The 253,626-nt window shown below is 42.5% G+C and overlaps 1 protein-coding gene across 1 annotated transcript; it reads left to right on the top strand.

Annotated features, from left to right (window-relative positions):
- Positions 1 to 106,609: 106,609 nt before the first annotated feature.
- FER1L6 (fer-1 like family member 6) lies at positions 106,610 to 230,993 on the top strand. Its single transcript, XM_069466013.1, has 40 exons — positions 106,610 to 106,685; positions 111,933 to 112,053; positions 113,533 to 113,587; positions 113,684 to 113,815; positions 117,024 to 117,086; positions 120,357 to 120,435; positions 121,631 to 121,787; positions 122,370 to 122,556; positions 123,673 to 123,865; positions 126,325 to 126,677; positions 132,094 to 132,202; positions 135,066 to 135,246; positions 138,511 to 138,631; positions 140,779 to 140,879; positions 145,656 to 145,746; positions 148,794 to 148,913; positions 150,466 to 150,618; positions 156,756 to 156,933; positions 161,287 to 161,411; positions 166,956 to 167,090; positions 170,533 to 170,682; positions 180,659 to 180,769; positions 181,044 to 181,205; positions 182,349 to 182,527; positions 184,764 to 184,992; positions 186,497 to 186,619; positions 187,841 to 187,880; positions 189,105 to 189,220; positions 190,282 to 190,413; positions 191,311 to 191,436; positions 196,218 to 196,345; positions 202,258 to 202,428; positions 204,936 to 205,096; positions 207,016 to 207,158; positions 209,558 to 209,646; positions 210,087 to 210,185; positions 213,500 to 213,741; positions 215,043 to 215,206; positions 229,034 to 229,134; positions 230,810 to 230,993. The coding sequence occupies exons 1-40, from the start codon at positions 106,610 to 106,612 to the stop codon at positions 230,991 to 230,993; spliced, it is 5,580 nt and encodes a 1,859-aa protein (XP_069322114.1).
- Positions 230,994 to 253,626: the final 22,633 nt, after the last annotated feature.

The following is a 253,626-nucleotide window of genomic DNA, read 5'->3' as shown; positions in this document are numbered from 1 at the left end:
TAATTTTAAATACAATAATGCTTTCAGTGCTGTGGCTTTCCCATACTTAAAAAAAAAAAAAAAAAAAACTATATTATTTTGTAGTAATTTCATTTACAGAAAAGTAGCAAAGATAGTCTAGAGATGTTTCCTGTACCCTTCACTGAGCTTCCCCTAATTTTAACACCTTATGTAAACTATTGACGCATCTGTTAAAACTCAGAAATTTTTATAACATTGATACAATACTATTTTCTAATATACAGACTTGATTTAGCTTTCACTGGTTTTCCCGCTAATGTTCTTCTGTTTCAGGATCCAGTCCAGGATCACATTGCGTTTATTTAGTCAACAGTGCCTCCGAGTCTCCTCCAGTATGTGACAGTTTCCCAGCCTTTCTTGACCTTAACACTGTAGGAGTACTACTAGTCACTTATTTTGTAGGATGTCTTTTGACATGGATCTATGTGATGTTTTCTCATGATTTGAGGCTATGCTTACGAGAAAGGATATGACAGAGGCGATGTGCCCTTCTCAGAGTATCGTATCGTGGGGTACGTGATGTCAGTATGTGTCACTGGTGATGTTCTTTCATTGGCCAAGATGATGTCTGCTCGGTTTTCCCACTGTAAGATACTATTTTCTCCTTTTTTATATTCTATTCTTTAGCAGGGAGTCATTAAGTCAAGCCCTGACTACTGGTCAGTTAGGGGAGGGAAATTTAGTTTCATTTCCTGGAGGGGGAGGAATCTATTACATTATTTAGAATTCTTTTTTAAAGAAAATTCTTTCTACTCTTTATTTGATGATTTATATTAATATGGGTTCATGGCTACTTATTTTATCCTTTGGATTAAAAGCCAATGCTGTTACTTATTTTGTTGTGCAAATTGTTTTAGCTTTGACCGTTGGGAACTCTTTGAGGTTGGCTTCTAAATCTTTTTGACTTGTCTTTCTTTTTTTTTTTTTGGACCATATTCTTACTTTCTGACACTACAAGTATTATCTGGACTCCAGTGCTAGAGTCAACCATTTCTCCAAGGAGCCTTGGTTCTTTTTATTGAAGAATGGTATTTAGAAACCAAGATCTGGGTGTTGGGTGTGCTCACTGCTAATGGAGTGTCATTGCTTCTGGACCTTCTCAGTTAACTGAGCTAGGGGATGTAAATGTGTGTACTAGCCAGTGCATAGGTACACATCTCTCTATTTCTAGATCTACCTGTCTGTGTGTATATTAACTTAAACAGAATATACTAACAATACAGTACATCCTCATTTAATGTTGTCAGTACGTTCTTGGAAACTCTGACTTTTAGTGAAATGATATATAGTATGAAACCAGTTACTTTCCTCATCAACATTAGGATGAAATGACATTGAAGGAAACAATGTTATTTGAAGACCTGGTGTATGAGGACCTGTGGACATTGGTAAGTCAGGACTCACTGTAATCCAGTACCACAGGGTTCATTCTAGCCTTAACTTCTTGCTTATTTTTAACTTCATTCTCTGACAATGGAAAACTTGGCTCCTTTTAGCCACAACTTATTTGTTTAACCCTAGTGTACTTATAAAGAAGTTTCAGAATAGTTAATTTCTACCTGTGTGAGAAACATATTGACCAACTAGAGTATAGTGTTTAAGTACTTTTCTTCTTAAACCTTACAGTATCCAGTCAAAACTCTATTTTTCAAAGTAACGTAGTTGATTCCTTTTATTCCTTCATTGAGGTTATGTCACACATTTATAAAACAGATTCCTTTGTCACACTCTGCATTCCATCTCGGATTCTCTGACATCCTAGTTGATTTTATTTATTCATATAATACAACTCACTCTATGTGGGCTTTGACGTATACTTAGAGTCATATGTCTATCACCCCACTATGATACAGAATAATTTCATAACCCTAAAAATTCCCCTTTGTACTCAACTGCTCCCACTCCCAAACCCCTGGCAACCACTTATCTGTTTTCTATTCCTTTAATACTGCCTTTTCCAGAATGTCATAGACATGATGGGATTATACCATTTGTAGCCTTTTGGGTCTGGCCTCTCTTGCCTAGTAAAATGTATTTTAAATTCATCCATGTTATGTGAATCAATAATTCTTTCTATTGCTGAATACTCCATTGTATGGATGTGTCAAGGTTTGTTAATCATTTAATGTTAATGTACAGGTTTTTAATGTAAACATAATTTATTTTGCTTTGATGAATACCTAGGAGTGGAATTAGCCATTTAGTAAGTGTATATTTAACTTTATAAGAAACTGCCAAACTGTCTTCCAAAGTGACTCATTTTGCATTCCCACCAGCAATAAATGAAAGTTCCTGTTGCAGTGGTATCTCATTGTAACCATTGTGTGGTTAAAATGTTCATTTTCATAATGAAAAATGATGTTGATAATCTTTTCTTATACTTATTTGCCATCCATATATCTTCTTTGGTGAGTTGTCTATTCAGATTATTAGCCTATATTTAAAAAATTGGGTTGTTTTATTTTTGAGGTTTAAGATTTCAGTATATATTCTGAATATAAGTCCTTTATTAAATAAGTGTTTTGCAAATATTTTCTCCCAGTCTGGATTGTCTTTTCATTCTTTTAATAGTGTCTTTTTAAAAAACAAATGTTTTTAGTTTTGATAAAGTCCATTTTATTCTTTTTTTTTTTTTTTTTTAATAGCTTGGGCTTTTGATGTTGTTATCTAAAAACTCATCACCAAACCCAAGGTTATGCAGATTTTTCTCTGTGTTTTCTACTAAAAGTCTTAACAGTTTTATGTTTTACATTTAGATTTTTGGTCCATTTTGAACTAATTTTTGTTTATGGTGTGAGGTATGTGTGAAGATTTATTTTTGCTCATCTAGTTGATACAGCACCATTTCTTGAACAGACTCTCATTTCTTCATTGAATCAAAGATTAGTTGACAAATTTATTGAGACTAAGTAGATTATGGTTGCCTGGGGTGGGAATGAGGAGAAAGCACCTTTTTGGAGTTATTGAAATGTTCTAAAATTGGATTGTGGTGATAGTTTTACAATTCTGAATGTACAAAAAATCACTGCCTTGTACACTTACATGAATTTTATTGTAGATAAATTAGACTTAAAGCTATTTTTAAAAATCAGTTGACACTTTTTATGGGTCTGTTTCTGCAGTCTGTGTTCTGTTCCATTGATCAATATGTCTGTCTTTTCCTCAGTACCACACTGAAATTGAGTAGTGTGAGTCCTTTAGTTTTGATCTTTTTCAGAACTGATTTTTGGCTCTTTTATTTCCTTTGCCTCTTCTTATAAATTTTACAATCAACTTGTTAATGACTACACAAAAACTTGCAGGGTTTTAAATCAAATTGTATAGAATCTATAGAACAAATGGGGGGAGAATTAACATCTTAACAAAGATCTCCCTCCATTTATTTTTCTGATTTCTGTTGTCACTGTTTTATAAGTTTTAGTGTGCATATCCTCATATATTTTGTTAGATTTCTACTTAAATACTTCATTTTTTTGTGCTATGGGAATTTTTTTTTTAATTTCAAATTGAAATAGTTCATTGCTGGTATATAGGAATATGATTACCTTTTGTATATTTCAGTCTTGCTAAACTCATTAGTGAGCTTTTTTGCAGATTCTTAGAGATTTTCTACAGATATAATCATGTCACTTGTGAATAAAGACATTTCTCCTTCCCAATCTGTATGCCTTTTACTTTCTTTTCTTGCCCCCTTTCCCTGGCTCTGATTACAAGAGTGAATAGGAGTTGTGGGAGCAGACTTCCACCATTAAGTATGATGTTAACTGTAGATCTTTTAATAGGTAACCTTTAGGTTATGAAAGTCTTCTTCTATTTCAAGTTTGCTAACTTTTTATCAGGAATGGATGTGGATTTTGTCAAATGCCTTCACTGTATCCAATGAGATGATCATTTTTTAATTTAGATTATTAATATGATGACTTACATTGATTAATTTTCAAATGTTGAAAATTCTATGAATAATAAATGTCCATAAATTCAATAGTTTAGATGACAGGAACCCAGTTCCCCAAAAGACACAAACTACCAAGACTTAAGAAGAAATAGCTAACCTGAATAAATCTATTAAAGAAATTGAGGCCGGGCGCGGTGGCTCACGCCTGTAATCCTAGCACTCTGGGAGGCCGAGGTGGGCGGATCGTTTGAGCTCAGGAGTTCGAGACCAGCCTGAGCAAGAGCGAGACCCCACCTCTACTAAAAATAGAAAGAAATTATATGGACAGCTAAAAATATATATAGAAAAAATTAGCCGGGCATGGTAGCGCATGCCTGTAGTCCCAGCTACTCGGGAGGCTGAGACAGGAGGATCGCTTGAGCTCAGGAGTTTGAGGTTGCTGTGAGCTAGGCTGACGCCACGGCACTCACTCTAGCCTGGGCAACAGAGTGAGACTCTGTCTCAAAAAAAAAAAAAAAAAAAAAAAAAAAAAAAAAAGAAATTGAATTTGTAGTTCAAAACGTTCCAAAAAAAGAAAAAACCAGATGGTTTCACCAGCCAATTCTAACAATATTTAAGAAAGAAATAATACCTATACTTCATAATCTCTTCCAGAAAACAGAGAGGAAACACTTCCTAACTCATTTTATAAAGCCAGAATTGCATTAATGCGAAACCAGACAAAGACATTATAATATCTCTCAGAAAAACTGACATAAAAATCCTCAATATTACCAAATCAAATCCAGCAATTTATAAAAGACAAAAAAGCATTATTGGGGCTATACAGTAATATCAAACAGGGTTCCAAATGGAAGCAGATGGCACATTCATATTAGGAAAATTCAAAGGAGAGTTAATTTACAAAGGAATTAACTTCAGATGGGAGTGAGTTACAGAACAAAGATACAAAAAGGAAGCTCAACAACATCAAAAGACATGAGATTAATCAATAAAAAAGTAACCCAAAATAGCATTAGGAATTAAAAAGACATAACTATAGATCCAGAAGTTTAATTTAGAGATAGTGAGAAAATATGCCAATATATTTAAAAGCAAAGACAAAATTGGCAAACTTACAGAAAGTATAACTTACTAAACTCTAATTCAGGAGGAAACAATGCCTGAATAGTTCTATAACTTGAAGTTAAATCAGTAATTTAAAATCTCACAAAGAAAACACCAGTTCTAGATTTTTAGGCATATTTCATCAAACTTTTAAAGAATAGATAATTTATGCAAATTCTCCCAGAAAATAGAAAAAGAGGGAATACTCTCAACATTTCTATGAAGCTATTTTAATCTTGAGGCCAAAATCAGAGCAAGATAGCACAAGAAAGGCCAATAATGGGCCATCACACTCGAGAATATAGTTGCAAAAATCCTAAACAAAATATTAGCAAACTGCACCCTATGACAGACATAAGATGATATAACAAGTTGAGTTTGTCCCAGGAATGCAAGGCTGATTTAACAAATCTATTAATGCAATTGATCTCACTAACAAAGAGGAAGAAAATATCATCTATATAAATGCAGAAAATGCATTTGATAAACTGCAATATTCAGTTAAAGAAGAGAAAAAGAACAAAAACACAAAGTAGGAGTAGGAAGGAACTTCTTAAAACTATCCTAATAAGGAGTTATCTGCCAAAAACATACAGTAAACATTCTTAATGGTGAAATATTAGGAACATTTGCTTTCAATTCAGCAACTAGATAAGGATACCTACAATTCCTACTTTTACTAAATCTTAAGTATGTGCAAAGTTCTAGCCAGCGAAATAAGAAAAAAGATTTGGAGGGAGTGAAAGAAATGGTTATTATCTATGGGTAATATAACTTTATATAGAAAACAAATTAGGCTATTAATAGATTATGAAAAATAATAAAAGGAACATAGCTGTAAGATCAATAGATAAAAATCAGTTACATCTCTATTCACCAAGAACAAAGCATTCAATATGTTAAAACATACTATGTGGCAAAAACAAGTTCTTAGCAATGAGTTTATAAGAATTTATGCAACACTTCTAAGTTCTGTGGAGAACTTTATTTATCTGTTAGGGTCCATTTAGAAAAACAGAAGCCACCCTAGTTATTTTAACAGATTATTAAATAGAGGGTATTGGTTAAACAGTGGTTGGAGGGCTGAAAAAGGAAAACAGATAACACAGAGTGAATAACTGCAGGAAGTCAGTAAATGAAGGAAATAATTTAGGATTACTGGAACTTAGAAGTGTGAAGGAGGAACCCTCTTAGAGTTGGGAAGCTAACCTCTACGGAGATGGCACCACTGAACTGATGCTAATACCTCAGAAGCTCAGAGGAGGTGTCCTGTGGAACTGGAACTCAGATTCCCTGTGGAGAGGGCCCTGCCTGGCCTAGGGAGAGAAGCCTGGCTGAAGGACTAACTGCTTCCCATGCAGCAGCAGCAGCCCAGTTTTTTCAGGTAACCAGAGTTACTCGGCCTTTCAGTGACCTTCTTTACCTGTTCTTTCAATGACATGAGGAGCCCAAGATAGCAAGGTGGCAGCCTCCACTACTAATGCAGTGTTCTCTGGGGTAAGCATTTCTGCCCTAGGAGCCTAAAATCTCCAAATGGAAAGCAAAGTGCTGCAAGTGGTGTACTAGGTGTAATGCCAAAGGGAACCACTCCCATTTCTATCCCTGGGCCCGTGCATCCTGGCTATGAAGAATACAGAGAGATGGCACCATATGTTGGTCACTGATTCAAAGCATATACTCTCAGATACCTATAAGATAGAACTCCAATTGTTCACGTGTAAGACTTTCTTGATGGGAGCTCTTGTACACTGCTGGTGGGGTATAAATTGGTTCAAGCTCTTTAGAAAATAACTTAGCATGATCTTGTAAAGTTAGACATTTGCATATCCTGAAACCCAGCAATTCAAATCCTAAGAAAGTGTTTGTATTGTTTGTAATAGCAAAGAATTAGAAACAACCCAAAAGTCAATAGAAGAATGAAGCTGGGAGTGGTGGTGCATGCCTATGGTGGCAGCTATTTGGTAGGTTGAGGTGGGAGGATCACTTGAGCCTAGGAGTTCAAGGCCAGCCCGGGCAACATAGCAAGACCCCATTTCTATAAGTAAGTAAATAAAAATGAACAAATGAATGTGTTACATTTACATACTGATAATTCAGATATTCTTCAGAAGTGAAATAGTTAAGCTATAACTCACTAGTGTTCCTTTTAAATTATAACATCCATCTTGTAGATGGATACAATATTTTCTAGTTTGTAGTGTTCTCAACTGTCAGATCTGCAGGTTTTTTCTATGGGTCCATTACATGCCAGTAATAGTGGTACAGTGGGGGCGCTTGTAGTGTTCCTGGCTTAAGGAGTGGCTCCAGAGAAGGAGCCTTCAATTTCATGCCCAAGCATAATTGCAACTATCACGTTCTGGGAGCTGGGGAGGGAGGTGGAGTCTCCACAGTCCGTACTCAAGCTTGCCTGTCACCATTCTCTTTCCAGTTCCGTGCCTCCCTCCTCTTCAGCCTCTCTGGTTCAGTTTTCCCTTAGTATCCTAGCTGTGGGATTTGGGGCATTTGATGCTCTTTATAACGTACTCTATTCTGCTAAATTCCTCTTCCTCTGCTCTGCAAAGCCATCTTCCAGTTCCAGATATCTGCTTTCCACCTTCACGTACTGTGGTTTGGGTTACAAACCTCTTAGTTTTATCAGTGGTTGTTTCTGTTTCACATTCTCCTTGCGGTTTTAGTGGGTGGTTGCCAAGAGAAGAGTGCAAAGTTTCTGTAACATTTTCAAATCAGAAATCCTCTCAGCTTCATTTTATTTCTTTTTACTATGAAACATATACAAAAGTAGGGAGAACAGTATAATGAAGCTTCATGTACGCACCACGCAGCTTCCACAGCGATCAATGCTTAGCCCTTTGTTTTGTATTCACAGAACAGACTGCTTATATATGATGCACTCACACACACAGCCTGCTTCCCCCACCACTGGATTATTTGAAGGCAAACCTTGGATACCACATAATTTATTGTGTAAATAATTTAGAATCATTCTTAACTGAATTTCTGGAAGCAGCAGCATGGTATCTCCACTACACCATTATTACTGACATGGAATGTTGGATTTAGCAGCTGGTGAAATTAGGCAAAAGAACAAAATAATTAGTCACATTTAGGAGGATGGGGAAAATTATAATTATTAACCGAAACATTAGAAACAAAAAGACTTCAGTAGGTGACTTTCTTATCTATAATTGACAACCAGGTATATTGCTGATATGATACAAGAAAAGAGCTTTGTTAATAGCAAAAATTATATACAAATATGAAAGAAAAGATCTTAATAGCAAGAACAAAAACCTCAAGAAATTGCATATATAATTATCCTGCCACACATAAATATGAAGTAAATAATGTGAAATACCTGGTCTCAGTCTGTTCAATTCGCTATAACAAAATGCCATAGACTAGGTGGCTTATAAACAACAAACATTTATTTCTTACAGTTCTGGAGGCTGGGAAGTCCAAGATCAAGGCACTGGCAGATTCGGTGTCTGGTGAGGGCCCGTTTCCTGGTTGATAGATGGCCGTCTTCTCCATGTGTCCTCACACGGTGGAACGGTTGAACAAGCTCCCTCAGGGCTCTTTTATAAGGGCACTAATCTCATTCATTAGGGCTCTGCCCTCATGACCTAATCACTCCTCAAAGGCCCCATCTTTTAATACCACCATGTTGGGGATTAGGATTACAACATATGAATTTTGGGGGGACACAAACATTCAGATCATAGTACCTGGCAGGAAGCTTAATGAGAAGTTTGCAAGATATACTTAAGGAAAACTTAAAAGCAGTCCTGAAGGGCAGAAAAGAAAACTTGAATATAAGGAAAATTATAACCATTCTTGGATAGGCAGCCTCAGTATTGTCAAGTTGTCATTTCTCTCTAAATATATTATGAATTAAGTGTGGTTTTCTTCAGAATACCAGCAGGCTTTTCTTTTCCCCCCTTTAAACTTTGGAACTTGACAAAAAGAGTCTACAGCTCAGCCTGAAAGAAGAAATAGTGGGAGACTGTAAGAGAAAAAAAATCTAGAAAAACCTATACCCAGCAGGTGTATTCAAACATATTATAAGCTCAGAGTAAACAGTATGGTACTAATTTGGTTGCAGACAGATTATTCAGGAGAATGGGACAGAAAACACAAAAATAGAACTAAGTATATAAGAAACCTAACGTGCAACAAAGGTGCATTTCAGATTAGTATGCATGAGCGTCAGTGGATCGTTCAGTAACTGATTTGGGGATGAGTGGCTAGACATTTGGAAAAAATATAGCTGGAATCCTGCCTAAATTCTTACACCAAAAACATTAGAAGGATCAAGATTTAATTAAATATTTTTAAAATGGTACCATAAAAGTGGAAACAGGTAATTGTTTCATACCCTTGGCATAGAGAAGACTTTTTAAAGGGTGACGCAAACCCAGAAGATATCAAAGAAAACTGGTGATTATTAGTAAATAAAAAATAAAACATTCTGCCTGCCAGACGTCTATAAACTACATCTGAAGAAAATCTACAAACGGAGCTAAAATATGCCCTAGATATGACAAGGAGGAGTTTTCTTACTGTCACGGGTTGGCTTCTCCAGGAAGCAGACGCTGAGATGGAGCTGGGAGTGCACGAGGTTAATGGGGGAATAACACCTGGGAAGGAAAAGTGGAAGCAGCAGGATGGGCAGGGAAAGCTGCCAGAGCAGGGAGGGGTCCCACCCTGGGCAGACTGGCTAGGCCTGGCCACTCAGGGCTACCTGAAGGAAAGCATAGTCTCGCTCTTCCTCTGCTCTCAGAGGAAGCCACTGGACTGGCGGGTGTGCTGGAGGGAGCATGGTAACTCAGAGGGCTGGCATGCCTGTGGGTGCCTCCTGGTCTGTCTCTGCCTTCCGCTTGGCTACAGAGGCCATCTCGTTCCTAGTCCCTCTTTCAGAGAGTCTTTCCTCTTGCTCAGTCACTGGCTGGGAACTACCCTGAGAAGATGGTGGCCCAGGCTGGAGAGCTGAGACCGACCCTGAAGGAGCTAACAGCTGGAGGCTGCCGGATCACCACGGGGACTGCCACACTTACTATACAATAACCTCTTGTAAGAAGAAAAGACAAACTAGACTGTAGAAAAATCGGTGGAATATGTGAATAAGTAGTTCATAGAAAAAATGTCATTGCCTACAAAACATAAATTCATAATTAAAGAAACATAAAACTACTGTGAGGTAGTATATTCCACCTAATAGATTGATGAAAATGAAAAAGATTATAATATCTAGGGCCAGTGAAGGTCTATGAAAGCATGAATTTATACACACTGATTGGAGGGTAAATTATTACAGCTTTTTTGGAGGAAATTTTGGCAATATATATTAGAATTAAAAATGCACTACATTCTTTGATACAATATGACCCTTGGGAATATGACTTTTAGGCATATGTGTACATAATATATAGGATGATGTTCACTGCAGTTTTGTTTGTAATAGAAAAAAAATTAACCAAAAGTTAAAAAAAAAAAGGCCACTCTTTTTTTTTTTTTTTTTCAAATATTGGCTGAATAGGCTGGGCATGGTGGCTCACACCTGTACTTAGCATTCTGGGAGGCCGAGGCAGGAGGATCTCTTGAGCTCAGGAGTTTGAGGTTGCTGTGAGCTAGGCTGATGCCACAGCACTCTATCCTGGGTGAAAGAGTGAGACTGTTGGTCCCCCCCAAAAATGACCAAATAAGGATACACTATACCCATTTTAAAGAATTAAATACTGGCAAGAAAAGATGTCTACAATATATTGTTAAGAAAGAAGTTCTGAAGTTCTATGTCTGAAGAAAGAAGCTGCCACTCAAAGTTCTGAGAGTAAAACAAAAGGGGCTATACCTGTCTGTAAGTATAACCTAGGTAGTGAAACTTTCCACAGACACTAAGAGTCGTGGTCTCTGGGGAGGGTGTTTGATTCAGCTGGGTGGGCAAAGGATGTGGCTTTAGTATTTATCATATCTCCTTCTATTCTATTTGGTTACTTTTTAAATAATTAACTCTCTATATATATCATTATGAAAATTCATTTGAAACACACCTGTGATGCTCGCTAGGGCTAGTTCCCAACTATTTGCAGTTCTTGGCCTTCCTAAGCTGTGGTAGGGTTGCACGGTTCAGTCTGGTGTAGTTGGCTGGGGCCAGGTGACTCATCTGGTCAATGGTGAGTAGCAATAATTGTGTCAGTTCTTGGCCCAAATCATCAAGTGTGTGATTGTTCTCCTAGTGTATGCGAAAACGACAGAGCTTTGTAAAACTCAAAGCTTCCTTTAAAATGTTTTGCTGTGGCTGGGCACAGTGACTCATGCCTGTAATCCCAGCACTTGGGAGGCCGAGGCAAGAGGATCGCTTGAGGCCAGGAGTTCGAGACTAGCCTGGACAATATAGTGGGACCCTGTCTCTGCAAAAAATTTAAAAATTAGCCAGGCATGGTAGCACGGTCGGTAGTACTAGCTACTCAGGAGGCTGAGGCAGGAGGATCACATGAGCCCAGGAGTTTGAGGCTGCAGTGAACTATGATAATGCCACTGTACTCTGGCCCTGGCAACAGAGCAAGACCCTGTCTCAAAAAGGAAAAAAAAGTTTTGTTGTTTTTGTATGTTTTGCCTATAAGAACAAACAATGAATAGTTTTCAATTTTCAAGCAGGCATCTACTTAATTCTTGGCAGAATTGTCAAATAGAAATTTATCTTTATATAATTCCTGCTTTCTGTCCTGGGAGCAACCTCATTTTAAATCCGAAATACCAAAAGGTCACAGTTACCCAATTACACTTTTCTTTTAACTTTCTCTCTCAATGTTTTTAGAGCCTAGTTTTTTAAAAAGTCATTTTCCAACTCCCTGGCCTGTTGGTGTTGAGACCCTGGCAAAGCGCTTATGCTTCTGTTTAAAGCTTGGTTGGAGTTGAGTCTGAGCAGCTCTGGTAGCCCTCGTCGCTTTCGTTTCTGCTGCGGGATTTTCTCTTCCAGTGGGTGGCAGTATTTCCCTTTTTAATCCTCACTTTCATTACTGCTCAACTTGCATGAGAATAGCACAGATTTTCTTATCAAAAGAGTAAGCAGAATTCGTTGACATTTCCCACTGTTTCTCCTCAGTCTTGTTACCTGTTGGTTGAGTTCACTTGGAAACTACTTGGAGAACATCGGGACTTGATACTACAGGTTGATATGAATACACTTCCTGGGGAAAGTGTCTCATCCTGGGAATGTCTGTAGTAGGATAACACACGAACACTCTCAGGAAGCTCCTTGAACGTATTTGGTTGGCAGTGACTGAGGTGGGCCATTTTGTTGGATACCCAGCATCCATGGCCTCTTCTTCCTACCTGATTTGTTCTAGGAATTACTCCTCTCCCCGGCCACGTGCCAGAGCATCTGACCCAGCCCCGACATCACAAAATGAGCACAGAAGGGTGGGTTTGGGGCTAGAAACTATAATCTAATAGTCCATGTGGTGGTGGTAGAGATATATTACTGAGCCTTAAGGGTTAACACTTATTCAATCATTCCTTTATTCACTTAATAAAAATGTCTCAAATGTGTTAGATTTCTATTGCCATATAATAATTTACCACAGACTTAGTGGCTTAAAACAACACCTGTTTATTTAATATTTATTCGCAGTTCTGTGGGTCTGAAGTCTGGGTGGCTGGGTTCTCTGCTCAGGGACCCACAGCAAGGTGTCAGGAGGGCTCCAGTGTCCTCTGGAGCTTGGGGGCCTCTCCCTATAGCTCACATGGGATGGCAGAATCCAGTTCCTTGTGGTTGTAGGACTAGAGGTCCTTGTTTCCTTGTTGTGTATCTTCTGGGGGCTGCTCTCAACTTCCAGAGGCCACCTGCATTCCGTGACACACGTGCCCCCTCTATCTCCAAAGCAGTGGATAATCTCCCCATGTGGAATCCTTCTCTGACTTCTCTCTGTCTGACCTCTAGGCTCACCCACATAATGTCCCTGTCTCAAGGTCAACTGATTTGGGACCTCACTTACAGCTGCAAAATCCCTGCACAGCAGCACCCAAGTGTTTGACTGAATAACTGAGAGAGGATGCATGGACGCCAGGGGCTGGGAATCTTGGGGGCTTCTGTGGGCCGCATGTTTGTGTCCCCCCAAATTCATATCTTGAAAGCCGTTATCCACTGTGGTGGTATTAGGAGGCAAGACCTTTGGGATGTAATTTAGGTCATGAGGGTGGAGCCCTCATAAAAGGGACTAGAGAGCTTCCTTGCCCCCTTCTGCCATGCGAGGTTACAGTGAGAAGATGGCTGTCTGTGAACCAGGAACAGGCCCTCGCCAGACATCGAATCTGCTGGAGTTTTCATCTAGGGCTTCCCAGCCTCCAGAACTGTGAGAAATAAATTTCTGTTGTTTGCAAGCCACCTAATCTATGGTATTTTGTTACAGCAGCCAAATGGGCTAAGACAGAGGGTGTGTTATAATTCTGCCACCACAAGAGGGCTGAGCTCTCTGCTCTTACGGAGTTTACATTATTCAGGGGGAAGTTGGGTTGGGGACATACAATAAACTAAGAAATGAATAAAGGAGGCACTTTCAGAGAGTGATACGTGCTCATGGAGAAAATAAACAGGAAGTATGGAATGACTGGTGGTGAAGGCCTCTCTGAAGAGGACATTGAGCCAAGAACTGAAGAGTCAAACCAACAACACAAAGACCTGGAGAAAAAGATTTTCAAGTGGATGGAACAGTAAGTTCAAGGGCAGAAAGGAGCTCTGCGTTTTTGAGAAATAGATAGGAAGACGGAGGTGTGTGTATGTGATCACCTGTTCTCTGCAGGTGGGCAGTGCCAGCCTCCTGTGGCCACCCAGCTGAGCCTCTCTCTTCTACCACTTCAGCACCTCTTCTGTGTACACTTGAGGGTCATTTCTGAAGATGAGGTCAGTTTAGTTTCATGGAGGAAGAAGCAGAGGGTCCCTGAAGGTCTTCCAGACTCAGCAAGATCCTCCAACTCAACTTGACCAGAGAACCTTGTGAGAACGTGCTTGCCCAGAAATCAGTGCATGGGGTGAACCACGCTTGTTTTAAAGTACTTTGTTTTCCTCCAGAAGAGAGCCTTAGAAGAATTTAAGGATTTTATTAAGTCATGAGCAGTGTATGAAAATAATGGAGAAGAGAGACCTTAACGTTCATTTGTCACTGGGGGCTCAGCAAGCCTGTAGACTGTCCCAACCATGCGTACAATAGCCTGGGCTTAGCATCAAGGGTTGAGAGCTGCCCCTTCGTTTTGTATTTAAATTGTATATTTGTGTAGGGTGAAGTGGTAATGACGTCTTTGTGTGATGTCTTGTTTTGTAGGTACAACTTAAAGGAGTGCTTTTTTGGAGGGAGGGGGTGGGACGCTATGTCAAAAGGAGACACAGATGCCAAGGATTTGGTGCAAATTGCTTTATTTGCGAGGTGACTCCAAGAAGCAGAGTCGGTTTGGGGGAGGGAAGAGGAGAAGGGCCGTTGAAGGGGAGAGGGTTATGCTGTGAGCGATCGGGGCTCAATCCCAAAGGGCACCCTCTGGGGGGCTGTGTGGCCCCCACCTGGGCACTGTCCCCCCAGGGCTGAGAAAGCAGGGGGCTTGCTTCTGTAGCCCGTCCCTCCTTGGTTGAGGGTTGCTCCTGTGGTGTCCCCTCCCTGGCACTTCTGGCTCCTCCAACCAGCGGGCTGAGCGTGCGCCCCAGGCCGGAGACAGTTAGGCAGAGTCACAGGTGCAGCGGGCACGAAGGCATCAGCCTACGTGGAACCTGAAGCCGCAGTGCTCTGGGGCGGGCCGAGGGAATACCGCAGGGATGGGGCACGGGGCGTATTGCTGGGACTCTGTGCTGTGATTTTCCCGTGGCTGTTGGCCCTTGCACAGAGCGCACTTGATTGGGAGCCTCATGAGGGGGTATCTAGGCGATGACTGCAAGTTGGCTCTCGGCCCCTAAAGAGGGATCAGCTGATCCCACACGCCCACCCCAGTGCTGGGGAACTGGCAACTTTCAGCTGCAAGTGATAGAAATCCAGCTCCTCCTGCCCCGCTTCATTCTCTGTGTCTGTGTTCTCTCCTCCCAAAGGCAAAATCTGTTTTTCCCTTAAGCTTGCGCAGAAAAATCATGAGGAGGAAAGTACTTGGCTCGGTTTGGGCCTCTGCACAGATCGCCATGGCCGGGGGAATGGGGCCATCTGATGGGCTATCCTGGGTCACGCGGCCTTATGATTGACAGCCTCACCAGGACCAGGGAATCACCAAAGGGTGGGCAAAAAATGTACGCCCACTGCGATGTCGATTTGTACAGTGCTTTAAGACACACACAGAACCTTCCTATGGGACCTGTAAGACCATATGATATCTGATGGGGAAACTGAGGCTCAGGACTGCTGGGCAGAGGCCATACGGACTTCATTGCTGGAAGAGGTTTACAAGAGTGAGATCAACCATGTCAGGAGATTGTGGGGAGTTGTGGAGCGAAACAGGGAGGGCTTTTCTGCAGACGTGAGGTCCTGGCTCACCCTGTGACTATTGTGCAAAAGTAGCTCTTCTAGTCCAGCTGGAGGTGGCGGGAGTGCCTGTGCTGTGGGTCCTGACTCCTTGAGTCCTTCTTTATTTAAGTTGGTCTTATGGCTTCTGCAGAACTGGATGGTGGTCCCTAAAAATGGCCCCAGTCACCTATTCACTGGAGAAGCACATGATACACAATTCCTTTGCCAAATGCTGACAGTCGAGGAAAGGGCAGTCATGTCAGCTATTGTGTGGTTGAGGGAGCAGCAAATGCCTGGGATTAGGTGCTGGCATTGAAACAATAACTGCACACAGACAGGCATGGGGCCTAGACGGTTGGCTGGCACCGGAGGAGGGAGGCCTGTGCCAGCCACCACTTAGAAAAGGCCAGGTTGTCAGCAGCAGTTGATGAGGACAGTCTCATCAATAAATGACAGCAACCTACTCTAAAGGACAGCCATGTTCAGTGGGACAGCCATGAAGGCTGCATATGGCAGGTGGCCAGGGGGAGAGAACTATGGGTGACACAAAGGGCATGTTGGGTGTCCTGGGACCATTGACTTGAGACCATCCCTCAAAACTTACAGGTATGGGGCGTCAGGCCCAGAGAGTGTGCAGCCAAGCTGAGCAGAGTGGAGAGGAGAGGGCAGAGGAGAGAGAGAGAAAGAGAGAGAGAGAGAGAGATATCTCATATCCTGACATAATTTTTGTTTCTGGTTGCTGTCCCTGAGGTTGCTGGACCTGCCCTTCTGGTTCCATGCGATACTCCAGCATCCTGCCAATGAAGCCCCATCTTGGCTTTCGAACTGAGTCTCTGTCTCTTATACCTGAGGGGGTCCTGGTGAATACCCTAGAGGTGTGGAAGGGAAATGGAAGAGAGAGAACAGAGACTCTCCCAGGCTACCAGTGTCCTATCCCTAGCACCACCCTAATTCAGCACGCGTTCTTTTGAACCCAGATGTGTTGTCATCAGCATCCTTGCCACAGTGCTCCAGACATTGGAACTGGCAATAACGGAAACATACTTGTCATCCTTCAAATAGGGACTGTACTTAGATTGTCGAGTTTAATTCTTGCAACAATCCTATGAAGGTGGCACCCTCATCCCACAAAGGAGAGAAGTGATGTCAAAGTGGGCCAGTGACATGGCTGGTACATGCTCAAAGTGATCTGTATGATCACCAAAGCCAGGCTGTTCCCGCCAGGCCTCAGGAAGTCCTGTGGAGTGTCATGGAGCCAGGGCTTCAAGGTGGGACTTCAGAGCCATCATCAAAGTGGGATTCTATTTCCCTCTCAGTGCAAGTGGTTATTCCAAGGGAAGTAGCTGTAAAATTGCATCTGTCACAAAGTCCCAGTCTGAAGAGGGCTGAGAAAGACAATTTGGGACTGGTCCACAAGAAGTTGTACAGTGGGTATACGTATCATAGGAACCTTAGTCACTAAAGCAAACTGTCTGCAAATATCTTTGTCTGGAGAAGAGAGTTATTGAAGAATTCTCAATTCCTTACAGAAACACAGAGAGATATATGTGAGCTGGGTCTATCCCTGGCGTTGTTTCTCTCTCCTACATCTTTAACTACATTTGGTTATTTTTGTTGTTAAAATTAAGGCGTTCTTTTTCTTTCTTCCCAAAATAGAACTATCTTCTAAAGATTTAAATAGACGATTGCATTTTTCCAAGCAAAATGCAATCATGCCAAATAAATGTATTCTGAGCAACCATTGTTTCTTTTTTAAATTCTAGAGAAAATCCAAACTAATAAATAACTTCAAAACAAAAATGACCTAAACTGACTTTATATGCTTTGGTGGATTTTGGGGTCATTTTATAAAGACTTATGCAGCATATCCCCGACGGGTTGATTTTAGAAATTAGGATGCATTAGAACCAGAGTCTGAGTGATAGTCAGGTATTTGGGGCAATATATTAATGATCCTTACATCAGTCAAATAAATCTGCAAGTCATTTAGTTAGGTGAATTTGCATGTGGTCTGGAATGGAGGACCTGAATAATAGAATCTTCCTTGTTTTCTATTTCTTTTGTCTCCAAAGTGTTAATTGACAAAGAGAAGGAGAGAGTGAGAGAGCAAGAGCAGAGAGTAAAGTCCTGGGCGGTGAAGTCAGGCTGCTTGGGTTCAAATTGTGGCTTTTCCCAGCGACGGCCAGTGACCCATTTCTCCTCTCCTGGGGTATGGGGACTGTATTTCCCACCACCTTGAAGTTCGATCCAGCAACATGATTTGCTTTGGCCAATGAGATGTGAGCAGATGGGATGATATCATTTTGAGGCAGAAGTCTCTAAGCCACTGCACAATTTGCTCACTTCCTTCTCTCTGTCACTCCCACAGATGAGGTTGCAATGGCAGAGGATCTATCAGCCTGGGTCCCCAGGGGAGGACGTGGTGGAGCAGAGCCCTCTACCAACTTGTGAGGGAGGGGAGGTAGCATGAGTGAGCAACCTTTTCTGTTTTAATCACTGATGCTTTGAAAATGTTTGTTACCAATGCATATCCTAGCTTACCCTGACCAACTCACCATGTGACTTTGGGCCAAATACTTAATCTCTCATTTGTCAGTTTCTTTTGGCAAATGGAGGCCCTGATGCCTCTGAATGATTTTCAGAACTAAATGGGCCAGTAGATGGAAAGATCATGTCTGGCATACAGCAAGTGCTCAATAAATACTAGCTATTACTATTGATATTTTATATGTGGACAGGTAGAGGCCTCCTTTCATATAGTCGTGTAGGTGTTTGTGTTTACTCATTAACATCTGTCCTCCGCCTGAGTCATTGTTGTAGCTGGAAAGGATGGGGGGTGGGGGGAGACCTCCGCGCCTCTCACTTTCTTTCTTAAAGTAGCTATTTGGTGAGGGTGGGTGTGCCAAGGTGTGGCACAGGATACAGGGTGGTACAGTCAGTGCCCAGCTAATGATACCTGGCCACATCACCCAGGCACTGTCCCACCCCCAACTTTCACTACCGAGGCCTTCTGCATCTGTTGCCATGGAAACCTATTGGGGTTGATGCTGTTTATCCATTTGGATTTTTTTTTTTTTTTGAGACAGAGTCTCGTTCTGTTGCCCGGGCCAGAGTGAGTGCTGTGGCATCAGCCTTGCTCACAGCAACCTCAAACTCCTGGGCTTAAGCGATCCTCCTGTCTCAGCCTCCCGAGTAGCTGGGACTACAGGCATGCACCACCATGTCCGGCTAATTTTTTCTATGTGTATTTTTAGTTGGCCAGATAATTTCTTTCTATTTTTTAGTAGAGACAGGGTCTCGCTCTTGCTCAGGCTGGTCTTGAACTCCTGACCTCGAGCGATCCACCCGCCTCGGCCTCCCAGAGTGCCAGGATTACAGGCATGAGCCACCGCGCCCGGCCCAATTTGGATTTTTAATTTCTAAGGAACAGAAACAAAGTCTGGCTAAATTGAGCAGCAAGAGGACTTAGAAAAAACCCCAAAACCCCAAAACATTGCAAAGCTCACTGAGCCCCCAGGAAGGGCAGAGTCAGGCTCGAAGGCCACATGGTCAAGGACAGTATCCTAAATCATGCTGTAGACCTGGCCTGGAGGAAGCCTCACTGCTCGGCACCGACACTTCAGACTGACCCACGAATGCCATCAGTGCTCCGGTGGAACCACTGAGTGGCTGCTGCCCCTATCACCACCCTCACCAAATGGAGTTTGTGTGGTCCCTGCTTTTTCCTGTCACCAGTTTCTATATAGAGGGGGCTCTGCCTCAGGTGGTGGTGAATTCCCTCCCTTCCTCTCAATCTCCTTAACTCAATATACAAGGCTCCTACCTTGCTAGGGACCAGATCTCACCCTTGGAATTCCACCACCTGCAAATTCCTTCAAATGTGTCCTCAGACATTCTAAACACACTGCGATCACCTGTGTGCATAGTGATCTCTTGCATGTCTGTGCCTTTGCACATACTGTTTGCATCCTTATCCTCCCTTCAGTTTCTGCATCTGTTGTCACACAGGTTACTCTTCCAGGCAGTCTTCCAGATTGCCCATGTCTGAGGCAGAAGCTCTACCTTTCTGCTCTCATAACACTTACCATGCTGCACTGCACTTGCCGGTTTCCCTGTCTTTTCTATCAGACAGTGAGTTCCTTAAAGACAGGCCACATGTCTTGTTCATCTGTGTCCCAAATTCTAGTGCAGTGCCTGGTGCATCTGAAGCCTCAAGAAATTGATGGGGAATAAACGAACAATGCTGAGGAATTCAAGAGGGTGCATGCAGGCTGCCTCTTCACTTCATACTCTTGGGAAAAGCCATCCTGTCCACTCAACTGTGCTTCTGGCAGGAGCACAGGGGGATAGTTTGGGGGTGAGAGGCCTCATTCGTCACCCTGATGTCCTTTTCAATGGTCTGGGCCACTCTCACACCCCTTGGGTTTTCTTTCATCACTGGATTTGGTATGCTATGATTCTTGTCATAATTGGAGGTATTCCTAGAAACCATCGTTCCAGCCCAAGTTGCCTCTTGGCGTAACGTGGTCCTTAGTTTCCTGGGGCTGCTATACCAAAGTAGCACAAACTGTGTGTCTTCACCAACAGAAATTGATTCTCTCACAGCTTGGGAGACTAGAGGTCCAAGATCAAGGTGGTGGCACATTCAGTTTCTTATGCGAGTTTGCTTCCTGGCTTATGGGTGACTACCTGCTTGCTGTGTCCTCTCGTGACCTTTCTTCTTGCAGGGAGAGGGGGAAGCAAGAGAAAGAGAGAGAGAAAGAGAGAGGGAGATATCTCTGATGTCTCCTCTTCCTCCTGTAAAGACACTAATCCTATCAGATTAGGGTCCTACCTTATCACCCCATTTAACCTTACTTACCTCCCTAAGTGCCCTATCTCCATATGGGGTCTCATTGGGATTTAGAACTTCAACATATGAATTTTGGGGCACACAGAATCTATAACTCTCTTTAACAAATACTTCTGCAAAATGGGCAAAAAAGACCCAGATCCATTGTGTGAAAGTCAAATACTAAACAAAAGTTGTTTTCATTAACTGGGTGCTTTGACCATCACACAATTTTTTCCCCAAGAAAACTAAAAGCAACAATCAACATTTAGTTCATTTCTTTTTCATTCCAAGAGTTAGTGAATAGTTGCCTTTATAACCAATATTTTGTTAGATAAGATAAAATCAACCTGCTTTTAGTATTAATGTAAAATTTACATAACGTAGAATTAACCATTTTCAGTAGCATTTAGTACCTTCACAATGTTGTGCAAACATCACTTCTATCTAGTTTTAAAACATTGTTATCACCCACAAAGGGGACCCCGCATACATTAAGGAGTCACTTTCTATTTTCCCCTCCCCAGCCTCCAGCCCCCACTAATCTGCTCTCTCTGCGGATTTGCCTATTCTGGGCATTTCACGTAAATGGAATCCTACAATACGTGGCCTTTCATGTTTGGCTTCTTTCACTTAACATAATGTTTTCGAGGTTGACCCACCTTGCAGCATGTTTCAGCGCTTCACTCCCTTCTATGGTGGGATTATACCCTGTTACATGGATATACCACATTTGTCTATCAATTCATCTCGTGACGGACGCTTGGGTTGTTCCCATCACTTGGCTACTGTGACTAGTGCCATCATTTCTAAACTTTCACTTTCCAAGACAAAATTCCACTTTAAACTTTGCTACACTGTTTAGTGGACATTTTGTTTCCTACTTGAGTGGATTTACTTTAGGGGATCTTCGGTCAGTACGGTTTATCCCTGACTAAGTGTCCTCATCATTTTCTCGACATAGAATTCCACCTCCCCCCCGACCCCTGTCTCCAGTCGGGGATTTGTTCTGCTAGGTCAGGCTGCTCACCTCCCCCAAAGAAAATCTAATTTGCTAAAAGCCAGTGTCCCTTGAGTATCCTGAATTGCCCAGGTTTTATAAAGAAAATAGAAAACATAGAACAACCTTATTCTCAGTAAATGCTTGTTGTTTATTGCTTTGGGTAGACATGCAACAATATTTCATGAGAAAAGCAGATTCCTTTTCTTTTAAAGAAAGAGTTGTTTTATGTTTTCTATTTTCAGATACCAAGGAATATTAGCTTTCAGCTTTCATTAACTGGGTGCTTATGCCTCAATCTCCGGTAATTAGAAATCGCAGTAAAATGTATTAACCCATGTTGTGTTCAAGTAAATAGAGGAAAGTGAGCATTATACAAATTTAAAAAACAAACCCAAATATCTTTCTGGGTTGTGAAAATAATTGTAGGTAACTTGGAAGATACAGAGAAGCATAAAGAAGATAAGAGAAATCACCCAAAAACCCACGACACAGAGATGATCACTGCATATTAATGAAGATATCAATCTGCCGTCGGCAGTAGGTTCTGGGACGGCCTCTGAGCCCTCGTCCATGCTACAGATTCCAGCCACAGACAGTCCTCTGGGGACAGCAGTCTTCCCTTTCGAAGAAAGCATCTCAGCGACTCTGTTATTCAGCTGGGTGCGTAGAACGTTAGGAGAGGAGACTAACAACGACAAGACGGAGAGATGCTTTGAGGTCTGAGACAAAGACAGCTTACACTTTGGAGCCTCTAAAAAATGTCCTCATCTTTATTTCTAAAACTGCTCTCAAAGCCAGAGCAATAGAAAGGAGCCAAGCTGAGCCTCCAGTACGCCAGGGCATCAAATAACCCTGGATAATTGTGTTCTTGTCAAATTCGATTCAATTTCTTAGGAGTTCTTACTTAAACGGTAGTTTTTCTCTTGATAATATAGCATCCATCACCTGATTGCTTATATAAAAAGGCTTAAAAAAAACAAAAAATGAGTTTTTGATATGTAAATCAGAATGTTCTGAAACCTAAAATTATAGCAATTCTCTAGCTTGAATTAATAACTTCAATCAATCAACCAAACAATCAGGTTGCCAATCAATCATTTAGGTTCTCTTGAGCAGGATGCATTTTTTTGTTGTTTAAAAGAGGGGTTAGTGACTATGGGTAAGGAATAATTAGGTCTCTACTGTTCAGCATCTTCTCCTGTTCCTTTACCTTGTCCCCATGTGCCACTATCAATCTGAAGGTCAAGAAAACTGGCACATTTATCCCAGGTCCAACCTGGCAACAGGCTGTCCTTGTTCCATTAAACATTTATTAAGCACCTATGTGAAACGGTGTCCAACATTATTGGCCAGTAAGAAAACACAGTTAAGCCTACAATGAAATAGCACCACACCCCTATTAGAATGGCTAGAATAAAATATCATGACAACATCAAATGCTGGCAAGGATGCAGAGAAATGATCACTCCTCCATTGCTGGTGGGAATTTAAAAGGGTACAGACACCTTGCAAGAGAGTATGGCAGTCTCTCCCAAAACTAAAGACACCACAGCAATTGCACTCTTGAGCATTTATACCAGAGAAACAAACACTTCCACACAAAACCCTGTATGTGATTGTTCATAGCAGCTTTATTCACGATAGTCCCAAACCGGAAACAACTCAAATGTCCTTCAGTGGGTTGATGGTTAAACAAACTGTGGTACACCCATACCGTAGAATACTGTACAGTTCCATTTATGTAACATTTTTGAAATGACAAAATTTTAGAAGTGGAGAACAGATTTGTGGTTTTCAGGAGTTAAGGAGGGAAAGAAGGAGAGAGGGAGGTGGAGGCTATTAGAGAGCAGCATGAGACGGTGGAGACTTGAGTTAGAGCAGTGGCCGTGGGGACGAAAGGGACAGTGTGATTGGAGAGGAACCAGTGGTGCTCAGGATGAGAGGAAGGTGCGTGTGGCCATCTGTCCTGATGCTAATGTAGCGTCCACTGTCCTCACTCACCACGTCCTGGTCTCCTCGGTGTCACCCACCTCTGCGTTACTGGGCGGTTCTGTCTCTGGCCTCGGGAGTGAATGGCGACTGCACAACTCTTTCAGAAAGCTCGTAGACCTTAACTTTGAGTCTTGAAGCTCAATTAATATTCAAAATAGTCTGAAGTAGCTGAGAGGAACAGTCTCCTTACACTGCCGTGGAGGACAGAGCAAGAGGCAGTAGTATCTGCACTGAGGACAGTGTGGCTTCCCACCACTCCCAAGGTGTCCGTGTTACAGGCCCAACCACCCACAGAGAGCCAGATCTTCTCTATCCTAGTTCCCACGTTCCCAGGGAAGGAGGTCACTGTTAGCTGACTTCTGAACCCAGACCAGCTGTGGCTGGTCATGTTATAAAAACTGGCTACTCCTGCAATAAACCCATGAGCGGAAGATGAGGGAAATATCCCTACAACGGGTGGACCAGGTGGATAGGACAGTTGTTGGTCAGGACACCTTTCTTAATCATTCCAAGTCTGACTTAAGCAACTTCTAGGTGAACTCAGAGCATTCTGTGTTTACACCATCGGAGCACTTACCACAAAGAATTGCAAATGCCCATTTGCTTGTCTATGGTGTTAGCCAGAGAGTAAGCACCATGAAGACAGACACTGTTTATTTCATCAATACTTACCTGGTGCCCAGTATGCAGTAGGCACTTAATAAATGTTTGTGGAGTGAGTGAATGAGCCCCCCTCACTGGGACTCTTCTCATATATGGTTCTTGCTCCAGAGAACCTAGATATATCCCTACACTAAGTGCCTTTACACTCTTCCCTTTGAAAGAGCACTTTTTTTTTTTTTTTTTTACAAGCTCCTGAGTTCACTTTTTATGGGATTACATTAAAAAGCTCCTCAACTCCTCTTGGGCGGAGGCTCAGTAAATACTCTCCAAATCCACTCCTTAGATTTCCCAGCCCTCATGCGTCTGGGTGGGACCATGTGGCTTACGAAATATGAACAGAAGAGATGGGTAGTACCTCGGGCCAAGGCAACTGAGGTCAGGAAAGCCTTTTCTGTGCTCTGTCTGCCTTCCCTGACTACCAGCCAGGCCCAGCAAGAACTCCAAGACCCTAAGAGCTGCTAGATGGAAGGAGCCTGAGCCACTGAATGACCGTGTGGAACAGAGTCTTCTCATCACCTGCATGGAGCTGTGATTGTGCCACTGACATTTGGGGATTGCTGTCACAGCTGTTAGCTCACTCTAGTCAACGTGATCACTGTATTTCCCTTCCCTAAGAGCCACCTGCATGAGTCACTCTCACCCATGTTTATTTATTTATTATTTACTGCTGGAAGAATATGCATATTTATGTTCAATGGACTTCCACTTTATTTGGGGGACACCAGAGAACTGTAGATATGTTAGGACTTACATGCTTTCTTATAGTAAAATATGGGCCTTTTGTTCATCTTTTCTGCAGGGTTCTGGTTGCTTTATGTCTCATCCTCATCCTGGTACTTTTGCTGGGCTGCTTCAGCTCAAATCATTTGTGCTGTCAGGGCAAGGAGTAGTAGCTCAATGAGTTCTTGCTAACGCTGCACCGATGAACAGTGGGCCAGAGCTGGAAACTTGGAGAACTTCCAAGGTGGCCTACGGCCAATATGCATTTTACTTTCTCCACTCTTAAATGCTGTGTCTTTACTCAAAGCCTATGATATTCTCTACAGTTATGGTCAAATATCAAATTTCCTTTCCTTCCTTCCTTCCTTCCTTCCCTCCCTGCCTCCTTTTTCCTTCTCTCTTTCCTTCTACAAACATTTACTGAGCACCTGCTGAACTCTTACGTTCTGCAGCAGTAAGAATCAAGGCTTTTAATCATCACTGAGTCCCAGTACCCAGCTTGGTACTTGGCACATGGTGGATACTTAATATATGTAGATTGAATAGAGTTGGATATGGCCCCAGAGCCATGTTAGGTGCTGAGGAGGCAGAAATGAAAAAAAGTACGCAATTTCTGCCCTTACGCAACTCACAATCAAACTCTATTCTTTAGAAAGCAGTCGTAATAACAACAACTGTAGCCAGTATTTATGGGATGCTCGCCATGTGCCTGGCACTGTTTAAAGCCTGGCTGATTTTTGAGAGCAGGAAGTGGGGAGTGCAGCACCAGGGACTTTGTCATGGCTCACGTGGCCTCTGCAGAGGTTCAGAGAACTCGCACAGCTGCCCCGTCAGGCGGCTCAGTGTGGGGGGGGAAGTGTCGTGTTCAAAGCACTTCAGAGGATCCCAAGCCAGTCCCCACCTCACTGGAGCTGAAGAACATAAGACCTAGCCCTTAAAAGCTTTTCTGGATTCCACGACTAATCCAATGCAAACCGGACGGCTCCTGACTTGAGTATGAGTCCAGAGCTATCGTGTCTGCCTCCCAGGACTTATGGAACTCACAAGCATCAAAGGACAAGCCTGAGATTATACGTCATTTTTGAAGGACTTCTTAGAGCAAGGGACATTTTGACATGGCCAGAAAAACAAAACATTAAACTTTCTGTTTTTTTTTTTAAATGACTAATGCATAATGGAGTCTCTCATTTCACATTCCCGACCTTAGAAGGACACTATGTTTTTGTTGGAACATGTTCCAAATTCCTTGAGAAAAATGGGGCCCCAGCAGTGAGTGATGTTTCAGGGTTATGTACCCTGGGACAACTGTCCTTTGACAACTGTTTAGCTGCAGAGTGCTGGAGTCATCTCCATCCTCAAACCCTATCTTGTGTCTTCACTCCTTTAGCAGAGACTGCTGTTTGTCCATCAATAGGCACTCTTCCCTGACTCTATAATTATTTGTTAGCTGCTTACATGGCTGCAAAGAATAAAGATTACATTTTTTCCAGCCTCCCCTATAGCCACGTGTGGCCAGGTGACTAAATTCTGGCCAATGGAAACAAACAGAGTTTCTGTGTGTACCTTGTGGGTGAGTCCTCTAAAGGACGTATATGCTCCACTCTTCTCTATCTCCCGTTTCTGTTAGCTGGAACAGAATGTCAGGGTGAGCAAGCCTGGGCCATGCGGCCGGGGGATAATGGAGCAAGAAAGTGGTAGGAACCAGGATCTCTGATATCTGCCTGCCAGCCCTGGATTGCTCTTTCTTAGATAGTTATATAAGGCAGAAAAAGAAAAAAAAATACTTTTTATCCAGTTTAAGCCATCATTAGTTTGTGTTTCTGTTACAGCAGCTGAACACGTTCTAACCGATATTCTGGTGTTGGGTAGAGAGGGGCTTGTAGATGATGCAGAAAGTGGGGTGGGGTGAGGTTCAAGCATATCTGTTGCAAACTTTACTTGGGAACAGAAAGCCATTTTTCCCATTTTCTGTAGCAGTGTTGCCATGGTTGCTTCTCTTTGAAACAGTCATCAGTGCTGCTACAGGGTCCAACTGCAGGCAAAGTCACGAAGGTCATAGGAGAGAAAAGCCGTCTTACACAAATGTTCTTTGCATGAGTGATCTCTGTGTCAGCCTCCTGTGGGCCTGGATGACAAACCCAAGAGATCAGGTACCGCCAAGTCAATCAACTCAGTTGAAATTTCTCCCTCTGTTTTCCAAATGAATCTTCTTTTACTTCTCGCTTCAAGGAAATAATATAATAATACCAGCAGAAGCATCAATAACCAGAGCATTAAAAAAAGTAACAAAAATAGCTACAATCTGTTGAGATGCACAATGTGTGGAAGTTCTTTATTTCACTGAATCTTCATAACAGTTCTTTGAAGTGAAGTTATTTCCATTTTAGAGTAGATTCAGAGAGGTTAAGTGACTTGGCTAAAGTCTTCAAAGTTTAATCTCTTATCACAATGTTATGCTCTTTGCTGGCTGTTATATCATTATAACTACTAATATGACAATTACCATAATATTTAATAATTAATAGAATGTGGAAGGCAGTAGAGATCTTGGAGATCAAGTGGCTTAAAGTTCTCATAGTAAAGGAGCAAATGATGAGAACCAGAGAGGAGAGGTGACTTGCTCAAGATCACACAGCACAAAGTCTGGACTTGAACCCAGGACTCCTGGCTTTTCAGCCTGTGTTCTTTTCTCCCAACCTACACTCAGGACAGATTCTGTTTGGATATAAAATAAATTTTTGCTAGTAAGGAATTCTACTGTCTATTTATGGAGGAGGTTTTTAAGTTAAGGCACACTCAATAGAATTACTTGAGATGAGATAAAATACCTCTGCCTAGACTCCATCCCAGAATAATTAAATTAGAATCTCCAGTTTTAGGCCCCAGGCATCTGTGCGTTTAAAAACTTCTCCAGCTGATTCAAATGAACAGCTAGGGTTGAAAACCACTGAGTTAAGTTTTTGGCTAGGACTATTCAAAAAATTTATTCTTCTTTCCTTGGGTTTCCTTTGTCCAAAACAAACGGGAAAATGGAAAATTCATGTAGTGATACATTCTAGTATTGTGCAGTATTTCCGCACCTTTTGTGACTTGCAAACTGCTTTCCCAGTACATATAATATCAAGAACTACCTTATGAATTTTAAAATCATTACACTTCTCTGCATGTAATATGTGGAGGATGGAGAGATCTTCTTCCCAATAAATGAAAAGCCAAGTTCATTGTGATGACTATTGTATTTTCTCTTTTTTAACATTGGTTCTTGAAGTTCCAGAGACAGTTAAATTTACCAACTAAAAATTCTGATGAGAAGATTGTGAGTTACAGCCTTCGTGCAGATCATTTTGAGGGTAATATGCAAAATTATGATCATTTTATTCCTCATTAACTTCTTGTATTCCAACATTAGTGTTCCTCATTCTTTCTGTTTGTAATCATCAATCCGCTGAGGCATAAGTGAAGCAATATATGACTAAAAATAAAAACAATTTAAAACTGTATTATGAGCAAAACCATATGGTGGCCAGCAGCATTCGGTTGAGTAATCTGTTGAGTCACGAGCATCATAAGCACATTCGTCTGATCTCTACTGACTGCGCTGCTTGCTCACTTGATTCTCTTACGGAAGTCTCCAAGATGTTTGCATTAAAGGAAAAGGTTTTTTGATAATTATTTTACTAATTAAAACTAGAAACAATAAAGGTGGTATGATTACCTTCAACAACCTCTTGGAGGAACTTTGTAAATCTTTGGGAATCCACAAACAAGCAGTTGGGAAATCAGGCACAGTGAGCAGAAAAAAAGCGTGGACATTGGATTTAAACAGACCTGCCACCAAATTCTGGCTCCAGGACTTTCCGGATATGTTAACTAAGCTACCTAATGTCTCTGAGCTTTAGTTTTCTCACCTCAAAAATGGGTTGACAATTGTTGTAAGGCTGAGAGTTAAGGTAAGTGGTTACCTTAGGGCCAGGTACTGGATTTGATTCTGTGCACGAGATAGGACCAGGAGCAGACTTCAAGGTCAAGAGCAGAACAGAGTTTCTTAGATCTTCCTATTTTATGCCCTGGTTTACTTATATTTATGAAATTTTAGGGATGGAAAAAATAAACTCTCTTATTTTATATTCATTCATTTGGTAAATATAGGTGTTGTACTTACTCTGTTGTAAGAATTGTGTCAGGCACTGTGGGATACAGTGGTGAGAAAGATACATCTCTTCCCTTAATGGGTGGTAGTCTAGTGGGGGAAACATACATTATTCAATGATTGCACAAATAAAGGTCCAGTTGAAATTGCGTAAAGAGCTATGAACAAGAGATACAGTGTTGTGTGAATGTATGACGTGGGTCAGCTGACTTGAAGACAGGCTATCGAGGCCCAGAAAATGGAAGCAATTAGCTGAAGTCATGCAGTAACTTCATGCCAGTCATCCAAGTATTAACTGAATTTATATTTGCTACAAGATAATCTAAACAAAACAAAACAAATGAAGAACCTAAGCCCAACAAATAGAAAAATGAAATAAAAAGAGGCAGTTTCGCCTGTAATCCTAGCACTCTGGGAAGCCGAGGCGGGTGGATTATTTGAGCTCAGGAGTTCGAGACCAGCCTGAGCAAGAGCGAGTCCCTGTCTCTACAAAAATAGAAAGAAATTATCTGGACAGCTAAAAATATATATAGAAAAAATTAGCCAGGCATGGTGGCACAGGCCTGTAGTCCCAGCTACTCGGGAGGCTGAGGCAGAAGGATCGCTTGAGCCCAGGAGTTTGAGGTTGCTGTGAGCTAGACTGAAGCTACGGCACTCTAGCCCGGGCAACAGAGTGAGACTGTCTCAAAAAAAAAAAAAAAAAAAAAAAAAAAAAAAGAGACAGTTTACCTGGGAATAAATCTAATTAAAGATGTGGGTTAAAACTGCACAATAACTATTACTGGGTAAAATTTAAAAAGACTTAATTAAATGGAGGGACATACCATGTTTGTGGATTGGAAGACTTAATTTTGTGAGCTAAGTATTATTAAATTGTTTTATAGGAGAAATTCTAATCAGAGTCCCAGCAGTTTGTTGTTATTTTCAGACGGTGGTGGTGGGAACTTCCAGGCTGACTCTAAAAATTTATATGCCAATTATGTCAGTGCTCCAGGTGAGATAAGACAGAAGCCAGCCCCTCAGACAGTGCGCTGAAATGTCTGGACATTGGATACATGCTCCATTGTCCACCACCACCTGCCCCGCAACCCTCAGCTCAGGGGGAAGGTGTGGGCCGAGGGGACCTGCCTCAGTGCTCAGCTGCATCAGCACAGGGCAGGCACTGATACGGATGAAGTAAAATTGCTTTTCTGACTTATTTCAATGCAGCTGTTCTCAGTTTTGTGCTCATCTGGGGTACTCCAACTTCTTAACTGGGTTCTGAAAGTCTCTAAAGGCATTTTTTTCCCCATAGATAATTGTTAAGTTAGTGTTTCTGTGAGGGAACAAAGGCTGAGACTTCCTATTCTGCCATCTTGCTGATGTTCTTGCCAACCTTTTCTCAAAAAGGGAAAATATTAAATCAGCAATTGGAAAAGGGAATCACCTTTAATTACAGGAAAAAATGAAGCAAATCATTTGTAGCTAAAAGTACCTGTTTCTTGAGGTTCTGTGTTATTTATCTTTTCTTTGGGTTTTCAACATAGCTGAAAAAACACGGGGAGCTAAACCAAAAACCTACCTGATGATAAATTAGGTTGAGACAAGGGTCATGAAATTCAACTCAAGCATGGTCTGTTTTTCATCATTTTTTCTTTTATGTTACCTGACCATTTACATCAAGAGATAAGGATTCTCTTGACATCAAATTATTTTCTTCAAAGCTCATCTCTTATCCCCTTGCAATGTAAACTTCTATGCTTAATGGATGTCAACATTTGTGGAAGATAATTTGGATATTACAAGCCACGAAACACAGCTGGTGTAAGAAATAATGATATCTAATACATCCTACCCATTATCGATCACTTCAGCTGTATCTGAACAAAAAGCTATTTTTTTAAAATACATTTTTTTCTGTTTAGAGTTAAGTGCTTTGTTTTATATGCTTAATACAACTTGTGGAGATATTTTTCATTAAATCTTTTTAATTGAAAATAATAATTATACATATTCATGGGCGGCATAGTGATGTTTTGATGCATATAATGTGTAGTGATCACATCAGGTAATTAGCATATTCATTAATTCAAACATTTATCATTTCTTTGTGTTGGGAACATTCACTATCCTCCTAGATATTTGAAGCTAGGTATTATAGTCATAGTCATTCTATAGGGAAGCCTTTTTAATAGTTTGTTTTTTGCTGAAGAGGTTTTTAATAAGTTTAAATTATATAAGTGTTTCAAATAATTGCCAAATTTAAACATTTCCAAATGATATTTATCTGTAGTACCCAAAAAATTCTTGCTGATTTTTTGTCTGAATTCCATCACAGCAGCTGTGAGAAAGAAAATAAAGAACCTGATGTTTGTAGTTCAACCTAGAAGGAGCGGAAAAGAATGATATAAAGAAACTAATAAAAAGAAAAGTCAGGCAGTCAGTGTTTTACTGGGACCTATTTTTCTTATGAAGAAAACAAAGCAGCAATACCAGTACTGACTCTGGTTGTCATGGTGGGTAATCTTGACAATGTTTTCAAATCTAAAACTTATAGGAACATAAGAAATGCTTCACCAGACATGTGATCCAAGCTCTCCATGTTCTTTGAAGCAATAAAATTCAGTGTTTCAATTTTGGTTCAGGAATCAGACAAGTCTTGTTTCTGGTACCAATTCCATCACTGATGTTTGTGATGCCTTGGGTATGTTACATTACCTCAATGAGTCTAGGTATGCATGTGTGTATCCATGTTTGTGTGTGTGTGTATGTGTGTTATGTGTGTGTAAAATGGAGATAATACATACCTTATTTAGTTATTTTAAGGATTAAATTAGACAATATGTTCTAAGTTCCTAGTTTGTGTAGGGCATATAGTAAATGCTCAATAAATATTAGCTAGTATTATTGTTTGGTATTTGAAAATAATATTAAACTTGGAGACAAATGGTAATGCATGACCCTTGTGCCAGAACATTTCAAGGTTAGAAGTTATTTCTTTGAGCCTAAACTGATATTTAAACGTGTCAGGACATGTTTGCTGAGTTGGAAGAGCAGGTATAGGTGGATTGATGTGCATGTAGGGGTAGGGGTTTTGTTTTTTGTTTTTTTGCAAAAAGAGGAAGGAGTAGGTTTTTGAGTTGATAATGATGGACATAGATGGGGAGTGGACACTAGGAGCTTGGGTGCTTTGGTAGAATAATGCCCATGGCCTGGGTATTCTGAGGATGGGAGCAAGGGAAGGGATGATGTGAGATTTGAGTTCATTGAGGTTCATTTGAAGTTTGAGTTCATTGCTGAGGGGTGCTAGAGAGGAGAAGGATATTATCATGGACATTAAGAGGTGAATGTAGTTGACAGACTGGTTCAGTAACACATGCAAGATGCCTCTTAGACATAACTTTTGTTTGAGAAAATTATTGTACATTTGACTACCTTGTAAATATTATAAAACACATAATATTTTTATTTCTTTTCTTCTGCTTACTTTGGGCTTAATTTGCTTTTCTATCTCTAGTTTCCTAAGGTGAAAGTTAGATTATCAATTTTAGATCTTTCTTCTTTTCTAATACAGATTCAATGTTATAAATTATCTTATTTTGCTGTAGCCAAACTGTGATAACTTGTGTTTTCATTTTCATTTAGTTCAAAAATAATTTTAAACATTTATCTTGAGACTTATTCTTTGTTCCATGGGTTATTTAGAAGTGTGCTAATTTCCAAATATCTGGCAGTTTCCAGCTATCTTTCTGTTATAGATTTCAAGCTTAATTCCATTGTGGTCTGAGAACATACTTAGCATAATTTCTATTTTATTTCTTAAATTTGTAGGTGTGTTTTGTGGCCCAGAATGTGAACTAACTTGGTAAATGTTCTGTGTTAGCTTGAGAAAAATATTTACTTGCTGTTATTGGTAGAATATTCTATAAATATCAATTAGATCAAGTTGATTGATAGTGCTGCTCAGGTCATTTATATTTTTACTGATTTTCTGCCTGCTTGAGCTATCAAGATCAACAGAGAGTGCTGAAGTTTCTATCACTGGATTATGTAGAAGATTTGTCTATTTCTTTTTCCAATTCTATTAGTTTTTGTCTCGTGTATTTCAATGCTCCTTTGTTAGGTGCATACATGTTGAGCATTGTTACGTCTTCTTGAACGATTGACCCTTTTATCATTATGTAATGTCATTTGTTTCCTATTAATTTTCATTGTTCTGAAGTTTTCTTTGTCTGAAATTAATATAGTTACTTCAACTTTCTTTTTATTAGTGTTAGTGTGGTATAATATTTCTCCATCTTTTTACTTCTAACCTGAGTCTATATTTAGTGAGTTTCTTATAGACAATATATAGTTAAGTATTATTTTTTTATTCACTCTGATGATCTCTTTCAATTGGTACATTTAGATCATTCACATTTAAAGTAATTATTATTATAGTTGTATTAATATGTTTCAAACTGTTTTCTGTTCATTGTATTTGTCTTTTTGTTTCTGTCCCCCCCCCCCATTATATTTGGCTTTCTCTGGAGCATTTTATATGATTCTATTCTACCTCCTATCTTGGCATATCAATTATGCTTCTTTAAAAAAATTTTTCAGTGGTAACACTGGAGTTTACAATCAATATACATTCTTAACTAATCTAAGTGTACTTCCAAATAAATTATACCACTTCACATGTATAACAGAGTATTTTCAATTCCTCCCTCTCATTCTTTATTACATTGCTGTCATTTATTTCGCTTAGGCTATAATCATTTAATACATTGTTTCTATAATTTCTTTAAACAAGCAGTTATCTTTTTGATCAATTAAGAATGTAAAAAATAAAATATTTTATGCTACACATACTATGTCAAAAAATGTAGACTTGCATTTTGCTCTCCAAAATGACTTGTTTCAAGTGAAATATCTAAATTTATTCCAAAGCAATCCGATCCTTTTTGGTGAAATAATGACATTTTTCTTTGGATCCAGATCAGAATTAAGAAAGCATAGAGATAATGTTATTGAAACCACAAGGGGGTTTTGACCTAGGTCTAGTCAAAACCCATGCTCATCATACAAAGATCCAATTTTGAGAAATGAGGCTTACCAAGGAAGAGAGGAATTTTTTAATATGAAAGATGTCTTGTTGGGAGAATGGAAGAAGCTGTCTCAAATCCACCTCTCTGATTAATGGAGAGCATGAGCTTTTAAAGGACAGGCCACATGCCTTGGGGCAGGTCCTGGTGTAATTAATAGGGGGCTACATGCATGGGGGCAGTTTGTGGGGGATGGTGAGTCTTGGCATCAGGAAGTCTGCCCAGGGGTCTTCAGAATCTCAACTCCTTTATCTTGCAGAAAATCCACCATTTCTGGGAAACAACTCAAAAAGTCAAGTAGTTAGTTAAGGGAGAAGATTATAAAAAAATCTGTAGGGGTCTTTGAAATTTGTTCATGGAGCCAGTTAAAACTATATTCTGTAAAAGACGCCAGTTGTGCATCAGTCTTTCTGTTCCACACCACTACACTTTTGCTTTGTGTTTTTCTAAAAGTCCTGCCATCCTATTCCCTAAATTAAGTAAAATATTCAGGGCCACTCCTTTCAGAAGATGAAATTTTACTTTCCACACATTTCTTTCCTCTTTAGTGTCCTTAGTAGCTCTAGAGTAGGTTTGCCAGATTTAACAATGAAAAATACAAGATGTCCAATTACATTTGAATTTAAGATAAATAACAATTTTTTGTATAAGTATGTTCCAGTTATCTTAAATTGTTCTGAACCTCAAATTTAACTGGATTTCCTATATTTTACCAAGCAACCCTATCTAGAAGAGACTCATGTTAGCCTAACAAAAGGCTTCTTCCTTGCTGGGAGTAAAATGACCTGACTTTCATTGGCAATCTACTCTGTATATGGATTTATTTCAGAAGTAAAGCCTTACTAGTCTAAATGAATCGCAGTAGTTCCATTCCCGTTGACCATGATGGGTTTGGGCACATGTATGTTACTCAATTCTTGACAATGGGATTTGAGAACAAATCTATTGGCATAGGGCTTCTGGGAAAGGGGTCTTTGCTGATTAAAAAAGACATATGAGAAGAGCTGGCATTTTTCATTCCTCTGGAGATTGTCCTGATTGTGACTCCTGGAACTGCGTCAACCACCCTGGGACCATGAGGGCAGTAAACTGTGGGACAAAGCGGACATTCTCAGGATGGCATGACAGAGATTAGAGTAACCTGCATCTCCAGTGATGTCATAGATTCACTCAGTTAATTAACCCTGAAGATACCTGACTTTGGAGCTTATTACTTTGCGAGATAATGAGATTTCCTTATCAGTTAAGCCATTTTGATTTGAGTTTTCAAATATAGGTAACTAAAAGCATCCTAAATGATAAAGTATTTATTAGATCAGAAAACTGAAGCTCAGATATATGAGATAAGTTATCTAATGTCCCTAAACAAGGAATTATTGAGGTTGAATTTAAACTCAAACTCATTTGACGTGCTCTCTCCATTGTACTAATTTGACCATTTCCATATGGTATGGCTTTGGACAAATTATATAAATTCTCTGAACATTGACTTTCTCATCTGCAAAGAGGGGATGTAATTGTTCCTTCACCATGATATATTAGAGATTTAGAGAAAGTGTGTGAATAGAGAGCTCAGCATGAAGATGCTTAATAAGTTTTCTTCTTTCATGCCTCTTTGTACTTTTATTCTTAGGAATCTTCATTCAACCTTTATTTACAATGGTCCTCTCATTTAAAAGAAGGCTGAAATATTTCAGGGAATTAATGTCATAAAAGATAAGTTTCCTGTTTCCTGGAGTTACTTAGCCCCTCAATTGCCTCACTAGTCATCTGACTTAGTGTAGCCCATCAATTTAGTGAGTTCTTGAGACCGCCAGGATCCCCCACAGTTCTGTTTACATGCTGGAGCTTTTTCTTTCATCTTGCCACAGCTCTTTAGTTTAGCCCGAGTCACCCATCTCTAGTGCTCATGCTGTGGATGACAATCACGGTGGGGAACGGCCCCCACCAGCAACAGATGTGACAGTTCTCAGAGCCATGCATTCTAATAATGCAGGCAGGAACATCAGTTTTGAGGATATTGGCTGAGTGACCTTGGACAGCTTTCTTAATCATTCTGAGCTTCATTTTCCTTACTAGGAAAATGGGGATAATAAGATATATCTTACAGATTGATACAAGGATTAAATATGGTGAATCTGGTGCGTCTGGTGCATAGAAGGTAAACAGAACAGCATCACCTTTAGTAAGTCCTGCCAAAGATGCACAGCTGGACATCCTGTTAATATTAATATCACCTCTGCTGTTGCAGTGTCATTTACCAAAATATTCCCTTTCATCAAAAAAAAAAAGATTCATGAAGAAAGATTTCAGCCTTTGAGTCACTCTTCATTTCCCTTCAGAGGTGGAGAAGTAATCAAATTTCCAGACCTGGTGTGTACTACAGGGGACATGAATTGGTCACAGCTCAGTCAGATCCTCCATGGTTGCTGCCACCTTGCCAGCATCTCTGTGTGAATACCAACAACTAAATTCGAAATTTTAATTTAAAAATTAAACTCTCATAAGGCCCATGTTTGGGGTTTGAGTAACTTGAAACCTGGGCAGATAATTACATTTCCTCCAATATAGCCCTCTAAATTAGCTTGTACCTGTTGAGATCATTCAATCCATCTCAAAGATTAAGAAAAATGATGAAATAAATCAAATTCTTCTTAGAATCAAGATAAAATGTGTTTCTAATGTGAAGTTACAGAGAGAATAGTCTAAAAGGGTCCCGGCTAGTTAGTCTATAGTCTCCCTTCTTAAATCATTGCTCCGTCTGGGCTATCTTTATGAAACTGCTTTCCTTTTCTGTGACCTCTTCATGAGACTGGAAGACTCAAATATAATGTGTGTGTGTTTTTGTGTGTGTCTGTGTGTGTCTGTGTGTGTTTGTGTGTTTCTCTGTGTGTGTGTGTTGACATTTCCCTTTAGAAATAGATATTTCTAAAGCTCTAGGAAACTCTCTTGTGCTCCTTCCTAATTAATGTCGTTCTCCAGAGGCAACACTATTCTGACATTTACCACTTTATTTTTGTGTATCTTTAAACATCATATACATAGAATTATACATTTTTCATTCTTTTGTATCTGGCTTCTTTTGCTCATCAGTGTACCTGTGAGACCGACCCATGTTGTTGCTTGTGGTCATAGTTTGTTTTTATAATATTTCTGTATAGTATTCCACTGTGTGAATATATCACAATTTAGCTATCCTTTCTATTGCTGACAGATATTTAGGTTGTTTCCAATTTTTGCATACTATGACTATAGCTACTATGAACATTCCTATATTATCAGTTTGCCCTAGAAGTCATCTCTGTTTGGTAAGGTTTCCGAAGAAGTATGAGCTAAAAACTGTGCCAGGCATGGTGGGGGATAGGGGAGATTGTGAGAGTCACAGCTGATCTCTCAGCTTTGTTTATTCTTCTGCTGTTTCATTTACCACTGTCTGCCTTGTATCCTAGCTTTTATTGAGGTGAAATTCACAAAACGTAAAATGAAGCATTTTGAAGTGTATAGTAGGGTGGCATTCAGTACATTCACAATGCAGTACTACCATTGCTTCTATCTAGTTCCAAACATTTTTAGCTCCAAAGGAGACCCTGTCACTTCTAAATTCCCCTCTTCCATCAGCCCCTGGCAACCATGAATCAGCTTTCTGTCCCTATGGATTTACCTATGCTGGATATTTTATATAATGGAATCTAAGGTAGCCCATGAAACAGATGGAAAGGCTGGAATTTAGCTCAGAAACAGTTTGGGATCTGGGACGGTTCCAGACATCACGGAAGAAAACATTGTAATGTGTGCATTTCAATTATTTTTATGTTTGAGGAGTCTGATTGAAATGGGTCGTGAGTGGCCAAAAAACCACAAAGAGGTATTCTACTTAAAACTGTGAGCTCCTGGAGGGTAGGAAGCCCATTTTATCTTTCATTGTGTCCTCTGATCTGGACTTTGAGTAGCCTGGGTGAGTACCTATTCTAATTTTAATAGGTAAAGGTTGGTGCCATGAAGATTGGGTGGGCGGGGAGCAGAGAGTTGGTTGCACTCAGGCCGGACTCCCTGTTGATGTTACTGAGTTCTCATGCAGGGGTAAAGTGGGTGGCAAAAAGAGAATGAGCGATGGAGTCGTACATGTGAGTTTATGTCCTGACTCTGGCATAGACCAAAAATATGATCTTGGGCCAGCTGTTTCCCTACTGGACCCCACAAAGCTGTAAGGAGGGCTGACCCAGAGAACAGATGTGAATAAGCTTTTTAAAGTGAAAACCCTGTACAGATGTGAGGACCCACACCTCATATTAGCATATAAAACACAGTCTTTGAATCTGCAGGGCTTTGAGCAAACATACCATCCTGCAAGAGAAGAGAGAACTTGGGTACAATTCCAGGCTCTTCCACATAGCAGTGGCTGTGTGCTTAAGTAAGTTATTTAATCACACTGAGCTTCAATTTCCTCATATGCAAAAGGAGGACAATAGCATTATCTGCTTTACAGAGCTATTGTGAAAATTAAATGTCTTGTTCTATTAAATAAAATGCTTAGCAAAGTACTTGGTGTGTCATAATATTAGCTGTTATTTATTATTGTTGCCATTATTAGCAGTATTCCTGTGGAATGCTTTCCATAAGCGATTTCAGAAACACTGCCTCTTTGTGTCTCTGACTGTCCCGACACATCTGTGCGTGAGTCACCTGCTTTCATCTGCTGGGATGCACAGTAGGAAGTTAGCACAACACATTGTCAACTGTGTGCAGTGTAAATGGAGTCTATCCACAGTGTTTCATCCAAAATTACACCTCATTCCTGTTGGTTTGTTTTTACTCTGGGAAAGCAGAACCATTGTTAGAAACAATGACCTACCACTGTGGCGCGGTACTCCACTGGGCCAGCTGGCAGATGAAGATGGGGCAGACCAGCCTCTGTGAAGCCTTGGCAAGAATGGAGAAGATGGGGGTTCCATTCATCTCCTGGGTGTCCTCATAGACACAGCATTGCATCTGGGTTATTGAAAGTCTGAGCTCCATGGGGAAGTGGGTACAAGTAGAAAATGTGTTTATTTTTTCCAACCACTTCCTTGTCTTGCTTTGGTAGTTTTTTTCTTTCCTCTCCCCTGATAGAAAGATCCTGTGGCTCTGTGTAGTTTTAGTTATAAGAACATGTTCCATTTTGGTGATTATGATTTATGTTTAGATATTTAAAAGTCCAGTCCAGTCCAGTATAAACCATAATTTTAATATCGTATACAGTTCAAAACTTTTCCTTTCCTCCCATTTCAGTACTAATCTGTTAGGAATGACCTACTCTTTCCCTCTTCCTATCACCCTTCCTGTTTCTGGCTCTTTCAGGGTGTCAGATGATATGGCCTCATCCTGGCAGCTGGTCTCTGGGGTGAGGTACCAGCAGCAGTGGCCCAACGGCTGTCCTCTATGTGGTCTCTCAGAACACAGATTCTCGGAGCCCTTCCCCTGCCCTCCCTCCTCCTCCTGAAGTCCTAGCCTGCCCCTATCTTCAGAATTCTCGGACAAAAAGCAGAAACCAGTTTCCACGTTTACATCTGTTCCCAGACTCTTGGGGACTCAGAAGCTCTCCTATAACCACATTTTACTCCAGAGAGGTCCTGTGAATTTAGTGAGCATCTAACCTGTAAGTGAGATATCAGCATCCCTTTTTGCAAACATCACTAAATTTCTTTGAAGAGTCTTTGGAGTCCTCCTCCCTTGCCCAGGGACTGGGAGTCATTCCTTCCCACCTCCATGGTAAATAGGAGAGACAAGGCTACCACACTCTGCTCAGGGAGCTCCCTACTCAGATGGGTTCTCCTGCTTTAACCAGCTTCCTTTAAATTACTTGTGTTTTATTTATATAGGCTGATAAGGATGGTAAGGTGAGCATCTCAAGACCAGCTTGGCACCTGGTAGACAGTTCTGGAGGTGGTGCCTGGCATTCTGGCATTCTCAGTGCTCTTTTAAGAATACAGACCTATGTATTATCTATTGTCTTCAGTTTTGGGGCTTTAGCTAAAATTTTGAGACACAGTAATGTAAATATACTAATAGGTTGTGAGGATTTTGGAAGCTGTATTATTTAGGGCAGTGCTTCCTGCTGTAACAGATACACCCTGAAATCTCAGTGGTTTAATGCACCAGATGCTTATTTCTTGCAGATTTACACAGTTCAGTCATCAGTGGAGTGAGATTGGGTCCCTGATTTGTGGAGATTGTGCCATCCTCAACACCTGGTGGCAGATGAGGAAAGAGAAAACAGCAGATCAAGTGAGGTTTTAACAGTGCAGGCGTGGAGGTGGCACATCACTTCTCTTCATATACTTTGGCCACAACCCACTGATGTGACCACAACTAACTGCAAGGGAGACTGGAAAATGTGATCCAATAATAAATCCAGGAAGGAGAGATGGGCTTGAAAAACAGCTGATCCGTCTCTGCTGCAGAAGCTGTCAATGATAAAGCTTGAGTTAGGATGGTAGATGCCAGCTCTGGAAGGGATGGTAGAGATCATTTAGCCCAGTGGTTTTCCATCAGGGCAGTATCACCCCCATAAGGACCACACATTTGGAGGTGTTTTCAAATTTGTTTTTTAAAAAAATTTTAATGGACAAATAATAATTGTGCATACCTATTGGGTACAATGTGATGGTATGTATGTATGTATTTATTTATTTTCAAGGTGGTGTTTTGGTTTATGTATACATTATAGAAAGATTCAATCAAGCCAATTAACAAATCCATCACCTCACCAAATTATCATTTTTTGTTGAAAATGTTAAAAATGTATTTTAGCAATTATGAAATATATAATACATTATTATTAACTGTGGTCACCATGCAGTGCAATAGATCACCAAAACTGAAACTTTGTACCCTTTGATCAACATCTTCCTTTTCCTCACCTCTTCCTCTCCCCCACCTCTTCCTCTCCCTACCCAGTCTCTGGTAACCACCTTTCTACTCTCTGTTTTTATGAGCAAAATAGAATAGAGAACTCAAAATATACCCACATAAATATAAATAAAGAGTCAATTGCTGTTTTACCAAGGTGCAAAGGCAATTGGATGGAGAAAGAATCGTCTTTTCAATAAACGGTGCTGGAAAAATTGAACATTCATATGCAAAAAAGTGAACCTAGACAGAGAACTTACACCTTTCACAAAAAAAATTAGGTTAAAATGGATCATAGACCTAAAGATAGGATGTAAAACTATAAAACATCTAGAAAAATATAGGAGAAAATCCATGTGACTTTGGGTTTGGTGATGAGTTTTTAGATTAAACAACAAAAGCATGACCCATGTCAGAAAAAAATAATAATTTAAACTTTATTTATCATAATTTAAACTTCTTCCCTGGGAAAGACACTGTTAAGAGAATGAAAAGACAAACCACAAATTGAGAAAAATGTTTGCAAAATACATATCTGATAAAAGCCTTATGTCCAAATTATGCAAATAACTTTAAAAACTTAATAATAGGAAAACAAACAACCCAATTTTTAACAGTGGGCAAAAGATCTGCACAGGCATTATACCAAAGAAGATATATGGATGGCAAATAAGTATATGAAAAGATGCTCAAAGTGATGTGTCAATAATGAATTTCAAAGTAAAACAAAAATGAGATTGCAGTACACATCTGTTAGAATGGTTAAAATCTAAAAAACTGACAAAACCAATTTCTGGTATAGATGTGAAGCAGCAGAAACGTTCTTACATTGCTGATGAGAGTGCAATTGGTACAGCCACTTTTGAAGACAATTTGGCAATTTCTCTCAAAGCTAAAAATAATCTTAAAATATAATCCAGCAATCATGCTTCTACATAGTTACCCAACTGATTTGAAAACTGATGTCCACCCAAAAACCAGGATGTGAATATTTATAGCAGCTTTATTCATTATTACCAAAACTGGTAAGCAACCTATATGTCTTTCAATGGGTGAATAGATAAACGAGCTGTGGTACATCCTTATAGTGAAATATTATTCAGTAATAAAAAAGGATAAGCTATTCAGCCACACAAAGAAATGGGTAAATCTTACATGCATATTGCTAAGTGAAAGAAGACAGTCTGAAAAGACTCCATACAGTATGATTCCATTTATGTGACATTCTGAAAAGGGCATAATTATAGAGATGGTAAACAAATCAGGGTTGCCATGGGTATGGGTGGGGGCAAGCTTAAATAGGTGAAACATAGGAGATGTTTTCAGAGTGGTGAAACTATTCTGTATGTTTCAATAATATGAAAACATGATACTACACATTTGTCAAGCAAGACCCATAGAACTTCACAGCAGAAAGAGTGGACCTTGATATATACAAATTAAAAAAAATCATTTCAGAAGTTGAAGGATCCCAGGATGGAATGCAGAACATGACAAAATAATCTACCTGTATTACAAATTTGTATGAGACAATCTCACTGAAAGGGGTGGGGAGAATATGGGCAACTAAAGGCAAAAGGAACTGTACATAAACAGTGTAGTTTAGTTGATAACATTGTTTCCCATAGGGGTATGTTTTAATTCTAAAACCACTATAATGCATGTATACAGGAATTGAATGACTAAATAAACGGATGGCAGATGATAGGAACCATTTTCTCCCTGTTGGAGTGGGGGGGGGGTCATAGATAAGCAAAGGGAAAAGTCTATAGTAATCCATGTAGTATTGGATTAGAGTTGGCAACATGAGTATGAACTCATGTTTAGCTTAGTATACAGATGGTTACATGCAGAAATATATATAAATATGTATATATCCATGGGTTAATATACATAAATATATTTTCTTGACCTGTCAGCTGAAAGGGCCCAGAAACAATAACAACCCAGTAGTAATAAGCACACATAGCACTCAGATCTTGGTTTCTAATACCATTCTCTAATAAAAAAGGAACCAGAGTCCTTTGGGAAAAATGGCTGATTTTAGTACTGGTGCAGAAAATATGCTAGAGGAGCCTGAAGTATTTGTAGTGCAAAAAAGTTGAAGTGATAAACACCAAGCCTCTGCCCACATACACACACAATGTTGGAGAATATGTCAACAGGACAAAAGATTGAATTGAACAAGGTCCTCATGACCAAAGTTGAAATAAATAAAGTAGTATACTGTTATAACTGAAAGTATAAAATAAATATCCATGGGTCCACTATGATATAAATAAATAAATAGGGAGAATAGATAAATATTCCATGCAGAAAAATTCCAAATCATTTCTGTAGATATTTTGTCCTCAGGAAGATGGAGCATAACTCCCCACTCCTTAAGTGTGGACTGTGAATAGTGACTTCCTTTTAATGAGTATAGTAGGGAAAAGGGAGGAAAAAGAGTAAGTATAGTGGAGAAATCCTATGAACCCTATCTCGGGCAGGTGATCACTGTTAATATCAACAGTAATAAGTCATGTTGATAGTATACACTCTTGATATAATGTGATGAGAATGGGACTTTACCTCTGTGATCTAACCTCCAAAACCTGTAACTCTCGTTTAATCGTGAGACAAATCCCAATTGAGGGACCTTCTACAAAATACCCAACCAGTACTTCTCAAAACTATCAAGGTCATCAAAAACAAGGAAGTCTGAGAAACAGTCAAAGACCAGAGGAGCCAAAGGAAACATGACAGTTATTAATAAATGTAGTGAGGTATCCTAGATGGGATCCTGGCACAGAAAAAGGACATTAGGAAAAAGCTAAGGAAATTTGAATGAAGTATGGCCTTTTATAACGATGTATGAATATTGGTTCATTAATTGTGACAAATGTAACATACTAATCTAAGAGAACAATACTGGATTCTGGGTATTGGGAATATAGAAACTCTTTGTACTATCTTTGCAATTTTTCTGTAAGTCTAAAACTATTCTAAAATTTAAAAATTTATATTAAAAATGCATATCTGATAGAGCATTCCCCTGCTTAGTATCCTTCAACGGTTCCCCATGTCTGCTAGGTATGGTGAACTCCTTGACGTGGTGGACAATGTCCTCCATGATCTGACCTGTGCATGCCTCCTAAGTCCTGTCTCTCAGTCCTCTCCATGTAACTCCTGTGCAGCAGCCATATCAGCTTACACATGGTTTCCCACACATGTTGGGCTTATTCACACTTTTATGCTGTTGGACATGATATTCCCTCTGAGTAGAATTCATTTTCCCCAATGTATTTCAGAGAGCCATGAAATTCTGTTAAAAAGAGTTCTTATTGCTTGGCTTCCATGCTATTTTCAGTAGGAACAAAGACAGGACTTCAGAGCTTTGTGTGATCCTGGAAAGCATGACATCTGTTTTCCTCCCTTCCTCAACACTTTCAATCTTAGAACCACGATCTGTTCGGAGTACCATCAAGGTTGATTCCTGTCTGTGTCAGTCACCTCAGGTGGACCAAGACACTCAGATTCTTCCTCCTCACCTAGACACTCATCTCCTTGTGGCTCTACACATCCTCTAGTTTGATACCACCTCTCATTCCTCCCCGACTCATGAAATCCATCCACAGTGCTCTTTGGAACTTATCCTGCGTCTTTGTTCCCTTTGCTGATTGCTGCCTTTACCTCCCTGCTCTAATGAAAACATGTTTCACTGTAGAGGTCACTGTTTCTCCTGTAGCCCTGTCAGTGATAGCCTTTTATTCCCCCTGAACATCTCTCATATTATCAGGCTTCCAAGTGGGAAAGTTTTACTTTCTTCTCACTGATGATTCTAAACCATTCTCTCCCTCTCCTTCTGAAACCTTCAAGCTTTGAAGTGTATGTCATCGGATTAAAGAGTCTGCTAGCCCTCCTTGTTGCAATCATTTCCAGACCACCTCCGCCTAACTCCAGGACACTCCTCTTCATTCTTTAAAGATTGAGGTTCTGGCTCACCATGACTCTCTCCAACTTTCCTTTCATAATGCCCCGTGATTTCAACATCCACATGGATGATCTTGCAACATCTTGGCCTCTCAGTCCCTTGCCCTCCTCTCCTCCAATCATCTTGTCCTCTGCTCTACCCTAGCTTCCCGTTCCCACAGCCATACCTTGATCTTGTCATTACCAACAATTGCATCCCCTCTGTGTCTCATTGCATTCTGACCACAATATCTGATCTTTCCATTTCTGTCCTCTGATGTCGGGAATCCAAAAATTATTCAATCCACTGGGACTTGTAATACATTGGTTTGGTCATCTTTTCACTGCCCCTCCTTCTCCTCATATTGTCACTCTCCTTTTTATCGTTTAAATTCCACAGACCATCTCATAATTGCTACCATAACTCTTCTGATCTTGTCTCCTTTGGTGTATTCACCTGGCCAAATGCCAACCATAGTTAATTACAACTTTCCATCTACCCTTTGTCTACTTCCACACAGCTAAATGAGGCTAGAGAAAAACATACAACGATGTTGATTGGTTTCACTTTATCAACATGACTACTAATCTCAAGTGAGCTCTTACTGGTATATATCCTAATCCATTCACTCTCCCAATCTCCACATCCTTCCTCCTCTCTAATCTTAGAATCTAGAGTCAGACTGCCTAGGATGACATCCGGGCTCACTGTGTTGCTGAGGCTGATTTTGAACTCTGGTCTCAAGTGATCCCCCTGCCTCAGCCTCCCAAAATGCTGGGATTACAGGCATGAGCCACTATCATCACTTACTATTTTCCACTTCTCTCTTGAATAATCTACTCTGCTGAAAGAGAAGGTCACCAGTGACTGCCACACTGCTAAATCCCAACAATTCTCATTTCACTCTTCAGCTGGTTTCTGGGACATCATGGGATCTGTTCTCCTGTCATCTCAGTGCTACTTTTTCTCAGTCTCCTTTTCAACCTAAAAATGTTGGAACATCTAGAACTTAAGCCTTGTTCCTCCTCCTCCTCCTCTGCCTCCTCTTTCTCCTTCTGTCCCTCTGTCTACTTCTAAATCAATATTTACCCTTTAAGCAGCCTTATCTGGTTTCATAATTTTAAATACCATCTCCCAATTTTATATCTGTAGCCTGGGTCTCTCCCCCGAATTCCATATGCGTGTATACAACTGCCTACACCCAATCTCCTTGTAGAGCACTAATAGGCATCTCAAAACATTAAGATCTTCATAACAGGCTCCAGCTTCCCACCTGTGCCACCCAAATCTGCTCTTCTAAATGTCTTCCCATATTAATAAATGACAACTCCATTTCTTAAGTTTCTTAGGCAAAAAGCCTGGGAGGAAGCCTCTTTCCTGTGTAGTGTATCCAAGTTATGAGCAAACTCTGAAGGCTCTGCCTTCAGTATCTATCCAGGAACTAACCATGTCCACAGTTTGTCCCCACCATTCTGGCCCAAGCCACTACTGACTCTGGTCTGTTAACTCATTGCTGTTTTCACACCTTCTCCTCCCTCTATAGTTTATTCTCCCCTCGGAATTCAGAAGGATCTTTGAAAAACTTCAGACAAATCATGCCAGACTGTTTCTCAAAGCTCTCCAGTGGCTCCCTACTTCATGCAGAGTAAAACTCAACAACTGTTCAATATTCTACAAGGTCCTCTGCAGTCTGGCCCTGTCCACTCTCTGACCCTACATCATGCCACCCGGCCCTCTCTCTGTCTCAGACACACCCCTCCTTGCTCTTCCTTGAACATAACCAAGCAAGCTCCCACCTCATGGACTTTGCGCTTGCTCATTCCTCTTTCTGGGATATTTCCATCCCTGTGTCCTAGACATCTGTGTGGTTTGCTTCTTCCCTTCTCTCAGCTCTATTTCAATGTTACTTTTTCAAATAGTCCTTCCCTAACCACCTTATAGAAAATACCAGTATCTTCTACACCTTCTCTTCCTCACTCTATTCTCTTTGCCCTGACTTTTCCGCATGGTGCTTATGAGACTGACATGATGACATATGTGTTTATGATATCTCTCCTCCAACTAGAATATAAGCTGCCTGAGGGCAGGATCTTGTTCACTGATATAGCCTTGGAATCCAGATTAGGCTCTGTCAACATTTGCATGGATGAAAGTTGTGCATTGAAGACTCAGATTACATGTCATATACATAAGGGAAGCCCTGCCTAAACCTGTGTCCCCTGGACCCCTAGGCTGCATTGACTACTCGCTCTCTGCTCCCCAGCACCCTGCACTCAGAGCTCTGTAGCTGTAGCTGTGCATCCCTCTGTCCAGTTCCCTCCCACGCCTTCACCCCTGCACTGGTCCGTAAGACTTTCCTACGCATGGACTGGTCTTCCTCTCTGGTGCCTAGCATCACACCTGACACATACAAATGCTTACTAATGGGACAAAATGATAAAATTTATGTGAAAGCACTTGGCAAATATTCACCCAAGAGTCATTCTTTTATTTATTTTTAAATTATAGTTGATTCGTTGGACTTGTCTGGAACTGCTAGCCTTCTTTTTGTTCACTGCGATGGTTTTATCCAGCCTTCATCTGTTAAGCATATTTTTCCATGTCCTATTTCCTCTGTGCTCCCAAAATAGCAATATAATTTTCCTTGGTTGATGTTATTTCTCTATATAAAATGGCAAAGGTCCTGGGCTCACAGGCTTGAGTTCTCTGGGCTCAGGTGGGGTTAGAAGGACTCTTGGGGGCTTTGGCAGCCAGCAGCTGGCGGTATTGGCATCAAATGAGAGAAGTGGGGGAAATGGCCAAACCGTCCCCAACAGCAGGCATGATGAGGGCCATTGTCCCTCTGCTGCTGTGATAGACAGTTTCTGGATCTGTTCTTTGAGTCATCCCCCTGGTAGCCTCATCTCATTTCAATTTGCATCTCTCAGGATTTTGATTAGCATTTTCATGAGATCACTCTAATGACAAAAAACTCTATAACATATTGTACAAAACAATCTCCTGGAATATGCATGTGAAATAACTTTGGTTTCTCTACCTGCCCTTGCAAAGAAAATGAAATCATTACCTGCAATGAGATAAAAAAAATTTTTTTTTTATTTTAGGATATTACGGGGATACAAATGTTTAGTTTATATACATTGCCTTTGCCCCACCTGAGTCAGAGCTTTAAGCATGTCCATCCCGCAGATGATGCTTTTCCTTTCTCTAAAAATGCTTTATCATTATGAAAAACAATGACCAGCCATAATAGAAGGTGACAAATTATTGTCTGCTTCTTTTCTTGATCAGATTTATCATTCTAAGTACAATAAATGAAAGGGGAGAGGAGAGAGAGCTCTAAAGAAATCATTTTGGCATTGTGAAGAATCTCATGCTACAATTGTTTTTTAATATGTTTACTATTATTGTTTTTAATGAAAATGGAGGGTCTCCTTTAAGAAGTCAGGTTTAAAATTGTTGAGTCACTGTGTATCACTCTCCCAGAGAGAGCAAGTCTTAGAAAGAATTAAAAACAGCTGGGAGAAAGGGAGGGTGGGTACAGAAATATTATATGTTGTAGTTCCGAAGGCTCCCAGAGTGGACGCAGGCAGATTGAGAGGCAGGAAGAAGCTTACTGTGTTGGAAGACTGCTGAGAATTAGGCCAGGGAACTTGGGGGGGACTTGTTTGAGAATTTTGCTCCTAAAAAAAAAAAAAAAGATGTGCTTTTTGACTGTTCATGGCCGAGTTCATGGAGTCAAATTTACAAGGAAAGCCTAGAGCAGTTTTGGATAGAAGTAAGTTAAATATTGGGCAATTGATTAGATCTAAATTTCATCATGATAGCCCAAGCCTCTGACCTACCCACCACCTGTCAGAGAGCCGCTGTCTTCCAATTTAGTGTTTCCTGTTTTCGTCTCTTGGACAGAGCTACAGAGAGAGGTTGGGGCTGGGAGAGATGTCTCCGGGGCTGGATGACCATGAATGCTCAGTTCCAGGTTCTGCCTGGCACCAGCTGGGTGATCTTGCATAAATTCCCTTATTCATAAGGTTTAGCTTGAGGATAAATGAGTTAATATTTGTGAAGCACTTGGAATAGTGCTTGGCACACAGCAAGAATTATGTGTATGTTAAATAAAATACTTTTTTTCCTTGTCCAAAAAATTTTCTTCCTATTCCTTTTATATAAACTTCTAAATTTAACTGTATTTATTTTTATTTCATTTATTATTTTATTTTATTTTATTTTAAAATATTAAAGGGATACAAATGTTTTTGTTACATAGCTTGAGTCAGGGCTATAAATGTGCCCATTACCCGAATAGCGTTCATTGTACCTGTTAGGTGGGTTTTGGCCCCTCCCCTCCTCCCTCCCCCCTGCTTGATTTCCAGTGACTTTTACTTCCCTCTGTGCACTTGTTTGCCCATCGGTTAGTTCCAATTTATTAGAGTACATGTGGTGTTGTTTTTCCATTCTTGAGATATTTCATTAGGATAATGGTCTGCAATGCTTAACATCACTAATCATCAGGGAAATGCAAATTAAAACCACAATGAGATATCACCTTGCTCCTGTTAGAACGGCCCGTTGTACTATCTGGATGGAGCTGGAGCCCATTCTTCGAAGTGAAGCATCACAAGAATGGAAAAACAAGCACCACATGTACTCACCATTAAATAGGTACTAATTGAGCAACACTTATGTGCACATGTGGAAGTAACACTCATTGGGTGTCAGGCAGGTGGGAGGGTGGAGGACGAGATGGGTATATTCATACCTAATGGGTGCGGTGTGCACCGTCTGGGGGATGGTCACGCTTATAGTTCTGACTAAAGCGATGCAAAAGCAATACATGTAACCAAAGTGTTTGTACCCCTGTAATATTCTGAAATAAAAAAAAATTAAGAAAAGGCAAAAAGAAAAGTCTAAAAACCATAGATGCTGGCATGGATGCAGAGAGAAAAGAACACTCATACACTGTTGGTGGGACTGCAAAGTAGTATAACTCCTACGGAAAACTGTATTTATTTTAAAAGGAAACTTTATGTCACTGCTGAAAATAGAAAGCCAGTACTATTTGTTCTACAAAGAAGGGAACTAAAAATAAAAACATTGAAAACAAGACAATGTTATTAAATTGCAGCTATATTCTGTGGCCTGTGTTAGGCTCTGAGCCTGAGGCTTCCTTATCTCTGTTAAAAAGTGAGATTAGCAAAATGCTTGTGCACTAAAGATACAGTAGCACCAAAATGAAACTTTCTCTTTGATGTAACCACAAGGATCAAGGGAGAAAGAAAGTATATAGTAATTTTCTTATGATAAGATTCAGTAGTATTTAATGTCACTTAAAATAATTTCAGACCACGAAAATCTTGTGGGCATGTGCCCCGTACTATGGGAAGCATTCACATGTACACACACACACGCACACACATGCACAGACACACTCACTCAGGTATACATTGGGAAAATGGAGGTTTAACCTCACACTTCTCCCCATACCTCTCAGCGTCATGTGCTGCCCTTCACTACTCCCAGCTCTGCCGGGGAGCACACGGTGTTGGTCATCACTTGGATCTTGGACACTAACCCTCGACTGGATGTGGCTTCCTCTCCATAAGCACCAGGGGAGAGGTGAAAGGCCTCAGTGAGGCAGGCTACATTCTCCTGCCGGTGTTGTACCTCTCTCTGTTCATCACTACATTGCCATGAAGATTCAGAACCCACTGAAGGGTTGGAGATAATTTAAGAGAATCACAACAGAGATTTAGATCACATGGCTTTAGAGCTATTTTAAAGTCATGATTTTTCCCAAGGTTCTGGGAGAAAGCACCTGCAAAACCAATTTTCTTTGTAAGAGATTCCTCTGTGGGCATCCCCTTCTCCTCACCAACTCCCAGCTCCTAACTTATTTCCACTGTCTCAGATGCTCTCCTTCATCAAACCAACTGATTGACCAGCCGACCAACCAACCAACCAACCAAGCCTTCTTCTAACTTTTGTTGTATTTAACCCCCCACTTTCATGACATTTAATTGGCTGTCCACAGGGACTAGCTTTATCCCAGGGCCTTGTTGATGTTCTCTGTCCATGCCAGCCATTTCTTCAAGTCTAGTTTGTTCATTTGAGGTTACTCTCTTGAGGGACTATTTAGCAAGACAATCAATGATGGAAGTTGATCTCCAAGTTCTGCAGAGAAGAGAACTCTGTTGCTCCAATTCCCACTAAGTGGTCCCACCACCGAATTCCCACTGAGTGTTGGGGCAGGGAAAGATAAATCAGGGAAGCCGACCCAGGGGGTTTTATGGCCAGACAGTCTAAAAGTGGTTTCCCTCACTCCAGCCCATATGCCCAACTTTGCTGCACAAAGCCTTAACTCAAACACAAAGATGGCTAGAAAACCACCTTCTTGGGTGTCCAGCGAGGTGAAATGGCGTGATGAACATACAGCGTTGTCTCTGTTTCCCTGCAATGGTTTGTTTAAAAGCAGGATAATCGCTCTGCTCCTGCCATTGAAATAGGGACCCTGCATTGTCTGCCTGGCATTTGATGATCAATAAATTGTGATGCATCCTCGGGGCTTTGCCTAACACACATAACAGGATCCCGTCAGGGGCTAGAGCCCCCCCAGGCTCTTAATTGATGCCATGGAAGCTGGACTTCATTGCATTTCTCTTTGGGAACAGGGTCTGATTCTATCTGGTTCATTCATTCATTCTTTTATTCATTCACATATATTTATTAAGCACCAACTGTATGCTAGGCATGGAGAACACAGCTGTGGAATAAGATAGAAAAGGGGTCTTCAAAGAGCAGATAAAGTGGGGGTACTAAATAATACAATAAGTACAAAAATAAGAAACATTCAGACAATGCTAAGTATTATAAAGGGAATAAAATAAGTGTGATAAAAATAACAAGGAAAAAAAAAATAACAAGGAAGCGAGAAGAGGGCTCTTTTAGACAGGGTGATTAAAGAAGTTCTTTCTAAAAGAATGTTTGTGAATAGGCAGAGCACAGAGGATTTTTAGGACCATGCAGCTTCTCTGTGTGATGCTGTAGTGATGGATGCTATCATGCATCTGTACAAACCTATAGAGTGGCATGAACCCTAATGGAAACTGTGGACTCTGGGTGAGAATGATGTGTCAGCATGGATTCATTGGTTGTGCTGCTGACAGTGGCCTTGCCAGGGTCTTGCCCAGCGCCTGCTCGGAGGAGATGCTCTGTGGATGTTGAACTGAATCCAGGTTTGGCAGCTGCCTCTGAGGAAGCAAGTGAGGGCAAACATGCATTGTCATGCAGGCACGTCACAGCCTGGGGCAATCCAGGCATTTATTAGTGGCCAGGGAATCAGCTGGGAGTAAGTTGTGATTTTTAAGTAGTCTGTGGCACTTCACACAGGGCCTTGTGTGCACAGTAAACACTCAGTGGATATTTATTGAGGAAGGTGAGGCAGACAGTTGGGGGCGTGTGGTGGCACAAAATGATGGGAGATTTAGATTCAGGTTGCTGTCTGCTCCGGTCCTTTTATGTACTGCCTTAGTCCATTCCTGTCACTATAACAAAATACTTCAGACTGTACAATTTATAAACAGCAGTTGTTTTTCACAGTTATGGAGGCTGGAAAGTCCAAGATCAAGGTGCTGGTAGATTCAGTGTCTGGCGAGGGTCCTGCCTCTGCTTCCAAGATGGCACTTTCTTGCTGCCTCATCCAGAGGGGACGAACACTGTGTCTTCACATGGTGGGAAGGACAAAAGGACGAAAAGGGACAGATAGCTCCCTTGCATCTTTTTTATAAGGTAATTAATCCCATTCATGAGGGCTCTGCCCTCATGACTTAATCACTTTTGAAAGGCCTCACCTCTTAATACTCTCAAGACTATCACATCGATTAAATTTCAGCATGTGAATTTTAGGGGGACACATTTGGACCTTAGCACACACTAAGTATAGTTTCACATTTATTGAGCTCCTATGACATGCATGGATGGAAAAGACTAGCGCCTGCCCTCGGGAACTCATGGAGAAGTGGGAAGCGAGAGCCGTGTGAATTATAAATTATACCACTGTGTGTGATGTGCCGTGATGCCACCTCTGCCTGGGCACCCCTGGTGCCATTCACAAGGAATAGGACGTGTGTGCTGCTCCCAGGGTTGAGTAATGGTGTGACCCTGACTGGGTGTGACGTATCATCCCTCTAAATGATCCTTCAGTCTTAAGATGGAGGTGTGATTATCCTCATTGGGCAGATTAGGAAACTGAGGCAGTAAAGCGGCTTGCTCCCAACCACGAAGTTGTTAAGGGTCAGCTCTGGGGTCTAAACAGGCCCTCTGTCCCAAGGCCAGAGCCCTTCCCTGGGGCCACACAGCTTGGCTGGGGCGGTGGCAGAGGAAGGATGGAGAGAAGGGAAGGGTAGAAGCAGACCTGCTCTCATCCACAGCACGGGTTGTTCTGGCTTTGCAGAAGGTTCCAGAATTCTTTCACAGGTATTTGCTTCAGCTTTTCTGGGCCAGAAGATCCTCAATGTTGCTACTGACGATGTGTGTATTAGGTTGGGTCCTGGCAGGAAATAGATGGCAGGCTCAAATAGGAGTTTAAAAAAGGGACTGTGTACAAAGACATGGGCAGAGTGCAGGAAAACCCCAAGCGTTAGTGCTAGCAATGGCTGGCCCTGCGGGGAGGCAGCTGGGGGAGCCCACGCCCTGGTAGACCTGACTGTCTCCCTCCTCTCTGTCTCCTAGCTGTGTCCCAACCGCTGCAGACACTTTCACCTACGACCTGGAGATCTGGCAGTGTTGTGGATCAAATTTTGTCCTCCAGACATCATGTCCACCCAAAACCTGAGAATGGTACCTTATTTGAAAATAGAGTCTTTGCAGATGTAATTAGCTAAGATAGGTCATACTGGATTAAGGTGGGGCCTAAATCCAACCAGAGTGTCCTTAGAAGACACAGAAGAGAACAGAGAGACCCAGAGAAGGAGGCCACTGAAGGTGGAGGCAGAGACTGGAGGGACGCAAGCCAAGGAGTGTCAGGGACTGGGGGGGCCACTGGAGGTGGACAAGGCAAGGGACGATCCTACGCTTGAGCCTTCGGAGGGAACAGAGCCCTGCGACACCTTGATTTTGGACTTCCAGTCTCCAGAACTGTGAATCGATTTCTGTTGGTTTAAGCCATGGAGTTTGCTGTAAGCCCCAGGAAACTAAGGCAGGCAGTGTGGGTTTTCTCTTTTTTGCTCTCCTCATGCTGAGGGCTGGCCCACCTGTCTCTTGCCTCAGTCTCCTCAGGCATTACTGGCCACGTGCCCTTGTCGAAGCTTCCACTACTGACTTCTGTCTCATTCTCTCACAATGAGCTGTTGCTTCAGAAACATATTTGAAAACCTCACCCTTATAAAGGGGTTAACGACAGGTACTATTGTTTCTCTGTTTTTCTTCTAATAATAGTAATAACCAACATTTGTATTGTTTGGATCTAGTGACAGACTAGATCATAATTACCCCACCTACATATTAACTCATTTAATTCTCACAACAACTCCATGAGGTAACTATTATTATTATTATTACCATTTCAGATGAGGAAACTGACGCATGGAGTGGTTAAGGAACTTGTTCAATGTCATGTAGTAAGAGGCAGGGCTGGGCTTTGGAGCCAGGTGGTCTGTGGTCTTAATCAGTGTGTGGCTCTGGCTCTGCTAACACTCAGCCATGGAGAAAGGCCTGGACTAGAGGCAGGGACCTGGGTTCTGGTGCCACATTCATCCCTGAGCCGGGGGAGCTTGGGCGAGTCATTCCCCAGGATGAGAGCTTAGCATTGCTCCAGGGCCACCCTCTGGCCACATGTCCAGCCCCTCTTCCCACACGCCTCCTCTCCCCCTTCTTTTCTGGGCCTCACACACACTAGCCCTAAACCTTGTGATGTTCTTTTTCACTTCTGGGGCTCTGTGCATTCTGTTCCTCTGCCTAGGACACTCTCACATACTTACGCTTCACTTCTCAGCCTAAATATCATTTCCTCCAGGAAGCCTTCCTTGGTCATTCTCTTGGAGACTGGGTTCAGAGTACATCCTTTGTACATCTAAAACTCTGTGCTTCTCCATCATGACAATACCAGCCCAGATTACAATAGCCTGATTCCGTGTATGTCTCCTCCACTAGATCTTAAAGACTTTGAGGGCAAGAATCATGTCTTACTCACAGGGTGCTACGGTTTGGATTTGGTTTGTCCCCACCAAAACTCATGTGGAAATTTGATCCCCAATGTGGTGGTGTTGAGAGGTGGGGCCCAATCATAGTGTTTGGGACATAGAGGTGGGTCCCTCATGAAAGGCTTGGTGCCATTCTCCCAGTAGTGAGTGAACTCTCACTATCGCAAGACTGGGTTAGTCTCCGCGAGAGCGGGTTGTTAGGAGGTGAGGAAGCCCTTCATGTTTGGCCCCTTCACATGTGTCTGCTTCCCCTTTGACCATCCAGTATCCTCTGACCCAGCCCAAAAGCCCTCACCAGAGGCTGAGCAGATGCTGGCACCATGCCCCCTAAACTTCCCAGCCTGTACAAAAGCGAGCTAAAACCCCTCTTTGTTTATAAATCACCTAGTCTCAGGTATTCTGTTACAGCAACACAAAATGGACTAAGACATAGGGTGACCATACATTGCTGCTTCCCCATTTCTGTCCACCAAGAGAGGCTGGGAACAGTGACACTCCAGTAAGAATGTGTGCATCTAGCATCCAGATCTTGGTTGCTAAATACAATTTTCCATTAAATGAAGCCAGGACTTCTTGGAGAAATGGCTAATCCTGGGGCTAGGGAAAGGTAAAAAAAAGTCCCTGAAAAGAAGGAGATACTCAAAAAGGGATTGGGACATGTTGAAAGGACACAGAAGCCAGATCGAAAGGGCTCCTGCTGGCCAAACTGGGGACAATTTGGGCATCACAATGCATAGTGATAACAATGACAGTAATGGAATATAACTCATTGAATAAAATAGAGAATCATGAGTCCATACTGATATAAATAAAGCAACAAAGTGTATGTCTAAATACACAGTTTGATGCTTTATTTATGTAGTCTCAAAAGTAGCTTCCCACAAAATACTTACTGATTACAAATGAGAAACAGTAACCTTATACTGCAGGGACTTGCCAGACTCCATCTTTATCACAGTAAACGCCTTCAGTAATGTGACAAATTGAAACTGCACGCCACCTGAGAGGGTGAAATGAGAGGACGACATCACTTCTGTGATATCTCTGCCAAAGACGCATGACCTGAATTGAATTATGAGGAAACACCAGACAAACCAAAACTGAGGAATATTCTACAACATAAGTGACCTGTAATCTTCAAAAATGTATTAACAGCGTGAAAGTTAAGGAAAGACTGAGGAACCATTGCTGACTGAAGGAGGCTCAAGAGACTTGGCAACAAAATGCAATTGATGGTTCTGGACCAGGTGTTTGGGTATGATGGGTACAGCTGGAGAAACTTGAATGGGGTCTAAAAATTAGGTCATGATAATTTCCTTTCTTTGTCTTTTCTATGCAACTTACACATATTCATTCATTTATGCTTCACAGCACCCCCATGGGGAAGGAGCTATTGATTTACAGATTAGGAAGCCTACGCACAGAGACATCAAGTAACTTGTGCAAGATCACACAGCTAGTAGGTAGCAGAGCTGGGATTGTCCAGGCTCTGGAGTTTGAGCTCTACCCCTGTGCTCTACTGTCTCTCAGCAAACAAACAAACAAATAAGCCAAATGTATTGTGAATCAGAGGGTAATGTGTGCTGATGGAGAAAATGAAATAGGGAGTCTCGTGGGCTGGATTTCAATTTAAATGAGGGGCTGGAAGGGGCAGAAGAAGGAGCCCTGAGAAATCGTTCATCCCGTTCATGAAATCAACCTTAGGAAAATCACGGGAGGTTATTGCTCTAGTCTTGCTCAGGGCTCAGCTCAATGTAATAAGATATGCAGAGTCCAATTTACGAAGAACATTATTAATGTTCTGTTCTGGGAAATAGAAGTGAGGAGATCGGGACAAACAGGAGGGATAGTAAGGATGGCTTCTTTGCCTTAGTGATCCCCGGTTCAGGGGCAGAACAGGATGACACCACACACAGCCCAGGCTGCCTGCGAGTACAGTTCACAGAGTCAGGTCCTTGGGGTCAAGTAACTAGAGGGCTCATTCTGGAGACAGCAGGTCTAGGAAGAGCAAGTGCCGTCCCAGGAGGGAGGAAACCAGGTAGGGCACGTGGCATTGTCCCAGGAGTGGGCAAACGAGTGAAGCCAACCAGGGGTGGGCAGGAGAGCTGTGAGTCCTGTGGGTAACAGAGGGGCACATGCTTAGCTCAAGGGCTTCCAGGTTCCAGTTTTAACAACACACTTGCCTTTCTGTGTTATGCATTCTATGCAGAATTTTCCTTTTGGAGGAATACAAGTTCTGTTAATTTGTACACCTGAGAAAGCCTGGCTTCTTCCTTGCTTATGCTCTGGGGCATAGCAGAGCACATGATGGTGTTTACATGCTGTGTTATTCACAAGAAATTTGAAACCATCCTCATGGGCTCTTGCTAGGAACCAGCCTTTCTGCTTTGAATCTGGAAAGATTTTTGGGAGACTGTGTCTTGGCAGTGATCTGTAATTTTTCTTTTTGCCTGAAAGGTCACGAGTCTCTCATTTTAAAATGAGAGAGACTCATTTTAAAATGAGACATCACCTGCTGTCTCCCTCCCCGCACTTTGTTTTTGATCATTGCCCTGATTTGGCTTTCTTTCTGAAAGCCACATAAACCATGTCCATGGTTGTCACTATGTAAAATAGTAACTGTCTCTAGGTAGAAAATAATGGCTTTAAACACCATCTATATGCTGATGACTCCTAAATTCACGTCTCCAATCTCAGCCTCTCTTGAACTGCAGGCTAATATACCAAAGTGGCTGCCCAACAGCTCTGCGAGGGTGGGGACTATATAGGTTTCTGAAACTTAACTTGCCCAATCCCTTCTTGGTTGCACCCCCATCCAGGCCCTGCACCTGATTCTGCTAAGGCGTTCTCTGTCTTGGAGGCTGGCATCTCCTTCCAGCCAATTACTCAGAAAAAAGTAATTGATCATCTTTGATTCATCTCATCTTCACACATCTCACATGCTCCATAACAAATTCTGAAGGTTCTTCCATCATGATACGTCCACAGCTCCTTTCCATCCCTCCCCTGCCACCACCACACCTGGGTACCTCTCATCCCTCACCTAGAATAGCACAGTCACCTCCACTCTGTCCCTTGATTGGGCCTTATGCCCACTCAGACACCAACCAGAATGTTCCTTGCAAAATATGAGTCACGTCATGTCACCCCCTGTTCTAAACCCTGTTCTCCTTTCTGTTCCAGACTGTTTGAGTTTTCCTTCTGTAAAATGGGGCCAATTTTGTCCCCCTTATGGGTTCATTAATGAAATGAGACAACGTAGGGAAAGTGCTGGTCCTGCCTGTAGCATATGCAGGTTCTGGGATCAGACAACGAATGGAGACCTCACTCCTACATGCCTAACGATATAAAGTCCTAAATCAAGCTGCAAAGTGTTTAGTAAAATGTTCTGTCTTCATTCCTTGACACATTTGCCTTCATCATTACAACAGAAAAATATATGGATAAAGCAATCATTTTTATAGAACTGAAAGTTGGCACAGTAGCAAGGAGAACTAAATGTACTGATGGTTTTGCATGTCCAGGTGTTCTATGGACAGGCCAGCCATATTTTGGATTATGCCTAAGGGGGCATAATCAATGTAAGAATATATAATTCATTTTGGTATTTATTTACTCAATAATGTTGAGTTCTCTTGACTTCATTTCAACACTGACTTTATTGATATACTCAGACTTTTCACATAATTTGTGTTCTATTGATAGTAAAGCAGAGGTTGGCAAAATTTTCCTTTAAAAGGGTCAGGAAAGAAATATTTTAGGCTTTATGGGACATTTGTCTCTGTTGTGACTACTCAACTCAGCTGCTGAAGCACAAAAGCAATCATAGACAAAACATAAAACAATCGACTGATCTGTTCCAATGTGCCTTTATTTGAAGAAACATGCAGGAGGCAGAGTTTGTTCTGCGGGTCATAGTTCGTGCATCCCTGTCCTAAAGGATTAAAAAAATAAAATACAATTGCATTAGAAATATACAAACTTGAAGGTACAGTATTTTAGTCAAAATATAATTTAAAATAAGTGTAAAAATAAAAAACCTATTTTCATATATATTTTAATTTTTTTCATAAAATATTCAAAACTAAAATTAAAAAGAATACAAATATAATTAATGACTATCCAAATTTTAAGTAAAAATTATTTAAATAAAGTTAAAAAATTCAGTTTAGTTTTTTGAAAATGTAATGATATCTTATTAAATATTTGTGTAAAAAGGAAACTGTTGCCAATTTTAACATTTCATGTCCATCTAATTGCCAACGTAAAGGATCAGCACAATGTGTCAGGCATATTAAGTGTACACTCACGTATGTACACATTTGAGGTCTTTACGGATTGTTTCATCTTGCAAAATGTTCCCTAGGAGCCCTGTGCCAGTATTAGGAACACTGCACTAATCCCTGAGCACCCTAGGAATGGCAAATCATAGCACGAAAAGAAGCAAGATGAGGGATGCCCAGCACTGTTGGGAAATGATAGTTATGCAAGAATCTCATGTTCTCTGAGAAGAGGGATTTGACAACTTAATTAACTTATCTTTTTTCCTACCTAAGCACTTCTGCCACTCAAATCCTCCCCATACTTCAAAGTAGAGGCCTCCTCTGAAGCTGGCGGTGATAACACAGAAGACTCTGAGGCATCGAAGTTGAAAGCCTTTGATTTCAAGAACATGGGGTAGTAGATGGGGGAAAGTTTTGCCCTGAGGCCTGAAAGGATGTGATCGGCCTAGGAGAGCATATTTGGGAGAGTAAAGTCTTGTTGTGCTGCTATTGGGTGTTGAAGCCCGAGTGATGGAGGCATTTGTGTATTCTTTAATAAACTCTGTGTGTGTGTGTGTATGTGTGTGTGTGTGTGTGTGTGTGTGTGTTTTGGATGTGTGGGGCTAAGCACAGGTGCCAGGGCAGGTCTTTTCTTGCTTGAGTCTACAAGGAAGGTTGGAAAGCACATAGCGTCAGCTTTATGTATGATAAATTCACAGCAGATAGTCTCGCTGCACACCCTTGAGACCCTACCTCTAAATCGCCTTCCGATGCGATGTGGGAACTAGAACCCTAGGCAAGCAACTGCTTGTCAGAGCCACATTCAGCAGAGAGATGTGGGCAGAGCACCCTAGGTCAAGAGGGAAATCAAAGTCTACCTCTAAAACGTAGAGTGAAGCAACTGCTTCCTAAAACTAGCTCAGTTATTTGGGAGGATAATAACTATTTCAACAAAAACAAGGTACTTGGAAGGTGGTGAGCTCCCAGCCACTAGAAGTGTTGAGCAGAGGGCGGATGCCAAGCTGGGGGTGGCCTGGAGAGGGAGACTTCCATTAACACATGGTGAGTATAGATGGCTTCTGAGAACTCCCCCTACTCTGAGGTTCCAAGGGCATAAGATAAAGTGTTTGAGGTAGCAAACAACAAACAAAGAAACAAGAAAAAAAAAAAAGACTTAGGTACAGTGATGTGCTGAAGCTAGCTCACACTGGCTTGCAAGAGTCAATTGTTGAGCATTCAGGAAATTTGTGGACAGGTGGTTAAACCATTGGTAGTTTGAGATCGGCTATGGTGCGAATATTTATACCAGGGAAATTGGCAAACATTTTCTTTTTCTCTGGAGAGCTGCTTAACCAGCACACCCCTGAATACATAGTTGGTCTAGCCACTGGGTTCCATTTTAGCTAGGCTCTATAACACTAACTTGGTCCCACTTCTTGTAGCAGAAGAATACAGATCCTGAAAGAAGACTACTAGAGTTGTTAAGTCCCCTGGCTTTGTGCACAGATAGACCTGATCCTAATCATGTGTGTGACCATGAACAAAGTATTTGGCTTCTATAAGCCTTGGTTCTATTATCTACAAAATGAGGGTAGTAGTACTTAATAGGATTGTTGTGGGAATTACATGTGATGATTCATGTTTCTTGACTTATGATAATCTCTTAATAAATGTAGCTATTATTATTATTTTTCTAATTTGTACATTGTTAAAAGTAGCAGAGCCTGAGGCTTAAACAACAAAAATGATTCCTATTTATATGAAGCAATAAGCAGTTTATTGAGAGGACATTGCATGGCTAACAAGATGGAAATGCTGAAGATCCAGGATCAGATAATAGGCAGGAATCATGAGAGGCAAGGGGGAAAGAATTCAGGCAGGACCCGCCAGAGGGACAGTCAGGGGAGGTTGTCCATTGCTGCCATCAGTGACACTGCCTCTCCCAACAGTTCTGGATAACTTCCCTTGCCACCTGACCTGTGGCCACCAATACTGGGAATTTCTGCTGCCCCCAGGCCTAACCATAGGGATGAATTCTCTGCCCCTGTTATCTTTGCACTACAAGCTTCGGATTCAGTGCAAGATATATTGAGTCGGCCAATCCTCAGTCAGGTGCCAGCACCTTAACTTCCAGGAGTGTGGGGTAAAAACAAGTATCTAGTGTTTTCAGGCTCCGTTCTAGAAAACGGGCTCTACTTTCCCACCAAAACCCACATATATTGTGGATAATTTCCAAACATAGGAAACATCTGAGTGAGTGATACATATCCAATATGGCTTATTCATTTAGATACCCTACATCCTTACCCCATGTTTAGTGTTCAACATCAACAAAAATATAAAAACATGCTCCCATTTAGTATGGTAAAGCTATTACTCACACATCTGAAAACCTTTAACTCCCTCTCCAAAGAGAGACCGACAAACCCTATTGAGTTAATGTTCAGTCCAAGTTTTAGAGCTCTGATTGATGTTCATTCTTCCTTTACTACCTAAAGCTCCGGACTGATAATCTGTAACGTGTTGACTAGATCAGGGGTTGCAAACTTTTCTGTAAAGGGCCATACGATGACTATTTTAGGCTTTGCAGTCTGCACAGTGTCTGTCTAGACTATCCAGCTCCGCCACTGTAGCACTGAAGCAGCCATAGATGATACGTAAACGATGGGTGTGGCTGTGCGCCAGTGAAACTTTATTTACAAAAGCCCTTAGAAGCCTGTACTAGGCCCGCAGTCTGTAGTTTTCCAACTCCTAGACTAGATTATAAAGTGTGCTACCATCTGCACACCCTATCATAGTAATCAGACAGCTTGAAGGGGAAAGAGGGATGTTATCATGTGCAAACACACACACACACACACACAATACAGAATACAGAAAGGAGGGAGATATGAGTGCAGGGAGGGGCTATGACTTCATTTCATCAACAGATCACATGGTCGTAGCTGCTAACATTGCTGACCTCTTTTAAGGTTCATGCATGCCATTTTTCCTTTTTATCAGTCATCAGTTCAACTGGTTGTGACTCCATATCTGATGAGGTGCCCTCAACTTGCATTGTGTCCGAGCCTTTGGGAATTCTGCTTGTATGGGGCTGGAGCGGCTGTCCAGTAGCTTTCTCCCAGGACATGATCGCATGAGAGACATCCAGGGAAGTCTCCTGGGTTTTAAGTTTATTCTTCGTACTCTGGGGATTAGCAACCCCAATTTCTTCTTGAGACTCAAAGCATAGGAAGGAAGTTTAGAAAATGGGCTGAGAAATAAGTCACAAATGCCTACTGCTGCCTAACCTGGATGTCAGAGGAACAGTAAACATAAAAAGACTGCAGCACCGCACACGCAGGGCATACACCACAAATGTGGTGGTGGATTTGCTCTGTTTATGTGTCGCATAAACAGGATCTAAATGATTTATTTGTTCTCCCTTAGGCTGTGAGCCTCCCAGGAGTTGAGAAGGAGCGTATTTGTTTTTGCCATCCCAGAACAAGCACAGTGCTAGATAAACTGTTAGAGGCTCAAAAAATGCAGGTAAAAACAAATTAAAGAGTTATGTTTTAAGAGAAGTCAAAATTAAAAAATATGGGGAAGTAACTCACAAAAATGTAACTTGCATGCAGTAAGAGGACAATAGGTTCTGTGGGCAAATACTGTGTGTTTGAAACATGTGCTATTTCTGGGCTGGGTGCAGTGGCTCACGCCTGTAATCCTAGCTCTCTGGAAGGCCGAGGTGGGCGGATTGTTTGAGCTCAGGAGTTCGAGACCAGCCTGAGCAAGAGTGAGACCCCATCTCTACTAAAAATAGAAAGAAATTATATGGACAGCTAAAAATATATATAGAAAAAATTAGCCGGGCATGGTGGTGCATGCCTGTAGTCCCAGCTACTCGGGAGGCTGAGACAGGAGGATCGCTTGAGCCCAGGAGTTTGAGGTTGCTGTGAGCTAGGCTGACGCCACGGCACTCACTCTAGCCTGGGCAACAGAGTGAGACTCTGTCTCAAAAAAAAAAAAAAAAAAAAAAAAAAAAGAAACATATGCTATTTGAAGAAACTGAAGTTTGTGGTTAGACTGTGAAACAGGGTGATTTACTCCTCACCTGGGGGTGGAGATCAGGTGTTTCTCTCTCTCTTCTCTTGTAAGGTCCTTACAAGATACTCTGCAGTGGGGAGTGGTATTGATTCAGGGCCAGAGCAAATTTATTGCTCTTGCTTCTCCTTGGAAGATGATTTCTTTAAGAGCTTAAAATTTTAAATCAATAAAACTTTGGAAAATAGTTTCTTTCCTCACTAGATGAAGCCTTTAGAGAGAAGTAGTTGCTGTCAGCACTAATAGAAGCTCAAGTCTAGATGTGAAATGAGAAAATATTATCACAAATAAGTTGGCTTCTGTTGGCAAGTTTAACTGCTGATTGAATTAAATTAAACTAGGTTTAAATCAACAGTTACTTTTTGGACATTTACTAAGTTTTAGACAATGTGGGGACACAAAGATGAATAAGAATTAGTTCTTGCTCTGAAATTGTTTATAATCTAGTAGGGGAGGTAGACTTGGTGAAATCTTTTAGATGCTATAGGTAGAGGCATCAACAAACAAGTTTAAAGGCAGACAGAGGAGGAAGAGTTTAATTCCAACTCAGGGAATCAACAGACACTTCATGGAAGAGTGATTATTTGAGAGATGACTATGATTTCAATAGAAGTATATTGGGAAATACATTTCTGGTGGTGAGAACATAAAGCAACAGTTGCAAATTGAAATGTTGGAGGGGTCAAACATTTCATAGTTATGAGCGAGGCTAGCTGAATATAATAAAATAGGGAATAGTGGGGACTGTAGCCAACTGGAGAGGGCATGCCCCATTTAAAAGGACTTGCCACTTCTCAGGCTCAGTCGACAGTTACCATCAACAACTAATTTTTTTTTTTTTCTAGGAGAAGTGGGAGATCTTCTTAAACACTGCCATTGGTTGCAATAATACAACCCTCACCATAACAGTGTGATCCAAAGCCATCTACGGGCTAAATTTAGTCTGCAGACAGTGATTTACATAAAGATGCACAAGGAGGAAGATGCTAGCCAGACTTGCGAGCTAGCATGGCTGGAGTGTATGTGGACATGAGTGGCTGGGAGTCGGGGTGATAAGACAAAGAAGTGGATAGAGTTGAATCTTCCAAGACAACAAATACACCCCAAAGGAGTTTGGACTTTATTCTGTGGGCAGTGAGGGCCTGTGGTTGTGGAGATGGCTTGTTGAAAACTGTTTTTCAAAGACTTCTCTAGTTTCTTACGAAGGAAGGAAGGAATGAGAATGTTGTTGAGTGAATGCAGAGATGAGTTAGAAGGATGCTACACAACCCAGGGTGGGAATCGATGAGGGTTTGAAACTAGACTGAGGGAGACTGGTGAGGCATATGACTACTGAAAAAATATTCATGATTGGCTAAAAATTTAAATGTTTAGGGACATGAAGGTTGCTTTCTATTTCTTCAGAGATTGATTTAGGAAACTGAACTCTAAGACCCAAATAGATCATTAACTATTATAGTTTTGTGGCTTAGGGCCAATCATTCCTCTTAAACTTTAGCTTTTCTTCTGTTAAATGACAATGACACTGCTCTTGTCAATTTTGGGATGTCGTTGCAATTGAAAGAAGCAGAGGACATGAAAGGGCAGTCACCACTATCAAGGACTGTACCTACAGAAGTGAGTTTGATTGGTGCTACTACAGTCAGCTCTGGGGTCCACATTAGTTAGGACTTTACAAACATATGGAGGCATAAAAAATTACCATAAAATTTTTTAGGTTTGTATGAAATAAGTAGCAGCATCTGGAAAGGAAAAATTTACTCTGTTGTCAGCAGTGACAATCATGGCACTGCTGTGACTTACAGCCTTTTCTAAGTAAAATGGACCTGCCCACTGTCCTAGCTGAGGGCTCCATCCTAGGCAGCCACGTTCGACAGCTCAAGCCACATTTGATCCAGCAGCAGCAGATTCATCTTCTGGTCAGTGGTCTATCATGTGCTCTCATGTCAAAAAGACTCTTCCAAACAGTAATGATGGTAACTGGCTGAGCTGTGGATATAACTTCTGTAGGAAATTTGAGTAAAGAGTAAGTCAATGGCATGAGGATAAAGGGACAGATGAACAGCATGGTAGAGCACTAGGGAGAAGATGGTAGACAGGAAAATGGCAATATGGTAGACTACTAAGGAGAAGATGGTAGATGGTGAGATAGCAGGTGGAAGATGGTGAGATGGTAGACCACAGGGAGAAGATCTAGACCTTTTGCATCCAGCATTTCTGGGATTGACTTAGGTCAAGAATCATCCTTTAGTTCCATCTTTCATGTGGCCTAATCTCATGTCTTTTTGTTCAACATAATTCTATTAAGTGGAAAGCCTTAAAATAAACTCTACCTCTCACTTGAATTAGTTCTTGTTTTTCAACCAAAAAATGTGAACTATAACACTGCCCCTATTTACCTGAAATAGGAGCAACCTTTTCTGAGGTGTTTGGCATAAAAAAACAGAGAGGTCTTCCAAAATTTGTTTAAGTGTCTCTAGTGGGGAAAAAAGAGGTTAAGTTAGATGGCATGCAACTGGATAGACCAGGAGTTAGGGTTAAACATTTAAGAAATGTATTTCAAATTCCACATGTATACAAGGGCAGCTGCTTTAAAAAAGAAATATATTTTAAGACTGGTCAAGGCAATGACAGTGAAGAAAAAGTTGAATTAATTCATGAAATTGATGGTAAGGTAGGATAATCGTGAGGCGGAAAATCATGAGCTTCAGAGTCAGAAGCCTTAACTTGCAGTCCAGGCCCTGTGATTTCATGGTTGGATGGGCATTGAGGTCTAGGATAAGCCACTTAGCCCTGCTGTAAAGGTGGTGGTTACGATGACAATGACAACAATGATGATGGTGATGATGGTCATGGGGTGGGAGTTCATGAGATAATGTATCTGAAATTCCTCATGTACTAAACTAATTTATGTTATTTGTCACTATTAAGGAAGTAAAGTTTTAGTGTTGGAAATGAAAAGATTTAAGGTAAAAAAAATTGAAAAGCAATAGCAATTACACACAGCGGCAAACTGACAAATTTTAGACAAATTACTTGTGAAGAGTTGACTTTCCTATTGGATTGTACATAACAGTTATCCAGTACAATGTTTTGGGGCCTTAACAGTTTAAAAGAAAGTTAATAATATTAATAATAATAATAGTGATAATGAAAATGGTGCCAATAATAGCAACAGCAACTACCACTTATTGGGCATATGCGATGGTTCAGGCACAGGGTGTACTTGACATTCACTATCTCAAATTCTCCAACAGCTGTGTTTGTCTCCCCTGTTTTACAGATGAGAAAACCAAGGTTCAGGGAGATTAAGAAGCTTGATCAAAGTTGAACAGTTAGGGATTTGGACCCAGCTCTTTCCGGCTCTGCATTCAGTGCTCATCTTCCTGTTGGCTTAGTTCAGCTAGGGTGCTGCAATGCAGAGCCTGCAAATGATCCTTACAGACTGCCTAACCTAGGCCCTTTTTTCAGGGGAAAGGAAACAGAGGCAGGGAAATGGACCATCCAAGGGCACGCAGCTGGTTACTAGTGAGATCAAGTCCTCACACACAGGGTTCCCGACTCTCTGAGCAGTAACCTGCCATCTACACTGGGCTGCATCTCTGGCATGTAGCTGTTTTGAATTTCCACACTCTTGTGCAAACAGGCTGTTGGTTTTGTTCCAGAGAATTACAGGGCATATTTGTTCTTCTTGAGGGAACAGCTGGCATGCGCTCTGTGGAGTCTGCTCCCGCCCTGGGTTTATGGTGGGCTTGCCTCTGGCTGCTATTAGCAGTGGGGGATCTGTCTGGTCTGGGGTGAGCAAATAAGGGAGTGCACTGAAAATCAACACCTGGATTCTTGTTTATTAGCAACTTCTAGCATGGACGTCATACGGTACTCACCAAGGTGAGAGCTGGGATGACACATTGATATGCCCACATCAGCCAGCCTTTATAGAATGCTCATCACATGCCAGGATCCTTTAATTCTCACAACTGAACTGCAAGTTAATGGATTAAACCCATTTAACAGATGAGGAAACTGAGACCCAGGGACATCAAGAAACTTGTCAATTACAGAAAAGCCTAATAAGTACTGGAGGCAGACTATAGCCTTGGTCCCCTTGCATGTTTGATGCCAAAGCTGACATTTGTCACCACCACCCACACCTGCATAGCATCTATAGAGTTTTGCACCTGTAGGGGCCTGAAGTGGTTGGAAAATGAAGGCGAAGTCTTTGCTCCCAGGAAGTATATAGTCTAACATGGGACACACATGTGCACAGCATGATTCATTATAATACTCGATATCTCAGAGAGAGCAACGATGACTTTTTTTTTTCCCCTGGCCAGGCGCTGTCCTAAGAGATTTATGAGAATCATCTCTAATTTCTCAACATGGCTATATAGTAAATTTTTTGAGAAAACGGAGACTGAGAGACCAAACTTTCTGTAGTTAGTAAGTTATTAGAGTCCTGATTCAAGCCCAGGTGGTTAACTCCAGGGTCATAGTCACTGCGGGCAAGGTTAAGAATAAAAGAAAATCAAATACTGTGGGAATCCAGAGGAAGAAGCCTTTAAAATTGAAAGCCTGACTGTCCTAAATCCTTAGCACTGACTCGAATAAAATTTCCAGCCAACCCCAGTGATCTAGAAGAACAGTGCAGTGTGCAATGTTGGAGGCGGTGTGGGGTGAGCAAAGTAGCAAGGGAAGTCCAACCCATCTCTTCCTCCAGGTGAGCTTTGTGGCCGCTGTAACTAAGGAGACCACCCTGGCTCTTTCCTCTGGGTCCTGCCTACTGTCACTGAAAGGCGCTCATAAACCTGGTTTATTATTAAGAGATAATATTTGTTTTATTGCTTGTTTCTGGGAGGATACCCACAGATACTAACAAAACCCACAGAGGCTGGGGAAGTTACTACATACAAGCTTCAGAAAAATCTCAAAAGTTATCGAATTTCACTGAACTACAACTGGGCTGGTTCATTTTTTCTCATAGCCCCTTCACAGGCATACTTACGTAATTATTTGTTCATCAATATATTTATTTATTTGAGATTTACAAAAGTCTGCTTTTATTTCCTACAATTCTAAAGAGAAAGAAAAGAGAAGCAGTTTAAACACAGCCAGCTGTCTCTCCCTTGTGGATTTCCAGCTCGGTTTCTTTTCTTGGGGCTTCGTGGCAGAGTGAAAGGACCCTGAGCATGAAGTCAACGCCACTGTTTATTCGCTGTGCGATTTGGGCCGGTCTCCTCCCTTGCTGGGCTCCATTTTTTTCTTTCTCTCTAAAACCAAGGGTTGGACTAAGCCATTGAGCTCTGCATTCCGGGAATGGTGACTGGAGGCTGTGGAGTTACTGGAGAGAACAGGGGAATCCACATGTCGGACGACTGTGAAGGTTGAACAAAATAATATCTCACATGCGTCTGTTACATATGTGTATGAAGATACTGTTGTAACTAGCAAAATGCAATTAAATGTGCTATGGAATTTTTCCTAACTTAGATCTTCATAATTTTCTTAATTAAAAAAATTAAAGTATAACTGAATTTTTGCTAATTTTGGTCATTATGATGTTCTTAATCAACATACACTAAACATTCTGTTAACATGAGACAGGTCTTCAAACATCTTTAATATTGAGAATGGGTCTCATAACTGCAAAGGTTGAGAATCAAAGGTTCTAATGATTTGTCGGGTCCTTTCTTGGCCAGTGTTTTGGGATTCTAAATTGCAGTCTAAAATAATAGTCATTAGTTACATGTGTCTATTTAAATTTAAATTAGTTAAAAAAATTGAGTCAGTTTCTCTAGCCACATTTCAAATGCTCAATATTGACACGGGTTGGTGGCTATTGTACTGGACAGTGTCACTGATAGAATATTTTCATTATTGCAGAAAGTTCTATTAGATAGCCCTATTCTAGGAGAACTGGTCTTATTAGATGTTTTCCTTGACATGAAATGGTCTTATCACATAATTCTTAGAAGAATATGAGTTTGAGTCTTGAGGCATTTAGTCTTTGGCTCTGTCATTGAAGGGGGAAAAAAATACACGCCAGTGGGCGGGAGTGGTTAAGAAGCCTGGCAGGTGGACTCACCCTTCATGAGAGAGTTTGCTTTTGCACCTTTGATTGAACTAGGTAACATGATGCTTGCAAACAGCCTTGCACACCAATGAGCGTTAATTCAGCCACACCCCCTCCAATATCCGCACCCACCAGATTACTCTGAAACTCAGAAGCCTGTGCCCAGGACCTGGATAAAGCCAGACACCAGGATTTTGCTGGTCCCCAGCCAAGAGGAGCCACTACGAAGAGGAAGAATGGAGAAGCCACCCAAAGCCAAGTAACATATTTCCTTCTCTAAACAGGAAGGCTTCTGGGTGTGGCCAGAGCCACGGGGCTGGGAGCTGGGGGGTCTCCCTTCAAAAATCTTCATGGGTTAACTAAGACTTAAGGCTTTGTAGGAAAAAGTCATGGGCTAGGAGGCACAATTGGGCCTGATCATGCACTTAAAAGACACTTTTCCCCTTCTGATGAGTAAATAATCTTCATTGTAGAAAATCTGAAAAATATAGAAGTTAAGAGCATTTTAATAATCACTCATATTATCATTAGAATTAATCATTAACATTTGAACATTAAAAATATTTCTTTTAATTCCTTGAACTGGACTATGATATAAAGGGTAGTAAATGCTTTTTTGCCTGAAACTGGGGCCTTGCCTTATTTAATTTCACTGGCTGTTTCTTCCTGCTGCCGCTCAGTCTCAGCTCTCAGTTTGTCAATGAGGGTTGATCTTTGCAGCTCTTTGGCAGGAATGATGTCCATCGGCCTCACTCACAGGCTTGTTTAGGAAGCTGTGCTGGGGCTAAAACTTTGCCCTCATGACCGTGATGGCCTTTGGGGGTCATTCATGTGGTTCAGGGCTGGCCTTGGCTTTTCATTTTGTTTGGGGCTGGGTAAAATGGATCACGGACACGTGTATCTTTTCATTTGCAAAGTGATTTAGTAGAATTACATAGGGACCTCATGAGCTCAGAGAGGGGACACGATTGCGGTTCTAGTATAGAATTGGGCTGCTCAGTCACTTTTTAAATTCAATCACTTATTAAATGTTTATTGACCGCTGTTGTGAGTACGATGCTTTACTAGGCACTGGGTCCACAAGAATGGAGCAGACCAGATTCTTCTCTGAGAAATTTTACAGATTGGTGGTGTTGATCAATAATGAAATAGACAATCACAATTTGGGTGTTGCAAATATGACAGAGGTAAGCTCAGGGTCCTGTTGGAGCCTAGGTAGGGAGAGACACTAAATCCATCTTGAAGGATCAAGGAAGTCTCTCCGAGGATGTGCATCTAAGCTGAGAAGTGAAGAATGAATAGGAAATAACATCTATGAATGTGGAAGTGAAAATGGGGGTGAGGGAGAATGTTCCAGGTGGAAGGTATAGGCAGCATGAGTAAAGGTGGAGAGGGAGAAGCAGGATGTATTTGGGAACCACAAGTTCAGTAAAGTATATCCTACATCCATTTTTGCATATTTTGCTGGCAAATGCCTGGACAATTATGTTTGTTTCAAGGTTGGCCTGTGTAGATCTCTGAGAGCACGTTTCCCTTCCTCCCTAAGTGGGGATGCTGTCTGTTCCTACAGAAGACCCAGGTCGAGGCTGCCTTCTTCAGGCAGCCTTCCTAGATTTCTTCTGGTGGAAGTAAACTCTCCCTCCTCTGAATTCCCAGAGTGCTCTCGTCTTGCTGAAACTTTCCACCTTACACAGAAGTTGCTTACGTGTGCCTTTCTCTCTGCCTTCCTGAACGATAGGCCAGTATAGATCAGGGACAGTCTTACTGTCTTCTAGAATCTTACGTGGTGCCTGAGACAAAGATGTACATGTGTGCTCAGGGAAAGCTGGTTCATGACGGGGACTGGTCTTCTGTGCTGCCATCTCATGTACTTTTTGAGATTTTATCATATTTATTCTCTTCCTCATTGCAAAGTATCCTTTTCCTTCCATGTGTCTGCTCTGCTCTCTTGCCACAGTCAGGCTCAGGATAATTTTCCGAACAGGATAATGGCAGTTGATCCCATTTATTTATGCAGATTGGATTCATCAGGATGCAGGTTTTAAGTGGCATTATAAATAGTTCCTGGAGTAAGGGCTCTGCTATGAGTGAAGAGAGAGCAGAACTTCTCACATGCGGAGCAACCCTTTAGTGTTGTGGAGGAATTTTAGCAGGGCTTGTATCCAACCATTGTGCACCTGTATGGCTGTACTAGTTGTTCAATAATGAAATACTTCCACACCAGTAGGTGCATAGCTCCTGCCTTGAGCCCATAGAGTCCCCTTCTGACACCCAGGACCCACTTGCATCCAGCAATGAATAGGTTAACGCCTGACATAGAAGGGGGTCTTCGGGATCCTGTGCTAGTGCATGGCTGAGGCATTTTGATAGGTCAAGTCCATACCCATGCCCTTGATATTCTGACTATCACCCTTGCTTATTAAGTATATGTCTCTTTGTGATATTGAGGTTTGAGGGGGCACGTTTAGGATAAAAGAGAGCTGATTAGGAGACCATACAGTGTAGTGATTCCAACCCACTGATTTGATCTTTTACTAACTGCATCAGCTTAGGCACACTGGTTCACCTCTGCTTCTCAGTTTTCTTGTCTGTAAAGAAGGCTACGAATTCATCCCTCTATCCATGCCTTCACCCATCCATCTACCCACCCGCCCATTTATCCATCCGACAAACAACTTTGCCAACCTGGAAATGCTGCCTAATGGTGACCAAACATTCAGGGGATTCAGTTTGGGGGACTAGCAATGAATCTAGTTTTCAAGGTCAAATGAGACGTTGAGAGTAAAAGCCTTTTGAAACTGGAAAGGCCTTGACTGACGTTGGGGTGGTCATCACATCAATAGTGTCTACTCAGAGAACAGGCTAGGGCACTGCTGTGCACTATGACATTCAGTAAGGCCCTTCAGCCTGTCATGTATTCATGACATGTGTCTAAATCCTGCGTAGTGCCGACAGGACTGTATGTCAGTTTTCATTTAACTATCTGTTGAGAATCTTCTTGTTCCAGATGTTATTTTTTTCCCCCAAAACATAAAGAGCTCTGTGGTCCTTACTGAATGTAATAATAATGCACAATCTTTATAAAAACACAAAACAATACAGGAGAAAGTAAAAAGACGAAAGTAAAATTAATCCCAAATCCCATCTCCCAGAGGTAAATACTTACTTTTGACGAAAAATCCCTTCAGGCATCTTTCTATGCATATATACTTTCTTTTTTTTTTTACATAAACTGTACCATTTTACTCATGCTGTTCTGTAGCCTACTTTTCCTCTGAACATTATCAACACAATGTTCAGAGAGTTCTATTACTGGGTGGATGATTGAAAAGAAGTTTTTAATATTTAAAGGGGCTGTGGTCTCTTTGGTTTCCTTCATCACAGCATTCTAGGATTCTGTGAGTGTTGAATCCTCTTCTTGTACTTTCTCCTTGAACTAATAAAGTTTGTGCTTAGGTCTTGTGCAGTGGGCACATTTTCAATTCAACAAATACATGCTTGCACTGCATGGTATTCCACTCTGTGCACAAAATTAGTTTACTTAGTCCCCAGTTGATAAATACTTGAAATATTTCCTATGTAATAATTCTATAGTAAACATCCTTGCATATTCAACTTTGCCTATGTGCAATCACACTCTCAGGATAAATTTCTAGAAATGAGAAGGCTGAGGTTAAAGGTTTTTAAATTTTAATCTGTCTTTGTGTCAGAGGCTATGAAGGGACAAGAAAAGTGTAGGTTGCAGGAGCTTGAGGTTTAGTGGGGGTCTTGGGACTTAAATATCATAGCACAATCATACAACAGGGCAGTAAGTGTTTAGTAGAGAGCTGAAGAGTGAACATTGTTAGGTGAGAGGGGTCACTGAATATTGGAAACAGTGTCAGAGAAAGTGGGCAAATTGATCTTGCTTTGGGGTTCTTAAAAATAGCTCGGACCTCATCCAAGTGGGTGTCTCGGGGTGATCCCTGTGTAAAATTACAGAGAAGGGCTAGAATAAGATTTTTTTTCAGTTCAACAAGCATTCCAACAGTGCCCCTTTAGTGCCAGGCATGGAATATGGAGGGGCTCTTGATCCAGTGGAGCCAAAAGGGAGTCAAAGGAAGATGCAATTCTGAGTGAGCGGCTCCAAGGGACCCTGCCTAAGGGGTGGGCAGCAAAGATGACTCTGGGTGGCAGAGAGGGCAGGTGGGCAGAGAGAACACTGCACACTGGAGTTGGGGGTTAAAGGATGAGCCAGAACTCCCCAGGCAGCTGGGGAGAGGACCCCAAAGTCCCAGCTGTGCAGAGGCTGGAGGCTGGGAGAGTATGGGGTGCTGTTGTCCAGTCTGGCTGGAGCATGAAGCAGAGAATGGGGGGTTGGTCCAGAGAGGCTGTTTCCCACACCTGGGGCCATGTGCCTCTTGTCATCCCCTGGACTTCTTGCTTTCCTTTACTGGTCTAGGCTGGGCTTCCTTGCAGGGAGAACTTGTTTTGCATCTACTCTTTATGTAAAGTAGAAATGTCTAGGAGGCATATGATAAAGGTCAATTGTGGAAGGACTCTGCTTCAAGGGCAGGAAGTAGCCCGTCCAGCTGCCCTGTGGATACCTGCCCGTAAGGGGGCCTGCCATGGCACACGCCAGCGGCTGGAGGAGCCGCCTCTGCTGGTGGTCCAGTGCCTGGGAAACAGTAAACCCCATGTCCTCGGGCAGGGCTGGCCACATTATTGGCAAGGTCCAGGGCACAATGAAAATGTAGGGTCCTTTAAGTTCAAAAAGCAGAAAACAGTGGCTCTTTTAAAAATAAAAGTTTTGTAATTTGCCTAAGGTAAATAGTAAATGGTAGGCAGTGAAAAAGGCCAGTGTCTTGGGACCCTTGTTTTATAGCATGGAAGGGAGTCAGACAGCTCAAAAGGAATCAATGAACAATCTCATTTTGAGACCAAAATATTATTCAAATCCAATTTGGGCAAGTCAGTCATAACAGTAAATCTAGTTGCAGGGTGAGGTAAGAGGCTTCAGGAAAGACATTTTCTTTCTACCATCCAGGTCTCTAATGAAACTGTTCTGAAACAGTAGAACCTGTACAAATCCTTTGGGAAAACCATGTGACCTTTGAGTGGCAAGGATTCATTGATTGATAGAAGTCACACTTCTTTATTTAAATATCTGAGAGGCAGCCCAGTTTTTATTTGTTAAATTGGAATTTTGGCTTATTGCACTTTGTAATAAATATACCCTATTTTGAAACGCTTCACATTGGCTTTTGTGGCAGCGCCATTTGTCTTAGTAGAAATTGCACTTTCATGTTTTTCTTATATGTTATTCTCCTGGTTAAGAGCTAGGTGGGCTGGCTGATATTATCTTACAGAATCTGAAACCCTGAGAAAGTAAATAGACACATTTATTTCTTCTTCTCAATGTTCTACGCTTGCCTTGGTTAGAGAGCTGAATTAGTTCAGTGTGACAGGTTTGTTCTTTATGAAGCTCTACTGAATCCCTTCTTAGATATCTACGTATCACAGTGTTTCTTGCCTGGGGATTTTTTTTTTCTCTGTCCCCACCCCCTTTCTGGAAATGGGTACAATATGCATACCATGAATAATGCATGGATTTACTTAAATAATTGCTACAAATGATTATAAGGGTTAGAAAGGAATATTAACTTCTTTAGCAACACAAATCTCAATTAAGGGTTTCATTGATTTGTAAATTATCTTTGAATGGAATTTGGAAAAAATTTTCTCATCATATCTTCTTTACAAAATCTTAATAAACGCTTACCTTTGCATACAAATGCAGCAGATGAATATTCCAATATGTTCAAATTTTGGGGGGCAAAATGATACTTAGCTTAACTACTAAATAATATCACTGTAGCCTGGTGGTGTCTTATTGAAGTTGTTTATTGTTGGTAGAATGGATCTTTATTTTTCTTTTTGGCTGCTCTAAATCTTTGAACAATTAGTAAATTCTTCCCAAAGTAAAAGCCATAAACTTGCTCTCAGCTTCCCTTGTGGCTAGAATGTGGCCTTGTAACCCAGGGTCCACCAATTGGGTGCTCACATTTGAGATTTTGAATTGAAAGCCAGTGGCACAAGTAAGCAGGTGTAGAGTAGAACCATTCTGGTGAAGGGAAGGGCAAAGAGGTCAGTTTTCTTAAGAGAAGGAAGTGGCAGAGGCTCTGGCAGCAAACTCCAGTTTCCAGGGTGGTAGAGAAGCCGTTCCTGTGTCCAGAGGTGGGGTCTCCCCAGGGGCTCTCTGTAGCGAGCTGGGCACTGCTTTAGGCTTTGCAGTTTTCAAGCCTAGTTCTCTGGGCTTCCTCAAAAATCTGAAAACTGTTTCATATCTTTTGACACATTCCTCTTCTATTTAATCTAACCAGAGAGTGTTTCTGTAGTTTGCAACTAGAAAATCCAATTGGTACAACTGGAATATGAGGATAATGACAAGGAAATAGGATTCTTTCATATATATCTCTTTCACTGCTGAAAGTTATCAGTAGAACAAGACTATTTTCCAGGTCATTCTTATAGGAGTCATCGTTTGCTTAAACTGATTCACTGTTGAGAATAGCCTTCTAGAGGGAGTGACGCACACCCAGGCAAGGTATGTCTAAGGGATATGGGGGGTGACTTAATACCAGTACAATAAGTATTATGACTTTGGTATTCACCAATGTGAATCTGAGTTTGAAATTCACAAATGACCTTAGGAACTGGGTCTCCTGGGGATCAAAAGATGAGCCATAAATAGGTACTGGCTAGAGGTACTCTGGAAGGTTCCAAGTTCTTGGCTTAAGAGATATTAAGAACTGGTTGGAACAAAGAATACAGTCTCACTCAAGGCACACAATGTAATTCTTCCATCCATTCACTCAATGTGTGTTTATTGAGTGTCCACTGTGCACCATGTACAAGCATGAGAGACAGCAGTGAACTAGGCAAGGCTTTTGTTTGGTACTCTGGGGTTTCAAGATGTTTTCACATACATATGGAAGAAGGATAACAGCTTTTGAAGCTGCTTGTAGACACTAGAAATTGGAGAGGTTAAGCGATTTGTCCACAGTGACATAGCCAGAAAGCAGCAGAACTGAGAAAAGGATTTGATTCTTCTGCTTCCAGAATCCAAAACACTTTCCAGGACACCAGCTCCCCTTACTGCCAGAGCTCATGTCAACCCTGAAAAAAAAGTTGTCAAAATGTTGCTATCTCTTCCCTTTTCCAGGGAGGAAGCCTGCATCAAGGGAGGATTAAATTGGTCAATATAGAGATGGATCTCCTCTTTCTAAGGCTGCTGATCCTTCTACTGCCCCACAATTCTGCTACCCACTCTGACTGTCCTTTATGTCTCAATCGGAAACATGGTATTGAGGACTTCCCTTGATGGGTGACACACAGGGAAGGGAAGACATCAGGGCACATCAGACATCTTTGGTGTGAGGGGCAGGTAGCACGGAAAAAGTCCAGTGTGAGATCTGGGGTGAGAGGAATTGCACAAAAGGGAACTCTACCTGCTTAACCATTTTTTTCCCTTAGGGCGGTGGCATCATAAAGGACATGCTCCCCACCCTCACTGATACCACAATCTAGTGGGCAAGATAAGTGTGTACACAACTGAGTCATTCCTACCCTCAGGCATGTGCCTCTTGGACATTTTCCTACTAGATGGCATTGGCTTCTTTTTTTAATTGAAATTTTTATTGAGATAACTGAAGATTATTGAGAAATGCAGACAATATAGTTATAAGAAATAATATAGAGCGATCCCATGTACCCTTTCTCCAATTTTCCCTGATGGTAACATCTTGTAAAACTATAGGACAGTATCACATGCAGGATATTGGCATTGATACAATCCACTGCTCTTATTCAGATTTCTCGAGTTTTACTTATACTCGTTTATGTGTGTGTGTATGCTTATGTGCATTTAGTTCTATACAGTTTTACCACATGTGTTACTTTGTGGATCCACCACCACAAACAAGATACAGAATAGTCCCATGACCATAGGGATCCCAGGTGTGGCCCCTTTATATTCTATAACCACACCTTCCTCCCTCCCTGATTTTATCTTTTGTGTCTCATGTGTCCTTGGTACGTATAAAGATACTTAATAAGTTTGTGTTATATTAATAAGTGAACTAATAATGCATAAGAGATTTTAAACACACACAGTGAATTTGGAGGCAGAGGATGGAGCCCTTTGTTTGAGCTGGGCCTTTTTTTAATGATAAAAATGTCAATTTGTTAGGAAGAAGACACAATTATAAATGTATATGCACCTAATATAAGAGCTTCAAAATACATGAAACAGAAATTGACAAAATTAAAAGGAGAAATAGACAAATTTCACAAGCATAGTTGGAGATTTTAACACCATCACTCACCTTGACTTAAGTGATATTTACTGAATAGTGCACAAAGAATGAAAAAGCACACATGATTTTCAAGTTCACATGGTAAACTTATAATATCAAAATAGGCCATATGTTGGGTAATAAAAAAGTCTTAATACACCCATTTATGAGAAAAACTCTCATTTATCTTAGAATGGAAAGTAAAATCCTCAACCTGATTAGTGAGATTTACAAAAACAAAAACAAAAAACCTATAGCTGAATTCATACTCAGCATTGAATGTCCCATAATTTTCTACTTAAAGTCAGTAGGAAGGCAAGGATGGCCACTCTCACCACTTCTATTCAATGTTGTATTGGAAGTCCTAGTCAGTGCAATAAAACCAGGAAAAGAAATAAAATACATAAAAATTAGAAATTAAAAAGCAAAACAGCTTGTATTTAAAGATGATATGGTAATGTTTGTGAGGGAATTTACTAACAAGCTCCTAGAACTAATAAGTGAATTTAGCAAGATCACAGAATATAAGATAAATATGTAGGAATCAACTGTATTTCTATATACTAGCAATGAGCAATTAGAAAACAAAATTTCAAACTTCCATTTACAATAACGTCAAAAAATAATATACTTAGAAATAAAGTTATCAAAAATATGTGAAACCGTGAACATTGAAAAGTATAAAACATTGTAAAGGTACTCAAGGAAGACCTACATGCATATATCATGTTCACGAATTAGAAGACAAGCTGGGCCTTAAAGGCAGAGACGGAGGAGAGGCAGAACTTGCTGGTGAGCACTGTAGACACTCCTGACTCGACTGGAGACCACAGTGACAAACCTCCTGTGCTCAGAGAGACACTGCCTAGGTTTGAATTTCCTTTCCACCACTTTCTGTCTGAATGGTCCCAGGCAAATGGCTTAGCTTCCTCAATTTTCTCAGCTTTAAAATAGGGGTGCCACGGGTACCCACTTCCAGGTTGCCATGGGATGAAATGGGGTGGTGCATGTACACCACTTGGCAGAGTGCCTGGCACATGGTAGGACTTATGTCAATAAGTAGACGTTGGTCTTAATAGTCCTGGTTTTGGGAGTTTGAGAAGGGCCTCCATGGAGGTCAGGTCTAAACTGGCCTTCGTGAGAGGCACAGATTGAAGGTCTTGCTGGACATGCGCATGGCCGACTCCCAGCCCCGCCTCTGTGCTTCTGCTGATTTCCACCCGTCCTTGCCTGGTGGTCTCCCCCATGAGGCTCTCGAGGCACCGCCTGCATTTCCACGTATCTTTTACGGTATCTATGGGGGAAATGATATGCTAACAGGCAGTTGTGAATCTGGGGGTTAACGAAGGTCCCAGGAAACTTCCTTCCTGAATGACCACGGTCTTGCATACCGAAAGCCTCACCCAAACTTCATGGTGCGTGCACGGGTTTTACTCCAGCTTGAGTTCCCCCCAGGACGCTGAGAGGAGACTGTTTATAAGAAGCCGCTCTCTTTGTCCCCCACCTCCTCCTTGTGGGATTGAGGAGGGGAGGAGACCTCTTTTGGTTCCACTGAAATTCCCTTACTATGCACACATCTGCTGTGGGAAAAGAAATCTTGGGTTACAAAGACAAAAGATAGTTAGTAAGTAGAGCAGGGTGTGGGTTAAGAAACCTTCACACGCCCTCTGCCAACAGTCCAACCGGCTGCAATGAGCCACCACAGGAATAGCTGGCCCAGTAAGTGAGCTGCAGAGACAATTTATTTTCCTTTTTTCAAGGACGAGATTGAACAGGGCCTGAGTTGTTTTTTTTTCTATCGCCAAATTTCTCTACAAGTGGCATTAACAATTCATTGTGTGCTATCAAATATTGTCGTCTCTGTCTCTCTTCATTGCATATTAAAATCTTAACATCAGGCACTTAACACATAAATACAGGCAGAGAACTGTTTCCCAATTACAGGACACATCCCTCTGGTGGTATAAGCAATAATTTTAGGGGGTACAGTGACATGGAACTAAATAATACTGAATTATAAAGAAAGCTATTCTTTTAAAAATTATCTTTCAATTCTGCTTTAGCCAAAGAAGATAGTTTATCTTCAACAGCTCTCTAAAACTTGCCAATTCTTTTTTGAATAAGGAGAGAATAGATCTTATACTCAGAACCATTTCAGGCAACAGCTATTAGAGCTATGGTTTAGTAGTAGTGGTCCCCTCTGCCCCATCATGTTTATTTTAAATTTATTTTCTTTTAAGGCATGTGTTACTAGTTTACTATTTAAAACAGAACATAAAGTTTTATTTTAATAGAAATTCATTTGAATAGTAAATGATGAGTTAATTGGATTTGGCAATTTCTTGAAGGTAGCATTCAAACAGCCAAAGCAGGAAAGCATTGGTGTAATGGAGAGAAGCTTTGGGTGAAAGAATTGACTTTTAGAATCAAATCTTTCAGCAAGTATAATACAATAGAACCCTCTTCTCCTGGCTTCATTCTTTTATCTGTAAAATCAGGGGGTTGGAGTATTAAACATATTCACTGAGCAGCTGCATTTGCAAAATGTTGTGCTCATGAGTGTGAGATTACAGAGATGAAAATGGTATGAATTCTGCCCTCAAAAAGTTTATAGGCTGAAACAAAACAAGGCCGACCAAAGCAGATACTGCTGTGCTAGTGGAGGAGACAGACAAGCAGGGTCAGCTGTCAAAAACAGCAGAAGGTGGCTGGTCCTGCTTCTGCCATTAATGATCTGATTTTATACAGGTCACTCAACCTCTCTGAGCCCCAGATTTTTCTTGATTAAATCAATGCCGCCCTCCAGCTGCTCTGTGAGAGGGTTCCTTTTCCAGAGGGAAGAGGAGCATCTTTTCAGCAAAGGTGTAGGTCTGGCTGTTCCTACTCTCGTGGCTTGAGCATCTCTGGACAGCTCTAAAGCCCATGATCAAAGAATGTCCCCAAAGTCATTAATGGATTCTGTAAACTCAATATTCCAAACAGAGCAGAAAGTGACAACATGTCCCTTGCCAAAAATCCTTCTCACCCTTCAAAGCCATGGTTGATATATGCTTGGAGAAGCCTGTTTCCCCATCCCCACCCCCATATTCTGATCACTCTCTCATTGTGTGTGTGAAGCCGGAACACAGGAGCTGCCAGAACACAGGCACCAGGCTTTCACTCTCCCTCTAGCCCATTACTCAGTGTCTGGTACGGAGCAGGCAGCTCCCAGTTCCTGTGTGTATGTGCACACGCACGTGTGTGTGTGTGTGTGTGTGTGTACATGCACGTGTGTGAGAGCCTCAGTGAAGAGTCATAAAATTTGGAAGATGGTTGAATAAAGAAAGATTGTTTTAAGTCAGTTTCTTGTTGAACAGCATTGTGCAGAACAAAAATGAACAGCTCAATGAATGAACACAAAGTGAAGTCATGTAAATACTACTCAGATCTAGAACTAAGGCAGTGTGGGCACCTCCAGCTCCCTTTTCTCTCAGTCCTATCCAAATTTAACCACTTTCCTCACTTTGTTTTTCAGCTTTTACTCATAAATTTTTATTTTGAAAAATTTCAAACCTACGTAAGCTTCAAGATAGTATAATGCACTTTTGTAGACACCTTACCTTGATATGGTAGTTAACATTTCACCATCTGTTTTCTATTTTCTCTATCATGTACCCTTGCATTTTTTCCTGAACCATTTTAGTCATAGACATCATGATACATAATCATCAAATAATTCATAATTCATCATTTCCTAAGACCAAGGACATTCTCTTAACCACAATATTCACTCCACTCCACTCAGGAAATTGATGTAATACTATTGATACGTTAATATTATCCAATATGGTATAAGTTCAGATTTCTCCAATTGTTCCAACAATGTCCTTTATATTTATTAAAATAGTCCAGGATCCAAACGAGGATCACGCACTGCCTTTAGTCATGATTAAAGGAGTTTAATATAGGGTGGTTCCCTGATCTTTTTGCTTTTGTTTTTGTCTTCATGAAATTGACATTTTTAGAGTCAAAGCTAGTTCTTTTACAGAATTTTTTTTCTCAATTTATAATTTATAATTGCTTATTTATTTATTTTTTTCCTTCCTGACCACTAGACAACCAGGGATTGATTATTTCTTTATGAGAAGATTCAGGTTGAATTTTTTTCCCCCAGAGAAGCGCACAGGTGATTCGTTCTCAGTGCATGGCTGGAGGAGGCACCTGGTATCAGTTGGCTCATTATTGTTGATAAGTGTGACAATTGGATTAAGTGGTGTCCACAGATTGCTCCCAGCAGTCTTTCATCCAATGGTTTTAGCCTCCACTGATGATTCTTAGCTAATTAATGATCATTATTGGGTTGTAAACTGGTGATTTAAATAATTGTTTCCATTATTGCCTCTATGTAAGAAAAGAGATTTCCCCTTTTCTTTTTTTTGTTTCCTTAGTACTCTCAGACTTATTTTTTATTTTTTTTTTATTTCAGCATCTTACGGGGGTACAAATGTTTAGGTTACATGTATTGCCTTTGCCCTACCCGAGTAAGAGCTTCAAGCGTATCCATCCCCCAGACGGTGCGCACCGCACCCATTAGCTGTGAATATGCCCATTCCCTCTTCCCCCCTCCCACCTGCCCGACATCCGATGAATGTTATTATTATATGTGCACATAAGTGTTGATCAATTAATGACAATTTGATGGTGAGTATATGTGGTGTTTGTTGTTCCATTCTTGTGATACTGCACTTAGTAGAATGGGCTCCAGCTCTATCCAGGATAATACAAAAGGTGCTAGATCACCATTGATTTTTGTGGCTGAGTAGAATTCCACGGTATACATATACCACATTGTATTAATCCACTCATGTATTGATGGGCACTTGGGTTGTTTCCACATCTTTGCAATTGTGAATTGTGCTGCTATAAACATTCGAGTACAGATGTCTTTTTTATAGAATGTCTTTTTTTTCCTTTGGGTAGATGCCCAGTAATCGGATTGCTGGATCAAATGGTAGATCTACTTGTATCTCTTTAAGGTATCTCCATATTGCTTTCCACAGAGGTTGTACTAGTTTGCAGTCCCACCAGCAGTGTATGAGTGTTCCTGTCTCTCCACATCCACACCAACATTTATTGTTTTGGGACTTTTTGATAAAGGCCATTCTCACTGGAGTTAAGTGATATCTCATTGTGGTTTTGATTTGCATTTCCCTGATGATTAGAGATGTTGAGCATTTTTTCATATGTTTCTTGGCCATTAGTCTATATTCTTTTGAAAAGTTTCTGTTGATGTCCTTTGGCCACTTTTTAATGGGGTTGTTTGATTTTTTCTTGCTCATTTTCCTGAGTTCTATATAGATTCTAGTTATCAGCCCTTTATCAGATGTGTAGCATGCGAATATTTTCTGCCATTCTGTAGGTTGTCTGTTTGCTCTTGTGATAGTTTCCTTGGCTGTGGAGAAGCTTTTTGATTTGATCAGTTCCCCTTTCTTTTCCAATCCCCTTTCCCTTTTTAGTATCAGTATAGGTTTATGGATTACGCATTTAATATATTATTCATTCTTATCATTATTTATTTTGATACCCAATTGCCCCATATTTTGCCAGAGGGAGCCCCTTCAGGTTGGCTATGTTATTTTGACATTTCCTCATCAGTTTTTGAGCACTTCCTTACTTTCTGGCATAATAAGATATTCCAATTTCATTATAAGAGAGGAATTAAACTAAAGTATCTAACCTCTGCTAATTAAAATGTTAAAAAAAATAAGAATGTAAGAATCAATGCCCAAGTTCAACACTGGCAAACACTTCCCTGAACTTTGGGAAAAACAGCAAGTTCTGGACCGGGCTTATTGTTCACTGAAGCTCCCAGAAATAAATCATAGACGAGTCTCTGTTATCTGTGAGAGGCTTCTCGGTGCAGACCCTGCTGGTGAGGGGGAGATGCATGGGCTCAGTCAGGTGCAGGCTCACAAACACCTATTCAACACCACCCGGGGCATGTAGCCATGGCAATGGAAGATAGAAAGCATATGATCATTAAAATCACAAGATAAATAATTTTATCCAGTGATTTCTTTTATTTTTTATTTTTTTCGAGATAGGATCTCAAACTGTAGCCCAGGCTAGAGTGCAGTGGTATCATCATAGCTCACTACAATCTCATACTCCTGGGCTCAAGTGATCCTCCTGCCTTAGCCTCCTGAGTAGCTGGGACTATAGGCATGCACCATCATGCCCAGCTTTTTTTTTTTGTAAAATGGTGGTGGGTCTTACTGTGTTGCCCAGGATGGTATTAAACTCCCGGCCTCAAGTGATCCTCCCACCTCAGCCTCCCAAAGTGCTGGGATTACAGGTGTGAGCCAGTGCGCCTGGCCTATCCCATGATTTTGACCCTGCTTCATGAGCAATATGATGAGAGCAACAAACCAGTTATAAAATTATCTGCTTGCCTTACACCAATTTAAATTTCTTCTGTCCTCATTGTCTGTAGAGATGGGGATGCACCATAAAGGGGACCTAACAAAAGGAAAACAGAGAAAATGATGAGTTAATAACCGTGCAAACTGGGTAATGCAAAAAAAAAAAAAAAAAGAAAAGAAAGAAATCAAACTTGAAAATGTTTCTCCAAAGCAGAGACTCCTAGTGTTGGGAACTTCTAGGTGGTTTGCATTTGACTTGGCAAGAGTCCATCAAACAGCTGTGCAATGTCAGCTGAGTGTGTGGAAAGAAGGAAATAAGTCTGTGTATTTATATTACAATGGGAAGAAAAATAACCTCTTGGTAGATGTGACCACTGGCCACATCCCCAGGGATCTGCTATTACACTAGGATGAATACCAATAGGGCTGTCCTAAGTGAACTGTCCACATGCTTTAAAATCGCTCTGAACCCTCCTCATTGTTGCAGAACCCCAGAGGACAGTCCGCACTGCTGCAGGGGCAAGTTCAACGAGAAGGCTAGATCCTGGGAGGATGTGAAGAACAGCTGATTCCTATCCCACAGTGTGGTGCCCTACTTTTTCACCATAGATTTTCAAGGCGCTTTAGTATTATTAGGATGTGAAGATATTGCTCTCAGAGTTTAGAAAGTGCATTGACATTTTCAGATAAAAGATGATTGCAGCCTGATTTTTTTTAGAGTAAACAGTGCTGAATTTTGTAAGGCAAAATAAGGATACTGTGATAGCTCATTCACTTAGGTGCAACTACCTGGCATCTTCTGGTTCTCCAGTTGTTAAGAGGGTGACTATTAATAAAACAAGCAGATACGTGGTATTTAAGCTTTAAAAAGCCAGATTCCAGGGGATATTCAGTAGTTGAGTCAGCAAATACACAAACCACTGTTTTCTTCCACCTCACACGTAGCAGACAAAGATAATATATCACAGCTTCAAAACCTTCTGAATTAGTTTTCCAGGGAGCTACTGAAAACTGATAAAAGCTTATATTTATTAGATACCCAGATCAAACCTAATCTACTCTCACACCCCTTCTTATACCTGCACATTGTTGGTTAAAAAGATGACCCTGATACAAGATTCTTAACTGTTAAAGAACACTTAATAATGTTTATTGTATCCTAATTCACTGAACCAGGGAAACAGATGAATCCAATTAATGAATTTTTTTAAAAAACACTATTCCATTCTTCAAGAAAGACCACATACTAAAATACTTGAATGTGAATTCTTTCATTCATCTAGCTAGATGTTATCATCACTTTTATGACAGGTCACCTTCCAGACTGCTGGTCGACTTTGAACCAATCACTGTGGCCAAAGGTGAGGTCACATGGTACCAGGATGGCCTGACTTCTGAAAAGAGGCCTAAAAGGGTCCAGTCCTGTGGGTGTAGGGTTGGGTTGAGGCCATTGAACATTCGCAGCATCCTCAACACTCAGGTTGGAAAGAACATAGGAGGCAGTTACAATATATTAGAATTAATTTTTTATATAACATGTAGTTTTATTAGTTGCTTTTCATTTTCTTGTCTAGAATATTAGCAACTTTAGGAAAGGAACTTCTTTCTGGTTCTTTTGTGTGTATTTGTGACCTAATATAGGTCAGTAACACAAGATTTATAAATATGCTTTTCAACAAATATTTAGCAATAATAAACTTGATTCACTTATTTTTCTATTTTAGAAAAATATATGTTTTTTTCTGATAGATATCACAGTAATTTATGGGCTGCATTGAAAAGTTGTAATCTACAGAGAAATATAAGAAAGGAAAAAACTCCAAGAGATTACGGATAACAGAATTAAACATAATACTGAGAGATGTTAAAAAATATCAACTGCAATTTCAGTGATCTTGTGCCAGTAACTTTATTGCTCCAGGCCTCTATTTGTTCATCTAAAAAGGAGTGGGGATAATATTAATAGTTCTATTTACTTCCAAGATTATGAAAGCTAAATGACACCTGATTTGTAAAGTACCCACTACAATGTTTGCCTATTATAATACATTGTACACCTTCAATGATCAACAGCAATATGTTTCCCCATTCCACAGTACCAAGAATACCTTCTCTTCATTACTGTGCTTCTCAAGAAGAGAGAAGAAAAACCTGTGAAGTTCAAGTGGTCTGAATCCCATGTAGGCTTATGTTAGATCTCTTGTTTCCTCTTTCAGATAATTCTCACCTGTGTTTACACAAGAAACACCTCCTCGGTACAGGGAAATGTATTTTCCCATTAAGCTCTACACATACTGAGGTTTTGCATCTCCAGGAAATTCACATAAAAGCAACACAAGGACTTGCCTACCTGGATTTATTCCCTTTTCATTTAAGTGTGGTCCTTTTGTACTTTTCAGGGCTCTCATTACAGGCTAGCATATTGTCGCACCTAAGGAGTCTCATGAAACTGGGTTTTACCCTGATATATTTCAAAAGTCTTTCAAAATTGGAAACTTTTTATTAGTGGAAGGTCTATGCATGAATTACAAGATCTGGATTAGTGTTGTGTTAGGATAGATTTTCCAAAAAGCAGGTTTCAAGATGACATTACTATGCCAGAGATGTATTTGGGAAACCATCTGAGAAGGATAAAGGGGAAGGAGCAAGAGAAGACAAGAGAATCTTCAGACTGTGATGCAGGTCTGACACCTGTGATGGAGGGGAAGAAGGAAGGAGAATTGGGTTGGAAGAATCTTCTAAGAAAGTTTCCTCCAGGTGGATGGGGAGTCTTGTGCCCCTCATCACCAACCAGAGGATTCTCATGTTTTATAGGAAGGGGCCTGAATTCATTCCCTTGCTGTGCTTAGTCATTAGCTGTGAGCAACCCATGGAATGTGTGGCCTTGATGTGACATAGTGGAAGTCAGTAGCTGGGGCTGTCAGTCAACTGAATTCCCTGCAGCTGGAGATCTGAGTGGCACCTTTTTATGACCACCACCAATTCCAGTTGTGCCCCTGGTCAGATGGAATAAGATATCCAAGGCTTCTGGAACCTAAACAGTTAACCTATCAAATGGGGGCCAGTCCTCTCTATCTTGAATAGCCAAAGATGAAAGCTTTTTGTTATCCATAAAGCATTCTAGAAAAATAGAGAGGTATCCTTATGGGGTGGCAGAAGCCTTCTCAAGCGTATCAGCTGCTAGAATGGCAGGGTCCTCCCTGATCCCAATTCATTGTCTCGTTCATCATTGCCCCAGACTTCCCACAGGTCTTGCACTGTGCTGGGCATCTGATAGGCACTCCCTACGTGTTTGTTGAATTACGATAACAACTGTTGTGAGTTCTCCAAGGAAACGCTCTGTGACTAAGGCTGTGCATGGGATAACAATCATAGATGCTGAAATGTGTTCCCTCTGGCAGGAGGCAGAGCATGTGGGAAGGTGGTGGGTGATTCCTATTGATCTGATCTGCCCTGGTATCTGGATCCCACTCAGCCCTTCATGGTAAGGGGATTATTCCTCCCAAAGCAGGGAGAGCTGGGGGAGGGTTTCACGACCTTTTTGCTTTGATGTATGTTCTTTTTCTTTCTTTCTTTCTTTTTTTTTTTTTTTTGTATTTCTAAGTGAATTGAATTGAATTGTAAAGACAATTCCCCAACTTAATTGTGGAGTATCACCTCCTATCCCTGAAGTTTATTTTCCAGGGCTGTTTATGTTATTGAATGCTTTGAGTTTACCAACTCATCCTTTCTCCCTTTTGGGAAAATATCAGTCAGGTCTAAAATGGTTAAGGGACAAGTGCAGGGAAAGAAGGAAAATAAAGGGGTGAAAGTGACTTGTAACTGGGTAATTTCTTAAAGAGTTGACTATAGCTTTTCTACTGAGCTCTAATCTCCTGGTGGGTGGCAGTTTTGTCTATCCTTTCTTTGTACATTTCTTTGTACTAGTTCAGGATTTTGTTCAATAAACATCTGTGGAATGACCCTAAGAATGAATTACATGTGTCCGCTCTGTGCTGGATGCTGGGGAGATAAAAGGGAACTAACTTGAGCCCTAAAGGAACTTTTTGTTTAATGATGGAGGTGAATTCAAATGAAAAGAAATCACATAAAAATAAAATTATGAACTATGGTGAATGATGAAAAGAAAAATCACTGTGAACCTAGAGAGCTTAGACAGAGCTGGGGACCTGCTGAGCCTGGAGGCATGGGGGTCAGGGTCAGGGAAGGCTTTCCTGAGAATGTGATGGTAAGTGGCCCATAGAGAATGGGATGATGTTAACCAGGCAAAGAGGTATGTGAGGGGCATATGGCATCCAGGTACAGAGAGGAGCATGTGCAGAGACCTGGAGGGAGGGTGCATGTTCTGGTCAAGTTGCTGAAGAAGGTAGTGTGGCCAGAGCAGAGCGAGCAACAGGGAAACATTAAGAGATGAAGCAGAGAAATTAGGCTACAGGCTTGACCATTTGATATTTCCCTATGATGTGCCATCAACAATCCTTATTATTGAAAGTCTACTGTGTAGCCAGATGATTTCTGCTGATAAGATGTGTACTTAAATCTGGATCACAACAGCAGCCTCATGGTAAGGGTATCATTCTGGAAAAAAAAAAAAAAAAAAAAAAGGAGAAATAAACTTACAGTCCAGGAGGAAGGATTTAAGCCTTAGATAGAGAATGCTTTGGTTCCCTTGGGGCTACTGAGCTCTGATAAGGGTTGCCACTAGATCTTCTTTTGTGCCGAACTTACAGAACAGAGCACATGGGGAGAGGCTTGGCTCCCTTGAAAGAGTATGGATTAGGGGTTCCAGTCCCCACAGTGCCTTGACTAACTGTGTGCCCTCAGACTGCCTCACCTTTTAAATCATTACATTCCCTATCTGTAACATGTGAGGTTGAAACTCAATTATTTCTGACCATCTTTGATTCTGATTGGAGTCAAATCTACCATGCTGAAAAATGGGAGAAGGGATGCACTAGGAAACCTACTCTCTGTGAATCCCTGAGCCCAGGCCCCTTTCTTTGGGTGCCTTTTTACATAATGAGGGCTCATCTGGGGACATTGATTGAAGCTGCTTAGTGAACTGCTATTTAACTTGTCGGTCCTCACCTGCAAAACCATCTCCCCAACCACTCCGCACACTGGGGGGATGCCTTTCTCTTTGGTGTTCTGCACCTTAGAGGCCCCTACACCATTTCTAGCCTGTAGGCAGTAACTTCCCATCCCTTACCAGGTCCTGTTTTAGTTCCAGCACTGGGCCTGAAATGCAAAGGTGCTCAGGAGAGAACCTAGCAGTTTTTATTTCCTATAGCAGCACAAAGAAGTGCTAGACAGCAAAAGAAGTGATCAAAAGAGTATAGACAGCCTACATAATGGGAGAAAATATTCACAAACTATGTATCTTACAAAGGACTAATATCCAAATTACACAAGGAACTCAAACAACTCAGCAAGAAAAAAACAAACAGCCCCATTAAAAAGTGAGCAAATGACATGAAAAGGCATTTTCAAAGGAAGATATACAAACAGCCAACAAATATATGAAAAAAATGCTAAGCACAGCACTAATCATAAGAGAAATACAAATGAAAACCATAATGAGAATCCATCTTACTCCAATTAGAATGGACATTATTAAAAAGTAAAAAAGCAATAGATGCTGGAGTGTATGTGGTGAAAAGGGAATGCTTATACACTGGAGTGTAAGTTAGTACAACCCCCATGAAAATCAATATGGAGCTTTTTCAAAGAACTAAAAGTAGATCTACTGTTTGATCCTGCAGTCCCACTACTGGGTATCTACTCAGAGGAAAATAAGTCATTACATCAAAAAGATACCTGCACTCATATGTTCATTGCAGCACATTTCACAATTGCAAAGGTATGAAATGAACCTAAATGCCTATCAGCCAATAAGTGGATAAAGAAAATGTGGCATATGTATACACCATGAAATATTACTTAGCCATAAGAAAGAAAGAAAGAAATTACGTCTTTTGCAGCAACATGGGTGGAACTGGAGGCCATTATCCTAAGTGAAGTAACTCAGGAATAGAAAAACAAAGGCCACATGTTCTTATAAAAAGAAGCTAAGCTATGGGTACCCAAGGACACACAGAGTGGTATAATAGACATTGGAGACTCAAAAGGGGGAAGGGCAGGAGGAAATGAGGGATGAAAAATCACCTATTGGGTACAATGTACACTATCCAGGTGATGGGTACCCTAAAAGCCCAGACTTCACCCCTACACACTATATACATGTAATGTAATTCAACTTACACCCCCTAAATCTATTGGAATTTTTTAAAAAAAAAAGTGCTAGAGGAACTGGCAAAGCATAGTGTACTAATTTCTTGGGGCTGCCATACCCACATGCCATAAAACATGGCTGCTTAACAGCAATTTATCCTCACACAGTTCTGGAGATCAGAAGTCTGAAATCAAGGTCTGGGCTCCCTCTGAAGACTCTAAGGGAGAATCTTTCCTTGGCTCTTCCAGCTTCTGATGGCTCTGCTGTTCCTTGGCCTGTGGCGGCTTCACTCTGATCTCTCCCTGCATCTTCCTGTGGTCTTCTTTTCTGTGTATCTGCTTCTCTTATAAGGACACTTGTCATTGGATTTAGGGCCCACTTGGGTAATCCAGGATGATCTCATCTCAAGATGTTCAACTTAATTTCATTTGCAAAGATTCATTTCACAAATAAGGGCACACTCACAGGTTCCAGAATGCGGAACCCACATTCAACTCACGACAGGTGGTGATTTCAGAGGCATTTGGCCCACCAACATGCCTTCTTTTTATTTTATTCATTTTTCCCAGGATTAACTTGACCTCTTTGGAATAGTCTGAGAACACAGGTCTCAATGAAATGCCATAGAGTGCAGGCAGCCAGCTGGAGGACTAGAGAGCACAGACTACTGGGTCAGGTGGCCTCAGTTCAAACCCCAGCACTAACCAATCTCTCCATGGCTCAGTTTTGCCATCTGTACATTGGGTGCAATAGCAGTACTACCACTGAGGGCTGTTGTGGCCCTAAAATAGGATGATAGTTGTAAAGACAGTTGAGGTAGCCTGAAGTAAAATGCTCAATAAATGTCGCCATTATTAGTATTATGAAGTAAACAATGAAAACATATTACAAATGAGTAGGGGATGGTGAAAGTGATTAAATATCCTAGTTTGTTGGCTAGTTGGTAGCTGCACCCAGGGCTTTGCCACTGCCTGGAGCGAGAGCTCTTTGAGCTCTTTTCATCTACCTGTGGTCACTTGACTTGGCATAAAACACATTGGTGGCCCCTCCTCTCAGGACGTGCTCAGAACTTCTGTGTTTGCTGATCAGAGTCTTGGGCTCTGGTGGCCAACCCGAGCAGAGGGCACTCAGTTTCAAACACAGATAGGGAGCTGCCGGGCAGATACACGCAGGAAGGGCATTTCCCGGGAAGTGGCCTGCCCTGCGCCACTGGGCCCCTGGGTTCCCAAGGGGAGCTTTCCTTCTCCCAAGACAAGTGGTGGATACTGCCCCTCCTGCCAGGCTGACCTCCTCGGGTCCAAGAAGCTGGTGAGTGTGAGCGCTTTGGGGCACAGTCAGGAGCCTTGCTAGTCATGCTGAAGCTGTTGCTGTTTCCCATCACTGAGTTCTGCCTATACCCTCTGGGACTGCTGGAAGTCCTTGGAGATACCACTTTTCTGCTTGTCCTTAGAGACCTGGGCCATCATGGGTGAGGATGTGCAAAACGGCTGGGCTTGGGTGTCACATTGCTGTATGGCTGTGGGCAAGTTCCCTAACTTCTCTGAGCCAAGGTGTTCTGCATTTGGTAAGTGAGGATTGCATGGTACCTTATTCTTATTAGGTGCTTGAAAAACGGTGGTCCTAACTGATATCTGTGAGGTAGCACAGAGCAGACACCCAACAAGTCAGGGGTTGATTGCAACTCTGAGACCTTAGACAAGTTACTTAACCTTTTAGATCTCAGTTTCCTCATCTGAAAAAGAGACGGAACACCTCCCTCAGGTGACTGTTGGGATTAAGTGGGGGAAAAAAAAAAAGTATGTGGAGCTTGTAGCCCAATGCCTGGCTCTTTCCACATGTTCAATGCATGGTAGCTATCATGACTGTCCCTGAGTACTTTGAATCAGGATTATAAAATGGGTGAATATATTTAATCAATTGTACATTGTACAATGTATAACTGTATATTGGCTCAATCACACTGTGGTATAAAAGGAGACACATTCAGCCAGCAACAAGGAGACCCAGCTATGTTCCAAGATTGGCAAATTTGTAGCTGGGTAACTGTGAGCAAGTTACCTAACCTCTCTTGAGCCTCAGTTTTCTTGTGTTGGAATAAGAATAATAGTAGCTAGTTTCTTTCATGTGCTGGGAGCTGTTCTAAGTGCTTTATGTATATAAACTCGCTTACTCCTCAGTATTCTATGAGGCAGGTGCTATTTGATACCCATTTTACAGTTGAGGAAATGAAGACATAGGGAGCTTATGCAGTTAGACGTGAGCCTGCGTCTTACCCAGTGTGCTGTGAGAATACCAGCAGCCTTCCTTCCCTCACAGGGCTTCTGCGAGGGTTCCAGTTCTGGCAAAGTGCTGGAGGAGGGAGAGCATCATTCGAATAGGACCTGTAGTCACTATTTATCTACTTGAGGTCTTGGCTCCATCCCCTCCTGGTATTATGTGTGTAGCACTTGTCTCTCTGTAAATTGGGATTTTAAGCAGGTCTAGGAAGTGATGCATTGTGTTTATGTATGAGTTCAATATGTGGCTTTCCTCATTTCTGGTTTTGTTCCCTTCACAGATTGGGGATTAATGAAGCCTTCCTCATTGTTTGTATAATTTGTGAGTTTATCATCATCTTCTAGCAGCAAATCTTTACTGGTATTCCTGAGTTCAAGGCCTGGCACTAGGCCTGACTTCAGACCTGTTTCCAAGTTGAGCCTGAGAGGGACAGGTCTGGGAAGGCTCTGTGTGTTTGGGACTCACTATGTTCTGACCCTGAGCTGAGGCTGAAATTCCAAGGACAGTTACTCCTGGAGAAAGTGACAGGACTGAGGGAGCTTCTTCTTCCTATAGGAGAGGCTCAAACTCCAGCTTCTGCAAAAGTAATTTAAAAGGAACCTGGGCTGAACCCTTGGGAACACCTGGCAGAGTGAGGGAGAGAAGGTTTGATGGGATTCTGTTGTTTCTGGGACCCTGTAAATCTCACACAAAAGGCTCACTCAAGACAAGTTGTTTTATGAAGCCTCTCCAAAATGCCTTCGGAGTGTGTTTGATTGCAGGGTTGATAGATGAGCCTTCAGGTTTATTTCCTACTATGCAGGACAATTAATGAAAACTGAAGCAATGAATTTCTGCTGGGAATTTGTTTTTCTCTGAGATCGTGGTTGAGGTACGGATGACTGGAAGCTGTTTGTGAGTAATTACATGGAGTTGCCTCTTTATATTTCAAGTTTTAACTGATTTAGAGAGCTTCATTCGACTGCACTAATTAAAGTTTTTACTCTTGGAACTAATCAGCTTGAGTGAAGTAGATTTTCTCTTCTCTGGGTTGCAGAAGCCTTTAAGGAACCCAAACCTGAAAAGGAGGTAAGATCCTTCATAGGCCTTGAATGGTATTTCAAATACGCCCACAAAGGCTCTTACCACCTTTCCATGTTTGAGTTCCTGAATTTCCTTTCATTTTTCTTTTTTAAGTATATAGAGAAAAATAATTAGGATATCATTTTGAACCCCTTGGAATATTTTATGCAAGGCACAGGAGTTAGGAAGTAAAGCTCTGTGGAAGGAAAAAGTCAGTTTTTAAATGAATAGGATTCAAGATATATCTGTTATCAGAGTCGGCCTGGCCTAGGTTTGGAGAGGAAGTGCTGTAGGGATCGATGCTGGCTGAGGTCTCAGCATTCCTGGCAGAGAGACACAGGATACACGGGCGTCCAGAAGTCTTAGCTCTTTCAATAAACAGATTTATGACCTGGAACTAGTTCCTTCTTTTCTCTGGGCCTTACTTTCACTACCTGTTGAATGAACAGGTTGGTCTTGATCAGTGGTTTCAAACTTAAAAACTTAAGATTATTCGTACATTACTCCTTAATATATAAAACAGATGAAGCTAGATACCCTCAGGTGGAAGGGGTAGGAAGAAGATAGTGGGCAGATTGGGGCACCTGGTCACCTACAGGGTTTTCCTCTCCTCCTCCCACCTCTCAACCCTTTGTGCAGAGCCCTGAGCTGGAGATCATCGATCATCCCTCCCAGTTCAGATATCTGGAATTCTTTTTCCAACGCCTCCTTATCTCCACCTCTTTTCTCTAGTCATTCTGCCCAATGAGAGGTGTGGAAATGTCTTTATTATTTCATCTCTTCTTGACCAAAATTGCATAGTCCTGTTCTGCTTCACTCTGAACTATTTTTGTCTTGGAGGAACTAACAAAATGACTTATTTCCCTTTGGAGGGAAATGTTTTGGGGGTATTTGTAGTCACCAGCTTATTGTGTTGTGAGGTGGTGAGCTCTTCATCACTGGAGGCTATGATGCAAGTGCTGGCTGTCAGCTGACAGAGTTTTACTTAGTTGATTAAACAAATCTCTTGAGTGCAAAGCATTGAAGTGTTTCCCACACCACGCTAATGGGCAGGAGAGACTTACACATAGCAGTATGTGAGGGGATGACTTGCTTCACTAACTCGGGGTGCAAATAAGTGGCATTGCCTTTTACCATTCAAAAGCATTGCTTAAGCAAGTTAGAAGAACCTTTAGCTTGTCTTTTGAGAAGGTATGCCTTCCTACTCTTAAATTTCCCTAGCAGTGCAAAGAGTAGTTTTTGCTTTTCAACAACAGACAAAGAAACAAGGTAAGCCCATTAGCAGTCACAGATTTGGCACCTGTCACTCCAAATTACATTCCTACAGAAGGTACTTTCTTCTTTGCTAAGGGACATTCCCAGGGCTTCTTTAGCCTGTAAGAGCCTGGTTTGTACTTGGATGCTCAGCTGTTGCGGTGCCAAGGCTGTCAAGTCAGGAGGGGTTTCCCACCTCGGCCACACCCTGGGCTGACACTGGCTTCCCGATGGCCGTCTAGTCTCGATATTGGGTGCTGGTCACCAGTCCAGAGTCCCTTCCTAATGGTGAATCCCCCTTTCCCCTCACTGCCCCCCTGGTGATCTTTGTTTTCTTTCCTGCCAGTGGACCCCAGTCAGGGACAGACACGATTCATCAGAAATATTTCTGATGACACCGGACCTCAAAAGAGTCTTCACGCTTTTCCTCCAGGGAACACCTGGGCCCCTGTGCAAATTCTCCTGTCCCTTCCCAAGCAGCCTCTGAGATGGAGGGACGCAAGGACATGTGGAGGCAGCATCTTAGTCAAGACACAAATAGCAGCCTCTTCCTAGAGACCTGCTCACCTTATAGTTGCAGAACAAGCAGGTCCTGGTCAAGCTGTGCCTCCCTGAAGAGTCAGAGAAGCAACTGGCAGCTTAGCAACATTTAACACAGCCAGGACCACAGGGGAGAGATCAAAGGTACAAATGTTGGTAGCGGTGGTGGGAAGGTGGGAGGCAAAGATCAGAGAGCCCAGGAAGAGAAAGGACAGAGGACCCCTGTTAAAACCCTTCAATGGCTCCTTACTGTTCTTAGGATAAGACCTGAGTCCCTTCCCTGTGGGTTGAGTTTCTGCACATCTGCTTCGTGCCCATCTCTCTGGACTCATTCCTCCCCTCCCCTTCCCTCCATTCCTCACCCAGGAATGATAAAAGGGGGACTTTTAAATGATTGCCTCTGCTTTTGCCTCCAGACCTCCACACTTGCTGTTTCTTCTTTCTAGAACTCTGATGGTGTGGAGAGGGATTCTTTTAAATGCCGTATCAGAGGTTGGCCCACAGAAGGGTGTCGTCCAGGGCTTGTGGAAAGAACAGAATGGCTGAAGGCCCATGTGGTCCTGCACAAGCAGGGTGCTTCAGGGTAGCAGAGATCTTCCAGAACAGGGCTGGGTGTCATTTGGAATGCCACCTCCCCCGAGCTTCCTACAGCCAGCCTTCTGCCGAAGGAGCTTCCTCTATTTTATCCTCTTACAACTTCAGGTAGCTGCTGAGACATTAGAGCTTTCTCTTGGTTGAATGTCAAGCATCCAACCAAAGTTACAATTGAACCTCTATGTGCTTGGAAAGAAAACAGTGACTAAAATTTTGGAGTAGTTAGGAAGGTAGTGCATTCCTCATCCCCAGATATTCAAGGAACATCATAGTTGATGTTAATGGGAACCTGCCCAGAGGAATTTTTAAGAATACTTCCAGCTCTGAGATGCTGCAGATTTTCAGAAAATTAGGCAGAATGCATGAACTTTTACAATGTACTTATCTTGCTGTCTTGTCCTGTTTTAGAACCTCAGAGAAACCAGACAGATATGGAAGGAACCACCCTTTAGGATAAAGCACCAGAGTGTCTATTGCAGCCAGAGGGGTTATTTTCTCAGATCTGACTTTGCATCTCCCAATAGGAGGTTTGTTGGGATATTTTAAATCTAGGAAAGACCATTAAGGAAGATCTTATATTATGAATGTGGAGAGAAGGGATTGAGGTGCTGGTTTGGAAATAGCTAATACAACGGAAGGCTTTAGTCTGACTTTTGTTCGTGGCCTGGATATTATTGGAGGTAGGCAAGAGATGTTAGTCTGAGGCATACAGGGCTGAGGACCAATCCAAGGAACTGAAACAGCTTGGCTAAGAGCCAGCTAAAGGAAAGGGACTTCTCTGATCCTTCCTCCCCTCCCCCCTCCTCCTGTTCCTCCTCCTCCTCCTCCAGGTATTCAGAGGGAGGTCCTTGAGGCACCTCTGTATATACTATATTCTGTTCTCCTTGTCTGGCTTGCCTAGTCTGAACCCTGCCTACATACACTCTTTACCATGACTTTGGGTAAGTAGCCTAACCTCTTCAAGTGGCTTTCTCCTCTTTAAACGGAGACTAATAATGCCTCCTCTCTAGGCTATTGTGGTCATTAAACCAGTTATCACATGTAAAGGAATGTGACACATATCGGAATTCAATACATCTCATCCTTTCCGCCCATCTCTTCCTTGCTTCCCAGTGTCTTACTCCTCTTTTAAGTCCCCACTAGAGTGTCACTTGCTCTAAATATCTTCCTTGGCTCTTATAGGCCCATGGAAGTCATTCTTTCCTTTATTCTCCAAAAGCACTTGGCACCTACCCGTGACAGCACTTCTTGTATTGTGCTTGTAACCTCGTGGGTGTCCACACTCCCAGCCACACTGTGAGCACCTCTGAGCTAAGGACCTTGTTGGGTTTACCTTTGTGTACATGGCCTAGTGCAGTGCTTGGAACACCGAGAAGCTCTGTGTACTTTTACTGAATGACCATAGGGGACTGGCGGTAGGGAAATGGCCAACCAATAAAAGGTATTTGGCTTGATGAAGAAAAAGGAGGAAGTATTAGGAAAGAGAGTGATTTTAAGAAATGGATGGAGACTGAGGTTGGGTGACAGCCAGAGCTGATGCTCCATTTAGCGGAGTACAAATGGTCTGCCAGGCCCCAGAGTGAATAATTTCCTTTTTCTCCCCAGCCCCAAGGAGAGTATTAGGGCAAGGCTTAGCCACTGACATTTTTGATTATTCTCTTCTTCCTGTGCTCTCAGTCTTGGAATGACTTTAATTCTATTCTGTCTTATATGATACATTTTTAAATAGGGTTAAAGAACTTCCACTGAATTCTTGTGGAGCTTTCTATCTGTAGACTCCATCTGTCCATCCACCTATCCTTAACCCAACGTTCACTGAGCCCTGCTATGTGCCAGGCATGGTGCTAGACACTGAGGGTGCAGACACAAACGAGGCGCAGTTGCTGCCTGCAAATCTCAGCATTTAATAAAGGAGACTGATGTTTTTCCAAGTAATGATCCATGTGATAGTGCTATAGTAGAGATGAGAACAAAGTGCAAGTGGAGTCCAGAGGAAGGAGTGACTTGTTCCTCCTTGCAAAACAGGAGAACACGTCACATCAAAGGAGGTAGTCAAGTTGGAACTAGAAGAAATATATTTGGGTGTTGGCAGGTGGAAGAAGGGAGAAGTCACCTTCAATGGAAGACCTCGAGTGAGAAAGAGAGTGTGCTCTCAGGCTGAGCTTCCCATCGGGCTGGAGTGCAGGGTTTGAGGGTCAAGAGCTGGATTGGTGGGCTAAGGCTACATTGTGGAAAGCCCTAAGGGACATTCACAGAAGGGTGATCCTATTTTCCAATTTAATGTGTAGGATATAGCACTTCAGTATTTACAAACAGTATGTTGCTTCTATTATCTCATCTGATCTTCTCAAAGCCAGGGTTTTCAATCCTATGTTGTTTAAAAATTTAATGTGGAAGCATGACATATACACAGAAAACAAACAAAGAAAACAAAACAAAACACACAAGTCCTAAGTGTATGACTCTGAAAATTTTCACAAAGTGATTGTAGTAAATAACAATCTCCAAATCAAGTTGGGGAAGTTTGACATCTTTCTGATGTTGTACTTTCCAATCCTTGAGCATGGAATATTCCTCCATTTAGCTCATTTTGGAATTTCCAGTATACAGGTCTTGCTCATATTTCTTAGATTTAGTCCTAAGTTTTTGAATTTTTTAATGCTATCATAATATCTTTTATTTACAATTTTAATTTATGATTCTTTATTTTTCTTTTTTTTTTTTTTTTTTTGAGACAGAGTCTCGCTCTGTTGCCCAGGCTAGAGTGAGTGCCGTGGCGTCAGCCTAGCTCACAGCAACCTCAAACTCCTGGGCTTAAGCAATCCTACTGCCTCAGCCTCCCGAGTAGCTGGGACTACAGGCATGCGCCACCATGCCCGGCTCATTTTTTCTATATATATTTTTAGTTGTCCATATAATTTCTTTCTATTTTTAGTAGAGACGGGGTCTCGCTCTTGCTCAGGCTGGTCTCGAACTCCTGACCTCGAGCTATCTACCCGCCTCGGCCTCCCAGAGTGCTAGGATTACAGGCGTGAGCCACCACGCCTGGCCTCTTTATTTTTCATTTAAAAGTTTTTATATATTGTCCTTGTTTCTAGACACCCTGCTAAATTCACTTAGTAATTCAATTAGTCAAACTTTATTGAACTGGTGAGGGTCTCTGGTGCAGTGTTGGACAAAACGGGTGATAATGAACATCCTTGTCTCATTTTGTTTTTTTAATCTCAGGGGAAGAGTTTTAATGTGTACTATTGATATGATATTAACTATAGGGATTTTGTAGATATTATTTATCAGACTAAGGAAACTCTCTGTTCCTTCTAGTTTGCAAAGTTGGCTGTAGAGTGGAAAATATATTGCAGGAGGGAGAGAGACTGGAAGCAGAAACACCAGTTAAGTCTGAGCTAGAGCTGGAGCCGTGTGACTGTGGAGCGGAGAACGCATGGAGAGATGTCCCCAGCGCTCTGTTTCCTCAGTGGTTGTTACTTAATCACTTCTCACCCCATAAAAGTTTTAAAAGAGGAAAGAACACTAAAAGTTGCCAGGATCCTCTTCTCTGGGGTCCCAAATAATGTTCCTGAAGATATTAATAGGTATTTTGTTATAAAGGTGTGGTGGTCAAATCCATTTGGAAAATTCTAAATACTATATCACCCTCTTGGAGAGTTGCAATGTACATTAGCCCGTCAAAACCTCTGAGAATCAGAGAAGCAAAGGTAATTATTTAATTTAATTTATCATAGCACCCATTCTTCTGTCTTTAGTGTCCACCACACCACAAAATGAGGTTCAGAAGGAATTTCATAGATCCTAACTTTACCCGTTATGAAGTTTAAAGATTCTCATTTGTAACAAAACCTGTTATGAGTCAGTGTGTTGGTGTTCCTGAGACTATAACCAAACTCTTCTCTTTCTCCCCTATGTTCAAAACTAATTGAGAAATAGACCACCCAGCATCAAACAAGGAGCAACATGTCTCCCCTAGTGCTGGTGAAGCTATATTGGAGGAAGCTGTTTGGACGGAGTCCAGATTGGTTTTCAGATACTTCACTCTGGATCAGATGGACTCACCCACCCCGCTGCAGGGAGGAGAAGCCCTTCCCTAGTGGTTTCCTTCCACTTGGGCAGTAGAGCAGAAAGTAGAATACAACTGTGTTGTGGGCGAGTAGACCCAAAGGAAGGAAGACCACAGGGAACAGGAGCTTCCGATCTTAACCACTCCCAAGAGTGAACAGGTGGATGCTGTACTCTTGTAAGTCCACCAAAAGATATATGGGAGGAGGGAAGCTTGGAAAGTAAAGAAAAGCACAAGACGTAAACACGGTGGGAGTTTGAAGACTCATTTATGCTGGGACAAAGGGAGAGACAGCTGCTTGTTCCAAGTGTTGAGAAGCTGCCTATAGTCTATTTTGGGCTTACTGGTTGATTTCCTGTTGCTTAGGAGAGCAGAGAGCAGGTCTCTAATTAGCCTGGATACAAAGAGGATGGAATAGGAAAGACGAACATTTTCGCAAGGGCCCAGCAAGGGAGGGTTTTTGGTGAGGGAGGCTCCAGCAGCCCTGACTGCACCGTGTCATTGACATGACCTGCCAATATTTGTTCCTCTGTTTTCCCTGCGCTCTAACCAGCCGGGTCATGTGTGATGTGGTGACACTGGGCTGTACAGGAGGAGCAGAAGAAGGTGGAGGTTGGTGACCCTGGGCTGACAAAGGATCCCACAATGCTTGGAGCATGGTACCCATAGTGGACACTGTTGATGTGCCGCAGGGTGGGGGAAAGCAGGCGAGGAGAAAGCCTCCATTTTCCTGGGGCAGTCCTGCTGCAACACCCTCCTGCCACCTTGCCCTTGAACATGTGCAGATTTCTCTGAAGGGCTCTGAGAAGCTGGCTTAACCTGGGCTGGCTTTGCACAGAGTGGCTCTGAGTTATTCCTGAGTCACCCTGGGTTCAGAGAAGCCACAGGAGGAGGAATTAATTAGCATCCTTGGAGGTGTGTTTCCTGGACTCAGCTGACTCCTGCAGGTGAAATATTAAGGTTCTCAATCACTGGAGTTGTGACATTTGAATCTCATCATGATGGCCAAGGCAGCTGGAATGTATCAAATGAAGGCCTGATACAGAAACATCCATCTACCGTCACAGTGAGGTGGGAGATTCCAAATCACAGCAGTTAAGAAAGAACTGCTTCCCATGAGACTGAGAGCCAGTGGCCAATCTGTTCAGGCCGTTAGCCTTGCCTGGGACATTTTTGATTCAACAGAGTACTGATCTTTCTCTTTTGAGCCAGACAATTCTCTTCCTCCAAGGCTGGGCTGGTCCTTTGCATAAGTAATGCCATCCATTGTAGGGATGGGAATTGAGTGGAAGGGAAGTAGGGATTGGATTATAAAATGCAGCCTACCCAAATATTAAATATATCCACCACATGTTCTGAATTTAATAAATTTCCTTGTTTCTTTTGGTTACCAAATTATTTTCTAAACTTTCTTTTTAAAATATAAACCTTCTCTGGCCAGGTGTGGTGGCTCACGCTTGTAATCTTAGCACTCTGGGAGGCTGAGGCAGGAGCATCGCTTGAGGCCAGGAGTTTGAGACTATCTTGGGCAAGAGCGAGACCCCATCTCTACTAAAAATAGGGAAATTAGCCAGGTGTTGTGGTATGTGCCTCTAGTCCCCTACTCAGGAGGCTGGGGCAGGAGGATTGCTTGAGCCCAGGAGTTTGAGGTTGCAGTGAGCTATGATGATGCCACTGCACTCTAGCCCAGGCAATAGAACTAGACTCTGTCTCAAAAAAAAAAAAAAAAAAGAAAAAAAGAAAAAGAAAAAGAAAAAAATCTTCTCTTTAAGAAGACAGTTTATTGGCACCAATTACTTAAGAACAAGGTTTTGCCACCCTGCTGCACATTAGAATCACCTGGGGAGCTTAAAAACATGACTGTGCCTTGGTTGTTTGGTTCCGTCACTGACCAAGGAAATCAGACTGTCTAGGATGGGCTCTGGCCACAGCGAGGGGGACAGTGTTAGAAAGCTCCCCCCATATGGATTTGATGTGTAGGCAAAGTTGAGCATCATTGCCTTAAAGAAACAGATTGAATAGGTGAGTTTTGATAAGAAGATCATTGAGAAAGAGAAAAGTTTCAGAGGCTTGACAAGGCAGGGTGTCACGAGTTTATATCTTAACAATCTTCTATGAAAACCCACATTACAACTGTTTCTACAGTTAGTGGTTTGCCTTTAATGAATATATCCCAGTCTTATCAGTGAGTACATATTCCTGAGAAGGTATTTCCCAGCAGGCAACTGGGAATTTGCCCAAGGCTTTTTGGATAACCTTAGCATGGTGGTAAAATCTTGTGGGTTTTTTTTTTCTTTAAGATAGACCTGATTATATACAAATTCATTCTTTTGATGAAAAAAATTTTATTAAATATATAAATACATAGTTTTTTTACATTTGTAAGAGTTTTCATATAAATCAATTTACAACTCAGCTAAAGGTTTTTGTATTTGTTTATTAATTTTTTTATGCTGGGTGTTATGGCTTTGGGTTTGAACAGTGAGGGGCACAGTGAATTTGCATCCTGTATCCTCGTACGTGAAGAAGAGAGCAGCGTTGGCCAGTATTGGCCACACCACTGAAACAATTAACTCAGTGTTTGGCCGTGTGGCCTGAGCTGCTTCTGTTCTGCCATGAAGGTAGAGAAGTGATTTCGGAAGGGGAATCTGGTGGCACAAGTGGGACATTACATGGCAACTCTGGCTACAGCAATTTCCTAATCCTGCTCTGCTGAGCCATGGACAGGATTTCAAATTAGCTATTTGTAGAGCTTTTAACAGTTCGGCACGAGGGCTCAACGATGTTGTCTGCATAACATCCCAGTGAGGAAAGCAGAGTTAACCTTATGGCCACTTCCCAAAGAAAAGAGGAGCCTGCAGCCCAGAGAAGGCCCATGGCCAGCCCTGGTGACCTAGCTAGAAGGTGGTGTAGACGAGACCCACACTGCAGCGCTCCAGCTCTTCTCTCTACGTGCCAGTCTGGCTGCCTTGTGGTGCAACACAGAGCGATGCCGCCTGAACAGATGTGCTAAAGCAAGTCTAACACGTGCCTTGTTTAATGCTCTTATTGTTTGGATACAGATACCGGAGTCGCGGTAGCTTTCACCCTGAGGAGACCAGGTTGGTATGGGGGTCCCGTGTGTTTCTCGACTTATCTTGGGGTGACGCTGGGAGGATATTCAGTAGATCCTAAGCCAGAAAGCCCCATCCTTTTTGTGAAGTAGGTGAGTTCCCATGCTGGAATTCCCTACAAACCAGACGGGGTGGGGGTGGGGAAGGCATGTGTGACAGCAGCTGCCTTGGAGACTCATCAGGTAAGTCTTCTTGATTTGATGGTCGATCCCAATGTATTGGCTGGAAGCCCCTTAAAGCCTCTCATTTTTAGGAAAGAAAAATAATAGCATCTTTCTTGTGATATGTTGTGGAGATCCCAGAAATGATGTGTATAAAATGATGTTCCTGTCCCACAGGGAGTGATTTATACAGGTGTAAGAATTTTTACACTCACATTTCCTTGTTATCAATATTGTATTATAATAATTTGTAGTATGCTTTACATTTCGTAAACATTGTTTTCAATTTTAACATCACCCTGTGAATTGGATAAGAAATGTCCTCATGTCACATGTGAAGAAATACGCTCATCTGAGTTAAGTACCCAGCTCCCAACTCTAGAGCTAGCAGGTGGACCCAGGCAGCCCCTGAACTGAGTCATGGATTCATTTGCTACTGCCCACCCTGCTGGTGGCTCGATCGTTCTGGGCTGGCGAGCTATGCCTCCTCCCTACTGCTGGATGTCGCAGGCTGTGGAGGAGAAATCAGCTTTCATCAAGAAGCCTTTTCATGCTGGGAGTCACGCTGGGTGTGCCTTTGATGACTGACTCAGGGTTTCAGGCAAACAACCGTGTGTGTTTGTGAAACTAACATCAACCCACCCAAGAGGCCTGAGCTGATTGTAAACCCTCTGGGCATTCCTGAGAGGTTTCTTTGGCTCACTCTGTTACGGGGGTCTAAGCTGTGCCGAGACCAGGGCTTCTGGGCACTGGGTCTGCCCTAGCTCAATGAAGAATTTCTGAAGGTGGTTTGAAACCTCAGTATTTTTAAGAACTTATTTAGGTGACTCTTATGGGCAGCAGGGCAAAAGCTCTTGGTTGCAGAGGTCGGGGGTGCCTGTCTCTGAGAGGTGGGGCATCTCTCTCTCCTCCCCTGCCCATGACAGCATCTTCAGTCATGCCCAATGCCCCAGTCACCGGCTTCGCTTTAGGACAGTTCTGAGTGCTGCAGCCAGCCATGATGAGGACGTCAGCTCCCGCAGGACCATTATGTCTCTCTCGGTAGATACTGTCATTTATTAGTAGCAACTTCCTATTTGCAGATAGAAGTTACTCGGCCTTTTCAAGTAGTCTGCACAACCCCTTGGCCAAGTTCCCGGGAACATCAGAGTCTGCCTCCGTGAACTGATCATGGCAGTGAGCCCTTGGGGACCACAAATGCCGATTCAGAGTGCGGAAGGTGCCAGCCTTGGGTCCTCCACTTGGTAACACCCTTTAAAAACAGAACAGTAAGAACTCTTATTGGAAGTTCTCTCTTAGAAATTTTAGAAAAGAGGTGTCTCCCCTGGTGTACATTCCCCAGAGGTTCCTGGGAGACCTAGGCTGATGGTCTTATCAGAGGATGAAGCCACATCAAAGAGGAAAATGCCACCTCCCAAAAGGGCACTTAATTAGCACTTTCCATATCCCAGACACTGTCCTAGGGGTTTTGCTTACTTTACCTCATTTCATTCTCACAGTCCTGTGAAGTGGGTATTTTATTATTATTTCCATTATACACAGGAGGAAACTGAGGCTCAGAGAGGTACTGTGATTGCTTAAAGAGTTGGGAACCCCATCCATGTTTGGGTGTTTCTGATTCCATTCTTTCCATCCTATTATATCTCAGGGTCTCAAGGGACCCCTGAGGTCCCCTAGGCCAGTCTCTCCTTCTGGTGCCTGTCCTCTCTACAACATCCTTTAGCTGTGGTCCTCAGGGCTTGCACACCTCCAGGAACAGGGACCTCACTCCCTCCCAAAGCAGTCCATCCCACTGTTCAGACACTGGGGGCTCCTTAATTCCTCATCTAGATCAAAGGAGGACATAAACAGAATAAATAAATAAGTGAACGAATCGGATGGACATCTGTCTTCTAGTACCTTCTGTTTGTTGATCCTAATCCTATCCCTTTAAGAATAATTAAGGTTTATTGAGCAACTAGCATGTTCCAGGTACTATGCTCAATGCTTTACATATATTACCTCATGAGGACCCTGAAGTTTAGAGAGATTAAGTGACCTGTTCAAAGTTGCAAAGATAGTGCTGGGCTTAGAGCCCAGGGGCAGTCTGACTGCAGAGTCCCTGATCCTAACGATGGCACTCCACACATCACAAATGCTAAAATGTAAGCAAAATGGAATATCATGATTGTTCCACTGCTTTTTGCATTCCGGGACTACAGATGTTCACTGAATAGGTTCGAGCCTTTGCTACCCTTCCCTCCCTTCTCCAAAGGCACATGTCCTTGCTCCTTCTCCTCACTCCAAGGCCGCCCCGCAGCCTTCTTGACTCCAGGCCAGGACTTTCCCCTGAACTGTCTTCATCCATGCTTCCACCCAGAGCCACATGATCCACGGCCCTCCAGCTCCGAGAAAGGGTTCTCTTGGGAGTTGGCAGATGTCAGGAGCACTCTTGTTGGTTAGAGACAGTGGACTGGGGCACTTTCCTGTGATGAGAATGAGACTCAGAAATGGCTTCCTGCTCATGGCTAATAAAAACAATTACAACAGTCGCTGACATTTGGGGCATGTGCCCTGTGTCAGCTGAGCCGTGCACTTGTGTCGTGACCTCTGTAAGTCCCAGGACCTCTTGACCTTGGAAATGGTCCGAGAGTCTCCATCTGGTGAGAGTGTTGTGGCCAGGTGCAGGCTGCCCAGTGGTTAGAGCCCAGGCTCTGAGGTCAGACCAACCTGGTTCCAGTGATAGCTCTGATGTTCAGGGCTGTGTGACCTTAGAAACATTGCCCAGCCTCTCTGGGCCTTGGCTCCTCATCTGTAGGATGGGCAGGAGAGGGTTGCTGTGATGATTAAATGACATCATTCCTTTTTTGTGCCTAGCGCAGTGCCTGGCATGGGTGAGTCAGAAGAGATGAGAAGTACCAGCTAGTGCTGTTAGTATTCACAGTTTACCTTATCGAGGTGCAATTTCCAGGTGGACCTCGTGAGGTTCTATTCAGGTGGGGTTTTGTGGTTTCTGTGAAAGTCGAGCTATCTGGAGAGCTCACCGGGTCTCCCCGACACTTGTCTTTTGCCCCCATCCTGGGTGCATGAGGAAGCTGGTCGGCTTCCAGGGGACCTCAGCATGTTTTTGTGTTTACTTTCTCCTAACACCTCTGAATGACTTGACGTTTCTATTACTGCCTCCTTTAATTTTTCTTCTTTTTTCAGAAAGGGGATGTTTGGGCTGAAGCTGAAGAAGAAGAAGAATAAAGCAGAGAAGGGGTTAATCCTAGCCAACAAGGGCGCGCAAGGTGAGGCTGGGGTGGGCGCTGACTGCTGGCCTGGGGCCCCAGGCTCACAGAGGGCCCTCTTTGGCTGACAACATGGATCAGTCTCTGCAGGAGTGAGGGGGAGTGTGCTATCGGCTGGCTCTGCAGTCCCTGCTGATCACAGGTGTGGGCCCACGGCAACCCCCACAGGGCCCCTGCTCATCTGGGCCAAACAGGGCTGGGTGGGCACCTGCTGGGTCATGGAAGGGGTCCTCATGAGGGTGCAACCTCAGTTAGTGGCCCTGAGTCAAATAGGCACGATGTGGGTTGCTGGGCTGACCTCATATGGCCGTGGGGACAATCAAGTGAGATTTTGAAAATAGGAGTGAGTGTCACAGCCACCATGATGGAGGCTTTACATACATTGTCTCATTGAGCCCCACCACCATCAAGCCAGTAGGTGCAGTCACCCCAGTTTTACAGATGAGCATACGGAGATGCAGGGAGAGTACATAAAGCGTGGAGAAGACGGGTTGCTGAATTTGCACGGCCCAGTGGAGAGTGAAAATGCAAAGCCGTTGATAAGAACTTATTAAGAATTTCAAGATGGTGACAGCAAACCTTAAACCAAGTGTGACGAGGTCCTGCAGAGCGTGGGGCCCTGTAGGGCTGCACAGATCGCATACCCGGGAGGCCGGCTGGCCTTGAGCGTGGGAGGTACAGTGTCAGGAAGAAACTGATGTAAACCAGGCTGTCTGGCTTTCTGCCCTTAGAACAGACTACTTCCTTCTCCAAAAGATCAAAGCCTCGAGTGAGAGTGTGAGAGTGGGGGCTGGGCCCAGCATTGGGCAGACACTTGAATCAGATTGGGTGGATGGCTTCCAAGTGGACAGGTCTGGGGTGGTCCCCTGGAGACTTCTCCTGCTGCCTAGCCTTGATAACAACCAGTTCAAGGCTAGCTTTCTGGACCATTCCTAAGCCAAAATAGGGCAGTGGGTCTGGCCAGTCTTCATCCTTCTTGTCTCCTTGGGCGGCCTCCTTTGTTGCCATCTATAACAGTGTCCTGTGGCCTTGTGCCTGCCTCCTTCTCCTCCTTGCCCTCAGGTAAAACCTGTTCTTATGCTAGAAAAATATGGAAACTCATTCACACTAAGGCATTAACAATGATGGGGAGTTAGCCTTGCATAGGAACGGAGGGGCATTGCATTTTCAGTGAGGACGAGGCCTAAAGCTTAATAGAAGTACTTGTCTATTCAATCAAATTGACTGCGCCAGGGAGTGAGTGGAAAAGGCTTTGGGATTTTTCCTGATGTCCTTGAAATTATGACACTGTGGTAGGTCCTGGGGACACAAGGCTGAATAAGGCATAGTCCCTTTTCTCAAGGATCTTATGAAAAATAATACTCATGACATATGTAATAAGTCTCTGCTGCTTTTTACTTGGTATCTATCATACATGACCTTGAAAAGTAGATTCTATTGCCTCCATTTTACACAGAGGTTCAGAGAGGGTGAGTGGCTTGCCCCAAGTCACACAGCTAACGAGCAGAGATGCTGGCTCCCAAGCCCAGGCCAGACGTATACCAGAGCCTGGCTTTCCTGCCCCATTGGTGACCTCCTCAGGGTGGTCACCACAGGCATTTCAGAGGAGCTGGTTCCTGTGTGGCTCATTCCAGAGTCTTCAGCCCACAAAGCAAACAGGGCAGAGAGGAATCAAGTACCTCCTAGAAAGTAAATAGCATCCATCCTCCTGGGCCAAGGTCAGCCCTGCAGGAGACTGGCAAGGCAAAGTCCACAGACCAGAGCCTTGGGTCTTTCCTTCTTGGCCTGGCCCAGAAAGTTAGGGCTCTTCTGGGTGAAATGTTTGGAGATTCTCAAAGTCTCTGGCTCTTTTATATGTATTTTGAGGCATCATGGATATGGCTTAAATTCTTAAAATTTTCATTACCCTAACCGATCCAGTAATTAGTTACCTAACAAATAGTTAGTGGGTCTCTCCCAAGCTCATTTATTCATTCATTTATTCAAACTATATTAGCAGAATGTCTGCTAAGCGCTGGGCCCTGGGCTAGGTTCTAGGTATACGATAGTAGACACTGGACAGTCTGAAGGGAGGACAGCCCTCTGCAGCACTCTCTGTTTGCCCCTCCGGATCCATTCTCCACCCGTGTCTCCCAGCTCTCTGTCCTCTATGGTTGCATAACCCAGGTCCCTTCCCCTCTGCCTTTGGGCTGGATCTGGCCAAGGGAGCACCCTGGCAGGAGGTGGGGGAGTGGGCTCAGGCTCCAGATGGTTGTGTCCCCAACTGAAGGATGGTCATTGCTCCTTGACAGGACGCTGACTCCACCAGACTTCCTCTCCTTCCAGTTTCTGGTGACAGCACTCTCTCCTCACTTAGGGGAGCCTGGGTTGTCAACAGCTTGGCTTCCGCCAGCCCCAGACAATTGCAAGATCTTTTGTGGTTTTCTGACACCAACTCCTTTGTAAAAGATCCTCACGTCATCCTATTCTGCTTGTGCCATCTGTTACCCACTGGGACCCTGACTGAGGTGACTGGATCACAAGACGGGAAAAGTGCTTGAAAATATTAGCAGACAGTGGGCTGAAATGGAGGCTACTGGGGAGTCTTTTCGTGTGGTGAGAGAGAGAGTCTCTGGGGAGATAACATTTAAGCTAGAACTCCAAGGATGACAGGAAGCCCCTGGGCGTGGGCAGGGAGCGGGGTAGCTGAGGCAGAGGGATGCCAGTGAAGAGAAATTCCCAGCAGCAGAGCTTGCTGGCTTAGAAGGAACTGAAAACAGGCCTAGAGAGCAGGAAAGGAGGGGCCAGAGCCAGCAGGGCTGTAAGCCAGAGTTGCACGTGGACTTTAGATTTATTCTAGTACAACGCAAAGCCATCAAGGGGTTTTAAGAAGAAGAGTGACATGATCTGGTTTATTTTTTTAGAAAGTCATCCTGGATGCTCCATGGTGAGTAGATTAGAGAGAACAAAGCAGTAACTCAATGAATGGGTACATGAACGAATGAATGAAAGCTGTAGGAGAAGCTTTAGCTGACTGCTTTTCTGCCTCGGGGTCTGTCTCGCCTTCCACAGTGCTAAGCCCTAGCGGGAGAGGTTCATGATTTGTTCATTCCTGCATCCTTAGCATCTTCCCTAGCACAGTTTCCAGCATACACGAGGTGTCTCAGAATGTTCACTGGAAACCTGAATTTCTAACAGACGGGCTGCATCCTAAGGCCCTTGCAGTCGCGTAGGTAGGGGAGCAGGTATTTATTTTATCTCGCTGCTTCAAGGAGCACAGCCAGGTGCCTGCATTCCTCCTGGCATCTCTGCAGGGCTGGCCTTGTCTTGTTTCCTGAGTGACTTCCATTCATGCAGTGATCGTCTACGGCTACTAAATGACTACTGAGGCCAGGCCTGTGGGCACGAGCTCCCTGACATGGTTGCATGATTCCATCTCTCTTCCGATTCGGTACTGTTTTGCATGGGTTGCTGATTAAAATCAGACAACCGAAATGCATCAAAGCTGGGAGGTATTTTAGAATTATTAAACTGATGAATTCATAGATTGAATCGTATGGAGCCCTGGGATTCTGAGAAATGGCCTCAGGGGTGTCTGAAGAGGGTGGTGGTGGCAGTGAGGTCCCATGTGAGGCCCCTGTCCTCATCCCACCCCTGGTACATGAAATAGTTTGATAAGAATGGACTTGTGTTATATATAGGGGTTTGGTATACGATTACCTTTATAAAAGGGTTCTGTTGCTTTGAAAAGTTTCAAGACCATGTTTCTTGCCCAATTCTTTCATTTTGTAGGAAAAGAAAAAAAAATGCCAGAAAATCCTGGGTGACCAGCTTGAGTCATCCCCTTGGAATCCACAGGCATGAGCACCTACTGTGTACCAGGCAGACACTAGGCTAGGGGCTTTATGTATTTCATTTAATTTTCCCAACAACCCTGTGGAGTAGATGACATTAACCTTGCCTTGTTTTGTATAGGAGGAAAACAGTGCTGAGCGAAGTTATGTAACTTGCCCAAATCCTGGAACTATTCATAGAAAGTGCTAGTATGGGGATTTGAACCCAAACCTTTTGGATTCAGGTCTTTGAATGACACTTTGCAGAGTCTCTCGGTGTATTAGGGAGGCCCAGCCACTTTTGTTTTTACCAAAAACCTGCTTGAGAAGTGTCTCCCAAGCTTTGCTGTATATTAGAATCATTTGGAGAATTTAGACAATCTTGTCATCCAGGCAACGTTCCAGATGAACTAAATCAGAATCCAGGGTTGGGAGGAGAGGGTCCAGAGAGCATGTTTACTATCCACTTATTTAAGTTTCCTAAATGCTTGTATATTTGTTTCCTAGGGCTTCCTGGGAAGCCTGCCTTTCCTAGAGTTGTTTGTATAACAAATTACCACAAACCTGGTAACTTAACACAACACAGATTTATTCTCTCCCAGTTATGGCAGCCAGATGCCCAAAATCAGTGTCGCTGGGCCAAAATCAAGGGTCCCACTTCCTCCAGGAAATCTGTTTCTTGCCTCTTGCAGCTTCCTGTTGTGACAACATCAGTGTAATCTCTGCCTGCCTGGTCACATTGCTGCCTTTTCTTCTGTCTGTGCAAACTCCCTCTGCCTCCCCGTTCTAAGGGTCCATGCGATTGCAGTTAGGGTCCACAGGATAATGCCCTCATCTCAAAATCCTGACTTTAATCACCTCTGCAGAGACCTTTTTTCCAAATAAAGTAACATTTCTGGGTTCCAGGGCTTAGGACCTATGTTTTGAGACCATGGCACCTTGCTACCCCAAATTGGCCCACAGACAGCAGGAATGGCCTCACCTGGCATCTTGCTGTTGGAAATGCAGTCTTGGGTCCCACCCAGACCTACTGAAGCAGAATCTGCATTTCGACAGCTTCTTGGGTGATTCTTATGCACATCAGATTTTGCTGGTGAGGCTCAGAGAGAATAAATGACTTGTCTAAAGTTCCACTGTGGCAAGGTCATGACTTGAAAGCACGTCTTTAGATTCATAATCCAGTTTTTCTTTCTACAATCCCATCTGTATAAATCTGCTCTTTTTTGAAAACAGAAGATGTATGATATTTTTAGAAAAATGAAGGCTGTGTCTGGCTTTTCTGTCAATCAGATGGTAGGTTTCCTGCTGGCTGGGACTGTCTTCTAGTCTCCTTGGACCCGTATTGTGCTCGCCATGGTGCTGGACAGAGGGAGGAGGCTCAGTCGACACCGTGTGCCGATTTAACAGGATTTTCCTCTTTTGTTTGCTTCTTCAGATGGTCAAGGTGAAGCAGAAGCACCACAGGAGGGACCTTCTCACCAAGAAGGACCAAAAGCAGATCTGGTTTATGATAATGGTTCTATTGCTCCTGTCCCCTCAGCTCCTCCAAAGAGAAGGTACAGGGTTGATGCAGGTGGTCAACCCACATTTGCTGATCACCTCCTATGTGCCACGCACCCCTCCTTGGCATTTATTTTATCAGAGTGATATTACTGAATGAAGAAAGCCAGGACAAAGAGAATTTAGGAATAACAGTCTTTCTTTCTCTTTGGTTGGAACATTCTCCAGCCATTGAAATTCTGCACATCCACTAATGCTTAATTGAAATCCAGCCTCTGCAGTGAGGTCTTTGTTGCTTACCCTGGCCCTCAGAAATTTCTTCTCTACAGCTCTTCTGTCACGTTGTTTTTCCTGCTGGACATTTTACACTTACGTACTAGTTCTTTCTTTATATGCTTTGGCCCTCTCTCCCATGGAGATATTTCTAGCTCCACAAAGGCCAAGAAGATGGCTTATTCATTTTTGTTTCTCCTTTAACTGAGCCTAGCACTGGGCTTTCATGAAATAAATGAGCAGTATGAATTTACCATTGTATTGGTGAACATATTAAATGATATCTACCCTTTCTTGCATGCATTATCTCCTTTAGTCCTCAGAGCAGCCCTGTGTGGTAGGAATTAGTATTTCCACTTTCAGATGAGGAAATTAAAGCTAAAGTCCAAAATTGGGGCAAACAAATATTCTAACTTAGATCAGTCTGACTGCAAAGCCTTGAGATTTTTACTAGCTTTATCTATTCTCTATTGGACTCAACTATAATCAGAAATGAGATGGAGTCAAGTGCAAGATGGTATTATTGAAAGCCAAGAGCATAAAATTTGATAGGAACTCAAGGTCAGTTCATTTCCTTCTGATTTCTGCTTCTATGACAACAGGGATTCTTCATCTCTTTCTGCTATTATCAATCTCCAAATGCCCAGGTGTTACACATCTGTTTTCAATTACCTGTGGCAGTCCTGATAAATGAAGTCCCCTGGAACATGAAATCTCACTGAGATGGTATCTTAGCTGTTCCTTCCAATTTGCTCCTTTACCAATTCTTTCAAAAGCAGTCATGAACCTCAGAATTATTATTTCCACAAGAAATGGCAAAGTGGCCCTGTGACCAGGAGGAAGACTGGGAGTTCCTTAATTAGACTCAACTCTGCACAGATTTGCTGAGGCATCTTAGTTTCTCATTCTGTTTAAAATTAAAAAATAGATAGTACTGATAATCATACCCATAATAAGAGCTGACTTTTATTCTTGCCGGACACTGGGTTAAACCTTTATACACAGTATGTCATTTAATTCTAGCAATCACCTCATGAGATAAGCTCCCTTATGAGCGTCATTTTTAGGATGGGAAAACTGAGTTGTAGAGAGGTTAAGTCACTTGTCCACTTATACTTGTCTCCCCCAGAGATGGAGAGAGAATGTATAATATGGTATAACTGAGAGCACTTAGAAATACTTGGGAAAATATTATCGTGGCTTATGGATGAAAAGTATGTTTTTACTTGATGAAACAAATATATTGAACTTTCTTTTAATAGAGCGAAACTATCAGCTAAGATCCATCATGGGGAGGTCAAATCCCAAAATTATCAAGTAAGTGACAGATTCTTCCCGCCAGCCTCCTGCAGTTCTTCCTGAGTGCATGGACAGCGATGTCCACAATGGCGCGCACACTGCTCTGTGTTGTAGATCGCCATAACCATCACTGAGGCCCGCCAGCTGGTGGGGGAGAACATCGACCCAGTGGTGACCATAGAGGTCGGGGATGAGAAGAAGCAAAGCACTGTGAAGGAGGGAACCAACAGCCCGTTTTACAATGAAGTAAGTCATGGAGATCACCAACAGCCTCTGCACCAACACCCTCTCCACCACCTTTCTGCAGTATTCTTCAGGCACATAGAAGAGCTCTGCCCCTCCTCCCTCCCTCCCAGCCCCTCAGTGACGCCCATGGCAAACTCACTGAGCCTCCTTACAAACATAGCCCCGTAAAATTTTTTTCAATTTTAGAATATTATGGAGGTACAGTTGTTTAGGTTACATATATTGCCTTGGCCCCACCCTAGTCAGAGCTACAAGTGTGTCCATTCCCCATTAGGTGTGTACATACCCATCCCCTCCTCCCCGCTCCCACCTGCCCAAGACCCGATGAATGTTACTACTATATGTGCATGTAAGTGTTGATCAATTAGTACCAATTTGTTGGTGAGTACATGTGGTGATTGGTTTTCCATTCTTGTGATACTTCACTTAGTAGAATAACCCCGTAAAATTTTTAACAAAAAGGTAATGGGAAGGAGAGACGAGGAATTCCTCCTGATTTTAAATTCATTGCTATGTTTTCAGCAGACCTATTTTGTTATTTCTTATCAGCTTATTTTCATCCATTATAAGCTCTGGGTTTATATTTGTAAATGTATCGAATGTTGGTTAGGGAACAAGTACACATTCTTTTTCCTGGCAGAGACACTGGAAATTTAATTATTGGTTTTAAAATAGGCATACCACCTCGGAAAGTAAGGTGGTACTTTCTAAGCTGTGGAGAAATTGTAAAGAAAAATCTCAAAGAGAGAAGCTTCCAAGTATTAAACATATTAAATTCTTTTTTAAATAAAGATATTACACAGTAAAAAAAAATAATGGCAAAAGAGACAAAGTATAACATGATATAGAATAATATGTTTCCCACTAATCTTTGATTCCCTAATTCTCTAGTCCCCTGCCTGGAGCCATCTATTCTCCCCAGGCGTTTGTGTACCCTTTTGGAGATATTCCAAGCATGTGCCAGAATACAAGGAAATATTGTTCCCAAATGGTAACATTCGATACACACTGTTCTGGACCTTGCCCTTTTCACAAAAAAATATGTCTTGGAGATCAGTCCATATCAAGACATATAGTTCAATTTCATTTTGTCCTTATGATTGAAGAGTTTTCCATTGCCTTGATATATCATAATTTACTAAACCAATCAATCTCTTATCAGTGAATATTAAATGTTTTCAGCCTTGCTTTCTTGCTACTAAAGTGGCATCACTGGGCACAAAGTATATGCATTTAAAATTTTGAATCATCAAATTGCTTTCCAAAGAGGTAACAATTTATGCTCAAACTATAAATTTCATGAGTGCATAGATGTATTTGTTCCTCCCCCCACCCCCGTAGGCATTTTGATACCATGAGTTTTGAAAAAATGCAGTGCACTCTTAATTATTATCCTAATGGTAGTGGTAATTACAAAGGAAGGCAGGGAGAGCATGGATAATAAAATCAGCAGAAAACACCCAAATCCCACTGGAGCTGATAACGCCTTTCCTCTCTGCAATTTCTGCCTCTGAGTTTTTTTTACCATAAGTGAAAATGTCAGTAGTTTTTTCCTTCCTGCTCCATTCCTTACTTCCAGAACAGCTTCTGGCATGGATGTGATATGAAATAATGCATGAAAATGCTTTAAAACTGTAAAGCCTGACAGATTTGTTAATTATTATAATTATGCCTACAAGTCCCGGATCTAAGTGACATTAAATTGGGCCCAAGTATAATCAATAGAAAATCAAGTAAAAACACAGAAATTGAAGTAAAAACCTTTGTTACAACTTTTGACTAGATTTTTAAGCCCAAAGTTCATCAGATGTTAAGGGAGCCAGTTAGTAGGGGCTGGGGAATATTTCCCAGCTAGAAAAACGTGTGTGGGCCCTGAGGTCTTGGGAGCCTATGTGAGGAAGTTGAGTCTGAAACATGAAACTCAGCAGAAGGCAATCAACATTGCAAATGATTTGTTGGTCCAAAGGAACCCACAGCACCTCATATATTCAGTGTTATCAGAAAATGAAAAATTTAGTGTAAGTGAATTTTCCACATAAATTTTGAACACCAAAACTTTAAAAGTTAAGCATATATTTGAAAAATTTCCTGAAATATTATACATGTTTTCCTATGTTCTTAAACAGAAGACACTGGACATACTGAACTCTCTCATTGGTATCTAAGGACTACCATTTTGAAGGTCTCTTTTTATGCCATATGATGACATCTTTCAGTTTTCACATTTTGGTTTTTCTGTTTTGACCTCTGAAAGCAGGCTGTTAGCAGTTAGCAGTTGGTCAATTCCTCCTTTCACTACTGCTATATATCCATCTGTAAGGGGTCATTCCTCCCCAAAACTCACAATTCACAACAAAATAGCACTCTAGTTCTCTGCATCTTAGAATCAGAAAATCTTGAATTTGGAAGGATCTTGACCCAAAAGTCAGATGGTGAAATATCTAGTACTTGAACCTTTTGTGCGATAACTTCAAGCCAACTAAGGTTTGGTTTCAGGTTCAGCAATAACTAGCAAAATTAACCTAGGCAACATCTGTTAAATTCTTTCATCTTCAGTCTTTTTATCTGTAAAATATGAGACTGGTCTAGAAATTTCTCTAACTATAAAATGTAATCACTTTCTTAATGTTAAAAATCTCCCATGCACATAATTTCTTTTTATTCTTTCCCTGGTCAATCTTCAAACAAGGATGTTTGAAACTGAAAAATTCTGGGGAAATTAGATTTTAATGACTCCAAATCAAAACCATACTGAGATACCATTTTCACCCATCATTATAAGCAAAAAAAATTAAAGGAACTGACAGTATCAAGGGTTGGCAAGGGTATGGAGAGATGGCTATTTTCATAAGCTGCTGGTGGGAATGTAAAATGGCTTAGCCCATTTGGAAACAAATTTCATACTATCTATTAAAAATTTACATGTCCATTTCCATGACCACTTCTCATGTCCATTTTACAGAAATGCACACACATATCCTATACAAGGATGTGATTAGTGGCATTCTTCTTTTTTTTGTTTGAAAAAAATTGAAAACAACATAAATGACCTTCAATAGGTGGTGGCCAATCAATTGATGATATATTCATGCCATTGAGGACTATGCTGCTATTGGTTAGAATAACACAGGCCTAAATCCACTCCAGAAATGGATTTCTTAGGTGCAAACCTGGAGTTGATAGTCAGAATGATCTGTATGTTTTGCAGTACTTTGTCTTCGACTTCATCGGTCCCCAAGCGCATCTTTTTGACAAGATCATCAAAATCTCAGTAAGTATGCCATTGGTGGTGGTAGTTGGGGGCAGGTAGGAGAGATTCTAGGCCTTGGGAACTCTCTAGGGAAACTCAGCATGGTTAGGGATGAATAGATGCAAGTGGGTGAATGTGGGTTGGTGAATTTGAAACCAACGATAGAACTCAAAATCACCAGTAGAGATGAGTTTGGGAAGGAAAATCATCTCAAGAAAACCTATGCTGCTTGGATGCAAGTCATAAGCTGCTGTAATGCCTATTATGGACTAAATTGTGTAGTTTGTTAGAGTGGGAATGTGAAGCATATGCTTCAAATGACAAGTTAATGGATTGCCAGTTTTAATTGATTTCTTTCTTTTTATTAAGCCAATGTAAGTGTTTTTGTCTCTGGGTGATATTCACACTAATGATCATGTATCACATCCCTTTCCCCTCCTAGCTGGTAATAAATAGAGAAATAGGAACAAGAATCAGGAAAAAACCCCAACTATATCAGTCTCATCGATGGTAATGGTCGACCAGAGAATATGATTTGGAACAAGCAGTGGCCATTGGAAGTTTTAAAAGTTGCCTCCAAGTGTAGACCTCAGGACTTGCCCGTGGGGAGTTGGTCTGCTGTACAGACCCTTCCTCAACCCTGCCAGGGAAACTGCTGCCTCCACAGATCCAGTCCGATGAGTAGAGACAGTTTCCTGCTCTAGCCAGGTGCCTTATCCAGGTGTGCCCACCACCTGGAGGACAGGAGAGTGGCCACGTTGAAGCCACACTCAGAGAGAAGACAGGGCAAATGGAATCATTACAAACTTCACACCATTCAGCGAAAAGACAAGGACCAGTGGATGACAGACGGCATCTGTCTCACCAGTCTGAGAAACCACAGCTTCCCCCTTGGAGAGGGGTGGGGGGGGTGGTAAGTGGAGTGGTTGGAGCATAAGTTCTGTTCCAAATAGTTCTGAAAGGAGAGGATTCCTACTTTATGCATCAGTGCAGGAAAGCATGGAGAACAAGTGAATGTTTTCCTCCCCAGACACACCGACTCTAATCAGAATTGTGAGAAAAACAAAACATGTTTTCTACATTCCTTTTCTGTCTTTACCCTTTTTGCCTGTTTTTACCATCCACTCAATATTATATACTACTATAAGCATATATATAATATGATCCCTTTAACCACAGCTGGCTATCAGGAAAGTCCTGCCGTAAGGCATAGGTAATAGTGAAGTTATGATATTATCCTTTCCAAGAGCACTTGAAGAATGAAAAGTCATCAAGAGCCACACATTCTTCATGTTTGAATTTCAGGCATGATGACAAGTGGTGCAGGAGATATTTTGGGACCTGGGACATTGCCCAGGACTTTGTTCCATTGCTCAAGCAACAACCTATTTGTGAGATTAGCTCTATAGTGGGCTCCTAAGGGACTATCTGGACTGCAAATAGACAGTTAATGACTAGATTTTTATATTGTCTCATAGACAAGGTCATAACTCTGGGACATGCAGAGTTTTAGACAGAAGATCAAAGCTCATATTGCCTATCTCTGTTCCTCTAACTTGGAAGAAGTGAAAACTTTGGTGTCACTAAAAGACTCTTAGAAAGAGAGACAAAAGATTAAAAAAAAAAAAAAAAAAACTCCCCTTGAAAGGGGAATGTTTAATATAACTTTCCTGCTAGCTCATAAACTAAAAGTGAGTGTTCCCAGGATAAATTCAATGTGGGAGAAGAAGGGAGAGAGAGCTGTAAGCAGATGCTATTGGGACAACATGTCCTGGTGGTACCAAAGCCAATCTTCTCTTAACAGTGGCCCAAGGCATGCAGGGCTGCCAGCATTCCTCGTGTGTGATGTCCCCAGAGTCCTGGTAATCTAATGCTTGACCACACCAGGGTTGCCTGGTGCTTGAGCACTGGATGGATGACTTGAGGAGGCGTCCTGTGTTATTTAAAGATTTGTTTGGGGTTCTTGCATTCCATCTTGCCCACAGGGACCCTCAACTTGAGAATAGAACTTGAGACTGGCTTCTGTTCTTTCTCAAGCCTTTGGGAAGCCACATTAGCAACTGCAAGCATGGTGGAGGGTTCTGAAGAGAGCATTATGTGCATGGCCTTAAATAGCTCCTCTACTCAAGCCAGGCTGTCCTCACTTCCCCTCAGTTTAACACCCGTGGAAAGTTTCGGCAAGGGAGAGAAATGGGAAGCGCTGTTGAATTTATTGTTTCTTATTGCCTCTGCCAAAAGGAGCTGTTTAGAAGCTTCAAAAGACTTCCTTTCATCCATCATTCAATCAAACATTTATTAATTCACTGAATGTTTATTGAACATCTATTATGAATGAGGCCATGTGATGGGTAGAAGACAGTAGGAAACTGTCTTTGATGCAATGAACTTACATGATTTTATCGTTAGAAAGCACCTCTGGGGCCATGTAGTCTCACTTCCAACTGGTACAGGAATCCCTCTCCATGCTCTCCATGACATGGGGTTCTTGGGGCATGACTTGATTATTTCCAGTGATCAGGAGGTCACTACCTCTAGGAAAGCCCGTTCCCTTGCTGGGAAGTTCTGACTGTTATAAACATTGTCCTTATATTGAGCTAAAATCTCTTATCCCATCCTGTTACTTGGGAACTATACAGGGGAACCTGCTCCCTCTTCTAGATGGCAGCATTTCTAAGATTTGAAGACACCTAAGATACCATTACTTTTTCTCCACCACCCCCCCTCCCCCGCAGTTTTCTCTTTTTTGGGATAAAGGCTACAACTATTCCTGGTTCTTTGGCAGTTTTTCATACAATGTGGCTTCTGGTCATACCAAATATTGATGGCCACCTTCCTTGTCCTGGCTATCATACATGTCCAAAATGACTCAAGACAATATGCGATGAGTTCTTTGAGAAAGTTGTGAGCAAAGTGTTGTGGGAGTTTCGGGGAGAAAGGGAACGCTTTCAGCTGTGGAGGATCAGTGAGGGCTACTTGGAGGAAGTGACATTTGCTCTAGACATTGAAAGATGGGTAGAGTTTCAAGAGGCAGAAGAAGTAGGTATTGAAGGATGGGCTGGACTAGGGTTTATTTTGGTTAAAGAAAACCTCCAGGCAGTGAGAGTTGTCAGGCATAGAGAATTAGCTGAAAACCTGCTAGCAGAAGAGACGCCGGTGAGACACTTCTGGAGGCCCTTTACAACCAACTCCTCTGTGCTCCAGATGAGGGTCAAAGCCAGACAAGTGTCGGGGCCTAAAGCCTTTTATCCTCAAAGATAAATCTGCTGGACTTGCTGCTCCATCTCTCCGCAGGTGTTTCACCATAAGCTGATAGGAAGCGTTCTGATTGGCTCCTTCAAAGTAGATCTGGGGACGGTGTACAACCAACCTGGTAAGAAAGCATTCCCTCCCCATTGCGCTCTCTGACGCTTCTTAGGTTTGCAACACCCAGAGTCCAGCACATTTATTCACTCATCCGTCTAACCACTCATTCAATAAAACAGAGCAACAATTATAGAGTCTACTGAGACATGGCTCTTGCCCTCAAAAGTTTTGCCATCTAATGATAAGATTATTTTTTATGTCCACTTCTGAGCAGTTTTTTTTACTCACGCAAATTCTGTCTGAGTGCTGTGAGACATGGGCAGGAGAGGTACTAGAGTATAGGGGCTAAGAATATAGACCCTAGTGTCAGATTGCCTGGGTTCAAATTCCACTCTGCTATGTCTTGGCTGTGCAACCTTGGGCAAATGACTTAACTTTTCTGTGCTTCTGTTTCCTCATCTGTAGAAATGAGGATAAAATAATACCTTCTTCATAGGGTTGTTGAAGAATTAAGTATGTTAATAAATGAACATGCAGTGCTTAGTAGAGAGTCTCACACATAACGGCATTTCATATAAGAGTTTGCTACAGTAATTATTATTATCCCTGATTTGTAGGAAGGTGAAACTCAGAGAAACTAAGCCATTTGTCTGAGGTCAAGAGCGAATAAGTAACAGAGCCAGCAACAGGCATTGATCATCTTATGAAAGGCCCCTTATCTTCCGCAGGGATTCCAACTCACACGACCACAGAGGCCAGGCAGCGAGCATAGCTGAGTGCAGTGGCCTGGGCATGAAACATCAAGGAGTGACAGAGTCTGCAGGAAAGGAGACGGGGCAGGAGGGCTCATGGTCCATATAGAAGGTGGCTACTCATCTCCTTTAGCATTTGCTGTCATGTGGAAATGTAAAGCCAGTATTGCCAGAACAAATTATTTTTTAAAGATAAGCCTGAAGTCTAGATTTTGTAAGTGATCTTGAAGGTTTGATTCACAGTGCAGACCAAGCAAAAAGCTCTGTGAGCCACACTGATGGTCTGTGGGCAAATAATAAGTGACTTCTACACTCCATTAATGTCTCCTTATCCGGTCAAAGCTGGAGTCCTGCCTAGGTGATTTCTACCAGGTTGAAGGCATCCCAAATACCTACGGTGGGTTGGGGGGAAGATGGAGAACAGAAGGACGACAGCCCGGACGTGGGGGAGGGTGGGGTGGGCTGCCGCGCACGTCTGTGGGGATGTGAGCTGCTGGGGTGCTTTGACAGGTCATCAGTTCTGCGACAAGTGGGCCGTGCTCACAGACCCTGGCGACATCAGGACCGGCACCAAGGGATACCTGAAGTGTGATATCAGTGTGACCGGGAAAGGCGACGTCTTAAAGCCCAGCCCCAAAACCTGTGATGCCGAGGAACAAATAGAAAAGTGAGATGGGTTCATCCAGAGCCATGCAAGAGAAATGATATGTCCCAACTTTATGTCTCTTTCTCTTCCCTCTATCCTTTTCCGTATGGGTACATGGGAACTGCCAAGTTCATGGCTTGTCCGCTTGGGATTCTATCAGAGGCCCCAAGATATGTCTCGTCAAAGGTGTGTCCCCCTCTTGGGAGGTCGGCTTCTAGGACTAGAACCGCCTGTTATCCTATCATAACTCATTATAGATAAACTATTGCTGAGCTTATCTGATTTTTCTGAACATAGTAGGTGTTTCTTTCAAGGCATTATAATTTCAAGCACTGGTTTAGGATGTGGGAAGACTTAAACGCACCTCTTCTAAGGTGCAGTGAGGGAGAAAGTGTTTATTCTATAATTCTGGGGCCTGAACGAGTTTGCATTCACTCTCTTCATACCTTTCACTGTCCTTTACACTAGGAAGATGAATCCTACTCTTTTCTGATTTTTCTCATATATCGGGATCCTTCTTTCTGCCTCCAAATTGTTTCTACCTTTTCTCTTTTTTCTTTCAAGTGAGAAAGATTTTTAAACTTATTTTTGTCCCCCTCTAAGGAACCTTTTGATTCCCCAGGGGTTTCCGTCAGAGAGACCCTGGGCCAGATTCTATGTGAGACTCTACAAAGCGGAAGGGTTGCCCAAAATGAACTCGAGCATCATGGCGAATGTCACCAAAGCATTTGTGGGTGACAGCAAGGACCTCGTGGATCCCTTCGTGGAAGTCTCCTTTGCTGGGCAGATGGTGAGGAACCATTGTCACCAATCCTGGAAGGCCTGGGTCAGAGCCCTGCTGTTTATTCAGGACATGTTTACTCAAACAAAATGAAGTTAAAATAAAAAGTAGGAAGTGTCTTGAAAGGGAAAGCTTGTGACAAAAAGGCAATGAGGCATGTGGCAGGGAAGTAGGGGAGGGTAACCCACTCACCACTCATTGGCGATTAGGACCCGGGCAGGCAGGCATCCCTCCTCACCTCTGGCTACTTCTCTGAGCTGTTACCCAGTCCCCAGGCCCTGTCACATTACCATCCATATCCCTTTCTGGTCCACAATCTACCCAGCTGGTGTTATGTAAGCCTGGACATCAGTTTTCCATGCTCAAGAGCCATTGGAAATATTGGGGCCTGGGTACATGGTCAGAGCTTAATCCTGGTTGGCTGGACTTTGAAGCTTCAGCTGACATATGTGTTTTCTCTGCCATTAAAATATACATGTACCCTGATGGCCTCCCCTTGTCAGGGGTAAACATTGGAGTATTTTTGACTTGGGCTGACCTCAGAGGTCATGTAAGACATCACCTCCATTTTACAACAAGGAAACTGAGGTCCAGACTGGAGAAGTGATTCACCTGAAGTCATGTTTTTATAAAACATAAAAGCTCAGGGTCTAACTATATCCACTGCATTTCTGAAGACGCATGGAACAATCTCATTTGTAACATGGGTGTTAGTTTCACTCCAACCCCAATGTTGATTAGGACTTCTCAGGCCATGGCCGTGACTTACCTTTGTCTTATGCCTGGCTCAGTGTCCAGCACAGAGCAGCTCATGAGCAATGTCAGCTGAGTGCAGTTGATTTTCCTGTGTGTTGGGAGGAAGCAGGTTCATTATTTTTAGCAATTGGCTTTATATTCCCAACTGGTTTGAGGATGTTTTTGTTGTTGTTGTTGTTGTTCTTCCCTTTTTTTTTGGTGGGGTCTCGCTATGTTGCCCAGGGTTGTCTCAAACTCCTGGGCTCAAGCAATCCTCCCACCTCAGCCTCTCGAGCAGCTGGGACTACAGGTGTGCACCATGAAGGGTTTTCTTTAGTCGGTGACTCCCTCTCCCACACAGGGCTCACATCCTCCTGGTTGTGCTTGTAGGGGCGGACCACAGTGCAAAAGAACTGCGCTGATCCTGTGTGGCACGAGCAGGTGGTCTTCAAGGAAATGTTCCCTCCACTGTGTCGGAGGGTGAAAATCCAGGTGTGGGATGAAGGCAGCATGAACGACATAGTGCTGGCGACCCATTTCATTGACCTGAAGAAAATCTCTGATGAACAGGATGGAGATAAAGGTAAAGTCTCACCTGTATAACCTGGAAATAAGTCTCCAAATGATCACTTCAAGGCCCTCATCTTTAAAAGGAGAGGGACAGAGCAGGCAATGTGTTAGGCACCTTCTATGCTTCTGTGGTAGGAGTTGGTTCTGGGCAAAGGACAGAGCCAGGCTATGGGAGCCATGAGACTTGGTCCTGGTCCCAGGTCTTCCACGGACATCGCTCAGTCTCCCCTTAATTGAAAAATGAGGATTTTAGATTAGATCAGAGATTGGAAAACTAGGGTCCATGGGCCAAATCTGGACTGCTACATATTTTTGTATGGCCTACAAGCTAAAAATGTTTAAATGGAACCAAAAAAAAAATTGTGTCCTCGACCCACTGATGGGAGGATGGGAGGATGAGAACATGGAACAGCAGGAGGTGCAGATGCCTCTGCACTCGGTAAACCAGAGAGGGAGCGCACAGCCCCAGCCCACCCACGGAGACAGCCAGGTGAGGCCAGGTAAAGAGCTTCCACTAGGTGGCTCTTCATTTGCAAAACCTAAATTAGTAGGCAGTAATTCTTTAGGTATAGCCCAAGAAACCCTCTTTCCTTTAAATCCTCAGGCAATCTTTCTCTGCATCATAAATTTGTGCATATTTTCACATTGACATATTTTGTATACCTACATATACACACTTCTGTATATATGTAAAATAACACATACATATACATATATGTAAAACACACAAATATATATGTACAATATATTAATATTAATATACATGTATAATATATCATAAATATATCATATATATGAAATTAGTCTAATTATTTTTTCCTTAATTAGGCTAAAGGTGTGTCAAGAATACATTTTTATCTTCCTTACAGAGTGACACCATAGAGAGGCCTCAGTTAATAAATATCTGTTGTTTAATTCCTCATACTATGAAACTGTTTGCTACAGGATAGCTTTAGGGAGAAATCCTCAGCCCATCTATACAATTTTTCAATTAGATGTAACCATATTTTATTCACAACTTTTCAGAAACATCTTGATGGCATTCAGGAAGATATATAGCAGTGGTTTAAAAAGTAGATGTCAGAGACCGTAAAATCTTTCTGCCCTTTTATCACACTATTCCTCCTTCTCTGAGTCTACTCAAAGGAGGGATAGAACCCAGCCCATGGAAGTGGGGGTGAGCATAGGGAACGTGCAGGTATAAAACTATTGATAACAGTAAAATACATGGAAACATCTAATTGTCACTGGTGGGGGAATCATTAAGCAAATTATGAGATATATATTTATTCATAATAATAGCTAACATTCTTGAGCACTTCCTAAGGGCCTATATGAAGCACTTAGTAGATACTATCTCTTTTGATCCTGACAGGTGAGATAGGTACTATCAGTGTCTCTGTTTTAGAGATGAGGAAACTGAGGCACAGGGAAGTTAAAAAACTTGACCAAGATCACACAGATTGAAAATGCCAGAGCTGAGATTTGAACCCATATGGTCAGTCTTCAGAACCACAATTCTGTACTGTCTGTCATTACGTTGCCAAAGAGATGTTCCCATAGACACTGTGTATTTTCTTAGACACTAAGTATTAAGAAGGGAGAATACTTATGCCAGCAGTAAGTTAAAGTCACCAGGTCTTTTTAGTTCTATGTTTAGAATATACTTTGGAACATTCACTTCTCTCAATCTCCACTACCTTTACTCTAGTTCAAATCACCGGTCCTCAATTTTGATGATGAAGTGGCCCTCAAACCAGTTTGCCCACATCTGTTCTTATAACCCTTCACATAGCAGCCAGAGTGATCTTAAGAGATGTGGTTATGTCACATCTTTGCTTAAATCCCTTTCAAACATTTCCATAGTTTTTAGGGTAAAGACTAAAATCCTTATCAAGACTCCAAGACCCACCCACTTCTCCAAACTCATCTCACACAGATCATCTCTAGCTCCAAGCTCCTTTGCAACTGGCAAATGACGTTCCCTCTGTCCAGAACACTCACTCTTTCTCCCTCTGCCTGTCTAAATCCTCTCCATGCTACATCAGCCTATTATTTGTTCTTGCAGCACAAAGTGTATATCTCCTTCCTAGTGTTTATAATGTAAATATTTGTTTAATGTTCGTATCTATTTTGTTCTCCACTGGGCTCTATATTTAGTATCTAGCCACACCTGGCACATGTTAGGAGTCAATAAACATTTGATGAATGAATAAACAGAACAGGATGCAGGTTGGCATTTATAGTATTATTATAACTATGAACAAGGATAAACATGAATGGAAAAAAGACTAGAAGGAAATAAAGCATAATGACAATTGTGATTGTCTCTTGGTGATGGGATATTCTGTAATTTTTTTGGTCTTTTCTGTATATTCTACATTTTTAAAGGAATATGTGCAACATTCATAAAGCAAAAACATAAGAAGCTTGAAAACATAATCAGATAACTAAAACTTGGGGTCTTTCTAGGCTTCCTGCCCACCTTTGGACCTGCCTGGATTAATCTGTATGGCTCTCCCAGGAACCACAGTCTGATGGATGACTACCAGGAACTGAATGAAGGCTTTGGGGAAGGTGTGTCATTCAGGGGCAGAATCTTGGTGGAAATTGCTGTGGAAATCCTCTCGGGAGGGGCACAAGAGTCTAAATTTTCCAAGGCCCTGAAGGAGCTCAAGTTGCCTTCCAAGGACAAAGACTCCAAATCTTCCAAAGGCTCGAGTAAAGACAAGGCCGAAAAAACTGATGAAGGAAAATCCCAGCAGGCTTCAGACAAAACCAACTCAACTGAGGTTGAGGTGGAACCGTTCGATGTGCCCCCGGAGGTAGGTCTGAGCACTGCTCTACCGTGCTTACCTGTGAGGTGAACCAGAGCAGAGAGCACCTGCCGCAGGCTCCTGGAGGCATTTGCTGGCACATGTCTTATTCCCCCTGCAAAATTTGAGTTGGCCCAGCCCTGCATTCTGGGGTGAATCCTCTGCCTCCTCTGTGCACATCACAGCTATCTGCTCATGATAAATTCCTTCAGAGTCCCCCCAAACACAGATTCCCATGGAAACTCAAGTAAAGAGAAACAAATGTGCTCTGGAGGAGTTGGTGGGAGTGGGCAGTGGGAGATTGACTAAACTAAATCTGTGGTCTAACTCTGTTTAGCTGTGTTAGCGTAAAGGATGCGTTGGATGTGAGATAACGTAGGATGAAGGATGAAGAGGAGGAAGAGTAGGCGACAAGCTGGGATATAAGAAATTGACAAACCTATTCCCCTGCCCCAAACCTGGGGAGAAATCATAACTCCAGGGAATGCTTATTACTCACCATTGAGCATATTCACATTTTTCCAGCTCCGTTCTATATTATGGGAAAGAGATCTGAAGATGAATACAAACTGTGAATATCCTCGCAACTGTTTAGTTTAGCAATAGTAATTTGTAGGTAAGCAAATGAAAGATCTTCATGTTTTTTCAGTAGTGGAGGTGGGTAGATTCCAGCTCTCAGCTTGGCTAATTCTGCCTCCAGAAGTGTGTTTGTCAGGTCAACCAGACAATGATTTCAGGTAGGAGAAGGAGAAGATGGCTGATCTCCCAGAGCTGTCCATTCCCAGGACAGACCAAACAGACCAAAGGACAGTAGCATGCAAGTCACCTTAGCCTTGGAAGAGCCATTTATTTGTATTGCTGGAATCTAATAAATCTTAAGACACAGTATAGGGCAGAGGTCAGAGCATGGGGTTGGAAACCTCGGGATGGGCTCTACTTACAGCTCTGATACTAACACCTTTCTGTGTTTTAGTTTACTCAGCAACAAAATGAGGTAGTGATAGTCTGTCTATCATAGGCATCTTCTAGGGGTTAAATGAGGAAATGCGTGTAAAATGGTTTTCAGAGTCTTGGCACACAATGCATTTCTTGTTAACAATGTGGCTCTGCTTTGCTCCCACCACCAGGGGGCAGCTATTTAGAGCTTTCCACCCTGCTGTTTGTGACTTGGGGAATTTTGTGAACTTCCCCTGCTCTCCCTTCTGAACTCATATACTATATTGGGAAATAGTCTCTGGAAATGTGTGCTGCCAGTTTGTTGTGGTTAGACATTGTCTTCACAGGATTGTGTTCGGGGTATTTCTTCAGAATATAGGCCAGCTTTGGAAACTTGACTTTGGACTTCACCAGAAATTGTGGGCAGCTTAGTAAGCTGCCATCTCCTGCATCCGTCCCTGTGCTAATCTTTGCTGCTGTGGGTTGAGGCTGGCCATTTTTTTTCTAAACAGAGTTCACCAAGAATTTATACAAAGAGGCTAGAAGGAGATTTTCTTAACCCAAATCACTATCTTTAAGATTCTCTGATGAGGTTCCCTGAAGCAGTAAATTCTAGTAGAAAGCAAAGGAGGTTGGGAACTTATGTGGGGAAGAAAGTACCTTTGTCTACAGGCCAGGGGGCTGTATGGCTACTGTGTAGAAGGTGACAGGAGAGAGGAAAAATCCAGACATCATTCAAACCCTATCTCCCTCCATCTTACCTCTTCATCTTGGCTTCTTGTTTGTGGCCAGTTTCTCATTGGGTTTATTAGTTATCTGTTACTGCATAACAATTTACCTCAAAACTTAGCCACTTAAAACAACAAACATTTATTTTCTTTGTGGGTAAGGAATTTGGGAATAGCTTAGCTCAGTGCTTCGGCCTCAGGATCCCTCATGAAGTTTCAGTCAAGATATTGGCAGGGCTGTAGTCGTCTGAAGGTTTGACTAGGGTTGGGGCACCCACTTCCAAGATGGCTCCCTCGTGTGGCGGGAGGCCTTCATTCCCTGTCGGCTCTTGGCAGGAGGCCTCAGTTCCTCACCATGTGGATCCTCCCGCAGGCTGCTTGAGCATCCTTATGACATGGCAGCTGGTCTTCCCCAGAGCAAGTGATCCAAGAGGGAGCAAGGTTGACACTGTCTCAATGTCTGGCCACGGAAATCACGTACCAACATTTCTATGTTCTACTTGTTAGAAATGAATCATTAGTCCAGCCCATACACAAAGGGAAGGGAATTAGGTTTCACTTTTTGAGGGGAGGTTTAGCTAAGAATTTGTGGACACATTTTAAAGCCACCACACTGGGCTTCTACCTTTCCCACATCTGAACAGCTCAGAGCTTGTCCTCACCAACACGGTGATGCCCTTCCTTGCAGCTTCTTCTTCTTTTTAAGCCACTGTTGGCCCTCAGGCTCCAATCTCCCCAGCTGCAGCCATGCCCTCACTGCATGTCTGTACAATCGAGAGATCCCATGATGCTGGCTTTTCTAACTCATTCTAATCGCCACCATCAAAGCTTATCTTTCCTGTGCCAAACTTTCTCAGAGCGCAGCCAGTCTAAAAAAATGGGTTCATTTTTAAGTTCAAGTAGCTGCTTGCTTAAATATCATCTTCAAAATTGGTACGAATAAAAATAGAGCCTAAGTCTATGGAATTTATGGTATAGAAGGAGAGGTAAGGCATGAAAAATAAATGTAACGGGAAGAAGAAAGTGATAAGTGCATTAGGGAGGCACAGATAAAGCAATATTATTTCCTGGAGTGAGTGAAATATAATGGTTAAAATGTTGAGCCCTCAGGTAAGACAGTTGGATTTAAATACTTGGCAATATGGTACAGTGGTTCCTGCCTAGCCTCTGGAGAAACATCCCCTCTGCTTGAATCTTTGGGCAAGGGACTTACCCACCTTATGCTTATTTCCAATAATAATCCCCTATATCATAGCCTTTCAGTGAGGATTTAATGAATTAATACATGCAAAATGCTCAGAATATAGCCTGGCACGTAGTAAATGCTCAATAATTAGATATTAGCCATGTTTAGTAACTTTGAATGGATATCTTAATCTCTCACTGGACTGCAGTGTCATATCTGTAAGTGGGTTTAATAAAAATGCCCTCTTCCTAGTGTAGTTGTGAGAATTATATCAGATAATGTAGGTAAAATCCTTAACCCCATCTGGCACGTAGTAAGAGGTCAGTAGACATTAGCTATCATCATTTTCCCAGCTTGAGGAATCACGGTGTGCTTCCAGAAGGGAGAAGCATTTGAGCTGGACCTTGGAGGATGAATGGGAGTAAGGCATCTATTCTGACCTGTCAAAACACGCATTGTGACTACTGTCGATGGAGTTTATATTTATAGGCTTTTTACTAGGAGCTCCACACGAGTGATAATTCTGCTGCCTCTCCTCCCTGTAGACCCTATTTATGAAGGTCTATTTCACAGATAAGGAAAGTGACACCCAGAGAGTGGACATGACTTGCCCAAAGTCAACCAGCTTGGAAGTGGCCAAGTTGAGAGTTGAAGAAGGGTTTTTTCTGGCTGTGGGTCCTGAGGTCCCTCTTGTGGGCTACACAGCTTACTTTCCCTCCAGGTCTCTCAGTAGCTTTTAACCTCCTAGAGAGAAAACTCAGCTTCAAGAAGGTGAGATAAGAGGCTAGTTTATAGCCAGTGGGTAGAGTAGGAGGGTGTGTGCTCTGTGAGTAAGATCCAGCACTGAGCCCCAACCTGTGTGACATTTTCTGGTCAATAGAAATATTTCCTGGGGCTGCCAGCACCCAGGAGGCTCCTGTGTGAATGAAGGGGTCACCTGTTGCCTAATGATGTAGGAACACTTTGGGCCTCTGACGGACATGGATTAGGGCTCTTGACTCAATGGGGCTCTTGATCCCTGGGGCCAACTGCTTTATTTCCTTACAATAACCTTACTGCCTTCTCTGCAGAGTTTAATTAATAAATGCAATCACAAAACCAGGAAGCACACACTGTATGGCTCCAGCTTACTCAGCCTGTTCATCAGAAATGTGATGCTGTGTCACTGTGTCCAGAAACATCTGCTCCCTGAAGCGTCAGCCTCTTCCACAACAATAAGAGTCATTTGCAAATAATTGTGTATTCCCTTGTGATGGCTCCTGTCTTATGATCTGTTATATAGTCCAGTTTTCAGACTGTAGGTGCCTTGGGAAGGCAGCCTTGTTAGAAACCAGGCCTCTAGTCTTGGATGACTTTAGCTTGCTGTGTGACCTTGGGAAGCCCCTTAGTCTCTCTGAGCTTTAGTTTATTCAGGTAAAAGGTAGAAGTTGGAGTAGATGAAGCTAAGACCCTTTTCCATATAGAGGCACCTGAGATTCTGGGACCTGTGCATCCCTCACAGTGGCAACCACAGTGCACGTAGCTCACCCTGGATGCCTGGGGGTTGCCAATGCTTAAGCATATGCCTAACCCCCCTGCCCCTTTCATCCAGGCTTCCTTATTTGGAGTTTGACTTCAGGTTAGCCCCAAGGCATTGGGTTAACACATGTTCTAGTTCAAAGAGCACAGGAGGCCAGGCGTGGTGGCTCATGCTCTAATCCAAGCACTTTGGGATGTCAAGGTGGGAGGATTGCTTCAGGCCAGGAGTTCAAGACCAGCTTGGGCAACATAGCGAGACCCCATCTCAAAAAATAAAAATTAGCCAGATGTGGGGGCACATGCCTATAGTCCCAACTACTCAGGAGGCTGAGGCAGGAGGATCACTTGAGCCGAGGCGTTCAAGGTTACAGTGAGCTAAGATTGCACCACTACACTCCTGCCTGGGTGACAGAGTGAGATTCTGTCTCTAAAAATCAATAAATAAATAAATAAATAACAAAAAATAAAACACAAAGAACAGTGGGTCTGTGGTCAGAATACCTGCGAAAGTTACTTGACAACATCAAGCTTTAGTTTCCTTAGTTCCTTTTTCTGTAAATTGGGTATGATCCAAATTTTGACCTGTCAAGGTTGTTAGGAGGAACAAACAGCATGATGTGTGTGACCAAGCTGTGTAAGATGTAAAGTTGTGCTCAAGTGTAAGGATTTAATCCTGTAATTCTCAGTATTTCATCTTTGATCTTCTGTTTTCTAAAAGCCCGATCACCAGAAGTTCGTCCCAAGTCTGTGTTTGACCAGCAGCATTTTAGAAAGATATACGTGCCAAGCTTATTTGTTAAAATAAAAGGAGATTTTGTTTTAAGGTAGAAGCTCAGGAGATTGAGACTGCATCATTCTAGATAAACAGCTGAACTTGGATTTGCAATTGGTGGGTTCTGATTCTTGTCTGTCTGATTATCTGGGAAATGCTGGGCCATTTCCAACAGAAACAGACTCAGATGCCTATAAATTACGGTGGATCAAGTCAGCATAACTAAAATCAGCTTCCTGGTGAGAAAAATCCAGTTCTATCTAGTAATTTTTTTCCCTTCTGTAGATTGTACCAGAAAAACAAGAGGAATTTTTACTCTTTGGAGCATTTTTTGAAGCTACCATGATTGACCGGAAGATTGGAGACAAACCCATCAGCTTTGAGGTTTCTATTGGTAAGTGCACACAGCACAGAGCCTGGCACATAGCATGGCCTTAAAAACCTATTTCTTGAATAAATGAATTAGTGCCTTACGTGAAGATGTTAACACTCTGGCAGAGGTTTGTACCTCAGAATGAAATGAACAATTCCTTGTCTACCTTAGTGTCAATATATAAGAAGTAGATTTATTTTCACACTTAAAAAAAAGTGAAAGTATAGTTTTGGATTCAGACAAATCTGAGTGCTGATCGTGGTTCCATTACCCTGGACTCACTTAATTTATTTGGGTCTCATTTTCTTCATTTGTAAAACCGGAAGAATAATAATGCTTCATGGAGTTGTTGCAAAAGTTTAAGGAGTTAATGCATACAAAGTGCCATGTATATAGTAGATGCTATTATTATAACTCCCAACAATCTTTCTGGGCTGTTATGAAACTGGGGAAACCATTCAAGAAAGAGCATTCCATCAGAGAAGGTCTTCATGCACATTCAAGCAGCTCTTTCGACAGAGCAGAAGCAAATGGGAATGGAATCCAGCCCTTTTGAGGCACCCAACTGGAGGCCTGACACAGAATCCCAGGGCTGCATGACCAGAGGGTGAAGATATATTTAGGGAACAGGTGTCTTTATAGGGAAGGCAGAGAGATCTGGAAGGGTCTGCTCTAAGAAGAGAGGTTTGGGGTGGGAACATAGAGAGACCTGGTGGCTGGCTTCAAGTATCTGAGGGCTGTAGAGAGGAGGAAGGGGATCCAGGATGGGATCAAGAATACAAAGACAGATGTGCAAAATGGGAGATTTGGGGTCTGTCCAAGGAAAAACTTGCCAGTAGGCGGTGAAGTCTCTTGGTGGACTGGGTTCTGCAGGAAGGCCGTGAGTTCAGCATACAGGGGTGCCCCACCTCTGAACTCCTGCTCTCCAATAGCCTGTTCTCCCCTTCCCCAGCCTCCATCCTTCTCGTTGCCTTTTACAATCTCTTCCATTTGACTCATAGAGCTATCCAATCCTTTCTTCTGTTTCACTTTTCTCTCTGTCCATCTCAGACTACATGGTTCATCCCTTTACACACTCCCAGTTACCTCAATTTTCTTCCTGTTGTGCTGTGAAAAACACCACCTAACTATCCTCCTTCTCTGCTCTCATGCTCTGACTTTGTAATTGATTTGCCACAAATTCCATGGTTTCAACCATAATGTATGTCTAGAGAGGTTGAGTAACCATCCAGCTTACACAGCTGGAGAATGTTAGAAAGAGGACTCGGGCAAGACCTGCTAACAGTAATCTCCTCCTCCTTCTGGGATGCCATTTATGCCTTCCCGGGTGTTGTTATTACTCCTAAGGTAGGAGTAATGGAGAAGGGAAGGAGAGAATAACTTGGAACAAGACTGGGAGAAAGACTGTTATGGGCATGTTAACATGTCGAGGTCATTGATTTATCAAATGTGAATCAAGACCCTGTGTTTGTGCCATGACCACTGGAGACACATAAATTAGCAAGATACTGTTTCCATCCTCAAGACATTTACAGACATCCAAGTAGATTATTTGAAAATGAGGTGGTAGAGGAGTGATAGACATATGCATGTGATGTTAGGGACCTGTCTAGGCCAGGTTCCCAGAAAGAAAGCCCGAGGGATTCTTGTACAGGTGAGGTGTTGATGGTGTGCTCTCAGGACAAAGGGATGAAAGGAGCACAGGAGGTCTCCCAGGGCAGGGGCATTAGCCACATCCTGACCCTGTGGGGAGCTCTGGAGCATGAGTGGCACCCCAGATTTGGTCCCCCTCCGAGGCAAGGGGGCTGGGCATTTATATCCCCATAGGAGCAGTGAGTCGCTTCAGGCACAGGGAGGGGCCTTGTGATCTTCCAGGGAGAGGCAGTCTTCTTTACAGAAGGCAACTCTCCAGGCAGGGTGGCTCTTATGAGCTATTTGCAGCCATCTCAGTAGCTGGGGATTGGGTGTCCCTTCCTGGTAAGGGAGACCCGAGAGGGACACCAATAGCATCTACTGCAGGAATACAGAGTAGTGGCACCCAGCCTGCCTGGAGAGGAGAGGAAGGGCCAGGGAAGGAGTCCAGTGGGGAAGAAGGAGTTAGGAAGGCTCCCCAAGTTAAGGGGTCTTCAGGGTTACAAGCTTTCGATCCTGGACCTTTTTTGCTTTAAACAAAGTTGACCAGCTCTATAACATGGCTGGTTTGGGGGCTCCGCCTGAAAGAAGTAAATGTTCATCTTAATCTTTTTAAGTATTTGAAAATCAGATTGTAAAATGTAAAGGTGAATGACATTGATATGCCTACGATGGGTATCTATTTTTATGCAATGATATTTGTGGCACAAAACTGCCCTATTTGCCCCAAGGTGTTTTCTTCTCTCTCTCTCTTTCTCTCTCTTTCTCCCGCCCCCAACATGATATTGTCTTTGGGGACTTAGACAAGGTCTTCTTTTAGAGGAGAAGCAGGTTTGGAAAGATGTTCATGATATTTTACTGTGCGAAAAAGGCAGATTACAAAATGATAAGTCTACAATGATTCTTTACCAACATCTCTAAGAAGTTTTGGAAGAATGTACACTAAAATGTTACTAAAAATGGTTATAGCTGAGTTTTATGATTTCTAGTGACTCGTTTCTTTTTTACTTGACTGTGTTTTCTAATTTGTAATTTGTGTACTTTTTACTAAAGAGAAAATAAGGTGGGTAGAGATGATAGCTCATTGTCATTGTCCATCTTATTTCTTTGGTCTGACCGTTGCTCTTTCTACCTTCATAGTGAGATCTTATTTCTTTGTCTTGGGAGAGCATGAGCTTGGATCCTTTATTCCAAGTGGACTAATGCTACTTGCTGACACCTGGCCCCTCTCCCCTTGCCATTGCCTCTGCAGGTAATTTTGGAAACCTGATTGATGGAGGGTCCCATCATGGGAGTAGGAAGAAGTCAGCTGAATTAGCTGAGGAAGACATTCCACTGCTGCACGAAGGGCCAGAGGAGGCAGCCCGTGATGTTGCCCTCCCTGTGGCCTCCACCACTCACCCAGAGAAGCCGCTGGTGACGGAAGGGAACAGGTAGGAGACCCAACAGGCGAGAACAGTCAAGGATTCTGATGGCGGTCTGTGGCCCAATTTCTGGGATTGTCTCATTCAGTTCTTCCCTAAAATCAGAAACAGAATTTTTATTTTGTGAGAGCAAGGCACAAACAGGGACAACAGGGTTAGTAGTACTCAACTAAATCCTTAGTAACATGACACTCCCCAAATAACAAACCCAGGTAATTCATTTAAGGGCAACGATGATGATGATGATAATGATTCTATAACTTTGAAGCATAACAAGGTAGGAAGGTCAGAATTTAAAATTTCAATCCCAACCCTATTAACAGTTATTATATTCATCTGAGTTCTGTGCTATTACGTAAACTCCGCTTGGTGGGATATTGAATACATCATTTCTTATCTTATTCTTGCCACAGTCACTTGCAAACTGAAAAACTCAAAAAACAATTGTCAGACACCAGAAAAGATCATTTCAGAAAGCAGCTGAGGCACCTACATGCACCCTCTCTGATCTCCTTTAATCCATGTAAATTTTCAACCTGCAGAGAGAAATAAAACTGCAGAATATTTTTTTTAAAAGTGGTGTCAAGCACCCATCAAGTGATTTATGAGAAGAGAAAGCCACAAGTAGTGAGAGTCTTCTATTGCTCAATCTTGTGCTATGAGTAAAATACCTATGATATTATTGGATTTTCATAATAGCACATTTCTGTCCCCATTTTGCATGTGAGGAGAATGGAGTCCAGAGACGTAACATGGACCCCGCAAGGCCACATCACTATGCTCCTCAATCTCTCTGCACTTCTTGATCTAGATACCCTCTGACCTGTAACCACTGTTAGGATAATGGACTCACAGATCTATTTCCGCAGACAGCTCTCTTTCCTGGGCAGCAGATCTGAACACCTCCACTTGGGTGTCCCACAAGTCACTCACCAGGCTCACTGTCTTCACAGACAACTTTTCTCCTTTTTCTATCTTTCCTGTACCATATAATGATCCCACCATTCTCTGAGTCCTCCAAGCCACAAACTGGAAAGTTGTCATCTGTTCTCTTAATTTTTTTGAGACAGGGTCTTGCTCTGTCACCTGGGCTAGAGTGCAGTGGCACGATCATAGCTCACTGCAACCTTGAACTCCTGGGAGAAGTGATCCTCCTGCCTCAGCCCCCCAAGTACTGCGACTACAGGCATGTGCCACCCTGCCTGGCTAAATTTTTTAATTTTTTGCAGAGACAGGGACTTGTTATGTTGCCTGGGCTAGTCTTGAACTACTGGCCTCAAGTGATCCTCCTACCTCAGCCTCTCAAAGTGCTGGTATTACAGGCATGAGCCACCATGCCCAGCCTGTATTTGCATACAGTTATATGTATGGGGCTGGAGCTCAGGAATGAGATTGGAACAGAGGACATCCAATGGCAGGTCATCCTGTGATATTCAGATTCCAGGCCTACCCTTGCCCAAAGTCACAAGGCTAGTCCTGTGTCAGGACAGCCATTCAGACTGGCAGTCTTCTCTGTCCCCTGATGGCATGGCACCCTCCCATCTGCTGCCGTCTGTCTGCACTGCAATTTGCCTAAAACCACAACATCTGGACCCTGGTCTATACAGACCCAGTATGACTAGAAGGACCCCAAGAACCAAAGCGACAAAGACCTCAAACATATTAGCACAAAATGACCCAAACCAAATAAACCCTGGGACAAAGTACAGTATTGAGTGGGAATATATTTAGTTGTAGGATTCTCAGTGCAATAATTTAAAAAGAGATAAAATAAAGAGAGCAGTTTGGTTTCGAAATTTTTTTTTATGTTCTCCTGCTGTCATAATAACCTCATTTTCTGCCAAGAACTTATTTGGCTTCTTTTCTGAGTAAACACCTGCTGGTTTATTTTATGCAGAATAGACCATGGGGCACCTTTGCTCATTTTATCATCTCCTTCAAAAGAAATTTGGGTGGGAGAGCTAAAAAAGAACAACCACCTATTCTTTCAGGCTGAAGCTCTCTTTAGCTTTTTGGAATGAAAACAAAGCTTGCTCTTCTCTCTCTCTCTCTCCCCCCCCCCTTCCTCCCTTCCTCCCTTCCTCCTGTCTTCTGTAGGCTTGTTGCTCCAAACACTGTCCACATTTATCAGGGCCACCTGTCCCATCACACCCATTCTAAGAACTTTACTTTGTCTTTCCCTCCACAGTTCTCTTCACACAGCTCCAGGTGTTTGTGAGGAAATTACAAAATGTTTGGGGAAAACCTAGTCAAAAAAATAGCTGTCATTAGGGAACTTCTCAACTTTTTGTCACACTTCTCCCACCTTACTTGCCTCCATGCCCTTCCCTCTCCTCCCTGGGAACCAAAATTTACAAATTAGCTCCTTCTTTTCTGTCTTCCATCTCCCCCTATTAACTATCTCCTTGTCATCAGCATTTAAGCATTTCCAGCTGTCACTCTCAAACATTCCCTTTGGCTCCACAGCTTCCCCTTTTAGTGACTTTGCTACCCCTCTTGTCCCTTCTTAGCCCAGTGAGTCCTCTGTATTATTATTACCAATGCCCAGCAACAATAAATATTGAATGGGTGGATAGATGGATAGAAGGAAGGATGGATGGATGGATGGAAGGATGTATGTATGGATGGATGGATGAAAGGATGGGTGGATGCATAGAAGGATAGATCGAAGGAAGGATGCATGGATGGAAGGATGGATAGGGATGGATGGATGGATAGGGATGAATGGAAGGATGGTGGAGTGGAAGGATGGATGAATGCATGAGTGGATGGAAAAATGACTGGAAGAAAGAATGGATGAATGGCAAGCTGTGGAATGCTGGAGTTTAGTTTGGGACATATACCTTCACCCTCATTAATAATATTATTATTCTCTTACATTTCTCTAGCAATTTCAGTTTACAGATGCATTCACATTATCTCACTTGATTGTTACATGTGCCTGGCATATAGATACTTAAATAAAAGTCAATTTTCCTCATTTCCTTCCTCTCCCATTTAAAATCATCCTTGAAGAAGGCTTGCCTGATAATCATTTCTAAGCTTTGCCCTAGGTCTGATGGTAGCTGTGAATACCTCTCCATTGTAGCCACATACTATTGTTCGTTTCTCACAAGTCCCTAAGTACAGACTAAAGATGGTATTAACAGTTTGATGCTTTTTCGCCAATCCTCGCCCATCCCACCTAGAACACACAAAACATGAATGTATGACTGGGATTACCTGAAAAACTCTGATTGCCAACTAACTTCCAGACCTAATGTGTTTTCACAGGAATTACAACTATTTGCCATTTGATGCTAAGAAGCCTTGTGTCTATTTCGTCAGCTCTTGGGGAGACCAGACCTTCAGGCTGCACTGGTCCAACATGCTGGAGAAAATGGCGGACCTCCTGGTAGGTGACTTTGACAGGTGATGGATCTGACGATTGGGAAACTGGGGGTAAAAGGAATTTTTTTCATACACCTGGTAGAGGAACTTGACCTCAGTTTATATACAAATGAATTGAGGCTGCTGCATTTGGAAGGCACATGGATACTACTACGTGGATCCAGGGGAATGAGGGTACATTTTGCAAAATCCCTGGACTCTAAATCAAGCTCTCTGAATTCATACACCTACTTTGCTTCTTACTGTTACAGGACCTAGGTATAAGCTGATTTCCTAATCTCCAAAGGGCAGGAGATTGATGACTTTCTCACAAAATTGATAGGTCCTGGCTTCAATTAATGTAAAATTCTAAGTCCTCAACATGAGGGACAGTTCTGTATAAGATCAAGCCCTGCCTTGTCTACAGCCCCATCTCCCCTATGCTCTTCTTCTCTTACTTTATTCCAGCCACTCTGGTCTCCTTTGAGTTTCCTGAAGAAACCAAGTTCCCTTAAGGTTCAAAGCCACCAGCATGCTGTTTCCTCCACCTCCCTCCACCTGGGCTGCTCTTCCCTCCGTTCTCCTCCTGTGGTGCCCAGTCAACCTCCAGGGCTCAGTTTCAAGCACTTCCTCAGAGAAGCTTTCTGACCCGTTCCTCCTCCTTATCCTCTCCCATAACACTCTGTTCTTTGCCTTTGGACTTCTTACCGTAATTTCAATTTATTTGTGTGTTTATTTGTTCAATAACTATTTCCCACCATTTCTATGGCATTTAGCATAATACCTGGAAGCTGATAGGGGTTAAATAATTATGTGTGGAATTGAATGTGTGAAAGTATTTAAAATAATGCCAAAATACAATAAATGCTAGGTCCTTCCACCTGACCCCCAGGGAGGAGACAAAACTTGGGAACTCCATTTCTTTGGGATCTGGCACCAGCACTTTGTGAACCCTTCCCTCCTTCTCCCACACATCTCATGGGGAGTGACCTCTACTCTCTGCCCCACACACCTCACCAGGCAGCCCTTGTCTTATCCCTCCTGAAAGCGGTTGGGGAGACCTGGTCGAGGGTCACACCATGTGGAAGCCACTGACTCTCTTTGTAAGGTTGGTCTTGCCTCTCCTTCAGACAGAACAGATAGTTTATCTCCAAGAGTCTTGAAAAAACAAGTAAGAATTTTTCCTAGAGGTCATAGTAGCACTCATTTCTAATTCCTTTCTCAGTGCCAGGCTTAGCATATCACAGCCAATAACCGTGATAGACATGATTGAATGTTTACTAACCACCAAGCTCTGTTTGAAGATATTTGCACCCCTGTACAGTGTTGTAGTTGGGTACTATTATTATCCCATTTTATGGATGAGGAAACTGAGCACAAAGGGGACAGTTTACTTGTAAGTGGTAGAGCCTGGATTGGAACCAAGGCAGTCTGACTCCAGAACCCAAATCCTTAACCACTCCAGAATGTTGCCTGCTCTTATAGTGAAAGTGTAAAGAAGGGAACAGGCTCCAAAATTTGGCATATGGCAGAGAATATAGTTTTTGTAAATTCTGTTAAAGCAGTAGCAGCATGTACATGTCCCCTTGGGCACCGTTTTCCTCCAAGTCACTGAATGCAATTTTAGAATTGAGGCCCAAAAGGAAAAGTGAAATTATTAAGTAGACAAGCATATAGCCATTGCCATATACATCCTGCACCATTCCCTGGCCAAAACTCATACAGTCAGAAGAATATGACTTTCATTTCAGAGTTTATTCAACATGATTATATTACTATATAACAAATTAATTTGAACATTGCTTTTGAAGTTTTTGGTAATTGTTTCTAATTAATCTACATTGTTAGATATTCCCCATGACATAAGCTTTCCCCAGAGGGTAGACTCTAAATAAATGGTACTCAGTTAGTGAATGGGTCTGTAACAGAAAAATGAGTTTGAACAATATGGGAGAAGGCTTGTAACTAGATCAACTCCACATGAGGAAAGGAAGGTTCAAAGTTAGAATGCAGTAGCATTTTCCAGTTAAAGCATAAGAAAATGAAGAAAATCTTCCTTCATTTCCAAAATGAAAAATTAGCTAAATATTGTTTCTGGGGTGTTACCATCAGTATCTCTACACAAGTCTCATTCCAACCCCTCATCTCTCCATCCTTGTGGTTTGCTTTCAGGAAGAAAGTATAGAAGAAGTGAAAGAATTGATTAAGATTTCAGAGGAGGCACCAGAAGAGAAGATGAAAACAGTTCTCAGTGACTTCATCAGTCAAAGCAGGTACTGGGAGAGACAGTTGGCGAACATGAGCTTCTATTGAATCAGCTTTTAATTACCTTGAGAAAATAGTCGATTTCACATGCATTTCAGATGGGCATTTTATGGTGTTATATCCATCTTCATTTTGTTCAGTAATTTAGCTGGTGCTTATGGGCTAACTACTGCTTTCTGACACTTAAACAACTAAAACCTAAACCAAAGGTGGGAAAAAGAAAAGAAAGACTTATTGCAGAAATTATTTGTGAAAAAAGAAAAATACTAATAGTGTCAGTGGCCAGTGTCAACCTTAAATAATGAGATTCATAAAACATGATTCAGTAGAGAGTTTATTCAAGCACAGAGCTTGAGGATGACCACCCAGGACATACAGACTCCAAAGGGATGGGAGTCAGTGCCCCAAAGTGAGGGAGTTAAACTTTCACTCAGACAGACAGAAACAGTTTTAGCAGGGTTGCAATACTTTCTGTACAAGCCCAGTACATACATTACAGCAGTTTGATTAGTACAGCTTGCTACATTCCAAGGAAGATTGCTATTCCATGAGGAGGAGTAATGTTCTGAGGACATCTTATCCCTGGTGCTGCTTGGTCATTCCTAATCTTTTTCAGGAAAAAGTAGAAGTTGCAACTACATGCTACATAACTCAGGCTACATAGCCATGTTCCTCTCAAGGCCAAGAATAATTTAATGTTCTAACAGCTTTAAGTCTGAATTAGTTAGTCTCACACCAGCATGGCGCTTGGTATTTGGTGGATACTCAGTGACAATTTGACCATTAGAAGGATAAGTTATACCAAATATTATTATAAGAACCAATGGGAAACTTCTCCTTCACACTCGGAAGGTTTGCTAAAATTCAACTGACAAAGGCAGATTGATAGGAGAAAAGGCATACAAAGGTATTAGTGTGCACAGGGGAGAATCACAGAGTGATTATGCAATTACCCAGTGCGGTACAGAGAGGGGGAAGAGGAAGGGAGAGATGGGGAATGAAAATAATTCTTTTGAGAGATGGTATGTTTAGGGACAATTGTTATTGGGGAGAATGAATGCACTGGGAGGAAGGTGGGAGGCAGACATTGTGGGATGGGGAGGGATGGAGCTGCACAGGAACAAAGTTGTCTTATGATGCAGATTAAGTCCAGCTGATCTCTTGGAGCTGCCCGTGGAAGAATGGAAGGAAAGTATGTCTGGGCGTGGTGATGACGCCCCATCTCTTTCTTCTTGGGTGGTTGATCTTTCCTGGTTATTTGATGAGATCTCTAGGGAAGGAGTCTTAAGACAATTGCATTTAAGCTTTCTTAGTTAGATAGGAAATTCCAGAGAGTCCCTCCTGGTGTTTCAGAAAAGAAGATCAGAGAGACAGGAAGGTGTGGGAAAGGTCAGAGGGAGACCTTGGTTCTGAGGCTTATTTCTGAGGCTTTTAACTGTCGAAGAACTCAGCATGCCAGAGCACCCTATTTTGGGTAATTTTTTTCTGCACTCTGGCACTATTTAATAGAATTTTTCATTAGAACACATCCATAAGCACCAATTAATAAATAACTCTATTCCAAGTGATAGATTAATATAGAAAAGATCAAAAATAGCATGGATAATTATCTATTACTGAGTAACAAATTTCCTCAAAACTCAGTGGCTTACCACAATATTTATTATTTGCCAGTTTCTGTGAGTCAGGAATGCAGCTGTGGCTCAGCTGGGTCCCTTGGACGGGGGCCTCTCTGGGCACAATGAAGGCATTGACTGGGTCTGCAGTCATATCAAGGCTCAACTGGGAAAGATTCACTTCCAAGACCACTCACATGGTTATTTGCAGAGTTAGTTTCTTCGTGGGCTGTCAGACTGAGGACTTCAAGTCCTTGCTAGCTGTTGGTCAGAGGCTACCCTCGATTCCTTGCATGTGGGCCTGTCCAAGCTGCCCTCACTACGCACCAGCTGCCTTCCTCAGAGCAATCAAGCAAGAAGCAGCAGAGCGAACGTGCCCACCAGATGGAAGTCACAGTCTTTCGTGACATAATCTAGGAAGTGACATCCCATCATTCTTGACTATTCTGTCAGAGGAGAGTCACTAGGTCCAGGCCACATTCAACAGGAGGGGATGACACAGTGGCATGAATTGCAGGAGGTGGGACTCACTGAGCATCAGCTGAGAGGTGCTGATCCCATAAAGAAGCAATCAGGACCAGCTCTTGAAATTAACCAGGCTGAGATTTGCACAAAAATGAGAATTTGTCATGGTGGAATTCATGGACAGAGAATGGAAATTAATTTGATAGAAGGCAAGAGCCAGTAGACAGGGGACATTTAAATCCCAGTGTTCTGCTTTATAAATTCTGTCTTTCCCAAGCTCTCAACTATCCAACCATTTTTAATTCACACACACACACAAAAGAAAGCAAAGAAATAAATAGGTAGTTTTTCCGTCTTTATTTCTTTTCTGTTTTTCATTATAAAAGCTATATGTATCAGTGCTACTCCTGCTGTGAGCTAAGTGCCACCTGCAATTCTCTTTAAGTGGCTTTAAAACGCTTCAGAGTATCATATTTTTAGAAACTGAGTAAATTAATAGTTCAATAACTTTTCTATATCAGGGGATTATTTGGGGTGATAATCATGCTCCTTTTTCTTCAAGTTTACAACCAAATGAAAAAATATTTATGAGGGTCAGACAGAGATTGAAATGTTAGTTTTATATCTGGGAAACTTGGATTTAAGAACACATCTTGGACCTGAGGTCAGGTGGGCTTCCTGCTCCCCATGCCTGTTCATAGCCGAGCAGCTGGACTTGCAGAGCCCCCCCCCAGCAGGGACAGGTCACTGGCCACATGGAAGTAAGGAGGCTGCCCACAACCAGCAGGAAGATTGGGCTGAAAGACGGAGAATGAATAGAAACACGTGCTGTGGTTGCTTAATCCACGGTTGATGAGGAAACTAATTATTTTCCCCCTGTGGGGAAAAGAGAGCGATCAGAAGTGTCAGCCGCTTCTACCTGGACTGGTCCATTCCGCAGAGTGGAAGGGAATTCCTTGTGCCTCGACGAAAGGCAAGAATGGGGCAACAAGATTCCTTCCTCAAAATATAAGCTTTCTTATTCTTTTTAAAAACTCAGAGAAAATGTAACTTTACTAATATGCCCAGAGAGAATTTGGGTGAGGCTTCCAACTGCCGGCAGGCAGATCCTGGTATGGGATCTTTCTTTCCTCTCTCTGGAAGGTGTGGCATCTTAGATTTTCCTTTTCATTTCCTTTATAATTGATGTTTTCATCACAGAAGGACTGCATGCTCAACATAAAAAAAATAGAAATGTATCAAGTAGAAGCATTTGTCTCAATTCTCTCTCCAATCCTACTCTCCGGAGAGAAGACTTTTATTTATCCTGCTGGATTTTTCTGTGGATTTGCAAACACACACCCTCAATATATACACACTCATGAAAATACCATATTTCTTCACAAATGATATCTCACATTTTGCTAAGCAGGTTGCCTTTTCACTCAATAATATATCACAGGCATCTCTCTACAGGAGCATGGAGTAGACATCCTCAATATTCAATTACATGGATGTGTCATGTATATTTAACTAGTCCCTAGTGATATATTTAACTGGTCCCTTATTTTGCTACTATAAACAATGCTACAACAGACATTATTGTGTAAGCTTATTCTTGCCAAATTGTTCAGTTATTTTTGAAGGATAAGAATTCCAGTATAATTTTTTAGCCAAATTATGTATACATTTAAATTTTGATAGGTGCTGTCTAATAGCCTCAAAAACATTGTAACGAATTACACTCTGCTACAATAGTATAGAAAAATAACTATCTATCTCCCCACATTTTCACCAAACTTGAATATTACTCATTTCTTATAAGTGAAATGGTACTGATTTTAATTGGCATTTAAGTTATCACTAATGAGGACAATATCTTATTTCCTGAAGTTTTTTGGCTGTTTATATTTCTTCTTGAATTGTAGTAATAATCTTTACTGTTTTCCTATTGAACACATTTGTAACTTCATCTTCAAAAAATGTTACTATTCAGTCCTTTGTATGGTTTTCAAAATGTGGGGACATATCCCAGTATTGAGTCTAAAATATTTGTTTAACATTTTAGGAAACTTTTTGTGTGTTTTAAATTTGTAAAATGAAGGAAAACTGTATTATTGTTTTCTTTGTTAAGAATTTTAGAGATTGGCTTCATGCCTGTAATCCTAGCACACTCTGGGAGGCCAACGCAGGAGGATCACTTGAGGTCAGGAGTTCAAGACCAGCCAGAGCAAGAGCAAGACTTTGTCTCTACTAAAAGTAGAAAATAAAATTAGCTGGGCATGATGATGTATGCCTACAGTCCCAGCTACATAGGAGGCTGAGGCAGGAGGATCACTTGAGCTCAGAAATTTGATGTTTTAGTGAGCTACAATGATGCCACTGCACTCTACCCAGGGCAACAAAGCAAGACTCTGTCTTAAAAAAAAAAAAGAAAAAAGAATTTTAATAGTAATCACAATGGATATGTATTGAAAAAAAGGTAATGTGGAGAAACAAACATTTATTTCCCAGAACTAATGTTGGATATGGGCATCATTTCCAATTCTCATTTTATCTCTTAGAAAAGTTAGAACATCATTGCTTAATCCTAAATTAAAAATCTTGGTTCTGTGGCTTCATCAGCTTTCCATTGTATTGCAGAAAGTGTATTTGCAAATCTCTGGAATTATATAAATGGATTTTCACTAAGTAGGTTTCAAAATTGTTCTTCTTCTTTTATAGTGCCTTTATCTCTGAAGCAGAAAAGAAGCCCAAGATGTTGAACCAAACCACTTTAGATAAGAAACGACTTACACTCTGTTGGCAGGAGTTGGTATGTGGAAATCTATTTATACTTTGGACACAGTTAAAGCATGTGCTTTAAAAATAAACCTCATGCATGAGGCATAGGTCATAGACCAGATGAGGTTAAGGTTTAAAGGTCATACATTTGTGTGATGTAGGGACAAGAGTGAGAAGAGAATATATGTTGAGTTGGAAAGGAACTAGCATTTATTGAAGGTTTACAAAGGTGAGCTAGAAGCCCACAGGTCCTACTTCCTATTCTGATTGAGTTCCCCAGGGCTTATTTTCTTGATCCTTATATTTTGTGAAGATCATAAACTTGCTTGGTCATCTGCCCCACAAGCCAAGAAACCAAAATAAATAACTAATCTCCCTGTCCTTGGGTTCCTCCCGTTAAGTGTTGTGTTGAAAGCCGGAAGCACTTCTTGAGAGCAGGGCAGTATTGATACCCTCTGTGTCCTGGAGACCTGCACATGTTGGGTGCCTTGTAGATGCTCAGTCCTTGTTCCACGAATTCCGACTGGAAATGCCAGATCAAGTCAGACCCTGAATTATCTCACCTATAACTCCAGTTCCAGCAATGGCACCAAGGGACATTTTGTGTGATGCCTTGACAATTCTGCAAAGAAAATTACTCAGTGTTTGACTTCTCAGGGACATTTTAAAGATATGAGTGGGATTCGGAGGGATTAACAGATTTTCCTAAAGGTCACAGCTAGTTAGTTGTAGTCCAGAGGCTAAAATACAAGTCTCCTAAAGCCTCATTTATCCTTCTTTCCAAAATATTTCTTTTCTGTCCTTCAGAACATTTAGGGGAGGCCAGATTCCCGCCATCTGTAAGACCTTCCTCCTGTGCTGGTTCCCCCTCAGCACTGAAGTGCTGTCTCTTCAGCGTCCCTCCATGACATGTTCTCTGCAGAGTTCTCCATCTTTGCATCGTCTGCCAGTCCCTGGCCTAAACAAGCCTACAATTTCAATATCTTTGTATTGAAAGGTCTCCTTCCTCATCTCTAGACCTGTATTTCTGACCTCCTGGTGGACATCTCTATGCTTGGCTCACAGCACCTCAGACTCTATCTTACTGAACCCATCACCTTGTCTAAACTCGTTCCACATTCTGTGTTGGCACTGCCAGCTACACTTACTGCCCCAAACAGACAGTGCAGACTCTTTATCCCTCAACTTCAACAGTCAGGTCAACCCCAGGCCTGTCAGTTTTGCTCCTTAAAGACTCTAGAACTGACTTCTCTTCTTCCTCCCCAGAACCACTCCCTAAGCTGAGTTCCTTAGCATCTCTGTCCCAGACTATTGCAGCAGTCTTCCGCCACTCCATCTTTCATACCACAACCAGAATAGTCTTGCTAAAAAACAAGCCTGATCAGGTCACTATTGCTTAAAAAATATTTGGATACTCTCAATCATTCATAAGATAAAGTTCAAATTCTTTTTGTGTGATATGCAGGGCTGTTCAATGTCTGGCTCCAACCTAGCATCCCAATTTTCCCCCTCATTAGTCCCTTCCATATATCTATGTCCCAACAATTTTGAGTAACCCTTGATGGTTATACACCTTCATGTGTAATTGTTCCCTCTGTCTGATGAAGTCTATTCACATTTTAAGACTCAACTCAAAAGTCATATCCTCCGTGAAACCAGCTTTGCCCCTGCCTAGTACCACGATGCTTTGCACATTTTAATTATTTGCGTTTATTATTTTCACTTCACCAAACTGTAAAAGTCTCAGAGAAAGGAAGCATTATGTCCTCCCCCAGTTTCAGGCCATGGCTCCCAGCACAGTGCCTGGTAGACAGCAGATATTCAATTTTTCCAATCAACAATCAACAGAAGGCTTCCTATGTGCCAGACACTGTGCTGGAAACACAAAGCTGGAAGTACTTGGTGCTTGTCCTTGAGGAACTCGAGTGGTTCATTCATTCCATAGACACTTACTTAATACCTGCTATGTGCCAGGAACTCTGTTAGGCACTGAGAATACAAGGTGATGGCAAGACAGTGGAGGTCCCTGTCCCAGTGAAGTTTACATTTTAGTGGTGAAGACAGATGATAGACAGGTAAGCAACTAGTACATAAAAGCGATTACAGGTTCTGACTATGAAGGTAATTTCAAAAACCATGGTGATCAGGAAAACATGGGGGAATGTAATACAGTGAGCATGTAAGTTGAGAAGAAACCAACCCTGTGGAGTCCGGGAAGAACATTTGAGCAAGAGGAAGCACTAAGCATACCAGCCTTAGGATGGAGCAAACCCGGCATGTTCTAGGTGTAGGAGCTCTGAGGACCAGTGTGCCTGGGGCACCATGAGTGAGGAAGGAATGTCATAAAACGAAGCAGACAGTAGGCAGGACCAACTCACACAGAGCTTTAGAAGTCGCTGTAAAGAGTTTGTTTTTTTCCTAAGCATGTAAATGTGGACTGAACAAATGAATCAAAATAAACACTTTTGGATGTTCCAACCACTCATACTGAGCTCCCTGGCAGTGCTCCTCAAATGATGTCTTCTTGGTCTGGATGCATCCACCATATCTCTGGGAAGGGGTGGTGAGTGCAGTGACTGAGGACGGGGACCCTGGACTCAGATAGGGGTCAGTTCTGGCTCTGCCACTCACTAGCTGCATTGCTATCTCCTCAGCTATAAAATGGGAACAACAGCACCTACCTCGTAAAATTGTTACAAGGAATAATGAGGATTAATATGGTGGTTAGAACATGGCCTGGTACTGAGTAACAGCTCAATACATTTTAGCTGCTATTATTATAGCTGTTGTTGTTAGGTATCAGAACACCTGGATTTAGGTCCTGGCTAACCAGCTATGTGAACTTGACAAACCTCTGACCCTTCTGGGGCCTCAGCTTCTCGTCTGTCAAATGAAGGTGAGATGATACTCACTGCTCCACAGTCCTACGAAATTTCCAGCAAGTGGCAGACCCGGGAACAGCCCGCATGAGTGGCTCGGTGTGGAACTTACAAGGACCTTCGGGTCTCGTCAGCAACAGGACGGTGCTTGTTGCCCAGATTTCCAGAAAGATCTACACTGACTCTTGTCTTGTTTTAGGAGGCAATGTCCAAGGAGGCTAAGGGGATCCTTCAGCAGCAGAAGAAAAAGTTATCTCTTAATGAAATGATCCACGAAGCCCAGAACTTTGTGGAAAAAATCCGCTTTCTTGTTGATGAGGTAATCCACTCTAAAGGCAAACTTCATCTGGGAGATTAGCTGGAATGTCTTCTAGTGAGGCTTGGGTGTTTGGTAAGGATGAAAGATAGATCAGTGTTTTCTCCCTAGCCTTGCTGAGCTGAGCATGCACTATTAGTTTAGAGGTGAGAGAAGAGATTTTTAAATTAAGCCAAACATCTGCAGCTTTATTGATTTTTTACAAAGCCTGAGTATTCAGCAAAATAAAAAGCATAGCCCCTAATGGACTCAAGTGAAGTCAATGATAAGCACAGGAATTTTGATAGGTTTTAAAGTATAAGAGGATTTAAATTCACATCCAGTAAAGGTCAAAACAGCTTCTCATTTTAAAGTGAGTTGTAAACAGTGTCTTCTGGTGACTTCTAGAATGATCTGGGGAAAAAAGGCCCTCATATTTGCTCTGTCAGATACTGAAACTCCTTCTTGAAGGAGTAGAAACCTCTTAAATATAAATGTGTAGAAACCTCTTAAACAGAGATTTGTGTGGGAAGATTTCAGGGAGAGGTACAGATGTACCGCTTCTGTTGTACTTGAAAGTTGTAATTCTTGTCACAAATCAGTCACTCCCTGGAGGCATAATAAACAGTGAGACAGGCAGTGATTAGACGTGGGAATTTTGATAAGCATGCAGAAGGTTCAAACCAGGCAACGGGGCTTCAAGTCTGTGACTGACCAACCCTTGTCGAGGAAAATCTCTATCCTTGTGTCTCTGTTTCTGTATCAAGAGACAAAGGATGCCCCCTTTGGGTACCAATTATACCTGAGCATTAGAGAACAGAAAGACACAGCATCTGCTTCCAGCCCAGGAATGCCACAACCTAGTTTATAGTAATATACCTCCTTTTGTTTTGATAGGTATAGTGGTTCAGAAATGTGCATTTCAAACACTCATAACATAATGAGCCACTTGGCATGGAATTTTGTACTTCCTATTCTTGTTAGCTCAACTTTAAATTCCAATTTCCTGTGCAATTTAGTCAAGTTTCTCCTGAATAACCACCCAAAATGGGGCTAACATACTTGAAAATCATATGCCAGATATAAAGTTCCTTGTCGAATTACTTTCCCTTTCTTAAGAGCAAGTAGAAAGTCATTCAAAGACATTGATGGATTTTTGTTTTTGCTTTTTCATTGGAATATTGTGGAAATGTTACCTGGTTCTAAGGAGGTCTGGGGCTTGAAGATAGATCATTATTACAATTTTGGGGGAAAAAATCCATGGGAAGTTGTACAGATAGAGAAAAGTAGGCCACCAAAGATGCCCAGCCAAATCATGGGTCCAACTTGCATGTCCTCATAGCACAAGGAGCCGTTTGGCATGTGAGTTTATACATACTTTCAATTCATGGCCAAAGGCTCTCTTCTCAAGGAAGCTGCACTTAACTTGCTTGATTTCATAGATGTTTAAGTACCTACATGGTTTCAGTCATAGAATTTGTTTTGCAGGAGAGTGACTGTTTCAAGATAACAAAACTCTGAAAGTGCATTCATTTGGTACTAACCTATCAAATCCCCTTCCCCTCTGTTCCCATAGCCCCAGCACACCATTCCAGACGTCTTCATCTGGATGCTCAGCAACAATAAGAGAGTGGCATACGCCCGCATCCCCTCCAAAGACCTGCTCTACTCCCCCGTCATGGAGCAGATGGGCAAACACTGCGGCAAGATGAAAACTCACTTCCTCAAAGTAAGTCTGCGCCATTTTTTTTTTTTTTTTATTAAATGAAGGGAGATTTCTGTTTTTCCGGAGTGGCCCAGAATTTCTAGTGTATGTTCGTGTCTCGACTCTTGCCAGATGCCTTGAAAGGTATGAGGACATCCGAAGCATCTTGCCCCCTCTTGATTTGAATTGCACTTCAGGAGACCAGCTTGAGGCAGAATCTTTTCCAATGGTTACATCACTGTACACATAGAAGTTTCTTTTTCGCCTTGGGTGTACCTCAAGATTACTTTAATTTTTACATCTTTGATTACTAGTAAGAATTAACATTTTTCTATTTGTTTCTTCACTACCTTTTCTCTTGTGTAATTTGTCCTTGGCATCTTTTCACGAGTTCGCCTATATTTTAAAAATAGTTTCAAAGAAAATTACAAGAGGAATAGAACTGCTAGTTCAGGATTCCTGGCAACTTTAAATTGTAGAAATGTGAGTCTTTTCAACTTCGGGGTCCTGCCTCAGGAGTGTATTCTACTATTTGTAGCTCCAGATCTGAACCTTTCTTGGAGACCCTGAGTATTTTACCTTTACTACAAAGAAATTTTTTATCCCAGTAAGTAGAAATGAGTGAATATGTAGAAAAATGTGGTCCAGAGCCTTACCCCTTACCAGCGACTGGCAACAAGAATGTAGTTTGACAATTAAATTTTCCCAACTTGTAGCTGACTGTCGTGACAATTTCAGTTCTGGTTTTTTGCTATAATGTAATATTCTTCTACTGCCTCAGAGGGAGTGTGAGAAGGCTCAGAGGCATGCCATATGAGGGACAGGTAAAGAGATAGTGATGCTGAGCTGAGAAGAGATCTGACAGCATGAAAGAGATCTGTTAGTGTTTATAGGGCTACCGTGTGTGTGTGTGTGTGTGTGTGTGTGTGTGTGTGTGTTTGGTGAGGGGGTAGTATAGAGGTGAGAGGGAGAAAGAAAGAAAGAGATTGATTCCAGAGGATAAAATAAGGCTCCACAAAAACGGACATGACAGGGAAATAGTTCCCTAAATGGAAGTCCATAATGTGTTGTTCACCCTGTGCATTGTCAGCAGATACTGAGCAACTATTTGATACAACCATGGTAGTGGGTGTCCCCATTAGATAGCTTCTACGTGCCATCCAACTTCGAGGGGCTGCTGTAGATGTGACTGCTAAATGTTACAGACAGAAGGACCCACATTATTGAGCATGAGAGGCAGTATGGGATAATGGTTTAAAGCATGGGCTTTGAAATGAGGTGAATCTAGGTTGGAATTAGTATTAGTTTGTTAGGGCTGTTGTAGCAAAGTAGCATTAACTGATTGGAGTAAACAATAGAAATTTATTATCTCACAGCTTGAAAGGCTGGAAGTTCCAGATCAAGGTGTTGGCGGGGCCATGTTCTCTCTGAAGGTGTTAGGGAAGGAAGGACCTGTTCCGGGCCTCTCTCTTAGCTTCTGGCTAGTTCCTGGGCTTGTGCCAGCATAACACCAGTGTTCACATGGCATTCCTCCTGTGTGTCTGTCTCTTCACATGGCATTCTTCTTATGACACCAGTCATACTGGATTAAGGGCCCATCTAATCCAGTACAATGTCATTTTAACTTAACTAATTACCTCTGCATTGACCCTATTTCCAAATAAGGTCACATTCTGGGTATTAGGGATTAGAACTTCAACATATGACTCTTGGGGGACCACAATTCAACCCATAAGAGAATTCCAGGGCTAACTGTATGACCTTGAGCAAGTTACTTAACATTCCTCAACCTTCAAATAGATAAAGAATATTCATCCGATTTTTCACTCATTAAATGGAGATGGTTGTGAGGATTCAGTGAATAAATGCAAACAAAGAACACATAGTTGTGCCCCACCCAGAGTAATCACTCAGTAAATGCTAGCCCTCAAACAACTGGACATCCAGTTTCGCAGAGATCATTGACGTAGCCGTGTGTCCCCTTCATATCCAGTGAGCTGTTTGGGACTCTGCGTGCTATTTTCTGTCACGTCTGTAAAATTATTTTTAAAACCACTGCTGTAAAACTGCAACTGAAAAAAGAAATTTTTTTCACCCAAGTCATTCACTATAATCATCAAGGATTTTCTTTAACTTTCTCCATTCAAGGAATGCTAGGGAGGCAAGACACATTTGTCTTAAAAATAGCAAATCATTTCCGAAGGCCCTGTTCTAAAAATACTAAAAAAACTGGTATAACATTACTCGCTCCTAAATGTTTTGATGTACCCTGGCACTATTTAAAATTAGAACAAAGAACAGTTGTTAAATAAAGCCAGAGGATAAACTGAGAATGCAGAAGTTTTGCCCTGCGGCATTCAGCCTCTGTATGTTATCTTTATCAATGCATCTGTAAGCCTTGGTTTACCTCTTTATCTATATACTCTTTTCACCACTGGCATTGCTTTGGGCAACAGCTTTCTAAATCATGTTGAATTCGATTATACCAACCCGATGAAACATGTCGATAAGATGATTCAGCAAAACTATTTTCATTCCTGTTTTGATCGTCACCCCTGATTTTAAGTTGCTCCTACCCACCACCTCCCTTCATGCCCCTTTCTCCTCGCTGAATTGGTAAGTCTGAAAAAAACAAGGGCTGCACCAGGGAGACTTCTCTCACCTGCCGCTGACTCCGGTTTCTTAGCTGGGAAAGAGAAGGTAGGGAAAAAACATAGAATGGAAATCTCTAAACTCTTTAGGCCAGAGTTTTCTCAAAGTTTATTCTAGAAAGCAGCTGTCCTTTGAGTGGCTCTATAAATGCCCCATGTTCAAAGATATTTAGGAGATTACAGTTGTACCCTTGGAAACTCTTGGAGTTTCACAGGAACCATCAACCAGGAGAAGGTTGTAAGAAGTCCTGCAGCCGGGAAACATCTTTAAGTTTTTAAACCTCCTCCTTTTAAGCCAGCTGGGGTGCACCAGGATCCTGGTGGGTAGGAGGTGGGGGGCCTGGGGAAGGTTAATCCTTCAGATTTCTGTCTCATGCAACATTCATACACGGGTGATCATAGTTTTTTGATACGCTTTTTCGTTCTTCAATTATTTTTCTCTGGTGTGTTTTCTTTTTTCCTACCTTTGCTATTCTCAAAAGGAAAGGCCTTGCGATGGTTGGTCAGGCTTCTGGGGCACATGAGAGAGGAAGGAGAGTGGGGAAGGGGAAGGGGAAGGCAGGCAGGCACACACAAGGATGGAAGTGCACATGGAATTAAAAAGGGGATGCTGGTTCTGAGAGCACCTGGGGCATTGCCCAGTAACGCTGGGTGAACCCCACTTGGATGCTTAAGTGTGACACTCTGCATCATCTTGCCAGCAATTTCAGTTTGTTTATTTTTTAAGGAAATGTACAAGCTGCTCACCTTAGGAGTGCAACAGTAGTCCTTATGGAACACTTTCACAAGATGTTAGCTGAGTTTTGGGATCTAACCGTGAGTTCACGTGTACACATGCTGTTTAGTAGCAGTGGAGATGAATGATGTTGTTTGTTGTTTTGTTTTACTCTATGAAGCACAGAATGTTAGACCTACTTGGGGCAATGTAGTATAGTGAGTGAATTTGCTGTTCAAATACTGAAAACTGAGGTCTGTAGACCAGCAGGATCAACGTCAACAGGGAGAAATGCAGACTCTCAAACTCCATTCCAGACCGACTGAATTAGAGTTGACACTTTAACTGGACACCCAGGCAATCCAGACGCACACAGTGTACGAGGAACACGGGAGCTGGGTAGAACTGGGTTTGAGTCCTGGCTCTAACCCTGCCTTGCTCTGTGACCTTGGACAAACTGTCTTAACTTCTCTGAACCTCTGTCTTCTCACCTTTAAAATACACATTATTAAAGTATCTATTTTATGGAGTCATTGCCAAGATAAGTGATAACCTATAACTTGGTAATAGCATGCAGGTATTAGAGCATTCTGTGTGAAGGAAGAAAGATTAGACCAAGGCCTAGAACAATGTAAGTGTTCAACATGTATTAAATTCATTGTTATTGGAAATGTAAATAAAGAATAAAAACTCAGCAAATGTTTACCACCTGCTTCCTGGGTGTTGAGCACTCTTTCAGGCCTCGGGACATCCGTCACTGTGAAGCAACAGACAAAAATTCCTGCCTGTATGAATTGATGGCCCAGTGATGTCTACAAATGGCAGGGAGATTGCTTTTATTGCAAAAAATTAACCTTAGGCTTTCAATAAATATTTATTTTATTAAATAAGTATTAATACTTAATACATTTTGGCTACTATTACCAGAGAAGTGATGGATTGAGGATTATTTATCTTAATATAATTTTTAAAATTACAGGTTACAGAGTGGTTGCCTTTACCAACAAAATGACCTTATTTAGATTTTTTTGAGTTCAAAAAATGATGGCATCCTACTTCCTGGAGAATAAAATGTCAACACCTCCACATACTGAGCAAGATTCTTCGGCCTTGTCTATGTCATCCTCTGTCATACTCACTGGTTGTTATTTCTTCTTTTTTGAAAGCTCTTAGCACCGTTCTTGGCATGGAGTAAGCACTCACTAAATATATTAGCTCATGTTACTCAAATCTATGTTTACGCACTTTCCTCTTTCCTCTGTTTCTGGGATCTAACTCCAAAGTAGTAGTTAAAATCCAGCTGAATATTTGAATCTTAAAGAAAGGATAGAAATACCCGCTGCTACTTCTCTGCTCCCTCAGCATTTTCTGTCTTTGCATTTGAGTAAGTGAATGCAAACCGGCCTCCTGTGAGCTTTGGAGGGAGGGCCGGGACCGAGTCTTAGTCACTCAGCAGCCTCCTGCCCCCACTCCCTCAGCAAGGGCCCGGCCACACTTGCAGTAGTTGCTAAATCGAGTTGCTCCAAATCTGTTTATGGAACCCACAGAGCAAGCCTGAAAGGCAAACAGCCATGCTCAATTTTGGATTCCAAGGCTCTCCACAAGGGACTTGAAAATTGTCAGAGAGAGCAAGTTCTGGCCTTTTATATTAGGATTTGGTGATCCTCTATGGAAAGGAAGTGGCGTAGGAGAAAGAGGAAAGTAATGATAGGAAATTCTAAGAAACACTAAGAAGAGGCACTTAGAAGAGTCAACAAAATCTGGAGAAGTAGCAGTGTCTCAAAGTGCCATGGCTGCTGTTGGGATGATGGCTTTGCCAGCAATCCTGAATGCAGCCAGGGCTGGGCCCTGGGACTCCTTGGCTGAGGGCAGAGAGTGCTCTAATCCTGGTGACTGAGAAACAAAGGAGCCACACTGTCTGTGTTGAGTTGTGTCCTTCAAATCCTGAAAATACATGCCTCCACACACACATATGCACATACATATACATATGTATATGCACACACATGTGTATATACACATACATGTGTACATGCACATACTCCTTGTACACACTCATATCACACACACTAATGCAAATATAAGCACAGAAATTCAAGCATAAATATATACACACAAATCTGAGCACATTCAAAAGAGAGATAGTAGGGTAGTAAGGGAATCAGAAACCAACCACACTGCACGAGGAAGGGATGAAGGAATTATAGGTGTTTAGCCAGGAAGAAAAACACAGTAGGCCAGGTAGGTTCCTTCAAGCACGTGAAGGCCTGACTTACGGAAGACCCCTTGGGTTTCTTCTGAAGGAGGCAAAGAGAACTCTAGGCCTTTGGAAGTTTCAGGAAGGAGATTTCAGTTCAGTGTGATGAAAGGACAGTCTATGGGGGTCAGAGTCAAGAGTGTAGTTTTGGAATAGTCTCTTCTGGGCTTGAGTCTTGGCTCTGTCACAAGCTGAGTGATCTTAGGTAACTTATTTAATCTCTCTGAGCCAGATTTTCCTCCCCTAGGAAATGGTGGCAATAAACACATCTACCTATTAGGTTTAAATGATGCAGGGCTTGAAGAGCTTATCACAGTGCATGATTAAGCTTAGGTCCCACTAGACCTGGACCCTCCTCTGGAGTTAAGAATTGAGGCAACTGGGGCCATTGCTCTCATTTTGATTTAAGAAGAGCCCTTGAGAACTGCTCTCGGAACATACCTCCAAGTGTGTCTCCAGGAATGACCTCTTTTCTCAAGGAGTGAGGCCTGTAATTGTCTCCTACTAACAGGAATTCTTCCTTGTAACCTTTCCCCAGCTTCCCGGAAAACGGCCCGCTGGTTGGTCGGTGCAAGCAAAAGTCGACGTGTACCTGTGGCTGGGCTCCACCAGACACTCCAGTGCCGCTTTGGACAACTTGCCAGCAGGCTATGAAGCAGAAATGCCCTCCAAAGTGGCTGGTGCTAATCACCCCCCAGCCAACCTGCTCTACCAAGGTATGGTGCCCACAGGGCAAAGGGGCATTCGATGTCTCAGGTGGGCTTCTGAGAAGACAGGTGGGCAGCATGCATGAGTTGATTGCACTTTATTTTAAGATCAACTTATTTGCCTTCTATAATACAGTTTCCACGTGTTCTTCCTTATCTTCCAATGTTTCATCTAAAAAGAATAAAGTTAAGTCATTAAACGCATCTGGAATAAACATTTTCTTCTGTGAATGGAGAGGAAGCAATTTGAGTTTCTCTGCGGGCAGACTACGTAGGTTGAGTTTGCATTTTAAGCAGAAGATGTCTTTTAAAGAAACATCAGTAAATTCTTGTGCTGATATGACCAGTGGAATTAAGGCATATTTTGTTTTTCCATGGCATTGGGGTTTTGACACATAAACAGCAGGCATTCACATTTCTTGGTAGTGACCCAGTGCAGTCCCGTACTGGTGAGGTCATTCATGTTTCTTCTGCTTGGGTCTTGGCTTGGCTGCTTTTAGAAATTCAGCATGCTTTATGAAATTGTTTCTTCTATGTAGTTATTTTCTCGGAGTGCCATCATGTTTACATTTTGATACAGTTTTAGATTTTATTATAAATATTGATGTCTTACAATTGCATTTTGCTTTCTGTTTCCAAATTGTTTCAATTTGCACAATCCCTTGCTGCTGAACTCAGATAAAGCAGACTGCAGTTTTACCTTTGCTTCTACTGAAGTTGAGTCTGAGCTGAGCCAATGTTGGAAACACTGGAGAACTGTCTACACACTCAGGTTTCCTGTGTTGCACAAGGCTCCTCTGATGTTGGTTGACCTTGACTGCCAGTGGAATCTAAGTTGCTCAGTAGTCAGAAAAGACAAGGTTTTGGAGATTGCATTCAAAGGTTCAGCTCATGGTTTCTGTGCCCAATGTCAACGTGTAAGAACATTGTCTTTTTGGAAAATACATAATGCCTACCATATGCCAAGCATTATGCCCCATACTTTATCCATAAGATCTCATTTATTTTTCACATCAACCCTGGGAACTTTCTTCATTTTACATATGGAGAAAGTATGTATCAAAGATGCTTAGAAATTGCCCAAGATCACACAGCTAGTAAATGAGGGAGCAAACTGTCTCCAAACCCTGCTTTCTCTCTACTGCTTTCCACCCTACATTTTGAGAGTTTTTGTCTTTGGATGAAACCATCCACATCAAGCTATCTTCCCATTTCTATAAACACTATCTTTAAATACCCAAGGACCTGGACATGCTTGCTGTCCCAGCCAGTAACAATTTAGAGAAGAGAAGAGACTTTTTCCAATGCTCTCTGATCCTCAGCAGTGTGCTGTTTTCATAGAGTGACCTAATAAACTTTTTCTGCTGAGCATTGGCATTGATGGGTTTGGCTGCCTGCCATACCTACTGAAGAATTTTGTGCTCTAAAAAATGCCCATGCTGCAAATAATTAGTTTGCACCTATATATATGGAAGGCATGGTGGAAAAACTAGTGGAGGGTATAGAGATGAGTGAGAGGTGATTCTGGCCCTCGAGTGGGGGCAATCAGACACGCCTCTAGCAGCCACAAGTGGAAAGTGAGTTATAGCACAAGAGGTAGACTGACCAAGTGCAAGGAGGCTGACTAGGTTAGTCCCAGGAATGGAACTTATAAGACTCAAGGTTTCAGAAAAACAAAAGGCTACACTAAGTAAATGGTGCCCCCTGGAGTTGTGCAGTGTATTGCTTGTGTGGCTGCCATTGTGAGGTCTGCTAAAATTCCAGGGTTACTCATTTCAGGAGCAGCTGGTGGACATTCTCACAGGAGGAGCCGTTTCAAAGTTTGTGGCCAGCTGTGAAATTTGCCAAACTATGTAGCACACTAAGGAACACGTGGGCCATCTCTAGACACACTCCTGCCGGGAAATCCTTGTGCCATGTGCAGAACATTCCATCATTTAGCATTGTCATTTTAAAGGGCTCACTTGTCAGCAGGAGCCAGACTATCACGTTAGGGTTTATTGGTGTATGTAGAGGTGGGGATGGAGGGAGGACTAGAACTGAGTCCAAAGGAATTGCCCTTCTGGTTGCCCTGACTTGATCAGAGCTTGGAGAACCTTGCACTGTGAGTACTTGGACTTAATCAGGGAGTGTGCAGTGCTCAAGTTTACAAATCCTTTGCAGGATTTGAGTGGGCACTGATATGGCTGCTGCTTCTTTGGGCTCCATACTGGTCCCCACGAAGCCAGACAGTGGCATGGGATCGAGGGTGGAGGGACAGAAGCATGTGTGGGTCTCATGGCAACCTTTGGTGCCCCTCCCTTCCCTGTCCTTCCTTGCTCTGCTGGTCAGGGGTCAAGTCCTGCTGCAGTGTCCCTCCCCCCTCATTTCCATCCCCTCTGCAGGTGCATGAGATCTGGCCCCTAAGCTTCCTGCCTAGAGGGGGGAAGTGTTATCTCCTTATTGGTCTCCTCTCTGACATTTCTTCTGTCCATTGCTAGTGTGACTCATAGTTCTATGCTCCTGAAGCTCTGCACTGCTATCAGCTCCTGTGCACACACTTCCAAGAGCTTCCCATTGCCCGCTAAGCTAGGTGTCAATGCCTCATTCAGGCCTCCTAGGTCCTCAGCGATATGACCACAGCTGTTGGGGGCCCTGTACTCTAGCCAAACTAGACGACATCCTGGCCCCCACATGGTGTGTTGATTTTGACCTTGTCTTGACTCATTCTGCTTCAGCCACTTGGGACTTCCACCCCCTGCCTATCAAATGTCACCATCTTTTAGGGCTCTGCTCAAAAGACAGTGCCACCTCCTCTAGAGTCTGATCTTTTTATTTGAATGGCATTGGCGAATGTGAATTATTCCTTTGTGTGCACATATTTTTATTTTACATGAATAGTATTGTGTTACATATCTTGTGCTATTTTATCATTCCTCACCAAGCATAGATGCTGGAGATCCATCCATTCTGCTGTGCATTTCTCTAATCCCTTGCTCCTAGCTGCTATACTGAGCTCCCTGACATTTTCCCTGTTTACTCTCCCAGTGATGGGCGCACAGGTGCTTTGTGCCTCTCACCAGTGCAGGATACATTGTAACGAGCAATAGTAACAACACACCAGCATTTGACACCATTTCAAAGTCCTTCCCATGTGCCAGGTACCATTCTCAGCCCTTCAGTCCCCTACAGTGAGCCTATGTGGAACTATTATTCCTCCTATTTTACAAACAAGAAAATAAAGGCACAAGGAGGGTCAGTCACTGCATACCAGTCCCTGTGTGGACTTGTGAGATAAGCCTAGGCGTGGCATTGCGGGGGGGGGGGGGGGGGCCCACAGGGTATTTATACCCTTAATTTGACTAAGTAGAGTTATTCAAATTGTATTCAAATTATTCAAATTGGTTCCTGTGTACCAGTCCCCAAGCCAACACAAAAGCACAGATACACACTGAGCATGGTGCTTTTGGGAGAGCCAGGAGAGTGGGGGTGGGAAGGAAGTTAAAAGGAATAAGTGTATATGAAAACAAGAGGTGCCTTGCAGGGCCAAGGAATGTGATTAACTCCACTCGTACCTGAGTTTCCCCACTGACCCCTGACCTGCCCAGCCCGCAGCCCTCTCCCTGCCTCCCATCCTGGCGAGCAGGTGCGCTCGCTCCTGCCGACCCCCACGTCCTTTGCCAGTGTCCTCACAGGACACTGACCCCTAGCCTGCTGTCATTGATCTTTGGATGCTCATCTTCGGGAAAGAGAATGTCTTTGTTACCTGAGAATCCTTACAGACCAAGACCACGACTGCACACAGTGGGCACTCAAAATAGCACTGGCTGGCTGAATGAAAAATGGGTGAATAAATGACTCGAGACATATATTGTGTTTATTGAAGTAAAAACTGTAGAGCAGCCCCTTTCACACACATGCACACAGACACACACATACACACACACCAGCGTAAACAGAATTGTTAGGGAGTAAAATGTGATATTTTTAGAAAGAGAAGAGGATATTGAGATCAGACAGATAAAATCCAGGCTCTGGTGTGTGTTAGTTCTGCAAACTTTGGAAAGTATTTTAGCTTTTTTGTGGGCAATTTTCCTGATCCAGAAACTGGAGACCATCACCTGTACTTCACAGGGTTGTTGTAGGGATGAAGACGCACAACCCGGTGGAAGCGCTGAGGATGCCTGGCTCCAGAGTACCCCATAAACATCCCTCTTCCCTCTCTCCACAGCTTCCACTCCAGCCTCAGAGGAGGGGGCGCCGGGGGTCTCCTTTCGTGTGTCCACAGACACACACACGCACATCACACCCAGACACACGGCTCACACATGCTCTTCCCGAGAAGCCCACTAACGCCTGCCCCTTTTCCTGATCTGTCCACAGCCCGGCATATCTTTCAGCTGAGAGCTCACATGTACCAAGCCCGGGGCCTCATTGCAGCTGACAGCAATGGACTTTCAGACCCCTTTGCCAAAGTCACGTTCCTTTCCCACTGCCAGACCACAAAGGTAACCAGGGACCAGCCTGTTTCCTTCCCGCAGCCTGCAAGTGACCTGAAGCAGAGCCCAGGAGAGAAGAAACAGGGGCATGGTGCCAATACCTGCATCTCTGGGTGTGTAGGTGTTTCAGACTCCAAAGCAAATGTGTGCCAAGAAGGACTGGCCTAGGGAAGGTCTTTCATTCCACTCAATCCACTGTCCTAAGGCAAAGGGAAGCAAGTCCCTGTGGTGAAGGAAGGCGGGGAGGAAAAGAGGAACAGGGAAGAGAAGCGGAAACCGGCACACCCAGGGCACCTGCTGAAGTGCCAGGCACAAGGCCAAGTGCGGTGGGGAAGGAGCAAACAAGGCAACAGCACCGACAACCTCCATGAGCTTTATGATCCAATCATTATTAAGGAGTCTTGGTGGGGAGGAAAGTTTTCCAGTTTCGTGGTCTGGAAGCTCTAGACTTTGCACTTAGCAGCTGGGGAGCTTTGCACATTTGTAACTCGTCTGTGTTTCAAAATCCCCCTCCTCCACACAATACTACTCGTAATGGATGTTGTGAGTATTAAAGGCAATGGGTTGTCTTAGTCCTCTTAGTGTTGCTTATAACAGGATATCTGAAACTGGGTAATTTGTAAAGAAAAGGAATTATTTCTTACAGTTATGGAGGCTGGGAAGTCCAAGGTTGAGGGGCCACATCTGGTGAGGGCCTTCTTGCTGGTGAGGACTCTCTGCAGAGTCCCGAGGTGGTGCAGGACATCACTTGGTAAGGTTGGGCATGCTCAACTGTTAGTTCAGCTCTTCCTTTTTTAAAAAAAAAATTTAAGAAAGTCTTTATCAATAGTTTAGGCTTTTCTCTTTTTATAAAGCCACGAGTCCCACTTCCATGATAATCCATTAATCCTTGAATGGATTTATCCATTTATGAGGGCAGGGGCCTCATGACCCAATTACTGTTAAAGCCCCCACCTTGCAATACTGCCATACCAGGGATTAGATTTCAACATGAGTTTTGGAGGGGACAAATATTCAAACCACAGAGTGCAACTATGGCTGTTTCCTCTGTACTTTTTCCCTTTCCTCTACACTGAATGCTGAAATGTGCGAAGGGTTCCTAATCAGCAAGAGTTCAATAGGGTGCTCTCCCCAAGAGATCACATACTCTAAGGATTTGCTCTGTTCTCTGATTTGCTGTTTGTAGAGAGGGCAGCTCGGTAAAGACTTGCCTTCTCAGGGGGTTAAGACACCATGAGTGAAGACACGAAGCATGCTGAGGTTACTTTCTAACTCATCTTCTCTCCAGCTGCAGGTCTTTGGGCAAAGAGTAGAATTCACTAAACCTCAGGTTTATTATTTTAAAATAGGGCTGTCATGAAGAAGAAAAAAGGTGCATAAAATGATTGATAGATGCTGGCCATTATATCAGGTGATTTTGAGAGGGCTAACATTTTTCTCCAAGGCAAAGCCCATGACCTGGATGATCGATTAGACTGCATTTTGACTTATGACTTGCAAACTAAGAGCATGATGTGAACCAGCCTCCCATTCATTTAACCAGCACCTGTCGCGGGCTGGCTCTGGGACAGGTAGCTGCAAGGGACAAGGCTCTGCTCCTGCATAGCGTGCAACCCAGGCGCAGATGCAGTCCTCTAGACAGGTGCCGCTACACTGTGATAAACTCCGTACAGACTCCTACAAGATCTAAGTGGAGAGAGGTTTAGTTCTGCCTGGGAGGGGAGTTGGGAGAAACCTTAGAAGGAAAGTGACTTCATCCTCATTCAGTTACTGAGTATGAAAACAGAAAGACACCAGACTATCTTCTGTTTCCTATTAATATGTTTCGAGAGGTGGTATACAGCGCAGTGATTATGAGTACAGACTCTGCATTGCCTGAGTCTAAATCCAAGCTCTTCCATTTATCAGCAAACCCCTCTTTGTGTCTTGATTTCTTTGTCTGTGAAATAGGGATGATAACATTGTAGATTCCTCCCAGAGAACCAAACACCCAGGACAGTGCCTCGCTTAAAACGGCTTCTATGTAACTGCTTGTTATTGTTGTTATTGAGGCTTCCTACCAAAAGCAAGGGAATTCTCAAAGGATGGGCCTCTGGAACCTTCCTCCACGTGCCACGACGACTGTGGAATCCAGGCCCGCAGAGGTGACCTCAGGGCCCAGAGTGGAGAGGGGTTTAGTGAGCTCCCTGGGCTGCTGTGTAATTGTCATTCGATTTTCCGTCGCCATACAGTATCTTCATTTGATTTAGATCCATATCTCAAAGGACCAGATGGCTTTTGTTTATCAAATAATCATTTGAAAGGGAAAATAAGGTTCTGTTAAGCCCTGGACTTTGCCTCCATAATTTTGAACCAAATACCTAATTTTTGTCAATAATAATAGCTGTCATTTATTAAAAACTCCTCATGTGCCAGGCATAATGCTAAGCATTTTATGTGCCCTGTTTGCTACATCTCACTGCAGCCCAAAGGTGTTATTAGTGCCCATATTCTGCAGAGGAGGACGGTAAGGCTCAGAGATGATATAGCTAGAAGATGGTAGAGCTGAGACGGAAACCTGGATTTGTCCAATCCCAAAGGCACTTTGCTTAACCACTCTGCTTCCATTCTGGTAGGAAGGGGTCCCAGTTTCCCTCTCCTGTTTCAGTGTTGTGCTGCCAAGAGGTTCTGCTCTGCAGGTGACGTGCCCCCTCCATGCCCTTTTCATGATGGGGAAAGTAAAGCCTGGGCCCCTGCAGTCACAGCTAAGCGCCACTGTTTACCTCGTGGTTCTCATCTGAACGGACCACATGGTGCTCAGGGAGAGCAAGCCTCTGAAGACTGGTTCTGCAAACCAATCCTTTATAAAGTGACTTAATGGAATAAAATATTTCAAAGAGGGTGATCCAGTCATTACAGACACCACTGAGGACATGAGGCTTACAAACCTTGTGACTGAAGGATAAAGGGAAAGAGAGAGAGAGCTCCCGCAGAGAAAGGTTTTGTGGATAAAAGAGGGAGAGGGACTAAGTGGCTGAGGAGGAGCAGAAGAGGAGAAGGGGAGGGGATCTTAGCAGGTGGGGCCTGGGCCCTGAGGTTTCAAACCACCAGGCCTAGTCCTGGGGACGTGGAGGTGTCTTGGTAGACGTGATTACCCCAGTGCAGGGTAAGGCATGTGGCAGGCATTCAGGAGATGTTCACTCATTTATAAAAAAGTGTAGGCAGGGATGGAGTGGGGTGGGTAACAAGCATTTATTGAGCATCTACTGAGTGCCAGGCACTTAATATTTTCAGACAATGGTCATAGCTCTGCAAGGTAGGTGCTAACCCCGTTTAAATAAGGAACACTAAGGTTTGAAGAGGTTAAATCACCTGCACGTTGGATATAGGATAGGTAATGAAACTAGGATCTCATTCCAGGGTCATCTGATTCTAAAACTCTACTCTGTCCATGATAGCTGACTCCCTCATCAAAGTATCAGCTAAGTACTACCATAGCATCCCAAACAATGTCACTTAACCCAGTTATGATGCATAACTCTTTAAAGGAGCCCTTAAAAAATTAGGCTAATCATAGGCATTTTTGCAGAGAAGTGGGCGAATGTACCTCTCAAAGATGGTCCATCATGTGGTCCTTTTACTCATGGGAGCAACTCTGAGGACGGATCAATACACACTCATTCATTCATGCAAATAGCTCTGGAGCACCTGCTATGCGCAGAATGTTGTGTTAGTGCCTAATACTGTGCCTAGTACATTGTAGGTCATGAATAAATATATGATGAATGAACGAATCAATGAATTCTGGCCTACGAATCTTATCAAGTAGCATTTGCAGCCCAGTGCCAAGAAGGCATCAAGATATTTCTGTAGGAAAGATGCTGTCATACATTGCTTTGGCATCACTGTCAGGTGCATGCTGCAAAAGAGATCACATTTCTATTTTCAAAAACAACATAACACATTGTTCTTTGTGATGTCAGTCACTGACACAGGGTATCTCTACTTGGCAACTCCATAACTCCTGTTTATTGGTTGGTTGAAGCCATTGATTTCCTGTTAGAAAAGTTAGCCTTCCTCTGAAATATTATGTTTAAAACCTCGGTATGTCTGAGGCATAAAATACTCTAAAAAAAAAAGCAAGAAGAGAGGGAAATTGTGAAAATGTGCAATATTTTTATAACACACATAAAGAAGAGCAATAAAAATATTCTTTCGTGACCACAGTGCAAATGACTTAATGCTGTGCTTAGAGATGCTTCGATATAAAACTCCGAGATGACAGTTTTATGTGGATTTTGGAGTCCAGGCCAGCCCTCTCTCCCATCCGTCCTGGATTGTACAGTGACAGATAAAGGTGTAGTTCAGAGGTGCCATGGAAATGTCCCCAGGACCCAACAGCTGCTGTGATACATTTACCTATGAAATCACTCATTTGCCGGCAAGAAAGAGAAATGTGGTTTTGGACTCTTTCCAGGACAGGCCTCCCATAGCAATGAGGCAGCTTCTGCCAAGGTGCAGAGTGCACCAATCCTAAGATCTTTAGCTCTGCGAAACTGGCATGTTTCCAAATATTCACTTAAACAGAGAATAGGATGCAAGTCCAAATATGCCCTAGCTTCAGAGGGCACCACTTGAAGAGCCTGGCAGGGGGCTGTGTGCCACTTCTAGGTGAGACACTCGTGGTTCTAGACCAATTTTGTAGGTTACTGTTCTCTTTGTCCTTTGATTTCTCCATCTGTATAATGGGTGCAGACTACTATCAATGCTACAATTTGCTGCCATAGCAAACCCCATGGATGGAAGATGTCATGCAAAATATTGTTGAGGGTTGTTTTGAAGATCCTGGTCTATTTAATACAGTCAATAAATATCCACAAGACCGTAGAATTCCACATAAGGAATATTAGATTTTATACCCAACTTTAGAGTATTTGATGACACAACTGTATTTGCTCCTAAACAAAGAATCATTTAATCTCCCCCATCCTCAGCTTTTCCCTGAATAAAATGGAGATAATATTAGCACCTACTTGGTGAGAGTGGGTAAGGCTAGCAGCCTGGGCTTTGCTGCCAGATGATCCAGCTCAAATCCCAGTTCTGCCACTTACTGGCTGTGCACAAGGGAGCCTCAAGTTTCCTGGTCTGCAAAATGTGTATAAATAACTGAACCCACCTCCCAGAATTATTGTGAGGTTTGAATGAGACAGGACCTGTAAAACGCAGTAGCCAGCACACCATGAGTGCTCAAGAAATGGCAGCTAGCACTATCATTGACACTGCTGGGAGGAGTCGGTTGAAATGATATATGCAGAGAGGGTGTTAAACATTGTAGGGGCTCTGCCCATGGAACTTATTAACAATGCAAGCTCCTCCAGGGCAGGGAAACTTTGTATCCCCTAGCATAGTACATGGTAGCTGCTCAGTTTACCTAGTCACTGGGGTGTTGAAAGAAGGAGCAATCGTGGCGATGATGTGTTCTCTTTGCTCTGCATGTGTGTCTGTTGAATGGACCTCAGAACCCCTGCAACCCAATTGTATGACCTTTTGCTTTTCTTTTGTCCCTCCTTCCAGGTCATTTCCCAGACCCTGTCCCCAACCTGGAACCAGATGCTGCTGTTCAATGATGTGGTGCTGCACGGAGATGAGAAGGAGCTGGCAGAGTCCCCGCCCTTAGTGGTGGTGGAGCTGTACGACAGCGACGCAGTGGTGAGTGGCCCCCCCGGCCAGTGCTGGCTGCACCTCGTAAAAAATGCCACATCGAACTAACTCACTTTGTTTTAAAGTAAGTAAAGTCCTGACACTGCGAGTGGTCAGGACTCTAGATGTACCTGGAGGCAAACCTGATCTCTGAAGACAATCCACAGAATCAAAAAATAAAATTAAATTAAAAAACCAAAAAACAGGCCGGGCGCGGTGGCTCACGCCTGTAAGCCTAGCACTCTGGGAGGCCGAGGTGGGCGGATCGTTTCAGCTCAGGAGTTCGAGACCAGCTTGAGCAAGAGCGAGACCCCGTCTCTACTAAAAATAGAAAAGAAATGATCTGGACAGCTAAAAATATATGTATAGAAAAATTAGCTGGGCGTGGTGGCGCATGCCTGTAGTCCCAGCTACCCGGGAGGCTGAAGCAGGAGGATTGCTTGAGCCCAGGAGTTTGAGGTTGCTGTGAGCTCGGCTGACAGCACTCTAGCCCAGGCAACAGAGTGAGACTCTGTCTAGAAAAAAAAAAACAAAGAACAAAAAAACAAAACAAAACAAAAAAAAAACAAAGAACAAAAAACAAACCAAAACCAAAACAAAAATCTGGTGATCATTTGCTTTACTAAAGGGTTGGGTTTTTTTGTTTGTTTGTTTGTTTTTTACTGATTTCCCTTTAGATTGCAATTAAAAATTAGATCTGCAAAATCAGTTGACACACTTCTTCAGGAATATGATACTTGTATAAAGCAACCTGCAGCTATACCTGGCCCCCAGCGAGTTCCATGTCCTATTGCCATTTGATAAAAATGTCTGTGCCTTTTGAAAACAGGAGGTTTTTACTGATCTCGCCCAGCTGGAAGGAAATGGATGAATATTGTCACTGACTCAGCCTTTATAACTGGGTCTCTGTTTTTTCTTGGTGGTTGCTTCTAAGCCCTGAACAACGCATTCATCTCTGTCTCTTTCCTGTTATGACGTTCACGTCATAAACCAAACCTCTTCTTCTCCAAGGATGTTTGTGTTCTAAAGCCTTGGATAGATTGAAACGCTTACTGAAGGACCTTTTTTTTTTTTTACCTTACTGAGACAAATATTCTATTTCCTTTTTTTAAATTAAGAAGTCTAAAATGAAAGGCAAAGATGTATTTATTTTATTTGCTGTTTCTAGCTCCACGGGAGGTGCAGAGCACAAATACATTAAGTATAACGGTTGTTCCAGGAAGCCTTCCTAAAGCTTCCACTTGCTCGAAGCATTCCCGACAGCCTTGCCTTGGGCCAAGGTCAGGAGGGAAGTAGGATGTGAGAATCATAGAAGGTGAGCAGGGACCTTGGAGAGCATGAAGTCCCCCTCTTGGTTCACAGAAAGGTCAAATACCTTCTTTAAGGTCACAGCTGACTGGAGGCAGAGCCAGAGACCTGAACTCAGCCTCCTGTGTCCAATCTGGCCTGCACACGTGGTGGAGGCTAGCGTGGCCATGTCCCCCACACGCACACATTCTGGTTCTCCATGTCACTCTCTCCCTGTATATTCTGGGGCTATTCCCCCATCTGTAAACTGGGGCTAGATGTACATATTTATGGAAGTTGATTTCTTCTATTCAGCACGTAGTATAGATTTTCCGTAGGGAAGGCCACAAAATGACTACCTTTTCAATTTTGTTCCTAATAACATGCTTCCAATCTTAAGTGTTTATTCTCCATTTGAAAAGCAGAGATAGCAGTCAAGCATCTTTGAAAGTTCCTGCTACACCAACCGGCTGGGCTGGTTGTGCTTCCCTTTGCTGCCTCGTTGCTGTCCACGTCCCTCCTGGATCTCCGTTCAGCGATGGCCTTTCCTGACCCGAGCCTAAGCCAAGCCCTTTGCAGAGAAATCAAGCTTACACTCTTGACTTTAAAGAGAGAAGGAAATCGGAGAGAGAAAGAAAAATATGAAAGTTTTCACTTCCCTCCTGGAGAAATACATGCAGACGTGCAAAAGATCGTGTTCACACTTGTGGGCTGCAGCTACGTGGGGCCCCAGATATGGTGATGATCAGATTATCAGAATCGGACTCTTTTGGACCTGCGTTTTGGTCCCTTCCCTGGTGGTTTGTGTCCTCATAAGAATCGGCTGGCTCTGTAAGAAATTAACTTATATTTGGAAAATGGGTTGCCTGGATTTATGTTTATTCTTTTGTTCCCAGGGCTAAGTTGAATTAACCATTCCCAGCTGAGCTAATGAACAAACAGTTGTTAGGCAGAAAACTCATTTTCTGCCTAGCTGCCCTAACTCCGCTCGTATCTGGAACAGGTCTGTCTCTGACAACAGACATCAGCAGGCAGCTTTGTTTGTTTTTAAGTGTGGCTGAAGTAAGACCCTGTTTCCACCTCAACTGTGCTTCTTTCTGCAGCTGGGGATGTGAGCACTGGTTCACGAGTCCAAAGGCAACAATGCAGTGTGGCTGCTAACACCCGGCCCCAGCCAAAGAGAACGTGGGGACTGTCCTTGGACTGTGGAGGTCATTTATCCAACAGCTTTCACTCAGCAAGCACGCACTGAGTACTCGCCCTGTGCCGGGGACACGGCAGTGAATAAAGCAGGCAATTTTGCACAGAAGGATCTTATATTCCAGCAAGTCTCCAGATAAATAGCACAGCAGAGTGATTGCTCCAGCCCACGTGGCTCCTGGGAGCAGGCCCGGGGGGAAGAGGCAGGAGGTGGAGCCATCAGATAGTTGTTACAGAAACTGAAGACCCATATGCATACGTCGTGAGGATATTTTCGTATCCTCTTTTACTATCAAGGAGAATAAGGCAGAACTGCCCCATCACTTAAACATATTGATCTTCCTCATCACTGTCATCATCATCGTTATCATCTTACTATGTATTAGGCACTAGCTGCATACCAGTCAAAGAATATAAAATATTACATTACTTCTCAAAACCCTATAAACAAGTATATTTTTAACTTTTTTGGGGGGTTGGGGGGATGTGAGGCTCAAAAAGTTTGAGTAGCTGGCCTCAAGGGCATAGAGCTAGAAAGTGATAGATTTGAGATTTCAAACTCAGGTTTGGCTGGCTCCAAAGCTCGTGCTCCCAACCACAATGGTCCCCTGCCCTGGAGATCCTTTGGAATATTTGCTGCCACCTTATTTTTCCTTTTCCACTTCCAGGCTACCCTGGATAATTATTTTAACCTTATAATACTGAGCTCAATATGTGAGGAGAGACATTACTCCCTAAGATGACCTTGGAGTTGTCCCTGGGAGGCCAAGTGGACCCCACTGCTCCCCAAGCCTGTGGAAATGGGCGCAAGGAGCTTGGAGGAAGAAGAGCATGAGACAGTGGGGCAAGAGGGAGATGCAGATGCTGATGGTTTTGTGAAGATTGTTTGCAAAACTGCTCTGATGCAAGTCAGAACGAGGTAGGTAACAATCAGGGGAAAAAAATTATTTCTTTTCTGCCGTAGGGGAAGCCAGAATACTTGGGTGCCACGGTGGCTGCTCCCACGGTGAAGCTAGCTGACCAGGACTATGAGCCACCCAGCCTGTGCTATCACCCTGTCTTTTGCGGGAACCTCTCTGGAGGGGACCTCCTTGCTACGTTTGAACTGCTGCAGGTGAGCAAACCAGGAGTGGCATCTGTACTGGATGTCTGTCTGGTCTGCCTGGCCTCACTAGAAGTGCCACTCAGTGAGCTGTACCTGGTCCATCCCTCTGCTATTGCACATCTGGGTGTGTCTCCTTCTGGGGATCGGAGAGGTGCCATGCAAGAACTCAGGTCACTTGGGCTAGTCCCAGATCCCCTTAGTTTTTAAGTGAGAATCTGCCAGGATGACAGATTCTTGTGGGTTTGGCCAACAGTGCTAGAGCAGCCCTCGGTGCAAGTCCTTGAGCTCCATGCAGACCGTGAAAGGAAACAGAAGAGGAAGGAAGCAAACATTTTCTGGGCTCATCCTGCGTGCTGAGTGCTGTGTTTGTTGCCTTGCATAGCTTTCATGGCACTAGACCTTCCTCAGTCCTGCTGAGGGAGGTATTACGATTCCCATTCTCCAGGCAGCAAACTGAGGATTAATGTGGTGGATGGATGCACCTCATCTCGCACCTGCTTGGTGGTTGAGCTGAGAATTGAACTTAGACCTTTAAAACCTTTTGCTCCTTACACTGTGTCACAATTTCCCAGAGACAAAGAGCTCTTTAGTCTTTCCCACTAAGACCTTGGGGGAATTTGTGAACCTGTGTCTGGAAAGACCTTATCAGAAAGCAGAGGTAGGATATTGGGAAGGGAAGCTGAGACCCTGAAGTCCAGCTGTCCATAGAGGACCAACGAGGACGTGGGAAGGACCTGGAAGATAAGTGAGCAGCTGGACGTGTATCAGAGAGACTTCTGTCCCTGACCTTCCCTGAGGTGTTAGAGGGCAGGTGGCACTTTACCTTCTGGTCAGACCAATCCCTCTGTCGTAATCTGTTCAGGATGCTACAACAGAATTTCATAGACTGGGTGACTTAAACAGCAAACAATTATTTCTCACAGTTCTGGAGGCTGGGAAGTCCAAGATCAAGGTGCTGGGAGATCCAGTGTGTCGGGTGTCCTCATGTGGCTGAGAGAAAGAAGTTGTCTCTCTTGTGTCTCTTCTTATGAGGGCACTGATGCCATTCATGAGGATTCAGCCTTCATGACCTAATCACCCCACTGTGAGACAGGCCCCACCTTCAAATATCATCACATCAGGGTTAGGATTTCAACACATGAATTTTAGGGGAACACAAACATTCAGTCCGTAACACAATCTACAAGCAAGCCTGGTTTTCAGAAATCCTTATTTTAAAAAAGCAAAACAGAAAACAACAAATTAAGCCAAAACTCACTTCGTGGAGAAACTAGAAGGCAAGCATTCTTAACACGCAGAGTGAGTAAGAGGGAAGGTGCTAGAGCTGCACCCTCTGGTAGGGATCTCAGTTTTACCACCTGTTGGTATATGACCTTGGGTAAACTATTTAATCGCTCTATGTTTCACCTGAAAAGTGGGGATGATAGTCAATCTACCTAATATGCCTGGCATGGAATAAGCTCTCAAGGAATAGCTATTTATTGTTATGATGACAATGATGATAGTGCCAGAGAATATTAAAGGTAAATATGGAAGGTAAAGAGATTAGATTAAGCTGGATAGAAAAGTAATGACTTACTCAGTATGGCAGGTCGGAGCCTAGAACCCAGACAGACAGGCTCCCAGTAGAGCTAGGGAGTCCAGGGAACACACTTTGGGGTGAGACACATTTGTATTCAAATCCAAACCCTGCCTGAGTCTACAGCCTGGGGGTTGCATATAGCTATAGTGATGAGTTCTTAAGCCCATCTTATCAAAGACTTTGACTGTGGTCTGGTTTTTGCTCTACTTAAGGGAGAACTTTTTAAGGATGGAAGGGCTGCCTTGGAGAAAGAGTGTGCTCTCTGTCAGTGTACCTGAGGCTGGGTCAGCTCTTAGAGCGATGGAGGAGCAGGAATTCAAGCAATGGCTCCAGTTACATGATGGTTGCAGCCTACGAGGGTAGGAAGGTAGGACTAGAACAATTTTGGCCTTACAAATCTTAAAATCAAATGAGATTCTAATAGAACCAGCTCTAGCCAAGTAGATGTGTGTTGCACTGAAATATATTAATAGAGTATCCGAACTGAAATTAACCTTCAAAACCGCTGGTCCAGTCTTTTCTCAAGTGAAAGTGCTGGTGATTTTAGGCTGCCAATGAGTGTTTTTAGGTTGAAACCAGCATTAAATAATGGTGAATCAATATGCAGGGAGTTTTGGCCATCTCGATCCTTATAACTACTTCATTTTTTATGTTCGTCTGTTTATAATACCTCTCTCAAATTGCAACCTCCCTTTTTAAGAGAGAGCACAGGTTTTAGGCTCAGTGTCTCCACAGAAAGATCAATGAGACCCACAGAAACATTTTCCAAAGCCTGCTTCTTGGAACACCAAGAAGTCCCTCCAATACAGTAAAGAGAAAGTTTAAGAAATGCTTCACATGGCATATTCCAGTAACATTGTTTTGTTTCATTGGTTTTCATCCTAAAGCTAATTTTCATTTGTAGCAAATGGTACTTGTTTTATCTAGAAATATGGAGTTTCCTTTTTAAAAACAGAACTGCATCTAACAAAAAATGTTTACTGGGTAATAGAACAGGAATGGCTGACTGGGAAAATCAGATCTAATCCCACAGTCTCATTTTGCATCTGAGAAAACTAAAGTGCAAGGTTAACTGAATCGAATTCAGTCAAGTCTCTTTTCACTGCCCGGAGATGCTCTAATAAGACCTCTGGGCCCGAGACCCCTCATCCGTCAAGGAGGGGCAGGAGTGGTTGATCCTTAAGGCGCTCCAAGGGCTTGGCTGTCTGGGTTCCGTGGTCCCAGAATCCTCCCTCCCGCAGCGCTGAGCTGAGCGCTGGCGAGAGATCCCGCTGCTTCCTGACAGCTGAGTTAATAGAGCAGCGTTGTCAGAGATAAGTAGCCTAAGCGATGCAATTCATTAGGGTTTCATTAGGATTTCTTCTCATTTGATCACTTGTTCAGAAAGTAATTAGATCATCAGCGTGACTGTCTTAGCATGTGGATCTCGCACATGCTGGGAAGACGGGGGCTGGAAAGTGCCTTCCTTTGGCACCAGCTGTTCTGTTTTCATCTGTGGCTGGCGGCTCCAGCTCCTCCATCTCCATTACCAAAACACTCCCTGTCTCAGAAGGATCGAGTACTTGGTCCTTCTGTGTACCAGGCTGAATCCATTCTTCCACTTTTTTCCTCTACCCAAGCTAGCTGCCCATGTCTTCCCAGTCCTAACTCATAGCCCTGCTGTCCTCCCAGATACCCTGGCTTAAAAATTCAGAGTCAGCCTTGCTTCTTCACACTGTGTCTGTATCCACAGCCGGCCTGCCCCACTGATTGTTTCTTGAACTGTTTCCATCCTCTCTGTTCCCATGGGTTCCTTGAGTTCTCATCCGAATGTCACATTGGCCTCTTTGCTGGCCTACTGGCCTCCTTTCCTGTTCTCGTTCACTCCATCCTCCACCTTCCTTCCAGAATACAAATTGGTCATGCCACTTTTCAGAAATCCACTTCTTACATCCAGGAACGTTTCCCAAAGTCTGTTTTTGTGGAACATCAGTTCCTCCAAATACAATGAAAAGAAAGTTTGAGAAATGCTTTATATCACATCTCTCTTGGGGACTTGAAATGCCCATTACCATGGTAAAGGCTCTGAGAAGTCCTGCAATGAAGTATTTTTTTAACTTCTTTTTTAAAATCCAATATTTACCAAATGTGTTTGACCACAAAACTTTTTTTTTTCATGATAATTGTTAATATTTTATGAGGAGAAAATCTGCCCCATAGGATAATGTCAAATTTCTGAAGCCTGGCTTTTAAGCTATCTCAAAATTTGTTCTCAAGCTACTGTTTCAGCCTCACATTTTAGTGTGTTACTTTATACACATTATGGCCTCTTTATACCAGACTACTCTGAGTTCCCTGATCTCATACCACAAATTTACTTTTCTGCTTTTAGCCCATTCTGAAATGTCTCCCCACCCACCCACACCAGCCGCCACCACCCCATTCACCCGTGAAAGTCTTTGTCAAAGTCCAGAGCAAGATGTGTCTCTTCTAGGAAGATTTCCCTATCCTACCTCAATAGAAGTCAATGTTCTGTCCTCTTCCATCCTACACTCTTTTCCTGTTTAATTCAGGTTATGGTGCATTCAGTTGTTTTCAGGCTGTCTCTTCCATTAGCTTATAAATGTTTTGAAGGCAAGGGACTGCTTAACTCATTCATTCATACATTCAAACACGCATTAATTGAGTGTCTACTATGTGCCAGGTACATTCCTAAGAAATCTTCCTAAGTGAACAAAACAAACAGCTTTCCCTGCCTTCATGGGATTTACACTGCAATGGAAGAGAGACACTAGACGTCACTATGTAAATTATAGCGACAATATGCAAATTCTGTAGTATGTTGCAGTATAGTGAGAACCAAGGAGAAAAGCTGGAGCAGTGTGCAATGTGAAGTGGGCATGCGTGTGTTGGGAGCAGGAGCACCCAGGGAACCCTCACTAAGAACGTGAGATTTAAGTCAAGACCTGCAGAAGGAAAGGGACTTGCAGATAACTGGGCAAAGAACCTTCCCTGCAGAGGGAACAGCAAATGCCAGACTCTGAAGCCTAGGTCTGTCTGACACGCCTGAGAGGGCCAGTGTGGCTGGAGTGGAGTGACGATGGGGAGAAGGCAGATGATGAGGTCGGGGGGAGAAGACCACATGCAGCCTTGTCAGGACTTTGGCTTTTACTCTGGGAGAGATGGGAAGCCAACTGCGGATTTTCGGCATAAAGTCTGACTCATGTTGAAACACTGTGGATCGAGTGCGTTCTGGAGGGGCAAGAGGAGAAGCAGAAAGGCCAGTGGGAAACTATTGAAGTCATTCAGACTGGAGACAAAGGCGGCTTGATCAAGATTGTAGAGTGGGAAGGAAGAGAGGTGGAATCTGGGTGTATATTAAAGGTAGAGACCATAGGATTGGCTGCTGGATTGGAAGTGGGGTGTGAGTTTCATCTCCATGTCACACACAAAAGCCAACAGTAATATTTTGCGCATGGTAGACTCTCAATAAAAGATTTCGAAGAGCACTTATGCATGCATTCAATTAACAAACATTCATAGGATTCTGCGTACAAGCCAGGTTTCAACTCTCAGGCCATTTCCTGGACCACTCATAGCACCTTCCCCTTCTGCAATCTCGGAACCGTCCATTGTTTTTCAAACTTTGCCTTCTCTTCCAATCTCTACACTTAGAACATCCATTTTTCCCCTCTAGTTTTATAGCATTCTTCTTATTTTCAGAACCCTCTCTCTCCTATTAGAACTTGCCTCTTCTCTGCTCTTTGAATGTTCTCCTCCTAGAAAACTCACCTTCTTCCCTTAGAATGTTTTGCTTCCCGTATTAGTTTCCTATTGCTTCTGCAGCAAATTACTACAAAACGTGATGGTTTAAGACAACACAATTTACTGTCTTGCAGTTCTGAAGGCCAGAAGCCTGAAAAGGTCTCATGAGCTAGAATCGAGATGTCAGCAGGACTGTCTGCCTTCTGGAGGCTCTCGGGGAGTATCTGTTTCCTTGTCTTTTCTGGTTTCTAGAGATGGCTGCATTCCTTTTGTCACGGCCCTTTCCTTCACCTTCAAACCAGCAGTGTAGCCTCATCCATTCTCCCTCTGCCCCCCTTTCTTTCTCTCTCTCCCTCTCTCACCTCTACTTCCGTATCACACCTCCTCTGGCTTGACTCTGACCCTCCTGTCTCTGTCCTATAAGGATCTTTGTGATTACATCGGGCCCATGTGATAATCCCGGATAAACACTTCATTCCAAATCCATAATGTAATCATGTCTGCCAAGTCTCTTTTGCCGGTAAGGTATCATATTCATACATTCTGGGGATTAGGATGTGAACATCTTTAGGGAGCCATTATTCTGCCTACCACTCTTCCCAACTCTTAGAAATGTTTCCTGAGCCTTCCTATAGGGCCAGTACATACACATCCTCAGAGGGGCCATTTCCGTTTGGTCTATGTGACTGGCGCCCCCTGGAGTTGTGCATCGTGCAGGCTTTATGGATTGATGTGGCAATTCTGTCTTCTTAGAATCCATTCTTCCTTCTCATTCAACTTTCTAGGAATCTTCCCCTTTATCATCGGGTGAGCTTTCTCTGATTTTTTCATATAATCTTGGTCTCTATGGTGTGGACTAAAGTAAACCTATTTCCTTTTTGTCCTTAACCTAAGTTCTATTGGCTTGAGAAAATGAGACATTCTGCCCTCATGCTTGGCCCTCATTAAATCATCTCATTAGAGGTCTGAATCAGGTGATTGAATTAGCTTCAGATGGCCTCTCTGTGTGGCCTTCCTTCCTGTTTTAAAGGTAGAGTCATTGATTAATTAGTGATCTACTAGCCATGACTTTACAAAAGCCATTCACCCTAAAGTAGGCTAGTGAGGGATCAGAGAAGGAAAGCAGGTGATCCTTCTATTTTATTAAGGACTTCCAGCAGAGACCCTGCTCAAACCCTGAAGACAGTCTCCCCGAGTCACCAGCTTTATCATGGAGATCACGCTTGCCCTGTCTGGTGGCCAGCAAGTCAGCATGTTCACTGGGCTTGATGTCTGTATTCCTTCCCTGGCTTGGACTGTCTACTGTGATATTATCTCAGTGAAGACATTCAGGTCTGTTTCTGGCTTTGATACAATCTCACCATTTGACTCTGGGACTATTAAATTTCCTCTTGGATCTTCTTGTCTGCCTGGGTTGGCAATGATTTTCTTTCAGCACCTTGAAGAAAATCATTCCACTGTTTGGGCTGCCCTTTCTCTGTTGAGGAGTTGGCTCTTATTCTTGCTCCTTAAAAAGTAATCTTTATTTTTTTCCTCTTCTGATTGTTTTTAAGATATCTTTTTCTTAATCTTTGGGATTTTTTTTAAATCGGTTTTACTATGTTGTATTAAAGAGGAATTTTCTTTGTTTTTATCCTGTTGGGTTTTTAGAGATTTTGAAACTGTAGCTTGATATTCTTAATGAGTTTTGGAAATTTTTCAGCCATTATCTATTCAAATATTGCTTCTGTTCCGTTCTATTCCTCCTGTTCCCTCCTCTCCTCACCTCACCTCTTTTCTCTTCTCCTCTGTGACACCAAGTACATGTGTGTGTTAGACCTTTTAGTTATAAATTCTATGCCTCTCATGTTCTTTCATGCATCTTCTGTCCTTTTGCCTCTCTGAGCTTTATTTTATCCAGAATAGTGGCCTATCTTCCAGTCATTTCCTCTGCCTGTATCTGAACCTCGTCTTTTTCTTCTAACCCGTTCTCTGAGGTCTTCTTTTTAGTAACTATATTATCAGTGATAGAATTTCCTTTTCTTCTTTTTTATTATTGGTGTCATTTCTCAGTTAAGATTAAGATCTTGTCTTTATTGAACAGAGACAAGAAAATTCATGTCTGATTGGTACATTATTTGAATCCTCTGTGGATCTGTTTCTTCGGTTATTGTTTCTCTTAGTTTTTAATCACATTATCTTATCTCCACACTTGCCATATTTTATTGCATCCTAGACATTGTATATAACTATAGGTAGAAAAAAATGTGAGCTGAGGCTGATGCTCTTTTTTTTTGTCAAAGGTTTTAAATTACTTCTGAGGTAGTTTGGAGGCACTAGCCATCCTAGGTCATCTAGATCCAATTAAAGATTAAGATTATTTGAAGTTGAGCTTTAAACTTTGCAAGGATCAGTAAATTTCCAGTTTATCTTTACTCCTAGGAAATTTCCTATGTGCAGAAAGTGGGCCAAGTGCTTTCCACGCTGTGTCAGCAATTCTTCAAAGCAATTCTATGAATTAGATATCATTATCTTCCTTTTATAAATGACAGAACTGAGACTCAGAGACACAGGAACTTTTCCAAGTTCACACAGCTGGTAACTGACAGAGCCCAAGATTGGTCCCTAACCACTGCACTGAAGGTGAGATGCAATAGGAGTATGAGTGATGAGCTGAGGGAGACAGAGAAAGGAGAAAGGTGTCAGTGATGTTCAGATGGACAGGACTGAAAATGCATGACCTCGAGAGTGAGTCCTCCCTAAATTTTGCACCCTCTGTGCCTCCCTTTTTCACCCTTGTCCTGATCCTAAACCTGGATCTACTTTGAGGTCCTGAAATTTTATCTTCACTGAGATATTAGAGCAGTCTGGCTTTCAGACCAACCCATCATTGCACCCCCAATTCTTACAATTTCACCTTCCTAACAATCCCTTATTTACCCCTGGCCCCGTGTGCTGAGTAACTGCATACCATGTGGTTTTATAGGCCAACAGTCAACCCCTGTCGCTGTGAAAAAGCTTAATCGTGGCTGGCAGCAAAGTCATTCAATCTCCACCATGTTATTGGCTCTTTCATGGGCTGTGTTGACTCTTACGAGCATCTTTCAGGCACTTTCGGAGCAAAGCTTCTTCAGGGCATTTCCCAGGCTGACACTTCAGCAGCCCCCAGATGAGGAAACATATGATGCTTTTTAAAAAGCACATCCAGAGGGGCCTCTCCCACACCACCATCACAGCTGTTCTGTGGCTTTATCTTTGAAGTCAGAGGAGCAATTAACTTTCCAATGAGGTTGATGCTTGCAGGCGAAACTGCTCACCTCCTCAGGGCCGGGCAGTACTGGGCGTTCATCCTCACCATTTCCCCGTTTATCGTTTATCGGGGCTGGTGCATCCTGCAGCTCCCTTATCTCCAACCTGCTTCGCACTTGCAGTGTCTGCTGTCTTCTTTCTCTGAGCTTTCCTGTAATTAGCTTAACCACATCTGCCACTGCCAACTAGAATATGTCTATAAAAAAGAAATGGTGTTATGTTTGTGCTTTGCAGATTTTGAGGAGCAATTAGGCTTTTTCTAGCATATGTAGCTAATGTGTCAGTCAATAAATATTTGTCAGGAACTCGTTGTATATGGAGCACCGCTTGAGGGGTTGGGGGATGAAATGAAGTAAACAAAGAATTCCTCGTGGCCAGGTCCCTGTAAATTGTTCAGGCAGACAAACAGCCCCAGGGAGGAGGGTCACCCACTCCAAAGCAATGTTTAATAGAACATCTGATTCCCGAAGGGCTTGAAGCGTTTTGTCTGACCCAGTATCTGAGTCTCAGAGAGGCTAAGTGATTTGTGCAGGGTCACACAGGAGAGCCTGGTTTCTGGACTCGGTCCCCTAATTTCTGCACCAAGCCTGTATAGGGGACATAGTGCATTTAAAGGATGTTCAGGGTAGGAGAATGGCCACATTAGCTGGGATCAAATCAGGGCAGGCTTCTTGAAAAATGGATGTGTTGAGCCAGGTCTTGAGGGCAGTGCGAGATGTTCTACACAATGAAAGACCCTTTTCTTGTAGAGCTCTCTAAGTCCTTTGGTGAGATTTCACCAACATATAATAATGTCTTCCTGAAGTTTAATCAACCCGAAATGCACAAAAAGTGACACATTTTCATTCTGGAATTCTGTCTTCAAAAGACTTCATTTTCTGTTTCACTGATTAAGATGTAGTCTCTGATTAAATACGAATCACTTTTTCTAGTAGTGCATTATGGCTTTTTTGGAGATCTTGACAAGTTGGCAGTGGGGGGATAGTTAAGACTCAAAGGGTCAAAATCCAGTCAAAGCTCCTCCTCCACTCCACGGCTGTGGTTCTTGTGTCATTAAGTTGTGAGGATCTATCTACTGTACTTGTCTTTTTCCCCTTCCCTCTATACGGGGACCTTACTGAAAGCTGACTTATCAACCTCGTGGCACATCCTAAGTGCTCACTAAATGTTGACTACCCTTGTAAATTAATGCACTTATCGATTACTAAATAATTAAATGTGATGAAATGCATGGCTCTTGTTGCATTTTAAGCTGGAAACATTACTCTTGTTGGCAAAACAGTGAACATCTAACTGATGGGGTGATGGTGTGGTGCTTTTGTCTCCCTTGGGTCTCTCCAGCCTTCTGACAGAACTTGTCTTGTGTGGCAGGTCCCTCCATCTGGGCTGCAAGGGCTCCCTGCCATCGACCCACCAGACGTCACCCAGATCTACCCGGTCCCTGCCAACATCCGGCCAGTGCTGAGTAGATACCGAGTGGAGGTATGGTTCAGTGAGGATCTGGGTGGTTCTTTAGGACTGGAGGAGGGAAGCAGCCCCACCTGAATCGTAGGAGGCGTGCTGTGGGATGGGCAGGAGACCTAGAGAAAAACCCAAGCGAGCTTGCACTTGGCCAGACGGAGCCCTCGAGGAACTGCACGGTAAGAACATATTGTGGTTCTCTGGGAGCATGTCCGACTTTCCCACACCAGAGCCAGGGCGTGTGTGGCCTCCTCCTTGCGTCTGTGGGTGACAGCTCTGCTGGTCCTCCCCTCAGGTGCTCTTCTGGGGGGTTCGAGAGATGAAGAAGGTGCAGCTCCTCTCAGTGGATCGGCCGCAGGCTCTCATCGAGTGCGGGGGACGAGGAGTGAAGTCCTGTGTGATCCAGAGCTACAAGAACAACCCCAACTTCAACATCCAGGCAGACTCCTTTGAAGTGGTGCGAACCTCCCGCACTCTCTACCTGCTCGCTCCCCTCATTTCCGCAGAGGGGACCTGCCCCTTCATTGACATGGTGTGGGGAGGTGTTTTGGAGTTTCAGATATCCACTACCTGCAAGAAAGAACAGTCTAATCTAGTGAAAAGCCAGAATTTCGGAATGAGATAAAATAGACATTTGTTGTTGTTTTAGAAGTTTTCAGGTGTGGATCATAGAGTAAATCAAAGCAGACTGACAAACTTTCACCTAGAACCGTGGTTGCCAAGGTGTGGCAATTCGTCAACATCAGCATCACCTGGAAACTTGTTAGAAATGCAAATTCTCAGGCCCTACCATTGTTCTACTGAGTCAGAAACTGCTGTGGGTGGGGCCCAGTCGGTTCTTGTTTGCCAGCCCTCCAGGTGATTGTGATACACAGTTTGAGAACTGCTGGCCTAGATGATACCACAATGAGACCTATTTTAATGGTTAGATTTTAAACAATTATTTGTATTTAGAACATCAGTAGTTTACATATGAACTTATGCTTCTAAAGTGATATTTTTGACATCTGTTCTTTTGTTTTCTTCAATATTTCAACATATTTTTTTGTGCTCTGATTTGGAACTGTGCAGAAAAGATTTGCTTTGTGCAAGCCAGACAGCTCCACTGGATACAGTTCTAAATTAGCAAAGACTACAGTGAAAGAATGTGCACAGTATTTGCAAACATCGCATATCAGGCTTCTCTGAACTTCAGGGGTCAGCAGGGGAGACAAGTGGCCAGGACACTGTCCCCTCACCCTCAGCTCCATATTAAGAGGCTTGACTTTTGTCTGTTTGATATACTAGGTCTGGGTAAACTGTCATTTGAGGTGAGACTTTTGCTGGCAGATAATGACAAAATAAGAGGATTGAAAATCACTATCAGACAGAGTACAGAAGTGAAGGATTTTTGCAATTTAAACTTGAGATAAATTGCTAGTGAGACACCCCTCATATTTTGGGTAATTACCCCCTGGCTTGGGAAGACAGTGTTCCAGAGTTTTGGCAAGTCCCAGGGGTTGGCAGGGACAAGTGGGCGGGTGGATGCCCGGCTCGCTTTGGGTCTGCCCACACACAGGTCGGCAGGGTGCTCCCCACTCAGCCCAGACTCTCCCTGCAGGAGCTGCCGGAGAACGAGCTTCTGCACCCACCCCTGAGCATCTGCGTGGTGGACTGGAGAGCTTTTGGGAGGAGCACCCTTGTGGGCACCTACACCATCAACTGCTTGAAGCAGTTTCTGTGTAAATCCAGAGAGCCCCCCGCCCTCATCTCACAGGCGGACAGGGACCAACCGGGGCAAGGTAGGAAGCTGCTCCTGGATTTTGGAGCTGCAACTGTAAAGTCATGGTGCCTGCAGGGGGCTGCTACAGGGCCCAGCTCAAAGAAGATGCCCCACAGCCCAGGGGCCGGGTGGCTCCCTCTGACAAATGTGTTCCTGCTGTGGCCTCTGCCTTCTTTGGCTGCCACCCTCTGTAAGACTCACATTAGGTCAACTCCTCTTAGAAGCCTTCCTTGACTATGACTTAAGCTTCTTCCTGCCTCTACTCTGACATGTTACTCGGCTTTGTGCTTGATATTATTTTACTTTGTTCCATTTTGGACCTCGGGTGCACAGAGTTGAGTTCATTGAACTTCTCAGTTCCATGCCCGACAATTGTCATTGATCTAGTCAAGGCCTCTCTCTCCTTACGTGCACTGTCTTCCCACACCTACTTCCCTGTCTCTATTCCCAGTGCCCTCCCCACTGTAGACCCCACGCCACCATCCTTGTAAAGTTTAAATCCATGTAATCCACATAAATGATGATATGCTACAATCTTCGTTTGGTTTCCTATTCTTTTCATTCGATGCTGCATTTTAAGATCTATCCACATTGCTGTGTGTACATTACCTGCTGCATCTACCACACTTTACTTTTCCTCTCCCCTCGTATTGTACCCCTAGGCTGCCTCCACCTCCCTACGCCCACAGACAACACTGTGATGAATATCCTGTGTATTCCTTAAGGGAAGAAGCTATGTGGGAATTTCTCTGGAATGTGAACCCAGGAGTGAGATTACTGGGTCACAGGGAGTGTGAACATGTCATTCTATTAAGTAGAGCCAGAGGGCGCTCCAGAGGGCTGGTCTACACCACTCTACACCAGTCTACAGTCCTACCATTACCGCATTTGGAGCCCCATTTTCCTCCTCTTCAACAATGTTCTCTCTTACCCAACTCTCTGGGATTTTGTTTTGTTTTGGTTTTAGTTCTCGCTTCTCTGTGGATATAAAGTAGTTTCTCATTTTTATTTAACTTGGATTTCTCTGATTGCTGCTGATTTTGCACATCTCTTCATATCGTTGCTGCCATCTTAATCCTTCTGTGACTTGGCAGCTTATGTCCTTTGCACATGTTTTATGTGTTTCCTTTAATTTTCTTTTTGATTCACAAGTTATTTGCGTTTTCTAGATGTTAATATCCTGTAGCTTGTAGGTATTGATTGCTTCAATCTTTTCCTAGTGTGATAACCACTCACCTTGTCTACAGTTCCCATCTTTGGGCAGAAATCCTTAATCATGTTGTAATCAGACCCATACATGTTTTAAACTTTATGGTTTGTACTTTTAGAGTCTTATTCAAGAAGCCGTTTCTCACCCCTTTGGTCACAAAGATGTTATCTTATATTTTCTTCCATTTGCTTTATGGCTTTAGCTTTTGCATTCAGATCTTTCATTCATCTGCCTTTATATATGATGTGAAGCAGGATCCAACTGCATTTTTCTCCATATAAGTGCACCGTTTTTCCCTAAAGGGGTCTGCTAACAAGTCATTCCTTTCCCTGTTGGTTTGTGCTGTTGTCTTTCTCATAAACCAAGCTGCCATACATTCCCTATTTCTGAGTATTCTAGTCTGCCCCACTGTTTGCCTTGTCTCTGTGCCCAGCACAGAATGGATACCTATAAGAGTTTTTGGTTTGAATTCAGTGTTGAAAGGTCAGACCTTGGCAGCGAAGAGCAGTGTTATAACCTTTCTATGGCATCAACAGCCCAGTTGAGAATCTCATAAGCCTGGGCACATACTCCTGCTCCCTGCCAAGCACACGTACTCACGTGCCCAGAATTCTTTCTATGCTGAGGGGACTCACAGCCCTCAGGAGCCTCCAGAGCCCCCCAAGATTAACACACTGGAGGAGACAAGTGACACAGAGGACTTGTGCCCTTAGCCTTCATGTTCATGACCCCAATGACCGCGCTTGAATAAAATTACTCTGAGGGATGAATAACAAATATAAATAGTCATTTATGACTTATTAAGCATCAGGTGCCTTACATCATGATCTCGTTTTTACTGTCATTTTATAAATTTTTTATATGGGCATTTTTACTATGAGATGGGTATTTTTACTGTCATTTTATAAATAAGAAACATGAGGTTCAGAAATGTTAGGAACTTGTCATATTTGAACCCAGATCTGTCCGATTCCCGGCATTAGGTCCTTGAAATGAGCACCTGTATTGTAGCCCAGTTCCCTGACCCACTGTGCCTTCATTTCGTCCATTTCAGATTCGTCGATAGCCACTGAGTCCTCTGAGCCCCTCAGCTCCTCCCAGGAGCCCCCGACAGACCACATCTATGTGAACGTTGAGCCGCCACCCACAGTGGTACCTGACTCTGGGCAGGGTCAGCCGGCCAGCCTCGTTGATATTCCTGACTCATCTCCTATGCTGGAGCCTGAACACAAGCCTGCAGCCCCAGAGCCACCAAAAGATGGAAAAGTTAAGGTCAGATTGTAATCCCTCTTCATGTTTACAAGGCTCGTTGGAGTCTGCACTGGAAGATCTAGACACAAATCCTCCCATCTACTAGCTATGTGACAGTGGTCATACAACTTCACATTTCTGAGGATCGGTTCATCCTTTTTAAAATGAGGATACTCATACTCCCTTCACAGCATTGTAGAATCAGAAAGTCAATGTGTATGAGGTCAAAGTGCTTGTCAAACATGACAGTAATATTTAATTTAACAGGCACTCTTCTTAATTCATTAGCCTGGAAAGACAGTGGTTTCTTTACCCAGGCCTATTCCACAAATATTTAGAGCCTGGTTTGTACAAGATCACATGGGACCAAAAAGATGCATCTTTTGGATTCTAGTGAATAGTAAGACTCATCTTCAGTTAGCTGAGATCCTGGACGGGGAGATAGACAAGTACACAAAGAACCACAAAACAAGGATATAATTTATCTTTCTAAGCCATAAATTTGAGTGCAAAATCCTGGTGTAACAATTGAGTTAAAGGAGAAGACTGTTCTAAGAAAGTCCTAAGGAACTGCCTGCCCAGCAAATAGTAAAGGATGAAATAAAAAAATAAAAGACTGGGATAGATTAATGGATATTTGCTTGGGCTGTCCCCGTCTCATCCATGCTTAGTGACCCTCTGTGACCCCCCATCAGATTCTCTCACATCATTGCACCTGCCGCTTTATGTTGGAATTCTCAGTTTCAGTGTTTGTTGGCACCATAAAACCGTGAGCACCAGCAGGGCAGAGATGGTTTTTCAACATCCCTACATCCCCTGCACTTGATAGAATGCCTGGCTCATAGTAGGGACTCAGGAGATGTCTGGGAGAGTGAGCTGATGATGGATGCATGATGAGTCTTACGTCAATAGCCTCCAACAGCACAGCTGTCCTCTCCCACAAACGCCTCCCCTCGGCCACCCCGTCACTTATGTTGTAGGTGTCATTTATTTGCATCCATTCAACTCAGGAATGAAGCTAAAGGGGACTTGCCTACATTACGTCACTTAATCCTCACAACAGTAAGGTAGGCAGGTATTGTTGGCTCTAGTTGAGAAAATTGAGAATTATAAAATTTATATTAATTTCTTAATGTATAATCTAGGTCTCTCTGAAGCTAATGCCCTTTCTGCTCTATCATGTTATATCGTATAGTTTAGCATTTATTTGTTGCATGCCCATCTCCTCTGCTATACTCTAAGCTACCCAGTGTGAGATTGTGTCCAATTCCCCACACATTCTCAGTGTCAAGCACAATACCTCACATCTGCTCAATAACTGTTTGCTGAATAAGTGAATGGACGGATGAACAGATTATTAAACTTTTATTTATTGAGGTGACACAGAGAGCTGCTGTCACAAAACCAGCAGATACTTCCGTCTGCTTCCCAGTGGGTACGTTCGCACTCTCTCCCTCAGGGAACCAGTCAGCCACCAGCAGCCAAAGGAGGCCTAACTAATATGTCATCCCTCATTCCTTGCCAGGATGCCAGGAAGCCTTCCAGGAGGTCCACTAAAAGGAGAAAGAGGACCATTGCAGATGAATCTGCTGAAAACGTCATTGACTGGTGGTCTAAGTATTATGCCTCCCTGAAGAAAGCACAGAAGGTAGAGTCTCCCCTGCCTGTGACAATCAAGGGACTCAATAAGAAAACATGGCACTTTTTCCCATCCCAAATTTTATTTAACCCCTTTTTAAATTCTACCATACATAGGCCCTACTCAGGTGTGACTCTGTTGAGTGCAGAAGGGATAAAACCTGGAAGGACCAGGGATCCTGAATTACTAAGTTCTTGTCCTCTGGCTGGAGCTGGCGCTAGGATACAGCCCTGCTGTAGGTGCCAGAGGGACGTCCAGTCCCATATGGCGTCCGGAGAATCTGCCCCCGAGTCAGACTCAGGGAGGTTCAGCCAGGAGAAACAGGGTCTCTAGACAGGTGGGCACCAGTGATGGGGGCTTCAGGTGTACCTGGAGATACCCAGGTCCAGGGGCCCCAGGCCTCCAGCAGAGTTCCAACTTCCCACGGGAAGTTATCAATGTAAAGGGAGAGGTCAGTGGGTTGCCGGAGCAGGAGCTGGGCCTGTTCTGCGTGGAACAAGACAAGGATCCAGTTAAACAGCTGGGGAACCAGCAGGGAGTGGGGCTGGAGAGTCAGGCAAAAGCTCAGTGGTGGCTGAATTTGGTAAGATTTCTCATCCCCAAGTTAGAAAGGAAAGGAAACTTAGTCAGATATTACCATCACATTTCATTGAATAGAAACTCCTCTGATTCTTTAGTTTGGAAAGAGGAGAGTTTCATCTAGGACTATTTCACAAATACTGATGGACATTAAATAACGAAAGCAAATGTTAGTCCCTGCCTCCAACCTCCCCCGTTTGCTGTGATGGACACTAGCACTTCCTGTGGGTGCTCAGTTTTCCCCCTTCTCTGCCAACCTCCCCGGTCCCTGGTACCACCCCAGGGACCCAACATGCCAGCAGGTCAAACTCACAGTAGAGACTGGGGTGATGGTCCAGGGAGGGGTGAAAATAGTGGGGAGATAATTTGCTTTCTCCTTGGCTGAGGACAAGGATGTCTACAGCTTGGTGGCACTTTTCTTCAATGTGTGGACACCTCTTCCCTAGGGCAGGGAATCCCACTGCACTCAGGCCCTGGGTCTTTACAGTGAGGCTTCATCTTGAGGACTGCTTCGGGACTGTTTGAATCCTCTTTTAAAATGGCATCTCGAGAATGCCTAGGGCTGGGATAAGTGAATTAGAATTGTTAGCAGTCGGGATTAATAAATCAGGCATGGCAGTGTCAATAATCTTGTCTCCCTCTTTTTAAAAGGCAAAGGAGAGCAAGCCCAAGGAGAAAAAAGGCAATACAGGTACAGAGCTGTCCTGGGGACATTTGGGTATAGGATAGGGCCACTGTTGTGAGAAAATTATAAAATGGAAGTGATGGGAAGTGCATTAGAGCTCAGCTCCCTCCTTTCCTGAGTAAGGAAACAATCTGGGGAAGATGACAACACTATATAAAGGTCATGCAGCTATTTGAGCTGGACTGGAACCAGCTCCCAGCGCTCCTGAATCCAGTGCTGGAATTGACCCTTGGCCCAAGTCCATACGCTGACAGTGGTAATGCAGAAAGAGCAGAGTAAAAATAGCAGCACGCTGGGAGCACGGGCTGAAACTCAACATGATAACCTTTAACAGAGGTCAGTGCAAAGACCTGGACTTAGGTTCCAAAACTCAGCCAACAAGGGTTGAACAGATCTAGTTTGGCAGAAGCTCAAAAGAAAGAGGCCTGGAATTTGACATGACCGCAACTTGATTCAAGTCAACGGTAGGTCTCAACCTAAGTACAACCATAATGCCAAGCAGCAGATGCTGTTTCCTTTGACATTGATAGAAACAGGAACACCAGAGTGTGGATCAGTTCCTCAGCCCACTCCTACCGGGCACATATAATTCTAAGACCAACCTCGTGTCATAAGCAATAGTATGTTCATCCTGCAGATGATGAAACAGAGGTACAAAGAGGTCAAGTAACTTGTCCAAGGTTGCATGGCTAGAAAATAGCCGAGATAGAAGTCCATCTCTTGCAGCTCTCCCCTGCCCGCCACCAAGGCCTGCTGCTCACAAATGACTGAATAATCCCACTAACATGAATTGATGCAAGACTCTTCACATATTTGAAACTCATATTGTACTAGATGAATCTCAAGTCCCTAAACAGATGAGAGAGAGAGTATAACTAAAAGCTTCGAAGTCAATCGGAATCCTGGGTCCATTCTTTGCTAGTTGGGTGAAGGGGCAAATGTCTTACTCTCTCTGTGCATAGTTTAATGAGTCCTTGCATACACCAGGACGAGCCAGCACATTGCCCAGTCCCAGGGGATCCACTGACATTCCATTCATATGTGCCTGGCATCCCCTGCCATCATGTGGTATACAGACTGCATGTACCAATCTTACAGTGAAAAGCTACTATTTCTTTTTTAAAAAGAAGGGTTGTGACATATGACACACACCAGAGCAAAGGGAGAGAGGACTTTGTTCTTTCTCATCCCAACTGCCTTGAGAAATCTAATGTCCACTGATATCCACAGAGGCAAAACCAGATGAGGTAGTGGTAGATATAGAAGGCAGCCCAAAGAAGAAGAAAGACAAGATGCTCAAGAAGAAACCCAAAGACGATGAGATCCCCAACCTGGCCATCTTGCAGGTGCGTGTGGTTTCAAGCGTCTCTGCCATGGATGGGGTTCTGTTAGTGCTTTGATCAACCCTCGTAATGCCTTTGTTTGAACTAATTCACTTTGTCTCCATTTTAATCATTTATGCCAAGAAGTAAACTTTAACAAACATGTAAGCAAAGACAATGAAGCTTGTTCGTTTTCCATTTTCTGTACCCTCATTTTGAGAAGAAGCGTAACTTCCACCATTTAGTTTGGACTTGGCAAAGTCATTTGCAGTGTTTGAGTTTCCCTTGGCTCACTTCTAGGAACTAGACATCATCAAGATGTGTACACAACTCAAAATAGCATGAGTTTTAACTCGAACAGATGTTAGCCTCATCAGCCCAATCTTAACTTTAGTCAAAGGGTATTAGCTAGAAGCATATTTCTGGGTATGAAACTTTGGGATATGAAAATTATGTATGTAGATAACCAATTTGAGTAAGTAATTTTGATAGGAAATTTAAATAAGTAATTTAATTACATTACCAAACCTAAAACTCAACTAAGTTTTGCATTTCTGAAGTGTATATATAATTTTGCACTTGGAAAATACATGTCTATATGCATTATAATAAAAAAATTCCATAACTTTATATGTGTTAAAAGTTAGATGCTTAATAAACATTATTGATTTGAGTCTCCTGAAAGTATTATAGTCTATATCCAAAAACCAGTGACATCAATTAGCTATTGAAAGGTTTGTCATATTTGTACCCATATATTTAAAAAAAACTTTTTGGTTTAGCTATACTTTTTGGAATTTGAAAGTTTATCAGAAAGGTTTTAGAAAATTTAGAGTAGTAGCTAGTTCCAGGAATACTGAGCCAACCCATGTTCCATATTTGGCTGAAGATAAATTACCAGTGGTCACTTGGATTTTCCAAGGGGCAGATATCAAGGCTGGTTTGGGAGAATCTTGGCATTTCTTATTAAATAAATGCCAGGCATCCTGATTCAAACACCAGAGACAGAAAAAAACAAAAAGAAAGAAAATCAATTCTGGGCCTTTCTTCCTCTTAGCACAATCTTCTCTCCCTTTTCTCTAAAGATATATGACGGTGATCTCGAGAGTGAATTCAACAATTTTGAAGACTGGGTGAAAACCTTTGAGCTCTTCAGAGGCAAGTCTACGGAGGATGACCATGGTCTTGATGGAGACCGAGTCATAGGGAAGTTTAAGGCAAGTTCAATGTTCCAACGTTAACCCTCCCTGTTCATAAATAATAATCAGTTGTGACTCAATTCTATTAATGGAACTGTGGTATGGGATGTGTTTAAGGAAAATCCTTAATCTTTCCTTAAGATCCTCTCTAGAACCCCATAAAACCTAGCCCTAGTCTTTTAAGATATTTTTGGTTTGCAACTAGTGGATCAGAGCTCCACCTGGTAAAATATAAGGAGACAGAGTCATTACCTAAAAGGACCACCGAACTGTACTTTTCTCTCTCCACAAAACGTGTGACTGGTGCAAGCCTACCAGCTGGACAATTAAACTAATCAAGTGACAAAGGCCCGTCATCTGGCAGACCTACCATGGCAGTGTCACAAAGCAGTAGCCAGTATTTGCTATGAACCTACTGCATGCTGGGCCCTTAGGTTGCACCACAGTGTGTTGGACATAGCATGGGAGTTGCAGTTTGCCAAGCTGGATTTAAATCCTAGTTGTGGTACTAACTAGCTGCATGATCTGGAACAATGTACTTCACCTCCCTGAGCCTCTGTTACTGCATCTGGAAATATGAATACTACAGGCAAGATGGAATGAGATAGCAGGGAAGCGCTAGCACAGCACCTGCCAACGTAAAAGGCACTTGGTGTCCGTCTGTTCTGTTCTTCACATAACAGTCCTGTGAGGAGGGTGTTAATGTCCAGCACCGATTCATTGCCATACCGTGAAGAAGCTCAGATGCAAGCAGGTTACGTGAACTGCCCAAGGACATCCAACTGGCAAGGGCAGCTCCAGCCCAGGTCCAGCAGACGCCCAGGCTGAGCTCATCTCCCCAGCGCTGTGCTCTCTGTGGATTTTGGTGGGACACATAGCCATCTTGTTTCAATGGATTGTGTTTTCTGGTTCCAGGGCTCCTTCTGCATCTACAAAAGCCCTGAGGATTTTAGCTCCGAGGACAGCGGGCAGCTGAGAATACAGCAAGGGATTCCACCCAACCACCCCGTCAAAGTCCTGATCAGGGTGTACATTGTCGCGGTGAGCCGTCCTTGCGCGTCCTCAGGGGGTGCGATAGTCTGCCCAGGCCGCCATAACAAACTACTGCAGACTCACACAACAGAAATGTATTTCCTTACAGTGCTGAAGGCTCTAAGTCCACAGTCAAGGTGCTGTCAGGGGTGGTTTCTGGTGAGGCCTCTCTGGCTGGCATGTAGACAGCTGCCTTCTTGCTGTGTCCTCACACAGCCTGTCTTCCGTGCATGTCACACGGGTAGAGAGAGAGATCTCTGGTGTCTCCTCTTCTTCTTTTTTTTCTTTGGGGGGGTCCATTTTGGTTTTTTTGTTTTGTTTTGTTTGTTTTCCGTCTCCTTCTTTACTTACGAAGACTGAGCCCTATCAGATTAGAGCCACACCACTATGACCTCATTTAACCTTTATTACCTCCCTAGAGCTGTGTCTCCAAATACAGTCACACCGGGGGCTAGGGGTTCAACATATAAATCTGGGCAGGGACAGAATTCAGCCTCTAATGGGGCATATGACTGCTAAAATAGGCGTTTCCTGGCATTCGTGGGGGCATGTAAAGTTGCTCTGTGTAGTTTTGTCTGCTCCCTGTGGTGGCTACGGCAGGAAAGGGAACCGAATGGGACAGAAGCAGGGAGGTCACAGGCTAGACAGTTAGAGGGAGAACCAGGGCAGCACAGGGCAGCTGCCACTGCGGAATTCTCCCCCCACGACTATGCCTCCGCACTATTACAGTCAGAAATTTCATTTTGAATGTATTTCCAAGCAAGATGTTATCTCCTCTAGGCTTTCTGCTTTCTGATGATGAGAGCGCAAAACTTTAATTAGGAAACTTTCGGCCTGATTGCCAGGAAGCTCGGGGCCAAATCTGACACCCGATCAAAGCAACTGTATGAACCCTGGTGTTTCATGGATTTGTGTTTATCTCCTGACCTTGGACCTGATTTTCACCAACGTATTCGATTGTAATAATCTTATATTAACTCTTTGCTTACACTGTCTACCTCCCTTTTAAGAAATCTAAATGAAGCCTAAAATAAAAGTGAATTCTTCGTGAATGCTGAGGGAGAATGAAATGTTCTTCCATCATGCGGTTCTCAGGTTTCCTTCCTCATCCTCGTATCATCACTACAACCTCATGTGCCAGGGATCTTGTGATGAGAAGGACACAGCCTCTGCCCTCAAGAAAGTCACCGTCTATTTGGAATATTAGGTCTATGTGTGAAGAGTCGCTGACAATGCCGGGTAGTCTCTATAAAACACCCACCCTCAGGACAGTTGAGACCAGACTTTTTAAAACGTTGTTCAGGAGGTCACTTGTGTCTTGGTAGCTAATTAATATGCATTCCTCAGGAAAGAGACTATGTGTTCAAACAAATTTGAGAAATAGTGCCTATAATAATTTATTTTCCTTCTCTAACCCCTGAGATTCACAAAGCTCATTAGCACATTCAAGGCTCTGAGAATTCTAGAAGCAAAGACACCTATTTAACTGTATCTCGAACACCATTTCCTAAACTTTTTGCCCCACACCTTTTTTGCCCCCTCCAGAAAATCCTACAGAACTATGGTTATGTGAGACACAGTTTGGGGAAGCCAGAAATAGAGGCTATGAATAGTAGGGAGGAGAGGGAGAAGTTTCTGTGGACTACAGAGGTTGAAGAAGGATTTGTCCCTTGATTTATTTATTCATTAGGCAAATCTCTACTGCACACCTTTTGTGTGCCCAGGACCCTCTAGACAAAGGCCAGGGATGCAGATCAGATTTCTGCCCAGGAGGCAGCACGGAGCGGGGGGCTTGGGCTGGAACTTGAGAACAGGAGGCACGTGACAAACTGAGAGTCAGAAGGTGGCAGCCCTGGGTTGCAGGAGGTAGAATAAATTGACTGCAGTTACAGACAGTCAATACTTTTCATTGACATTCCTAGTAGTGGTGATTATGTGTGGTTTGCTCTCTTATAGTAGTATTTGATTAATTAACTAAGTAATAAGTTAATTTTAAAATCTTTTAATTTAATAGAACACTGAAAAGTAAAACAAAAAACAAAAAACTACTTAAAACTTGTATAAAGAAAGAAATCAAATTTTCCTACCTCTGTTTTCTTTTCCTTACTTAACAAGCTATGTTGGACATTTTCCAGATCAGTATATACAGGACTTTTTCATTCCTTTTAGTAGCTGCATGGCATTTTCTTGAATGAATTCAGTATCCATTCATTCATTTGACAGATATTGAGATGACCCTGTTTATGTCCTAGAGATAAAGTAACGAACAATATAGACAGTGCCCTCCTCTCATGGAGATTAGACTGGTTGGGAGTAGTGTAGGGGTCAGGAAGATATACAGATAAACAAAGGAACAGATAAATAATCAAGATAATGTCAGAGGTAACTGTGATGTAGAGAATTAAAATTGAGTGATGTGACCAGAGGAAATGGGGGAGGGGCTATTTTGGGTTATGTTTCTCCCCAAGTAATCAAGAAATAGGTTGTTTACAATCTTTGCCTATTCAGCAGTGCTCTAATGAATATCCTTAAACAGATACATGGCTTTATAGGCTTACACTATTCTTTTTTCTTTTTGGTTTCTTTTTTTTTTGAGACAGAGTCTCACTGTGTCACCCAGGCTAGAGTGCCGTGGCACAATAATAGCTCACAGCAACCTCAAACTCCTGGGCTAAAGCGATCCTACTGCCTCAGCCTCCCGAGTGGCTGGGACTACAGGCACATGCCACCACACCTGGCTAATTTTTCTGTTTTTTAGTTGCCCAGCTAATTTTTTCTATTTTTAGTAGAGTTTTGCTCATGCTGGTCTTGAACTCCTGAACTCAAGCAATCCGCCTGCCTCAGTCTCCCAGAGTGCTAGGATTACAGGCGTGAGCCACTGCACCCCCCCCATATAGACTTACACCATTCTGTCTGTAGGACAGAATCCTACATATGGGATTGTTTCTCACTCAGCTTTCATCACTACAGAGTTTCTCCAACTTTTTGATATTATTCCTCACTGGCTTTCTTGGCCTTCCCGTGGAAAGTATTTGCTTTTCATAGTTTAAGACGCAGCTTGTCTAGCATCAGACTTCACTCTCAGAAGTCACTTCTCACTTCAACTGGCCAGTGCAAAATGCAAGACTGACCGGGTCATGGATTCAGAGACCTTTAGTTCAGGGAGGACCTTCAGGTCCCCCCATGCGTGATTTTACCCATAGATTTCAGAGAGACAACATTACTTGCCCAAGATCACAAACTGCTTAGAAATACAGTCATGTGTCTCTTAACAACACGAATACATTCTGGGAAATGAATGTGTTAGGTGATTTCATCACTGTGCAAACATCATGGAGTGTATTGCACAAACCTAAATGGTATGGCCTAATAGCCTGTTACTCCTAGACTACACACCTAGATAGCATGTTACTGTACTGATTACTGTAGGCAGCTATAACACAATGGTAGGTATTTATGTATCTAAACATAGAAAAGGTACAGTAAAAATACAGTATAAAAGATAAAAAAATGACACACCTGTATAGGGCACTTGCCAAGAATGGAGCTTGCAAAACTGGAAGTTGCTCTGAGTGAGTCCGTGAGTGAATGTGAAGGCCAAGGACATTACTGTACACTACTGTAGAGTTCATAAACAATCTACACTTAGGCTACACTAAATTTACAAAATATATTTTTTCTTTATTCAATAATAAATTAACCTTAGCTTACTGTAACTTTTTTACGTTATAAGCTTTTAAATTCTTTATAACTTTGACTCTTTTGTAATAACACTTAGCTTAAAAGACAAACACATTGTACAGCTGTACAAAAAATATTTTTCTTTATTTTCTTATTCTGTAAGTTTTTTTCTATTTTTAAAACTCGGTTTTTTTTTACTTTTTAAACTTTTTTCTTAAAAACTAAGACACAAACACACACATTAGCCTAGGCCCACACAGGGTCAGGATGATCGATATCACTGCCTTCCACCTCCACATCTTGTCCCACTGGAAGGTCTTCAGGGGCAGCGGCAGGCATGGAGCTGTCATCTCCTATCATAACAATGCCTTCTTCTGGAACACCTCCTGAAGGACCTGCACAAGGCTATTTTACAGTTAACTTTTTTTAATAAGTAGAAGGCATATATTCTAAAATAAGAATAAAAAGTATAGCATATTAAATACATAAACCAGTAACACCGTCATTTATTATCATCGTCAATTATATGTACTGTACATAATTTTATGTGCTCTACTTTTAAATGACTGGCAGTGCAGTAGGCTTGTTTATAACAGCATTACACAAACACCTGAGTAACGTGTTGCGCTAAGATGTTACGACGGCTACGTCACTAGGTGCTAGAAATTGCTCGGATCCATTATAATTTTAAGGAACCACTGTCGCATATGTGGTCCGTCCTTGACCAAAACATCATTAAGAGATGCATGACTATAGAACTAGAACTCAAACTCAGGCCTCCGGCCTCCTGGTTCATCATATTCCTTATCATGTGAGCCAAGAGCTTCTTTCCACTGGGGAGATGACTCCAGAGAAAGTTGAACTTGGGCAAAGCCAGTCACTTTTCTTTTAACAGCAAAAGAAATTGCTAAAGCAGTGGTTCTTAACCTTGGCTGCACATTAGAATCATCTAGGGAGCTTTTCAAAATCCCAAAGCCCAGAGCCCATTAAACCAGCACATCTGGAGACAGAACTCAGGCGGCCTTATTTTTGAAAGCACCCGGATGACCCCAGAGTGTAGCCAACATTGAAAACCACTAGATCAAAGAAATTTTCCTTTTCCTCCCCAGGCATTTAATCTTAGCCCAGCTGATCCAGATGGAAAATCAGATCCCTACATTGTGATCAGGATTGGCAAAACAGAAATCAAAGACCGGGACAAATACATCCCCAAACAACTGAACCCAGTATTTGGAAGGTCAGTAGCCATCTGGGCTGCGTTGTGTTGCCCTTTCTGCATTTGCTCCTGCTGTGCTTCTGTGAAGGTTTGGGGTGTGTGTGTGTGTGTGTGTGTGTGTGCCAGGGAGAAATGGTGGGAGGAAGTTAAATGCTGACTTCCGCTCTGGATGCCAGCCAACCAGCCAACCAAACCTATATTCACGGAGCAGAGTCCAGTTCTTTCCATGGTCCCTATAGAATTTGGTGGAACACGGTGATCTTCATACACATAGTTTTCTAATAACCAATTCCTAGATCTTGGATTTAAAAGGCACTTTGAAGGGTCATTGGATTCAGCCCCCTGCTTTTGGGCAGAGGGGTGATTTTCTTTTTATAAACAAGGCAACCATGGTCCAGAGAGGTTAAGGAACATATTGAAGTTCACACAGCTTACAATTGGTGGAGAAGGATGCAGATGTTTGGTCTTTTGTCTCCTACTAAAGGAATTTTTTCATATCATTTTGCCACTCATTTGAAGTGACCTTTGAGGTCAGAAGGGTGAACTGTGTCCCCCAGTTGTGTTTTGTTTTCTTGCAAAGTGCTCAAACCCATTGTATCCATGTATGTTTCAGTGAGGTAGGCATTCCCCAGCTCACGGCAACCCTACCACCCTCATTGAGCCTACGACAGGGTGTGTCACACAGTGGTGTGCCCTGCTTGAGTTTGTGCACTTGGCTGGCATCGACTTTGGAATCGAGGTGACCTGGGTTTCACTCTGCCCCATACAACCTGTGTGACCTTCTACAGATGATTTCTCTCTCTGCTCCTATTTCTCCTCATCTGTGAAGGAGCAACAGTGACACATGACTCAGATTCCTTGAGCAGATTAAATATGTCAAGCACCTAACACATGGCCTATGCCAGCACACAATAGATACTCAGAACACATTAGTGCCTTTCCCGACCTCCTGAGCAATCATTTTAGCAATGGATACATCCTACTTGTATTTAATTTCTTTTTCCTGAGTAACTAGGATCATGGCATAAAATCTCCATGGCCTCATTTACACGTCTGTGATCACTGTGGACCCTGTGACATTTGATTAGCACCAGCCTCTTACATCTTATTGCTGCTGAGGAAATGAGGCAATAAATGATCTTGCATGTCCAGATTAATGAGAACGACTAGGATGGCAGTGCCGGGGAAACTTACCCTTGCTTCCCCGATCCAGAGATGACCTTTATCGTCGCCTGCCATTTATGTAACTAGTGCTTCAGTGGGCGGAGTGCTTGGCAGTCACTTTTTATTAGCTGTTTTCGCCACAGTGCCATGAATCAGACTGGTTTTATTGCCCGTGTTATATGGCCATGGCAAACAAGAGACAAGGGTGAGGGGATAGTCCCTCCCGCCTCTGGCATTGCAGGGCCTCTTCCAGAAGCTCTCCAGGTGTGGATGTTTTGCCAGGTGTGTATTTAATCATTACCTGGGGACAAAAGTTGCCAGCACAATCCCACAGTGTTCCAGCAGGGAGAACGGGTGGTGAGGGAGCTCTTTTGCCTGACCTGGGGTCTGGGAAGTCCCTACTCACAACCTCACTGCCTTGGTATCCGTGTGAGGGTGTCACAGCCCCCACCCCCTGGTGCCCCGGCACTTGTGCTGCTTCACCTTTCTTCATAGCCTCTGACGTGGATGAGGTGTTCATGGGTGAATGAGCCACGTCCCATCTGGTGTTCATGAGTGAATGGGCCACGTCCCATCTCCCCAAGGTGTATTTGAGCAGGGACTTACTTGCTCTAGTCTGGTGGATGCAACATCCCCAGCACCTAGGACGAGGCCTGGCACATGGCAGGTGCCCAATAAGTATTTGTGGAATGAATGGGTGGAGGCATGGGCAGATGGGCAAAACTCCAGTCAATTCTTAGTGGGATTTAATGGGACCCTGTCTCTCTGCATTGTCTTGAGTGAAACGTGTCTGTAGGCTTTGGTGGCTCCTCGCTGCTCTCATGGTGTCCCAGAACGTTTCCCATTGTCTCCACTGCCTTGACAGTTACCCATAAAGAAAAATGAGATCCTAAGGAGTGGATCTAGGGACGACTAAACCAGTTCTCCACCTCCCCTTGCTCAGTCACCTCTGCAGGCCCCCCTCTTCGCTGTGCCCTCGCCATGGAATGCCCTTCCTTTTCTTGCCTACCTGCACACCTTCATTCATTCCTCATAATTACAGAGCATCCACCATGTGTCAGGCACTGTGCTAGGTGCTGGGACACAGTGGGCACCAGGCCACAGTCTGTACCTTCAATGCACCTGTGAACATTTAGAGAAAATAAATAAATGGTGATCACGACAGAGTGCCCCAAGTCCTGTGAAGACACCAGGAGGGCACCTGACCATCTCGCGGGTGTCGGGGGTGGAGGTCGGTGGGTGCTCTAGAGAGCAGCCCCGCGAAGTCCAGAGTGGAGGGAGGACGTGACACGGCAGGAACTGTGGCACCGGTCAGGGTTCCATCACAGAGAGAACCGGCAGGAGATTGTGTGTGGCGGGTGCATGTGTTAATTTCCTAGAGCTTCCTTAACAGAGCGTCATAGACTGGGGGGCTTAACCAGCAAAAATTTATTCTCTGGCAGTTCTGGAGACTGGGAGTCTGGTGTTGGATGGGTGTGTTCCTTCTGAGGGCTCGAGGGAGAGTTCGTTCCATGCCTCCCTCCTGGCCTCTGGCTGTTTGCTGGAGATCCTCGGGCTTTCTTGGCTTGTGGACGCTTTGCTGCAACTCAGCCTTCATCTTCACGGGGCCTCTCCCTGTAGCTCTGAACACTGTCTTCCCTCTGTGCATGTGTCTCTGTGCCAAGTTTCCCCTTTTTATACGGACACCAGTCTTATTGGACGAGAGCCCACCCCAATGACCTCATTCTAACTTGATTACCTCTGTAAAGAGCCCACTTCTACATGAGTCACTTTCTGAGATACAGGGAGTTAGAACCTCAGCATATCTTTTGGGGGGAGATACAATTCAACCCATAACAATACATATTATTTTTGCTCTTTATTATGATATTATTGTTTTTCTCATAAGGACTTACAACTGGTTAGATGAGGCCCACCTCGGTTATCAAGGATAGTCTCCTTTACTAAATCATAGATGTTAATCACATCTACAAAATACCATCATAGTGACACCTGGATTAGTGTTTGAGTGAATAACTGGGGACTGTGGTCTAGCCAAGTGACCATCACCCTGTGAGTAGTTTGCAAGTGTTTGTTCTTTCCAGTCAGGCAGTCATTCGGTGACAGAGTGCCATGCCCTGGAGAGGTATAGAGGTGGTATGACCTTGTTTCATACCCCCATGGAGGAGGCAGGCATTAACCAAAACATCAGACAGATATAAAGTTGCTTGTGTGATGCACTGTATAAAAGAGAGGTGCATGGGCCTCAATTTGAGCTTGTAGAATCAGGGAACTTGACCTGGTTGGGAGAAATGGCTAAGATGAGAAGTTCCATGGGTCTGGAGCGGGGCACACTTCCACCTGCCCTCAAATCTCAGCTAAAGAGTCATCTCTGGAAACCTTCCATACTAACCTGCCCAGAACTCTGTCTGAGTTCCTGCCACCTTTTTCAACCATTTTCTTACCTGCCTTCTCCACTGGAAGGAAATTGTTTTACTTATCTCTTAAACACACAGTTCCTGGCACATAGGGAACGTGTAATAAATGTCACATGAACAAATGAATAAATTCAAGAATGAACGTATGGACAAAGAAACAACAGGACATCTTTGCTCTGCAGCTCAGAGGCCTTCGTGCCTTCACTCCGTCTCAGTTTTTGCCGATTTCATGATGCATTATCTTTTCTCAAACCACCGTGGCATCTAGAAATAGTATCTCACTGACACATAAGTTGTTATTAGCCTAGTTTTTCCCCGGGTGATTAGAAGTCCAACCATGACGGGCTGTTTTTGGTAACCCTTTGAATGACAGCTTGTTAAAATTCAGGTGCACATACAGCTTGGGGAGATGGACCAGGGAGATATAGTCCTCTGTTTTGGTTGCCAGGGGAAGTTAGGCACTTACTAAGTCCTTCCTTGATAACAGTCATGGTGATGGCTCAGGGGTAGCGCCTGGAGGCTTCCTTGGGATACACCTCCAAAGTATCAATTACAGTTTAGAATCCAAATCTTAGAGCCCAGGGAAGTAATATATGCCTTCAAATGGAAGATTCATAGATTGTCTCTTCCCTGCACAGTGATATCCATGACCTGTTACAACCGCCTCAGTCAGTTGCAATCACTGGAGCTGTCTAGCATCTCTGCTTCTTTCTCTCTAAGCAGGGTTAAGCAATTGCAGTCCCTGCCTCACTGGAGAGCAACTGTCAGGACTAAGTGGGTCCGACCCTGAGGGCAGCAGCCCAGACAGGCCTGTGGACATGCAGAGAAATAACAGGCCCACCTGTCTCCTTCTTCCTGCCTCCTCTACATTTCTTCCTCCCAGCCCAGTCCATCCAAAGTGGCCAGAGTCCAGAACAGCTGGAGAAACACTGGTGTGCCCCGATTTTGTTTTCAGGAAGACATTTCCCTATAATACAGGGTTTCACTCAAAATTTAATTGCCAAGCATCGGCCCTGATGCAGGAACCCAGTAGCATGGATATTCCATCGTCTCAGGAAATCCGACCACCTTACTGTTCCTTAGGACACCTTGCATTGGTGTGGTATCATCGAAAGAGCATCAGACGAGGAGTTAGGAAACTGGCATTATCCCAGATTGGCCTGATTCATGATCCGTGGCAAGTCACTTCTGTCCTCTAGAGTTCCATTTCCTTATCTGTAAAATGATAGGATGGAATATTGATTTCTGAGATCCTTTACAGTTCAAGGAAACATTCATTTAGTGTGTACTCTCCACAGGCCAAGTGCAAGCTCCAGAAATGCAGAGATAAAAAGGCAAGTCCCTGTAAAGACAGCACTCCAATCCTGCAATTCTGTTTTTATGATTTTCCGTCCTCAATAGGGTTTTCATTTAAAATAAATCCAGCTGGGATTCCTTGTGAAAGAACAATGGAGGGGAAGGGGAATGGCCGTGTACTGGGCACCAGTTGAAAGCCTGGAAGTAAAATATGTGTTTTATAGAAAAAATCTTGCCTTCAACCACCATGCCAAATTACAGAGAAGACATATTTATCCCATTTGCACAGAAGGAGGTTGAGAGGGATTAACACATTGACTGCCACACTAGAAGAAAAAAATTTTTTTCCTTGAGGCCATGGTGTTTTATTGCGAAAATAGAATAAAAACTTGGGAAAAAAATGATCCTTTCTAATTTAATGAAAAATTTGTTATTTTTTATTGTTCTCTGTGTGAGAGTTACATGCAAGTAAATTGTCAATATGAATTGTAACAAGTGAGATTTTCACAAACCAACTGCAGGGTTTTGCCCAGGGAGCCACCCATCACGTAACGTGTGTGCTACAGCATGGCAGCGTGAGTTGCCTGTGCACCACGTGGCTCCAAAGGTAAAGAGATGTATGAGTTACATATGCTTCATGAGGCCCCAGGCTCAAAACTAGCGTGAGTTAAATACAGCTCACATGGCAGTTAATGTGTTAAATAACTTTCCCAAAGTTTTACAACCATAAAGTTGCAGGTTTGAAACCAAGATTGGAAATCAGTCCTATTTGAGACCAAAACCCAAACCCTGTCCGTGAGGCTGTCACCCTAGCTGAAGACTGCAAGACATGGCCCCTGAAAGGGAGATTATTGGCTATTGGTAATTAACAAAGGAATTGGAAATTGATTGTACCTCAGTGAGAAATTAAACCAAACAAATATCTGGTAAGTATTAACTGAGTCGTTGAGCGTTTGCTAAGTTCATGTGAACAGTAGCCCAGCTAAAGTGAAGCTGGGAAACGTTCCCTGTGCCACCAAATGTTACTGATTCCTGAAGCCTCTGCTTGGACCACAGGTCATTTGAGATCCAAGCCACATTCCCAAAGGAGTCCGTGCTCTCCGTCCTGATCTACGACCATGATATGATTGGGACAGACGACCTCATTGGCGAGACCAAGATTGACCTAGAGAACCGCTTCTACAGCAAACACCGAGCCATCTGTGGCTTGCAGAGCCAGTATGAAATGTAAGTTCTTTCTGCCGTGGAGACACTTGGTGTTCTGAAGCCACAGCCATCAGGCTGTGGAGTCTGCATCCTAATCCTCTATCTTTGTGAAGACCAGCTGTAATATCTCCAATGGGCTCCATCTCAGCAGGGCTGATTTGGGGAAATGCTGTTCAGTGCCCTTGGGGGTCGCTGGGGCTGGGAGGCAGCTCTGATTTAGAACCAAAGGTAGGTTCAAGATCAAGAGCTAGATTATATGTGTTCACTCTGTCATTGTGCCTGGTAGACAGGGTTCTCTGGCAGGGAATGATGTTGAAAGAATGATTAATACAATACAAATACCAATATCCCAGCTCCTTAGTAACCAAGCACTTTTAAGAACCAAGCACTTTACGTAGAGTTTCTCATTCGATTCTCTCAAACAACCAGTTGAGGTGTTATTTTACAACTAAAGGAAGAATGGACCCAACTCTCACTCTTTATAAAGACGTTGAATTCTGCTTAATTTTAAAATATAGACTATCAGCTTTATTTTTAAAAAGTATGTTGTATCTAACATCATAAAAAAGAAAAACTTACAAATTTCAGCCAGGAAAATATAAAACATTCATTAGCATTTCATGGTGTAATTTAAAAAATATTTTCCTGAATATAAAATAATACATATTCATTGTTGAAAATTTGGGAAATACCGAAAGTACAAAATCATGATCAAATTATTCCACTCAGAGATAACTCATGTAAAAATTCTTTTGTACTTCCTTTCAATATTTTTTCCATGCTATTTTTCCCCAAAGTTGGACTCACGCTATCCAGGCAGTTTTATAACCTGCTTGTTTCACTTACCCTTATGTCCTACACATTTTATGTCATTAAATATTATTGTAATCATCTCAATAGCTCTATAGTATTCTATCACATGAATTCTTTATAAAATGATATAACCCATTTGCCTTCCTTAACTTTAGGCTGTTTATATTTTTCTTCCTTATTCTATTATAAATATTGCTGCTATGAGCATTCTCATACAAAAGCCACTGAACACCTGTTGATAATTCACTCAGTATTCATTCATCTATGTGGATTACTCCTTTAAATGGAATGTACATTTTAAAGACTTCTAATGCATATGTCCAAATGGCCCTCCAAAAGAGTTGCACCAATTTATACTCTCACTAGCAGAGTCTGAGTGTCTTTATCCTCCAGGGCATGATTTGCAGACAGTCTCTCTTTCTGGCCTGCTCTTCCCTGAGGCTAGAGAGCCACTTTAGTTCTGGGTCCCCAGTGAATCCATAGCCCTCGGGGTATTTGCTGGGCTCTCCAAGCACCTGTGAGGGTTCCGTTTGGAGAGTGAGTGATTGGCTGCTCTCACTCTGAAACTGGGGAAGGAAGCCACAGGCACATGTGGTGCAGCCCTTGTTCGGAAGAATTGCCTGGCAGGAGACCCGCCAGGGAGCAGAATTCTTGTCAGGGGAGTTGCAACCTTTATTTGCTGAAAAGTTTTCAAAACAAGACTAGGCGCCTATGTCTGGGAAGGCCTGTGTGAGACTCTGGGCTGGCTTGGGTGACCTTCTCAGGATCCCCACATCTCTGGCACAATGTGGGAAAACTGCTGTGTAGCTCTGTTTTCTATGCCATGGTCATTTATTCTAATGCTTAAGCAAGTTAGAGTCTGAGGAACCCACTGTTCCAGCAAGCAGAGCTTATCTTGGTCATGGCTCCTAAGGAGCTCTTCATTGTAAGTTAATAATTTTTAACCAAACAGCTAGTTTTTAAGGAAAGAAGGAGTTGGTAAGATTTAGAAACTTGCCACAAGGAAAATCACTGATTAGAGAAATAACACGTCAAGACTTTCTGCCGTGACGTTGAATCTATAACATGATTTTTGTGTGTGTGAGGGAGGTGAGAGTAGGAAAGAAATGGAGAAATTGAAAGCATGAGCTGTGCTTTCCTCTTGGAATCAGTAGCAGTCACGTGGCTCTTCTGCTAGCAATAGAACAAAACTCAACAAAAGTCACCTGCAAAGAAATGCATAGGGACAGAAAGCAGATTGGTGACTGCCAAGGGCTTTGGGGAGCGGGAAAGAGGAGCAACTGCTTTCTGGGTAGAGGGTTTTCTCTTGGGCTGTAGAGAACCTTCTGGAACTAGATGGAAGTGGTGGTTGCATATCATTGTGAGTACACTAAATGCCACTGAGTTGGTCAACTTTAAAACGGTTAATTTTCTTATGCATTTTTCACTTCAATTTTTTTTAACATAACTACCTGCTGCAAAAGATTTTTCTCTCAACCTGCCCAGAAGTCTTGTCTTTCATGTAAACTGTATGTATCCAAAGGTGTTTGACCAGAAAAGAGAGAAAATAAAGCAAGCAAAACAAAAATACTAGCCTCAAGTATATAGAATGGCAAGTTAAATATGAAGGAAACTGCACAGATTATACTTGGGAGGACCTTTTAACAAGGACCTCAGAGTGTGTCCTCCCAGGGAGAAGACAGGCCTCACCCATCTGTCCTCTCTCCCCTTTTCAGAGAAGGATACAATGCCTGGAGAGACACATCCAAACCCACCGAAATCCTCACAAAGCTCTGCAAAGACAACAAGCTGGATGGACCCTACTTTCATCCTGGGAAAATACAGATAGGAAACCAGGTTTTTTCTGGAAAAACTGCTTTCACAGAGGAAGACACTGGTAACTCCTTGATGTTGCTCTTCTTTTGAAAATCCTGATTCTAGTGGCATTTTTGGCTAGGGGACAGAGGGACATCTAATTATACAAGTAATGCATGCTCATGGGAGAAAATATGGAAAAGTGAGAATAATGAGAATCACTCATAATCCCCAAATCCAGAGATAACCATGCTGCATACTGGCGTATTTTCTTGCACTTGTGTTTGTATGTGTGTGTGTGTGTGTGTGTGTGTGTGTGATGTGTCACATTTTTACAGAATTATAAATGTATTAAATACTATACATAAAGTTTTATACCGTGCTTTTTCTATTTCCAATAGATTATGATGATTCTCCTTGGTTCTTTGAAATAATCACTGATAATATTCCATTTTATGACTAAGCCATTTATTTCCATTATGTTCATTTTTTGTATTGCCAATGCTACAACAAACTTCCTTATACATATTCATGTGCGTTTCAATTTCTACAGTATTGATCCTAGAAATAGAATCATTGTGTCAGAAGGTAGGCAGTAGCCTTAAAAGGAATATAATATATATATAATGGGGCACAGCCCAATTTACCCTCATAAATATCATACCAGTAACGACGCTACTTTAACACAAAACAGTAGATTTTCCACGTGAGTACCACGGGACATAGCACAAAGATCCCATAGAGGCTTCCATAAATTTAGGATGAGAAAAAAGCCACCTTTACTTTAACAATATGCAAAAATTTTTACACTGTCAGTTACATCTATGTATTTGATGCTTAAAAATTTTCTGTATATGGGTCAGTACTTTTGATGCAATGGGCCCAATTAAGGACATGCACAGGATGTTTTGATGTGATGTTGACTATCACTTTGGTATTAAGCCTTTTTACCTTGCCTTTTTGATCCCAAGAACCTATTGAAGATTCTTGGAGGCAGAGTCATTGTTATTTAGACAGTGTAATAATGACATACTGATGAATTTCTGTTGAGAAAAATATTTTTTCACAATATATTCTAGTAAGCCAATTTATTTCCTTGGTCAATATTCTATATTTTATGATTGAACAACTATCTTTTCTTTTGGCCCATAAAAGTCAGAAATTATGTTCAAAAGATCAGTTCCTGGATGATCAAACTTTATGACAAATATTTAGTTCATAGATTACTTATTCATTCCTATCAACTTTTATTGATTGTCACTATTGCTATCAGGAGATTTCCTTTGTGGATCCTTTTTTAAAAGCCAAGTTAAACTTTCCTATATCAAATTTGGTCATTCTAAACTTTGTCAAGAAGATTTTATTCTTTCAACAAGTTTTGTCTTATTTGGGGAGTATTATTTCCACCATGAATTGCCTTCTTTGGTAGGATGACAGATGAGGGAACATTTCCTGTGGGCAGACATTGGTAGGAGGGAGAGAGACCCCAGGCAACCTTGAGAAGACAAAAGACATAAACATATACTGTGCCCACTTCACCACCTTGCTTAGGGCTACCCTGATTCCCCAGGCCCTCTCACATTGTGATGTTAGCAAACAGTTTCATATCTCCAAAAACATATCCTCTCTAGACCTGGAATCCAAACTTACGATCTGCAGACGCTGGAGGAATCTGATTTAGGGGGTGAATGGAGCCCCCTACTCTAGAGCCAAGACTGCTCTCTGGGTTTGTGAACCCATCTCATTTCCCTCTCTCTGAACTTTCCATCTCTTTCCCCTTCCCGCTGCTCTATCTTCACCTCTTTCCATCCTCTCTTTTTCTCTTTTCTTGTTTGCTATCTTTTCTCTTTCCATGTTCCTTGGTATATTTAAATAAACCTTTAAGGGAAAGGTTTAAAAATGCAAATAAAGAGTAAAATAAAAATGCATCTGGCAGCCTATCACTGTCTCCCTGCAGGAACACGTCTCACAAGTCTCTTTCTTTGTCTTTCTTACCTACAGATGAGACAGTGGAGTCCTATGAGCACTTGGCCCTCAGGGTTTTACACTCTTGGCAGGATATCCCGCAAGTTGGGTGTAGGCTGGTTCCTGAGCACATAGAAACTCGGCCGCTGTACCACAAGGATAAGCCAGGAATGGAGCAGGTAGTGGGGAAGACGGTTCTGGCCCCAATGGGAGTGTTCATTGCCAAGGAAAGTGGTTTTTACCCTAAAAGTTAATCTTGTGTGCCTTCGAGTAATGGTTTTCATCCAGGGACAATTTTGACCTTCTCCCCCCCAGGGATATTTAGCAATGTCTGGAAACATTTATCGTTGTCACAGTGGGTGGGGGGTGTTACTACCATGTAGTGGGTAGAGACCAAGGATGCTCCTAAATTAAACACCCTAAAATACACAGGACAGTCTCCCCCTAACAAAGAATTATCCAGCCTAAAACGTCAATAATGCTGGGTCTGAGAAACCCTGCCCCAGGGTTAGTGTTGGACTTAGTACTTTTTCCTTTTTATGATTTATCGAACTCTTCAAAGAATCCCATCATATGAGAAACTTCAAAACCCATCTGAGGTGGGCAATGGTGTGCTCTTATAGCCCTAGCTACTTGGGAAGCTGTGGTGGGAGGATGGCTTAAGCCTAGGATTTTGAATCCAGGCTGGACAACACAGTGAGACCCCATCTCTAAATTAATTAATAAATAAAATTTGAAATCCATCTGATATGCCCAAGACCTTGTCTGAAATCTATTTGTAACCACATAGCGTAGTAACCACACACACAGTTTTCCCAGAGAAGCAGTAGGTGGTGGCTTATCTTGAAGAATTGGCGAAAAGAAGCCATATAGAGAAAAGCCTAGAGAGCTGAGTTACGAATCAGAAGGGAAAAGAAGATAAATTTTTTTAAGAGCCTTCCATGTATCAGATCCTTTACATAAATTATCTCAACTATTTAGGATGGCCACAGAATTGTTTAACCAAACTGAGGCCATTTTGAGAGTGAATGAGGGCATTATTAATAATTAAGCTGGTACAAGGGACATGCAGCAGAATTTTCCTAAACAAATGAGAGTGTAGGTCACCGTCCTCTTATTCCTTCATGCAGCCTCGTGATGGGCTTATTATGATCTTCACTTTTAAGATGAGGAAATTGAGGTTCAGAGAGTTGAAGTAACCAGCTCCAAGTTACTCGGCTGGTAAGCAGTAGAGCTGGGATTTAACCCAGGCAGTTTGAGTCCCTAGACCCAGCTATGTCTGCAGCCCCAAGCTGGCTTCTGTCCCAGCTCTGTACCCACTCACTGTGTAACTTGAGAAAATCATGTGAGTCCAACTGTAGTGGGACAGGAACACCTGCCCTGCTATCCCAGCGGTGTTGCAGGTAGACCTAGCAATAGCATGTGTGGAGGGTTGTGTTGAGAGGATAAACCATTGTCAGATATAGAAGTTTATGATTGTTTCCTGGAATTCACTACCAACTGTTTGAAATCTTTTGATTACTGGGATTTTTCATTTTGTTGGTCAGATGTGGCTTTTTGATTAGGGTGAATATTAATGTATCTTTAGAGAATAAATCATCCCACTTTTCCCTAGGTCTCCATTGAACTGATTCTTCTGTTCCCAAATGTTAAACCTTTGCTTACATTTTCCCTTCCCCTGAAAAGCCTTGTTTTCACTAGCCAAAGTCCCTCCCTCATCCAAACCCTACATATCCTTCATGCTGTAGTAGAATCCCCCTCTCCTTCTTATATAATTTCCCCTGGTCATCTCAATCCACATGGATTACTCTCTTCCTGAGGTGACGGAGTACTTAGAATATATACAACAGAGCCGAGCATGGAGTCCACTGGGCCTTCTCCCTGGATGGGCTCTGAAATCCCTAGCAACAGGGTAAAGTATGGTATATGGAGTTCAAGGCAGTGGATGGGAGGCTGTATTCTGTCACTCATTAGCCACAGAACTTCAGATAACTTCCTTGACTTCTCTGAGCCTTGTTTTCTTTAGGTGTAAAACAGAACTGGGGTTGGATGAGCATTAACAGAGATAATGGATGTTAGGGCACATTAGAAACAATGAAGCGTGATGCCTCTGACAGATGGTATTATCATCTTTCTAATCCTTGGGAGTTTGTAGAAAGAGCAGGGTCTCTGAGGTTAACAGACAAGGACTGAATACAGATTGCGCTTGATATTGTCTATGTAAGCATGGGCAGGATGTTTTCCCATCTGCCAAACAGGAATAACATCTACCCAGTGGGAATATTGCAAGATTTCATGAGATAATGAGTGTCAGGTACATAGCACTCTGTCTGCCACCTAGCAGGTGCTCAGTAAGGGTTTCCTTGCCTTTCACCTGCTCTTAATTTATGCTCTAATTCATGAAAAAAACAAAAGTAAGTTCTGTTTTTGTCAACAATATGCTAAACAACTATTAATATAAAGCCACCAAGCAGTACCCAATACCCATTTCTAGTAAGGGGATCTTTTAAAACCATCTGTCAATTTCCCACGCCCCCCACCCTCTCCCAAAGCTAAAGGAGTCGTTTTTCTTAACAAGGGCCGTCTGCAGATGTGGGTGGACATGTTTCCCAAGGATATGCCTCAGCCTGGACCTCCTGTTGACATTTCGCCAAGACGACCGAAAGGGTAAGTTGGCTGTAGTCCCCCTGTAGGTGTAGAGACCATGATGGCAGACAAACGATCATGACATTTGATCTGCTGTCTGGCAGATTACCTGGTAATTGTAACCTCACTCTCCACCTGGACAGTTACAGCAGGGGGGTGATGGCGGTGGCAGTAGTGGTGTCTGCTGTCCTAAGATAGGGGCTTCTGAGCTTCAAGTTCCTCATCTGAAAAATGCTGGTTAATAGAAGGAGAATCTGCTCAGAGTGATTCATGTCCTGGGCGATTCTGAAGTCTCCGGCTCGAATACTTGGTGCTGATGGAACCCAGACCCTGCGTGTTGGTATTTCTGAACTTGGCAAACGTGAGGAAGCTTATGGACCAAACCAATACTAGAACCACATAGACACCAGGTAACTCAGCTTTCAAGGCCATCAGCCTAATGCTGCCTTCCCTTGCCCCAGGTATGAATTGAGGGTGACTATCTGGAACACTGAAGATGTCATTTTAGAGGATGAGAATATCTTCACAGGCCAAAAATCAAGCGATATTTATGTTAAAGGGTAAGATCATCCACACACTCCATCCTTCCTTTTCTTGCCTCCTCAGCTCCTTAAACCCTAACCAAATCAACGCCTCATGGGGGGACTACACCCATGCTCCACAGAAGGAGCCCATCTTACTTAGTTGGTTAAGTAAGGCCACTTTCTTTGTCAAATATTTGTCTTATTTGGTCATTTTGCTAAGAATTATCTTATGAAAGTATTTTTTGCAAGGAAATATTATATAAACATCTTTCAGCTAAATGGTGGATACCTAAACTTGTTAAGTGACTTTCAAAATATAACTACCTTTAAACTGAAGGAAGTAGAGATGTGGTGCCATTAATGAAAGATTAATCTGTTTAGCAGATGGCAAAGCTAATGCAAAAGTTAAAATTTCTACCGTGCCATTTGCTAGTGCTACTGATTTAAAAAAAGATACCAACCTAGGACCCAGGCAATGAAGCATTTTCTCTCTCTCATAGTTAGGCTCTGCTTCCTTGTAGCCACTAGGCAAGGAGGAGGAGGAGGTGGTACAGAATCAGAAGCAAAGGGGATTTAAATCTGTATCTTAGCTAAAACTCATCTCAGGAGTAGTGAACTTATCTCAGCCTCATGCTGATATCTCTTTGCCTTCTCCAAATAAGAAGCATCCTGTCTTCAGAATGCACATTACCAATGCATTTGGCAGCCACATCATGCCCAGTGGTTCAGAATTCTAATTTTTTTCAGGATAACAATATAAGAAGGAATTAAACTATTACAAAGGAGGAGTAATAGAAGTAAAATGACCCAAAAATAAATAAGATTTTAAAAAGCAGAATTAAGATCCTCTGAAACTGCTGTCTTACAACCAATTTGAGAAAGATTAATGTGTCTTCAAAAAAGGTATTTTACCATGGTTTAAGCTATGGAAAGATTCTGGGAGAGTTCAGGTGGAAATTTCCAGAAATCTGGCCTATTAAAATGTAGCGAAGGAGCTGCTTATTCACTCTCTCTATCTCCTTCCCTCCTGCTCACCTCTCAGCCAACCCCACGCTGGCTTCCTCCCCTACATTCCAGCAAAGCAAGTCTCCCTAAGATGTCTGTCGTCTCCATAGTGCTAAATCTAATGGTCTTGTTTGGTTTTTGTCTTTCTAATTAGTTATTCCTCATTTTCTAGCCCTCTAAGGAGCATTTGACATAGCTGACCACTCCTTCTTTTTGAAACACTTTCTCGTCTTAACTTCTGTAGTGACACATGTTTCTGGTTGTCCTCATATCCCCTTGGTGGCTTCTTCTCAGTGTCCTTTGAAAGCACATTTTCCTTCGTCAGTTAAACAGCTCATGGTATTGTCCTGGGCCCTCTTCTCATCTCACACTATTTTGTTTCTCTGCCTTTTCCATCCAACATTCACTTAAATAAAATGGTTCAAATAACCAATGGCTTCCACTGCCATCTTTTAATTTCCATTCTTGATGATTCCTGCTCCAGGTGTGTCTATCTACTTGGATTTCTCAACAGCAGCACCTCAGATTCAACAAATCTAAAACCAACATGATGATCTTACAACCCCAAACTTTCTTGTCAAGGGTTTCTTATCTCAGTGACTGGTACCATCATCCATTCAGTGCCAGGAACCCCAAATCTACAGAACCTTTCCTCATTGACTTCTCATTTCTCATGCTCCATCAAATCTTGTCCATTTTCCCTCTGCCCATCCTCTCCCTCTTCACCACACCCCGCTGTGGTCTTTCCCTCCACCATCACCTGCTGGGGCCACTGCAGTACCAGCACCACCCAGACTGGGCTCTCCATTCTCTCTCTTGCCCTCCAGTGATTTGTTCTCTGTGTTATCTTTTCAAAACACAATCTAATCATGTCAGTCCTGTACTTAAAACTCTTCAGTTACCATCTCATTTTCACTGGACAGAGATTTAAATCCCAGATATGTCCTGAAACATCCCCTACGATGATCTCTCCAGCCTCATCCCACAGTGCTCTTCCCCTTGCTCTCGGCTTTCTGGTCACATGGACCTTCCTCCCCCTCTTAGGACGCATCCTCACCTCTCATTCCATGGGGACTTTGCACGTCTCTCTCTGGTAACTTCTTCCACCCAACTCAATCCCTCTCTCCCCTTTCCTCATGACTATAGCTCCACAAAGCAAGGGCCATCTCTGTCTGCTCCCCAGTGCTCCCCTAGCCACTAGCTCGCTTTTTGCCTGAGAACAGATACCACAAATATATTGATCGAATGAGCACCGCCTTTAGCTAAATGATTGGGTCCTTACCCCAAGTGGGACCACTCCTCTGTGAAGAAAAGGGTCTTTACTCTCCCCTTCCCTTCTCTAGGGAGGAGGGATGTCTGCTTTCAGAAAGCAAGTGGTTTGGGATTATCAATTAGTTTGAATAAAAAGTACTTATTTTTTTCAATTAATTAATTTGCCACAGATAAAGTACTAGGGGAAAATGTATTAATTGTAACTTACATTATGCTGGGGATGGAGGAGGAAGACCAAATCATACTGAGAAGAATGAACCTTACAGATAATTGGCAGTACCCAAAGCATTTTCAGATATTACATAATTTTTCAGAACAACTCTATGAGCTAGGCTCTACCATTGCTTCCTTTTCACAGATGAAACAAAGGCACAGAGAGGTTTGAAAACTTAACTATGACTATACAGTTAGTAAGCGGTAGTGCCAGGATTGGAATCCAGTTGGGTACAGGCAGCCCTCCTACCCTCCATGCCACACTAATCCAGGCATGCCGAGCTTTCCAGCCCAGAAGGAAGGAGGAGGGGGCCAACTACAGGCCTGACAGCACAGGTCTACACCAGCCCAATTACAGGCCTGACGGCACAGGTCTACACCAGCCCAATTACAGGCCTGATGGCACAGGTCTACACTAGCCCAATGCAGGCCTGACAGCACAGGTCTACACCAGTCCAATTTCAGAGGCCTTGTTGTAGTGGGCAACCTTGTTCTAACACTCAGCTACAGAGGTAGTGCACCTTACAAAGAGGGCTCCCAAGGTGACAAGGGCCCAGATTACACTTTCACTTTGTATTTCTTGAATTTTCCATCTTGGTTGCATGGGGCTTCAGGTCTACCCAAACAATTGAAGACACTTCCCCAAGCTGCCTTGGAATAAGTCTTGTTTCTGTCTCAAATCCCTTTACCCCTATTTTACTCTTTCAAACTAAAATGGAAACTTCCATCTGAATCTAACTATGTGATAATTGTAAAACTATGATCCGTGACCACGTTAAAACTAGTTAAGTCACTTTTGATTTTACCGCTGCCTGAAGAACGTACCCTGAGAGTTTAAGTTCTCTTGAATCTCTACCCAGGTGGATAAAGGGGCTGGAAGACGACAAGCAGGAGACAGACGTGCATTACAATTCCCTGACTGGAGAGGGCAACTTCAACTGGCGCTTCCTGTTTCCGTTTCAGTATCTCCCCGCTGAGAAGCAAATGGTCATTACCAAGAGGGAGAACATCTTTTCCTTAGAGAAGATGGAATGTAAGACTCCCGCTGTGCTGGTGCTCCAGGTTTGGGATTTTGAAAGGCTGTCCTCAGATGACTTCCTGGGTAAGACAGTGGCTTCGTCAAGCACATATTAATAAGGGTTTTGTTTCAGCTTTTGGAGAGTTTGGCCTGATTCAATTACAAGGGTAACAATTTCGGTGCTATCTATGATAGCAAAATTATTGGAAATAGCCCTAATGGCCATCAACAGGGGATTGGCTAAGTAAGTGATAGTGCATCCATATGGTGGACCACTGCATATTCAAACAGACTTAAGTTGATCTTGCTCTACCACTAAGAGGTCATTAAACTTTGAGCTAATTACTGGTCCACTCTGTGCCTTAGTTTTCCTTAGCTGTACAATGAGGACAGTAATATTCTGTACTTCAGAGGGTGCTGGAGTCGTACATGTGATAACACAATTAAAAAACAAACCATAGTTCCTCATACATAGCAAGCACCAGTAAATGATAGCCCTGCAGCCATTCAAAATATGGGAATATCTAATGAGTTGGAAAATTGTTCAGGATGTATTAAGTGAAAAAGGAGTGTGAGAAAAATCCAGTTTCTGTAAAATACATGTTTATATGTATAGGAGAAAGGATAGTCTTAGGCAAGCAGCAAGAGAGAGAGAGGAGGGGTGAGGGAAGGGCTAAGCACCAATATGTAGAACAGTGGTCAACTTTTGGGGGAATCAAATTATGGAAAATTTTTCTATTCTCATTTTCTTTGCTCATGTACATGCTCTAAATTTCCCACATTTAACAAATATTACTTTATAATAGGAAAAAGTTGTTAAAGAGAGAGAGATAGAACTCTTTCATGGCAATGCCTTACTCTGCCTTGTAGTCACAAAAACCAGTGTGGGGAACACACTAAGGTTCACTCCATGTCCTGGAGAGTAGACACAAAGACAGTACAACAGGACCCCACCTGAAGGAGCTTAGTGGACTCAAGAAGGAGGCGGGGTGGGGGGAGGAGGGCTCTCATAGGGTTGTCAGGGCTAAAGCAGGGGAAGCTAAGACACATAATGCAGACCCTGGAGTTGAGCTCAGGGAGCAGAGAAGGTGCCCAGCAGCAACGACACCTGAAACTGAGGCTTGGAAGTTAAATATTGCAGCTCTGCCCTTGTATTCTACCTGCTACCGTGACATTAATTCTTTGAGGGCACCAGACATGTCTTGATCATATTTGTACTCCCAACACCTAGCACGTGGTTGTGATCCAATGTGGTACTGATTGAATGACTGGTGAGTGAATGGGTGGATGAATGAATGGTTGGATGGATGAATGAGAATGGTGATCAAAAAGCTCATCCACAACTTTTAAAAAACCCTTCCATAACTGTGGGCATTTCTCCATAGGCTCTCTGGAAATGAACCTCAATAGTTTCCCTCGAGCAGCCAAGTCTGCCAAAGCCTGCGATCTCACCAAGTTTGAAAATGCAAGTGAGGAGAACAAGATCTCTATATTCCAGCAAAAGCGTGTGCGTGGCTGGTGGCCTTTTGCTAAAAGCAAAGAACTCACAGTAAGTGACAGCTGTAGGAGGTGGGGGCATGGGGGCAGTCAGGGGGCATCATGCTCTTCTAATGAGTCACATTGTGAACTTCAAGTTAAGTGTCTTGAAGTGACATGAGCCCTTTATACAGAGGTTCTGCTGAGAAACAAGATTTTTTTAAAGCTCTTTAAATGCATTAAGACTTCCATAGTTCAGCATACTTGATTTAATAGCTATCTATGTTGGAGTGGTTTTCTATCCTTTTGTCCTGAACTTACAAGGCTGGCATTAAATTTTTTTCCAACATTTCTTGAAATTATGCATAGAGTCCTGACTAATGTACAATTCCAATATAACTACTTCATCCCTTCACCCTCAAGTGGGAGACGTGATTCAAATAGCGATCCAGGCTTTTAAAACTTCCTTGGGAGGATAACAGCAGGAAGAGCCATTTATCCCTTTCCCTGCATTGCTAATTTGGTCCACACTATGTGGCATGAGTTGTAGGAATTTCTGACCTTTCACAATTATTAGGAAGAAAGTTTCTTCTTCCCTTTCTTTCAACCCCCTCATCGATCCTCTATAAGGACGAAGAGATGACTTATGTGACCAGTGAGGTTGAGAAAAGGCACTGAGCCTGCACAGATGGGCTCCTTTCTTTGCTGCCACTCTGCCCTCTGCTCCTCGTGCCTTGTGGCAAAAGCTTGCCCAGGAAAGGACCTTTCTGGTAGCAGGTCTCGATAGAGACCTATTTCTGTCTCTCTCTGCTCTGAGGGTCCAGTGGGTTTGAGGCACAGATTTCCTTTATACTTCCGTGGGTAGATGGCAACTGCTCATCTGAACCCATGATGTCTTATTTTATTATGTTTCCTGGGAATTTTTCTCTTCCCTCCATGCTCAATTTAATCCCTTCAATTGGTGAGATTAGTGAAGAGACTGAAGCTACAGTCAGGCTCCTTCTTCCAGTTCAGTTCCCCTCAAGTACTGAATGAGGGTTTACTACCTGTGAACCTCTAGGTTGGTTCTGGGCTTCAGGGCTTAGCACATAATAGATGCTCAATTAGTAATTGTTGGATGAATGAATGGAATCAGAGATGAATGAGTCGTGGCCTCTACCCTCAATCAGCTCAGAGTCTCCAGTGAGAGGGACAAATGTCTGAACAACCCAGTCATTAATGAAATAACCAAAGTGTCACGTGCAGGGAGGGAACAGAGAAGAGGGAGAGATCCAATAATCCCTGAGGGAGCTGAAGGGCCAAGCAGGGCAGAACATGCATGAGTTTTTCAAGAACAAAGGACAATAAAACGGCGTGTTCGAGATGAAGAAGAGGGCATGTGTCTGCTCCAAGCGGAGGAAACTGATGGGCACAGGGTGAAGGCACAGAGTAGCCCCACGGGGAAGGCCAACCACCCTCTGATCAGACTCACCAGTGCGAGGTGGGGAAACGGGGAAAGTCCAGACATCCAAAGTCTTAGCTTTTGACATAATTCTACTTTCTGTAAATAGTATTAGTAAATAGTAATTATAGATGCTGATTATATAATAGCAGTCATCTATTATGGTTTTTATCCCTTTAGATTTTGCCAAATTTGTACAAGACCCCCCCCCAGTTACTTCATTTGACCCTAGTTAACTCTTAATTTTCCATTTATTTATTTATTTATTTATTCATTTCATCCAACAAATATTTACTGGGCATCTATTAAATGATTAGCCCTGGGAATAAAATATGAGTAATACAGACAAGGTCTCTGTCGTCACAGAGCTTACAGTTCAAAGTCCAGGACAGACAGGCAGACACACACATGCAAAGGCACACACTCCAAGAAAGCAGTTACTTAGAATAAGGGCCGGCACAGGTGACAAAGTGCTGAATTAAAGCATACCCAATGCAGATTTCTGTTCAATACAGTGGCAGGGGATGGCCTTTCTGTGGCTGTGAAACTAGTGCTAAGTTGAGACCTGAAGGATGAAACGTAGGGAGCCACAGGAGAAGCAGGAGGAAGAGCACGTCCCACAGAGCAAATACCACGGGGAAGGCCCTACGGTGAGAATGAGACTGGTGCTTTGGAAAAACTAAAATATAAACAAACAAAAACCTCCCAGAGCTGGAGTGTGGCGAGTGAGGGTCGTGCTGGTGATGTGGAGAGGACACCTGGCCCAGATGGTGCAGGCGAGTTTGGGTTTCACTCTCGGAGGAGAGCCCCTGTGTGGGTCCCAGCAGGGGGGTGAGGGGACCTGACTCCGGGAGGAAACACAACCCCTCTGCTGTGTGGACAATGGGCAGGAGAGAGTCAAACCTGGAGAAGGAGACGGAGAAGGACCAGACAGAGATGCAGGGAAAAGATGTGAATAGGTAAAAATGTGCTGAAACAAAAACCCAGACAGGAGACACTTTTGGGAAGCAAAGTTGGTCATTGAGTCAGGTTATATAGGAAGCAGCAGAGAAGTGCCCATTGAATTCAGTGGCATGGGGGTTCCTGGCAACCTTTAAAAAAGCAGAAATGTGAATGTCCATAGCAGCATTATTCATAATAGCCCCATAGTGCTAACACTCAAATGTCCATCAGCTGATGAATGGATAAAAAAAATGTAGTATATCCACACAGTGGAACATTATTCAGCCATAAAAAGGAGTGAAGTACTGACACGTGCTCCAGCATGGATGAACCTTGAAAACATTATGCTAAGTAAAAGAAGCCAGACACTAAAGACCACATGCTATCTGATTTCACCTATATGAAATGTCCAGACTAGGCAAATCCATAGACAGTAGGTCCGTGGTTGCCAGGGGCTGGGGGGAAGGGGAATAGAGTGTAACTGCTAACAGGTGTGAGCTTTCTTTTGGGGTAATAAAAAAAGTTCTGAAATTAAATCATGATGCTGGCTGTACAGCTTTGTGAATATACTAAAACCCATGTAAGTATGCACTTTAAAAGGGTGAACTTTATGGTATCTGAATTATATCTCAATTTTTAAAAAGCAGTGTTGGTGGAATGGTGAAGACAGAAACAGGTTAGCGTGGATTGCAGAGCGAACAGGAAGTGAGTGAAGACAGCATGTGTAGACTCTCTGGAAGCCTACACAATTTCACGTCTCACCACTCCCCCTCAACCATCCTGAACTACAGTTGCCCATTTTCCGTCAGCCACTTCCTGCTACTCCCTGTACCCCACCGGTCTGTGGACTGGTCCTTCTGCCTGGAATGTCCTAACGCCCTTTCCCTTTGGGAAAACTCCTAGTCCTTAAGTATTTTGAGACTTTTTTCCAGCAGTCACCCACTCTGAGAAGGCTTCCCTGATACCCTCAGCCTGGATGGGTTTGCCCTCCTTAAGCTTCCATAGTCCTTGTCACACTGATTTGAACTTGTCCATGGACTTCATGGTTCTTCTACTGTGAGCAACCTGAGTCCAGAAAGTGTGTTTGCTCTTTCTGTTCCTTCTAAGATTTTTCAGTGTCTAACATGGTGCCTGGCACATAGTAGATATCATAAATATTTATGGAATGAATCAATGAATTCAGGAACAATTAAGACATGGACCCTACTATAAGAGATTATATGGTTTCCTTCTCTGTTTACTCAATGTACTAAGCCCATAGGAAATGCTCAGTAAATGTTCTCTGAAAATGGACACATCAGCACACCTTGATTTATGTGATTATCTAAGTGTCACCTTAGAAACCTGAGAGCAATGTCCTAAAGAAATAGACAGACGGAAGATGGGTAGATTTTAATGGCAGGAGGATCAAAGGATATGACAGGTTTCTGGGGACACAGTGGTGAATGGATGAACAGACGTTTGGGCTGTGGCAGTCGGTTTCCCTAGATCCACAGAAGTTTTAAGATCCACAGAAACATTTGATCTTCTGATCTGAACCCCACCTGCTAAGTACCAGAGTAGTGGTAATTTCCACAACCTTTTGCCTTCTCTCTATGCTGACGCCAGCCACTGTCCCTGCATCGCCAGAGCTGGGTATGCCAGGTTAGTATAGCAATTTGAATTCACTTGCTTAATAGTTTTTTAAAGGCTGGGTTTTAAGGGAGACATTTATGTGGGAAATTTACTGTATGGTTTGATTGACTCGATGCAGAGTTTTTCAGCCCTTGTGCTTTGGAGAGTCCATTTGGAGATGCTTCTGCCTTGGATCCCATGAGGGAAAGCCCAGGCAGGAGAGGAGAACTCTTCATAGAGACTCACACGTTTTGAATAATTTAGGATCCTACAGAGGACTTCTGTGAATCAAAAAATAAAAATGCATGTTTGGGCTAAAGGTATCAAAAGCTTTCTGGATCACTTTAGGGACTGTGATTGGTAGCAGTGAGACGGGTGGATGGCAGCCTGGAATGGCCCCATGGCAACAGATTAGCAGTGGGTCCCAGGCCAACTTGGGCTCGAAGCCTGGCTGCATTATTTATTTACCGGCTGCGTGACCCTGGGCAACGTCACCTCCCTAAGCCTCAACTTCCTTACCTGTAGAAATAGAGAAAATGAAAGCATGCACCCCATGGAGCTGTTGTGACACTAAAATGAGACCGAATGTACTAAGGGCTCAATCAGTGTCAGAACTTAGCTTGAGCTATTGCTCAGCAATGAAGTGTTTTCCTTAATCTCTTCTCCCACCTCCTTCTGCTGCCCCAAGATGAGAGAAATGCCCCAAACCCAAAATACCTGAACATCTTAGCCAATAAATAACATCTAATCCTTAGGGATTAAGCTTTTGGTAGATATGACAAAAAGGTAAGGGGGAAGAATAGAAGCTCTAACAACATACTTTAAACCCCTCTGTAAATGATTCTCCTAAAGAATTGGCCAAGATGATGGACTTTTGCAGGAGATTGTTTTAAAGACTCTTTCTAGCAAGTATAGGAGCTTGTAATTTAATGTTCTTCATTTCTATTCAATACAAAGTTTCCTCTTCTGAGTATAGGTTATCATGTTGCTCCTTCAGCTTTCATTTGCTCAACAATGATCGAGAGCCCCTCTCGGTGGGGCTTTGGTGGGAACATCCCAAATGCAGAGATGAACCAGGCCCAACTGCCCCAAACCTGGGCCGATCGATGTCTTACAGCAGCCAAAAAGCCTCTTCTGGTGTTTCTGAGACAGGAGAAGTGGCCTTGCAGCCATTACTGACACCCAAAGATGAAGTACAGCTCAAGATACCTACAGCAAATCCAACGGGCAGCCTGAGAGGATGGGCTCAGCCTCCCCTGGCCCAGGTCAGCCACCTCTCAGTAGCCCCACAAGGGGAGGAGTCAAGAAGGTGTCAGGGGTTGGTGGTACCACCTATGAGATTTCGGTGTGAGCCTTCGGCGCCTCCCCTCCCTAACGCCTCTGCGCCTACACCAAAGGGCCCCAGGTGGCCACTTTCCTTCCCTCAAGGGGCTCTCCTCCCCTACAAGGACATTTTTTAGACCACCAATTCCAAGGGGATGAGGAGTGTTTTCTAAAATGCAGTGGGGGTTGGGAGTCGGAGGGTTGCGGCCCTGAGACTGGGGTAGCAACCCCCCTTTACCTTTTAAGACCTTCCCTTCCTTAATCCCTGGACCAGACTCAGTGGACACAGCCCCTAGCCCTCGGGAGCTTGCTGTCTGGTAGGGAAGACAGACAGAGAAGCAACTAGCATCCACTAGTGTGCAGAGTGGAGAGTGCTCTGACTGTGGGAATAACAAGTGTTGCTAATATGAACTGACTACCAAAACCAGTTCTGAAAGACTGAATATATTGTACAAACTGCAATGGGCAGACCCTACATGGCAATAGAACTCTGACCCGCAACCGCTGCAGCAACCACCTGGGGAAGCAAAACACAACCTCTGCAGTAATCAGCCTCCAATGGTCCGGGCTTGGTCGCTGCCTGCCAGCTTCCCTAGTTCATGCCCCTACTTCCAAATATACTCTTCCAGCTGATCGCATATGACACCCCATAGTTAGCCTGCTTTCTGTTTCACTGTGCCGGCACCTTTCAACCAGAACACACCTGAAGCCTTCTCTTTTTTCTTGCTAAAGCTTCCCCTCCACCTGCCTGTTTTTGAGTTGCTGCCAAACTCAAGGGATGGTGGCTGACTCCTTTGCTATAGCTCTGAATAAATAGCCTCTGTCTTTTCTCATTTGGGTGGTTTTTGTTGATTTCCACAGCCCCAAACACTTGGTGTATATTAACTAATTTATCTGCTAACCCCCCAGAGATATGTATATATTATCAATTCCCATTTTATAGATAAGGAAACTGAGGCACAGAGAGGTAAGTAACTTGCTTCATGTCACACAGCTAGTCGGGGAGGATGGGATTCAAACCCAAGCAGTCTGCACCTACATTCCTTGGTCTTCACCACTGTGCAATACTTCCTTTTCTGACAGAGAGACATGGAAACAGAAGGGACATCCACCTTGGTCCTGGAGTCCTCAGCAATCTTAACCACGGAGGTGAAGTCTGAGGTGACATCTCAGACTTGGGGAAATATAATTTAGAACAAAATTTTCTCCCAACCCAGAAAATCTCTCCACAAATGTAGTAGAGAGAAAAAAAGGTGGCGGGGAGGTGATATTGAGTTATCATTAAACCAGAATGTGATGTGCATTGCAAGCAACCTGCCAAGAGATTGTAAAGACAGAAAGAAATTTCATCCTTTCATACAGTTAAGCAGCTATAACCCATCTTTTCAAGATAAACAATAACTAATCCTCAAGTAAAAGGACTTCACATGACCATTTGTCACACACAGCTCATCCTAGATTCACTTGATAATTGGGGTGACCATCTATGTTACCTAATTAGCTTTACCCCAGAGAAAAACAAACTTCTCAAATCTTTATGACGAAAGGTAGTTTTGCAACTTGGAGAAAGGTGCCTGCCGAAGTTAGGCTCCTACCCTCCCTCAGAAACTGGGAGATAGGATGCTATCTCTCTTGATGTTTACATTTCAAAGAGATGGTTCCCAAGTCTTTGAAAGAGACCTTCTGAGTGTTAAAGACAAAGAGCCTATTTAGCTTTCAAAAGGATTCATATGCATTTCAAAGAGAAGGGAAAGAACTTGTAATTACAACTACTTGTCTAAAGTAAATCCTCCAAGAAAAAGGAAAAGAGGGAAATCTTTTTTCCTTATTTTCAACACGGAGAATTAAACCTTTTATTTTTAACTGGTGTTTGCCCTTACATAGAATTGGCTTCATCCTCACCCTATGGTACCCCACGGCCAGAGCCTGGGCTGACCTCAGCATGAAACCTGGTCCACCAGCCCTGCTTTGGCCTGCAGAGGGGTGTATTCCAGCCGTCCCTTGTCCTCCTCCCCTTAAGTAACCAATAACCATACTGAGGAAGCTAAACCGCCACTAAGTTTCTCCTAATGCAGTAGCAAGTTGAATCATCCCAGAGTAGAATGATGTAATGGAAAACCTCTGCTCCTCCCAGGGGCACTTCCTGTCCCCAAGTCTTAGTTTCCAACTCTGTAAGTTCCAGCACAGACATTCTCTGATTCCAACTCTGTGGGGACTCTCCTCTGGTTCTTTGAAGCCAGCTTTCCGAAGTCACTGTCCTCTTGCTCCAGTCACTGGCAGGCAAGAAGGGGTTTGTTTACCATCACCGCCACCAGCCAGATTTATTTTTAGAGCTGCTTATCACGACCTCCAGGCGGTGTCATTTAGACATTTGGGTCACAGGGCTCCTAGTGTGCAATGTGGCTGTCCTCACAATAAGTGGAAAACAGCTCCAGGGGATTGCTGAGGAATGGGGACCCTCGGAAGAAGGAAGGGGCGTATCTATTGAACATGTTCTTCTTCACAAAACACATTGCACTTCACATTTTATATGTCTTATCCCAATTAATCCTACTATAATAAAAGCAACCTTTAAAGAAATCACTCCTTTAAGAGATGGAGATTGGGAAATTTCTTTACAGGTTAATCCCACAAATCTACAGGTAGCCTGGATTAGTCTCAGGACATAAACAACCAAAATTAAAAGGGAGGTTTCTGTGCTTACAGTTTAGTGTGAAAAAATAGTATTTACTGTGTGTACACACACATACACTAGGTGCTAAGCGTTCAACAGTGAATAAGACAAATTCCTAGCAACTGGAAGTTCACAGTTTAGTTGAGGAGGGTGGTAGACATATGTCATTTAAATAATATGTAGCAAAATCAGATTTTCTAGGAACAGAAAAGGGAAATATTTTTGTATGAAGATTGTTTTTAAGATAGAATGCATAATATATATTTATAAGAAATATAAAAAGCATAAAAAAGTAAAAAGGACGAAATAGCACTCATAAATATCACCATCTAAAGAAAACTATTGCTAATGATTTGGTTAGTCCCAGTATTTTCTGTACGTATAGACTTTGGTTACTTTTACATAGTAATCATTCCATATTTGAAATAGTGTCTTCTTCATTTTGTTTTACTCAGTGTTATAATAAGCATCTATGTACATTATATTATCAATATTATTAACTCTTCATGGTCTCAAAATAGAAATGTCACAGTTTAATCATATGTTTTTCCTCAACTTATTTTCATTTAAAAAATTTGAACACAGAAAAGTTGAAAGAACGTCACAATGATCAGCTATAGATCTACCACCTAGATTCAATATTACTAATATTTTGCCATATTTAGTCTATATATTTGAGTATATAGATGAGTGTATATGTATATATATATTTTTTTCACTGAACCATTTAAGAGTAAGTCATAAACATTCTGACACTTTACCCCTAAATACTTCAGCCTGCATCTCCTAAGAATATAGACATTCTCCTACGTAACCACAATGCCATCATCACATATAAAAAAGTTAATAATGATTGCTTAATATAATCTGATTCATACCATATTTATGTCTCCATCCCTAAAAAGGTTACCACATTGCCCCCAATGTGTATTTTATAGCCATTTCTTTTTCAAAATAAGATTCAATCATGGTTCACATGTTGCTCTTGGTTATTATATCACCTTTGATCTATTTTATTTTAAGGACTCTGACTTTTTTTCCCCATGACATTAATTATTTGATGAAACTAGGCCTGATTTATGGGATTATTTACTCATGATGTTGCTTATCTTATTCTCTACCTCCTATATTTCCTGTGAACTGGAAGTCAGGTACAGCTTAGTAGGTGGCAGTTAAATGTTTTTGGCAAGAATGCATAATAAATAACATTGTTTACTCCACAGGGAATCATGCCAGGAGGCACATGCTATCAGGCAGTCTCCCTATTAGTGATGCTGTGTTTGCTCACTTGATTATGTTGATAAACACAAGATCCTTTCATAGTGAAGATTGATTTTTCTCTTTGCAATTAGCAGGTACTTCCTCGTCCGCTGCCAATTTCACCCAGTGCTTTTAGCAACCACTGGTGATCTCGATTAATCCAGTTATTTCACTGGTGTTATAAAATGAGTTTTCTAACCCTTCCTTACGTTTTTTTCTTCCTTCTTTCCTTCTATCTGTCTGTCTATCTATCTAATTCTATCATGTTTTCTCCATTTATTAGTTGGCATTTATCTGCTAAGAAGAGCTTTCTCTCATCAGCTGGAAATAAATTATAGTCACTCTCCTTCCCACCCCCTAAAAGACAGGATACATGCTTAATTGCATCCCTTAATTACAAACTTTTAGAATCAAGAGTTGATGTAGAAGTCACATCCAGTGATGGCAAATGAGCTTTTTTTCCTTTGCTTTTATTTTTTATGTCATTATGGTTTCATATTTTTTTAAAAAATATGTATTGTCTAGCTCTGTCCACTGAAGGACCCAAAAGTAAAATCATTCAGTAGAAAGGAGACTCCTAGCACCTAGATCCTGGTTTCTAAATACCTGCTGTTATTAAAAGAATCCAGGGATGTCTGGAGAAATGGCTGACTCCAGGTCTAGGGCAGATAAAATCCAAGATGAGTCTGGGACATCTCATTAGGGCAAATAGTACAATTCAAATATCCAGAAAAATAATGACTGTGCTTTGCACATAAAGCTCTTTCTGAGTTTTGAATTATTTCTTTAATTCAGCTACTGAGAAATGGAATTCCTAAGTTCAACATATGGCTATATAAGATAGTATATATACATATGTACATACGTACATATATGTATGGGTCAATATACATATATATGTATATATGTGTGTGTGTGTGTATATATAGTCCTTTTCCCAAAGGATTTTGCCAGCCTACTTTCCACCATTAATGTACGAGAATGGCTCGTGTCATACCAGTGAGGGTTGTGTATTAATAGGCAGTAATTATTGCTGAAGGAGGAGTGTCGGTTCTGAACTGCAATCACTTCTCAGCCTCCCCAGACATCCGCTCTCTAGGCTCGGTGGTTTGAAGCCCATAAATAACACATGTGGTGCAACAAATCAGAGTCTTTTCAAAGATCTTTCCTTATCATTTTCTCCAATCGACAGATATCATTAGGTTAATAGTCTCTTAAACTGTCCATTTTTTTTCTAGCTCTGATTTTAAATTACATTTAGAGGATATTATTAGCTTAAGACCTCTACTTGGTGCTAAACTGAATACTGATGATTGACATAAGACACGAAATCTTCTGTGTACAGAAATATGCAGTGAGCAGCAGCGTTTATCAGAACATGTCAGTAAACACCTCCCCGCCGTGGCCCTCCTCGTGCGTGATAAATGCATTGGGACCACCCAGGTAGGGTGTTGAAGCTGGAGCAAGACTATATATGATAATAACAGCTGCCTCCTATGCCTAGGGCAGAATTAATTTAATATACTCTGCCTCTCTTTTCTTTGCTTTTTTTTTCCCCCTGTAGGCATTTGGGTCTGTGGGACTTCTCTGGTGTTTTCTGTATGGGCAGAAGATATTTTCCATTAAAGTATGTGTTTCTGTTGATGAAAGAGTATTGAAGGTAACAACTGTCATTTTGTAGGGGATTTCTGCTTACCATGCACTCGGCTAAGCACTGCATATGTGCTACTTCATTTATTTTCCAAAGCAACCTTATGGGATACATGTTCTTAACATCCTCAGTGCAGTGAGCCTTAAAGAGGGGAAGTAACTTACCCAAGGTTACACAGCTAGTAAAATGTACAGCCTGGTTTCAAATGCAGAGCTGTCTGCACCAAATCCTATTCACTCGGCTATTTGCTATGCTACACTATAATAGGCTGTGATATTCCTTAAGCTAACCAAGGCCGGCCCATAGATGAAGGTCAAAAGCAATATATTAATGCAAGAGCAATAGCAATGATTATAGGGTTCCTCTTGAACATTTCAGAAAAGGCACATGTATTCATTGTTAGATAAATAGTCTACATTTTTTTCTTCAACAACAAGGGGCCACATGGACACATAAAGTAACAGACGGATGAGATTTGGCTTCAGAGGACCTGGGTGCAAGTCCTGGTTTTGTAACACCAGTTAGCAAAACTCAACAAGCCTTGGTTTCCATAGCTGTAAAATGAAGGAAAAAACTGCTATCTACTTTGCCAGGTTGTCAGAAGGCTGAAATGGAATAATGCATGCATGCAGCACTGTGCAGGTTATAAAGTACTGTGGCTAACCTTATTGTTATTAGCAGTAGAAAACAAAGGGGCAGCTGTGGTCCTTTTGCTCTTGTTATAACTTGTCCTCTGTTGATTTCTATCCTCTTTTCCAAGCATGCTGGGGCCTCACAATTGGTTAGCTCCTCTTAAGCTGACTCTCCTTCAAATTAGAGGAATGGGATGAAGCTCTAGGTATAATATGCTGCTCAGTGGACCTTATGTCACCTGGGAAAGAACTCTGAAAAGAAGTCCTTTTTGCATTTTGGAAACCCATCTACCATGACTTTTGGGGGAGTTTCTTGGGTTTCTTCCAGCCATCAAGTCTTGCAGGGGCTCCTTGGGCTTTAACTCTTCCTTTCATAAATCCTAGAAGGTAGAGCCAGATAGCTCTAGAGAGGATCTGGATGCTTGACAGAGGAGGAAACTGCGACCCAAGAAGATAAGTGCCTTTGGATGGTGATAATGAAGACAATTAGGGAATCACCTCATGTTAGGGTTGGGAAGGGCCTTGTAAAGCTTCTAGTCTGATTATCTGGCAGATAGATGGATAAGTTGGGAGGCAGCCTGCTATAATGGAAAGAGCATGAGCTTTGGTATCATACAGACCAAGGTTCAAATTCCAGTTGGTTGGCTTATTGCCTATGTGACCATAAAAACTGATTTGACTCTTAAACCTTCATTTTTTAATCTATAAAAATAAGACTTACCTTGTGTGTTTCTTGGATGGATGGATAGATAGATAGATAGGTAGGTAGATACATAGACAGACAGGATGAATGAACCAGGGACAAAGCGAGCAATCAGTAAAGCATTGCAGTTACAGTTAGACTTATACTATTATTATGCTACTGTTGATAGATGTGTAGAGGAATGATTACAATCAACAGAACCTTTATATTCTTTCTTTCCCATGCTTTTTAAATATTTACTGAGTGCTTATACATTCAAGTCATTGCCTACCAGGCCAATATTTCTCAACAGGAAAGAGAGACTACATGTATACATATTTTAAAGGAAGATTTCTGAATCATAGGACATTTAATGCTGTTCTGAGTTGGGCCAGGGTTCTAGTTCAAATAATGAAGGAAATCACCTAGATTTGAACTCATGACTTCACCTATAAAAAGCCCACTGTACTTCTTAACTCATTCAGACAGCCATGCCACTCCCTCTCTTCTCCTGTCCCTCAGCCTCACTCCAAATATTCTACTTCTTCCTAATTTCTCCCTCAATTACATTGTCGTGGCTGCCAGCAACCAATCCTACTTGTTTAAAAGCCCTGGCTTTTTTAGGGTGAATGGATAAGATTCCAGCTCAGCAGAATCTTAGACCTTTTTACTGGGGTAATAATAGATCAACCTCAGAAGTCACGTAATGACCAATCCACTCCTGATTCAGAGAGAGAAGCTTTAACAGCAGTTCTCTGTACTAAAACACTTTGATGATGCTCCCACCAGTCTGCTTCCCTCCCATTCCCTTGAATTTCAATGTACGAAACCAAAAGAGGCAAAAGGAGAGAGAGTCTCCTCCACCAAGAATGGTAATTCCAGGAGATCAGGGATTTTATTTTTCTTGATCATTGTTAAGTCCCCATGGGGCATCTGGAACAGTGGCTGGCAGACAGAGAATCCTCCAAAGTAGTGAATGAGTGAGTGGACAAGAGAGGATGGCTCTTAACTTTCACAGGGTCCTAGCTCATCCTTTGATAATGCAAGATGTACATCACTGCCAATAACTTTGGCACAGTGCTCTAAAGGAGAATATTTCTCACTATTTTTAAATCAGATAGGCTGTGTCTTACTGAGGAAGCAGGGGGAGGGAGGGAGGGGGTGCTATAATAAAAGGATAATTCTAAAACAATTAATAGGACAACCAAAAGCATGAAGAATGACAGAAAAGCCATGCAGCAAATGTAGGGCCATACCCACCAATTTCCTCTTGAGAACTGACAGAGAAGAAAGACGGTAGCAGATTAGAAAGGTTCTGCCACTCAAATAATTAGTCTCCTTTCTAATTACTATTGTTTCTGTAATTAATATTATTTTTTCAGATATTAACTATTACAAGAGGAGTAGTAGATGTGACTGAGTACATGTGTGCCTGTGTGTACGTGTGGGACTGTCTCCTTCCACAAAACTCAATAGTAAAACCATTCCAAGGCTTTTATTGTTCATCATAAAAATGGCTTCTCCCAGGACCAAAAAGGGAACAGTATTTCTCAAAATAAAGCAGCAGAATATTCAAAATACTTTCTGGCCTTCTCCAACATGCTAGCACATCTTCTAGAAGGTTGTCATTGCCCAACGGGTCTTTGGCTGTAGAAGCTGAAGCTTTCGCATCTTCATACAGGGCAAAGTTGAAGCTGAGTTCCACCTGGTTACGGCAGAAGAAGCTGAGAAAAACCCTGTCGGAAAAGCCCGAAAGGAGCCGGAGCCCCTGGCCAAGCCCAAGTGAGTGGGGTTGTGGGTGGGAACATCAGAAATGGGAAAAGGCCTTTGCAGTCCCCAGTGTTGTCAGAGAACCTGGGTATTTCCTTAGAGCAGCCCCCTGGGAGAACTGAAAAGCCAGGAGACAGGCAAGTGGTGCCGTCCAAGCGATCTAGCATTTTGTTTCTACAATTGGAAAACACTCTAAAAACATTACAGAGCGCTCGGCAAATGGAGAGACAAATTACGTGTCTGTAATACCACCACATAAACACTTCTAGAATCATTTCGTGTGTTTTTCTACTCATTTTTTATGTGAATATGAATGTCAAAAGTTTTTTCTACCTATTCCCTAATCATGCATACAAAATTGTCTTAATGTTTTCTTTAGCCTTTACTGAAAAGTTTTGCTTTGTTGCCATAGTTGTCATAATTAGGATTTTTTTTTTTTGAGACAGAGTCTCACTCTGTTGCCCAGGCTAGAGTGCCATGGCATCAGCCTAACTCACAGCAACCCCAAACTCCTGGGCTCAAGTTATCCTTCTGCCTCAGCCTCCCGAGTAGCTGGGACTACAGGCATGTGCCACCATGCCCAGCTAATTTTTTCTATATATTTTTAATTGTCCATATAATTTCTATTTTTTTAGTAGAGACGGGGTCTCGCTCTTGCTCAGGCTGGTCTCGAACTCCTGAGCTCAAACGATCTGCCCGCCTCGGCCTCCCAGAGTGCTAGGATTACAGGCGTGAGCCACCGCACCCGACCTAATTAGGATTTTTAATGTCTGGAATATTCCATAGACTTGATGCCCATAATTGACTTGATTCCCACCCTGTAATTGGATATTTAACTTACTTCTACATCTTTTTCGTTATTATAATATGATGAAAAAGTTTTCTCTTTATAACTCTTACTTTAAAATAAAGTTCCAGAAGTAGAATTACTAGACAAAAGGGTTACTCTATTCAATGTGATCCTTGGTGATTTATCAATTAAAAAGTGAATAGATACACATGTGAAATATGTACACAAAACACTTTGAAATTGTATTTGTGCTGTCCCTTCTCAGACCCCAAGTGTCTCAAGATGAGGGCTCTTGTCTCTGTACCTGCATTTTACCTCTCATAGTGTTAGGAACATCGTGGGTGCTTGGTTATTCATTAAAAGTATCTACTAAAAGGAACACTTTGGAGAACACAGAAGAACGATGACATAGGCTAGGCCTTCCAGGAGCTTTCCATCTATTTAGGGAGGAATAATAACACAGAGACTCATAAAATAGTTATCAGAATATAGAAGACAAATATGTTAGTTTCAAAAAGGGGGCAAATCGTGTGATAAGTGAGATAGGAACTCGGAGCAAGGGGCCCCATTGTGGACTGAGGCAGTCAGGGCAGGCCTCATGGAAAAGGCGGGGTTTGAGCTGGTCATGGTTGGACAGGTGGAGGGTGGTGGGGCCTCAAGCTGGGTTCTAACTAGACTCTTGCTCTACTGCAGACTAACCTTTACAATGAAGCAGGAACCATTATCGTCCAAATGCTAGATTGCTCCTGCTTCAGGCAACATGGTCCTCTCCCGTTCTCCAGCCTCTCCCTGTGGGTCCCCAGAAAGTGGGAGTCAGAAGAACTTCGTTAGGTCTTGAGACTCCTAGGTGTTGACAATATGACCCCCTTTCCTCATTTTTTCTCACTTCTCCCTCAGCCGCCCAGACACCTCCTTCTCCTGGTTTGTGAGCCCCTTCAAGTGCCTGTACCACCTCATCTGGAGGAATTACAAGAAGTACATCATCATCGCTTTCATTCTCATCATTCTCATCGTCTTCCTGGTCCTTTTCATCTACACCTTGCCGGGAGCCATCAGCCGAAGGATCGTGGTAGGCTCCTAGAGGACTGCGGGGACCCAGGCCCTCCTTCTGCACTCATCTCCTCCCCTTCCTCATCAGTAAACATCTAAGAACACGTACTGTGCAAGGCACCGTGCTGAGTGCTAAGGCAACAGAATCGAAGCGCCCAGGAACCGGTCCCTATGTCTGAGGACAGATTGGCTCTTCTTGGAGGAGCTAGAAAAGAAACGTTCCCTCCCTACACCAACCCCTGCCTCCATCTTTCAAACTTATGAGCCTTAAGTCATGGTTTTGCCATAAGCAGCATGAAATGATGACTCTCTTAACTCAGGGTAATCAACGGTGACCTCAAATTGACTTAGATGAATGTTTTCTTTATGTAATTGTATTCTGAGAAGTTTCATTCTGGGTCTGAGATTTTATTAGAAGTACTTTATTTTAAATAAAATTTTACAGCAAATAGGCTGAAAACATAGCAGATTACCAAGTATTCAACCTGTTCTATATATCTTAACCCTGTTTAATCCTTATAGTTTATAGAATATATTTATTTATTCAGGCTGTGAAATCCATTTGGAGAAAACTTCATATAAATCAGCTAAAATACTTCATTGTTGAAATTCCTATCTCGAGAAAAGATATTAGTGATTTTCCACTAAAGTCAACACTTGTAGAACATATTCAGTAGTAGCAATGAGTCCTGTAGGAATCCATTTTGACTTATGCACTATGGCAAATTCCAAGTGGGAATTTTACAATATGTTGTAAGATATATGAAATATAATTGTGTGTATGTGTGTGTATGGGTTAGCGGGAGCTCCATGCTACCCGTAGGAATTCTCTTTTGCCAGATACACAGGCATTCTCATAGACCATAATATGAATGGCTGTCCCTAGCACTGTTCAGCACTTAGCCTGACCACCATATGTGGCAGGTTTCATCATGAATCTCGAGCACAAATTAATTTCAAAACCAGTCTTAGAAATAATATCCTATGCACTTGTCATGTGGGGTCAATTTTTCTTGAAAGTAAACCTCTGATCTTCATAACACAGTCTAGATCTGCCTCCCTTCCTGAGGCAGGGAGTTGAAGTGAGGGGCAGGTTTTCCTCAGATATAAGGAAACAAAGGAATTGAAATGGTCGGCCTCAATTCCCATACAGAATTTTGGCCTCATACACAAGTCAATATGGCAGCCATTTCTTCTTTCTGTCATTAGGACCCATCTGGTGGTGTTGAGAAGCTGAGTTGGTGCTCCCTTCTTGACAAAAGAAGCACTAGAGCTACTGTTTTGTTTTGTTTTGTTTTGTTTTGTTTTTTGGTAGTTTTGCACAGTTGTAACTCTTCTAAAGGGGAGGATGTTTACTTCTACATAGAAAGTCATTTTAGAATGTTCATGATCCATCAGGGAAAGACTGAAGAATGTTCTGTGTGATTTTAGACTTAAGCATTGTTCACTGAATTCTAGCCCTCGATGCTCACTCCCTAGAAACCCGCATGCCCTATTTTCCTGAAATGCTGAAAAATAGAGCATTTCCTGCATTGGCAATGATTCTTAGTGGAGTGATTATACAAACTATAGTTCATTCTTGCTGTGAAATAATGCACAGCCATCATTAATAATGTAGTTGAAAATACATAATGGCATGGAATATATACATTGAGTACATTGCAAGTGAAAAATGTATATGGGTTAGAAAACTGTATAGTACAGCATGCTGTAAAAAGAAAATATGTATACATGCATAGAAAAATATCTAGAGGAATATGTCAAAATGTTAACCGTGATTTAGCAATTATCTTTAAGCAGCAGTATCTTTTCTTTTTCTTCTTGTTGTGTAGTTCTCCTGAAACTTCTAAATATATATGTATTATTTTAATGTGAGAAGTTTAATAAATAAACATAAATTTACATATGTTCTTTTAAAAATATTTATTGAGTGTCTCCTATGTGTTGGGCAGTGGGGATACAAACATGGCCCCCGCTATTAAATAGCATGGAGTTTGCATTCTAGTAGATCCCTAAGATATTGTTTTATCTTCAAATTATGAGTCTTCCAAGAAAGGTGTCTAATAAGGAATGTGTCTCATGGATTAGTTTTAGGAAAAAGCACAACATGTACCTCTGGTGTTGTCAAAAAGGAAAATAACAGTATTATTTTTGGATAAATTTGGAGGAAAGGTATTATACTTTCTGCTGGATTCTGGATGGGAAGATCATAGGTAATTCTTGACAAAACAATGTACATTTTTCAAATTCATAATAAAAACAAGTTAAAAATTGAAAATCCTTCTTAAATAGAACTCATTAACTTTCCTTTGATGTCAATAGACATGCACATGCTACAAAGCTTTTAGCAAAAGTATTTGAAACACTTTCAAATCAGATGGCATCATAAGAAATGTGTGAGAATAAGTGGTAAGCAGGGATAATTTTGGAATCAGCTATGTCTGGTATTCTATACATAGGATGTTGCATATGCCTGTCCTGCATATAAAAAAATAAAATAAAATAATGTTCTATGCCTAAATGGGCAGCCCTAGTCCTAAAGATATTATAGTTAAAAAAAAAATTTTCCCAAGAAGTTGTCATGAGTCCCTACATGTGTTCTTAAATAAGATTAATTTAAATTTATTCATTTGACAGCTTAGAGTTTTTCTTACAGCTTAAATCTGTTTCAGAGTGGTTTTGTTTATGTATTTTACAACATTTGAATCTTTTCCCCCAAACTACGCAAAATGAAATTAATACCAGCAACAACAACAGCAACCACAACAGGACAGAATATCCAATTCTGTGTCGCCAGTGGTTGAAACATTTGGTGCCTTCCTTGCTCTTTTCCTTTTAAGATACATAAATGGAAATTACAAGATCCGCTTCACAGCTGGGGCCATTTGGTGTTTATTTATTCAACAGATAATTACTGAGCTCCATCCTCACTCCAGGTGCTACGATCAGCACTGGGGATACAAAGCACACAGGTGAAGTCCCTGCTCGAACCCATGGAGCATAGAGTTTGATGGAGAGAAGGCATAAATCAAACAATCACATGCACAGATCATTACAGACTGATGTGTTGAACAGGAGCAGAGAGAGCATCTCACAGAGGGCCTACACACAGCCCGGCAGCAAGGGAGATGTCCTGGGGAAGTGATGGCTGAAGGGAGATGAGGGATGAGGAAGCAAGATGGAGAGGAGGAAGAGCCTAGACAGAAGAGAGTACGTGCAAAGGCCCTGAGGTGAGAGGGAGCAAGGCACATAGAGGAATCTGAAAGAGAGTGGAAATCATGACGAGAGGTAGAGGGTCCTGAGATGGAGATGGAAAGTCATGTAGGGACCATACCCTTAAGGGTTTGGGTCTTCATTAAGGGCAATGAATAGCTACTGAAGAATTTTAAGCAGTGGAGAGGTATGCTTAGATTTCCACTCTATATGGAGAACAGATTGGAGGTACTGTAGTCCTCCCCAAAGAGAAGGCAGTTGTTTTCACTCAGTAATGGCAGCAGAGGGGGGAAAGGGAGAGATCAGAGATTATATGTTTAAGGCTCCAGAATGGTCTAATGAGGAGTTTGGGATCTAGTGCTGATTGTTTCATACCAGCTGTGTGACACAGGGCAGCTATCTGCACATCTCTGATCCACAGTTTCCTTGTCTGTCATATAAGGAGGTCCATATATATAGTGATGAAAAGTCCATGGTATATCCCAGTGCAAAGCTAATGTGTTAATGGGTCTGTAGTGTAGAGAGTTTGAAAGAGTGGATTAAACTCAGAGTCAGATTGTGAAGGCTTTGAATGCCATGCTAGACGGTTGGATTTTATGCAACATAAAATGGGAACTCCTGGGAGGTGGCAAGAACAGGTCTGTGTATTACAGAAGTTGCTCTGCCTGCAGTGCATGGTGGATTGTCGGGGATGAGGTCTGAGGTGGGGGACATGTTAGGAATCAGAGGACATAGCCCTGGAAGGACATAAGAACCTATGCCAGGGCCATGGCTGTGGGAAGGAGAGGAAAGGTCAGATTCCGGAACACAGGTGGCGTCCTCCCCAGAGGTGCCTGCCAGAGAGGACAGGGGAGTTTGGATCCTGGCTCCACGATTTCTATCTGGGCAGGTCTCTTAACCGCTCAGAGCCTCAGTTTTCTTATCTGATTAAAAGGAGGTATCATGTGCTTGGCCAAAGTTGTTGTGAAGATTGGAGAAAAGGCATGTAAATTGTCTAGCAAGTGCTGTGCATGAAGCCAGTGCTCAAATGGCAGTAGCTAATGTCACAGGTGTCATTTCTATGAGCCAAAGCAGAAGGATGTGGAGTCTAATTGGATATAGGGAGCGAGGAAGGAGGATCGGACCTATGTTTTAAATATGTTCTGGCACATGGGCTAAGAAATTTTTCAACCAGTAATTCTCCTGAGAGTCTTAGTTTTCTATTGCTGCTGTAACAGATGACAACAAACTCAGCTGATTAAGGCAACACAGATTTATTACCTTACAGTTCTGTAAGTCAGAAGTCCAACCCGGGTCTCCTGAGCTAAAATCAAGGTGTTCACAGGGCTGCCTTCCCCCTGGAAGCACTGGGGGAGAATCTGTTTCCCTGCCTTTTTGCTTCTGGAGGCCTCCCACACTCCTGGGCTCCTGGCCCCTCTCTTCATTTGCAAAGCCGGCAGCATTGCATCTCCCTGTGCTTCCTTCCATAGTCACACCCCACTCCGATTACGCCTGGAAAAATTCTTGCTCTTAAGGTCCCATGTGACCACATTGGACCTGTCTAAATAATCCAAAATAGTTTCCCCATCTTAAGGTCCTTATTCACATCTGCAAAGATGCTTTTATCATGTAATACAACATATTCACTGGTTCTGAGGATTAGAACATGGGTTTTTCTGGGTTTTTTGGGTATTTTTTTTTTTTTTTGCCTTGTTTTTCCCTTTGGCAGAGGGAGGCATTAGTCTACTACCACGCTATCTCCCAGACAGTGTAATTCAGCCCAATTTGAAGGTCATTTCAGTAGAGCTTTGAAAGTTGGTGGGACCATTATGGTGTATGAAAGGGGTGAGGCCCACAGACACTTTCGTCTCTGGAACAAGATGTTTCCACTTGCGCTTCAGTCTCTCAGGTGGTAATTATCTCAGCAAAAGGGGAAGGATCCATTCTGTCCTCGGCTTTCTGAGCCGGATGCGGCAGGACTCTGCCACTTCCTCCCCACGCCTGCCGCAGGAGTTCCCACATAGGCCTCTTGAGGCAGCAGTCGCTCCTCTACAGACTTCGTTTTCCCTTTGTTACAGCCTTTGTTCTCTCTGGTTTGTAAAGGGCAATTTGACAAAAGCACTTCATTTTTCTGAAGCATTGTGTGATTTCTGAACCGTTGTACTAGTGGAAAGAAAATGGGCTTTGGAACTGAGACTGAGAGAATGACATTAAAACTTGAGCATAGGCGCTTACAAACCGTGAGAGCTTGAACAAATTACTCAACGACTCCGAGTCTTATTTTCCCTGATACATAAAAAGAAGATAATACTTACCTTGCAGGATCGTGTGAGTTTGGACATATGCGGTGGTGGCAATGCCTGGGAACAGAAGTAGAGGAACATTTATAAAGAGCTAGTGTCATCTAGATCATGGGTATTCAGATTAATGACTACTTATAATCTAAGTAACAAACAACTGATGTTCTGTGAGTCCTATTAAAGACTACAATGTAATACATATGTTTTCTTGCTGATTCTCCCGACAACCTTATTTTGGAAACAGCTCCAGGGACTTCCAGATCACCCTGCTCATTTGGAACAGATCCAAGACCCAGTCCCGGCCCCTCTCCTGGTCCTCTGCTCGCTCCTTTACAGGCGGCTGGGGAATGATTCACTTGAGGTGGGCAGGGCGGCCTCCAGTCAGAAAATTCCTCAGTGCCTTTTTAAGGTTCATGCGTGAGCTAGGGATTCATCCAGAACCCCTGAAACATATCAATGTGCTTTACACCGCACCAGGGGTGTGTGTTTTGAGCCTCGCTTTATACTTGAACCACTGTGTTTGGTGGACAGAGAATGCAACAGGCATCTCTCATTCATGCCACTCCAGATCTTTTAAACACTTTTTTCACACTTGGCACTTCTTCTAGCGGAAATCCATTCCCGGTGCAGAAAACAACCTCTAGAGTGCAGACGTTTGACTCAGCTCCTCGTGGTCAGGCATGGGACTTAGAAACTACTGATGTGAAGAAACAGGCAAAGTAGAAGGCATCGATCATCTCAGAAACTGCTAGCTGCATAGCAAATGTCCATTTCTCCTGCCTCCTCGGTAGCAGAACCCCAGCTATAGTGGGGGCAGAGTGTGCTGAGCTAAAAGTATATGTTCTTCAATCTCTTGCTGTTAGGGGTAGCCAAGGCTACATAAGCAGGGATCACTGGGTAGGCAGGACTTACAGGAAATCTCATTGAAGGGAGTTCACTCACTGACAGACTCCTCGTGCCTTTTCCGCTTCCTCCTTCATCTCACCTGAACTGTGGATGTGATGGCTGGAGCTCCAGTAGCTACCTCAGATCATGAGACAACCTTGACTGTGGAAGCCACCACACAGAATGGTGGGGCAGAAAGACAGAAGGGGCATACATCTCTGGTGATTGTGGAGTCACCAAGCCACTCATAGATCAACCATCTCTGGGTTTTTCTACAAGAAAGCACCTCTATCTGTCTAAAGCCTCAGTTATTTGGAGTTGCTATATGCAGCTGAATCAAATCCCAACTGATACAAAGCAGCTTTCCTTGACTTTGCGGAAATGGAGCCACTTTCTTCCAGTACCTTATCTGAGTCACTTCACTTCAGACCAATAAAAGACCAGCTAACACCAGGTCCCTTTGCGACATCTCATTTCCTTCAAGTTAGAGCTAAAACCCACGGAGAATTTCATGTCACAAGGCAACTCTGCATTGGAGGACCAAGTCAAACAGTTAGAATTGCCAAGTAAAAATTCTCTCTTTTCCTTCCAGAGCTTCTCTCAAACCTCACCTTTAAATTTGTTTAAATTTATTTTTAATTTTGGTAAAATACACATAACACAAAATTTACCATTTTAACTATTTTTACATGTGCAGTTCCATGGCATTAAGTATATTCACATTGTTGTACAAGCATCACCACCACCCATCTCCAGAATTTTTCCATATTGCAAGACTGAAACTCTGTACCCATTGTATAACTTCCCATTTTCCCCTCTCCCCAGCCCCTGGAAACCCCCATTCTACTGTCTGTATCAAAGAACTTGGCTACTCTAAGTACTTCATATTAATGAAATCATACAGTATTTTTCCTTTTGAGACTGACTTATTTCACTTAGCATAATGTCTTCAAGGTTCATCCATGTTGTAGCATGTGCCAAAATTTCCCTTCTTTTTAATGTTGAAGAAAATTCCATTGTATGCCTATATCACATTTTGTTTATCCATTCATGGACACTTGGGTTACTTTCACCTTTTAGCTATTGTGAATAATGTGGCTTATAACATGGGTGTAAAAATATCTCTTTAAGACCCTGCTTTAAATTCTTTTGGGTGTATTTCCAGAAGTAGGTTTGCTGGGTCATATGGTAATTCTATTTTTAACTTTGTGAGGAACTACCATACGGTTTTTCATAATGGCTGCACCATTTTATATTACAACCAGCAGTGCACAGGGTTCTAATTTCTCCACATCCTCATCCACATTTGTTATTTTCTGTTGTTTTTTTATATATAGCTTTTTCAGTGGGTATGAAGTGGTATCTTATGGTTTTTATTTACATTTCCCTAATGATTAGTGATGTTTAGTATCTTTTCATGTGCTTTTGGCCATTTGTATGTCTTCTTTGGAGAAATGTCTGTTCAAGTCCTTTACCTGTTTTTAAATCAGGTTGTTTATTTTTTTGTTGTTGAGTTTTAGCAGTTCGATATATATCCTGGATATTAATCCCTTATCATATATGTGATTTGCAAGTATTTTCTCTAATTCTGTGGTTGTCTTTTTACTCTGTTGATAGTGTCCTTTGATACACAAATCTAAAATTTTTTGAAGTCCAATTTGTCTGTTTTTCTCTTGATGCTAGTGCCTTTGGTGTCACATCCAAGAAATCATTACCAAATTCAATGTCATGAAGCTTTTCCCCCAAGTTTTCTTCTAAAAGTTTTAAAGTGTTAACTCTTATGCTAGGATATATTGTAGCAACAAGCAACCCCCCAAATCTTAGAGGTTTATCCTTATCTTACTATTTGGTTTCTTACTCACAGATTTGGCTTTGTGTCTGAGCAACACTCCATGTGTTGGCCCAGGACTCCAGGCTGCTTTGATCATATTGTCCTTCTATATCAACACAAATTCCACATTTGCTGGGTCAGGGAAAATAGAGTGATGAGACTCCAACACTGACTATTAAATTCTTCCACTTGGAAGTGAGATTTGACATTTATACTTACATTTCATTGGCCAAAACCAGTCATATGGACATGCCCAACTTCAAGGGAGCAGAGAACTACAGGGCCTTCACGTGCTCAGAAGCAGAGGGGAACCAGATGTTGGTGAATAACAGTATCACTTTCTATATGTGGGTATGATTATTCCCAATTTACAGATCAAACAATTAGGACTCTGCAGCTAATTACAAGGAAGTTCTGTTTGGTTTCAAAACCATCTTCTCTCTTTATTCCCAACATAGTAGCTACTGCGTTAAAATACACTGGTACAGACTATTTTCTCCCTTAAGAATTATTCAGTTTTCTGCCTGTACGAGTCTTTGTGATGCTTATGATGATTTAATGAAACTGCTTACTAACTGTAAGCCAACCTATTTTCAATAAAATAACCAAAACCAGATTGTGATGAATCATTCTTACGGCTCTCCTGACTCACTCGCTGCTCCTAAGAGCCTGGCTGTGCCTGTTAGGGAATATCTAAGTGGCTCTTTTCTTCCTTTGGCATTCCGGAAGCTCAGCTGGAGTCTTTGGGGTTAGAATCCATGTATAGAGGTAGCCACTAAGTAGAGGTAAATTTGCATTCATGTACATTTTAAAACTAAGCATTAGAGGCTCTGTTCATGTTAATCCTCCCCACTAAGAGGGAACCTCCTTTCCTTCTTCTAGGGAAAATGCACATTGTTTGTACCTCTCCTGAGATCCAGAACACATTTTATGTGGCTCTAGAATTCATGTTATCGTCACGTCTTATTCACCTCTGCATGCTGAGTTTCCTCAGGCGGTATTGACTCATGGGTAGAAGTGGGAGTACAGTGACAGTAATAACCCCAAATTACAGACTATTGTGACCCAATTTGATCTATAGATCTCAGCCACTTAAATAGTCCCATTTCCCAAGCAACATCACTTTTAAACAAAACTTTAAACCAGACCTAGGACAGTTCACCCACTATCATTTTATCTCCAGATACAGTAGCAAGATCAGATATGTGGACAGAGGCAGAGGCTGGGGTGACAAGTATTAGCCAGTGACAGAAGTCTGCTGGCTGAGGCTCTTGAAAAGCTCTGGTTTACCTGACAAGAGGAGTGGTACAGCTATTGCCCTTCATCCTTCCCCGATTCCTGCCTGGAATGTAGATGTGATGCTTGGAGGTACAGCAGCCATATCCTCACATGAGGACTGAAGCCAAGGCCAATGACAGTGCATCAAGAAGTGAGAAGGGGTCTTAGCTCTGCACTGCTCCCTCCAGAGAACAGCCCCTAACCTGTTAGATTTTCTGTGGCTCACAGCTAATAGCAATCCTAACTGTTGCAGAATGTCAAGACATATACCTACAAAAATATGGACGATATTAAACTGCTTTTAAAAGAAAATATCCCCATTTGAGTCAAAATGGTAGAGGAAGCGTGTGGCAAGAGGCAGAGACTGGCCAGATTCAGGAGCTGGGAAGGACAGAAGCCCATAAAAATACAGAGTATGGTAGTCCACGTTTAAGAATATTCCTCTCTTCCCTGACACACGTCAGCACCACTCTGAATAACCTGACTTGTGCAGAGCCAAGGGCAGAGGCAGGCACAAGAACGGCACTAAATTTTCATAAAAACTCCTCAATAATTCAGTGACTCGGTAACTTGGTGAATTGGCTTTTAGTAAATTAGCTTTCAGCAAAGTGACTTAAAACCTGTGTTGTCAGCTGGAACCACTGCCATTTCCAGGGGCTGTCATACCTTTTATAATGTCTGCGCACTCCCCTGGGCCTGACAGACTGGCGCCCGGCTAAGCTGGGACAATGTCCCTGTCTCTGCTCATTGTGTGCTCCAGGAGGGGCGGGGACAGGGCCGCTGTGTCCCACAGCCCTGAAGGGATTTTCTGGAACAGCTCTTTCACAGTCCACCCTCCCTGGAGGATTCAGGCACAATCGCTGGGGTTGAGCACAGAGAGAAACCCATGGGGTCGCTGGGCTTCACTCATGCCAGGCCTTCCCCGATGAGGACTGACCCTTTGATACGGGTCAAGCTCTCTGTGCCCCCTCTCCCGTCTTCACAAACATCCGCAGGTGATTCTGCAGCTGCTGGCTGACGGGCCATGTTTTGAGCCAGACTCTGCTATACCACGCTGCCGTCTCTATTGCTTTGCTAGCGCTACCCTAACAAGACACCACAGACTGAGGGGCCCAAACAACAGAGGTTTAATGGTTCACAGTGATGAAGGCTGAAGTCCAAGATCGAGGTGTTGGCAGGGCTGGTCTCTCCTGAGGCCTCTGTCCTTGTCTTGCAGATGGCTGTCCTCTCCATGTGTCTTCACAGGATCTTCCCTCTGTGCATGGCTGTGCCCACATTTCCTCTTCTCGTAAAAGCAGCCATCAGACTAGATTAGGGCCCACCCAAACAACCCCATTTTAACTTAATTTCCTATTTAAAGGCCCTATCTCCAGATATGGTCACATTTTGAGGTACTGGAGGCTAGGGCTTCAACATATGACGTTTGGGGGCACACAATTAAGGCATATTAGGCCCTCAAAATGTTTATTAAATTAGTGCAGTGATCTTATCCCCAAATTATCCAAAGTCTGCCCTCTCTGCATTGTACTTAACAAAGTAGCCTTCCATTGGAGATTTGATTTCCCAAGCGGCTTGTCGACAGGAGCAAATACACTAATCATGCCCATGCAAGCATTCTACTCCATGTGACAGATCTATTTTTCATTGCAAACTAATAAATCAGAATTCTGGTGTTTGCCTCACTCTGGTGGACACTTTCATCAGCTTGAGACAGTCTCCAAGGGCTCATTACCCAGTCACCGGCAGCTGTGCCTCCCTTCACCTTTGGGAACAAGGATTAGGTCCCAGGATGTGGTGAATGATTGTGGTCACACTGGTGTGGTCTTCTCTGGCATAGGACCCCTCTTCCCTGATTATTCCTGTTTTTCAAACAATCAGAGAGGTTGGGTAAATTTTACAAAGTCACAGCTAGTAAGTGGTGGCAGAGCCAGAATTCACCTCTTTCTTCTGTGAATGAATGTGCAAAACAGGTGGCAACTGACTGTCTAATTCTCGAGTGTCACTGATGTGATTCCTCAATGGGGGAATGCTTTGGGAAAAAAATGAGGGAGGGTGGCACATCCGAGCAGCTTGAGTGAAGTAAGGAGCAGATAGTGCCATGGAACTGCCTGGTGAGGCTTCCATGGCTTCCACCCTGGTCAGATCCAGGGTTTGGGACACAGAGCCCCAGCCTTGGCAGCCATATTTTAGCACCTTCCCCAGGCCTGAATCTTCTAAACCAGAGACTGCAGAGAAGAAGGTATAAAGAACAAACAGAGAGGAGGAAGTTCAGGAGTGTGTCCTCCCAAGGGTCAAGTCCTTCCAAAGCGGCTCTTCCCACCTCCCCCGGGCCTCCTGGCTTCACCTGTAGGGCCAGGTTTCTGCCTCCTCCCAAGTTCAGTGTTATTTCCCTGCTTTGTATCATAACCTCTGCAAGGACTAGCGGCAGTGGTACCCACAAGGAGAGGCCATGCACAGTGACTAAGAACAAGTCATCGATGTCACAGAAACCTGATTTAAATCCAGGTTCAAGCACTTACTTTCCTTCCAAGATAGTAAGATGGTTATAACGGGCCCAAACTTGTAGGTCAACCATGAAGAATTAATGTGATAATAAAGTCAAATTCTTGGCACACTGTGAATACTCAGTAAAGGATGTTAAAACCAACCCACACTTATGGCCTCGGTCTTGCATGATCTCTCTGGATATTGATAACTATTTTCAGAAGTTTAAAACCCACATGTCTTCATTTCATATTGTTTCTTCCCTCCCTTCCCTCCTTCCTAGTTTTTTTTTTTTTTTTTTTTTTTTAAGAGATAGATGAGGTCTTGCTCTGTCACCCAGGCTGGAGTACAGTGGCATGATCATAGCTCACTGCAGCCTCGAACTCCTGGGCTTAAGGATCCTCCCGCCTCAGGCTCCTGTGTAGGTGTTACTCTAGGTGCACACCACCGTGCTGGCTTTTTATTTATTTATTTATTTTCTAGAGACAGGTCTCACTATTTCGCCCAGGCTGGTCTTGAACTCCCAGCCTCAAAGTAATTCTCCTGCCTCAGCCTCCTGAGTTGCTGGGATTCTGCTTTGTTTTTTCTCTTAAGACTATAAGGCATCAGTAGACAAGGGTTTAGGCTCCAGCTTAGCTAGCGATGGGCCACAGCACCTTGTACACGTGACTCATCTGTTAAAGATACAGTTTCTTTATCTGAAAAATAATAGTGACAGCTATTATTTAATGGGCCACACACCCTGATGGGTGCATCAATACATTATGTAACTTAATCTTCTTAACCCTATGAGGAAGGCATTTTCCCTAACTTAGAGATGAGTGGTTTAGTAGCTGATTCAGGGTTACTCAGTTAATGACTAGTTGCGCCAGAATTTGAACCCTGAACTGGGAGCTTCAAAGCTGATGCTCTTTCACCTACATTAGCCTCCTCCCCATGGGGCTGACATGCTGTTCCTCCCAGGGCCTTGGTGTGGGCATAGAGAGTGTGGATGTGAAACTGCTTTCTGTGTTGCAGAGAGGCAGAGTGAATGTCAGCTGTTATTTGATCCCATGTACCAGCTCTGCATCTGCCCTCCCTTTGGGACCCTTCTCTTAACCCACAACATCCCCAGTGGAAGGAAAGAGTGGGCAAAGCTATTGTTCTGTCCTTGAACAGCTTCCCCCTCTGGACCTTGGATGGTTCCCTTGGGAACCAAGCAAACTCCTCACTCTCCTCTGAGGATGGGCTGGCTGGCAAGGCTGCCGGAGTGGGGCTTCTGCTAGATTCTCTGGTGGTGTTGGCCTTGGTGACCTAGGACACTTGCAGATTGGGCAGAAACTGGGAAGTGTGGGGTAGAAAAGGAAAAATCATAGAAATTTGAGTAGAGACTAAAACCAAAGGCAGGAGAACCATCCAACTCGACCCTGACTCTGAAGTTCCCAGACAGGGAAGGAGACATGAGGATGGAGCATGGAAAGATCAGAAAGAGGAAGAGCTGCCAATGTGAAGGGTGGGAGTCAGAGCCCAGAGGAACTCCTACTCAGAGAGTGTCAGTGCTGAGCTAAATTATGAGCCAAATTTTGCTAAAGCCCAAGCCAGTATCCACGTCAAACATGTTTACTCTTCTCATTGCTTTCAAGAGGTCTGCCCATCAAGGCACTGGCATGTTGGAGGCTACAACTCCCCTTGCCTTCAGGTTGTGTCCAGCTGGCAGTGGACACAGGAGCAAAACAGGGACCGGTGAATCAGTTTCCTCAATAGCAACAAGGGCCCTATAATGCTCAAGGTCATGGTTTTCTAGTAAACTGTCTCCCTCCCCTGCCCTGAATAGTAGGTGGGTGGCCCAGCATAGCAGGGCTAACTTATTAACTTACCCACTGCTTTGCCTTCTTGCAGACCCAACAAGAAGCAAGAGCCCTGCGGTGAGTGAGCAGTGACATCAGCACATTAACCTTGCCCAGCAGAGCACCACGGCCACTGAGTGCCAGCCTCTTGCCAGCTGCCCAGCGACTGAGTCAATGTTTGTCCTTTCTGCTAAGGGTACGGAGGAGGACACAGAGGTAAACCCACAATCCTGGTTTTCCTGGGACTGAGGTGTTCCCAAGATGTGGGACTTTCAATGCTGAAAACAGAAAGTCCCTAGCAGATCAGGGTCAGTTGGCTTCTACCTTCCTCAAGCCTTAGCACTGTTTCCCCTCTGGATAGGGGACAGCATGTGGAGAGAGGAAGAGAAGGGTTTCTCCCTGCAGTAGCTCCAGCAGCACCCCGAGGCTAATGGGCCCTGGGGTGATTAGTGGATTGGGTACAGGTGTGGGGATGAAATTTTGGATATAAACACATCACCACCTTCACAGTACTGCTCTCTGTGTGGTGGGACTACTAGTGATTTTTATTCTTTTATACTTTTCTATTTTTCCCAAACATTGTATAATAAACATCTGTAGCATGGTAATCAGGAAAAAAGAACTATATTATATTCGAACAATAGGAATAAAAAATAAAACCAATAATTTAAATAATAAAATCCATTTTTAAAATGTGCTCCTTTGATCATTTTCTCCTGTACCGCAGATGGGGATGAGAGACACAGTTATTTTATTAACCCGTGCAGAACAACTAGTTACAAAAATGGGAAATAGGTTCCAAATTTTCCTTCTATTGCTTTTAGATTCCCCAGTGGTAGTATCAACATTTTTAAGAAGTCTTCTTCACTATTCTCGCCTTCTTAATCATAATCAACTGTCAGTATTTAATCTGAATTCTCCCCAAGCCCAAACTGTATTATCCTATACCTCTCCAAATACTTATACTGAATTGAACTGTGATTTAATGTTTTGCCCTCTGTTTAATTAGCATTTCCCACTGTTTGAGCGAGTGTGGCTGAAAATAAAATTTGCTCCATTACCAGCCTAAGTGAGGAGAGAATATAAAGAGATAGATTTTTGGTCCTGATTCAGCTACTTTCTGCATGTATGGCCTTAAATGTGCCCAGGACTCAGGTTCTGCGTACAAAAGATGGGGCTGAGTGGTATTATTCTCCAGGTCTGAGTGCCCCTGGGTGGCTCAATCAGAAACAGTGAACATGGAAGTGCTCTGTTACACCACAGGATACTATCCAACTATTTTAAAGTACTTACCATCGGATTGACCATTTTGCCTTAGATGCCAGAAAACATAGAAACCAATTCAACTAGAAAACAAAAATCTTCATGCATTCATCCATGCATCCATCCATCCAAAAAGCACTTATTTATCACTCCCATTACCTCTGTGTTTGGAGCTGGAGATTCAAAGATGAATAAGACAGTCTAACGTGGGACTGAATCTGGGGTACAGTACACAGATATGTTGGAGGCTCCGAAACCATCTTCCACCCACTCCTCTTAGTTCCAGGCTCTGGGGCCAGAGGAGACAAGTCTGATCACTGCTAAGGCTGAAAAGCAAAGCTTCCAACCACTTCTCTACTGCTGACTGATAGAAAGTCACATTTTTCTTTCCTTTTATCCAAAGGGAAAAATAAACACTTAAAAAATGACAAAAGTCCTTCAGGCAGAAAATTGGACTCAGAGATAGAAAAAAGCCAAACAGTAAACACTTGAACGAGCAGGGAGAAAAGCTATTCTCTAAAGAGCTTCACTGGGACACCACTGGAGAGGCTGAAAATAAACCCTTTGAAAACAGAGCAGGTGGGTCTCATCCCCTTCATATACGTTTATTGCAAACTTTATTTCAAGCTCCATCTTAGCTCAAAAAAATCATTAAACACACAGACAAACACACACTTAGACAGAGGAGCCTCCACTCCTGGAGGATTAAGGCTGAGGGGAGACAAGGATGACTCACTTCCCCGTGGACCAGGTCTGCTTCCCAAGTAGGCAACATCCCCTATGATGTGGGTGGCCGCTGGAAACTGCCCCTCTTATCCCAGCCCGTCCTTGTCCCACCCCAACCTACCTTATGAGTGTCTGAAACCCAATCCCATTGTGATTTCATTCTTTCTGGTTAAGACATTGTCCCTGCTATACAACCCACTCTGGGTGTTGATAAAAGTGGGGAAAATTTGGCATGCCAAGTTCCAGGCACCTGCAGGAGCAAAGGAGTTAGTAGCAAGTTGTTCAGGATGGAGAAGCCCTGTCCCAGAAGTCCATCGAGAGAATGCCATAGCCCAGTGGTTCTCAAATGTCAGCATGCCTCACAATCACCTGGAGGGCTTGGTAAAACACAGACTTGGCTAGATGCGGAATTTCAGGCTCAAGGGTACCTATGTGAGGCTCAATGTTTTTCTTTTTTCTTTTTATTTTATTTATTTATTTATTTATTTGAGACAGAGTCTTCACTCTGCCTGGGCCGTGGTGTCAGCCTAGCTCACAGCAACCTCAAACTCCTGGGCTCAAGCAATCGTCCTGCCTCAGCCTCCCAAGTAGTTGGGACTACAGGCATGTGCCACCATGCCCGGCTTATTTTTTCTACATATATTTTTAGTTGCCCAGATAATTTCTTTCTATTTTTAGTAGAGACGGGGTCTCGCTCTTGCTCAGGCTGGTCTCGAACTCCTGAGCTCAAACGATCCTCCCGCCTCGGCCTCCCAGGGTGCTAGGATTACTGGCGTGAGCCACCGCGCCCGGCCTGCTCTCAATCTTTTTCAATTCCCAGTGGCTGACTCCAGGAAGCCAACCTCAAAGTATCTCCAAAAGCCCAGAGATAACTTTGTAAAATGCACGTGAGTCTGCTTTAGAGAAATCCCAGTTACCATCTCTGTTTTCTCTCTGTTTTGAGGAAGCATAGTGTGCACATGGGTTCTCTAGATGTTTCCTTAGTCCCTGAGTTCAATTTAATACATAAAAAAGAAGAGGAGGGGGAAGTAAAGCCATTTATTCAGGCTACTACTTGAGATAAAGAACAGTATACATTCCCACTTCTCGACCCCACTGTATAATATTTATTCTAGGAAAATAAAATCTGTAACTTACCAACTGGGCTGTATGTCCCATGGGGCAGGCTCAGATTCATTTGCATACAAGGCTTGTGTCCCTTGTGCCTGACATATAGAGCCATGTATGAACTCAATGAGCAACCTTAAGAAGAAAGATTTGTTTTATTAAAGCTATCTTTTGGTTGAGGAAACTGAGGATCATAGCCAGGTACTCCCAGAACTAGGACCAGGACCCAGAATTTCTGATCCTTGACCCAATTAAGCACCTCCCAGAACTCAAAGGCATGAGCTGCATCTTATTTATCTATGTGCTCATGTGAACACACAGAAGGTATTCAATAAGATGTTTGTTCCACCATTGTAATTAAATGAAATACTATGATTAATTATCCATTTGTTTCTTGATGCTTTTGCATTCATGAAACATTCTGGAATCTAATGACAGCATTAGGACCCTCTCCCCAGAAAAAAATACATATCTGCACACACACACAACACATAAAATTTTGCATTAATTTCAAACGGTCCTAAACTGGGTTAACTCCTAAAACCGGTTAAACTTTAAAATGCCCTTTCAAAATCTTGAAATTTTGGGGCTTAGAAGAGGCCTTAAAGATTATTGATTTCAATTTCTTTATTTCACAAATATAGAAACTGAAGCTTAGAGACAGGAAATTTCTGGTAGAGTGATCTCAGAGTCCATGCAGAGAAGGCCTGGGCTATCTGCTGTTTGGAAGTCCTCCTCAGAGTCAGCTGGGGAAAGATCCTCCACCTCCCTCGGACATGACCTTGCTCAGAACTGTTGTCCCTACTCTCACCTTCCTGAGCTTCCGGTTGGCAGGAGTGACCTATCCAACGCTTCACAGCTAGGAGAAGTCTTGAGACTAGAACCCAGGTCTCCTTATCCCTAGCTCATTGCCCTTTCTGTGACTAATTTTGTCTCCCGAAGTACCTCATCCTCTTCTTCCACACTTTCAGCCACCTTCTCTCATCTCATCCTTCCTTCCAGGTTCTAGTTTTATTGGCTGCTTTCTCACATTACATACCTCTTTTTTTTAATTAAAAAGGAATCAAAATTTCAGTTCATAAAATGACAAACAGATTAAGATACTTGAAACCACATTTACCTGCATGTTTCCAGTATAATGCTTCCTAAACCAAACTCTTTAAAACTAAATAAATAAATCATGACATACCATTATTCAACCCCGAGAAAACAACAACATAAAGAAGATATCTGATAGGACTGGATAAGAAGTGTCATTTAAAATCATGTTCTGAAAAATGTCAGTAGAGGCTTGAGTACATCTGTAATGTGCTTAAATAAATTAAAATGCAAATTAATGTTATTTACAGAGGATATGGGCACAGAGAAAAATTAAATTTGCTATTGATATCACACTATGATTAAACCCAAAGAATTGATGCTTGCTGAAAATGCCTCAGAACCTTAATTATATAATTACTAGTGAAGCATCTTCTCCCGTAGAACTGAAAAACTATCAGAAAAACAACAGCCAAAAAAAAAAAAAAAAATTATCTTAGGGATTAACCCCTGCAAGGTCCCCCGAAACACACAAAGGACAAAAAATATTTCTGAGTGTTTGGCCAGTGGTGTAACTCAGTTTTGAGGACAGGACAATGACCTATCCAAGTTATATAGCAGTAAGTTATACAGGCTAGATTTCCAGATGAGGCCATGGCATCTGTGAATTGGTTTTTCTGTAAATAATAATAAAAAATAAAAAGATGGATTTTGCATTCAGCAACGACTGACTAGGTTTTGTTAGACCAACCATCCTGCCCAAGACCATAAAAAAACCTAAACAAAATAAAAAAGAAAGCCTATGCAAAGGCATCAGAAAGTTACCAAGGCAAAGAGAATTTATAGGGCAAGATCCAGCAAACCAGGGGAAGTAAGGCCAGAAAGTGGAGCTCTATTCCTGCTCAGTTTGCTTGTTGATTCCAAAAGCAAAAGCTGAGCTTCTGAGAAGCTAAATAGAGTTTTGGGGATTCTCAAGGGACTAGAGGGAAATAAAATAAGGTTCACGGTTCTCCAAAGAAGAGAGGCTTGGAAAATGTGGAAGTCTTTTAGTTGGAAAATATGGAGGGCTGCCCCGGAGGAGTAATAGTAAATGAGAAACTGACCGTCTCTCCCAAGAACTGAGGCTTCTGATAATTTGAATCCCTGATCTGACTGAGGTGATGCACCCTTAGCTTAGGTTTGGAAAGGTTCGACAGAGGAAAAAAAACACACACACAAATGTGAGAAACAGTAAACAAATAGCAAAATGGTAGGCTTAAACCATATCAATAATTATATTAGATAAAAATAGACCAAACATTCTAATTAAAAGACAGAGATTGTCAACTGAATAAAAAAGCAAGATTTCACCCGGTGTGCTGGCTCATGCCTGTCATCCCAGCAATTTGGGAGGCCAAGGTGGGAGGATCCCTTGAGGCCAGGAGTTTGAGACCAGCATGAGCAACATAGTGAGACCCTGTCTCTACAAAAAATAGGAAAAATTATCCAGGTGTGATGGCTGGTACCTGTAGTTCCAGCTACTCATGAGGCTAAGGCAGGAGGATATCTGGAGCCCAGGAGTTCAAGGCTGCAGTGAGCTATAAATTCTGCCACTGCACTCCAGTCTGGGCAACAGAGCAAGACCCTGTCTCACAACAACGACAACAAAAAGCAAGATTCAAGTGCATGCTGTCTATAAGAGATGTATTTTAAATACAAAGGCATAGAAAAGTTGAACGGTTAGAAAAAGATGCTTTATGAAAAATCTACGCATAAGGGAACAGGTGTGGTTTATTAATATCAAAGTGGTATCAAAATAAAGAGTATTGTTAGAGATAAAGGAGGACGCTCCTAAATACTGAACATGTCAATTCATCAAGCAGACACAACAATCCTAAATGAATATGCTCAAAAGTGCAAAGGTTCATGAAGCAAAAACTGACCAAACTAAAAAAAAATAAAAGAGAAATGACAATTAATTGGAGATTTTAACTCTCCTTTCTCAGGAGTTAATAGAAGAATTATCCACTACTATCAACCCTATCAACGAATTTGAACTAATTGACATTTATGTATCTGAAACCCAACTGACAACAGCAGAATACACATTCTTTTCAAATGTACAAAGAATATTCACCAAGATACACCATATGTTTGTCCATACATAAGCCTCAATACATATTAAAAGATTAAAATCTTACGAAGTACATTCTTGGCCAGGTTGAAATTGAAATTGATAACAATAAATCTTTTAGAAAATCCCTCAAGTACTTGACAATAAGAAATACACTTCTAAACAATCTATGTGTCAATAGTAAAATTAGAAAATATTTTAAACTGAATAATAAAATGTCAGAATATGTGGGATGTAGCTAAAAAGTACTTCAAAGGAAATTTACAGCTTTAAATACTTACATGAGAAAAAAAGGACAAACTTTTAAAATCAATGATCTAAATTTCTACCTTAAAAAGTTAGAATAAGAAAAGCAAATTAAACCCAGTGTACAAGGAAAAAGACAAAGATCAGAAGTCAATGAAACAGAAAACAAAAAATAGAAAAGTTAGTAAGGCCAAAAATAATAAAGAAAATATGGAGAAAAGTTGCTAACGATAGGAATAAAAAAGAGGAAATAAGTACATATTCTACAGACATTAAAAGGAGAATCAGGCAATATTATAAAAACCTTTATACGAATAACTTCAGCAACCAGACAAATTCTTTTTAAAATGCAAATGATCAAAATAACAAGAGAAGAAATTGATGTCTGAAACCCTGCTATTATTTATTAAAGAAATTGAATTCATAATAAAAGGTGTTCCCACAAGAACAGATGGTTTCACTGATAAATTCTACCAAACGTTTAAGGAAAGAACAACAGCAATTTCACACAGCCTCTTCGTTTATTTTTAAAATCTTTTTCTTTTCTTTATCTTTCTCTCTCTCTCTCTCTTTCTTTCTTTCATGCGTATTTTACTTATATAGCATGGCCTCCTCACTTTAGGAGCCTAGTTCTTGTCCTGAGAAGGGGTCGATGATGTCTAGAAGAGTGGTCTATTGTCCGGGTAAATGGATTTGGGGAAGTACCTGAAACAAACAATAAAATTACTTATAATTTTATTTTTCTGAGGAAGAATCTCTTGGAATGATAAAATCCTGTCAATGCAGATAGTGAGCTGTGGCTGTGGGAGGTCTCGGTGGTCCCTGGAAGGCCCTAACAGGTTGGACTCATCTCCAACGCGTGCCTTGGGGAGAAGTAGGGGGAGCGTTTAGGAAGGGGCATGGCAGGGGTGGGGCTTCTGGGGAGCTAGAAATGTTCTCTTTGTTAACCTGGGCGGTGGCTACACGTATGTGTTCACTTTGTGATAATTCATCAAGCTCTCACTTAGGATTTGTGTAGTTCTATTTATGTGTATTATACTCCAAGAAAAAATTCATTGAAGTGTAGTAAACATAAATAAATAAACTGGTTAAAATAATAACAATAATGGTTGTGATTTCTAGAGTATTCACAGTCATTATACCTTTTAGGCCTGATAGATGAGATAAAAGAAGACAGATTGGATTATTGAAAATAGGAGGATGGGCTATCACAAGCTATTTAGCTGATAATTACACCGTAGTAAAAGGCTTATGATTACTAACTACTAAATGAAGACAGTGAAATAAAAATTAGGCCCTAGTCTATGACTATATCTATATATCTATATCTATATATGTACCCCCACACTAATAATTGAGTCTGAAGAAAAAACACAGGAAATGAATAAAGATATTATGTTTTCTACTGAAGTTATTAAAAGTAGATTTCATCAGTAAAAACAGACTTACTTAAAATAAGGCGGGGGGGGGGCGCAGTGTTTTTTCCCCTAAATTCAGTTTCTTTCTTTATTTCTTGCTCCTTATTTTCTTAGTTTTGTACTGATGTCTAACAAACATAAGAGTAATAACACGCACAACTCTTAAGTACACAGCTCAAATTTTTACAAAGGGGCTATGTCTGTGTAACAGGCTTTCAGATCAAGGTGCAGACTATGACCTGCATCTCAAACGCTTCCCTGTGCCCTTCCCATCCCCCAAGCCCCCTCTGCCCCAAAGGTAACCACTCACTGGACGTCTGTCTCCACAGTTAAGTCTGACTGGGTTTTGAACTTCAAACATACAGCATGCACTCTTTCGTGCCTGCTTCTTTCACGGGACACTGTGCCTACGAGCGTGCTCTTGCTTTTAGTAGTGCTATAAAGCCAGGTCATTGTGCTCCCATCAAACAAGGCTCAGGGTGCCGTGGAAGAGCAGGGGCTTCGCAAACACACTTGTAACAGAGTAGACACCCCTCCTCCCATGGATATGGAAGGGAAACACTGAGAGTGGGGAATTTGTAACAAGAGGAATGGCCTGGGGAAAAACATGGCAAAAATATTTTCTGTCTCTTTAAAACATCCTCCACTCCTTTTTGAGAACTAAAGCCTGCATCCCGGCCTCAGGCCAGTGGTTGGGAGGGGCAGGGTAAGTCTTTTGTTCATTTGTGCAACAGGAGATGGCCCAGCCTGACCAGGTAAAGGAAGGTCCTGGGCTGAGGTCACGAGATTTTCCTTAGTGAGATGGGATGATCAGAATTATCAACTGTGGTTGAACAGTAATTTCCTGAAGCTACCATTTTTCCTCCTTTGCCGGCAAAGTAATAAAACATCTCTTTCCTTTCTCCTCAAACCATTTGTCCTCATTCTTCTGATTCAGCCTTGTGGACAAGTGGCCGA

The sequence above is a fragment of the Eulemur rufifrons genome, chromosome 3 (assembly GCF_041146395.1).
Source record: "Eulemur rufifrons isolate Redbay chromosome 3, OSU_ERuf_1, whole genome shotgun sequence".
NCBI lineage: Eukaryota > Metazoa > Chordata > Mammalia > Primates > Lemuridae > Eulemur > Eulemur rufifrons.
The sequence above is the reverse complement of the archived record's forward strand: the minus strand, read 5'-3'. Positions and strand labels throughout refer to the sequence as shown.

Coding starts and splice junctions, on each gene's coding strand:
- FER1L6 (XM_069466013.1), top strand. CDS start 106,610: ATGTTTGGGCTGAAGCTGAAGAAGAAGAAGAATAAAGCAGAGAAGGGG. Junction 205,097..207,015: donor TTTCACAGAGGAAGACACTG/GTAACTCCTTGA, acceptor TCTTACCTACAG/ATGAGACAGTGGAGTCCTAT. Junction 209,647..210,086: donor TCGCCAAGACGACCGAAAGG/GTAAGTTGGCTG, acceptor CCCTTGCCCCAG/GTATGAATTGAGGGTGACTA.